Source organism: Myiozetetes cayanensis, unplaced genomic scaffold (assembly GCF_022539395.1).
Source record: "Myiozetetes cayanensis isolate MyiCay16 unplaced genomic scaffold, myiCay2020 scf10, whole genome shotgun sequence".
Classification (NCBI taxonomy): domain Eukaryota; kingdom Metazoa; phylum Chordata; class Aves; order Passeriformes; family Tyrannidae; genus Myiozetetes; species Myiozetetes cayanensis.
Window position 1 is genome coordinate 7,944,649 of NW_026086605.1, and position 214,789 is coordinate 8,159,437.

Here is a 214,789-nt window from a genome sequence, read left to right on the forward strand (position 1 = left end):
TGCTTTCTGTTTCTTAGTTCATAGTTGCCCATTCTGAAATTGATAAAAGCCTGCTGTAGTGTTTTAATTGCATTATTCTGATGTGGTCTTCTACCCTGTCATTCTTGATAAACTAGATTGTTGCTTTCCTTAACTCTTGCCAGCATCTAATAATCTGGTGGCATAGGGGTTGTCATTTTAGTGTGGCTTGGCAATATTTGGCTTTATTAGGCAGGAGGCTGGGCCACCATGGGGAGGGGTGTCCACCAGACACTGATCTTGTTCTGGTGCGTTGCAGTCAGTCGCCTGCTGCTTTTATTAAGGTGTCAGGAGGGAGCTGGGTGCTCTTTCCTGTGCAGTAACGCCAAGATTGCTTTGCTAGACAAGATTGCAAGAACCCTACGTTTATATACCATTTACCTACAGATGTGCAGGTGTATCTTTGCCGTTCGGAGGGCGAACTTCAAGTTGTGCCACAGACTTCAGCGCCAGGTCCCGAACGCGCACAGCTGCTGTCGCACGGCGCTGTGGCTCCGGGAGCAGACCCGCCCATCCAGCGCTCCCAAGGAGCTGGAGATCCGCCTCGCTGCTTTCCCTGGCGTTCGTGGCTTTTGCCGCCGGTGCGACTCTGTCCCCATGTGCGGCACCGCGCCCCGCACGCCGTCGGTGCGGTGACACCGCCGCACCCGAGCGCCGCCGGGGCCGCTCCCCGCGCAGGCACCGCGCCCGGCAGCGGCTCTGCCGCGTCTCTGCCCCGCCCCGCTCCGGCACACGCACACACACATCCCGACACCCGCACCACACACCCGCACACACAGCCGCGCGCCCGCCCCGCAGGGACGCCCCCGGCGCCGCCCCGCACCGCGGCGGGCAGGGCAGGGCAGGGCAGGGCAGGGCAGGGACGGAGCGGACCCGCCCGCCCCGGCCCGGCCCAGCATCGGCCGCCGCCCCCCCTGCATCGGCCGCCGCGGCGCGGAGGGCGCAGGGCGGTGCGGGCCGAGCGTTGTCGCCGCCGCCGCCGCAGAAGCAGCAGCAGCAGGAGCAGCTCCGCGACTGCCGAGCCTGAGCCATGTCTGCCAGAGGTGGGTCTGCGCCGCGCCGGGGCAGCGCCGCGTCCCTGAGGGCGGCCGGAGCCACGCTGACCTTGGTGCCCGGCCGCGCTGCGGTGCCCGCACCCTGAGGGTGCGCCGGCGATTTGGGGGCAGGGGGAGGCCAGGGATGTCCCCCCGCCGACCGTCGCCTGCCCAGTGCTGTTTTGCAGCCGGGCCGTGCAGGGGGCTCCGGCGCGGGCAGCAGCGGGGCTGAGCGCCGCAGAGCATCCTCCGAGGCTGGGTACCCCGCCGCACCTGCCGGGCCAGGCGGCGGATCCCGCTCAGCCTTTCCCAGTGCCCGGAGGGTGGCGGTGGGACTGCGGGGAGGTGCGGCGGCTCCGTGCGCGTTAAATGAGGGTGGGAGCGTATATATGCATGCAGAGAAAGGAACATGGTGCTGAAGGTGGGCGTAGGGTCAGACCTCGACCGCGGTTGCTGCTCAGGGAATGGAAACGTATGGGTATTGGGGGTCTGATGAGCGCGGTGGGGCATCTGGCTTGTCCTGTCATTGGTAACGCAAGTGCTCCTGGTAGGGTGTGGTAAATCCAATCGTCAGATTGTACCTCTGATGGACATTTGCATCTGGTTTGAAATTAACGTTTTGAGTTTCACTTCAGATTTGCATTTGGTTTAATAATGGCCTAAACTTCAATAGCCTTTGTCCTTTGCATGCATTCGTGCGTAGACTCTGGCTCTGTGTTTGGTCATTCTGGGCTGGAAATGAACAGATCAGCCTCATTGACTGCAGATCCCATCTTGTCCCAAAGTTCTGCTTCCAGTATGAGAAACTGATGCAGGTGTGGTAGAAAGACTGATGCTTTAAGTTTTTTTATTACAGTTAGTACAAATTAAAGGACTGGAAACATAAAGTTAAGCATTTTCTGAACACTATCATAACAAAGCAGAAATACTTGTAAGCATCTCCTGAAGAGAGAAAATTATCTTCACAATAGTGACAAATTAAAACACTCCCTGGTTACCTCTGAATTGAAAAAAAATACTTTGTAAAAATTACATAGTACATATTAACAAAACCCTGAATGTAAGGAGGCATCTTATTTGTTCATCCCTTGATTTCTCTGCATCATCATGTTTTAAATACTGCCTAGCATGGACCAGCTCTTTAACCTGCTTGGATTCCTGTTGACATCCAAAGGAGCTTCATGCACATCGAAGACATCGTGTGACTGCTAAAAGGTTGTCAGCATTTTGTGGTTATGACCATGCTCCTAAAGCATCACACCCATTTTAGATATAAATAATAAATGGTGTTAGAGCTGCATAATTCTTCATGGAACAGTAGATTTCTTGCTTTAGGAAGAAATGGACTGTATTGGTCTCCAAAGAATCCATTTCTGGAAGAACGCTAAGTATATGAGTATCAGTGCTGTGCTAAAGCTGCATTAGTACTTGTGGGGAAAACTCAGCAAAGCTTTATGACATGGATTAGATTTGTTGTCATCAGAAGGGTACCTGGATTTGAGAAAGGGACATAAAAACTTTGTGATTTCAGCTTTGCAGATGGCTCTCTAAAACTGAACTGTACAGAATGGGAAGCCAGGGAACATTTCCACTGACCACATTACCCTTTCCTCCCCCCACTGTCCCTCTTTCCCGTTCATCTGCACAACACATGATCTTTGATGTTTGATGCCTGCTTGGTTCTGCTGGAGAGCTGCCTGGAGAAGAAGAGCAAATTCTTTCTCAGTCTCTCCTGTGCCATCTAGTTTTTTCATAGTAATTAATTAGAGAGAGAGAGAGAGAGAGACGGCCTATAGGACTTTAGGGAAGTAGTGAATAATATTCACGAAAGAGATTAAGATTTTAATTTCTATTGATATCTCCTTTTAAATTTTAACAAATTGATTTAGTTGAAAAATATGTGAGTTTGTGCAAGTGGATAGATTTATTCAGTGCTGACCAAAGGCTGTTTTTGTGTAAAACACTGTAGACCATTGTTACTATTAATAATTTGAAACACTACTGCTGTTAAAATCTGACTTTTATACATTTAAGTGGTATGATGGGTCTTAATGAGGTTACTCATGAGAATGTAGCTCAAGTAAGAAGCGAGTCTTTAAGGGATTAGAGCTTTGTTCAACTGCCAGATAGGAACCCTTTGCCTCATGAAGGCAGATTACCTCATGTGTATGCAGTCTCATTAAAACCACTGTCTCATTATGGTCTGCATGCTCAGCGAATATTGATTGTTAATATTTTATGTGGTGTTAGCTGTCCAAAAGGTGATTATTATTCTGAAGGCATCAGACACTTTGGAACCGTCTGCTTGTTGATTATATACCAGGCATAACTAGAATAGCAAAGGAGTTAAACATTCACCTGGGCCATTTTTCTTACTAAACTGCAGAAGATATTCAAGGGACAGTAAAAAAATCACAGTATTATTGGTGTCCAATCTGTGCAGCTCTTTATTCATCTCTTTTGCTCCAGGAGGCAGCATGGTGTAGTGAACTGCCTGCAACAGATGACAGAATAAACTCCTGAAATCCAGCAGTACCCTTTTGGACCATTCCTTTTAACTCTCCTCTTCTAGTTCCCTGATGTTATTTAACCAAAACTACTCATGTAGTCACTGACGTTTTGGTAGATTATAACTCAATACATAAAGTATAACTAATAACACAAATTCATGTAATTTTGCCTTAAGTGGAACTCTGGATAAAGTGTTCTGTGCTCCCTTGCTTGTACAATGGAAATAATGGTAGCTAACTTTTTCAGAGGGCCTGCTGTGAGGACTAGTGGCTCACCTGTGCCTTAAGATGAATTTTCTGAAATTTTCCCTTTTTTTCCTTCCACTCTTCACAGACCAGGTTGTTGCAGTACTTCACACCTGTCCCTCAGCTCTTACTGTTATGTAAATGGAAGGTCTCTGACATTCTTCTGCCACTTTCCTTACAGTATGGCTCTAGCAGATGTGTTGACCAAACGCCAGATGAAGCAGCATGGACGAGTATTCCCAGAAGCTTGAACAAATAATCATTTTAGAAATGTGGAGACTGAACTGGGAGCTGAAACAAACTTTGAAAAATGACTTTTCTCTTCCTTGTCAAGTTGGAGTCCTTCCCAGGGCACTCTCATGTCCTGCTCTGCAGCCCGTTGGGATCAGTGGAGAGCTGCCGTTGACGTCAGTCAGGCTTTTCACTTCTGCAGTTTGCAAAAGGCCTCATATTCTACTTTCAGCTGTTGTTAAGTAGTTGCTGTTGGGACTCATACATGAGTGAATTTGGGTGTTGGAGTAAGCCTTATAGATTGTTGCTTACCTAAGGGCTTGTTTGCAAAGAGCTGTAAATTCCCTGGATGAAAGACATTTTTCTAAAGCCAAGGATAACTGTGACCTACTTGTGCATGTTATCTCACACTGCTTAAAAACTGTCAAAACGACTTGTTATCGTGAAGGTCTAAGTTAATGGAAAATGGCTATTTTTAACTATTACAATCTTCAGTTAGGCTAGAGCAAGCAGGCACAAATAGGAGCGTTTGGTGTGGTCAAATACGAAGATCTTTGCTAATTTTTTTTCTTAAATGTTGAGAAAACTATCGTGAGCTGTATTTAGTCCAGTAGGCAACTACTTCAGGAAAATGAAGGCATGTGAAAAAGGAGGTTTATCAACAGTGGTGTGTTCTTTCTCATAACAAAAATCACTGGCAGAAGCCAGTGTTAAATATTATTGCTGTCTAATACTTACAGGTTATACTCTGCCACTCTGATGCTGCAAATGTGGTTATTGTAGACAAAGGTGCGTTTTTTAGCCTGATGAATAGTCAAAGTAGTAGAACTGTTTAGCTTAAGAATTTATTTTTTACTACAATCCTTGTTTTTCCCTATTTGATTTTTTAACAAATGTAGATCAAATGCTTCTTATTTCAGCCAAATAAACCACCATAATAGCTGTGTGAGGGAGGTTTTGTCCTCACTTTACAGGTGAGATAAGAACTAGGATGACTTTTTTTAACTTTTCCCTGAGTCTGAGGGCCAGGTCAGAACAGGGGAATTTCTGCCCTCTGGGCCTCTTCTCAGGCTCCTCATTTGTTCTTACACAAGTTGATAATAGATTTCTAGCAGCAGATGATAAACTTCAGGTCATTATGTTTTGCTCTGGTAACAGTTCTTTCTTCATGCTCACTGTGCACATTGCTTAGTTGATCTGTCTCACAAATGCAAACTTTTGTGCGAAGAAATCACGGATTTTTCAATGAGAAATTTACATACTAAACCTTGAATTCCTACCATTAATAACCTTTACTTTTCTTTTCCAAATCTTCTCATCCTTCTCAGATAGCTGTAGACATGGCTGCTGTTACCATGATTTTTAGTTGAGGTCTATGCTGACTGGTTTAAAAACTTGCTGCTGGGAGCTTCTGTTCAACAGTTAATTATGGCCTGTGATTTTTTCACAGTAATATTGCTCATATCTAAAGGAACCAGCCATTAAGAGGTGACAATGTTGTCTGCTGTATCCTCTCTGAAATCTGGTGCTGTGTTTTTCTACTTACTGCCTGAGGTATTTCTTTTAGGCATGTAATAATGTCCCTAATTTGTGATGTGACTGGTTCGTGGCTATCACTTAATGCTGTCAGGCTGAGTGACCTGGAGAGTGGGGCAGTGCGAGCTGCCTGGACATCCACTTAATTTTAGCAGTGGAGAATTTTGGCAATGTTTAGAGTAGTTAATTATTGTAGCTTCAATGCTTCCAGTGATTTTCACCATTTTCCTTGGTACAACGCTCCATAGCCCACAGGAATGCGTTCTTGGCAGGGTTTGCTGCTCTGCAGCACTACCTGAGGCAGGGCTGTGTGAGCAGTCATGCCGACACAGCTGTTTCCCACTCGGAATACCTATGCAGTGCAGGGTTTGGAACTGGCTCTGATGCTTTTTCTCTTCCCAGCTTTTGCCCTGAATTTCTTCTGTACTGATTTCATGCTGTTATTTAATCCTGTCTGTACTTTCTCTATAGTTCTTCCAAATATATCTAAGGACTTACGTTTTTTTTTTCACTAGTTGCTCATTTTAGGGCTTGAACCTCGATTTAATGGCTTAAGCAGCTCAGAATCAGTACCTGGATCATCACTGCAAGCACTACTTGTCTGTACATGAGAGTCAGTAGCTGCATACGAATCTTTAGGCCAAGGAGAGCTTTTGTTTCATTCAGGAAAAAGAATATTTTGCAGAAGTAACTGAGTTAAACAGCAGTATCTCTTTTGATTTGCTCCTTTTTAAGTTTTTTGGTGCTTTGTCCTATCTCTCCCCCCGCCCCCAACTCCCTCAACAAAGCTGAGTCTGGCTGTTTAGCCTTTGTGATTAATGAAAATTAGTCCCAAATGCATGGAAAAAGTTGCATAGACTAATGGCAACAACAAGAGGAAACTGGGACAATGAGGTAGAGTCTATTTTAGATGCATGGCTTTGAAAGGAATTGCAAACAAGGAAAATAAGCATCAGCCTATGGAAGGAAAAGCCAGGAAAATTGCTTATAGTGAGGGACACCAGAACCTCATGCATTTTGCAGTCTCTGAAAACAAATTTTCGGGGATTTGGTTTTTTTTTTTCTTTTAGTAGGTTTGAATTGAATATTTTCAATTATTTTTAATCTGTTGGTAATTGAAGATGAAAACCACACATGGTTAGTTCATGTGACTGGTGTAATATTTCTTAGTTTTGCAGTGTTAAGGCAGAAATACGCTGTGGAAAGCAGACTTTCATCTCTAAATTCTGAGACCAGCAAGCAGCCCTTATTTTTTTTTATCACATAATGTTTAGGCAACATTGTCATTATAATTAGGTGTTGTTTTCCATTAAAACCCAAAGAAAACTCGTAGATATTATACAGTAATAGCAGAGAAAAACTGTGAAACACACTTTTAAAAAAAATGCTCAGCCCTTATTGTGTCATGTTTTCAGAAAGAACTAAATTTTTAGAAACTGAAACCCAAATAAGAGTCCTAATTCTGTAAACATTCTTGTGCATTACATGCTGTATTTTTTCCAGTCCCCTGTGTTATGTAAAGAAATCCTAAGTTTGTAAACAAGGTTGGACCAGATAAGCTTCAGTGAGGTGCACCTGTGAGGGAGTTATTTTAACGATCTCCTTTTCCTATTTGTATATTTGTAAGCCAGAGTTGGTGCTTTGGTGATCAGTTTGTTCCATGTAACTGATGAAATAGGGCCACATCCACAGTGCAGTGCCTGCTGTCCACGTGCCCCTATTTGAGTTAGACCTAAACTCACTGCGGTGCTGACTGTGCAGGGCTTTAGGGAGAGCAGAGCGTGAGCTACCTGTGAGTACCTGCCCGAGTTCATGTGTGAGTTCTCCAGCCTGTGTTGACTTCTGTGCTGCTGCAAAGTTTGTGGTGGCCAGTTTTACATAGCCTTGGATTTACCTCCTCGTGGATAGAAAAAATTGCATACGCTTCGTGTTTGTTGAAAACTATTAGTCTGTTCATCGGAACTTCGCATTTTGAAGTGGAAGGAGGATCTCTTTTCATCACTGTAAAAAAGACTGATGTGTAAAAAAGTGTGATGAGCCAGTGTCTTGTGACACCAGGATGCCCTCTGCCTCCAGAGAGGAGATGTTGGGATTTTCCAGCTGTGCTGGTAGGATTACAGACAGAGATCCATGGGAGAGATGCCTGCTCTATGCAGGGGCACTCTGAGTGAGGGGTACTCTGGAAAGAAGCACGAAACAGGAAACTTAGAGGGTGGTGCAAGAAAACAAGTCCAAGCCAGCCCCAGTAAACTGTGAGGTTCTGACTCTTTGAAGCCTTTAGAGCTGTGTTTAGCTCTCTTTGGAGCACACTGAAAAGTGCAGTATGTATTGCTGTTCATTGATGAAGCCAGTGATGGCTTTTTCTATTTCCTGCTCGTAGCCTTTTTTCTTGGTAACTTAGTGACATGGCACTGAGCAGGGATCCTTTTGGAGATAGGTCAGAGAAGTGAATGGTCTTAGCACTGCAGGCTTTACAGGAAGGGCATGGTAAGAAGTTCTGGTTTACTGCTTCCTTACTAATAAATATATTTTACTCTGTTTCTGGAAAGGCAAAACTGGCCATATATTGTCCTGAAATATGGACACATTTTAATCAAAAGTTTGAAGCTGAAACAGTTTCTGCAACTTTTTTTGAGTACTTGTCTTCCTTTGCTATATCTGGAACCTCAAGTTAATAAATGGGCTCCCATTTTAACTACTGTTTCCTCTAACGTAAGTCCTGTATCAGTAAGGACTGTGGGATTTCACTGAGTGAAAGGATTCTGCTTTAATTACTGTTATTATAAGGCTGATTTTGTTTATGTTGCATCAGGCTCATATGAGGCATCTTTGATCAAGAGAGAAGTCAGCAAAACTGCTGTTCAAATTACAGTTTCCTTTTAACTAGTGATGAAAGCTTCCAGTTTATTTTTGGCATTCTAAAGTCAGGGAGACAACCAGGTTATATAAGAGCTGAAACCTAGTTAATGATAAAGAAACATGGCTAAGAGTCTATGATAACAACTCTGAAAAAGATATTCCAGCTCTACCTCTCTGTGGCCCTACATAGAGAAAATGCAAACCAATTTGTGCCACAGTACTGATTTCTCAGGTGTCCTGGGTTGCCACTTCTCTTAATCAACATTTGTGGGAGAGCTGACTTCCATAAAGACTGTGTAAGGTGAATTAATTTAATAAAATTAGGCTGTAAAAGGAGAGGTGAATTTAGGACTTGCTGTTTCACTGAAGATAATGGTAAACACCTTGTTTAGAAGAACAGGAATACAGTTGATCCTATGATCAACAGACAGTGTGAAAATCAATGCTTCTTGGAGAACGGAAACCAAAAGGAGAAAAAACTTTTTTCTCCCTTGATTGAAAGCACACCAGAGTGAAACACCAATATAAGCACCTTTAAAATTAGGTTTAGTTGCAAAAGGAATTATGCTGAGCATTATCCATGTAGTAATATTTTGTGCCTGTTAAGGAAAGTCAACATAATTTTCTCTGACGAGGACTTTCTTTATCCCAGTCGGAAGGGCGTGTACGGGCATGGACTGGCTGTGCCAAGGTGTGTGTGAATGCCTCTCCACAACAGGAGATCTCCAGATACCTGGAGTGGTTTATAATGAGCAAAGCTGGAGAACCCATTACCTTTCACTGGAAGCGTGCCCAGCCTTACTTTTTAAATTTCACCTGTTTTTCTCATGAATACCCTCTGCACATGAATGTAGATGCACAAAACAGCATTTGAATGTTTCTGTGGCCTTTTGCTGCTGTTGTATAAGGTTCTCTTTTATTGTCCTAGTAAGCCAATAAAACAATTAAATGATAATCAAATAATCCATTAAAAACTTGTGGCGTATGTAAATAAGAGCAAAATCTATTGCAAGAAGACAATATTTTTATATAATAATGCGGTTATTCAAAACTGTTTGTTCTACTTTATAAGCTGGAGATAATCCCAAAATTATCCAGTCCGGACTTTGATCTAAGGAAGAATAATAAAACTTTGATCATTGTTGAATTGGCAGCTGCTCTAAAAAGCCTATGTCATATTTCTCTCTTAGTAACACTGGCTAAATCCAAAATAACTGATAAAAGATTTCGATGATTGCAGCTTAGGGATGCTTTCAGACTTGACCTGAAGTAATCTCTGTCCAAAAATGTCTATAAATACTTTTTTCTATTTTCTGTTGCCAGATGTTTTGATATTTGGAATGAATGACAGAGATGTTTTGTGTACTTAGATGTGCAGTACACATTTGGAGTCTTGTGTTTCAGAGTAAAAGGCTCTGGTTAACTGATTATGTTCATTGGAATATATGATTCGTACATTAATATATAAATCATTTGTGAAAAAATTCTGATACCATTGTCTTTATTTCTATAATTTTGAAAATACCATTTGAACTTTTTAAATTGCTAATCTCTATGACTGTATTACCATATTTGTTCCCATGCTTGCAACATAGTCAATATTTTCCCACATGTTTATGTAGGAAACACCATTTTAGAGCTACAGCTGGACAGGGGCAAATTTTTCTAGCTTTAGTATTATAAAACTTACAGGAGAATGTTAAAAAAAAAAAAAGGAAAAAGCATTCATCATTTTTTTTTCTTTGTAAGTTGGGATTTTTGAATATTCCAGAATTGTAGGAATCACAGACTTGGAAGTTTCTTTGGAATTTTGAATTTCTACCCATTCAATAAGGAAAATGGCTGAAAACTTAGACTGAAGTGGCAGCTGATTTTAGGTTCTTTAACGTATTTTTTATTTTGAGATATGATGTGACCTCAGTCAGTAAAGCAGGGGTTTTTCAAATCTGTGTGGCAGGGATGTTGAGTTTCATGTAATGTTTGGCAAAGTGTTTCAAGAATAAAGTACCATGAAGGGGATGTATCTTGCTCTTCCTGCCACAAGGCCAGCCTGGCACTGTGCATTGGGCTTGTTCTGTACAGCCTGTGGTGGTACAAAAGTTCAGCAGGGCACGAGCCAACCTTCCCATTCTCTTCCTTCAAGTTTTCCTGGTGTTTGGCTCCCTGCTTGACTCAGGTACTCTGCAGATCCGAAGTTTTCTTTAGTAACACTGGTCTTGTGTTTTGGGCAGTAAGTCCTATATTTATATATAGTTTATAATACTTATAATATTTAACTATTGAGTTAAAAATTGAGTTATTAACTATAATATTTAACTACTGAGTTCAAAATGTTCAAAATTTAGGTTTGTGAGATTTTGTGACTTTTTGCAGCAGCAGCCTCCCTCCCTTTCTCTTGTCCTCTGCTGACAGCATTTGTGGATAGTGGGAGTCCTCATTTTTGCTTTCTGCAAGGCAGACCAGTACTGTAAGATGCATTTTATTCTCTGTCCATTGTTGCCACTCTGTATTTATCAAAAGCAAAAAGACTACATGCCTGAAGGGGGATTAAGAACCCTACCATCTTGCTATTTATGATGCTCAGGAGGTATTTTTAGTAAAGGTTGTTGGTGCTGCTGCCCAAGGGAGTGGCTGGGAGAGGATAGGTCAGGAGCAGCCAGCTGGAACTAATGAGTACAATGGCTGGGACTGCAGGGAAGGGGTAACCCCAGCAGAGATGCCTTTGGTGGCTGATGCATCCACAGGATGTGTAGGTGTACAGATAAACAGATTTGGAGTCTTTGTATAGAAAAGAACTAAAAAACTAGAACCACCTGTGCTCACTGCAGCCATTTCAAGGAGGTTAATTCGTGCTCTGTTCCACACAGCTTCCCAAAAGATTCTTGCAGTTATGTGAAATGGTTTTTTTCCTGTGATACTCAGTTTCCATAGCTGAACTTTCCCTCCAAATGTACAGATCCAGCAAGATCTGTATGTTGCTATCACAAATTGTGACTCATCTTTCCAAGGAAGCAAGGTCAAGATTGAGCCTTGTTCTGCCTGTGTTAATTTGCTTCCTGCACTTTCCTCTGGAGACTGAGAAGTCATGAGAGCAGTGGGTGAAGGAAATGGTAAGAGCTGTAGAGAGTGGAAGAGCAACAGGAGGGCACTGAGAATGGTGAGCCAAAGAGACATACTTAAGGCAGGGTGAGGCAAGAGAGAGTGCGTGGAAGTCCTTCTTCAAGCTGGTACAGAGGCAGAACTGACACTGGCCCTGAATCTTAAAAAGATTAAAAGAAATGTGAATTGAGAACATTTAGCAAGGTATGGAAAGGAGTTTTAAGTGCTATGGATATCAAAAAGCTTTTTATTTTTACTTCTTTATTTTTTGGACACCCAGGTAGGCTGGTAATCACTCAAGGGGAGTATGTGCTGGAACAACTGTCCTTAGAATTGCTGCAAGTACTTTTGTGATTTTTCTGAAGGGAGTGGAGAGAAGTATTGGTATGTAGTAGCCTGAGGAAAAACTCTTTGCTGCCTAAAACCTCTGAACGCTGCACAGACTGATCTAGGAGCTGGTGCTCTGCCAGATCCTATTTTTAAGCAATTAAGTTTATGAAGTTATGCTTCTCTAGCAGTATCACACAAGCTTAGGGCCTGGAGAGGGAGTGGGGAACACGTGTGCAAGCATATGACTTCTGAGGGGAAAAGTATAAAACTAAGTTTGGTGCCATGTTTCCATGATTCCTAGCAAGGAGCTAATCTTCAGTGAGACTGAACAGCTCCAGCCCCGGTGTGTTTCCATCCCTCTGAATTACACAGTCTACTTAAAAGTAGGATCTTCTGTTTTCCTTGCATTCATAGTTGATTTTTTTTTCCCTACTAATGCTTTCATTGCACTGCAAGTTAATGTATTAAGAGATTTCCTAGGGCAATGTGGAAACCCCATCAGATGGGACATGTAAAGAAACTAGAAAGCATGCCAATGGAAGTCTTATGTTAATTCACGGAATGGATTAATTACGATGTACTTCTGATTTCTGCCATGTCCAAAGACATCCGTATGTGCAGCCAGAACTGATCACAGGTGTTTCTGTGAATATAACAAGTAGTTTTTCTGTTTACAAAGTACACTTCATGTAAATGAAACTGGGAAGACAGAAAGAATTACTGGAAGAGAAAATAAAGTCCACAGAAATCACTGCTGCCACCTGAACACTAGTAATGCTGCTAACAGTTCCAGATCTAACAGTTGTAGACAGAATCTATCTTCCTTCATGCTGGCAGGAAAGCTCATTTCACACTTCCTGATTTCCAGCAACAAATGTTGTGTGTCTGAGATTTTTCCAGATTCTAGGATAAAAAGTGATGTTTTGACACCAATATGGGATAGCATTGCTCCATTTATAATGCATGTTAGTGTGCCTGCTCAGAATCTCTTTTAAAGTGTCTTTAAAGAGTTCTCAGTAAAGCATTCATTAATGTTTCTTCCCCAAACTGTATTCCAGAAACAATACTCATCGTGGACTGAAATAGTTTTTGGACACTGTTAAGTTTCATGTTCTGCCCCACCCTCCTCAATTTCTGTAACGCAAAATAATCCAGTAGGAAATCCTTAATTCATCTTTTAATTCAGTCTAGCATCATTTGCTGCCAATATTTATGTGGTCTGTAAGCATACTACTGTTAATATTAATAGTTCATCCTGGGACCACAAATGTTTAGCATCAAATTCATTTCCCACTAGGAACTGGAAGTTAAAAGCCTTTCTAAAATGGTTATTTTCCTGTCTTGAAAAGATCTTCAAAATGTCCAGCAGTACTGTTGGTTACACTTCAGCATATTCTGCAGTATCAGAGCGTGAGGCAGACACAGCAATCTGAACTTTCTTAAGTGCTTCAAAAAAGAATCATCATGCCTTTTATTTCTGATTTATTCCTTGCCTGAATGACTATTTAGAAACTGCAATGCTTATTTTAGGGGCAAAGAATATATTGGCAAAAAGTAATTTTTGGTAGTGGAACTGTTGGAAGATATGCTGTATTCTCTTAGGCTGTGTAAACCTAGAATAACTGCGGGGGCCAGCAGAATGATTCCAGATTTGTGCTCGTCAGAGAAAGGAATGGGTCAGATTTTTGTGTGATATGAAGCAGAGGAATGTTTGTAAGCACAGTTCATCCCAGACAAGGCAGAAGACAAGAACTTTTTCAAGGCCCTTTCCCCATTAGCAGTTTGTAACTGCTGTGGTTTAACCCAGCCAGCAGCTCAGCCCCACTCAGCCACTCACTCACTCACTTCCGAGTGGGATGAAGGAGAGAATCGGAAGAGCAAAAGTGAGAAAACTCGTGGGTTGAGGTAAAGACAGTTTAATAGGGAAAGCAAAAGTTGTGCACACAGACAAGCAAAGCAAAACCAAGGAATTATTCACTGCTCCCCGTGGACAGGCAGGTGTTCAGCCATCCCCAGGAAAGCAGGGCTCTGTCATGCACAGTGGTGACTTGGGATGACAAACACCATCACTCCAAACATCTGCCTCTTCCTTCTTCCCTCAGTTTTATGTACTGAGCATGACACCAAATGGTCTGGAATAACCCTATGGACAGTTGGGGTCTGCTGTCCTGGATGGGTCTCCTTCCAGCTTCTTGTGCACCCCTGGCCTCCTGGCTGGTGTGCTGAGGGGCAGAAAAGGCCTTGACTCTGTGTAGCCACTGCTCAGCAATAGCCAAAACATCTCTCTATAATCAACACTGTTTCCAGGACAAATCCAAAACATAGTCTCCTACTAGATACTATGAGGAAAATTAACTTTACCCCACAGGGTTCTGTGCCACGGGACACACAGTTTTAGTCAGTTGTGTTCAGTCTGGACCCGTGTTTTGGAGACTTTAAAACAAGTGGGTTTTTGCACATTCATTCCTATACGTGAGCAGAACAGACAGTGTCAAGAATATATTGTTATTTCAAAATTTAACTGCTAATGAAAACATTAAATTCTTTTAAGTTTAAAGGCTTTTAAACTTTGCCACGTTTAAAATAATTGTATACAGTGATTCATAAGCTACAGGAAGCTGAATAAGCATTTCCCCCATTTGAAAGTATGACAGTGGGCATTGTGGTCTTTGGGGAATGGTTCATCCTGGCAGTTGCAGAAGTCTAGGAAAAACCTGTAGTGCATCTACCATCTGCTTTATTTGATCTAGGACATGCTAGATAACATGATGTCCTAGAAGAAAGGTGTGAAAATTCCTTCTAGCTGTTTCTGGAATGTTATGACTGATGTCAGATGTAGGTTAGTGCAGGGAAGAGAAGTTGTATAAAACTGGAAATGGATCCTACTCTTAATGAGTTTCAGTTCTGTATATTAATCAAAATATCACTGTCCCTTCTTCCCTCTTTCCCTTCCTCCCTCTGGGCTAAACCCTGCACTGAACTGAGAAGCTCCAATAAATTCTCTTGCCATCCTGGCAGCCACACTGGAAAGCTGCTAGAATCATGAGGAGCTCCACAAATTGTGTATGGATGCTTTGATTCAGTAGACTGAACCATGGGCAAAGACCCTTTTTTTTTTTTTTTTTGCCTAGTGCATGGTTTGCTGTCTAATCATGCCTTATCTTCTCTAAAGAAAGTGGAGAATCTGAATATGGTTGTTAATTAGTTTTAATACCTCTTTGGAATAGCTTTTGTACCAGTAGGGGCATGGAGGTCTTATCCCTGATCTAGATCATGGTGTCTTGGAGGACATAAAGTCTGTCAGCAGGAGGGGGAGAGCTGAGATGCTGTTCAGTAGCTAAGGGCAGGGATTTATTGCAGGTTTTTGTGACCTTTGCATCCTTTCATTACCTTTTACAAGGTAAATATCTTGAGATATAAAAGGGAGGACAGCATGTTGCATTATGTTTTCTGATGCTGAACTCATGATCCCTCTTATGGCTTCTATGTATATATATATATGTATGTGTATATATATATATATATTTCTTTTTTCCAGCAGAGATTTGGCAGTCACTGTTTTTCAATTTGTTTGATGTTTGGCCATCTGGAGCTGAGCAGAACTTTAGTCACACACATTAACTGTGTGAAGTGGAGCAGTGTAGGATCTAGGGGACACATTCAACTCTTAGCAAGGTTACATCAGGATTGGACTGAGTCGTTCAGGTGGCCGATTGCTATGCAGGTTACTGAGAAATGTCATCATGTTTTCTCAGCCCTGAGCTTGATGTGACAGTCCCTGGGATACCTGTTGTTAATCATTGCACATCAGTCAAATAGTTTCCAGTACTTTGTCTCTCTCCAGGTTAAACCAAATAATAAGTATTGGTAATGCTCTCTGGGGCACTTTTTGGACTGCAAATGGTCAAGAGCTAATGATTACAGATGCCTATACTTTTAGTCTGCACTTAGGGTGCATCTTATTCTCTAGATATCTCCCCACACACTGCACTGCTGTAGCTCTCTGCCCCAGCTTTTCCAGAAAAGATGGCTCCAAAAGCAGAAGTTAGTGAATATAGAATTATTAGATGATTGAACCATTTACTCTTGTTTGTTTGTTGACTTTAATTGTGTTCTGGGTACAGGGAATGGTATTGGATTCAGTGGATAGTTTCTTTATGTAATGGTATCTCTATTTCCTTGAAAATGAGGCTGTCAACACTCTTCTGGGCAAAAGTGTATATTCCACAACATTGTTACTGGTGAGACTTCCTCCTTCCATGACTGTGATGTCCAGCTTTCCTCTGGATCACATAAACAGCCCATAATTGCTTTTTGAACCTTCTATAACAAGACAGTGATGGGCCTGTGTCTCCAGTCTGCTAACTCTAAAGAATCTTGTGTTCTTCTCCATTTTGAGTTAGGAACCTGAACCATTTGAGATCAAATCTGTATTTCAGGTATATCTCCATGTGAGGCAGATTATTACTTTCACGCTGCTTTCTCTCTGCTTATAGGTTGGCCTTGTGATTGTTTTGATAGAACCAGAAGGAGATTGTCCTGATTTCTCTAAGAGTCTGATTAGGGGACTGGGAATGGCGCCACATACACGAGTGTGAACTGTATTGCTGATTCTGAAGTTCAGGTATGCAGGAATCAAAGCCTTCTGTTGCTGCTACCTACAGACCAGGGGTGTGATTTACCTTGTCGTATTACATGACATAACATCTTTAATTGAGATAGTTAAGGTAACTAGTGGAAGGTAAAGTAACTCTGTATCTCAAATTTTAGGAAAGAACCTGTGTGTTTTGATGAGTAGGCTGAGCTGAAATCCATATCACTATGATTTAACTGTTGTTATTTCCCGGCCTTCGTATGAGTTTGGTTATGGCTACTGCTGCCATGGGTGTGCTTTGATGTGGTTTTAGACAAGCCTTTGAGATTAATTTCAGAATTCCTCTGTCCTTCTTGGTTGCATTCTTGCAAATTGCTACCCAGTGTGCTGCCCATCCTGCCACTGAGTGTTTTCTCCATGTGTGGCATAGCTGTACAGAACGAAAACCAGCAGGATTATAAATGTATGTAGCATCAGGTGTTACCTCTGTTTTGCCAACATGTAGTCCAACTAACACCTGGTGACTTCCTTTCCTCTTGGCCTTCGGTTTCCCTGCCAAAGACATCTGCTCACAAACAGCTGTGTTTGTCCATTTTACAGAGCTTTGAGGATTAATGATTTTAATGCACAATACAGCAAAGGAACTTTGTTAAATCAATGTTTGCTCATTTGGTGACCAGGCTCTTTAATAATTAAAATGATTGCCCGTAGTGGTTTTCTGCCTTTCCTGATGTCCAAAAGAGTAGTTCTGGACTCCACACAGGTGGTTCTATTATTGTGCAGATGATCTAAGGGCTGAGTTTAACCACTGCCATATGGTGGGGTCAGAAGCTGCAGAACAACTTGTCTTTCAACCGCTCTGAGAAATGTTCAGGCAGGTTGTAGAAGCTGCTCTGCAAAATCACCTCACCAGCATTTCCAAGAATTTCAGATTTAGTACAGGAGAAATGTTAAGAAGTGCAAATTATGGGAGATGAAGAATCTCCCATAGATAGAGCACATACAGAATCAGTGAGAAAACATGTTTGTGCTAATGTTAGTGAAGTTCATTGTAAAGTATCTGGTCAGCAGGCATTTCCTGAGACTTACATGTACCTATCACAGGTATCATTGTCAGAAGTCACATTGGGTGATGGTAGATGCCTTAAAATCAGTAAATTTGGGAACGAAAACTATTTGAGACAGCAGTCATGGAACATATTTTGAGCATGACCTTTCCCTATCATGGCCATCAGCTGGCACCTGTAAGCTGGCCTTTTCCTTTGAGTGTGAAGTGTCATGGCAGTCCAGTGAACAGAGCTGCCTGCTGAGGATGTGGGACAAATGGCTTGTGGCTCAAGGCCTTGTCTGGCAACATTTACTCTCATGGTTTAAACTCAGACTGGAGTTTGCAGTGTGAAGTGGCTTGCATCACTAGATTTTGGGGATTTTGTTTGAGATACGTGTATTACCTAGTTCTGCCCGCTTCCTAAGTGAGCCTAAATTTGCAGTTTACTGAGCAAGTACGTAATTTAAAATAGTAGGGTCTGTATAGCAAGTAATTTTTAGTGTGTTGGACAGGATTCAGAGCACCACAATTAGGAAGTTTTGTGTCTGTGTTACCACTGATGTCAGCTGTCCCTAGGTCTGTGATGCTCCACTGCTATGTACAGGCTAACTCAGACTTTCCTCAGTGCTACAGCTTCTCTCCCACTCTGGGACTCAACACACCAGATGTCAATAGTTAGCATGATCTATGAAGGCAGGTGCAGGCCATAATATGGGAGAGGATATACAAGATGAGGCTGATGGATCCAAGGGGGTTAGAAAGCACAGATGATACCATAACCTAGTAATGCTATGTTGTTCCTTCTCTGTCATTTAGTCCAGCCACTAAGTCTGTCTCCCATTACCTAATCCAGAGTGGTGCTGTCTTATTTGTGCAAAAAGAATGTTAATGATATTTGGAATGGGCTTAAGTAGGACTTGAGTGTCATACAGATGTGAGCTAGTCCTTTGCATGGGGTTATAGCCTGCTTTTTATGCAAACACATAGTTAGCCTTTTTGCTCAGATGTAGGTAGGTATAAAAATCAACACTTGGATTACAATACAAGTTCTGTTAAGTCCACTTGGTAGCCCAGGGAGTGTCACAGTATCTCTTAGACACTGTCCTGAAAAGGTGTAACAGATATTTAACACAACATTTCACGATTCAAATCTATTTCTAGTTAGGTGTCATGTGGTTACAGAGAAAAAGAGAAATGCTTTTTTTTTTTCCTTTGAGCAGCGTTAAGTTAAAAGGCAAAATAGAGTTTTCCAGGTTTACTGCTTTAAAAGGAAACATAATTAGGAAAATCTCTGTAAGCATGTTTTTGCTCTTACCCACTGAATCACAAAATGATATAACAGGTGATCAATTTGGAGGAAAAAGAATACAGGATAACTTACAACCAGAGGGTTGCATGGAGGCTACATTAGAGAGCAAAATAGAGCAGGTTTAGAGCTGTGTTTGGATGACCTTCAAATCCCATCTGCAGGTTTCTTTTTAGCTTCAAGTTTCAAATGTCAGCTGCAAGTAGATCATTGCACCAGAAACACTTAGGCAATAAAAGATCAAGGGTGTCCTCTCTTTGCATTTGTGTTAGAAGAGAGAGAGCTGTGTTGCCTCATTAGGAGCCACCGTTTGTGGATAGACTGATGTCTCTGGGAGGAACTGGGGAATCTTGCACACTGGGTCGATACACCAGGGGTGGAAATACATTAATCAAGGGTGGAAACGGGAGTATCTCCACTAGGTAAAACAGCAACATTAAAAATCCACAGTGTTAACTTATTACAATATACTGCTTCAGTCTGGTATTTGGGTTTTATGCCATGAGCCATGAATATCCATGGCTCAGAGCAGTAAAGTTTTAGAGAGTGGTGGAAGAAAGCCAAAACAACACTAGGGTATAGGTAAGTCCAGTTAATCAGTATTATGATGTCTTGCCTCCTTGAACTACAGAATTTACCAGCAAATCCAAAAGGCAGGCTGGAGGGAGAAATCTGCCCCATCTCCTGTTTTAGTTGTGGACTTCCCTCTTGTCCTTTCATTGCTTACATGAAAGAAATGGGATAAAGGGGAAGTATAAGTAAGTCACTGTTATTTTTGAAGCAGAATCTTAGGTCAGAGGTTTCTGTCTGCCAGAATGATCCTTGAGTTGAGTAGAAACATACTGAGCCTTAGCTGCCTCCAAGAGGCATTTGGCAGAATTGAAGGGTTGCTCAGAGAAGAAACTGCTCTGAAGTGCTGTAAAAGCTTCAGGAGCTTTTAATTTTTACCACTGATGTCATTCAAGCCTGATTCCCACTGGAACTTGCTCTGTGTTAATTATGGTCCTGAGGATGATAACTTGGCAAAGGCAGCTGCAGCATTGCTGTTGCATCAGTTAATTAATCATCCAGGCTAGATTGGAAAGAAGATGTGTTCCTTTTCTCTCATTATAAACAGTTGTAGAGAAATGGAAAGGTTTTGATGACTGAAAAGCCCTTTTCAGCTGTGTTACAGTTGTGAGGGCTGCTGGATCCTCAGACTATTGTGCAGGTCTCATGTGTTCACGTTTTCAAAGCCGTGCTGGTGCTTGAAACACATCAGACTCTACAAAATCTTTGCCTCCTGAGTACAACTGTAAGGAAAAGCTTTATTAATCAAATTAATGCAGATTTAATAACATTTTTAAAATTACTTTCACAGGTGAAGGAGACAGATCCTATCAGGAGTAAATTGAAGACAGCCAGAGTGACTTTCTTAGCAAATACAGAGATTATTTCTGGGATGGCTTTGGGAATAGTTTGCACACTCTGGTGATGTTGATTTCACTGTAGGGTTATTGGCCTTTCCTTAGTGCCCCTTGCTGCCCTGCTGCTTGAAGCAATGCAGACGTCTGAGCTACAGCCCATAGGATTCCCTCAGCCATAAGAACGTGGCCTTTGGAGTGACCTCTGCCCGTTCACCCCTGCAGTGAGCTGACTGTCTGTCAGAACCCTACCCCAGCCCAAACCAGCACACCGTCTCTTTATCTGGCCCTGCTAATCATGGGGAATATTTGTGGACTTTGTTGTCTGAAGTGCAGGCTGTAACATCTGAACGTTATTTCAGCTGAACTTTGAAAGCTAGTGAGGTGACAGGTACTTACATTGCTGAACAGGGTCACTCTTTTTCTTTGTGAAATTTGGTTCTGAACAAGCTTGGGAGCAGAGAGGACACTTTTCTAACATCATTATTTGCTTGTTTAGGCAGATAAAAGCCTCAAGCTACTTTCTGTATTGTACCTCACAGATCCTCATGGTGACTTTTTAAGGCAAAAATAACTTCCAGAAATGTCAATAGAGGTGCAAAATTATTATTTTGGAGCTTGTAAATTAAACTAACTGCACTGAAGACATGTTCTTTGTATGTGATGACAGGAAACAGTGATAAATACGATGACACAGTCATAGTGATAAAGATACCCTACAATCTTGTAATTATGTTCTTCCTCATTTGTTAATTAACTGATTTCCATGGAGTTCCTGTACAAAGGAAAGGGCTGTATTTTATTAGCAGGGCAATGCAGAATTTGTTTTGTGCCCAGTGATTTTTCATGACATGCTGGTGGCTAAAAGAGAGATCTGCAATGTCTGTACTTGGGAGCACACCTGAATCTGGAATGACCTTCCTGTCTGACCTGGGAAAACCTCTTGCTGTGCCCTGTGCTTGGAGTATTCCCCAAGATGTACTTAATCATGCTCAGATGACCTACCTTTGTAGTGAAAAATTAAAATAAAAAGTGACCTGCCTTGTAGGGTGCTGTGGTGTCTGCTAAAAGGGCCCTGGTGTCTGCTGTTGCAAAGCAAGTAACATTTGTAGGAGATCTGTATTAAGTTCAGACTTCCAAAAAGATGTTAGGGACAGCTGGTGCTGCATTTCTTGAGCCTCTTGTAATCCAGAGCTAACTCCACTGGCTGTATTGCTGTACAGCTGAGTTGCTGTAGATGTGTCTTTGCTTCAAAACAGTAATTTCAGTTTATTAAGATGAGCGTGATCAAGGTCAAGAGATTTTAAAAAACCCCAACCATATTTCCAAGCCATTGTCCCTTCTTTGACACTACTCTGATCTGTGAAGGCAGTGATTTTCTCAGAACTACCTTTTTTTTTTTTGCTTGTTTGTTTGCATCCAGCTCTGGTCACATGCAGTGAAATTGTACTTTATAACCTCAAGTAAACCTGACTCATGGGGTCAAGGGGATTTTGACAATGACATGCAAGAGAGCACTTGCCCAGGAGGTGAAGAGGCTGAAGATACACACAATGTGAAAATGCTGTGCAGATGCTTCCTTTTGGATTGGTCAAACCACCTCCAAAGCCTTTGTCTGGGTATGCTCTGTGGTGGTCCTCTGCTGAGCAGTGTGTGGAACCATCAGTCATGGCCAAAAGTGTGCTGCCAATCCTGCCTTCATTCCTACAGTTGGTTTGTTTTTTTTTTTTACCACTTGCTGTAGCCTGGTAGTGAGGATTGAACATTAAACACTTCTCCTTTTACTCCTTGTTTTAATCTTTTATTGTAGGCTACTTTGTAGTGTGTTGTGGTTCCCTGCATTAAACGTGTGAAAATGTCAGTTGCTGAATGGAGCAATAGTTTTAGGCATGAAATAAATAATTACTGGCTTTTTTAAAGATCTGAATTCTGGTTATGAGAAATATACTTACCATGACAACGTTTGCATTGTGGATTTAAGAATTCATTACAGAAAATTGTGGAGGAATAATAACTCTCGGGTAGTGTCACAGGGCTTCATTTTTTGAGGAAGAACAAACTTTTTTGAAATATGGTTTAAGATCATTTAAGTCCGTTAAGGCCATTTGTTCCCCATTTTTAGAACTGTGGAGATTCCCTTTAACACTGGTTATGTTGAGTTAACCCAAGGCAAGTATTTTGTTTGGGAAACTCACACCAATACATTGACACATGATTAAGGTGGCATTTACTGTGTCTGACCTGAATACTTGCTGAGGAATAAAAAGCATCATTCCTCCAAAAAGATGTATGACAAGGCTGATAAATTCCTGTTTATATGGAAATTATATTCACCTTTTATGCAAGTGCTGATAGGTAAGCTGAATCTTGCTCTAAAAAAAGCTTTTACATTATTAGATTTGCACTGGAAAGCCCAGCGAGGCTGGGGTGAAAAATGGGCATTATGCCAAGCACCATTTACACACCGTGAAAGATCAGTGCCTGAGGACTTGCTAACTTAAACAGACAGCAGAAACAGAGAAACAGTCTGTAGCCTTTTTTTATTTACTTATTTATTAATAAAGAAAGCTATAAAAGGCCTTTTTAATAATTTGGACTCCAATAAGTTGTTGTAAAGGATGTGGACTGGCAGGCAAATTCCTCGGAGTTCAACAGAGAAGCACAAATAAACACAGTTCATCAAATGGATTAAACATGACATATATTATAGGTACACGTAAGATGCTGGAAAATGAGTGACAGACTCTGAATCAAGTTAATAAAATTTCCTTTGCATGGCAGAGTAGTCGGTTCTTTGTTGCAGATAAATGGAGATGTGCATATTTCAGGGATCACTTTTAATCAGAGGTATGTGCTGGCAGTGTGCTGCACTAGGAGAGTTGTGAGATTCACCTTAATATCTGTCTGGCATGTTTTTAATTTTGGCCATTGTAGCTTGATACATGGGGAATCCATGTAAAACCAGCATTTTAAATAAATTTCTTTCGTTTATTCAGATCAGAACGTTGAAATAAAGTTACGCCTTGCCTGATTTTAGCTCTAACGTTCCTACTGATCTTTAGAAAGCAGTAAGAATCAGAGAGAACATCAGTATCTATCAGTCTATTGATCTATATTTCTCTCAAAAACTGAAAGTAGAAACTGATGTGTGGAGGCCATTTGCCATCCTCAGATGATGGCCACCAATTTAGGTCACTTCTGAGTGTATTGAGTCTGTCAAGCTCTGATTTAGCCACCGACGGAACGGGTAGAGGAAGGTACTTCAGGACACACCTCCTGGCAGAGCAGCCCCCCTGTCTTCAGGCAGAACTGCTGCTGGGCCCGTGGCAAAAGGCACACTGGCATTCATGGAACCATGGAATCCTGTAGGTTGGAAATGACCTCTGAGATCACCCAGCACTGCCAAGCCCATCACTAAACCATGTCCCCAGGTGCCACATCCACATGGCCTTTGGATCCTTCCAGGGATGGTGACTCCACCGCTGCCCTGGGCTGCCTGTCCCAGTGCCTGACAACCCTTTCAGTGATGTAATTGTTCCTAATATCCAACGCATTTCAGAGCATTGTACCAAACTTTCTGACCACTCTGCTGATTCTTTCTGGTTGTCATGGACAGTGATTCAGGGTAAGTGCTCACCTGGAGCCTGCCCACATCATCTCAGGTAGCTTTTGCATATTGTATTGAATCTCGGCCTCCTTCAGGGTCTCTGAACATCCTTGAGTTGTTCTTTTAGTTCACCAGATTTGGACTTGTGGCACTAAGTGGTTGCAGTCTGATGGTTGTATTTTCACTCCATTTAATCACCTTGCTTTCACGCTGTTCTTGTGTGCAGCCCTTGGTAACAAGTCAATGTCTTTGCTGGCAGCTTGTTTGTAGATACTGATTTGACTGGCATTAGCCACCCTAGAACTCCTGATGGTTTTGCATTCCTAACTATAAAATGGGTTTGAGTGATAGAAAGGTGAAGTGACTCATGGCCACTGTCAGACATTCTTGTGTCCAGAAGGAACTTGCTGCCTACAATTCAGTTTATGAAGTCTTTTGGAGCTGTGTCTACAGGTGGCCCAGCCCTGGAGCAGGAAAGCTTTGGTCTTTTTTGACTCCAGACATCGTATGATTTTAATTGCACTGTGTGAGCACCTCCATCCTTCCAGCTGATGACTCTGGAATTACAGGTTTCACCTGTAAAAGAAACTGGCAAGTCAGTTCTTCTAGAAATAGGCTGATTTTGTTTCACAGGCTAGTAGATATAAGGAGAAACTTCAGGCTCTACAGATCTCTGCCCAGTGTTTCACAAAGTCAGTTCAGTCTTGGAGTGGGGAATCTACATCCCAGGTATTTTTTCAGAGTCGTGATCCTTCTTTGACTCTGCCAACTTGTTTAATCACTTGTCATTTCCCTTGCCAAAGAGGGTCAGTGTCCTTGGGAAGGAGTCATTTTCTACAACATCTGGCTTTCTTCACAGTTAACATTGAGGTGTCAGGGGTAAACAGTCTGCCTGGCTGAGCTGGGCTGGTACCCTCACCCTTTCCCTCCATTGGGAAATTGTGCATGCTTCCAGGGGAGAGAGTAAGGAGGCTGCAATGAAAGTGAAACATTGACATTTTGCTGGACCTCCCTAACCTTTGCCCACTGAGTTGGGCTTCCCTTTGCTGAAATAGTTCAGAAATAACATGTAATATCATTCTGAAGCAATAGAATGGGGAAAGTATCAAGGTATTTGTTTCTCTGTTACTAAGTAGTATTCTTTTTATCTTGTTATGTTTTCTTTTTCCTGTTACTATTCTTTGGTGTAATAAAAGCAGCTGTTCTTCAAACAAATGAGAAAAAAAACAGAGTTTCATTAAATAATTCATAACAATAACAGAGTTTTTAGGATCTAAGTGCATCCTGTTTCTGCTGCTTATGGTGGAGAATAGTGTGAGAGGGCTGGTTAAAATCACTTATATTTCTTTTCCTATTGCCATTGTGAGCTGGTGGCTTGCTGAGATCCTTTTTCCTGTGACCTCAGTTCTGTGTTAACAGGAGAGAAGCAAGCAGTATTTTTTTGGATCTCTTGGTTTGGTTAAACACTCTGGCATGGATGGTATCCCTTTGCTCTGTCGTGCAGGCGTTTGACAGTAAATTGTTCTTTCTTTCCTCTCAGCGGTGCAGTCTGGAAACCTCCAGCTGATTTGTTCTATTTTCCTGCCAGTGCACACTTTCAGTGGCAGTAAGGGAGCAGGTCCCCCTTTGTTTTGGGTAGAGAAATTTAAACTGCAAGACGGTTTCACAGCAATATGTTACATAATACTGCGCAAAGTGAAAAGTAATTAATGTGGAGGTGGAAAAGATACCCTTACTACTCAGTGCAAAGCTGGGTTGCCTTTCTGACAAAGATAGTTACCTCCTACCTCTTCATTTCCATAAGAGGCTCTCTCAGAATCCTGAAGATACCAAAAAGTAATTGGAAAATTGTCTTTAATCTTTAGCAGAATCTGGCAATACAAGCAAAAGATTGAAGCTACGTTGTTCTGTCATCTCAGATGCTTGATGTTTGGAAAGAGTGGGAAAATAAACAAGTGAGGAAAGACCCAGTGCCCCCTCCTCAAGACTGCAGATTTATGCATTTTTCCTCAGACCAGCCACATTCTCATCTCATGCTGCACTGGAGAAAATTTGATATAGCCTTGTGAAACTAATGACTTTTTCCAGTATGGCTAAAATAGCGGTGTTGGGGTTTATGAAACTTAGGAAAACATCAGTCTGTCTGTCTGCACTTACTCTTGAGTTACTGTTATTATTGCAGAGTCTAAAAGAGAAGAAACTCCCCTGAATGTGTTCCCTGCCCAAGAAATTATAGGACTGCTCAATTTTCTCTGTTATACACTTAAGCAGCCCTTCATAAACATTTGTTTTGCAGCAGCCCCAGGTTATATGAGGGTATAATAACAAGAACAGAGTCTGGCTAAACCTCCTAACTGGTGCTGATCTGACTTAGACAATGTATAATCATAGATTAAAAATACCCTGAGCTTGGTTACATCCTAAAAATACTCTTCAAAGTTCTTAGCAGCTGTTACTAGAAATAGTTTACTATTGGCTATGCGGTACAATGGAAGCTGAAAACTAGGTTTCTTTTTTTTTTTCTATTAAATATACATCATGACTTGAATACTCTGTGTTCAGATTAATATCTTTCAAGCCCTTGCTCTTCTTAGGCTGCTTATAAGGACTGAAGTGGCAAGTGAAAGGGAATAGGGTATGTGGCATATAAAAAGTACTGCTCATTTCTATTAATCTGTGGGGTACGTGTTTTCCTGGAGTATTTTGCAGTTCTGATTACTTTATCTTGAAGTAGAGAGTTCAGAAGAAAGAGACTGAAATGATCTCTGCTGGAAACCCATGATGAAAGATTAAACCCCCCTGGGATTAACGTCTTAGGCACCATTCTTCATCCTCTTGCTGTGTCATATCAGTTGCTAAAATTATGAATGGTATCGAACAGACAGATAAGGGCCATCTATTTTTTTCCTCTTAAAAATGTCAGGGAACTCAGTTAAATACAAATCACAGCAAACCTGTAGAGCAGCTAGATGAAATCAATATTCTAATGAAATTAATAAAGAAATTGAGTCAGTGATATTAATCCATCCAAATGCCTAATTTTAGGGAAATTAGAAAATTTTTGGGTCTGATGTCGTGGGTATGAGGTGAGAAGGTTATGCTTATACACTATCTTAAGAGCATTGTAAGACTGAGGAAGGTAAGGGAATGTGCTCTACCTATATGTGGTATTGTATTTTTTTGAAGTTAAAAGAGTATGTGTTAGCAAACAGGTTTTAGAGGCCTGTGCCATGGCCAGCCTTGGACATGGCACCTGGGCTCCTGATGCTGCCCAAACTTGAGCTGCATTTCTTTCTGAAATAAGTGCCCAGAGATGCACCTGATCAGCCCAGTACTTTTTCTGCAGATTGCCAGTCATATTCTCCCCTTGGGCAGCCTTCATATCAGCTTGCTCTGTGGAACCCTGAGAACTGTGTAACTGTCTGCATCACAAGGAATGCTGTCCTAGGAGTTTGCTTTTCTGCAAAAACGCTTTTGATGTCCTTTTAAAAACTGAAAGCATTATCACTAGGGTGTTAATATCAGCGCAGTAATTTTTTTGTGTGAAAAGTTCTGTATATCCTTTCCTTTTTAAAGTTGGAGGCTTTGCTTTTCATTATAAGAACTTACTTTAAAATTCAGAAAGAGTGTATTTACATTTTTAGAACAGTATTTTTCTTCTGTGATTTTTCCACCAAGACCAAATTAGTGTGTGTATTTTGTAAACGTCACTCTTACACAATTTTAGCCTTATGATCCACCCTTTAATACCTGTTATACTTCTCACAGATATGTGTTCTGATCACAGATCCAGTTCTGTAATTCTCTCAGTTGTCAATCCTCTAAATTCACTAAAAGAAACTGTCTGTTGTGGAAAGCTTGGCAAAAAGTACCTGTTGTGCACTCTAAAAGCAGATGATGTCAAGCATATTAATCAACCTACAGAACACATTGCTTAGTCAGTGGTTTTTGGGTATTCTGAAGGAATAGCAGCATTAATCTTGCTACCACCTTCCAAGTACATTCACCTTTTGCCTGTGGAAAAGCTAGTTCTTTTTGCAGAGCACAGACATGCTGTGCACATGTGTGTACGTGGGGGCATGAGTGGGGCATCCCTCCCATCAGGACCTGAGTGGCTGAACCTGCAGTGAAGTGCTGCTGTACAGCCCTGCAGCTCCCACTGCCCAGGCATGCCTGTTTGTGCAGGGGCTGTCAGAGGGATGGTATAGAAACTGCACACAAATGGGATGCAGAGGGCACTTGCTGGCAGTCTGAAGTGTGTCTTGGTGAATTCTTCAGTCCCCTCCAGTGTCTCCTTCTGGTGCAGTGAGGAAAGTGCATTCTGAGCTATACAAGACCTTTAATTGATTAGGAAGCTCAGCAAGCCCTCCTTGGGGAGTTGCTGGTTCTTTGAAACGGTGGTGCCTTCATTCTTTTAGTAGCATTTAAAAGTTTTCCATGTAGGCATTCCAAACATCCAGATGTCATGAAGATCAAGTGTGAGCACAGAATCACAGAATATGCTGAGTTGGAAGGGACCCACAAAGATCATCGAGTCCAACTCCTGGCCCTGCACAGGACCATCTCCAAGAGTCTCACCCTGTGCCTGAGAGCATCATCCAAACATTCCTTGAGCTCTGTCAGCCTTGGTGCTGGGTGACCACGGCCCTGGGGAGCCTGTTCAGTGCCCAACCACCCTCTGAGTGAAGAACCTCCTTCTAATATCCAACCTAAACTTCCTCTGACACAACCTCCGGCCATTCCCTTGGGTCCTGTCATTGGTCACCACAAAGAAGAAATCAGTGCCAGTCCCTCCTTTTACCCTCACAATGAAGTTGGAACTGCAGTGAGGAAAATACAAAGTGTGTTTTGTTTACTTATATGTTCTTCTATAGGTTAAATCTTCATGGAATTCTGTTGTGTGAAACAATTTTGGAAAGTTCCTTTAGCTACTGCTCTGAACATATGACAATGTTTGCATCCTGTGTCAAGTAATTGATGTTGCTAATACTAGAAGGGAAATGAATAGGCTTGGAAATGTTGACTAACCTTTGATTTTGGAAGTAATTTTAATTTTACTATTAATTTAATTAACTTAAATTTAATTATGACTATTATTCCTTTATTGCTACCATATATTTATCTAAGGGGCCTTGAATTACACATGTGTAAAGCAAGCACATATTTTCCACGACCTGTTATTGACCTTTGTTTCACAGAAGGGAGAAGAATGTTTTTTTCTGAACTACTTCTGATACAGAACTATTTATGTATTCTTTTCTGTCCTCTTCCCTAAACACTCTCCAGTGTTCTGGTTGATTTTTCTGTCTGTTTGTTTTATTTATTTATATATAAATTGTAAGTTACAGTTAGCCATACTGTTCTAGCCCAGGGAAAGCATCCGGTAGTAACAGATAATGCCAGAAGATGACTTCACTGCTAGCAAAATATTTGTAAGATTTGGGACAGTTTACAAATAATTAGTTAAGTTTGTAATGCTCTCTGGGATTGGAGTGAAAGAGTATAAACATTACCTCTGCCATTTGTATCTCTGCCTTCTCTTTGCAGTCTGTTTCTAACTTTGCAGCAGAGTAGAAGCTTCACAAGAGCTGGGACCATGCCATACCCGTTACAAGTAGCTGCAGTTATCTAACTTGATGTTCTGAGTAGTTGTTCTCTAAAGTATGGTACATTAGGTAATCAATAATGTCTTATCTGTTCCTACTATTAAAAATACTGAGGTTCTGTTTTCTTAAACCATTGTGTTTCATTTCATATTCAAATGAGAGTAAGAAGCTTACCTTCTTTATTTTTGCAGCTGCATGCAAATGAACAGCATTTCCTTTGCCAGTTATAAAAAGGATTTGGCAAAAGGCAAACTGTACAGAAGCTGCATGGTGAGGTGACAGATGAGACTGACATTAGGAAGATATTATATCTTTTTGAAGTATTTTTTTTTTTGCATAGCTTGCATAGCTTATGCCCGCTTTATTTTTGACTTCCGAGTAATCACCGAAGTCATAAATGAAAGGGGCCTAAACTTTTCCGGATTTTTTACAGCATGAACTCCATAGCTGTACACAACTTAAGACAACAAAAGCCCAAAACATTTTCTCTTTTAAAAGAGAGTAATCTTCAGGCAGTATTTTTTTAATTGTACCTGCAATAAGTTTTTTTTCCATTTTGAAAGTTTGAAATTCTGGGAGTTACAAAAACTGTGTGTTTAATAATGACCTTTTTGTTTTGAAAGCTATAAGGTGTTACTGCAATATAAAAAACAGACAGAAAGAGCAGTCATTAATGTTTTACTGTAAAGTTAAGTTTTAAAAAGTCACAGAAGAAGCTAAGGTAAAATATTACAATTCATATAGGAGAAACAGGATATAAATGGGCAAATTGATGGGGTCAGCTGAGGAACAGAAAACCAGAAGGACTTAGGAGCTGTCCCTGGCCTCTTGGCTGTCTGGTTAAATTAGGCAGATATTGCTTATTAGGCTTTGTGTCTGTAGTGCCTAATGTTATTTTATCTTGTCTAGGAAATTCACCTGATGAGTGAAGATGTATGAGTTTAATGCCAGATTTATAAGACTTTACTTTCTGCTGTTAGAATTCCCTTGCTTTTGCCCCACAGAGTTCTCAGAGGGCCTGTGACAGGGAGGGGGATTAGACAGTTTTGAACAGTTGTCAGTAGCACTTTTCTTCAATTCAGAACAACTGCCTTGCCATTGTTGATGACTGACTTCTCTCTCATTTAAAAAATTTAAATAATTGGTGTCCTTTAATTAAAAGAAACGCAACTCGCTTTAATCCATCGCTACTGAAGCACGTAGCTGCTATTGTGTGCATCTCTAATATATGTATATTACTATAGCATGGGACTGGGAAAATATATATAAGCCTGTGTCTATTTTCTCCAGAGATTTAAGGATCTCTTGCAGGATATAAATTTTACTACTGAAAGTTTACTGGTTTGAACAAATTTGGGTAGTCTGGCAGATGGACTCTGCAGTGACAGTGCTATATGAAGTTGTAAGGGAGTAGAGAAGAGAGTGATACAAATGAAAAAGATGAAATGCTGAAGAGTTTAGGTTAATACTTTCAAATTGTATTTCTGTCTGTCTGGGAGATTTTTGCCTTGAATTTTTATTTAACTGGAACTGAATGGTGAGGGTGGGTCTTTTCTGTCCTTTATAAAAACTTTGAAAAACACTTGGCTAAATTTTTTTTTAGAATGCCTACTAAATTTGGGTACCATAATTTTTGGGTGCATATTTCAGGTAGTTAGAATTTGATTTTTGAGAACTGACAAACAGACTATCTTTAATTAGGCAAAGCAAGAGACTGAGTAATTTGCCTGGCAATTCTGTTTTCCAGTTTTGTTGGCATCTCCATCCTGTTCCTTTACCACACTGCATTGCCTGTTTTAAACAGTTATCAGGGACAGCCTGGTATGGTGTTATATTTGGTATGCTTTCTAGGCCGGCTTCTCATCCACTCCTATGTAAACATTCATTTACAAAAGGAAAATAATTTAAACTGAACGCTTTAAAGAAATATTCACTTTTTACCTGGATCTGTCAACCTTTTCTTCTAAATGAATAATTCCTATTCAACTGAAACCATCTCTCAGAAGTATTCTGAGATGAATCTGTACTCATGAGCAGGGTTGCTTAACAGCTTTACCTGAACACTTGCTGAATACTGATAAGGTGAAAGTAGGACCAACAACATATATGCTTTCCTCAATGCAGGTATACCTGGTGGTCTCCATTTTTGCCACTGAAGGTTATAAGTACAAACAAGGTTGAATTTGAAACTGGTAATAGCAGCAGTGTTTAGAAGAGCTTTTAGAGTTTGAGACTTCTAGCAAATTACTGACACAACAGAGTGGAAGAAAATAAAACTTACTATTTTGTCTTGAGGCCCCATCATGACAAATAGGATTTTAGTTTCCCCAGGCTTACTTCTTTACTTCCTTGTTTAGTCTTTTCAAGAGGAGAAAGTAAAGTACTGGGGTACCAAAGCCAGTCAGTCTGGAAGCAGCACTTGTAACAAGTGTTTGCCTGCCCTTTGACAAGGCCAGAAACACACACTAGAGTAATAAACAGACCTGATAGGGGAAGGAAGACATAAAATTCACTCCACTACACAGAATATATTACTTTGAGCTTTTTGTTTTTTGCTCTCATCAGGAAACTGCTGTGAGGAAGGAGTATGACAGATGCTTGGCCTATCAGTGATATTGATGTTGGATATTTGTCAATTATACTTTCATAGTTTTAAATGTGTTTTGTCTTTTGTTCTCTGTGAACCTCTTCTATCATCACCACATCACTTCTCATGCAATTTTTATAATGTCAGGCAGTGTCAGACTTGGCTGAACCTCGAATGAGCTTTGGCAAAAGAGAAAAGTGATGGCTGCCTGGACTGCTGCAGTTCACAGTCTTATCCCCGTGTCACGGCTGAGATGGCATTGCAGTGTATCAGTGAGCTCCTTGGGAAGGTGCTGTTTGATACCTTGTGAAATCTTTGATGACTGCACTGAAGTTCCTGAAACCATTTCAGAGATTTCAGATTATATTTTAATGCTGTAGTTACTATTTGTTCTCCTAACCCACATTTAACTGCTTGCTATATTTTTAGATGTATCACTGAGTAGCTTACTTTGTACAGATAATATGCTCTGGTGAGTTCATTACGGTGCTTTCCACTTTGTGTCTCAGTGTTGCAAGAAGTTGTTGTATCCCGTGTAATAAACACTTCTGGTGTTAAGTGTTCCAGTTTGCTTATACAGTTATTACATTTGCCAGTTTGTTTCCTGTTGTTTTGTTACAATTTTACTGGTACAAATCATCCCACACAAGACTGCCTGCCTTGAATTTGTCTACATTAAGGTGTGGACAGGGGAGTAGAACACTCAGCAAAGTGACAGCTCACCTTCATTCTCGCCTCTCTTCTCTGCTTTTGTCCCCTGGTCTGTCTTCAGGGTTTTTTTGTCTTGAAGAGGATAAGAGTATCCACATGTTTCTGAAAGTCAATATTCAACCTCTTTTCATTCCATTACAAAACGTGGATGGACAGTAAAACAAATAGAAGAAGTTGTTCATGATTAAAAGTAATTCTTTCAATCATAATGTGAAGTTCATAGGCTACAGGCAATCTGCTATGCACTCAGGGTATGGATTTACCCTCCAACAATACTCTCCTGCTACTCCATCTGCAAGTCCTATCCAACAGGTTCTCTGCATGTGAGAGACCTCTCCTGCTCACCAAAGTGAGACTACTTGTATCAGACTACTTCATTGTCTTTTTAAAGTTTTAAAACTTTAAAGTTTTAAAGGGGTCTTCAAATTCTTTGGGGCAAATAGTGCTATGTGTGTAATTCAGGGGACAGTGGATGGCTGGCACACATTCTGTAAGGGAGCATAAAGTCTGTTCTGTTCCTCTTTCATCTCCTGTGTGAGTGTTACATAAGATTGTTCGGGAAATCTGCAATTAAAGAAGACAAAGCACTCTTTAAGGATTTATGGGGTTCTGTCAATGTTAGACCTAAGGAAAGTAAAAACAGACATTATTTTCTGTGGCACATCCATTTTAACGTGTGAGGGAGAGACATGATGTGCCCAAGATTCCTTAAGAATTCTGACACAGGTGGGATTTGAGCTCAGACATCTTGGATGCCATTGGAGGCTTTTCATTACTGCTGTTCCCTGCTTCACTTCTGCTGCCTTTCTGCTCAAAGCTGTGTCCTGGTAATGTTGGCACTTCCACAACAACACATAGTGAGCAATGCTAAAGACACAGAGGGAGAATCACAGTGACCCCCTCCCACACACTCCACGTGCATGCATTTTGCAAACCCATAGTAATTTAAATAGGTGGCAACACAAGGACAAACTCTCCTGGGCTTGTGCTGTTTCAGATTTCACTGACATTACATCTCAGTCTCTGGAGTCCCAAAGGTTTATACTCATCTGAATTTCAAAGTAACTGGTGAAGCCCTCAGTTATCACACTACCACTGTGGTGATTTACTTAAGGAAGTCAATGTCACACAGGTTTTATCAGTGGGATGCTGCTCAGTTTCTCCAGTGCTCACTGCTTTATAGATACATAAGAGATAAATAAAGATGTTTTTAACACGTATAAGAAAGCTACTCTCCCAATTAGGCAAAAAGGTTGTCTGACTAATTCTGTTCTTTTAGTAATGCTGTACGAGAGTAGAAGGTGACTTAAAAATCGTGATCCTAGGAAAGATGTTATATTTGAGAAAGTAGGGAATATTTCTTACAGCTTGTTGTGGAAAATATTAGGAAGATGCTTGGCAAGCAGCATGAGTTTCTTCTCAGCTTGTTTTGCCTCCCATCTGTCTGCTTGACTTTGTTCCACTCCGTAAATGTAACTTCCTTGCATTGTCAACTTGTGAAAGGGTGTTTGAAGGAAATGGTTCATAAAAACTTCATTAAAGGTTTAGGGGGAAATAGCAAGAGCAGTAAATCTGTCAAAACAGGTTATTCCTGTCCCCAGATGAGGCAGCTGGCAATCCTGGTTATAAGGAACAGCCTCAGTGCTCAACGACTGCTGCCGTATCCTTGAGCCTATTTCCAGCACTGAAGACTTCAGTAAAATGCAGGCTGTTTTGGTTCATTGCTTTGAGCTCCTTCAGTAGGCTCTGTATATAGTCTGCACTAGAGGAGAAGCTGAGGGCTGTTGAGTGCAGCTCAAATCACAGTTGGCATCATCCACAGCATTCCCCTGTGATTGCCTTTGGAGTGAGGCCCGACAGATGCATCACTGGCTTTTGCTGCTTTCTCTGAAGTGAAGGCACGGAACTCTGTCACTCCTGACACTCTGTGTTCCTTGTCCCTCACTGACCTCCAGTCAGGGCTTAACTTTGTCAGGGCACTGGGGGTGGGAGAAAGGCTGCACCCAGCTATTGCAAGGGTAGCTTTTTTGGGAGTACACAAGGCTTTTGCTGCCAAGTATTTGTGGGAAATACTACACGGTTCCCACCTTTTTGTCTTGCTGTGGATGGTACTTGATTATGCTGTCCCACATGCAGCAGTATAGTCACCAACAGAAAACCAGCCCTGGTAATGGGATTTATAGAATAGTGAAGTGGGATGACAGAGGGATTTTAGGGATGACAGATTCACCAGTTTGTCGCTGCTCCTGCCATTGGCCTGAGACCTTCGGGGGGAGTTATAAGTGCTCAGAACTTTCATGAATGTCAGAGCCTTAGAGAAGAAGCTAATGGAACAATGGAAGCAGTGTGTCCAGGCAACCCAGTGGCAATGAATCACTTTGAGATATTACTAGGATATTTTTCCTTTGTCCAAAGCAGTGAGTTCTACAGCTGTGGTTACCTTGGTGTTTGAAGCAAGGATGTAACAGCCTCATGTGAGAACACGTTTGTTCCAGGGGGCTCACAGTGTAATGACCAGGAAGATACTGCAGGAATGTTTGTTTCTTTCCATTTGTTCTCCAGCTTTGTAGTTTGACACAGTCTGATGGAGAGACATAGGAACAATTAATCCATGTTAAATAAAGAAGTGAATTCTGAATTAAAGGGGCTCTGATTGATTTTAATTCATTCTTGTAATGAGCTAACTGAAATCGATTAAGGTCACTCTTTCATAAGAGAATGTCCACAAAAGGCTCTGAAGTAGTTTCTGTAATCCATTTCAAAAGTTAATTTGAATTAATTTTCTGAAATGTCTGCAGGCAGAAAACTCATTACAGTCTGTGTAAAGACTCCAAGCATTCAAAAATAAATCTGTCTGCATGTCCTCCCTGCCACAGTAGGTAATTATTGTAAAGAGGGATCCACTGCAGTAATCTCAGTGGGCCGTGTCCCCAGTGTCCAAGTTTCTGCTCTGTGGGAAACCATTGCCTGAAGCCTGCATGAGGAACTAAGGACTCCTTCTAAATCTGGTACATGTTGCCTACCTCCTACTCCCAGTGCAGTAATTTACATTTGCTTTACCCTGGCTCTGATGCATGCCACCTTCACCCACAGCTGAGAGCAAGTCTTTAAACACTTTTTCCAACACTTGAGCCAGAATTATTCTGTGGTTCAGCTGCTGGGTGAGACTAATGCCAGGTTCCCCAAGGAACGATTGCACCACCTGGCCAGTGAGCTCCAGTTGTCTGGCTCTGTTCCTTGAGGGCTCCCTGTACTGCCAGATCTTGCCAGTTAGTCCCAGCATGTAATTTTTTGTTGTTGCTGTTGTTCTTATTAGTGACTCAGCCAAGACTGTTTTTAAAAAGCTGTGTCTCCCTTTTAAATTCAGGAAGGCTGTGAAAAAGGAGGAAAGGCTGGATGCATGGGAACTGCTCCGAGCTGTTTGTTATGTTTGCTCTCTAAATTGCAGCTTGAATTTCACTCTTATGCTGTGCCTGTGCCACTCTGCCACATGGAAAAATTGAGAATATTCTGACTGACTCCTTTCTCTGCTGGTTGAAGAAGCATGTTTGTTTGAACACCTCTTCAAATTCAGGGCTCTGTCATGTAGCATTTTTAAAGGTTAGTGGTGGTCACAGGCACTAATTCAGCATCACAGGAGATCTCTGATACTCAGAGCTGCCTAGAAAAGGCCTCTGCTTTTATGGAGTAATTCCGAGGGATATGCAGAGCTGGTTTTTTTATGTTCTGTCTTCTCAGTTGCTGAGTGCATTGACTTCCCAAGAGTCTTAGTCCCTTGCTATTGAACTGATTGTTTCCACAGCAGCACTGCCGTGGAGCAGGACAGTAATGAGATCTGCTGCAATGAGATGGTGCATTAGAGTCACAGATAAAGAGCTGGTCTCCATTGTTAGAGGCACCAGCAAGTCATCAAGCACTCTGATACCTTAGTGCCTTGCTTGTGAAGCCGTAGCTACAGCGGGCTGAAGACTGAGCTCATGGATAGAGTTCTGAATGGCCATTGTCCAGGAGCTGGAGTCAGTGTGGACTGTGGCTGGCCGCTAATTAAGCTGTTTTTGTGCCTGCGGTGCCCGGGCTGTGCTGGCCGGCTGTCAGCAGCTGCTGCTGCGTGCCAGCAGTGGGCCAGGCTGGATAATGCCTGCTGCTTCCCAGAATTCTCCTAAAGCATGTCAGGGCTCCTGTAGGTGACTCTCATACTGTTCTGAGCACAGAAAGATCTTCTGTCTTTCGAAGGTGGAGGCATTTGTCCTCAGTTCTGGAACAGATGCTGTCATCAGGGAACACAACCCTGTTTTTAATAGTCCCCTGATGGGGCAACCAGGGACATAACCTGGAGGTCACTTGGACTGGCAACAATGTCAGCTTGTTTGTGAGTCTGGGAGTATTTGTTTGCAGAGACCTTTCTGCTCCAGCGTGTAATGGGGCCTACATGAGGAAAGAGGTTTTAAGTGCGAATTCATTTAAGGAAAGATTTGGAGCCATTTTCCCCACAAGCAGCCTTTTTTCCTTAAATAAAACTTCTTTTCTCCTGAGCTGCCCAAGCATTTCACTATAGGCAGGTCTGAAATATGCATTTCAGCTTCTGTATTATTTAGTTCTGGGACACGACAGTTAATTACCTCTCCAAGGCACTGGAGCCCATTTAAAGTATTTCCAAGGTATTTCCAACTCATCTCCTGTCAGATTGCCTTACGGTAGTTTTATTCATAATGTGTATTTAAATTTATGAGAAGATGCCTTCAGATTTGGGGGCGTGTGTTTGTGTTGGAAAGGATCATGTGTTCTGGTATGGCAGAATTGAGTAGAAAGCAGTGCCTTATAGAGATGCAGGGTTTTTCATCTGCTTTAACTGCATTATATGCTGGAAGTTTTTTATTTTTTGATCAACTGCAATGGGACAGAAACACTTAGGGTTTTTATTTCCCTCTTTCCTGCATAGAGGAGCAGTGTTTTTAATTTCTGACAGTGTACAATGCATACTGGGACATAGGTACTGCTGATTATTCACAGGACTAGATTTTTTCTTTTCTTGTGTGATGATAATTGAAGAACAGTAAGAATGACTCTCTGTGATGACCCAACTAATTTGTTTAGTTTGGCAGCTGCTTGTACTGTCAAATTTACCAAATGTGACTTTTTGGAAAATGGGACTTTGATCCTAGAGTTCCAGGAATTTTTGCTTTGCAAATTAATTTATGATCACAGTGAAGAGTATGTCTATGTTTGCTGAGACAGATGACTAGGAAGCGAGAGGGGAGTTGGTATGCTCAGATGAGTTGGAGATTTTAAAAGACAATTCTGTAAGACATTCTGGTTCCTCTTGGACTGGAGTAGGGGTGGCCTGCAGATGTGGAAAATGAAGTCTTGTATCTTTTGATATAAAATGACCCCTTTTAAATGTGGAGTCTAAGACTCAATACACCATTTAAGGTTTTCAATGTTGTTTGTTTGATTGGTTGGGTTTTTTTAATTGATAGATAACACCAGAGTTTCTTATTACTTTAGTATTTTGTTGATGAAAAAAGAATAATAATTATAAATTTAGTCCAGACACCACCACTATAATTTTCTTGTCACTGCAAAAGCGTAAGAACAATCCTAAATGCATCTCTAAGTACATAAAATTAAACCTAGCACTGAGCCAGAGTTTAGGATTAAGAACAGCATTTGATCTGAAGCTGAAAATAGTTCTGAGTTGGAAAAATTAGTGACACTGTAATAAAGTTATCTGGAAACTGAACTTCCAAGAATATGTGATCCCTGTAAAGGTGTCTACATAAAAAGCACAAATGCTCAGAGTGGAACAAAGGATTTGTGTTTCCAGTGTAGGTGTGTTTGTTATCCAGCCTTTCACATCGCTCCAGGTGGAATTTGTTTTGAACTGCCTCCTTTGGCAGCACTGCTGACCTTGAGTGAGGCTTCTGATCCCTTTTAGCATACATAATCAACCTGCTAAAAGGCCAACCATTTGTTGGGTGGGTTTTTTTCCACATTTCATTTGTCATGGAATGAATGTGAAACTCATGATAAAAAGTAGTAGAATTAATGTGTGGGTGTCATCCCTGTGCATAAACTGCTGACTAAGCCCTCACTTAAATGCCAGCTAAATTTCATTTTCTTGTATTAATTTTTGTTCATAAAATTGTTCCATGGGTTCTCAGAGGCTGAAGGGTAAAATCGTTTTCTGATTCATCTGGAGTGGATGGCTCATTCTTTAAGCAGAAGAAACAGATCACATTTTAGCTGCTTCTGCTCTTTGCAGGAGAGTGGATTAATTAATAGCAAGAGAACGAGGTGTTAAAAGGCCTTGCTGGTATCCCTTCGGTGAATATAATAGGAAAAAGATGGACAGAAGGAGTAAGTTGTTAATATATAGTTGTTAATAATACAGGGAAAGGAAGGAATTCCCAGCTGGTGGCCCAAGGTGTTGATTGTTTCCATTTGGGATGCATGCAGATGAACACCTTGGGATTCTGCAATGATGAAACAGCTTTTCTCAGTACAAACAACTAAGTTTCAGCCAGTGGGCATCGCTCTTTTAACCTATTCTTTCTGGACTTCATGTAGCAGGGGTGCAGCTTTAAGAAGTGTGTTCACTGGTCTCCCAGCCAGTACAAAAGAAGTTGATCTCACGAAACAAACTGGGGATTGTGGACTACAAAGTTTGTGGAAAAGCAGCTTGACCTTCAGGCTCAAAGTGTCAGCATTCTGAAGTCCAGCTAACAGCCTGTGACAAGCAGTGTCCCTCAGGGCTCGTGCTGGAGCTGCTGATGTTCAACTTCTTCATCGGTGACATCGATGGTGGGGCAGAGTGTCCTCTTGGCATCTTCACATGTGACATCAGGTTGGGAGAAACAGTCACTGCTCTGGAGGGAGAGCAGGGCTGCTGTTCAGAGGGACTTAATCTGGAAGATTGGGCCAGAAGGAAATGTGCAACACTTGGCAAAGACAGCGGCAGTCTGGCACACTGGATGGGATAATGGAGTCGACCGGGAGCAGCGGAAAAGGACTAGCGAGTTCTGATGGACAGGTTGAGTGTGAGTCAGCAGTGTGTCCTGGTGACACTTACTGCAAACAGAGTATCTGATTTGTCAGAATGTAGCTGGGAAAGTGATTGTATCCCTATGCTCAGCACTGAGGGCTTCCTCTGGGATGGTTTTCATTTTTTTCCCAGTTTTACACCCACCCTGCTGTGCAAAAAAAGGATGTGCTGACAACTGCAGCAGAGTGCTGATTAGGGACCTGGAGCTTGGGACCTACATGGAAAAGCTGAAGGGACTGGCTTTGTGTAGGCCTGGGGAAGAGAATTCTAAGGGAAGGGCCAGTTGATGGTTTCAAGTACCTGAGTGAACCCATGTTTTCTCTATAGTCCCCTTCCCTGACTCTCCTTGGTGCATTGTGGAAGGGTGGAAGATGGCAGTCACAAAGTGCACCAAGAGAAATTCCATCTAAATAGAAGGAAATCTTTTTTTCCCAATGTGTATGTCCAAGCCCTTGATAAGATTACCCAGAGAGGTTGTGCAATCTCTGGAGATTTTCAGACGTTGATGGAAAAAGGCCCTGAGCAACGTGATCTGGTTTTGAAAATAGCCCTGCTTTGGGCAGAAGGTTGAGATAGAAATTTCCAGAGGTCCCTTCCAGCTTGATTTACTCAGTGATTCTCTTTTAAGGCTCTGGGATTCTGCTGAATGTAGGGGTTCCTGCCCTTCAGCAATCCAACCTGCACGCTGCGGTCTGTACTCAGCAGGCACAGGCTGTACTTCTGCAGGCTGAAATCTTTTTATTCTCACTCTTATCTCAAGTGACAGTGAGGATATCAGTGGGCTGCTGGTAAAAGAAAGCACTAGCCATGAGGTAGGATCTGACATCAGAGGAGTTTCAGCATTCACGTCAGCAACGATCTCCTTCTCCATCCCCCAAGCGTTGCTCTGGCTTGTCAGGGCTCTTCCTTTTAAACTCTGCCCTCCTCGTGGTGAATGACCTGACAGAGGAGGGATGGTCAACATGAATTTCAATATTCATGTCCCACGTGTGAGTCCTCGGCAGATTTCTTCTTGCTCTAGCAGAAAAACTGGGCAGAATGGAATGAGGAGTTGCACTCAGAGGAGCTCTCTGTGCTCCCAGTGCGTGGTTTATAATACATGGGGCACTGAGCAATGGGAGTAGCAATGTGGAATTACTGCATAGAAATGACAGCTAACAATGGGCATGGTTCTCATCTTCTGTCCTTTGAAACAGAGGTGATAAATAAATAAATAGAACCACTGGTTCTGGGAGGCATTCCTTGTGCATTTTAATTAGAAACAAATGCCATTGCCTGCTTCTTAAGAAAATATGCAGGTATAAAAGCAGGTGAATATGAATATAAAGGAGAATAAATCTTCCTTTCTTCTGACTTAGCAACCTCTATCAATTTTAATCCTGCCTATTTCTGACTGTTTAACTTACTTTACTGCTTATTTGTTAAATAATCTTAGTGCAGATCCTCCCGAGCTCTGTTATGTTAGCACTTTTATTTTTTTCTGCTTACCCTAACAAAAGAAGAACAACAACCAAAACAAAAAAAAAACCACCCCTGCCCCCCAGTGAGCCTTTTGATGATACAGATGTTGCATTTATGGTTGTGAAAAACCCTTTTGGTTAGGTTTCTGTATCACCCTGCTTTAATCGGAATGATAAGAAAGAAATTTTCTTGGTCTAGAGTCTCATCTCTCGTGTAGAAGTTTCAGTGATAATAAAATTTTAATGAAAGAATTTTTAATGTAGTCCAGGAGGCTGTGATAAAAATTGGCTTGCAGCAAAGAAAAAAAAAAGGAGTTATAAGGCATCATTTGAATTTTTCCAGTATTCTCATCTATCAACTGTGCTTTATATTTAAAGCAAATGGAAGACTGTAAAAAGTGTAACTGTTTGAGATTTTTCCCTTCCAGCAGATTTTTGAGCCTTTGTCTTCAGGTATATTTGTGATTTATCTAAGGATTTTTAAGTTACTAAAAAGACAACTTGTTCTTTAGTTGGACTATATTATTCATTTGTTCTCATTTTTAATATTCCCATCAGGTGCATCTGTACTTAAACCAAACAAAATTAAAACAACTGTCTTGTGGATTCCAGCTAGAAGGTTCTGAGATCTCCAGGTTCTGTCTGGCTTTGCTGCTGGTCTGTGATGTGCAAATTTAGACTAATTAATTACTTTTTCTCCTAATTCTGTCTTCTGTCCAGTGGTTATCTCACCTGTTCAGGTTTTAATTGGCTCAGGAATGTTACTATGTTTTTTATAGATCTTAGCCCAGTAGTGTCTGTAGGCATTTTGAAAATAAAAATGAAAATGGTTACACTTCTTGTTTTCTCATGAAGCAATGCTGTGGGTATTCTGGAAACGTAGAGGATGTCAGCTGAGCTGAACACTTATTTGAAGAAACTCTTAAGGGCACAACTTTTCTTGGTGGTTTTTTTGGGGGGTTTGGTGTTTTTATTTTTCACTTTGGGTACAGAATGTTTTTGTCCCTGTGTGAGCCACCAGAACACCTTCCTGCAGGAGTGACTGATAGGGGGTCTTTTTAAAAATATGGTAATATGAAACAGGGATATACGAAATATGGACAAATTCGTAACCTTGGATGTTTATTCTTAAGAAATGACTAATGAAGGTGGAAAAGATTACAGTTCATACATGAGTCATAAGGTGGAGCAGAGAAACACAGGGTCTGCTAATGAAGTGTGCTGGTGACCACACTGGGAGGTGCGTTCAGTGTCAAGGGTGATTGGCGTGTTGAACAGACGGGTTTAGGACAGGTAGTAAAAACAGGTTGAAATTCAGTTTTATTAAGGAAGACACCTTTGCTTGGGGGCTAAGAAGGATTTTTGCTGTACAGTAGTTCACTGGGGCGTGAATGATTGTGGTGAAGAACGTTGATGCCTTGTTTGATGACAGGATGGGGGTGGGTAGGTCCCTAAACAAGGATGTGTTGCTTCAGCCCAGTCAAAGAGAAAATGTACCTGTCTAGACAAATATCTGAAAGTATATGACACTTGTGAAGGGAGGAGAAAGAGGCATTTTAAATAATGGACCAAGTCATCACAAGAAAAGAGTTTAGGAACATCCCATTAATAAATTTAGTATAGGAGCTAGAAGAAAGTTGATCCCGTGGACCTTGTAAACGTTACATTGAATCATAGAACCACTGAGGTTGAAGGGACTTTTAAGATCATCTAGTCCAACTGTTAATGCAGCACTGACACATCCACCACTAAACATGTCCCCAAGTGCCACATCTACAGGTCTGTTAAATACCTCCAGGGCTGGTGACTCCACCCCTTCCCTGGGCAGCCTGTTCCAGTGCTTGACAACCCCGTGGGTGGGGAATTGTTTTCCTAATATCCAGCTGAAACCTTCCCTGGCACAACTCGAGGCCGTTTTCTCTTGTCTCATTGCTTGTTACTTGGGAGAAGAGACCAGCCCCCACCTCACAACACAGCTGCTTACAGAACCTGACCAAGTTAAGCTGGAACTTGGTCGTGCTTTGTAAGGAGTTGTGAGGTGTTGTAGCCTGTGGTTGGCTGCTGGACGTGATACACTGGAAAGCTGCACCCATTCCTTCCATCTGGGTGTGATACTTTTCTGCTCAGTCCCACACCTAAATTTCTTATACAAAAGAACAGTGAATTCTTCACTTTACAGATTGCCCTAGCATGTTCTTTTCATTCTTGCAAAGGATGTGATATCACAAAAGACACTGTTAAATTGAATAAACTTCCATTTTAAAGACTCCCACCAAGTCATGTGGGAAGCTGACTGCTGAGGATGGGCACGGTCTCAGGAGCCCATAAGACTGAGTATTGCTCGTGTCCTGGTGTATTATGTCACAGCCTGAGGAGTTCCTGAGCTGACAGTTGTGTGTGATGTGTTGTACTAAAAATCCTGACACAGATAATGCCACTTTTGTTACGGCTGAGGAAGAACATTTGCAATATTGACTCCTGCCTATCTCTGTTTATGCTGTGGGCTAGCAACGTCTATGTTTTCATGCAGCATTTATAGAGAAAATTTGGTTTACTTCCCTGTTTTTCTCTATCTCTTTGCAGAGCATAAACAGAACCCTGCCTCGCTCTGAACAATATTCAGAGCATAAGAAAAAGTTTCCACTGACATTAAAGGAAATAAGTGGATGGGAAAAATGTAGGTGCTGTTTAAAGTGTCTTTTTTCTTTTCTTCCCAAAAACATGCTGCTGTGCTTGCAGTGTTGTACACTGAGAGTAGCCTTCAGCATTTCTGGTCTGGTTTAACTTGCTGTAGCGAACATTCACATGTGCAAAATACCTGTGTGAACATCAGTAAGCATTTTTTCATGTACGGTTCTTACAGGCCTGGGCTTTACTTTATTGTAGTAGAGACCAATTTTTTGTTGCCTGACAATCCTTACAGCTATTACTCATTGTGAATTCAACCTTCAGCCAGGCCTTTCATTTAGGTTTTACCTGACTTCTTTAAAGGTTGAGTCCTCATTGAAAAAAAATTAAGGGTGTAAACGTTATTCTGCCACTGACAGAATGTAATTATTTTTCTGTTCCTGGAGAATTGTTTAGCAAGTGGATCACAGTTGTGACTAACTTGTGTCAAAATCAGGAGCATTCAAAGAACTCTGTAGTCAACTTTTTACAGGCACTGAATGAAACAAAAGATCATTATTTCAGTCCTGCAGTAAATAATTTAGTAACTCCCCAAAGCTGAAGGAAAAGAGATGGCAAAAAATTAGGATTCAGATTGTCAGCTGGGGTAAACTGATCTCTCCACTAACCTAATCTTTTTGAAAAAGAAAGGTTGTTTTTTTTTTTTAGTACCAGGGAGCCAAATCAACCATAACTAGCTGGCCCAAAGTTATATATTGTAAAGATCTATTAAATGCCAGCCTCTGAATGCAGTGGAAGTCCCTCTTTAAGCTTAACACACCTTCCTTCTGAAAGAAAAAAACATTTGCTTAACCAACAAGATGCCAATAAAAAATAACATTATAGAAAAGTTAATTAATGAGATAATTGTAATAGGTCCTATTTTTTTTTCTTGGCAACAGAAATCATATGACAGTCAAGTGTCTGCCAAATACTTTACCTTCATGTTACCCATTTGTGATCCATTGCCTGGTACCTAAATTAAAAGCCGAGTCAGGGGAAAACAATCAGTACCAACAAGTTTCCAAGCTACCTTTGAGCATGGAAAAGCAGAGGGAGGTGACATGTTCTTGTACCTTAGCTTAGCTTAGCTTAAGGAAAGACAAAATTGTTAAGCAAATCTTTAAATGAAGTGTAATGGAAGTCTGCCCTTTCAGTCCAGAAACTATTTAAAGCTCAGTGTATAAAAACTGAAATATCTGTATTTCTTATAAGCATAGATTGAAATCCCAGTAGAATTGACTCTGCCTCCTTCCTTCCTGCGTGGATATGTCGGGGAGCGTGCAGTTTACCCCTTCTCTTTGCCTTCTGATAGTGATTGTAAGGACAAGGATGCCTGGGCTTTTTCATCAGGGCTGTCACTAGCTCAGTATGTGACCTCGGAAAATAACTTGGCATCTGTATGGGTGGAATTTTTAAAATGAGCTGCCTAAAATTAGGCATCTAAAAATAAACAGCTTGTATTCTTGCAGATGTGAAGCCTTGTTTCAGATTATTTTGTTGGAAAAAAAATAGCTCCTGTGTTTTTTTTTTTCACCTGTAAAACTGAGTAGTGTTGAGAGACATGATAAAATATTATGGAATCCTTGTGCAGAGGAAGCATGGAGAGATTTATTTTTTTTTTCCTTTTTTTCCTGAGGATATAAGAATTTTGGCCTCAAGCTAATCAAATCAGCAGGCTTAAAAGCAAAAACAAAAGCTGTTTTGAAAGTGTTTCTTGATATAGCACTGGGATACAGGATAGAGCTCACTATTTCACAGTGTAAAGTGATAAAAGGGAGAGACATATTCCAAAAGGAACTAGAAAAAAAGCAAAACAAAACAAAGGATAGGTGCATTGGCAGCTGTTAAACACTGATCTGGAGGTAGTCTCCAGCTAAACCACCATTTTGCTGCAATGTGGGAGAGAATCTGGGATTGCTGAGTATTTGCCCTGGTTCCTGTGCTTTTTCCCTTAAGCACTTCCTGTTGCAGGTTTTAGATCTTTGTTTATACCTTGCCTAATTAAAATACCGTGCAACTTAATTAATGTTTTTGAAACACTGAGATCATCAAATGCAATGGATATGCGAGAATTTCAAACGATGTCTGAAGGGGGAGGGAAGGTCTTTATCTCACTACAGAGATCCAGTGTTCTGCCGTTGGCCCAAATCTCGCTCATAATGAATTTATCTACAGGCTGCTGCACTGGATTCTGGAGATGTCTGGGTACTACTGGTTCTGTGTGATTATAGGCCTCCTTTTAAACCCTTGTGACAGTTTACAAAATGCTCTGGGATACCCTGGGATGAAAGGCACATAAATGCATGTAAAATGCTATCATTAGGAGGCAATTAAAAATGCACAGGAAAGGAATGTTTGCTTGGCTACACTTTATGTGTCTATAAAGTTTCACTTTTCTGGAGCGCAGAAGACGTGGCATAATACTTGTTCTAAGCACTTGAAAATAATTGCTGTGCACAAGCTCTGAAGAAATTGCTGTAAATTTGTGTCTGCTGGAAGATGAGACAATGACACCGATGCGATAATTTCATAGGGAAAAAATTCTGGAGGAATCACCACTGGAAACTGTAAATGAGAAGAATTACCAGCAATCAGGAGTGTCAACCTAGACTGGGAGGTGGGAGAAATTGTTTGCTGAAGTAGTGAGGAAGAGTCTGCTTGTAATTTCGCTCCTGTGATCTGGTGGTTCATCTGCTGCCACTTACGAACCAGCTCTGGTGGAAAGGAACTGTGTCAGGGGCATTTTCCATTGTATGGGACTTGGAGTGTCATAAAGAGATAAGCTATGAGGGAAAAAGGTAAGTTGATTTCCTTTGGTAAGAGCTTACTGGTATCCTTTAAAGTCTCTTGGTTTGGGGGTTTTTTTGGGTTTTGTTTGTTCGTTGTTTTTTTTTTCTTCTGTGGTTTTGTTTTGTTTTAAATAAATCTTTCTCTTTAAACAGGAGGTGTAATGGCTGGACCACTGGGTTGGGATTCATGACACCTAGATTCAGTTTCTAAGCTGGGCATAGAGTTCTGTGGTCCTGGAGAGATCACTCAGTTTTCCTGGTGTTTTCCCCATCTGTAGTATGAAAAGAATATCTCAACAGGGATAAAATCCTCCAGGGAGCAGGCTGAGCTAATATGGCCTAATGTTTTCTAGGAAGAACTGCTTTTGAAACTTGAAGGAGAAATGGTGGTGCCTTCTGTGTCTCCCACCAGATGCAGCGGGGATGTGCTGACTCGTGGACCCGTGGCTTTCTGAAGTGGCTGATAAGATTCTTGATTAGTAGGTTTTCTGATAGTGGCTGGTTTGTGGGTGCTTCTGTCTGGGTTACATGAAGTCTGGAAAGAAAAAAAGAGGCGATAAAAGAAAATGAAAATCGTACAAATGATTACAAATTTTGTATTTAAGAAATGTCAGATTGTTGATCGCTGTGATGGACTCATGGAGAATACTGTTGTCTTTCTGTTTTTCTGGCACCAGTGTAGCTTTGTGTATCCCTGTGCAGCACAGGGATTGATTATTCTCAATCACTTTGTAGGAATTACAATAAGCCTGAGAACTGTGTAGGACGGAATAATCTAAATCCGATAAAATTGCTGGAGAACTAACAACCAGAAAGTCTCTGCTGAGCTTTAATAGCCAACAAAAACATCTCTCTACTGAGCATAATACACTGCAGTATTTCCAAGTCTTGTCTCTTGGCAAGATTTACATGTTTTTTTTGGTTTTTTTGTGGTTTTTTCATGAGAGCAACATACAATGTTTATGACAGCACACTGGCAGATTTTGAATACTCTAGAGTTTCTGGAGACTAGACCTTCAGCATCAGGCAACAGAAGTCCTGAAATGGGACTTGGGGCTAGTACAGCATGTGAGAAGTGATCACAGTGTACAAAGCTACTAGGGATGTTCAGTTACTTTAACATAAGTGAAAATAAATATAGAGTCAATTGTATTAAAGAGGTGATGTGTATGTACATTCATAGCCATATAGATGACTTAAATTTATACATGTCTACTGTTGCAGGTACTAATAATACATAGCTGGTGTGAGTATGTGACTTACTTGTAGATTAATATTGAATCACTCTCATCTTCCTTCTCCTGTATCTCTTCACCTAGACAGAAAAGATATAAAACTGCAGTCACGTGGTGTACTTGAGGAACTTGCCTCTTAATGAGGACAGAATAACTTATTTCTGGACCCACAGAGCTCCTTTTCACCATTTTACCTGGGACAGGTACACAATACACAGTGGTACATGGGAGCAGAGTGAATAGAATAAATAAATTCTAGTGGTCAACACTTCCTGGGAATATAGTGCTTTAATTTTTTGTCCGTAGAACAGGAATAATTGTATCTGCTTACCACATCAGAGTGCTAGTAGTGGTAATTAAAGTGTGGAGTGCTTTGAGTATTAAAAGGAGAATGTGGTGAAAATAAAGCAGTGTTTCTGATGAGCTATTCATTTTCAGTAAGGCACGTTAAAGTCCAAATGGAGTGAACGCCCTGTCCTGCACTCCACTTAATTTGGCAGCAAATAAAATTTGTAAAGCCAGAGGAGAACAATACCAGCTGAGAATAAAGGTAGAGAGACCAGATTCTGTGCCTGTGTTTACATTTGTCTGTGCGCCTTCATGACTGTATTTTTAATAAACTGGCTGAGAAGATGACAATTCGTTGTGGGAAAAATTAAGGCAAGAAGCCAGGAAATTCAGGATTTAGTGTTTGAAGAAGGGAATTAAAAGCACTTGGCCAAAATTTGGTTGGATTTAGCAGTTCTCACTAAAAGGAACCCAAAAGTTTTTATGTGTTTCTGGCATCTTACCATTTATGATTAGAGGAGAAATGACTTTTTTTGTCATCTAAAGTGAAATCTTAAGGATAAAGTTGTGTTCTTGTTTCAGCAGCAACTCTCAGTCGATATTAATGTACAGAGGACAGTAAGTGTGTTCCAGAGAGGCCTTTGGGTTGCAAGTTGTCAGCTTCTGCACCTAGTGTTTGGCTGCTTTTCAGTCACATCTCCTGGGACAAGAGTTATGCAACTTCTCTGTCAGTCTTTCCTCTCTGCTTCTTTCAGGGAAACAGAACTTAAAGATACTAACCAGTAGTGTGGGTGCAGGGGAAAAATGAGAGAGTGAAAGAAGAAAACGTGAGGTTCAGAAGGTATGTGTGGAAATTGGAGAATCTGAAGCAGTTAAAGAAGACAGCTTAAGGGTTCTGTGGATGATTTAAAGGACATGGAGAGGAACTGGGAAAGTAGGCAAATGGAAAGGAACTGGAAGTCATTCTGGGAATGGGATTGCCAAGAGGATGTTACAAGGAGGGTAGGGCAAACCTGATGGGTGTTGAGGATGTTGGACGCAAATCAGTCAGAACAGAAAGATTCATTAGTTCATCTGCTCATGGAACAGTTTGTCTCTGGGTATGTGCAACTACGTAGAAGGAAATGCCTGGAAGTCTGCACTTACAGCAGCCTAATTGCTTCTGTCCGGGAGGGGTGCTGTGGGAACAGAGGGAAGATGCCTGGCCCTTCAGCTTTCCCAAGTTTTTCCAAGTGTGTGTGGAAAGGGGTAACAGTGTTTCTTCCACAGGTCCTTCCTCTTTTGTTTAGGTGCAATATAGCCATAAAAGAAAAATAGTGGAGTGGAGATGAGACGCAGAGTAAAACACAAAGAAAACAGTCTCAGGAAAAAGTCAAGTCTGTTTGCAGACAACCTTTGAGGCTGTCTAGGATTCCTTTGTATGAAAAAGAAAGTTATCAATAATACCAGTTGCTTTGAGATGGCCAATATACTGAAACCTGTCACTATTTGAAAGACAACATACCAAGATCTTGATCACTGGTGGAATATCTAGAGGAAAATATTCACTCTTCCTTTAAACCGTTTGGGAACACAGACACACCTATTCTGCTTGGGCCACTCCCTTTAATACTGTTCAACCCAGGAAATAGGAGGAGTGGAGCCACAGAGTGAGCACCTCTGAAGGCTCTCACTTTTTCCTCCAGCTTGTCATCCGTACTCTGGGAGGCTGTAGCTTTTGAAGTCCAGAAACAGTGCTGCTTGAGAGCACAAATGGAACTAGAAATACATCAGAGCTCTGCAAACGGCAAAGGTTTGTCCTGGACTATAGCTCTGCTGTGTAAATCTCTATTGGTAAATAACATAGGTTAAGCCTTCCACAGGACATTGGTTCTTGGGTTTACAGAAGGAAATCAGGCTGAGGAACTTCTGTTGGACTGAAATTGGGGTCTTTCTGATAAAGCGATTTCTTTATTTCGGTTTGTTTTTCTTTACTGGTTTAACAGTTAAAACACCTCCCCAGCCTGGTGTGTTTTATGAACAGTGGATTTTGTTTCCTGGCGGGACAGCATGTGCGTGCACCCATGTGTTACTCCCCTGGACTGGATTTCTTAATACAGGGAGCAGTGCATAACCCAGTGGAATTAAACATGCTTGTCATCCAGCTCCACGTGTATTTTTGTAAGAGATAATTCACTGCTCTGTTTTGCAGTTTTCTGTCTTTTAGGTAAAGATGATGACAACACGCTTTTGCTGTGGGGTGGGTTCTGTTAAAGAAGAGGTTTTAGAGTCATGTAGTGACATAAGAGTTCTGAGTCTTGCTAATTAACGCTTCGAGTGAAAAGCTGATAACAGATCCGCGTTAGGGTGCTTCTGAGGGCAGATTTCTTTGGTGTTTAACCTGGAGAAGCCTCGTTGTGCAATCTGTGACTTACTGTCTGAGCACACCTACGGGTTCCTGGCTGTCCTGCAGCCGCCTGTGGCAGGCAGGCAGCAGGGAGGGCTGTTCAGCGGCTGTGGCTGGTGAGCGGTGCCTTTCCCTTTTCCCTGGGCTCAGAGGTGCTGCAGGAGTGCCTGTGCAGCACAGGGTGCCTGTGAGCAGGAGGCTGCAGGAGCTACCGGGAGGGCAGACTCGAAGCACTTTGCTTCTACACACCAAAAGCACATTCAGCACAGTTTTGGTGGTGAGTTACAGCAGAGTGATACAAAAGGGAATACTCTTTGCAGCCAAGAGACATGCAAATCTGAGTTTGCTTAGTAAACATTTCTCCTTTTTTTTTTTTTTTATACCACAATCTTAGATAAAGGCAGGGGAAGAAGCATAAAAAGATATATTTAGCTTTCTTGGTAACTCAAGTGTGGGTAGTTGCTTTCTCTGTTATGCCTGGACAGATAAATAAGCCCTTGGGGTACCCATCTGATTTCAGGGGTTAGAGGTGGAAGAAGTAAAGTCCTATATTTTTCTTTGCATCATCTAATCCAATATTTGTCTCTTAAAAATAATGTCTCACAGATTTCATCTATATTTATGGGTCTGGAGATTAAAAAATGTGCAGGTAGACATATTAAAGAACTGTGTGCACATCTTTATGAAAAGTACCCCCTTAAAAAAACCCAAAAAACATAACCCAAATATTCTACCAACTGCTTATAACAATATTTCCATTGCTAGTTAGTCTTTGTAGGCCAAACACTTAACATAAAGTTAAACTAGGTGTAAAAGTCCTATTTCTTTTCTTTCTCCCAATGTGTGCTGAATTAGGTGATCAAAAGTACTTAATTTTTTCCTTATTTCTTTATTTTATTTTAAATGCTATGTTTTGTTTATTACATGAATATAAATTAATCTCCACAATGGAATGGCATTTGGTTAAAATCAGCTGTTTCTGTATATTCAGAGATGCAGCACCTGGGGACATGGTTAGTGCTGAACTTGGCAATGCTGGGTTTAATGGTTGGACTCAATGATTTTAGGAGTATTTTCCAACCTAAATGATTCTATGTTCCTCTGATTCTATGATATTCTTGTGATGTGAGAAACGACCATGTCCTTATGTGAACGTACTGATCAAATGAACATTTGATCCTCAAGTCTTGTGGGGATTCATTATAGTGTGATTAGGCTGAATATCAGTTTCTCCATTCCTGCTCAGATCCACTGAGAACTGGGGAAGTCTTGCTTGTATCTCTGCCTGCTTTGGTTAATCCTGGTGACTTCTTAGGTGGGTGTGGAAATCTCTTCTCACTGTTGGGTCCTGGTAGACAAACTCCTGGCTGCCACACTGAGAAAGCACAGGAGAAATGATTGAGTACTTCTCCCTGCTGCTCTGTAGGTTTTTGCACTTTTTCTTCCCTAATGTTAGGAGGGGGTTGAGAATCAAGCCATCTTGAAATATAACACATATATATGTAGAGATAATTGATTGCCATTTCATTACAGTGGGTGATGAAAACAGATTGTTTTGTTTTACTCTCATTTTTAATCCATTGCATGTGCTGGCTTTCTCATTCTAGAAAAATGATCCACTAATGCTTTTTGTCAGCTGTGTATTTTGAGGTGGAAGGCCTGACCTCATTCTGATGATAACCCAGTAAGCAGCTGGAGAACTGAAATTCTTCACTTGCTCAGAATGAATTAATTGATACAAGGAAAAGTACTGGGAGGATCTGGATTTCAAAGAAAGCATGAATGTGTGGGGGGAACCTCACTAACAAAACAATCAGAAAACCACTACAAAGTAATGCATTATCTTATAATTCATTCCTAGTTAAAAAGGAAGTAACTGGAAGCTGCTGCCAGCTAATTTCAGTCTGAAAATATTCACAACATATGTTTAGAACACAAGGTTTTCTACAGATAAATGCTGTGGTGGTCAGCACCTGTTTTAACTGATTCATCTGAAAATTTTGCACAGTGCTGCTAGAAGAAGTTCATCAATCAGTTTTTGTTCACACAGCCTGACAGGTTGGCTGGCTTGCCTACTTTCTTTAACTAATAGCTATTGTTTTGCTATTCTTCATTCCAGAACTATTCCTAAATCAAACCAGAGCAAAGTCTGACCACAAAAAATTGATGACTAGAGGGTGTTAATACCAGAAGGAATTTTGAAGCTGAGCTCATGGAAAAGGGATTTTTTTCTTGGTTGTTGATTTGTGTCAGTGGTAAATCTGTGTATTAAACAAGTGCCACAGTGGTAACGTCAACACAAATAAAAGGAAACTAAGTTTTGCTCTAGACTGAGGGAGTGTTTACACTTAAAAGCCCCAAACAAACTAACCTCCTAGTATGTACTATTAATAGTTGTTTGCATTCTACATAAACTGAAGAATCAGGCCTCTCATTGTGAAGCAACTGTCTAGATGCAACATTTAATATATTTTGAGTAACAGGAAGTACAGAGACTCCATGATGATGACTAAGAATGCAGCAGAAGATCCTCCCTCAAAGATGGCCAGGGCCATCTTGACTTTACACTGTGTTCTAGTTACAGTTAATTTAAAATTAATTAAAATCCCACACTTGTGTTTAAAGTTCACCAGCTGGAAAAACTACTTTTCTTAGTAGCCCATGACACACATAACCTTAAAAAAAAAAAAATTAACCTCAGTAGATGGCGTTTGGTCAAGTAATGGCGGGATGAAATCCAGAAATTCTTGCTGAAGAAATACTTCTGTAAATCATTGCTGCAAATGCAGTAGGGTAAATGTCAGTCCCATAGTCAACACAGTGCTCTTAGATTCTTTATAGCTACTCCATTTGACTCATTCACCATTCCTATAGTTTGTGATACCACTGAAATGATTTTTCCCACTGTCTAAGACCTTATCTCCTACCTTCTCTTCCAAAATTGTAGAGGGCTAGATCGTGAGTGCCCCCCACTTCCTCTGCAGGATCAAGATTTAGTGCTATCTTTGAATAACTCTGATGGGATTTGATAGGCACAGCTTCACAACATTGTACATGTCAGGGAAATACCATAAGATAAGGCTTGTCCTGTGTTGAGTGGCACTGGTGAAGAACAAACCCAGCTGTACCTGTTGTCAGATCGAGAACATGTGTCTCCTCTTTAATGTTCTGTCAGATTTGGAAGTTTGCTGTGTTTCTCTGGCTGTTGCTTTTCCTGGTGGTTCCAAATCACAGCACTTATTTGAGCAGATTCCAGTAAACTATCAATACAAAACCAAGCAAATTGTTTGTATGACCACAGAATATCCCGGGGGACCAAAACCTCTCTTTATCAAATACTTGTTGGTACATGGTACGTTATATGTCATTTCCTGCCATTCATAGATTGAAACAAATTCCAAGTGTTTCTTCTGCCCCACCAATGTATTTTCAGATGTGACTGTACCTCATTTTTGCCTGTGCAGAATGTGATCCCTGTGTGAGAAGTGAGCTGCTCATAATTTTGCTTAACTGACAGTTTCTTAGTTTTTAACACGGCTCTTTTGAGCACTTGCATGTGTGTGTGTGTGCAGCTGATTTAACCAGCAGATAGTGCTGACCACAAGAGGAAGGGTTCAACAGTGCTGTAGGATTTATTTAATTAGAAGACAAAGGTTAGCCAACACAGCATATTTAAAGCTGCTTTTATTAGGAATGTTGGCAGTGAATGAAGTGATCTGATGTCATTTTTGGCATCCTGTAGTAGTGCCATGCTTTCCACTATACAGAAAGGTAACCTCCTATTCTTAGTTGTGATGGACATTGACAAAAAGTTTGTACTGGCTTCTGGTAGGGGCTTAAATTAGTCCTTATAGTGCAAAGAAAGAATCTGTTTTAAAGCTTCACTGAAGCTTGGAGAGGGCAGTGTGACTGCAGAAGTGATCCTTTTAGAGTTATGCCATGCTCTGAGAATGGCTGTGCTGTGGGAGACATCATGAGTTGGACGCAGAAGGAGAAATACTTAGTTCTTCTGATCATGTGTGCTGGTGCTACGTCTACAGCAGAAGATCTACTGTTAGGAGAGAAAGGGTGATGTTAAACTAAGATGTTCAGGTAGCCCTGCAGTGATGTGGAGGAGACTTTCTTCTTGTATCATTCTTTGTTCAGCATTTCAGTAGAGTTACTGTGCATATTTTTGTAATTATGTGACGTGTCAGAAGGGAGTATAATAATATCCAGTTTCTTTCAATACATAACAAGTGGAGTGGTGCTTTCTTTGATGCCATGCTTGTAACACATCACTCTTTACAAGGCTACAGGAAATAAATATGAGGATTGAAAGAACACTGAGCTTTCAACTTTGATCTCTTTGCTTCCCAACTTATTTCTGTCTCAGTTCCTATGAAGTCTACATTGTGAAGAGAATTTTACAAGGAGTTTCTCCTTTTAGCTGGAAGGAAAAATGTTGAAGTTCAAGATAGGAAGAGTAAAGAAAAAAAATATGATTAAAGGAATTACATTTATCTTGAAGGTCTTTGCTCTGTTTAAATAAAAGACACCTAAGCATTGCTGAGGAATAGGAAAAAAGCTTCCTACTGAAGATCTGAAGGACTGCCAGCTTCTGCCAGGATCCTTTTGGCTAATTGCTCCCCTGAGTGGCTTAGGCATCTCTTTGACTTCAAGCATAGAGCTCAGCCCCACGGAAGTCATGGGATTATTTATAAGCTTTAAAATAGGCAAGCACTTGAATTGTGTTGTGGAGTCAGTTGTTCAATCACACAGAGTCTTGGGGGTGCAGCAGTTTTTCTATTTATATTTCATATAGCTTTCACTATATCCTGCCTGCAAAATTGCTTCAGTTGTCAGCAACTGCAGTTGGTTTTTTTCCCATGTATAAGTAAAAAGGATTGGTTTTGCTGTAAGAATACACAGTGCAATGTTCTTGACACTGTAGATCAATAGATTAGCCTTGTGCTGCCAGGAAATCAAATGCTGAGCCACCTCATCTTGTAATAATGCAATAGACAGATCCATTAATGCACACACTCTTATTTTATGTCTGAAAATAGATGTGAACAGAGGTTTGTTTTTTTTTTTTTTTTTCCCCATGACTACTCTGAAATAAACATTGGAATTGATAAAGTAAGGTAAATAGCTTTTGGTTGAATTATGCCTTTTGTCATAACCTGAAAACTCTTCTATTCACAGCAACCACAGCAGAAGTGATTTTGCTTGTTTGGGGAAGAATAACTAAAAATGGAATTTTCAGATCAGAGAATATGTACAGAATTAACTCTTTGCTGTATTTGATAACCTGATTTTCCATGGAAAATGAGCACTTTTAGTGTTAAATAAGGGCTGCAATCTTTTGGAAAATCGTTGAGAAATATGGTAATGAAGCTGTAAGGTAATGGAGATCAAGGAGAAGCACTCAGCTATGCTTTACATGACCTCTTTTTTAATGCTGACCAGCGAGTTTCTACTGTTATTATCCACGGTACTTCTATAGTTTCCATTATCACAGAATCTGAAAACTTCAGTCTTTAATGTACCTATTGTTACAAATCCCTTGTGAGGGAGGGAAAGTGATAGGGGGAAACACAATGAAAGAGATTAAGGGAATGGCTCAGGGATGAACAGCAAGTCTGTGGGAGAGCAGAGACAGCATGTTTCTCAAATCCCATGTTAAGGCTTGGAGAGGTAGTAGACAGTACTTTGCTAACCGACATTATTGTTTTGGGTTTGTTTGGTTTTTTTTTCCCCTGAGATAATTTGAATGTTTCATTCGGTGTACTATTTTTCTGTGTACTATTTCAGCCCAGCTAATAATTTCACGTGAAGGCAAATGGCTGGTGTTGCTCTCTGTTTTGTCCAAGAAAAAAGATGATCAGATGTAATCTCAAGCATATTGTTTACATATCTTTGTTTGTTTAATCTTTCTGCTCACTGTTTCACTGGAGGATAAACTTGGTGGTTGTTGGGATTTAGGGAAGTGAGTCAGATGCAATTTCTGAGCGTACTGCAAAGGGAAAAGCATTCCCAAGAGCTTGCTATGCTGCCTGTCCAGTGTTACAATGCACTGCAAAGCTGGGCTTTTGTTATCAAAGGCTCATGTGCCATGGAAGTTATCATACATGGTTGATAACAGGAAGCTGAGCACAATGCTTTAATTCAGCTGAGAGATTTTGCAAATGTCATCAGTTGGGAAAGGAAATTGTCACTGCATGGTCTTAGTTAAGTCTGAGAAATACAGTTGTGTTTTCTCTTGCATTTTTTCTTGGTTACAAACTGTAACAGGAGAACAAAGGGCAAAACATGTTTCATGTATGTTTTGGAATGAATACCAAGAAACCAATACATAAAATAACATTTGTTTTCTTATTTCTGAATTAGTTAAACAAAATAGTTTGTGCATGCAAATCTTGCTGTTGATGTATAAACCTGGGGTTCAGTTTGCAGTGTGCCAACTCGGGAGATCCCAGGATGTTTTTTCAAAGAGTTGACGTTTAACTTTGTACAGTGATACAAATGTAGCTTCACCCTATTCTGACTTGAACCTGCCCTTTCACTTAAGACTTTCACGGACTTCATCGATTTGTACCAATTCTTCACTTTTGTGCTTCTCACGTGTGTGCTGCAGAAAGAGGTGTTTTGGGTGGAATTTGGCTAATGATTGCTCAAAGGTCAGTTATAATAGCAACGAAGAAAAAATCTGATGTGGCAGCTTGATAACGAGCCTGTATGGGAGACTCCTGCTTAATTGTGTCGCTCAGCTGAGTTATAACACAAACCCTTCTACCTTTAATATCACTTTAATCTGAGTTAGCCCTTCTCAGTAAGCCACTCTGTTTCTTTTTTTTCAGCACAGAGCTGCCTTGTGGCTTTGTGGTCTTTGTGTTCCTGCTGCCATAAGCAGTAGTATGACTTACCTTGTAGAACCTTACGTGGGTTTAAACCAGCAAACTAACTTGGTAGAGACCTGTGGACTGTAGAATTCCTACCTCCTATGCTTTTATAGGCAATGAATTGTTGAAGTACTGTTAAATACTAATAGCTAGGCTTTTCAATCTGTTCTGAATAAAACTTGCATCTAGATGTACCAGCACAGATCTCTCTTTAAAGTGTCTGCTTAGTAGTAACAGTGCTTAATATGGCTTTCAGCAGTCAATAAATGATCTCTACTGAGTATTTTTTCAGGAGTGGATATGGTCTTAGTAAGGAAGCAGCAAGTATAAAGTGAATGGACAAAAACCAGGTCTAGTGAACAAGGAGCATATTTGCTTGTAAGGAACACCTATTCCTCACTGGTAATCATCACCTGAGTCAAGCCAAAACTGTTCTGCAGGTGTTTAGCTAAGTAAATCTCATTGATGGTGTGATTTGCACTGGATTTTTTAGGTGAGCAGAACAGAGACAGGTATGTGTGGCCACTGCAGCTCGCTGGCAGCAGGACTGCTGAGTCAGTTCTTGTGTATTTTCTTCTCAACCAAAATGACAACAAGATTAGATGGGCCTCATGCTCCAGTGAGTGAGCTGTTGCTCCTGGCTGTGGTGCCTTAGTTCTTCTGAAATAAACTGCTGTAAAGTACCAGAAAACATCATGGTGTTTGTTCTTGGGCTGTTTTGGGGTTTTCAGTTCCCAGAAGAGATACAGCACTGAGAAGTCATGCAGGGTGAACTAGTGGTGCTCTTACAGCAGTGGACATGTGGGTTTGCATGATTACCATGGAATCATAGAGTTTGGTTGAGTTTTAAATGAAAATTTAAAGCTCATCTATTCAAACTCTCTTGCAATGAGCAGGGACATCTTCCACTAGATCAGGTTGCTCAGAGCCCCACCCAACCTGACCTTGAATGTTTCTGGCGATGGGGCATCCACAACCTTTCTGGGCAACCTTTGCCAGTGTTTCACCTCACTCATTGTGTGCACTTGATCCCACTGTCCATGTCATTGCTGAAAACACTAAACAGTACGTACTGACACATTTTAGTAGTGCTGGTCATTCTGTTTCTGGATTTGAGCTGGCTGAATATTTTAAATGTCTCACTGATCTGAGCATAATCCCAACAATATTTCCCCTCGCACAGCAAGGGAATGGATTTTGTTTCAGTTTGAAAATACTTTCTGTAAATTATCGGAATATAATAGCTGAGATACTTTTTAAGGACTAAAATATGATTACTTCAAAAGCCACAAAAGAGCTTTCCACTACCATTTTTTAAAGCTCAGCAAATTTTCTGTAGGACCTGAATTATTAATGGAGATAAATTGGAAGAGGAAGCTCTGTTGTCTTATCAGTCTCAAGTGAGCAGTAGTTGGTTGACTTTGCAGAGAAAGGCAGCTCCTTCTGAAGCCATGAGTGAGCAGGTCCTTGGTGAGGAACCCTACAGTGTGAAGGGCTTGTGCCAGTATGCCCAGAAGATGACTGCCTGTTTTGGACATTTAGGTAAAGAAATTAAGATGTGCATGTGGATTTTTTTGGCCTTCATTATGGGGATGAAGTGTTTCCTCAAGCTTACAGTAAATAGGTGAGGGTTTGTAAGTCATCCTGCAGTCTTGAGTAAGTAAATTGTGTGTGTCAAAAGTGAAAAACCTTCATGTGTGGAGTAATTTTACCACAAGTAACAAAGTTTTGTTTCTTTTGTGTGTGTGTGTGTGGACTTGAATATTGGAATTTTTTTGCTGTCGCTTTCTGTTTTAGTTATTTTATTGCCTGGATAACTATATTTCATGGTATAAATAGATACAATGCTTGCTCATTTTTCATTTATATGAAGGCCCTTTTTTCCCCTCCTTACTCCTTATATCTTTGAGAATTCTTACATAGGAAAGTAAGATAATTGTGATAAACCTGTGGCCTTGGACAGATGCAAGAAACACTATTTGGGGCTACCTACCTGTGCAACAAATGTGAGGGAAAAGGAAAATTTCATTTTGTTTTACCTTGCTTCCTGTGTTTTTATTTCGATTATTTTCTGCAGATAGGTTTTGCAGAGCTAGTGTGTCTGACTTCAGTTTCTTGGGTTTTTAGTTGGGCGTTTTTGTTGCTTTCAATATAAGAATAAAGTCTCACTCAAATGCATTTGCAAGAAGTTTAACTCTGATGGCAGAAGCAATTAAAGATGGCATTAGTGCACTACACATTTCTGTCTTTTACTTAGCTGAAGGGCAAGTCTAATCCTCAGTGTTGCTCTGGAGCATGGAGAGATGTTTCTTCTACTATTTGTTTAGCCCTTGTCTGATTTTTTACTATTATTCACTGCTTGCTGTTCTGTTTTGTAATTTTTTTGTGGATTGCAGTCATATTTTTTTGTTACTTCTGTTCTGGTAGAATTAGTACAGAAGCTTCTATTCCTGGTTGCATATGAAACATGCATGTATTTATATCATCCAGGCAGCCCATTGGTTTGGTGAATTCAGAGGGGATTGAATAGGAAACGGTCTTGAGACAGCTGGAAATATTTATAAATAAAATATTTATAAAGGTGGTCATGAGATAAAATATTTAAAGTAGCTATTCTGCTTAACCCTGTCTCGTATCCAGCCAGCCCCCTGTGAAAACTGTCAGTCTGGAAAGTGCCCATACCTCACACTGTGCTCTGTGAAGGCTCGAGATCCCAGCACTGACTGACTGCTTGGATTAGACACAGCTTTGAATTGGCAGTGATTTAAACATGATTTGCTGCTTGGCAGATATTGAGAAAATTTCCTCAACACTAGTTCTGAGTTGAGCGCCCTGGATTCCTGAGGCTGGCTCTCAAGAAACGTAAGGACAGGGTTGTGCTCTTGTGTTTCCTGCCTCTTTCTTTTCTCTTCGGCAAGATTATTAAAAATCAATTTTTTCCACTTAATTGAGTGCTTTATTTAAGTGGTAGGAGATCACTGACTTTTTGATTCAGACTGAGGCTAAATCCCAGAGCTTGGTAACAGTGTGTTGCAGGCCTTGTCCTGTGCCTTGGACACAGGCACCTGCCCCTCAGAGCCTACTTCTTCAAACAGTCCTTCATCTGACTTGGGAAGCCACAGTGATGCTTCCTGCTCTTATTTGGCTCATTTCTACTGCTTGTCCCCTTATATTGCATACTGACAGGATGGAGGCTCTTGAACACAAACACTGTACTTAAAAAAAAACTATCCAAAACTTACATTGCTTTGTGTTATAAAGAGCATGTGGTCTGTGGAAGGGTGGTTCTCAGACAGCAACAGCAACAGCCAGGGCTGGAAAGGGGCAGCATTAGAGAAGTCTCTCTCAGAGGAAGGAGAACCTTATTTTTAATTAAGCAGGATGCTTCTGCAGTGACATGTTAGGGTCACTACATTCTGGTCTGTGGTCTCCCACCAATCCCATGTGTCTTGGTGGTGGAAGGACACTGGATTGTGCGCCACTGGTACATCAAACTCTTCTACAGTGGCCACAGACTGACTGTTTCTCTAGTGGATATACAGGTCATGCTGGTTTAATTCTTACTGCAATAGCTGGTGTAGTGACTGCCTTGGTGAGTAGAGCTGAAGGTTGGAATCAGCGTGGATACAGCAGAAAATGTCAGTCTTAAACCAGCGTGTTCAAACTCCAGTGAAGGACAAGCTTTTCTTCGGGCATTTAGGCAGCCAAGCAAATGCTGCCATAGTTTGAACAGTTTCTGCAGAGCTCACCTTTCTGCTTTCATGAGGATTAACTTCTGCAGCAGAGTTCATGTCTGGGCAATGTGTGCTTTTGCCTCACCTATCTCAAAGGGCAAAGTCCACCATGACGTGTCGGTGAGGAGAGCTGGCACTGCTGTTGTCAGATGTCAACATCCTTCACTGATTATCCAGCAACAAATGACGCTCTTACACTGAGAGATACATGTGTCAGCGTGCACCCAGCCATCTCCTGTGAGTCATCCCTCTGCTTTAAGCACTGGTGATCCACCTCCAGCTGAAGTAGAAGTAGAAGCTTTTGGATTTTCAGAGCTGTCTTTTCCCTTGAGGAGCTGCAGTGTACAGGTCAGTAGGCTGAGAAATCCAGGAGAGATTGAAAAATTGCTGCAAAGCTTCATTTCCTAGGAGGAATGACTAAAACACAGCATTCGCTGGGATGTCTGGTGTGATACAAGACACTCTAAGGCAGAACTGGAATTGCTATTGACAGATTTTCTTCCACCAGTCCAGCTTGCTTCCTATCTCCCCTATTTTCCTCCTCTCCAGATTCCCCATATGCCTTTCTCATCCTCTTAGTTCCTTACTGAACCAGCTCTTCCTCAAACATACACTAGCATCACCCCATTAAAATTATTACAGTGTGCAGATTTATTCTGGGTTTGCCCTGCTGTATCTGTGGTTGATTAGAAAACTCAGGAGAATGGTTGTTTAAGGGAACTGTGATTTCAGGCTTGTTTTCAAGATAATAGTCATACTACTTGAGAAATAAAAAGTGATTGAACTCATAGGAGCTGTGTAATAATAGATGATCAAGGTCTGGATTTATGAGATGATATTTTCTCTTTAAAACAGTAAATAAAGCAGTCTTCTCTTCAAAGCCTGTCCCCATCTGGAGTTAGTACTTAAGCTCTGAGTTTTGAGGGAAGAATTAAGTGACAGTTTCTCACTGTGCTCTGTAAGCCTATTGGTAGGTTTTTTCACCTGCTAATTTAGTAAAAGCCCTACTGGAAGCAGTGTGGTGATTACACCAGGTCATTTTGCAGCTATAGTTAACTTCTGTGTGTTAAGGGGAGTTGAAAGCCTGGGCCAGACACTGGCTGTGCATTTGTCTCAGGGAATTTCACTCAGTAAAAAGTCTGAAATTGTTTCTAAGCAGATCCAGGTCTGGGGTCTACCTGTAATTTTCTCTTACAGGTGATGAATGTTGTTGGTTTGTTTGTTTTGTTTTTTTTTAATATCTTTTGCTTTGGAATTTCCTGTGACTTTCCAGTGCCCTGTTGATGATTAACTCTGCCTTTCCCCAGGGAGAAATATTCATTAGATGATTAGATTAGCAAGTCACTGGAATTGGATTAATGTAAATACTTCTCGTAAGTGAAGCAGGAAGGGTTGGCACCGTATCTGCAAAGCTTCTGCTCTCAGCTCTGCAGGAAGGTGGAGAGGAAGAGCAGAAGTGAACCAATCCTTAGCAGTTAGGGGAGAGCATGAGTGCTTTTGTTTGCAATAGGCAGTGAAAGCTGCAGAAAGGATTTCTCCAAAGAAATCTGCTTATGGAGCAGTGCTAGCCAGTGCTGGTACATTCCTCAAAAAGGAGGACTGACATGCTCTACCTTTGCTACAGCCTTTTCACTGTAGCACACAGACAGACCTGGCACTGAGCAGGGCCACGGCAGATTAAATGCACAGATGTGCCTTTGTAGCTTATGATGATGATGATGATGATGATGATGATGATTCTTCCATAATAAGATTTTTGACACAGCAAGGTTTTTTGATTTTAAACTAATCCTCTTATATAACTCAGTTACGTTCTTTCTCTTGTCCTGAATAGTAATCTGATTTTCAGATACTCTTTATGGTTTTGTTTCTGATTTTTTTCATTCCCGGGGATGAGATTCAACTGATTACAATAGTTTTAGATGGCAACCACCTGATCAAGCATACTGTTGTGATCTCTTTGAAGATAATCACTAAAAATATATCTTCCTTAATCTCCTTTGCTGGATAAGAGAAAAAGAGAAGGATTGGAAAGGGCAGTGTGCCGTGGGTAGTGGACTGACTGCATGCACTACAGGTTGCTTTCCCTACCTTCTTCCGAATAGAAATGCCTTCTTTCCCCATCTTAAACAGCTTTGGGAAGCTGTGTGGATCAGGTGATGAAATGGTGCTGGAAAAAGTGAAATTTCGAAATTCAGTCAGAAAGATGTCAGTAATTGAGGATGGGAATATTGCAGAGGTCTTGTATCTCATTCCGAAGCAGAGCTTGCTGAAGCAACTGCCCTACTTGAATCCAGATGACTACTACTTGTGTGAGCAGTTATTTGACACTCCTGAGGACCTGGGTAAGTGAAGACTGGCACTGGATCTTGGTTTTTGGTTGGTGAATAGACTAAATTGCTTGTTACAGTTACCTTATTTTTGGCATAGGAGCAAGGTACTTTATGACAGTAAGTGTGTTTAGGTGTGGAGAAATATTTATCACTGACAGAGAGGAGGGAAAGAAGATTAAAAAGCCAAATTAGAATCTGGATAGTCAAAAGTAGTTGATGGACATAGATGCAGCTCTTTCTGTGTGGTCATCCTGGGACAAAACCTTAAACTTCAGAAGTATTTAAGCTAGAAAAGAACCTTTTGAAAGCACAACATGCTTTAGTGGTGTGTTCTGAGCTTTCCTAGGTGGTCTGTGAACCTGTATTCCCTTTTGTTTGTTTTAAAGTTATTGCCGAGGACTATCATTTGAAGCTGCCTCATTCTTGAATTGGAAGAAGTGATTAAAAGTCTTTCTGTGTTCACCTTCTTGTCACTTGTAAATTTATTAGACTTCTGTTGTACCTTTTATCCAGGTACCTCCTTTTTCAGCATAAGAAATCATAATTTATTTAGATGCAATTTGTGCAGGAGTCAATCCATGCCTTTGATTATCCTTTTATATGTATTTTGCTAATTCTGTTATAACCCTTGAAAAATTGGAGAATAGAACTGTGTTCAATGTGTATCATAATGTGGGTGTATGTACAGAGTCCTAACAGTGCTCTTTGTTCCTCACAGTAGTTGCTAAAATTTGGTTTTAATTAACATTGAACACTGCTTTATTACTTAATAGAGCTATCAGTGGTGGGAGAACTTATATCTGGAATTCATCAGCTTAACCAATTTGTTACAGTCCATTACAAATTTTTTTAATAATCTTCGTCTGTAAAATTTGCTATAAATGTTAATCTGAAGCTTTCAGATAAATTTCAAAGATTTATTTTCTTCTAAGACTTGCTTTATGGACCTCAGTTTTGATAACCCAAACTGCTTATGTGCTGGAATTTTGCCTGTACTTATTAGATCAAGAAAGCTGCCACATACTTGTCACTGTGTGCAGCCCCTCAAAATGTTAATACTGGTTGTATTTGGTAGGCAAGATTTACTTTGGTATATGTCACTTTTTCTTATGTGCAAAAGCTTTCTGTTAGTCAGCTCTGCATCCCGTGAACTTCATGCTGTAAGAGTAGAACTGGCCAAAACCCATATGCTGTTTCAGATAGTTTCTGCTTCTGAGTAATCAGTTTCTTTTTAAATGAAAATTTTAATTTAAGTGTTGCTAAAACATGAGACAAATATATAATATAGCTGTGAACTAGAAAAAGCAACTACCATTCTCCATTGCCAGCCCCCACAGTGTTTCATATGGTATTCTGGAGAAAACTTCTACAGACACGTTAGGCATTTTTATAAACCACAATTTAGAGTTGAAAATTATTTGAATGAACAGTGATCAAGGTATGATCAATCCATGCAGGGCTCCAGAGAAATTCTTTGCTACTGTAGCAAGGTGGGAGCGACCATTTTGCACATGTGCAATTTTCTTCTAGTTTATATGGGGTTAAACACTCTAGAAATCTGCAATTTTGTGGTTCTTCACTCATTTGTAAGCAATGGCAAAGATAGGGGGACAGGCTCTGTTTAGCGTTGGGCTGAAATAGATAATGCAAATAACCACTGTGGGGTTTTTTCCTTTCATCCTACAGCATGGGGTGCTACTATTCAATAGGATGGATGTGGTGGTCCTGCTGTCCAGTGCTGTGTGTAATGCTATCTGAAAGGCTGCAAGGTGTCTGGTGTCCCAGCTCTCTCCAATCTGTGAAGCAATTAGAATCAGAATCTCAGCTACTTAGAACAAAACCAGTGGAATGGCTTTTGAAAACAGCCTGGTTGTAAATGCTGTATGTGACTTTAAGATGCAAACCACGTAAGACTGTCTCTTAGGCCAGCTTGTGCTGCTTGGGGATTACAGTCCCTCAAGTACTACAAGATTTAGCAGCTTATAAACCCTGCTGGAAGGCAGTTTGCTGTCTCTATTTGGCTTTGCAAACAGAGATTAGAAACTACACTGTTCAAGGCATTTGGAGACTCACTAATTATTATTTTCCTTCCTGATTATATGTGGATCATAACCATGAGGAAAGGCCGATACGTTAGGTTTTTGGAAGGTCAGGAATTATCAACAGGTGCAGAGCTATTTAGTGTTTAGGAGGTGAGCCTTTGGAATCTCATCCCTTTAACCCATGAGTTGCTTTTACTTAGGACTTGTGTCCTGAAATTCATCCCCTTCATAATGGGAATGTTGGAGGTTAAACTTGTCTCATAAGGTTAAATGGTGGCATCATACTGACAGTTAAAAATACTCTAAAAATTGAAGAAAACTTAAAAAAAAAGGAGTTCAAAAGGAGCTTTGAGTAACTGAAAGGACCCTTATTCTGCATTTTGCTTGATTTCATATGGCCAAAAAATGATGAGCTACCTTCCCTCCTGTGTGTAGGGGAGGAGGTGAGGATGCTTCTCATTAGAGAGGTCCCCAGTCATGTAGTTTGCTGCAACAAAATCTATCTTAACCTGGAAGGTCTGGTTCAGCACATGGCTTTGATTTTCTGAAGGCAAGACCCTGTGGAAAAATGTCAGGACTAGTAAAAGCTGAAAACTTGTTGCAAAGGAGCAGTGGAATTCTGAAGAGAAAATTGGCTTGGAACTGCGTGATGTTGCTTCCTGTACCAGATACTGGTACCAATGACACCTTATGCAACGCTCCAAACTGATCACTCTTTGGCTGCCACAGTGATGTACACCTGAGGGAAAGGAGATATACACCATATTACCTAACTGACCTCCTGTAGGAGTTTAGTAACTCTTTATGTAATGGTCTTTATTTAAAGCATCACTTGTGAGAATGGCTGCTTCTGTTGGATCATGTAAGGGAAGGAAGGAACTAAGAGGATGAGAAAAGCATGTGGAGAATCTGGAGAGCAGGAAAATAGGGGAGATAGGAAGTGAGCTGGACTGGTGGAAGAAAATCTGTGAAGCACCAAAGTCCTATTTACTCTTCACTGGGTAAAACATCTGGCTGGATAGCCGGGACCAAAGAGTGGTGCAGAATGAATTTAAGTCTAATTGGAGGCCAGTGACGAGTGGTGTTCCCCAGGGCTCAGTATAGGGGCCAGTCCTGTTTAATGTTATTATTGATGATCAGGAGGAGGGGATTGAGTGCACTCTCAGTCAGTTTACTGACAACACCAAGTAGGGCAGGAATGTAGATCTGCTTGAGGGCAGGAAGGCTCTACAGAGGGATCTGGACTGGCTGGATCAATTGTGTGGGGATCAGTAAGATGAAGTGCTGAGTCTTGTACTTGGGTCACAATAACCCCATACCTCACTCTGAGGAATGCAACCCAGCTGGGGAAAGGTCTGGAGCACAAGTCTGATGTGAAGTGGCTGAGGGAACCTTGGAGATGCTTAGCCTGGAGAAAGGGAGGCTCAGGTAGAACTTCATCAACTACCTGTACAGAGGTTGCAGTGAGGTGGGGGTTGGTGTCCTCTCCCAAGTAAAAGCCATGGGAAAAGAGGAAATGGCCTTAAGTTGCACTAAGGGAGGTTTAGATTGGATATTAGGAAAATTTTTTCACCTATAAGGCGTTGGAATAGGCTGCCAGTCCTGGAGGTATTTGAAAGAAGTGTAGATGAAGCACTTAAGAACATGGTTTAGTGAGTGGACTTGGCAGCATTAGGTTAAGAGTTGGACTCAATATTGAAGATCATTCCAACCCAAATCATTCTGTATTGCTCTTTACAGCTTCCCAAGGAGGGGATGTAGAGAGGGAGGTGCTGGTCTCTTCTCCTGGTGTCCAGTGACAGAATGCATGGAAATGGTTCAAAGCTGCACCAGAGGAGGTTTAGACTTGACATTAGGAAGAATTTCTTCACTGAGAGAGTGGTCAAACACTGAAATGGGCTTCCTAAAGAGGTGGTCAATGCCTGAAGCCTTTCAGTGTTTAAAACATGTGGACAATGCCCTTAACAGGCTTCAACTTGGTCAGCCCTGAGTTGGTCAGGCAGTTGGAGCAGATAATCATTGTCGATAATCCAGTTGAGATAGTGTATTCTTTTTAATTCTGTGAGAAAAAGTAGTCTGATTTTTTCGATGGTAGTCTGATTTACGAGAAAGAAGGTCTGATTTTTCTATGTGTATGTTTGCAGAGAGGAGAGATCTAAGAGATCAACAGGGCAGATACAGAGGGAAGACACAGAGGCAGAGTGTTCTTGAGAGGAATGGGCTTTACAGCTTTGATATAAAATGTCCAGTTATAAAATACTAGTGAAGGATAAAACACTGGAATCTTCACATGCTGTTTTACATCTAAGCTCCCACACATCAGTTTTCTTGCATTAGTAGGGTTTTCTTGCTGGGCTGTGGCAAGAAGGCTGGAGCCCCCAGTCAGGGAAACGAACTCTCTGTAGCCCATTGCCACTTTCCATTCTTAGCACCAAGGAGTGCCCAGGATCACCATGAAGGATGCAGTTTCTTTAACACCAGTCTGTGTTGTTTCTTGGACAGAAAGAAGGAAGTCACAAATAAAAAAAACCAATTCCTATTTTAGTCTTTGGTCTTACCTGCTAATGGTGTTCATGGTAGCTCCCCACAGAATGGATACTTGGTGTGACCTACAGACTTGGGATTTTTGGGGTGCTGTGTGAACTTGTCAGGTGTCCAAAGCTAAGCAATCTGAAATGTGGCAAGTCCTGACATGGGAGAGGAAAATCCAGGTTCTGCTGACATTGTAGTAGGTGGTACTTTTCAGATGCAGAGAGGTGCTGAACAGACTGCTCCTGTACTATGATAAGGTGGTTCTTCTTTTTGATAGCTTTCCAAATTGATTCCTTCAAATGAGCAATGTCTCCTGGCCTCAGTCCCTATAATTTATTTTTTTAAATAATGCTGACTTGTATTATTGCACAGGGAGCATGATCTTAAAATTTGTGGTAATCCCAATTTGGGAACATTATTTCCTCCTTCTGCAGAACAATGTCTGGATTCAAAATAGTCCTGATAAGTCAGCTGAATGGTTTGAAATTACCCAGTTGAATTTCAGAGACTAAAAGTGTTAAGTGTGGACTTGCACAGATAAGAAATGGAAACTAACACACACTGATCCAGAAAAGTACATGGAGGATAATGATGCTTAGCACAATGTAAATATAGATTGACTGTATAATACTGCTACCATTCCTTTTCTGCCATCTTATATATATATATTCTAGGCTGTGCTATATACAACAGCCAGATAATTTTTTCTCTGTTCCTGACACTGAAGAGGACTCTGCTGGACGCTGTCTCTGGGTTTGAACATTGCATTTTGAAAAAGGTACTGATAAATTGGAGGGAAATTAGGAGAACACCGAGGGAACGGTATTAGCAAAAAAGACTTATGAGAAAAGATTAATGGAATTAGGTTTGCTCACTTAGTGATAAGTGAGGGATTTAGTCAATCTTCAGATGAGTAAGGGATTCTTAAATGGAGATGTGTTCTGCATTGTCCTGAGAAGCACAAAGTATTCTTGTGAAAATTACTGAGTAGCTGTTTTGTGTTGAGTAGGATGTATAGCTGAAACTCCATCTCTGTTAGGTCCTAGTAATCTTTGGTTCTCTAAATATCTACAGTTAGCTTGATTTTTTTGTTTTTAATGAAATGTAGAAAGAAAAAGTAATCTATTCAGATCAGTTCTTCATCCTCTGCCCATTTTCAATATCTCTACTGCAATTTAATCACTGCTACATTCTTACTTAAAATGTTAGAACAATTAATAGCTTCTTAACCCTTGGCTTCCTGTTTCAGATTTCTGGCAAGTTGTTGCCAGTGCTTGGATCAATCTAAGCTAATTGGCTTAGTAGTAAATCAGTGGTTTAGCATTAATCTGCATTAAGGGAGCATCATTCAGAGGAACGAAATTCACCTCTGTAGGGCTCTACTGCTCCCTCTCCCAATTTTTTTGTTATCTGTAATCCCCTAAACAAGAACAAAATTGCAGTTCTTACTGTTTCTAGGTGCTAGCAAGAAAGATGAGCTGAATCAGCTGTGAGGTGGAGGAAACAGTGAAAATGTTGTGGTGTCCTCTGTGCTACATACGTAGGCAATAGTAGCAGGGTGGAGATGGTTAGGAGAAATTGAGGCGAAGATCTCCCCTTGCTCTGAAACTCTGCGGTACCAACGAGTGCAGGCAGCTCTGGCTGGAAAGAGCACATTGTGGCTGCATGCTCCCAGTGGTGTTTACAGGGAGTCCTGCTTTTGTTCTGTATCTGATGGAAACTTCCTCCCTGCGTCCGTCATTCGCAGTTGTGTAACCTTGGTGTTTTTAATCAAACAGCCCGGAGAGAAAGGCCGCCCCCTTCCTGGGCAGGGTTGCAGCAGGACAGCAGGTGTGGCTCCCCTCCAGTGCTGGAAGGGGCAGGAGAGTGGGGTGTCCTTCTTCCCGTGATCTGGGGGCGTCCAGAGCCAACACAGCCTTTGCAGGCAGGACGGACACAGGTAAATCTGAAACGGAGGCTGCTCTCGAGCTGAAGAAGTTCTGGTCTTTCTGACAGTGGATAAAATACTGGTGGCGCCGGGATGGGAAAAAGAGAAGTAGAAATGGCTATTTCATCTGCTCTAAAAGCTGTTCCTGGATCCAGAAGGTGAAATATTGGGAAAACTTCAGGGCAGAGAGAAGGGCGTAAGAAATGGCTGTCATCACTCACTGCAGCTTTGATTTTGGGGCATGGAGGGAGTAGAACAGGAGTGAGAGGCTTGGTGTCTGGCTTCTCTTGCTTCATCCACTCCCATATGTCCCCCATGTACTGGTTGAGGAGAAGATGAATACTAATTGCTGTTGGCTCCTTCTCCTTCTTTATGCCTGAGAGGTGGGGATATCACTAAGTAGACTTTTTTATGCAGGGACCTTAAAAGTGGCTCTTAGTTTGAGAGAATGATGGATGTGTGGTAGATCTCTGTGGGCAAAGAGTTATTGGAAGGAAAAGGGACGAAAGGGAAGCAGGAATGTTCTTCACCCAGGTCATGCAGATGAGGTGCAGCTGAGAGAGAAAGAAGACAATGTTAAAATGGGTTATAGTAATTACAGGTTTTGCATTACCGTGCTTTTGATTTTTCAGTGATTTTCCTTTAGAGAGTGGGTCTTTATGGTGGGATGCAGAACCGTGTGGTGCCAGGGGTTGTTCATCACTGATTTGTTACCATGTGAATTAGGCAGTGCAGCTGTTCTGTGGAGTTTTCAATGTAAAACATAGAACCATGAAGCTGTAAAATGCAAAAAGCACAAAGCAAATTATCTTATTAGTACATATCGGTACTCGGAAGATTCCATATCGTTTATTTCTGAAGTTGTGGAACTCTCTTTTAAAACATGTGACTCCTTCCTTTGGAGCAGCAGCAATAAGCCCTGCAGACTGGCATCAACTGACTGTGAACAGCAGCAAAATAACTATTGTACCTCTCGTTCAAAAATTCCAGTTGCTGCAGAAGTTGGTTTTGAATATCAATTTGTTGTATGTCCACTTAATATTGTTATGGTGATCCTACTGTTGAAACGGCAGCAAATAATTTAAAAGAAAGCCTCAAATAAGGTATTTTCATATTCAGAAAAGTGACCTCCCTACCTAGCAGATAAAATCAGAGCCACAAATAGAAAAGTACCAGAAGCTGGAGTGAGGTGATAAAAAATTTATTTATTGTAAAAGCTTGTTGGACTATATTAATATTACACTGTGCAGCCAAGCTGTACCTACTTGGAAAGCATCTTTTTTATCTTTTCTTTGAGGTCCTCTGTGGTTCATTTGGTAGGACACTGGACTGGGAAATACATGTTGGGAGTGAGCTACGTTTGCGGGACAGATTTAGGTGCCTTTTTTGGGAGTCCTATTTATAGTTCCATGTGGAATCAGAAGAGAAGGAATTTTTCATTTGGCATAGTGACTATTGATTAGTCCAGTTTAAATATAAGGATGTTATGTATCCAGTCTCCCCATAGTGGGTTGCCTCACCTTCAGGGATGATGGACTTGCTTTGCTGTTCTCTGTATTGTTGAGACACACGCTAAAGGTTAATGTTTAGTGAGAGACTCTGTCATGTCTCTTGGCACTGCAAAACAAAGAACTTGTTTCTTTACTCTGCAAATTAACTGATTGGCAGGAAGCTGCTTCGATCTGGTGTTTCATGGACCTCTCAGGGAGAGGTTCTTTAGAGTAGTGAGTCTTTACTGCATTCCTGCTGATTTCACTGAGCCAAAACCTCCCAAGACAGACTGTGAGGGTTATTCTACACAGTTAATCCAATTCTGAAGTGGATTTTCAGTATCAAATCTCCTTAACCTTAGGCATGCACAGTAAAGCATGACACTTGCACATATGCTTTCCTCTTGGGGATTCCTGCCTTCCTGCAAGTTATCTGTGGTTTTCAGCAGTAATTGTGGTTACTGGCAGTGATGGTTATCATGTTTTTATCAGCGACATGGGGTCATGATTTGGCTAGATAAATCCAATTTATACAGGTGAATAGTGATGATTTTGTATGGCAGTTTTTAAAAACATTATGAAGTTTAAACCATTGTCACTAGATCATGTGTCTGTACGACAGCTCAGTCCAGTGCCAAGTGTGTGTGCACAGTGTAAAAGTTCACATGGGTGTGAAGAAAGCATGATCTTCTTTCTATGCATTAGCAATAACATAAGCCATTTGGAAGCCAGTTGTTGTATCAATAATATAAATGTATCTTCAGAGGTTAATGTTGGTATACCTGCAGTCAGAAGATTACCCATATGTCTGGGGCTACTGCAAAGCAGTGTAAGGTAATCATCTTTTCTCGTCTGTTTTTAAAGATGATTTGATGGTTTCAGGTGCTTTTTTACGTAAAAATGTGTCTTATAGGCTGCTTGATATTTAGAGCAAAGCCAAGTGTATTGGTTTCCTTATTTTGTTTTGCAGCAAATCAGACATCAGTCATACTGTTTTATCTGGATTTTGCAGACTATTAATGTTACACAGAATAGCAACCTCCTAAGAAAATCCTGCTCTCAAGAACCTCAGAATATCAGATTTTGCTTTAAGAAATCCAGACCCCTTATTAAATCAAAATCTCTCAAATGTTTTATTCTTGAGGAGTTTGATTTGAACGAATATGAAACGGTCCTATTACAAAAGCACTAACCCCCCAAATCCTGACAGACTGGAATGAATACACTGTTTATTTTGCTGAATCAAGTGATGTATTTTCTGAAATTTAATTTTGTTTACTCTAAAAGGATGATGGCACATGATTGTAAACACCAACGTTACAGCCTGATTGTATTCAAAATGGCATGACACAGGCTACAAAGAAAAGGTGTGGGTAGGACCCAGGCCATCAAGCATTATTTGCTTAAGGATCAGTCTTATTGGTAAGGATAACTGTAATCAGTAAGTGATTATCCTAAGAATTAGGATTGCAGGACCATAGTATGTCCTAAGAAAGAACCATATTCCACTCTGGTGGGTCTGTGTGTGCTCCTCTAGACTGGTGATAGTGCAGCATAGAGGGTCTGCAGTGGGAAGGTCAGTCTTTGGGGCCTCCTGAACATTCTGCTGGTTCCACCCTGGGCAGTGAGGTGGGGAGAGTGGGGTTGAGCAGGGCTTGGCAGCCTAAGACTGTTGCACAAGCTGCAGGATGAAGCTGTTACAGAGCAAAACCTGTGGAAGGTATGGAAAGGCTGTAGGATGAGTGACACAGAAAAACTTCAACTGCAGGCTTGGGAAGGCTTGGGTTGCTCAGGGGGTAGGCAAGAACCTGGAGAGACAACAGGTCAGTGTGTAAGCACCTTATGTCTTTCTTCAGGAACAAACACAGCTATTCACACCTGTTATGGGGAGCAGTAGGGTCAGGTACAGGCTGAGTTCTGCTCACTGGATTCTGGTGAATCTGGAAAACTGCCATGACACCATCAGCTTTCCTAAGTCAGTTGTCTCTCTTCTTCTTTACTACAGTCCTTAAGGAGCACTCCTGCTCCTGGTGCTTCCAAAAGATGGAAAACGTGTCACCTGTCCAGGTGGCTGAGGGAGAGACACCGGAGGACTGCTGGAGGAGGGTATGCTCAGGAGAAACAGAAGCCAGGAAATACTTAACCATATAGTTTTTGAGAATGCTTCCCCACCAGGGCACTGGGACCACTGCTGGGTCACAGGGCTTTTGCAAGAAATCCCACGTTGACATTATTGGTTTTCATCTAAGCGGGCACAGTTAAATCAGGATAACAATTAGAGCACTCAGGAGAGAGTGGCATTTCCTTCCTGGAGAAGGGAGCATTTTGCAAAATGCCATAATCAAGACCTCACAGAAGTGGTGGCTCTCAGTTGACCTAGGCTGTACAGTGGTTAAGCTGTGGAAGCCTGGGGCAGCCCTTTCTTGTCAAAAATTTGTTCCAGGCTTTTTGCTGGAAGCAAGGATATTAAACAGAGGGTATTTTCCTGGATATTATTTAGTAGAACAACTTCTCCTCTTTCCCTTTCTGTTTTCTACCTGACTTTTTCCTTCACTGGTTGATGAACAGGAGATACCAGTCCGTTTTGAAGAAATTGTATAAAAACTGTGTGCTAACACTTCTGAGCCATGATCTCATCTGTGAAGAATGAGTGCAAGATAAAAATATGAAAGCCAGCTTTTAAAATGAGAATAACAAACCTTAAATCATAGCCAAACTTCTTGGTATCTTACACATACTTTTGCAACATTATCAAGGTACAAGAAAAAGCAAAACAAACTGGTTTAACTCTTTCCCTTTGTGGAGCGATCTCAGCTCTCATGCCTCATGTTGAATGCACAGAGTATTTTTCACCAGAAAATAACAACAACATAACTATGTTGTTTAGCTACAGTGTATTCTCTGACTCTTCCACCCATGCTGTATTCAAGGGAGACTCCATGGAGTTTGTACAGTGCAAAAGGTATTTAAAGAAAAAGAATTATTTTGCTTTCCTTTTAAGTATACAATTCTAAATAACAAGAAGTACAAGGGGATTGTTTCTAGAATTGCTGTCTATTCCTCTTTCATCTCTAGTTTGGAATATCTGAGTAGATTTTGAGTTGTACAGCAGGGCAAATTTTAGTCTTCAGGCTTAAAACAATGAGATTAAAACCAAAAACCATCCTGGTCTAAGGAGATTTTGTTTGCAATACTAACGTGTGCTCTTTGTATCCCTTTACTCAGGAGCAGATTACACTTGACTCCTAAATCTCCAGCATAATTTACTGCAGTCTGTGTTTTTAAATTTATTTTTAAGTGTATGCTGCTCTAGTCTAACATTGCAGCTTTCCTGGCTGAATGATGGGAGGAAAGGCTATGGGTGAGATGAGATACAGCAGTGCTAATCTCTAGCACATGTGAAAAATGGAGGAATGGACTCAGAGAACAGAAAGTCCAGATACCAACAGGCAGCTTCTGTGTCAGCAGCTGCTGGAACAAAAAAATAAATGATAATCGTTGCAAGCCTTTCGAGGGTGTCTGAAGACACTGAAGGGGTTAACAGTATCCATGGGTGTGTGTCCATGGGCTGTGCTCTGCACATCAAATCAAATATTTATGAATGAAGGTCAGATGTGCCCCTTTCGGGGGGCTGTCCCCTAACTGTTTACAAAATACTGCTTGAGAAAGAACACGGCCAGGTTGAGTTACAACCTGACATCTCTGGTGTGTCGGGAATGTGACAGAATGGATTGAGCCTCAGCATTGGTGGGGTTCAGCCCAGCTCCCCACTTGAGCCTCAGATGCTATTAATAGTAACACACTGAGTCATAGAAGCAAGAATGTCAGACTGCCTGGGCTGTGCTGCTCTTACACGTTGGACTGCTAACAATAGAAGGCCAGCCTAGATTTGTTAGAATAGAATAACTATTTTTTTCCAAGCATGTGCCTGTATCTCTGGCTCTCTTTTTCTCCCTCTTCGTGGTTTATTTATTAAAGGATGTCACTGAATAAGAGAGATCTTCTGGGTGAGGCAGACTGGCGTGTTTCATTTATTTCCGTTGTTCTGGGTGGCATTTATACAAAACATTTAGAATTTATTTACTGCAAATATTTTTAACGCTGTGTGCGTGGTCTGATTTTTTTCCAGCAGGTATCAGCCATCTGCTGCTCTGTCTGGCTGATGCCTACAGCTTGTTTCTTTACATTGATTTCTCTCTCCCTGCATAGAGTAGCACTGCGAAGGAATTCCCTTGTGGAGGTGTGAGCAATATAATTGTAGGGTGCAGCATGAATGTAACTTCACTTCCATCATGTAATCTAAAGAACATTTTGCACTGAACTGTGGTCACGTTGAAGCTATCACTCAATGAATCTGTCCATAATTTAGTGCAGAATATCTTTACATTTGACCCAGTTCTCTGCTACTGAGGTCACCTCTCTGTCTCTTGCAAGTCAATTCATCTCCCCTTGTCATTTTCTCAACTTTAAACCAAAAATACTAAAGCTTATTGTTTATGCCAAGGTGTGATGGTGTAAGGTTTGCACTGGTGAAGTCACTGGTAGCTAACTAAAATGAGGAATGAAGTAATTTATAAATAAGGTAAAAATAGCATATAGTAGCAATGATAGAGGTTCCCCAAAATCTTAAGGCTGACAGTATACATGTATTAAATACAAGTGGTTTTTAATGGGCATTCAGGGTTTTGATTAGTCATATTTCCAGGATTTTCTTCATAACTGTGAATAAAAGTATGCTTATAAAAGAAAAGCTTTGTTTCTCATCTGACTCTGACCTGCATCTTTTAATAGAAAAGAAAACCTTGCTATATGATGATGAGACTTGACAATGTTGTAAAGGGTTGGTCTGTTTGTTTTTCAACATCAGCTTATTGACCAGTCATTTCTCAGTAGAGTTTAGTGCCTGGAAAACCATAAATTGGAAGGACAGTTTGATGCCCAGATTCGACACTGGTGCTTTGTCTTGCTGGGGATGTGCTGGGGGGCTGAAATTCCTGTGTCAGTGCTGCTGTTTCAATATGCTCCTCTCTTCTCAGTTCCATGAATACCCACAGCTATCATCTCCAAAGAATAACTTGGGTGTTATACTTTACCATTATTTGGTATTTCAGAATACAACACTTACCTTGACCCACAGCAAAAAACTTGTCTATGACACTCCCTGGCTGGGCTTCAGAACCCACTGTGTGGTGACAGTTCTCATTTTTATTATTTTTATTGTTATTTCAAGTAGAGAATAGAGACAGTCTTCCCATCTTGCACAGATTACAAGTTACTCTCTTCTGTACTATGGTCAGAAGGCATTAAGACTCCATTTTTTAGCATGTTTTGTGGTCTAGTAATTGCTTCAAAGGTAAATCCAGGAATGGATAAACTGCTCACCATAGAAATGCCACTGTGCTGCAGCCTCCCTCAGCACTAGCCTGTGTTCATCTTGTATCTCCCCTCTTGATCCTAACTCAGTTTGAGTAAATAAAAGCATGGGAAACTCATAAATACCACTTTAGCTTTCTGTGTGCATTGGAACAGCTCTCCTGTTCTCCCTCACAACTCCTCACTTGCAGCCTTCTGCCAGTCATGCAGGAGCAGATTACATCGCCAGCGCCGCTCTGCGAGGGCAGAGGAATGCAAGGTGGTGTCAGTGGCTGGAAATTAGGGACGGTGGAATTCAGCATTTGTTCCACAGCGGCAGCTGTAGCTGGTCGCTTCAACACCAGGGGCAGGATCCACGGGCAGGGTATGAGCTGCCATCAGCCGTAGGAAGAGATCACAGAGGAAGGAGATAAGAGCCAGAAGAAGGAAAGAGACAAGTGATGAGCAATCGAACTTGAGCAGACCTTCTGGGAAATCTGACCGGGGGAGATAATTATCTGGAATAAGCTGCCTCTTTTTTTTTTTTTTTTTCCCTTTTTTTTTTATTTCATTTAAATCCATCTCAGCCAAACACTGCTGGAAAAGAGATTGTGTCTAAATTACTTCAGCTAATTCTTGCTGCTTCCACTACGAAGAAAAATTGTTTGCCATGGTGAAAGAAAAAGGTAATTATGTTTATTGATAGACTGGAGCTGAAGCAACCTAATGTGCCAGCCATAGCCACCTGAGGTTTAGACCTTCACATTTAAAATGAGCATGCTGTGATTGGCAGTTGCTGGTTTGCTTTCTGTGAAAATGGTGTGCCAAACCCTGCAATGGATTGCATTGATTATTGATGTACCTGCTTTAATAAGGGTAGAATCTGAAACACACCTTATTTAACATGTCTGCACAGCTGGGTTCCTTCTGAATGTACATGTTTGTTTGGGTTTTTATGCAATTTAACCCAAGTTTGCTGGGTTTTACCTGTATTTGTTACAGTTCAAGTAGTTTTGACCACTGAAGCTTCTAGTTTAAAATTTTAAAGATAAACATTGATACATTCAATTCTGGTCTTGAGAGGGTATATTTTAAATTTTAATGAGTGAATGGATTATGTGAGATTTTGCATAATGTTTGAATTTTGCAACAGTAAATTAGATATCAGTTTCACTTACCATTAAGCAACATTTTAAGCTTCCTACATAAGAATTTGCTAGTTAAAGAATTTAGAAATGGGGTCTTTCCTTGTGGTAATAGTGGTCTATATCATATTATGAAGATGTGAAATACATTCTGAGTTGTATCTGAGTAGTGAATTGGATGGGGTTTTGGGGCATTACATTATCACAGGTAGATTCAGACTTACTTGCTGTTTTGTGAAGAGGAGTGTCTGTGTTGTTTGCTTTTGAGGACTCTATAAAAAGTAATGTGGGCTACATTCAAACTAGGGAAGGAACAAAAATAAGTAGTAGTAGTGCTGAGTAAAAGTGAGCAGTTTTGCAAATCTGAACACCCACATTAAGGTTTTTTAAAATTTAAATGAAAAAAAAAAAGAGTGAAATTGGTTTAATAGATTATTAGATTGAAGAGACCAGGACAAATGCCTCAGTAGCCTGCCATAGTATGTCATAAACATTATGAAGTCTATTGTTAATTTTTGTTGATGAAAAGCAGCATAAATATTTTTGACTACCTGATAGGTTTGGGATCCATTGCTTCAGATTTACAGGATCATTTTTATAATGTCAGTCATGACCTGTTGACCTGCTAACAGCATCAGTAAGCCATACCAGGGTGGTTTAAGTAGCAGTTTCACCCCAAATTCTTGAAATTGCAGGTTTCACAGTCATTTGAATGAACTAAGTCAGTCACCTTTTCAGAAAAGTAAGTGTATTATCATTCAGCTTATCATAACTGTTGCCAGTTTTCTAGGATGCACTTGAAAATAGGGATGCTGATTTTCTTGGTCTACATAAAATTCGTGTAGTGTTCAGGTTTGATCCTTATATATGTTTTTGTCCCCTCCCCAGCTGATGCTCAGTTGGTTGGGTTCCCTGTGTTACAAGGGGGTTGTACTCAGCAATGCTCTGTAAATACAGCATTAGAATCTTACACCATGAAAGCTGTCATATAGCTGTAATGAAACTAAAACAAGCCTGTTATTTTTGTAAAAAATGCAAGGCAAAAAGCCTCCTAGAATAGTGGGAAATAAATGGTTGAACATCTGCAAAAAGTCTTGTGTTTAAATTGCTTCCTTTCCCCCTCTCCACCAAGTTTAATGCATTATTTACAATGGCTATTAATATTGATGTTGGATATAAATATTTTTTGTCCTGTTCACATAGATAATAGACTAAAATAACTAAATGTCCTCTTTAATTTTGGTGTACAATTACTGATATTTCATATCTCATGGCTGCAGAGTGAGAAAGGATAGTATCTTTTAAGTAGTTTGATTTTATACCTTATTACTTCCAAATAATTTCCCCAACAATTTTTTTAAAATCCTTTCATTTCTTCTTTGCATTCTTTTCCTGTGTTTGTTTTTTTCTCTTTTGTTTTGTTTTGTTTTGTTTGGGTTTGTTTTGGGTTGTTTTGTTTTTCTTTTTTCCCCCCTCTCTTTTAGTCAGCAGGTCAGGAGTTATTGCTACAAATGTCACTCTCTGCAGTGATACTCTTGCAAAATGCAGTCAGTACTGTACAGCTGGTACCCTCCCTTCCAGCCACTGCCTGAACTGCTGTTTTAACAGGCTGAAAATGCATTCAGTCCAGTGTCATTTTCATAAACATGGTAACTAGGCACTGGAGGGGTTGGTTTCAACCAGAAAAATGCAACTCCAACTCAGTGAATTGCAAAACGGTTGGTAACAGTTTTTAGCAAATTAGCATGCTTCATTATGCTCATATTGTGGAATGATTTCAGTGTCTGCCTGGTTAGTTCATACACAAAAAAAATCCTGAGGCCAGGGTGTTTTGTGCTGACACCAAATGGCGCTTCCTGAATTATGTCTGACTGATACCACGTTTTCATGTCTCTGACTGTGTACTTATCTATTTCCAATTATGAGCCCTTATTATCTAGTTACTGAGCTAAATTATTATCACTGTGTTGCATCCAAGGGTGACTTTGTATCTTTAAACAGAAAGTTTACATGTGCATATGCATATCTTGTTATTAATTCTCTTCTGCAATTTAAACCACATATTGAATAATCTGCATTCTTAATGCTTCTATGTTGAGGACAATGTGGGAGTTGAAAGCCTGCTAGCCAGGTTTCTGGGTGATACAAGTGTTGCAGCTTCATTTTTACCCCCATTAGTTGATATAAGTTGAGGATTTAACCCTGATTCTTGATTTCTTGAAAAGAAGACTGTCCTAGCATTCAAGTGCTAGTCTGTGAAAGAATATTGGTAATCAGCTTTGTACCTGATGAGGTCTTGGGCTGGATCATCCATGGGCAAACCTATGAAAGTGGATTAGTAGCTGTTCATGCCAGACTTCTGCATGCTTGGAAGGATAAAAAGAGAAAAGAGGAAGGGTTAAAGATTTTTTTGGATTAAGGAGGCAGATACAGAGGCTTTATGATTTCTGTTCTTCACATACTGATTCAGTTGAAGGGAAGGTGCTGGCACCTACTGGGTACCAAGTTGCAGTGAGCTAGATCATGTTTCCATGTTCTCACAGCTATCTCTGTGGATGTTCAGTTGGTGCTGGCTTTCCCAGTAAGTGATGCAGAAGATGCAGTTCACCAAGATGATAACTGCATTTCCTGTATCATTTGGCCCATGGTTTAGTTCAGTCTTGCAGAGAGATTTAATTCTCTGTTCTTTTTAATTCATACTTTTGATAAGGCATGATACCGATACCCCTTCAGGTTATGACCAAGGGGACTGTTTTTATGTCTGCAGTAGTTCCAGCCTTCTTCTCTTCCATTTGCCCATCCCAAGAGCTGTGAGTCTCCAAAGGAGCTTTTAATATTTTCCTTTTGTGGTAAATAGAGCTGCTTTAGATGGGATTCTCCTTGAAGAGCGTGCAAAATGTTACCTGTCTGCTGATTTACAGGTCTTCTCTATTAGGAACAGTGTCTCTCTAGTGTTCTGTCTATTTGCAGTCTTAACATTTATTCCCCATGTTAAGCAAGAAAATGTTGAATAATGGGATTCGGGTCCTAACACTGACTCAGTGTCATGACTGTTAATGAAACATAGTCTTGGTCTGAACTCCTGACTTTGGAACTTTTAACCCCAGGTGACCTGGGAAAAGCTCCAAGTTTGTTGCTTTTGGAGCACATGGCAAAATTATGCAATCACACATTAGCAAAGGAAGGGCGGGGGAGTTTTATTTTCTTTTTGCTTCAGTTTACTTAGTTTAAAATTTAGTTCTGCTTGACAGTTTGCTTTTGGGGCTGGGCATTTGGGGTTTTGTTTTGATTGAGTCAGTGTGCTACCTTGTACAAGCCACGGGACATTTTATAAATATGCATAGTAGTAGATGTTAAAAAAATTCACTTGTAGTGAAAGTACTGAACTGTAGAACAGTTCAGCTTTAGAGGCTCTTAAGGTGACCTTGGGGAGGTAATTTGATCTCTCCTTGTGTTAATCTCTAAAACGAGGATAAGAACATTCCTCTTGTCTGCCTTGATTATTTGAATTAGAGGTCTTTGGAGCAGAGAGTTTCTTTTCCTTTGTTTCTCAGCTGTGACAAGGAGATTTAGTCTTGGGATTTAAGTACTTCTACTTGTACAAAAAAAGACAACTCCAGTGCTATGTGAGTATCTTATAAACATCTTATTACTTTTTAAAGACAAAGCGAATGTTAGAGAATTATGTTTCAATTGGCAAAATTATGGTATTGCTTGTCCTGTACTTTCTCTTTCTAAATTTATTTTTAATATTAGGTTTCAAATTGCAGTTCTGGTGTGCAGCATCGATACTGAGAGAAACAAAAATAACCAAGGAGATGCCAGCTCAGGCACTGCAATGTTTACTGGAGATTTTACCTTTCTTTTTATTTTTCTTTTTTTTTAATAGCACTTAGTTCACAAGTGTACAAATATTCATATTCTGAGTGTTGGGCAAGCACAATGTGCAGCCCTACCATGCTTGATCGCTTCCCAGTAGTGGAATTCCATACATTCCTTGCATCCTAGCTGTGTGTAGGAGCCAGCTTTCTGAAGATACGATGGCAGCTATTTTATACCGAGAAATGGGAGAACTTTTGCTGTTGATCTCACTGGAGGAGAGGGCTTAGTGGTTTTAGTCATTACATTTAAGACCACAGAGTTCATGGGTCCAGGTGGGAGTAGAGGCAGTTAAACTGTTCCTCCATTTGAAACAGTGAGTGTTGTGAGCCAGAAAACCCAGTTTTCGGTGGGGGAAATTCAATCAATTTCATTTTTTCACAATTTATAAAGTTCTAATTTTACTGATTCTGGTTTTGAAGATAAAAGCAAGCAAACACATGTTCAGAGAAGCACACCTCAGCTTCTCTCTGTCCCACATTATACTCAGTTCCTTTGGTGAGGCAAGGGTGGTGCAGGAGACTGGTATCAGTCCACTGTTGCTTCTTTTTCCTTACTCAGTTATTTCTCCATAAGTTCCTCTGCTGGCTGCAGTCCTTTAATAGTTGTACCTCCTCTCTGTCCGTGCTTGGGGCAACTTGTTTACCTCAGCATTTCTCCAGCCCTGCTGACCCTCCTACCCTGACATAATTTTTGTTTCTCAGCTGTGCTTTGGTGTCTTCTCTGCCCTGGTGTTGTCTCCTGTGTCTCATAGAATCACAGAATGGGTAAGGTTGGAAGGGATGACAGTGGGTCATCTGGTCCAGCCTCCCTGCTCGTGCAGGGTTATCTCAGAGCACATGGCACAGGATTGTGTCCAGAGAGGTCTTGAGCATCTCCAGTGAGGGAGACTCCACAATGTCTCCAGGCAACCTGTTCCAGTGCACAGTCACCAGTGCAGGTAAAGAGGTTTGTCCTTATGTTCAGGTTTAGATATCTATACACACACATATCTCTGTTCTCCAGCATCCCTGGTATCTCTCTTGCATCTCCTGCTGTTTGTCCTTTCCATGTTTGCTACCTGGTTGGATGTATAGGCTTTTGCAGAGGTGCTGGTTGCTCCTCTGTTCTGTTTTGAAGTGCAGGGGTCAATTTTGCCAATTGCTGAGTTGGTTGCACCTACTGTGACCAGCACAATCCCATACTTGGCTACCTCCTACACAAGTCACCACTGCAGCACCCTACCTATTGAAGCCCTGCTGATTATGGTGAATACAACTGATTAGACTGAAAATTATATGGTTGCTTTCCTTGGATGAGAATTCAAAAGGCACCACTTTTAAAGGTAGTGTCTGGCATAGTGAAATTGTTTAAAATACATTAAGCTAAAGAAATATTTTTTGAAGAGAGGAGGTAGGAATCTTGGTGGGAAAGAATTTGCAGGTTAGGATGATAATTTGGCCTGCCAAATTATCCACACAGTAGGAGTGTCAATTCTTTTTGTGGAAAAATTAATGTGTATCAGGGGAAAAGACCAAGTTCCACTAATCAAAATGTGCTGTGCCCTTTGGGTGGGAACAGGATTTTTTTTTTCTTGTTTTTTTCTGGGGGCAATCCATAAGTAATTTAGAAAGGATTATTTATAACAAAGTTGATTTTCCACCTAGAGGACAGTCAGTATCCCCAGAAGGATGATTAATCCTTGCCTTCGTTCAGCTTGGATAGTTTTCAGGCTCACTAGGGATCTGGCTGAGGAGAACACTTAGGCATTGTCTTAAGCCTGTTCTATTCAGCAGAGTATCCTGTTGAACCTAATTGAATCACTGGGATTTAAAGCTAAGTGAGTGTTTCAGTGTATTCTCAAAGTTGGACTCCATTTTTTGAGACTTTGTGATGTTTCTGAAGCAAAATTGTGCATTTTAATTATAGTGGTCATTTTGTGTTGTGTATTAGCTGCATTTTTGTGTAAGAGACAACAATGAGATAAATAATTCTGGATTTTTTATGGGCTTATCCTAAAGCACTATAAACCCAGAAATTATAGAAGGCTTCTGTAGATCATCATGTACATTAACTATTACTGTATTCCATATAGACAGGAAAACAGAATCATGAAAGCTAAGTAATCCCCTCAAAGCTTCAGAGTGAGGAGTAAGTGCTAAAATAAAGGTCAAGTGAAGTAATGCAGGCTGTTCAGAAGTGAAATGTTGTTGCTTTTATGCTATGCAAGAGACTAATGGGCAAGGTCCTATAAACAATGTCAGCAGGGTGGGTAGCTCTCTCATTCCCACTGCTATTAGCACCACTGCAGTATCACAGATCATAAAGTCCAACACTGTGTCCACTCCTTAAACACCTTTATGGATAGTGACTCCACCACCTCCCTGGGCAGCCCATTCCAATGTCTCATCACTCTTTCTCTGAAGACATTCCTCCTAATGTCCAGCCTAAACCTCCCTGGTACAGCTTAAAACTGTGTCCTCTCTCCCTGCTGATGGGCTTTAATAGCACATTGTTATTTATTGTTGAAATAATATCCCTCAAGAAATTGAGTTCTCCACTACCAATGTTTTTAAGGTCTGGGTGCCAACGTGGGCAGTAAAGCCCAGGGCAGGGCCTCTGAAATGTCTGGTTTATCAGCTCTGTACATGGCAAACTATCCTGGGAGTCAGGAGACACGTGAAGAGTTATGTTGCTCATGACTGTGGGTGTCTGGTTTTAGTTTGAGGCTGTTTAGCTCAGCCCTTAGAAATGCCAGAAGTGAGGGAGGTACTGAATGATGGGCATTTACAAGATCCTTGATTGAAGGAGATTTTCTAAGTGTGGGAAACAGATCTTCCGTGGTTTGAAAGTGTTAGCTGAGGACAGGTCTCTGCAAGGGTCTTGTACAAAACTTGGTGTTAAGGGAGGGGAGATTTTACTGCAGATTCTGTTTTGAAAGTATCTGAGAGACCACTGGCTTAAGTAGATCAGTGTTCCTCTTCAGATAATCTCAGGGTAAACAGCGGGAGACTTGGTTTTTAAAATTAGCATTTTTATGTTGACTTACCTCAGAAGGAAATTTAAGTCGTTTTACTGTATGGAATGCTCCTGCAGCCTCAAAAAAGGAAGCATAGGGGAACTCAAAAGGGTTTGTTGCTGCGGACTGGAATCCCCTCGTGTGTTGTTGTTTGGGTAGCTGAGGGGCCTGTTTGACATCTGAGTGCTATTATGGGTAACCACCACTCATCAGTAACCCAGAATTTCCATGCTGTCTGGAAAAAGAAATTGGTTTTTTCTGCTAGATTCAGCAACTTGCTTCCATGCAGCCTTGAGGATCCTTGAGGATTTGCAGCGAATAATTTGACACTTGTGTTTATTCATTGTTGTCACTGAGGTTTTGATGGGGACATCAAGTGATGTGTATGAGATGGTCGCTCAGAGTACTCTGAGGAGCTCTTGAATTTCTAATTACCCCTGTCCTATGTTAGAAAAAACCCAACCAAAACACTCTTTTGAGTGATTTTCTCATGTATGGCGGGTGTGTTGAAGGCAGAACTCAAAATTATTTTGCCACTTACAAGGCTGATAAACAGTTGCTACATGTTAGACTCGCAGGTGTTAGGTGTGAGAAGCATATGCTTAGCATGATCAGCCCTCCAGTGAGGAGTTTTGAAGGGTGAGTTGACTGTCTTGAAATACTGTCCCTCAGTAAGCTGGTTGTGTAACTAAGTGTTGAGAACCTTTGTGGATGTGATGAAGATCGATGAGGGCATTCTCAGAGCATCAGATAAGAGAGTCTGGGTTCGCTCTCTTCTTATCACCCAATTTGTATCATGATCTGTCTTGTGAAAAATTACTCTGTACTGATGTAGGAATATGGCAGACAAAATTCACTTTGTGCTTCTTCCCTTTGGTTTGCTAACCACTAATCAGTAATCCATCTGTTAACAATCACGTCGAGTAATGCAGGAATGGAGGTTTTGATTCAAAGACTGGCTTGGCGTAGTCAACATTTGTTTGAACATCATCTGTTTCTCAGCATGTCTTAATTTGCTGCGTACTTCACTGGAGGATTAGTGCCTTTTCATTACTGAAAATAGTTTTAAAACTCCCTATTGCTTTTTCTATTTGAGCTTAAAACAAATCCTGATAATACTCAGTTAACAAGCTGTTCATGACTCTTCTTTGAAAGGATTATAATTTTCCTAAAACAGTAATTGTTGTATAAGATATGTCATGTAACAAATGCAAATGGAATAATTTTGCCAAGTCATTTTGTTCCTGCAGTATAGATGATGCTTTAGTATGTTTTTTGTTCACCTACCAAGGAACCAAAGGCAAACACATGTGGACAGACACGGTAGAAGTTGCTCCTTCATTTGCTGACTGTTGCTAATCTAGAGAATGGCAAATACTTCTAAACAGGCTCTGATGCTTTTGTATCGATAGCAGCATCACTAACACTGCTACAGTTTAGCTGGACTGTGGAGCTGAGTTAGCAGCAGGGTGTGTTTCTACCTGACAAGCTGAGAAAGCAGACTATCAGAATCTGTGGTGTGTCCAAAAAAAGGTTATAACCCTTAAATAAACACAACCAAATTTTCTTAATCTCTCAATCGTCATCAAAAGCATGGCAAACTGGATCCATTAAACACATTTATTTTAATAGCAGAACCATCACAGCTATATTCTTTATTTTTGTGTATGTTGTAGGTGATCTTTTCAGATAGGATCAAGCAGGTGCTGGTGTTACATATCTCCCTTGATACTGAACCATTCATAAGCATAAATCTTTATACAGCTGAGGCCTTAGGGCCTGAACTTGTAGGCTGTTCTGTGGGGAATTAATTGTGGTATCAAAGCTCTAGGTAGCAGGGAGGGATGGGAGGAGGATAGGACACAGCAGGAACAAGACCAGAGAAAATAGACATGTTTGCACTTGTGTTCTGAAACTAGGAATCAAATGGGATTTTTTTCCTCCTATATTTTGAAGCTCATTATTTCTTCACCTTTTTACATATTTGTATGTATGAGGCACAGAGCTTTTTATTTTTGTTTGTAAATAACATAGGAGTCACCTCACATGGATTTTAAGCCACAGTTGTATTTTGGGTTATTACCTGGCACTTGTATCTCTAAATTTTTATATTTCATTCTGTTAGCTACATTAGCTTCATGCATATGTTATGCATATCTAAAACTAGGATAGTATTTAAGTACTGTTTTTCTCATGTAAAGATCATATATGTTTCATCTTTTATTTTTAAATTTTGGTTTCTGGTATTGAAAGCTTTACATCCTGTTTTCATGCAAATAAATTTTGATATCTTTATTTACAACCTTTTCTCAAATGTTTTTTCTTATGAACAGCCCTAACCTATCATCTGAATTTATCTAGTTATACTTGTTAATGTCTTTATAAGTTGTTTTTCTTGTAAAAAATACATTTTTCAAGGTAGCAATGCACCCCTAGGGTGGACATGTGTCATGTCTTCTGTTTTGTAAAAATTTTTTAGTTGCTGTGGAACCTGTTGTGGAGGATGGGGTGGAAAGAATTGATACCAGTCTGTCCTACCATGTTTCATTCCTACTGCAGTCCTGTTTGCATCTGCTGTTTTCAGCAGCAGACCAATTGCAAGGGGAAAATGGCAATACTTTTATGGAAAATAGGAGAAAACATTTAAAAACCATGGCAAAAAAGTACCAAGTTTAAGATTTTTTTTTTTCTGACTTGTGTTTAAAATAGCTACTCTGGATATCTATAGACAGCAAAACCAGTTTTAAGACAAATTGGCACACTGTAGGAGTAATGCAGATAAATTTACAGGAAGAGAGAGCTTTATAATGATTCTTCAGATCTGGTTCAAATGACAGTACCATGAGCAAGCTACAGTCTAGGATTTTCCCTTAGGCTTTTTCTTACATGTGTAGGCAAGCAGCTCACTAGTATCTCTTTATGGGAGTGCCTCCTTCCAGGATTTCCTGGAATTCCTGAAGATCCCTGTCTGATACCTGTGGCTAATGACTGCAGTAACATCTTTATCAGTCCCTGACAGCTGGGAGGTTTGATTTCAGTCTGAGTCACTGCTGGTCACCTTAGCTGATAGGATTCTTATAGATTTGAGATTCAAGAACAGTCTGCAGATAAGCAAAATGACGCTGCGTTTTTCACCCTTCCTTTAAATAGGTATTTCAGCAAATCCTCGAATATCCACTTTGCTGGGCTTTTGCTAAAGAGGAATTCCCTGGAGACTGTACTGGCTGTAGACAGACAGGCTTTACAAACCAGAGGTTACAGTCACCTGTGTGAGAAACACAAAGGGTGGGAGAAAATTACCTCTTTACAACAGAGCATGGAGAGGAAGTGATAAGGCAGGTTTGGTTCTTGAACTTGATCCTCTGGTGTCTCTCTAGCATCTTTCATCCCAGCACAGATCTTTTCTTCACAGTGCTATCCTGTGCACGGTTCCCCCCCCCCCACCTTCCCCTGTCCTGTCCCAGGCAAGTGGCTGGAGTAACAGTGCAGCCACTTGGCAGCATCAGAGACTGAGGGAATTTCTATTTTTCAAGTTTCAAACTGCAAATCTTGTAAATTAATTTAAGAAATTATAGCCTCCAAAGCCATGTCAGATATTATAGAGAGAGAAGAGACGGCAGAGAGAGTTGTCTGTAGGAAGATTTGGTTGCGTTGACTGCCTTGGCAATCTCTAGCACAGTCATCTTACTTTCATTCCTGAAAGCAGATAGGAGAGGAAGTTTAAAACAGGCTAGCAAAAAACTTAGAGTAGTTTCACACCATTACACTTGTGCTTTTTCCTTCTTGATAGTTCAATCTTTAGCCAAGAAAACACAGCAGCCAGTTGAGTGATAGCATTTCAGAGCATGCTGTCTGTGGTAGGCCACTCAAGGTACAAAGGACATGGCTGTGAAATGCTGGGAGTCCCCTTGCCCATGCTGCAATGGGCACAGCCTGCTCTCAGTGCTGTGGAAAAGAGCCCAGAGGTTGTGGAACCATAAACCATAGAAATTGTATATCCTAGCATAAAGTTTGAAGTTACATGTTCTACAACGTGGTTAGAGTTGACTGAGCACGGCATCAGGTTTATTGGTGAAGGTATTGATACAAATGGGAAAATGACAAAAATTAAAATTAGAAGAGCAATAGCCCATTTGCTGCTCTTCTTTTAATTTAAAGGAAGCTGGTTTTTTAATGCAGTTTGGAGCAGAGCTGAACCCAGCATATTTAGCTGTGACCTCTGCCTTGCAGCTTTTGCATAGCAAGGTGTTTCCCAGAAGCTTCTTCCTGACTTCCAATAAAAGCAAGGTATTTTCTGGCTTGCAGCAGATACATGGCATCTTGCCAGCAAGAATCTGCAGCTAAGAGTAGCTTAGCTTGAGTCTTTAATTTCTAGCAGTTCTGTGTTCAGGGAGAGAATCATTAATAAAGAAAGCTGCAGTATTTATTTTCATTGTTTTCTTTATTCAACAACTTTGTATCTTTAGGTAGTTGCTGTAATTTTCATTCCTAAAAGGTTCAGTACAAAAAGTGAAGTTTCTGGCTGATGCAACAAAACACATAATTGCTATTAAACCCTCATACAATGATCTGCTCTACATAAAACTCCCCAACAGGACAGTTTTAAACTTTACATAGCAAATAAAGTCTTTCACTTTGCTCAGAAAATGCCTTTGATTTCTCATATGAACATTGGGTTGTTAACAGTCTTTTCTATCTCCTTTTTAATTGTTTCTTTGCAGATCTGGGATTATTTTGAGAAGTTTAGATAAAATGCAGTAACAAGTATGCTCAAGCTGTTAGAGTTGCTTTGAATTTACATCAATATAGTGCTGTTGCAAAATGTAATGAAATCAACATTGCATGATTCACAAGGGAACATAAGGAATGACAAAAATCATGGTGATATGTATGCTGAGAGATGTTAGCACAAAGCAATACTCCAGTGACAAAGACTATTTTCCTCATAGATAAAGGTGCTATTGATTTTTTTTATATTCTCTTTATTTCCCCCAAATTAAATTATGTCAGCCAGACTTCCCAGTTGTTCCAGTCAGTGTACCTGTTACTCTGCGTAAATTGGATATTTAATGGGACATTGATTTGTCTTATTGGAAACCTAAATGAATTTAAGAAAGCATTAATTATTAATTATTTAATCATTTAAACTGGTCTTGAAAGCAGGAGTGGAAGTCTTCACCTGTCTTGTCTTGAAAAGTTTTTCTTTGTATATCCCTGACCTGAAATTTTGTTCATTAATAACAAAAGTCTTCAGGCTGTGCCCAGCAGCACTGGAAGTTAAAACTATTATAGAGCAACCTGAAACTTTGGCAAAGTTTTGATGTTGGTCTCTTGTAATTGTAAAGACTATGACAGCTTTGACTTCTACAGGTATTAGAGCTTTCAAAAATTCATATTGAAAAGTGTTGAAAGAATAAAAATAAACACTAAAAGAAATTGTTACATCTGATTGATCTGTGTGCCTGTTTCCAGCATCCCTTTGTTCAAGTGAAGACACTGCACTAGTTTGTTTAACTAGAGCAAATTTAACAAATCAGTTCAGTTAGTAGTCCAGGTACTTGTGATGGAATGACATTTGTTTGGAACTACATCCATTGTGTTTGTAGGTGTTTGCCCCTTGCTGATGTGAGCAATGTCGGTAGATACACTGTGTTTAGTCTTAAACAAAAGGGTCCATGCACCTTGTTTTACTGGTTGGGCCAAGCTAGTATCTGACATGATTTGCAAGTATCAGCTCACACTGTTTTACTGGAACTGGCAAATACCTGGCTTGTGTTTATGTTACAGACCCCTGCTGTAAGTATGCACTTTATGATATGAAGACAATCATCACCCTCAGTACTGAAGCAAGGACCTGTTGCTCTGGTACCATTTCTCCCTCAGAAAGTTGTTAACTTATGTTCTTTTAATTTCTTTTAGCTTGGGAGATAGTCATAGTGATGATACATTTGGATGTGAAACTTCATTGAAGGCAACACAGCTTCTTAAGTTAGTGTTTGTCCACTCACTTTCCAAGGAATGCTGCTTCCAGAAAAACGATGGATGTGACCATATGTGACCATTGTCTGACTTAATGACTTAGGTGCTTATGTAACTCTTTCCATCTCAGCACCCAGGAACCTTGTCATGGTATTTATTCTCACAGCAGGGTGAGGTTAACAGTGCTGTTACACCCAGTTTACAGTCAGAGACACTGGAAACACAGAATAACCAAAACATTCAAATAACCTAATTTTAAACTGGTAGGTCCCAGGCTCAGAGACTTAGACGAACTTAACAGTCTGACTTTAGTCCTTTAGAGGTAGAGGATGTCATCCAAAGTGCCCAGATACCTGTTGTAGAGCAGGGGTTGGAATCTGGATTATCCAGATCCTAAATTAATGTCCTATTGCTAATTATACTGTCTGGAGTCTATTCTTGTCTTAGAGATGATCTAGAGTTGCATTACTGCATCATTGCTGCTGATGCATGATGCCTGAGAACATATCCTCTAGCATTTAGTTGATGTGGGGAGGGTTGGTGCAGGCAGAGCCTGAATTATTTGCTCTCTCAAGATGTGAAATCCATGGAAGGAAATGAAACTAGCTCCTGGCTCACCTTTTCAGACCCAGGGCAGTTCACAATTGACATGTCCAGTAAGCTGGCTCGACTTCGGTCAGAAACATTTCAGTAGGCTGTTTGTAAAGGTATTTCATTTTCTTTTCCATCAAATCCCTGTTCTGTCCTCACTGGTAACTATAAAAGGTCACCTCTGCCACTGAAAAGCCTTGTGTGTATTGCATATATCCAAAGGAAAAAGCTTACAAGCAATTCCTTACAGGAAGGCAAAAGTCAATTACTCAGTTTTGACCTACAGTGCCAAATTAAGGCCAGTAAGACAAGCACCATAATTAGCTTCGCTTAAGAGATCAGCCTGGAAATAGCAACTAACAGTATTTGTATTCATTTAAATGGCTTTAAAGGCAGAACTAGAAAGAAGCTGCATCATTGGACCAGTGTTATTTACATTTATTTACTCTCATAAAGAGCAAAGGCTTGTGTTTCAGATCAATACCAGAAGATCTGGAACCTTGTGTGAAGAATTGTTAGGGTGCCCTCCACATCTGAGTTGAAGAGAGCAGAATGTTGCTGATGCAGATTTCACATTGCACCATATAAATCCTAGGAACATTTTCCCAGATTCTTGATCTAGTTCCTCTTTTGAGCAACTGAGTCCATCTCAGGATATCTGGTTCTGAGAGGGAATTTTCCTCACTATAATTTAACTTGCTAGCACTTGTCTCTATGCTTCTTTCTTCTTTTCTACCTTTCTTCCTTTCCTTCTCTCTTTCTTTCTCTCTTTCTCATTGCATAATCTGTGTGTTTCCTTGGTTACCAGTTAATAGTCTTGTTTGGAAGAATAATAACTTCCACTCCAGAAATAGTATCACATTGCAGACTGTTAGATGAGGTTCACTCAAGGTGAGGCATTCACTGGGCTCTTCACTGGAGCTCCTAATTGAAATACTGGTTGGCATTACCAGCTGCATTCTGTTCACCAGGATGGGCTGAGTAACTGCTCAAGGGAAATAGTTGAAATGAGGCTACCAGAGGAGAGGGTATTAAAAACTTTGAGCATGAGTAGAAGAATTCAGCCATTCATTTTCTTTGAAGTTTGGGGTGGGAGGTGTGGGTGGTGATGGTAAGAACAAAATAACAGCTACCATATTAGTTTGGCTGGACTTATAACAGAAATTACTTAGAATATTTGTTATTCTTTGATCTTGATGCTGTTTCTCCCCTAATCACATATTAGGCTTTTTATTATTAATCTTGTATTTATGTACAGAATGATAGCAGCATTTCTTCATTGAGGCATTTATATAGGAGAGTAATACAGAAGGAATTCATGAAGTGATGGGTTTAGAAATTGCTAGAAATTCACTGAAGAAGGGGAGGAATGAGCCAGGTATCTCTTTTATTGCTGCATAAGCAGCAACCTGAAAAACTGCATAGTCCTGGTGGGGCGATGTCAGGAATTGATCAGGAAAGGAAGAGATCTCCAGAAAACTCCAAAATAAAATAATGAAGATGCTTCTCAGTGACAGTGAGAGTGATGTAGCTGTATCAGCGCTCAGTCCTTTGCAGGCCAGGAAAAGTAGGACAGGAATGGTAAAAGACAAAGGCGTGGGTAGACATATGTTTTCTCTGAGATGTTCTGATGAGCACCACTAGTTTGAGAACAATGTTAGAAGGAGGCAAACTTTCTACTACTAGAATGGGATGTGGGAGGGAGAATTGAAGGAACATAGGTTTGTTTGGGAATATTCTGGGTAATACTTTCCACTTCAAATGGTACAGTTGAGATTAAATCTTGCTCTAGTTTACACCCATGCATTTCTGTTGGAGCCCCAAGCTGCCAGAAGACACATCTGAAGAGAAAGTTAAACGTGTTTTACAGTAGCCAAATGTGGAGCAATTAAACTTTTATTATGACAATTATTATGAAATACTCAAACCTTTCCTGTTCCTATCCAAGCTCTGCTAAGGGCAGTTGGATGGCTGATTACCACTACTTGGAATTGTCTCCCTGACTATATTGCATATACTTTGGTAATTTCTGCCTACTCACAGTATCTCTAATTTGAATGCAGAGAGGAATTTCTGCTAGAATTAATAGGAGTAGAAATAAATAATGTTGTCTTCTTTTCTCTTCAGGAGTGCTTTCCCTGTATTAGGTATTGTATCTGCTGTAGCAAAAAGGAGATGTTTGTAGTTTATGTTTAGTGTAGTCATTTCATATAGACTGCCTGGTTCATCTGGTTTCCCAGAACTTGATTTGGCATTGCTTTCCTTTAATCCTTTTTGGTTAGATTATGTTATTTCTTGGATTAAATTAGCTCAGTTCTTGTTCCTTCTTCATGTTCTTGGAAAGAAAATTGTAGGCATTCTGAAATGCTCTATGGCACTGAAACTGTGGGGAGAGTTTTTCCTCGTCTTTCCATGGCAGCCTCAGTGGAAAGAGGTAGTAGTTGATGTAAATGGCTTAAACTAACTGGTTTATGAAAAGACTGTATTTAGATAAACTGATGGTGACTTTTTAGATGAGCCTAAAATGTGACCAGATACATTTGTATCATGATGAAAAGTGTCTGAGAACACAGAGTTATGCACAGGAGAAAAATATTCTTTTGTTTGGGTTGAAAGTATTGTTTGTTTGTTTTACAGTGGCCCACCCTCAGGAGCCTCACCACCCCTCTGAAAAGCCGGTCATCCACTGCCATAAATGTGGGGAGCCATGTAAAGGTGAAGTTCTCCGTGTTCAGGCCAGACACTTCCACATCAAATGTTTCACCTGCAAAGGTAAGACCTGAATATTGATCTGTTAGAAATGAGTCTGTTTATGCACTGGTACCTTGAACCAGTGATGAGAGGCTGCGCTTCCTGCAATCTGCCAGTCACAGACATTGTCTTCGCTCAGTACCTGAAGGGTTTGAGGGTAAGGAGGGTCAAGAAAGGAGGTGGAATGGCTGAATCACACATGCACAAGCAGCGAGGTGATTGGCACCGCACAGAACAAACTCATTATGCAAACATCTACCGTTTAATTGAATTACATGAGACATTTGGTTCTATTGGGTGGGGAGGATGAATTTGCTACCAGTGAAAGTCAAAGAATCACAGAATATCATGAGTTGGAAGGGACCCCCAAGGATTACTGAGTCCAGCTCTTAGCCCAGCACAGGACCATCCCCAAGAGTCACAACATGTTCCTTAGAGCATTGTCCAAATGCTTCTTGAGCTCTGGCAGGCTTGGTGCTGTGAGCACTGCCCTGGGGAGCCTGTTCAGTGCCCAGCCACCCTCTGGGTGAAGAACCTGTTTCTAATACCCAACCTAAACCTCCCCTGATACAACTTCAGGTCAATTCCCTCAGGTCCTGTCCCTGGTAACCACAGAGAAGGGATCAGTGCTTGCCCCTCCTCTTCCCCTCACGAGGAAGTTGCAACTGCAATGAGGTCTCCCCTCAGTCTCTTCTCCAGGCTGAACAGACCAAATGCCCTCAGCTGCTCCTCACACAGCTTCCCCTCAAGGCCCTTCACCGTATTCTTTGCCCTCTTTTGGATGCTCTCTGAGAGCTTAATATCTTTCTTATATGGTGGTGACCAAAACTGAACACAATGTTCAAGGTGAGGCCACCCCAGAGCAGAGCAGGGCAGGACAATCACCTCCCTTGACCGGCTGATACTTTGCCTGATGTCCCCCAGGATGTGGTTGCCCTCCTGGCTGCCAGGGCACTGCTGACTCAAAGACTTGGACCAGCACATACTGTTCTGAATACTTATGTATTCATTCTTGTTCTTTTCTACTGTACACTGGGTGCAAGCTAAACAATAGAAAATTGTACCTGAAAGAAATAAAAGAAGTAAAAGAAGCATTCGCTCTTTTTAATTTTATTTGCAGTTTTATTTATTTCATGCAGTTCTATCTGGACAATCAGTTTTCATACATTTGCCAAACAGTGAATTAAGCTTGGTCTTCCATGCTTTTGAGTCTCTGGGCCTCCCTCTCCGATAGGCTAGGATTTTCTGGGATGCACACTTTTATGGAGGCGTCGCCTGTTTTGGAGCCCCATTTGGTTGTGTGTGTAAGGCAGCTGTGTTATGGGAAGAGCTTTGCCTCCTGTCAGCCCCAGTTCTTCAAAAGGGTTCTAAGGCTTTGGGCTGTGGAGCTGCCTTGGGAAAGGGGGGAGAGTGGCCCATTCCACAGGGCGAGGACCTGAAGGGCTCTCGGCAGCTCCAGCTCATACCACTGAGCCCTCTGTGACCACAACAAAGACTCACTGTGTTTTTTTACAAAAAAAGAGGTTTAATGAAGCGTTAAATAATTGTAGAACTATGCTTTGTGAATTCATGGCCTTTGAAGATGGTTGTTCTGGAGCAGGAGGCAATCCTGACTCCTCCATACAGTTTCTGTTTAATGAACAACAACGCAGCGCTGGCTGAATTAGGTAACCACAGTACGTGGGATGAAAGGTGAGAATAAGGAGAAATACACAGGCCCATGTGGAACAAGGGAAGCACCTCCTGCATTCAGTTCCAGCACAGCACAGGAGAGATACAGTGAAAGGGCTCCAGGTGAATGTGGCCGAGCTGGTGGCAAACATGGAGAAAGGGGCTGGAGCAAATCAGAGTAACTGAGCAACTAAAACAGAGTAGCACAATCTGTACTATGTGGGTTTTGACTTCTATTACACCTCTTACCTTTTCTGAAAATCCATATCTAGCACGTGTACTGCAGATCCAGACTTTGTGAAGTGCCTCAAGCCCAGTTCCTGGGTTTCAGTTATATTTTTCATGTTATAAACGTGGGTGGAATAGTATAGTTAGTTTGATTTCTCTGTTCTTCTGCTTCCTGAATACATGGAATATAGCAGAAAACAGAAATAGTTGTTTTCCTATGTTACTAAAAGTCACTTGAGTTATTTGCATGTTGAAAAATGAATGGCTAGAATCTAAGAAATTATGTTTGTTACCTGTGTTTTTTAATTAAATACCGTTAAATAACTCAAAAAATGCTTAACTTTCTCCTCAATATTAACATGTTTCATCTGTGCCAAACTGGAATGTCATCAACCCATTGTGGAAGGCAGTGAGGAGCACAATCTGCACTATTTCTGAAATGCTTGGGGAAATGTGTATCTCTTTCTCTATCACGGTTGCTGTATTTCAAGCAGTACTTGATGCTGTATAATCCTTTAGCAGTTCAAAGCCAGCAATTGTTTCTTTTCTTGTTTCTGCCTGAAGTGAGTAGTTGACTCAATTTACAGAAGACACTGGATTAGGATATTTTTCAGCATCAGGCCAGCTGAGACCCTTTGACTCATGAAGGAGAATGCTAATTCAGACCAGGCAGCAAACAGTGTGCTTAGGACCTCTGATGAAGCAAGGGGGCAGATGAGACGAAATAGGGCTCTGGAATTGTTGTCCTGATGAATGCACCACATTAATCTTGCAATTTTGGGGGGTTTAGTCGCTGCTTTTTTGCTTTGACTATTCTGTTGGTTGGATTTACTAGGATACAATTTTTCCCCTACCCTAGAGCAATATCTAAACTCATTTTGGCTTCTGTTTGTGGAAGTATTTCCATCTAATGATGCTTTAATATTCTGTAATATTATCTGTCTCATGACTGTTTACATGAAGATCACCAGAGAAAGGAGAGGTATAGAAATATCATGCAAGTGAAACTATGATTTGTATAATTAACTTTTTAAGGAAAATCTGAGTTTGTGAAAGGTTTATGTGTTCACTTCTTGTTTAGTAGAGGCTAGATCACAGTGTGGCTTCTGTTGGTTGTAGTATCTGCACATTCCAGTTTGAACTGAGAGTGCCAGTGCTGAATCGTAAGAGACTTTCCCCATGCTGTTCATTCAGTTTGTGTGTTATTAGTTGGGTTTGCCAGGGAGTGTTGTCTGTTTAGAGTTCAGTTGTCTTTCAATGAAAGAAAGGAAAGGGGTGTGTATGGGAGGTTGCTCCAAATCCTGTTTTGAATCTTATACCCGAGCTGCAGATCTTGTGCACTGTTTGCCTCTCTTATTCAAGTGAATGCAATTTTTGTTTAAACCAGATAGTTATTTACTTATATTGCATGTTGTCTGACCATATGCTTCATACAAGTGGCACACAGCTGTTCAAGTAAGTGTTTGGGTTTTTTTTCCTCTTCGTCTGATGAGTTTTTAATTTGACATGACTGTGACTCCACAGGAGGTGGAGTTAGACCCTCCTCGGTTTATACAGTATGTTGTTAGCTAAAGAAAACAGCTGATACTGGGACAGAACTTATCAGCTGCATCTACAGGTGGCTTCATTGTCTCTTTTTTGTATACTAAACTTTGCTCTTGAGACTTCAACTCGTACATCTGCAGCTTGAAAGCCTCAAACAAGCTCATACTTGTCTGACTGTTTTCATACCTGCTGAAAGTGTTGAAACTTTTGCCTATAGACTTAGAAGATGCTGAAAAAATCCATTTCCTCATAAAGCTGTCACAGTAGTTGTATAGTTGTATAGAGTTTCAGTGTGATCCTGTTCTTCGCTCTGTACGTATTTCCTTTTTTTTTTTTTTTTTAATGCCATCCATGCTCTCAACTTTGTGTTTACATCATGCTGTAGTGCTGCTTCCCTAGGTTATGTCAGAGACTCTTAGGCACTCCAGGACTGCTCGGCATGCATGTCAGTGGTGGCTGTTGCACTGAAGGAACACGGTGACTTCAGTCTCCGTGCTGCATCAGCCAGCCCAGGACATGCTCATGTGTCATGTAATGTGATCGGACAGTCGTCGTCCCCTGTAGTTTGGTGCTCCATCCATCTCTGGAATCTTTTTCAGAACAGAGTAACATCCTCCTGACAGAGATGACAGGTGAAACCTCTATGGACAGACGTGTTCCCGTGCCCCCACGATAAGATGCACCTCGCTGTGACTCTCCCTGTTGAGAGCCACGAGTGTCCAGCTGGTGTGTCCTATCTGCCCGGCAAGGCTGGCCAGTTCTATTTGTGGCTCCTGATAAGCGCTGATAGAAAAACAAAGAGCTGAAAATGGTGTGGCTGTCCCCAGGAAGGTGAGCTCTGCCGGCCCCCTGATAGGCAAAGAATGTCAGGCAGGCAGCAGCTGACTCGGAGCTGGAGTTAACAAGGGAATGATGGACAGGGGAGGGATAAGAGAGATTTAGGAGTGCAGCTCTTAGAGCACAATTCAGAGCAGTTGTCTTTTGCTTTTTTATAACAAAGTCACTTGCCTTGCTAAGGATTTACACTGGTTTGTGTTACAATTGCAAATTTAATTGGATTCTTTGTTACCTCCAGTTGTAAGTCTGTTTTAGTAGGAATACACTACACTTACCATACCACATTTTTAATGTCTACCAGGCAGTGGAAGCAGCAGGCTGAGAGGAGGGAAGGTTAAATGAGAAGGTTGGAGGGAGAGCAGATTGAGCTGGAGACATCACTGGTTTTAACATTAACAAGAATGAATTAGTAGCTTATGAAGAAGTAAAAAGTTTTTTGTAAGTATGTACAGGGATAACCTTTCTGGAAAAACTAAGACTACTCACTGCAGTGCTGTTCCATATGTAACTGTGTGTGGGAACAGGCCCTAAATTATGCTGTGCATGAGCAGAGATTTTAATATCTCAATTTAAATTGTGATCTGATACAAATGATAATTTGTTACCATTGTCAGTTGATAACAGTTCATTTTACCCTATCCATGTACTAGGAGAGGAAACTTTGAGGGTAGAAAAATTGCTATAATAAGGCTTTATTATTAAGCCTGTGATTCATCTCCTGGGCTAGAGGGAAATGCTGGTTTCAGTACACTGTATTGCTTAACAAAAAAAGCTTTAAGCTTTCATAGTAACAATGTAAAAGTTTACATAGCTTGATTTTGGTACTTGTAGAGATCAGTTGCATTACCTTAACAAGGCAGTGTAGTATTTGTAGTAGGAGTATTTCAAATAGACCTTGTTCTTGATGTTGGATATAAATTGCAAAACGTCCATATGGTAATATAAACTAAAAAATATTTAATCTCATAAATAAGCAGTCCTACCATAAGAATATAGATGGTGTCCTACAGTTTTCTAGCCCTCACTGTCATAGAATCATAGGATGTTTAAGGCTGGAAGGGACCTTAAAATCACTTAGTTCCAACCCCTATGCCATGGGCAGGGATACCTGCCACTTGACCAGGTTGCTCAAAGCCCCGTCCAACCTGGCCTTGAACACTACCACAGATGGGGCAGCCACAACTGTGAGGCATAAAAGTCTATAATTTGATTAAGCCATGCCAGGTGGAAATTTTTCACTGTGTACGAATGTTTTAAGTGCTATAGTGATATAAAATATCAAAAGGCAATTACCTGCTAATAATCTTGCTAATTATAAGGCCAAACCAAGTCTTGGCATCCAGGAAGCATTCCAAAATCCTAGAGTATTCCACTGAGAAAAAACTTTTAGCTTCTATTAAAACGTTGTTATAAATCAGCATAAAGCAGTTTCTTAATTATGGAATAAACGTGCTAGTTTTCCTCCTTTGAGTTAGATATCTTTCAAGCTTATTTAGGAAAGCCCACATCAGTATGTACTTCCAGAATCCTCTGTGGTATGTTTAAGTTCCAGGTACAGGTCTGAGTTTTTTAATGTGATGGGTTTTCAAGACTACATCATCTGCAGTTCAGTGAGGTCGACAGGGAAGGGGGAGGGTTCCTAAGTTTACATTTTGACTTTGAACTGCATCTTCCTCCCTTGAAGGACTGGGAAGAAGTTGAGGTCATGTAAGCAGACACTATATCAACAGTTGGAATGCTTTTTAAATCATTAGTTCTTTGACCTTTGATCTGTCATCAGATTCTTTCAGTGGCAGCAGGAGGAGGCTGCAAACTGGCTGCTGGGTAATTAATGCTATAAATAGTTCAGAGTGGATGGAAAGTTTAAATATGAGGACATTCTGGCAGTAGATATCCCATGCAGTGCTTGAAAAGATCTCTGCATTTCCACGAATACTTCTGAAGAAGCTTGTGAACTCCCCTTCTCAGCTTGGTTATTGAAACAGCCTTTAACATTATTAAGTCTTTTGATTTTTAACAAGAGTGTTTGTATTTTCTTTTTTTCCCTCCTAAACCTGAGTGCTTTGGCTTTCATTTAAAGAAAAGGTCACTTCTAGTCATTAAAATATAAAACTTTGATAGATATGAGACTGAAATGCTTTAACAGGAAAATAAAAACAAAAAGGACAGAAATGTTACAGTATCCTGGTTTGAATGCTTGGGACTCTGGGGATCTGACTGAAGATCTTGGAGGATTATAACTCTGCATCCTTTATCTGTGGTAGAAAGTGCCACAGAAGGACATGAGGAAGATTAGGTTGAGATTTTAAGAGTGAAAATGAAAGAGAAATACTTGTTGCTGAAGAGATTAGTACACAAATCTAGTGAAAAAGTGAAAAGAGGGGGGCACACTGTTTTCTGTGTGCACAGGGAGACCAAAGGAGGGAGGGTAAGTTTAAGGACAGCAAATCAGGTTTGAACAGTGGAGAAATGGGATTCTGTTGTTTCTGGGAAGCTAACAGAGGTTAAAATTTCTCCCATGTCAGGAAATGAGATTCAGATGTGAATTCATCCATTCAGGTAGCTTGACATGAAGCGAGGCTCAGTTATAGCTGTGAGAGTAATTGCCATTTCTGCATTTGCATCTCTTAGCTGCTCTATCTGGAAGGCTGTTCTTGTTCTTGCAGTGATACCTATTGGTATTTCACTTCAGGTTCAGTTTCTTCCCATTCTGAAGAGGAGAAGGGACAGGCACTGATCTCTTCTCTGTGGTGACCAGGGACAGGACCCGAGGGAATTGACCTGAAGTTGTGTCAGGGGAGGTTTAGGTTGGATATTAGAAAGAGGTTCTTCACCCAGAGGGTGGCTGGGCACTGAACAGGCTCCCCAGGGCAGTGCTCACAGCACCAAGCCTGCCAGAGCTCAAGGAGCATTTGGCTGATACTCTCAGGCACAGGGTGTGACTTGGGATTAGAATACTATTGATGACAATTAGTTGATACTGATCTTAGTTTAGCTGGGCTTGAGGTCTCTTTCAGTGACCCAACATTTGACAGGAAATGCAATTAATTGCACTGCTTGGCTGATGTTGACCAATGCTGACAGATGCCATGTCAGATTTTGAAAAAGTTGCTGGATCCCTTTGAAAGTAGAGGCCTGAAGGATGCTTTACAGGTGCTTGATTAGTGGGGCAGAGCATCCTTATGAGAGTACAGAAAATTCCTTGGGTTTGTTGTCAATGCATCCTTCATTTGCCGGACTTGGATAAGGTTTGGTTTTGTCCTATTCTTACAATCTTGCTTTGCTTATTTAAAATCTTTTTAGAGAGAACTCTCATCTAGATAGTTACAGTCAAGCTGTCCCAGGCTAAACTTTGACATTTTTCCACTGATTGCATTTTCTTCAAGGTTCATTTCCCACAGACCCATAAATGACTTTGATCTCTACCTCGTGCTTAGTCTAATGTGAAAGGTGTTTTAAATGGTTGAATGATTCCTGCCATTGTTCCCATCCTGGTGCATGAAACATTGGTGGCGAAGAGGGGAAGCTGTCACACTGCTACATTACATACAGCTGTTTGCTTGCTGCTGGGCTCAGGTATGAGCTATTGGCTGTTAGATTGCTAGAAAGACTGAAATATATGCATAGAGACTGTTTCTCTGTGTGGTGTGGTTTGTACCTCCTGTGTTAAGGAGAAAACCGAAGACTGAAGGACTGAAGGCAGTGTCATGGCATTGATTGGGAAGTTGATCAAGTTAAAACATCACTTTAGGTTTCACTTGGGTGAGTGCTTGCATTATATGCCCGGGGGCTTCACTCAAGTACCCCACTGAGAATTACTTGTGTCATAATGACAGTGGCACTCAGTGCTTGTGCAGGCAGGATGCTTGAAATGGAGGGTCAGGATTTTTCAAGGGAAGAGAAGAAAAGCCTGACTGGAGGCTAGAGGATGGCTCCCAGGGGGATCTCAGACCAGTTCAGGAGAAGAGGGGAGAAATGCAAACTTATCTTTTGCTCAGGAGGTATTTATATATCTCTCATCAGTGTATGACAGAAAAAGCCTCCGGTGATGGGAGTGTTGCAAATGATCACCAGGATTTCTGTTACTTAGTGGTGCCTTGCCATCTCTCTGCAATGGTAGTGCTGCAGCGTGGCTTCTGAGATTTATCATTCTCATGTGGTCTTCTGATGATAGTTCGATGTATATTCTTTCTTTAAATGACTTATGCCCTCAAGAAAAGTGTCAATATGAGGAATAAAAGGCAAAGAAAGAGTTCATTTGAAATGCAGAAACTTTAAACTTTAATAAGAACATGAACCTTGCTTTCCTCAATATGGGATTTGTTAAACTGTGGCACGGAAAAAGAAACAGATTTTTCCTGTGTATTTGTTTGGATGTTAGTGATAAACTGAAACGATGCCAAATTCCTTTCTACCTGCAAACAAGAGATCCATTATGCCCTAAGAATAGCTGTTGTATGAATATTTCCCTGCTTGAGAACAGCTCCATTATTCTATGAAGCTTAGAAATACAAGGAAGAAATAAAACCCCAACAGGAAATTGAATTTGCACCTTATTTAATGCATGGTAGCAAAGCAGATCATTAGACTTTTCTTAATAAATAGCATTCACTTCTGCAAACTGAGAGCCCTCTCTCATAGAGTCTTCTTGTGTGGTTTTGTTTCTTCAGTGTTGAAACAGTTTTTACTTAACATCAACATACAGTTATTTTACCAAGGGCCTGGTTTTTCAGCTCTCACTGACAATAAGCCTGAGGAAATCCTACATAATGCTCAGTAGGATCAAATCCTGCTTCCATTCTCTTTGAAAAAAATCTGATCTATTCATTTTCATCATCTCTGTTAAAGCTTGGAAGTGACTCATCTTAAGAATGGTCCTGGTCCCTTGGAGATCCCAGGCAGTTGGGTTGCTCTTGAGCAATCCTGACCTTTTGTCATAATACCCCAGGTTTGCACACATAGACCCTGCAGCTTTGAGAGCTGACAGAAGCACTGACAGTGTCTCCAATCCTTTTGTCCTTTAAGGATGCAAAATAGTAGCTCCAGAGAGTAGTTCAAGACAGAAAAAGCTGGCAGGTGGGTGTTTTCCATACGGTGGGAGGCAGAACTGTATGCCAGCTTATTCCATTCACAAGAGAGGCAGGATGGTTTGTTTGTAATATGAAATTCTTTGATATACAGACTCTGAAAAAAGGCTGAGTTCCTCCTGGAGCTTTTGAAGATAATGGTTTTATTTTCTCATTTAAAGAAAAATGCTGATTTTTTTTTTTTTTTTGTCTCTATGCTTGTGGTACTGTAGGGAATAGAAATGCTCCCCAGTGTCTCCTGTTTTAGAAGGGAGATCTTGGTAATGTCAACAGAATATCTTCCATCATACTGAGAAGGAATAATCTTGGTGAAATGTTACTCTCCTGTAGAAGTATTTCCATGTGATGGATGTTTATGGAATACCTCTTGCATTTTGCCTTCTCAAATGTGATTTGTGCATCACTGTTGGCTCCATGAAGTAATTCTTTCAAAGCTGTTTTTCCCATCAGTATAGGAAAAACCAAGAAGAATATAGTTTGACATTTCCTGTTAACTGTCATCATTTAGGTATAAATTTTTCTTTGATGACATGGTACGTGTATCACAGCAATTGCTTAGGTCACACCTTTAGGATGTGTTGTACATATGTTCACAGCTGATTTCTCTTCATTGCCTCTGCTGTTCTGTGGCATGAATGTTGCTGGGCATATGGTCTTTCTTTTTCATAAAAAACAATCACAATTTGTACACCTTTTCTGTGTTACTTCTACAGTGGTCATAAATATGTGTGTTAAGGCACGATGTTTCAGCTTGAAGGGTTGTATTGTCCGAACCACAACTTCTGCACAGTTGCCAAAAGCAGAAAAAAGGAGAACAAAAACCTGTTTAAATCCTTTCCCTGTTGCACACCACATTGTACACCAAGTGTGGATACAGTCATGTTTGTCCTTTCTGATTTTATCTCTGACTCAAAGTGAAAGCAGCAGGCTGGAACAGTGTTTTTCCAACCATGGATGTTAACAGTCTGGGTGACCCTTGTTTTGCCCATGTGGCTTAGAGCTGTGATTAGTGATAGGAACACATATGCTAAGTCGACTGCAAAAATCCCTTGTAATGTGGGGGTGCCAGGGTTAGTCTTTAATTCCTTCAGATTGGTGTGAGAATGCCAAAGATGATGAGTCTGCTGGTGGCTCACTTCTGCTCATGCCTGAATTCATGGCTTGCCAGTATGAGAGACTTTAACTCAGAAATTCTGAGTTATTGACAAAATGAATTAGAGATTGGGTGGAAAGGAGACTTCCAAAGAAAGAAAAGGGTGATAGAGGAAGCTTCTTTTTAGTAATAGTAATTACTGTCTTCAAAAGACTTGCCAAATAATTTGGCCCCCACTTTTGTCAGAAGGCTTGAATCTCTGTAGCAATGCATGCAAGAGGGTAGAGCCAATAATTGTGAGTGCATGAACCCTCTCATTCAAAGTCTGTAGTGTTTTTTGCAAGCTATGGTCTGCCACAGACCTCTGTATGATACATTGAAACTGGATTTTCAGAAGAAGCTGGCACAGAGATGGCATTGAATGTTCCTTTTGATCATCCCAGCTTATTGGACCACTCCCTTGGCAGGTAAAGAGGGCTGCAATGACCGAATGAGTTCTCCAAAAAGTGACTCATTGGTAGAACTGGGGACCATAGTAAAGAGCCAGAGAGTTCATATATGCAGCTTCTGAGGCAGACACAGCAGCATGCTGAGCGACTTCAGCTTGAGGCAGAAATGGATATAGACTTGGATGTTAAAGCTACAAGTTAAATTAAAAATGTGATTTAAATAATTGCACGGACACATGACTAGCTCTTTATGAAATTTAACAGCTTCTGAAGCATCTGTTATTGACCACTCAGTGACCATACTCCACTTCATACACTGTAACCACAGGATGTAATAGTCTGAATACTGAAGTAATCCCTAACAACCTTCCGACATTAAAGCAGAATTCTCAGTTACTCTATGATTTAATTGTAAGGATCCACCCAGAGTAACTTAGAGAAGCAAACCTATTTAAGTAGGCTTAGGCCTCGCCTCTGGACCTGCAGTGGAAAGTTACTGTGTGGTGCCCAACTCAGGAAGAGTCCAAGGTGATGCGGTGTGGAGGTCACAGTGGTTTCTGCCTTATGGTTACAAGATACTGTGCCATTAGTTTGAAATTAATATTTTAAACAAAATGGATATCAGTAGAAGAAAATGAAGGAATGAAAGATGTGTGGTTTTGTCTTTGTTTTTTCTTCTGGAGGTGTACCTAAAAACCAGCTTGGAACATTTTGGAGCATTATAGTAGAGCCTTAACAGTGGTTCTTTGTAATTCTTCTCAGTCACTTGTAATTGAGTTTTGGGTGCTTGAGGATTTAATGCCACCATGAAATTTAATTTGTTTGCACGTGGAATATTATCATTGTTCTATGCAGAAATGTGAAACTGGAAAAATACTAGTACTGATACTGCTTTAATTCTAAGCTGCACTATGGTATATACTGTTTACTGTTGTTCTGGTAGTTATTATTGTGGTAACAGTCATTAGATCTCCAGGGCTGGGAAACAGACAAAGAATGTTGGGCACAATATTGTGCTTGGGACTTGTGGCAGAAAGAAGAATTGAACCCAGTTCCCCTGATAATCTTTCTGTATTGTGTATTTTAATTTTTCAAGGACTTTGTAACTACAGGGACCTAGAATGCTTCTTATTTATTTTTCCTTAATAATCAGAATTTCTGATATACAATATTTCTGATACTTGATCTAAATGTACTTGAATGTTTTGAAGAGGGATGAGATGGAATTGCTTGCAGAGTTAAGCCAAAGTCCTAGCCTGCTGTGAAGAGTGATTTCTCTTACTGAATTACACAGATACAGCAATATACAGAGGAGCAGTAGGAGTGGCTGAAACTAAAATACCTGGGAGCAGCTGCATATAAGTTTTTGGTGCTGCTGAGGGACACTGAGTAGGTAGTTTCAAGTTCTTTGTTCAATCCAAGCTAAAGGCACAGTGTGAAATTCAATCTGCCATCTCCCATGGCACTTTCTCTTCATGGGATTTGGCTGTTATAGGCAGGATTGCTTTCTGTCTCTGTGTTGACCAGAAATGCCAACCTAGCACTGTGAGTATTTTCTTAGGGCAAAACAGGAGCCTGGCTGTGATGTGTTTTGGTTTGGGTAAGTGTCTTACAGTGGAAAAACTGCCAAGTCACAGAAATCCTTGAGTGGTTCTTCACTCTTTTATTTTTACAATTATTTTTCCCAATGAATTTGTACTTGGACACAAGTCTCTATCCAAATATTAGAGTTGTTTACCCAATTCATGAAGTACAGGGAATATGGTGTATAAAAGACTAAAGTGAATCAATTCAGATTAGGCACTCAAAGGTAACAGTAGTTCTTAGGATATTGATTTGTTCAGAATACAGGTGTGAATAATCTTCTATTGACTTTATTTGGTGTTCAATATACTGTCATATAGTTTGGTTGCATTTGTCATGAAGTCTATATAGTGGAGATGTGGCTAAATTTTGAATGTTTGACTGCCTCTTCACTGCAGCTTTCTCCCAATATTTATGTCTAAATTAATAATGTAAAATCACCCTGAATATTTCAAAGACCATACTTTTAAAAACAAAACTAAAAGTATTGGTGCAGCAATGGTGAAACAGCTCAGTGCTTCCTAGGGACTGGAGTAGTTAATCTAAACCAGGCTACGTTACAATAATATTAATTTTTTTTCTGGAAGAATCAACACCTTGAAAGCTTCTTAAAGGATGTGGTTGCATAAAAAATGTATGCTAGTGTGAAAAAAATAGTAAAATCTGTTCTATTTATGGAATAATGTATTTTCTTTTGCTCACATCCATCCCCAGAAGTGGAAGTAAGATTGCATTGGTACAGATAACTGTGATAACACGATTAACTGGATGATGCAAGGTAACTGAGGTCTTGGTAACTGAGGTCTTGGTAACTGAGGACCAAGCACATGGAAGTTATGATTATGTAGACAAGGAGAATCTTCATTACAAACTCTCCTTTAGCCAGAGAACACCAGCCATGTCCTGGGATGTCAAGGCATGTAGTGACAGGAGGAAAAAGCAAAAATCTGATAGAAGGGAGAAAGAGCACCAGGGCCATCTCACTTGTCAGCAGATGACATCCTTAGTAAGTATATTTTTCTAATCTATCTGTGTGGTTCATTTTCTCCTTCCAGTGTGTGGGTGTGACTTGGCACAGGGAGGCTTTTTCATCAAGAACGGGGAATACCTTTGCACCTTGGATTACCAGCGCATGTACGGCACCCGCTGCAACGGCTGTGGAGAGTTCGTGGAAGGAGAAGTAGTGACAGCTCTGGGAAAAACTTACCATCCAAGCTGCTTTGCCTGTACTGTTTGCAAGTAAGTCATCCCTTTCAACTAGCATGGTGTGAACCCAGTACAAGGAGAACAGGGAAAAAGGTGTCGCCATGAGACATAAGTCTCAAGATGTGTTTCTCTTTGGGAAGCAATTGGATGGAAAAGATCTGCTGCAAGTCTGACTTTAAGGGTCTTCAAAATGCCACTCATTTGTTTGGGGGACGCAGCTGCTGTGTTACATATAGTTCCCTGTTCTCAGAAAGTTACCCTCATGCCTGAAGGAATTATTAAGCATTGCATGTTGAGATAATGGATATAGGTTGAGTTGAGTTCAGGGGATCGGCCCAGCTTGGTTGGAGAAATGAGGTAAAGCAAAATTCTGGATGCTATTTGGGCTGTGAGAACAGTTGAACAATTGAAAACATTCTGGAGACTCATTTTCACATCATGTAGGGACACATGGCTTTGGGACAACTGTGATTTCCCCTCTTCTTCCCAAATGCTGTTTCTTGTCCCCAGTAGCAGAGCCAGTCTTCAGTTCTACAGCAAATAAAAGAGAAGATATCTAAGGCTCTCTGGATGGGAGAAAGGTGGCATTTTTAGCCTCTGTCTCTGATGAGTAGCTGAAGTACTTTGTCCTGTAGCCTGGGACATTTTTCAAGACCTTTTCAATTGAAAGTGCTTTGATTGTATTTCTGTTTTTTAATAGTGTGTGAATTTACTGCATGTTGGTAATCGTATAATGTGTATGTTTCAGTTTTATTTCTCAAGGACAGCATGAAACCTGATGATACAGTATGAAACATGACATTAGTTTTCTGTACATTGACTTGCATCAATATTTTTATGTTGAATGGACAAAAGATGAGTCATTGGAGTAGATTAATGAAATGCAGTATTGCTGCTGATTTATTTTTGACCCTCTTAGGAATGGCAGTGGAAAGGAGACAATGTCTTAAACATTTTGGTTTGTTGAAATTAGCAGCTGTTCTTTTGTTAAGCAATTTTGGAGTTAAAAATTGTTATTCATCCTCTGCTTTATGCACCAAATAAGAGTTAACAGCAATGTCAACTTCTGCCTAACACACATTCTTAACATTTATGAGTGACTAGCTCCACATTCCTTCAGTAGCCTCAAGAACAGTTCCAATTCTTCCTTTGAGTTCTCTTCTGTATCATTTGCTATCCACGAACATCCTGCTGAGACCATCATAAACGTAGCTGTTGTGTCTTAGCAGATTTCACTGTCTCTACTATTCAGATAAAATAACTTTGATAACCTTTTTTAAATGAAAATACAAGGCAAGTCTAACCTCTGCTCTGCTTGCATCCATGGATTGGATTTCTTCCAGTGCCTGGCTTTGCCAAGGCCACATTGCAGAAACTATTTGGCCCGAGTTTCTGTAAAATATTGATTGCACTGGAGGAAGGCAGCAAACTCCAAGCACAGGGAACAGAGGGAAATTTCTGGCATAACCTTTGCAAAAATTTGTTTTTCTCTTTAACTTTCCAGGCGTCCGTTTCCACCAGGAGATCGGGTTACCTTTAATGGAAGGGACTGTCTCTGTCAGATGTGTGCTCAGCCCATGTCCTCCAGTCCAAGAGAACTATCTGCCTCAAGCAGTAAGTATTTCTGAATTTCTGAAGGCTCTCACTTTCCCAGGCTCATCCACATTTGGTTGCAACTAATGTAATTCACCTTTAAAAAAGTGAACTATCTGTGGGAACCATATTTTTTCCTTCCTTTTTTTCTTTTTCTTCATTAAGGTGCCTGGTACTACAGGTGGGAAGAGATACATTTCAATATGAAAAACTGACTTTTCCCCAATTACTGGATTTTTAAAAGAGCTGATTTTGCTTTGATAGGCATGGGAGAAGTATATAATTGATAAAATCTGAGGTTTAGATTACATTTTTTTCATGTATAACTGTGCAGGTTTAAATATTCTAAAGAGGACAAAGTCAGAAGAAATTAATTTTCTTCTACTATTTAAGACTTTAATTAAATTATCCTTTAAAAGGAGTATCACCAAGATTATGCCTCCACTGGATTGATACCACAATGATACTGTGATCAGAACCTCAAGAAACAATGATAAATAAGACAGAAACCAAGTTTAAGGGAAAGAGAGAGAAAGAAGAAAGTTTGGGAGGGAAATTAACTTGCCTTGCTATTGGGATTTAATACTTTTTAAAGATAATATGTAAATTACTGATATTAATCTCTGGTAGTTAACCCTCTGGTAGATAATTTTTTTGATCTTTGGGGATTTCTGATTCTTTCTCTGACTGTGGGATCGTACTCAGCACTCACCCAGTGTAGTTTTATAAATCAAAATGGCCACAGCTTTCCCTGTGACTCTGGCTAGTTTTCTGTTGATGCTGCTTTCCTTCAGGGGACACTGTGCATTTTGTACTGGTCCTTGGCTTTGGGATCCTAGGATTATAAAGTGTTCTGTAAAGGCAAAGATGGATGGTGTTTATGCTCGGCAGAGGAGTCAAGCGAATCTCAAGTTATCTGATTTGCCTGAGAACACATAATCAAACACTTGGACAAGTGGAAAATGAGAGACTTTTTTTGTTATCGTGCCTTTCTGTCTGTTAAGTGATGCTTTTCCACTATAACTGTAGATTTAGAGCTGAAAATGCACAGGCTTAATCAGTTAAGGAAGAGTTTAGGTATTTATGAGGTAAAAATTTTTTCAGGCACCCAGAGAATCCTTCTGAGACAAAGGAATGATGTGGCAATTGTATGTGAATTGCTGACATTTAGGAGGCATAATTGGCAAGGAACTGCACAGCATAGGGACCTTGGACAGTACTGATGTTCTTTTTCTAAGCAATGCCACAGCATGGAATAATCTGGATCACATTACATCTGGTTCTCCAGAGGTGGCACACCTGTCCTGGAGGGTGGCACTCCCCACATCCGTGACTGCAGGTGCCAAAATGCCCCCAGAAAATGACACCCTCAAGTTGTCTGATAGTTAGCAAACAAAAGAGCTGGATAGTCACTTCCTGCACAATCTGTGCTTGAATTGCTTCTTGTGTTCCACACTGAAGCCAGAGGTAGCAAAGATTATAAATAAATAACCTTTCCTGCAACTTTTGATGAGATTTATTGTTCTTTTTAATTAAAATTGGGTCCTCCTGGACAAACTGCCTTACCAGTATACACAGCAAGAAAACTCCTGCTCTTAACAGTTTGGAGTGCAGTGCTTGGAAATCTTCAGGTACCTGTTGTGGTACATCTTAGTCTTTTATGGACAAAGACTTGTAGAAAGGTATAATGTAGAGTTTCTGGTCATTTTAGAGCAAAACTCTCCAAAACAGACAAATGAAGGTGAGATCAGCAAGTGTTTATAAGTTCAGAACTACTCAATTAAAAAAATATCTTCAATAAAAAAAATGTCTTCAAAGATATACCAGCTGCTGCTTTATCTCTGTGCAAAAGTTTACTTAGATATGGAGAATCCTTTCTTGCTGGCACCAAAGAGCAAATTTCAATTAGTGTAAGTTATTTCAGATTGCTTCCATGTCTCTCCTGCTAACTAAATCAGACACATAATTTTTTTTTCCAAATGCTTTACCCTTTTTTGAAATAATTTTTTTTAATGCAAGTTCTTGTAGAAGAGAATCTCATTCACACTATGCATCTATTTTATATCCTACATTGCTTGTCAGCTTCCCTTGATTGCTTTCAAATAGATCACTAGAGGAAGCTTTCCTTAAAACAAAGAAAGTTTGACGTCAGGGAATTCAATAGACTGTAAGTATATCAGGTTTGATTGGTCTGTGTCATGCAAAAGGAAGCCTTCTGTCCTAGAATGTCTGCATTAATGTTGACATGACATTTTCTGGTGTCTGTTACTTCACACAAATGAAAGCTTACTGACAGCTTTGCTTGGATGATTTCAAGGAAAATCAAATGCCTCTAAATAACATCTGGAATAACATGAACCTGAATATTGTTGCACTCTCTTGTAGTGCTCACCAGTGAAAATGACACAGGAAAATACTGAATAATTATTTTCCTTTTTTGTTTAGTATTAGTTGGGTCCATGATACTTATTTACCTTCTTTACATTAATAATGTTTCTTTCACTGCACACGTATCACCTGGAGTAACTACAGCTATTTTCTTGCAGAACCATTTCAGTGGCTCCTTTTTTATTCTAAGACAGTCTCTTTCAGTATACAGATGCTATAGAGTAATCCTAATTTATAATTTACACAGACCTGTTCCTTAGACACTGCTAGGTGTACACAGACTTTGGGATCTTCATTCATTCAGCACAGAATCTAATACCAAATACCTGTAAACAACTCTGCAGACAAATGAAATGGGTGGTGTTTGGCTTTGTTCTTGTTTTATTTCATATGACAGCTTGCTAAATGAGATGTGATCTGTATAGCAAAGTGACTGGGACAGATGTAGAGCAGCACAGAAACAGGGGATGGCCAGATAACACTGACTAAAAGAGTGGTGTTGATGGCTTGGATAGTTCAGGGTTTTCAAGGTTCTGTCAGAGACATGAAGTTATTTTCTTTGGGGCCCAGTAAAGAAATAATGCAATGATTTATCCCAGTAATTGATATTTATCTTTTAAACAGTGTCCAGGTTTTGTATACAGCACCATGATTGTCTGGTTTGTACTATCTAAGGCTCCTTCTGCTTTCTGTTTAGTTCTAGCCACATGCTAACACAAAGTGCTTAAGGTTCCCATTGTCTTTCCAGAAAAGCAGTCATGCAGGCATCAATTATTTCTAAATTTTACTCAAAACTGCAACTAATGTGCATGGCTATTCAGTGATGGGTGCCCTGCTTCCTCACCTCCTCTGTGTTCCCTTCTTTTAATTAAGATCTCCTGTATTATATGTCTGTTCCATATACAAAACCCTCATTTCACCGTCCCTCAGCATTTTGTGTTGCATATTCAGTGGACTGGGTTTAAAAATCTTCAAATTATACGTTTTTTGCCCCTAATTTCATGCTGTGATTTAGGGTAAAAGGAATCAAAGTAAAAATTTTAATGTTTTTGTTGTAATTTTTTGGTTTTATTTTATGTTGTTTGGGGATTCATGGTTTATTGTTTCCATGTTGTCAGAGGAGCGATTATCTGGTGGTTACTCCCCTTGGATCTGGGAATTCTGAGTGTGGCTTCTGGTTTTTATATATACATGTTTTATGTATCAGGGTAGGTACTTAAATTTCAAGGGTTGGTTTCTACCAGCAAAATGAAAAAAAATAATGCTGCCCTCGCTTAGTAGTGTGTAGTGGTTATAAGCAAATTGACAATGGTCTGGTGCTTAGATGATGCAGTCTTAAGTGTTGCAGTACTGCCTGAGCCTTACAAACACTAAAGTCATAAAAATTAGGAAAATGGTGTGGTGTTAACTTGTGTAAGAAGAAATCCAAGACCTTAAAGTCTGCCTAAATCCTTGTTATTCATCTGTGTTAGGGTTAGGTGCTTGTGAAAGAGCAGTGTGACCTTTACAAAACATCTTTCCAGCCCCCAGCATCTCAAACTATTTTATTCCCTAGTGATCAGAGGAGTAGTGACTGGGGGTGCACACTCTCATCATTTTTAGGAGCATTAGCATGTTGAAGAGAGGCAACTAGACTGGCCACGTTAACAGATTACCCTCTTTGATACAAAACATAAAAGGACAAACAAAACAGTAACATGAAATCTCCACATGGAGGTAAAATACCCTCTATTAGGGCATTTTATCAGTGAATTCTCAGCAAGGCAGCTGGTAAATGAACTAATGTCGGACATTTGAATATAAAAATCTCTGTTTTAGTCAGACCTTCATTTTAAAAAAGTACCACACTGGCTTGCATTTCTTCTTGAAACGCACAAGAGGTGTCATAAAAAGTGCATCTGAGAGCAGAGCAGCCATGGCAGAGATCCACACACTGGGGACAGGCATGTGAGGTGGTGCCAGTGGTCTGTGCTGGTGGAACTTGAGCCAGCAGTCCTCTGGCTCAGACATCATCTTTGAAATCCTGAAGAGACAACGAGTCTTTGAACACAGTTTATTACATTTCCCTCTTCCTCAAATGGAGATATTTTTTTTTCCCTTTAGGCATTTCACTTCTCTGTTTTCAGCATAAGCACTTCAGTAATAAGAGTGCTACATGACCTCTACCTGAGGTTGAGCCCTTTCTCTGTTGGTTCCTTATCTGGGTGCTGGTACAGAAGTTTTAGTTATTTCTGATTACCCTTTTGCTGAAAGGTTGGGCCATTTTAGTGATGTGCATGAACTAGTTAAGAAATTGCATTTCAGATGAAGAGTGAGCTTCCTAGAAGGATAGGACGAACCTCCTTATCCAAAAGAAACTGGAGTGTTACAATCATCTAGCAGGAGTTTTTATTTGAAAAATCACCTTTAAAACGGTGGCACAGACTTTCACAGTTGTTTTTTCTTCAGTGAAATAGTTACTTGTGTCCTGTGTGTGCAGAGGTACCCAGTGATGGTACTGTTTGGAAAGAAGAACAGGGAAGATATTTCGACTTCCCTTTCTTGGTAACAGTCCCTCCTGTGAGTTAATGCCATTACAGCACAGCCAAGGCGTGGACCAGAGTTTTCAAACTGGCCAATGTGACATGTGCATGAATAATCTTTGGTGCAGCTGTTCCCCCAACCAGCCGGTGTCCACGTGGGGATTTCACATTACTGTTTTTGTATGTTTGCCCTTGTCTGTTTTGTACATTATGTTCTGGTTCAAAGAATGTCAGTTCTTTGGGACAAATGCTTTCATGCCTATCAGTGCAGAGTCTAGCAGAGTTCGATTCTGGCTCACAATTGGGGATCTTTGCTCTATTGTGATATAAATAATTAGCTTAATGCTTAACGGACTTGTGGGCGAAAGATATCTTTGTTAATTATTCAATAGCCGTATCTCTTCAAAAAAGATGCAGTTGGTAAAGCTCCCAGTAAATATCTGAAACTCCCAACAAGGTTTCTGGTAATAATGAAGTAGAACAGAGCCAACATACCAAACCTGTTGAAGGTGGGCAGGAAAAAAATAGGAGTCATCTTTTACCCACTGCCCAGGAAGTGGAAAGAAAGTGAGGTTGTTTTTGAAATAACAGAGCATCAAAATGGAGAAGAAGCAAATTTACTTTGCAGTCCTCCTTTAAAGGCTTTCTAATTCTTAATGCAGTTCTATATTCAGGACATAACTGTCCTTTCATTAGATAAAAATATAGATGATTGTTGTCAGCATTCAGAAGTAATGTCAGCGCTGATTTATAACCATCGCAGATTTCTCCATTAGAAATTAGCTAAAATGGATGCAAAGTTTCTTTTAATTATAGCTCTTGGAAAAGGTCTTCAGCTTGGATTTGTAACTGTTCAGCCACATTTGACTCATTTTTTGGTATTTTGTTCTTTAGCCTTTTTTTACTGAGCTGTCTGAAAAGTCCTTCAATTCCATGGGGAAGACTTCAAAAGTGAAGGGGAAAGTTGGCTGGCTGTTTGTGAGCAAGCTATCTGCAGTGATTTTTTGGCTTTAAAGGGTATTATTGAGCAACATCCAACACATGATTTTGAGCTTATTCTTAGGAAATATTGTACAATTTCACACTGTGTCAAAGCTGCATAGTGTATAGGTGCTGTACAAGTACTTGGCACAGATGTAAATAGGCTTTGTCTGTGAGACACTGAGCTCAGTTTTGCCTTAAGGGATATGCACCCACAATATCCATAAACTTCAGTGAATGCCCTGGGCAGCTTAAGACAGGTCCAACAGTTTTGAGTGTGAACATGCATTTTTAAAATTTTAAATTTTTAAAATCCTGCGTGTAATTTTGAACCTTAAGGGTTTCATATTTTCTGTGTGCTGTAACATGAAGATTTTCTCGTTTCATTCTTGGCTTATCTGCTGAAGATACAGAGGCACTTACGTATCTCTGTGGCATTCAAGCCTGTGTTTAGGTACTGGAGATTTGGTTGAGGGTTTTGTGAACTTGGCAGAAGGGGCTCATGTTGTCCTGTACCTCTTTTTTTTTTTTTTTTTTTAAATTTTATTCTTATTTACCATAGAATAAAGGCATAACACAGACATGGTTGGGGATTGATTTCAAACACTGTGATTTAAATCATTGATTTTAATCATGGTTTGCCTAAGAACCCGGGAAACCTTGATTAGATTGACTGATTGTAACCTTGGTTTACATTTAGATTTTTAATTATAAAATACTAATTGATAAACATGAGGACACTTTATATTTGTACACACATAAATTAATATAACTCTGCATAAATTCATCATATTCTTTAACATCTGTATTTTTCCCTACCAGCTACTTTTGTTCATGATTTATGTCAAGTTGTATTTGAATGGAAGTTGAGATTTTATTCAGAATGCATAAAGTATCATTGTGGATTTTTTTAAATTTCAGAAACTGTCTGAAATCTGCTAGACACATGAAGAACATAAATTAATTAAAATATATTTTAATTCTGGAACTGATGATTTTTCAAGATTCTGTAGCTTGTAGAACTATTTGCTTAGGATCACCATGTCCTTAAAAATTTGAATAGTGGTAGCTCTTATCATACCTGATTTTGCTGAGAGAAGGGAAAAGGAAATTTTTTTCATCAGGTGATGAAAGCAAGTTTATTATCTGTGCTTTCAGATACCATTTGGATTTTTAACTTTGATTTAATTAGAATTAAGATTTTAAATTCTGATTTTAGATTAAATCCTTTATTTTTTTGAGTATCACTCTTTAATTCTCCTTACTTTAGTCTAAATTTGATTGTAATAACCTTGCAGGGCAACTACATTTACAATTTAATATCTTGAGCATACAGTGGGTCTAAGATTTTACCCTGCCCCCCTTTTTAAGCATAAAAGAAGCAAATCGACATGCATGACATGATATAAAGTTCAGAGAAATTATGCAAACCCAAGCACAGTTCCTTTCTGGCAAAACCCATTAGACTGTGCCTAAGAATATGCAGCTCTTCCAATGACACTGCGCCATTTGTATGATTGTTCCAAGATGAATTATTCTTTTGAAGAATGTCTGCAATTTTTGAGGCATTTTCATCATTTGAATTGCTTTCTTGGATTAATTTTAGTCCTCGCTTATGTTTCATAACAATGGCTAAATTACTCAAGTGGCCTCCATTTGCTCAGTTGTTCCTTACTTTACAAGGACTGGTATTTTCACTGCTGCTTTGTAAATTGCCTTAGATCCTTCTCTGGAGGTGTAGAAGCTTTGTTACAGACTAAGCTCTGGGTGATAGAGCAGCAGCTCTATTGAGAATATAATTGTGGCAGGGCAGGAAGTTTCTGAATTACAAGTCTTTTATCAGAAAATTCCTTCTCAAAAACTGCTGGTTTTCAGGAATGTGTTTTCAGTCCAGTTTTCCCGTTCCTTTCATTTGCTTTTGTGTTACATGTAGATTGGGCAGAAACAATTGTGAATAGACCACACAAGTGTACTAAATAAGTATCGGTTCTTGTTTGTCCAAGTGTAACCTCAGCTTGAACTTGGAAATCAAAACATGTCCATCTCCTCGGCTTTTACCAGAGGAGTGCTAATCAAAAGCTAATTCCAAAGAAAGTTCTGGGGGAGGTGCAAAAGGAATTGGTCAGTAAATGGGTGTTATGTGAGGAGGCATCGCTAGCTTGGAAAACACAACTATAGGGGAGATCCCAAGAGATAAGGGTATCTGGGAATTGTCATGTTCAGAAAGCCTGCCAGGTAGTAAGTCAGGAATCAGAGGTCACTTAAAAAGAATGTGAAAAGTGAATTATCTGTTAGCTAGACCTTAGTTTGCCATGGGTTTTCAGGGGGCATAAAAACCTTCCTAAAAGTTGTCATAAGTTTCATTCCTATTTTTGGAGGGTTGTACCCTATTGGAATTGCTTGTTTGCCAAGAGTAACAATTAAAAGTTATCCAAAATAGTCTGCAGATGAAGAGACACAATGTGCTGTCCGTGAGCTGGGTATTAAACAATAAGCTCTGAGCTAACAGAGTAATTCCCCTCGGGTGAGCTGGAATCGTGACGTTGAATTCAGCTGGAATTACCTGAGTACTGACGTGCAATAAAAAAAATGACAGAGTAAACAGCTTAGATGTACCTGGCCATGGTTTATCCTTCAGAGCAGTTTTACAGCTGGGGCTCTTTTACAGTTTTACAGCTCTCTTTTACAGCTGGGAAAATATCGCAACATTTTATCTTCCTTTTACAGGACAATTAAAAACTCTTCTCTTAGATAGTTTGTAGCACATTTGCTCTTTCTTCCTCCTCTTGTTTCATTCACCGTTTTGTTTTCCATTCAGACACCTGTGTGAGAGATGGGGGTTGAAAAAGGGACTGGGGTTGATGTTATGGAAAAAGACCAACTTGGTGGTTTCTTTCTTGCAGGGACAGTTTGCCTGAGCAAGAGGTTAAAACGTCAATTGGTTTGGCCTCCTTTGGGAAGGAGGTGTAGAAAGATGTGGAAATAAGGGAAATACTCTTTCCCGTGTAGAAGACTAACACAAATGCTTCCATCAATACTGAGGAGAAAAACGAAAAACTCCTCTGGTAAAGTTATGTCATGTTACAGAACTGAAGTTGGGGAAAAACATTCATCTTTCTAAATCACTTTAAATTAAATTAGATGATGAAAGAGCAATTTACAATAATCACAGAATCACCGAATCTATCAGGTTGGAAAATACCTCTGAGATCATCAAGTCCAACCTATGACCCAACACCACCATCTCAACCAGACCGTGGGTCTGAGTGCCCTGTCTAGTCTTTCCTTAAACACCTCCAGGGACAGTGACTCCACTGCTACCCTGGGCAGTCCATTCCGAAATCTAGTCACCCTTCAGATAAGAATAAATAAATTCTTCCTAATGTCCAAACTAAACCCCTCCCCGGCATAGCTTAGGTCATCAGTAAAGATATTAAACAGAACTGGGCCCAACACTGATCCCTGAGGGCCACACTAGTGACTGATGTAATGATATATCCGAGGTGTCTATTAGCCTGTTTCTTAAAAAGGCAAGTCAAGGGCACTCAGGTTGCCAGCACAGATTGCCAGTTTGTACCGTTGTGATTTCTTTCCATATTTATTCAAATAAAATAATTGTGTTTTCTTTAACAATTTGTTTTTAAAATATCAGTTTTCCCCAACTTGTCATTTATAATAAACTGTCAAAGCTATACTCCACTTCCCATGGGAAATTTATTTCCCTCCATTGTACGCACCCAGCCTCTTATTGTTAGATTTCAGGAGTACAAGGCTGCCCGCGTGGGTTTGTTTTGCCTTCAGCAAAAGGGTAGTAGTGAATTTGTTCTGAAAAACATTTCCCATCCTTGCACTGGCAAAGAGGAGGGGGTTGGCAGCAGATTTATTGAGTTACATACTCAGATTTAAATCCTGCATGTAAAATTCCCCATATTGTGTGTCCTTCTCTGACTTCCAGAACTCATCGCTGCCCTGATGCCTAAATGGTTATGCTTTAAACTTTATTAACATTTATCATACTGTAAACATAGTGAGTTTGTTTTTTTAGCGTTGACAGAAATATCTTGATGATCTGGAAAAGCCTGCATGATATCATCAAACCTTTTAATTTGAAAACAAGGCTTTAGAAGGCGTTACCTGATCTGTGGTTAAAGGGTGACTGAGGAAAAACTCTGGTCTTCCTACCTCTATGAGAAATTGCAATTGCACAACCTTCAGATTGCCACAGAAGAATTACTGGGATAGAAGTTGTTTTTCAAGGTGATTATGAGCTATTTATAATTAGAGATTTCTTGGCCTTGACTCCAGTGATAATATTTGCCTCTTTCATCACTTCCAAATCACTCACTCTTTAGGTCCAGCCAGGTTTGACAATGTATTTCTGTATAACTCAAATGAAAACTTGTTGTTCCTTTTAAAAATTAAAATAATAATTAACAACCCCCCCCACAATTCTACCCTGCTTTACTTGTTTCAGAGCAGAAGCCTGGTGGTGTTATCTTTATAAAACTAATGTATCTGTGTTTTATAGGGAGGGGAAATAGTTACAGGAGGAGTGTAAAAAGAGTACAAAATCCCAGTGACTCGTAGGGGTTGTGGCAGCTTCAGACTTTATCTAGACATGTGCTACTAATGGCCATGAGGATTGCAAGGAACTTTCTGGTGACTCAATTATTCATCATTAAGTCAGACTGCTATTAGCTCTGTTCACAGGGCAAACCCTGCATGGAGCAGAGTTGGTGTAATCATTCACATGACTTTGCACACCCCTGTTCATTAGGACAAAAGCAGGTAGAGATGATTTCCCTTTCATAAATTATATGGGGTGAGCAGAGAATGTGGAGATACATTTGCTGTTAAATTTTCAAAACTATCTAAGTGGGAGTGGGTAAAACCCTGTGCTGTGTGCTGAGGGTTAATCCAGCTGTGTCAGCTCTGAGCCCACCTGTGCACTATTGGCTGAGAGCAGGGGCGGGAGGCAAAGGCAGAAAATCCACTGCTTAATTTAGACAGTGACGAATGGGTTGCTGTGCAGGATGCTTCACTCCTGGATGTCTGGGGTGATGCAGATGCTAAAAAGGGAAACACATTTTCTCGTATCTTTACAAGCAAGGTGTCATGGGTGGCAGCTCACTCTGGCCTGCATCTTTTTAGTGAGGCTGCTTAAGGTGCTTGGAGGGTGGTAATCTTAATCATTTATCATATTATAGCACTGTACCCTGTCCCCCCACTTTTCCATGCTTTTGGGCTGGCTGACTGCACACCACAGCCATTTTGTCCAGGCGTTTGCTTGTGTACCTGGACACGTCAAATATGACACAGATGTAAGTGCACAGAGGATCTGTGCTGCTCACTCTGCATTTTAACCAGTATATGCTGCACTTGCCACCTCCTCCTCTTCGTTATCTCGGCACAGCTGAATACATGGATGTGCAAGGAATGGGAGCAGGGAAGAATCCAGGTTTTATGGCAAAAAGAAAAGCTCAAGGTCAAGGAGTGCAGTCTGTTAGACCCAGGTATGAAGCCAGAGAGAACCATAGTGGGAACCGTCATGCAAAATTTTGGGAAGGGTTTTCAGATTTTTTTAGTCTGCTCTGGCATATGGTTGGGGACCACTATTTTTACCTCATGGCCCTTTTATTTGCAGCATGTGCTGGTTTGGTTATAGGTTAGATTGATGCAGATTGTGCTTAATGTGATACTGAGATCCTGCCTGCATGCCCTGTGTGCTGATGACATTCAGCCAAAGGCTTAAATGTGCCTCATGCAGGCCTGAGATCATAATAGCTTTTATTTGTAGAATTTGGATGAACAAATGGTCTTTTCTTAGCCCAGCCCAGGCCTATTTCCTTTCTATTTTAGGAGATAATGATAATTGCTAGCTTTTCATGTATATGCTCAACAGTTTTGCCAGAATTAAAATCAGGTTTATTTAAAAGCCATCTCAGCCTAATACGACAGAAACGGGCTATTAGTTTACTTTGATTCTAGACAGTCAACGTGTCTGTCGTATTAGCAGAATGGAAATTATGTTAATTTTCTTTTGCAAAACACTTCAAGGAAACCAGAAGGAGTAAGTAGATGTCATTGTTGCTAAAGAATAATAAAAGGATGTTACCAACCCCTTGTATTAAACATGAGCACAAGATTAAGCCTGGTGCTCAGACTTACTGTGCCTTTGGCTTACAAAGAAGCAATTAAACAGAGGTACTTCACAGATCCCTACTTCCTTCATGTAAATGGTTTTGGCATACCTGGGCTAGGTAGACCTTTTGTGTGAGGCAGTTTTTCTATTCTCACTGCCTCAGAAATTCAGTTGGAAACAAAATGAAGTGCTTTAAAAATCTCTTTATCACTTCCATTTCTGAGAAATTTCAGCTTCACGGAAGCTTTTTGGATAAAAATGGAAAAAAGCATGGACAACACAGCATATTTTTTGAGGCGATATGTAACAGGGAATGTATATCACAGTTTGGCAGGACCCCAGGTCAGGGCTGTGGAAGCTGGCACACTGGGAGGAAGCATTAGTGCTTGGAAGCTGAGAAATGGGTGCTGTTTTAAAACTGCAGTTCAGCACTCACTGAGACTGAGGAAAGATCTCATTTGTTGTCACAGCTGAAGACACGTTGCATGCTTTAGATTTAGCATAAGAAAATGTGGGCTGGAAGGGACCTCAAGAGGTCATATAGTATCCTCCCAAAGCCAAGAGCAGTGCACCAAAGCCACCCTGACACGTGTTTGTCCCTTCCTCACCCCCGTGCTGGGAATTCCAGAGCCTCTCTTAGTGACCTGTTCCAGCATTTGCTGTCATTACAGGATGGCATGGAGCCTTGAGCTGTCACAGCAGAGCAGAGGGATCCATTACATGGTGTCACTCCTTGTCATTTCATGATTTCAATTTGTAACATATGTCCTCTAGAGCAAAGTCCTGGTATTAGGACATCTCAGGGTTGCTTTTCAAGTCCAAGTCATGTCAACAGTCTGTGACTCACATTTTATCACAAGATACCATGATGCTTATCTTCTTCCTGTCTGTTTTTAGGGGATTTGAGAAGAAAAAGAATGCTGATAGAAAGAGGGACATGAAAAATGATGACCTGGATAGCAGGAATGTGCAGCATATATTTGGGGCTCTCTTGGCCCATTATCCAAGAAACAAAAGTCAGGCCGTGTAGTCAAAAGGACTGACTCTTCTCTCTTTACAAGTTGTGGTAATAAAACTTAGACTTGCCCTTTTGCAAGGCGTGGGGTTGCCTGGGCCATAAATCCACGAGGAGATGAAGGTTTTCAGGCTGTACCTGTTCAGTCAGCTTAAGCCAGTGGAGCCAGGATGATCGTTTCCCTCCTGCCTGGGCTTCAAAGGCTCTGTTCTATTTGTCTCCATTTGTTGCCATTTGTTGATGTTTCAGGCACGTAGAGAGGATGCTAGATTAACCAAAGGAACACTGAGTTTGGGGATAATAAAATATGGAAAATCCTTTGTGGATCTCCTGTGTGGCTTCCATGTGTGTGCCTCAGCTGATGGGCATTCCCTTTCTGCTTCACTGGGCTTCCAGGCCTTCCCCTCCCTCGGTCCCTCTGTCCCCTGAGGCTGGGCACAGAAGCTGTAGCACAACCCTTGCAGTTCAGCGCTGTCTGCCACATCAGCCTCTTCAAATCTTACCCTGTGCTGGATTGCCCCTTAACAGGGAATCTCTGAGTATTTTACATTTGAGTGGAAAGGAATGGAAGCTTGGGGCTGAGCCAGAGATTTCTCATGTAACATCAGATATTGTGGCATCCTCTGGGACAGAGGGCATTCAGTGCTCCTGGCTTCGGGTTTGCATTCTGCCATCAGAGTCCTTCAGAATCGCAGTGAAAACTGAGGGTTGACTAGTGTTGACTAGTACCAAAATTCCTGAGAGGGAGTCCTTCTGCCAATTAGAGACCACGAGAACTTCAGTTACCCAGACCTGCAGGTGGAAGACAATATGCCCTTCCATGCAGCCTTTCACTGCTCTCATATGCCTGTCACCCGTGCCTTGGGCCCTCCCTGGGAAAAGGTCTCTCCTCCGTTCCTGTCTCAGATGTGCCACCGCCCCTGAGCTGGGCGGACACGTGGGGCTCTGCTGCCACCAAACGGGGACAGGCAGCATCCTGGTGGTGCTCGCTCGGGCCACGTCCAGCCCCCTGTAAGCAGTCAGGATCCTGCTAAAAGCGAAATGACAAACAAACAGGTTGCTTTAGAAGATGGGAATTTTTTGCAGTAATGATTTTTGTAGTTTGTTCCTAACAAAATCCAACATCTGTACAGTGCTTGCCAGGCAGTCTTTGAACCATAAACAGCATGAAAAACAGAAGAGATGCTTTCCCCCTTCTGCTGAGTATGACTGAATCTTTATACAGGACCTGGGAAGGTTTTGAGGAAAGGAAGGTGTACCTTTGCTGTGTAGTTCTCCCCTTTGGTTACCAAGTGTTGTGATGGGTGGGTGGTTAGTGAGGGTTAATGAACCAAGGAGCTGACAACAAATGCATCTGTTTGTTTATTTGCAGATTGTGCTGGCTGTGGAAGAGACATAAAAAATGGGCAAGCATTGCTAGCTCTGGATAAGCAGTGGCACCTGGGGTGCTTTAAGTGCAAGGCCTGTGGGAAGGTCCTCACCGGGGAATACATCAGCAAGTGAGTAACCTGTGCACCTCTTCTGAACTCGTGGCACGAGCTGCAAACAGAGAAGAGCTTGCAGCAAAGTTCACCTTTTAGAATCCTGTTTTGACCTCCTTTCCATATGCACCAAAATCTTTGTTGTCAGTGAGAGCTGAGTTGGGAAAGTAAACTGCCGAGTGGAACTGAAAGGTGATGTTGAATGATGGCAGTCTATATTTAAAACCAGAGTGAAAGGGGGTGTATCTCCATGTTCCTGCAGAGGATTGGGTGGGTTGCTGCATATGTTTTTTTGTATTCACCAGATAAAGTGTTGTGCCATTTTGCTTTTCAACATCTGAATCTGAGGGGAAAAAAGTAGGAACCTGTCCATTTCTTACCTTTGCTGGAAAATAGAGTAACCTTGATGGTGTGGTTGACCTGATACTGTATTTCTCATCTCTGTATAAGAAACTGATGATAAGAGTTTTGAACAGAAGAAAGCGTAGAGGAAGAGAATGGGGAAAAGTGGTATAATAATAAAATAGAGGGAATGAAGATACGGTCTCTTTCCCCCCTTCAAGCATATAACAAGAGAAGAAATAAGGAAAAAAATATATGTTTCACAAACCTGCCAGTCAGCTAGCTATGTACACTATTTAATAAAAAGTAGCATTTGTAATTTCTCAAAAAAAAAAATTTGGCATCTGAGAAATACTCCTAAGCTGACTAGAGTTTCCACTTTTACTTAATGTTCCATGTTCATACTAAAAAACTACATAAGCTTACAACTTAAAAGTAGTTGCTTATAGCCTTGCAAACTACCAAAGATTATTTTTTTTTCTGAACAAAAACTACCTGCCTGTGATAAAGACTGTGATCTCCTCTCATCCCCATAGACATAGTCCCACTGATTCCCTGTATTTGCACCTGTAGATGTAGAGAGTCTGCTCTAAATAATGAGATTTATTTTAGTGTTTTGTATTGGATGCCTTTTCTTGATGGGAATTAAAGGAATAATTCTAAGAGGCACTAGTGAGAAAGATTTTTTGGTTTTTCTTCTGATTCAAACTGTTTCCCTTGAACTCTCATTTGCCTGTTGCTGTGTGTAGGAGTTCCAGACTGAAGACAAAGGAAGAGTGTAAATTACATTGCAACCAGTTTATTAAAAGGTTGTTTGTAATTTGTGGATCTTCTTTTTCAGAGATGGTGCTCCTTATTGTGAAAAGGACTACCAAGTGCTTTTTGGAGTCAAGTGTGAAGCATGTCACCAGTTCATTACTGGGAAAGTCCTAGAGGTAGGTGTTTTGTAAACTAGAGTTTAAGAATTAGGCCATGTCCCATTATGTCCTCATGCAACTGCAGGGAATACAAAAATTCTCATAGGAGAGGTTTTTCTGCTGATTTTAGAGCAAAGTTGCTTATTTTGAGAGAGAGAGTGGTTTAGTTTTGCAGTCATCAGGAAAAGTATGTGATATGGAATTACTTGCATGAGTTTCTATGGATCTTTGGGGTTTGTTTTTTTCTTTTCATGGTGATCTGCGAAGTCTGCAGATCAAATTGCACTGCTTCATTCTGTGTCAGATTTGATACATTTTTAGGAATAATTTGAGAACTGGAATCACATTTGGCAACCGTAAGTTTCCTGAAGCTTACAACATGAGATTTACACATGATCTGAGTGTTGAGAAGGAGAGAGGGAGAAATGTGCTGGAGAGGTAAATCATATGTTCAGAAATGAGAAGGCAGAAGCCATCTGAACCACCTCTTTGGCTGACTCTTAGTTGGAGTCCTCAATGAAACCAGTTAAATCTTTTTAGAGATGTTTATCTTTCATTGTTGGTACTGATCTTCATCTCCCATGGCTGTCATCAGTCCCCTTTGAGCTGGAATCCTTGAACTTTGCATGATCCCCCTGTGTCATTACTGAAATGTTTAAGAGGCCAAAACGCAGGGGACCTTCCTTCTCACCTTGTCACTGAGATATGAGGAGCAAAACTGTCACCTTTTCCCTGTAGGAAACTCTGCTCAATGAGCTTTGAGCTCAGATCTGGAGCTGGGCTGTATGCTTTTCAGTGAATAACTGAAAATAAACCCGAAAATGTTTAAAAAAATGAAAGCAGCTGGAAGTAGCTAGTGAATGTAGGTTACAGGTTCTCTTCTTTGTGTCCCATCTACTACAGATAGAAGTCTGCATCAGCCCTCATATGAGAAGTTTCAGGTTTTACATTAAGTGGTTTAGTTCTGGAGGTATTCAGAATATTAACTGGCCACCAGTGAGATACTCAGAACACGTGAGGACACCCGGTGCACTTGTCACTGCAGCTACTAGAAGGAAGTACAGTTCTTTCATTAGCCAGAGTCTTAGTGTGCCTTCTTTGCAATGTGCCTCCAACTCCTTTAGAGACCCACACAGATAATTAGTGAGAACAGCCAGAGTTTTCCCTCGAGTAGGAAGACATGTTTCTGGCTTTCTTCTTCTGGCCTGCTACCATCTGTGTATCTGTTCCTGTCTACTGGTAAGTTTTGCAATTTAGTATTATGTGTTGGTGACACCACAGTTGCATTCCAGTGCAGGAAGCACTGCAGGAGAGAGGTAATTGAATTTATGATATTGGGAAACATAGAATAATTTAGAAATAATTCTAAAATTGTTTTAAGCGTTTTATTTTAAGATAGGAGCTCTAACCTACAAGCAATGCAACCTATTCAGAGTTCATGGAGATGAAAATTATAAAAGAGAAGGTTACTGGAATCTGTGGAAAGCTGGGAAAAAATAAAGTATTTCTATCTGGAGCCCTTTGTGTAGTAGATGTGAATATGGCAAGGTTGCACTGATGTCACTCTTCCTAACATCAGTGAGGAAGAAAGCTAGATCTTTGAGGGGATCATCAGAACTGGATAGACTAAGACTAAGGAAAGATTAGTGCAACTGAGCTAGAACTTGACCATCCACAATGCTTTAAGCTAAAGTTCAGGTTATCAGAGATGTCGTGTCCTGGACAGAACCTTGATGCAGTCAGTTTGGCCCCAAGGTTAGTTTCTCACTCCATAGTTCTTACTCTTCTGATGGCTGTTTATTAGCAGAAGATGAGACAACATTTTGCTGCAGCAATGAAATGTGTCCAGCCTCTTGTGTCTGCCTCTTTTAAAGAGTCAAAACGAGATAAAAAAATTTTTCCATTTGACATAGCCCCTGCAGAATCAGAATTTGCTGATGAATTAGAAACAGACCCTTTGAATGATCTTGTCAATAATGGAAACATTGTTTCCCTTGGAAACATAGGTTCTGTTTAGACTAGAAATTTTATTTGAATGTTTGTGGCTTTCACTGATTGTCAGATACATAACCCAAAATACTGCAGCAGAGGGCAGCAGTGGTTCTCAGTATGTAACTAAGCCCAAACTCCTCTAAGACCTTGCAGCTCCTGAAAGCTGACTGCTGTCTGAAAGGTGTAGGTTGGCCACGTCCTTAGAAATTTTCACTAAAAATATTAGTGCTGTGCACTCAGGGAGGCTATTCAGACTCTGGCTTAACTGCATTACAGAATATATTAGCAGCCTGGACAGTCCATGATGAGTGTTCTCCAGGTATCATCAGGGAATGCAGATGCAGGAGAGACATCCAAATACTTTATGTCCTTAAGTGGTGCTTGAAAAGTTTAGAGTTTATCAGAGGAGTTTATCAGAACTGTAGGCTGGTTTCTTGGCTCATCACTGTCGGAGATGCACAGTTCCAAAGGGGCAGGATTAAGGCCTCTAAACAGGACTAAAATAAGTCAAAACTTAGCATGAGAAAATCCTGTGTCAGCATGTGTGTCCCCTTTGGGCAAAAAAAGTTAGTCTAGAGGATGGGGTCAGAGCATGACATAAATCCTCTGGTAATAACGGAGATGAGGGATCGGAAACAGCCACGGGGCCACAGAGGATAATTCACAGAACAGGATGCCACAGTTCAGGGAGGGCTGCAGTCCTGTTTGAGGCAGGACAATTAACAACCTCCTTATCACTGTACAGGAAATCACCCACAACCTTTCAGTACACCTGAAGTTTTAATTTAGATGAAGGTTGAAATTCTCCCAGGAGGATTACTGTCATCCCCCTTTGTTTTCTTTGGCAATGTTCCTTTGGCAGATTTGGGGATTTTCGATGATTTATATCATGTAGGTTGTCTCTTGTCCTGCTGTTTCCCTATTAGGAAGGAAACCACATTCTGGGTGTGAAGTAGCACAATTATAGGAATTATCTACATAGAGGTTATGACTGCTCAGCCCAAGTTATACCTACTAATATGATGTAAGAAAAAAACTTAAAACACACTTTGTATTTTGCCTTTGATAACAAAATAGTTGTAGTAAATGTCCTGCAGAAAATACACTGATTGGTATATTCAATTTTATTTGTCAATAAAATAATTCAGTATATCACAAGCAGAGTATACTATCTCATCATCTTCATCCAAAGAAATTATTAGAAGAGATAGGAGGGAAGTATCTAGTACATTGTATAAACTTCCCTCTAATGGATCAGCAGTGATTAGCAGTAATCCTTTGTAGTGTGGCTTTATTTTCTGCTTATTCTTATTGCATCTAGGACAGCCTGTAGAAAAACTGAAGGGAAATTAAAGCATGAAACTTAGCTTTGGATTCGCAGAGTCTGGTGCTGTCTATTTTACTGGGAAAATACTACTTTTTTTTTTTTTTTTAATGTAAGGAGAAGTTGAGATCTTTGAAACACTTCAGACTTGCAGCTCCTGCTCGTTTTGTCCCTCACTATGGCTTTGGCACTTCTGAAAAATCAGGCTCTCAGTCTCCTACAATGAGCAGTCAGCAAGAGAGATGGACAGTCCTGATGTAGGCCTAAGAGTCTTCATCTCAGAAGCAGCTGTGCTGTGCCCCTGGTCAGCACTCTCAGCAAAGCTTGTCAGAATGGCCAAGGTTTGGGCTCAAACCTTGAGATTCAAGCCTTGAGAGGATGGACTCCCACCAGCCCACTCTGTAGAGGTTGTGATCCCTCTGCTCAGTTAAGAACTGCATTACTAGAAAGAGAGTACTTATTTTGCTAATATCCACAAATCATGGAAGAATACTCTTTTTTTTTTTTTTCTAGAACATAGATCTAACAACTTTCAATAGCCATGAAAATACACAAGAAAAATAACGTGCACTTAAGTCAGCTCAGATATTTTTGATGTATTATTTGGCACGTAACTTTCTGTGACAAATAGTCACGAACGATAGATGAGAGCATGGCAGCACAACAAATGTGGTAAGAGTCCAGTGAGAAATAGATACTGCAGCTTTCTTGACCGTACTGGATACTTCAATACTTGAGTGTTTCAGGAAATGTGATCAGGGCAACAGAGATCAGTGTTCTTCCTTGGATTTCTCCATCGGAAAGGAATCTTTAGTTATGAAAAATTACTCATTTCCCATTAACTGGTGAAAAACATTTTTAGCAGGCAGTAACAGCATAGCAAGAGTGAGGACTTTTACACAGACTTTTCACTAAGCTTTGGCTTTCGTAGCCTCAGGGCTTGCCCTTTGAAAGATGTCTACCTAATCCTAATCCTGCAAATTTTTGTCTAGATGTGCAACTCCACAAATCTAAGTAACTTCAGCGTGTATGTAGTTGTTTGAAAGATACTGGCCTAAATAGTTTTTGTCTGGTGTAGTTTTCATGCACAATATAACTATTCAAAATAATTTAAATAATTGAGAAGCTTCCCTTTGACTTCAGAAAATGGTGAATCATGCCTATATCCATGATTTCCTCTTTGCTTATCTAAAGTGTTTTACAAAACTTCTGAGTGGAATTCTATTTCTGCAGAATGAAGACAGGAGGGCAGAAACAGGTGGATATATTGTATGAAATCAAATAGAAAGCCTGAGAATAAGATCCAGGTCTTCCAATTTTCACTTTTTTTTTTTTTTTGGATGTAACTGATATGAACAGGATTTGATCTCATAATCTAGAGACAGAGATGTATATATCTACTCTCAAATCTCTCAACCATCTTACTGCATTACCCATTTATCTTTATAATACTATCTGCTTGCTATTAATTAGCAAAGAAAAAGCCATTGTGTGATTTGTCCTGGCGGTGCATAGCTCTAGTTCCTGTTCTGAGGGGCTGCTGCCTGCCCTGGGTTTGCTTCCTGTGCACTGTTGAAACTTGCACCTCACCTTGTAAGCAGTGGCACAGTGCCATTTTCACAGATGGACCTGAAAAGAGAAATGCCAGGGCACCAGGAGGTTCCCTCGATTTCAGCCAGCAAGGTCAGGTGAAGTTCTAGGTACGTTTGTCATATTGTAATTTATGCTGAGCTTCTCCTGATTTTAAAGAGGAGTAGTAATTTAAGATGTGGTGCTTAACATGCAGGAGGTTTAGTACTTGTAGATACTGTTACTTTAATTACTAGAATTTTGAGATGCCTCATCTGTGCTGTAACTAACTCTGAACAGTGTCAATTCTGAGACACCTTGACTTCTGAAGTAACAATAAATGTGAGAGGGAAAAACCAAACAAACAGCAAAAGCTGCTACATTTGTCTAAGAAAATTGTATCCATATTTAAGAGGCAAAGCCTGTTAGCCAGAACAACCTATCAGTTTCTTCAAGTGTTGTTTTCAGAGCTAGATTTAGAAACCTGTGCTGTGAGGGATTCATAGAAGTTTCTGCTTATTCTTACCATGTGAATGAGTCTGTTCCAAATAAATAAATAAATAACAGATGGCAGAAGAACCTTGCTGGTTCCCATATGAACTGTAAATGATTTATTTGAACAGTGCCTGCCTATGTCATTCAACTGTTGCTTTTTGCTAACACTTACCTGTGCTAGCATCTTCCCTCGTGTGAGTGTTAGCATTCAGATGCTTCAGTTGATTGGCTTCCAAGGAAACTCAGTAGCCTGTATGTTTAAGTCATCTATTTTAGGAAGACTTAGGCTCATAGCTCACCTGAAAATATCAACCTTCTCTGCAAAGAGTGCAGAATTTAGTTAGGTACCTCAGCACAGTCATGCATCTGGTCTGGGTTCTTAGAACACTTTCTACATTGAGGAGCTATGTAGAGAACCTCTTAAAACAAACAGAGATTAATTTCAATTCCATTCAGAAAGGTTAAATGAAAGACTAGCATATATTCTTCTGCTGAATAAAGCATCTAGTAAGCCTGTTTTCATAGCAGTTATGCAGGAAGTATCACAATATGTGTCATTTACTAGGTTTTAATGATGCAGCTTATACTGGTAATACAGGTTGATGTGATGGAAAATTCTAAACACTTTTTTATAAATGAAGCAATTAATGAACGGAACAAAGAGTGTTGATAGAATGGATCCAAACAGGTTTGGTCATATGTTGAAGTTGTAGTAAAATCACGTCACTGAAGATTGTATTACCATTCTGTTTTCATAGCACTAGGTGTCTACTGGTTTGGGTGTCTTATAGGCTTGGGAGAGACTTTGTTTGCAACCAGTATCTCCCAGTCACCATTGTCATCCTCACACAGCTGTAATAATCCAGGGGAAAGGCCACAAAGCATATGAGAAGAAGCAGTGGAGCTCAGTGCTTGCTTTGTTAGTTCTGTGATTTGCTTTGTTTGTGTTTAATTTTAGTGCTGTTAGAATAAATGAGAAAACATGACCATGTTGCTTGAACATCCCAGGTAAATGATAAGAAAAAGCAGAAGCACACGCTGTGGTCATTTGCCCTCTTAGTCAGCATTTACTGCAGAGCACAGGACATTTTCAGCTGTGGAAATTACCTGTGAGGGATCAGATAGGGTCAGTGCACAGGGCCCATTGAAAACTCATAAAATGTTCCTAGAGTGTATCTGAAGCATGATCTGGCTCCAAAATGTGCAAACCGGATCATAAGATACATGTACCAGTGTGAGAAGTGGCCCCAGCACCCTGCCTGCCTTAGTTTGAATTGGGCTAGAACACAATCTCACTGTAAGTAAGTGTTTCTGACAAAACTAGATTAGCACTCAGGAGGCTGTATAAATTCTTCAGAAGCTGTGGAAGTAATATTTAATAACTTCTAGAGAAAGAGAGCACTGAGTTCATACTCGGCAGACGCCTCTCCCCAGGGGAAAAATGTTCTGAACTGTGTCGACATCAAATCCGTGACACACAAAAGTGATGAGAAATGGTCCTGCCCCCGCCCGGGCCGGTGTTCTTCCCCCTTTTCCTTTTTCAGAATGGGATGGCCGAATTGCTGCCCGAGTGGGTTTAACGTGCAGGGAGGGTTATTTGCTTGTTTTGGTGGGTGTGTGCAGGAGAGGCTGAGTGGGAGCAGAGGAGGAGTGAGGCTCAGGACTGGGTGCTGCTGCAGGCACTGCTCTGTGAGCTGGCTCGGTGGGAGCACACACCGGCTGCACAGCGCTCTGCTGGGGCTCGGCTCCGAACGGAGCTGGAGGAGTTCTGCCCACAGGGCTGAGGAGGGAATGGACTTGGACTGAAAAATTATTGTCAGAAGGTAAACGCCTTCCTGTGAAATTGGATATGAACTGGAAGGGGTCATGGCTTTCTGGGGGGAGGAGAGGGGGGTGCAGCTTTGTGATGTGACTGAATAGCGGCCAGTGGGATTATAATAGGGTGCTTGTACTTTTGTTCCTGTGCATCAGAAGAATTGTTTTAGAAGGCTGTGTGTAATTCTGTGGTTTAGATAAAGAGAGTGCGGTTTACATGTTTTTTAAATGCCAGGAAGAGAGGAGAATGGTAAAGAGCTTGGGCTGTTTCTGATTGCAACTGATTGCTGATGTATGGAGGAACAACACGATCCTCTCTCTTAAAGAATTCTTGATATAGTTTCCTGGCTTTTTTAATCACTTTGCCGACCTGTTGCATAGAAATTAGGTTAGTGTTTCTTTCTAGTTTCCCTGCCTATTTGCTGAGAAAGGTGTTTTATCAGTCAGTGTAGAAAGCTGATTTTTTTTTTTTTTTTTTATCTAATGTGGGGATTGTTTTCATAAAAATGGGGAAATGTTTAATAATAACTCAGGATATGGGTGAGTGGTTCAGACAGGTTGTCTGTGTAGCTGAGCAGCAGCATAGATTTAACTTCATTTAGTCTACCCTTCCCTGATGAAAAATATGCTACTGTAATTGCCAAGAAAACCACACCATGCATAGGATCAAAAATCTATAATAAATATACTTCCAGAAAAATAGCGTAAGTCATTTGATATAAAAATCCAACAGGATTTTTGTGATTTTCTCCCCTCTACCCCCATCAAAAGATGGAATTTGGCAGGAGGGGTATCTGTAGTTGGGAAAGACTTGGTATATAAAGATGACAAAAGAGTATCTGAAGTTGACAGAGCCCTAACAAAAGTTCAGTTGCTATGGCAGCATAATCACAAGGCATTAACTTCTCAGCAGTGGTTTGGAAACCATCCTTCAGTCAATTCGAACATCAATAGGAAGGGGAGGAATGTTAAGAGGATGTAGAGATGGTGAATAATAAGAGCAGGTTGTAACAAGTAATTTGAAAAAATAACCTATTAAAGCTTCCTTATTGCCAAGGGATTTGTGAAATCTTGCAGGTGCTTATAAAATTATGGCTTATAAGTATAAATTGCTTTTGTGACTACAGTGTTGTTGATTAGAATCTATATTTCCTAGCAAAGCATCATCAGCGTCTACCTTTTTGATTTAGTTATATATTCTCTGGTGTGTTTCTTGCATTAAATATACTGAAAAACTTCAGCCGACTGATAAAATTTCTTTAAAAATGGCATTTCAGTAGAATCATTTATAGTAGCATAAAGTTTCTTGCCACCACCGACAGCAGTCATGATATAAAGCCATTGCATGTATTCCAGTAACACACAACAGACACTTTAAACAAGTAGCTTTTTCTTGTCTTGAAGGTGCACAGAACACGTACCAGTTTTTAGGAGAAGAGTAACTTACCTGTATGAAAATTCATACAGCATTGTTCATGTTACATAGCTTTATTAAGAATTGCTTGATTGTCAGTGCAGAACACATCTTGTTCTGCTCTTGGATCAGAGTACTTCAGAAAAAACATAATACTCTATTTTTATTTAGTAGTCTACGTTGCTTCTTCTGTCCATCTTTTAAAACTTTGCATTATGCTGATGCTACCTCCCACAGTCACCCAAAACAGAGGTATAGAACTAACAATGATCCCTGCACCAAAGTATTTAGACTAAAACCAGAAGTTCCTCCAGCATCATAGTCTCACTGGCAGTTGGGATGTGGTGATGGGGGAATGGGACAGTGCACTCTGCAGCAATAGGAAATTATTTCAGCCAGTTACCTTTTGTTCTTTTTGCAGGATTGTGATTTTTCCTATTTTAAGTCCTGCTCTAGGTCTTCCTATGAGTGAAGAGTTTGTGACTGACTTCTAGAAGACCAGGATAGGACTTATCTCTCGTAAAAAAGTAATTGTAGGGAAGAATGCAGCAATAACATGTTTGAAACTTGAGAAGTGGAGAAGAGCCTGTTGGGGCAAGTCTGTAGCTGTCACCTGCTTGTAACAGGCTCCATCCGGGTATTGTGCCCAGTGTGTGCTCTGTGAGGACTTGGTCCCTTCCCTCTTTTATCTTCTTCATTAGGGTGCTTTCCTGGGGAAGAAAACAAAAACAAAAAAAGAAAGGAAAACAAATACAAACCCAAAAGATATGTTCGGAATCTGCAGGGGCTTTGAAGTCCACAGAATTAACACCTGTCTTTGCTGAGCAGGTGTTTTACAGATGAAGAAATATGATCAAATGAGTATTTTATGGGTGATTAAATGTTTGAAATGACCACCTGGAGCACAAAATGGGTAGATTTTAATTACATGTTCATGCTACATTAGAAGATCATACAGGTCTAATAGTTCTTTGGATAGATACCTGGGATGATTGACATTTATTACAAGCCTTTCTCTTTTTACGAGGGAAAAATAGCTCACAGCAAGAGATGCACCTTTTCATCACCAGTAACGCAGATACTCCAGCATTTAAACTGTCTGTGAAGTTAACCTGCGATTTTTTGTGGTTTGCAGAGGTCACTGAAATGAGTCTCATAGATCATTTGGATATAAGTTAAAATGTTAAGAAATTGACTTTTACAAGTAGGATTTGGAGAGCAGATATCTTTTATGCATGAAGATGGATTTACTGTTGCTTAAAGTATTACTTTAGAGTAGTACTTTACTTCTGTAAAGTAGTCGCATATTGGCTGGAAAATGTTTTTTTCCTAATAAAGAGGAGAATAAAAATTAAGGCAGTAAAAAACTTTAAGAAGATATATCTCACCATCACTCTTGAATTACTGCTCACTAGGCAAAATCATGGAGACCCTTTACTCAGTTGAAAACCAATTGGCAGCAAATATTGTTATGTATCCATTTCTGCTTTATGTCCATCAGCTCTTTCCTGGTCATCACTACAGTAATAATGTTGGAATAGTTTTTCTGTGGTATCTTGAAATCTTGATTTTTATATGGAGCTAAAGAAAACAGAGTATAGGGAGAAAACTCCTTGGGTCTTGGCTCTGACAAACATACTCTGATGGGATATGCATGCCAGCAAGGATTCAAAAATGTACTTGCATACTTTTGCAGCTGTAATGGGAAATCACGTGTATCAACAATTAGAAGACTGACAAATAGGACAAAAAAAAAGGACTTCTGCCAAAAAAGAAAAGACTCTGCTTTTAGTATAGCATGTGTTGGTGGTCTGACATTTATTCAAAGTTGTTCTGTTTGAAAAAGATGCAAGTATTTCTCTGCACTACCTATCCACTGGTTACCCTGATGGCCTTTGTTATTTCCATTTTAGATTTAGTGTAACATAAACTCTTTGACCAGAATTACAAAGTGAGGATTCCTGAGAAATGTCTGGATGTAGTCAAATGCAGGTTCATAACTGATATGGGTGATTCTGGAGTGACTGGGAAGAAAAGTATTTGAAGAAAATCTGTCCCTTCCCTAGGCTGTCATCTGTTGTTTGTTGTTGTTGTTGTTGTTGACCTGTTGTTGGAAGAGGTTTCTGAAGGTAGCAGGTAGCACTGCAGTTAATCAGGGATAAAATTCCTTCTTTAGACTTTTTAAAGCATTACCAGAGCAGACTAGTTAGAATAGGATCAGTTTGCTACAAGGGCTCTAGTCACTAATAGGAAAAGATCCCCTGCACAATTCACACATAAGATGTTCCCCTGTTAGAATAATCTGTGAGTCTACCATGTACAAACTAGCATAAATTGAGTGTTGCATGTCTACTTTGCTTCTTGCAGGCTACTTTTGTTTTCTATTCTCTGGTTATTTTCTGTGGATGTACTGTGTCTGACCTCATGCTTAGCTCCTTTCTCCCCTCCTTTGGCCCTTGCAACTTTTATTTCTCTGTTGTTTTTGAGACACTCCCTCTGAAGTGAATGCAGATATCAGAATGGAGCCCAAACTTTGTTAAATTGCACGCCAAGGCTTGCACAGATCCTGAAACATCCTCCTAACCAACAACTGGAAAGGCAGTTCTGTGTTAGATGAACAAGAAAATTGGCTACAATTATTTAGATCTAGTGCTGTGCTACGTGGAGGTCTAACTGGGCTGGGAGTCTGAGAATTAGAGTTCTCTGCTTGGCTCTGCTGCAAGCATTAGTTTTGATCCAGAGTGAGTTGCTTAATCTCCCAAGCTCTCACTTGCTTAACCTGCACTTGCCCACTGAAATGGTTAGGAAGAGTTTTGTCTAGTGCCACACTGGGCACTTCTCCCAGCCTTCCCCACACCACAGAGCCCTCTCACAGTGCTGGGCTGTCAGGGTCAGTAGCAATTTTGGTGCTGATGCAGCATATCCAGCCACAGAACTTCTGGCCTTGCACTTGAACTGTCTCAGTGAACCACAAACCAGATCAACCAAAGCTGCCTTGTAGCCACAAAGCCCCTGCTAGAACAGGAATTTTGCTGCTTAGCCAGGACAGGTCTCAGTGAACTGATTTAACCCAACTGGAAATTTTTCCAGTGTAATCTGTGCTCCCTAGGAGCTGCCTGATGTATGTGTAAAAGCTTCTCTCTGTGTAATGCCCATTGTAATAGATAAAGGCCAGAAGCACTGCTAAAGTCATCTTGCTTGACCTTCTCTTTTCAAAATTGTAGCACTTTTCCCTAGAAACCAAATTAAAGCTTATTCTTTGGGAAATTATCCTGTCCTGAAGGCTGCAGAGTGATTATAAGGCCAAAAGTTTTCCCTCTTGCTGCTTAAATTACCTTTGCTTTTTAGAAACTTCACTTTATTTTGAGGTTAAATTCGTCTAATTTCAGCTTTTTGATGATGTCACAGTGTTTTCAATGGGGTTGAAAAGCTCATGCTCTTTCCTGCTATTACCTCCCTTCTCTGCTTTTAGTCACCTGTCACTGTGATCTAGTCCCCTCTGAAGCCTTTCCCAGAATAATGATTTGACTCTGAGTCCTTCAGGACCAAGGCTCACGTTGTGCTAATGGTTCTCCATTGAACTCTCTCCTGTAAATCCACACGTACGCTCTCGCAGCTGATGTTGCAATGGTGATGTCGCAGCATCTGTAGTCAAAAGCAAAAATATTTTTCTGCTTTTCTTTAATATTCTTCGAATTCATTAAATGATGAGAAGACCCAGCCCTTTCAGGTACTCTGAGAGCATCCTCTGGAAGGTTATTAACAGTGTTCCCCAGCTGCCTCTATCAGTTGCCATTGCCCACAGCAGGGCCCTCGGTCTCACAGGGTGCTGCTTTCTTGATTTACAGGCATTTTATGTCCGACCACTAAAACATACTTGCTTGGTTTAGATACCTTAAACAAGCATTGCCTTTGAGTCATCAGCAGACTTACCAGGAAAGGTTTTTTATTCTAGTCTTGGCCAGCAGAACCTCATGCTGTGGGTGGAAGGAAGTAAGCGCTGAGGTGTCTGGCTCAGCAGAGTCTCCCCTGCTAACACAGCCATCTGTCAGAGAACTGTTTAGCTATAGTTTTCTTGAGACTCTTTGAGTTCAAATTACTCAGGTGTCCTTATTTGTAAATCTGGACTCATGGCAAACACCATTTTAAAAAATCTTGCTTATTAAAAAGTATCAAGCAGGAAAATATATATCTTATATACCTAAAGGTACATACCCTGAATGCTCTTGCCTTTTCCATGTCATCTTTCATCATTTTTCATTTATAAATCACTCAGAATCTTAGCCTGATCTGTGGGGTTTTGGGTTTTTTTCACACCATGCTTTAATAAAGATTTTTATTATCTTTAAGTACACTGTTCCTTGTTGTTTCTTTGGTAAATTTAGATTTCTTATTTGTTATATTTATTTCTAATATAACAACTTAGTAATTGCCTTTTTTAAAAAAAAATAGTATTATCTCATTTCTTCTGATTTTTCTGGACATCAGACATATGGACCGTCATAATTTTTTTGTTTATATTTTAGAACACGGAATTTGGGACATTCAGCAGGATGTCTTAAAAATTGCTGCATTTTTCCTTTTATGGTTACTTTAAGATCTAGGAATATGTGTTTTTTTTCCAAATTCCACATGCATGTATAATTATATATGCATATCTAGCACTGCTCTTTATTTCTGTTTGTCTATATATGCAACCAAATCATGATCAGAGTGAAGATAATTGCTAATATTTGGAAATGGTGAAAAGTTTTTTATGTTAGAATGAGGTATAGTGTTTATTACCTGCTGGCAGGTGCAAAACTTTCTGGTTTATTATATACTTCTGTTGTTTTGGGGTGTTTTTAAGATATGGAGGAGGTTTGTTACTGACTTTTCTAGCTAAACTTGAGCAAGTTGAAGTCAGCTATAGTTCTACTGACTGAGAAAGTTTTTTCTAATGAAATAGACTAGTAATATATTGAAAGACTAGTAATAGTTGTTCAAGTTCCTTCCCATGGTTTTGGAGCTGCTGTTGCATCACTGCAAATACAGCTGCAGTTAATGAGATCTGCTGATGCACATATATCAAGCTCTGTGTTAGAAGCCCAGCCAGAGGAACTGGTTGAGGGACTAACAGTCACTTCATGCAGAGAGGTAAAAGAAGAAACAAGGTTGTGTCTCACTCTTGAACTCGTATTCCTGATAACTCAGTGGTCCTGTTATCACCTAATGAAAGAAGGCACGGAGACAACTTGGAAAGCAGGAGATTCCCGGTGTTGTGGAAGATTGCATGTTGTGTGCATCTGGTGCATAATCCATTCACAGGACTCCCTGCAGTCCCTTGACCTGTGCCATTGAACTAACACTCAGCAGCAAAGCAGGCTCAGGGCTGTGCTCTGCCTTCAGCAGTCTGGAAGCTGTGTCTGGAATGGCTTTCACACGGTGCTGCAGGCACTGGTCACTCAGCTGTACAGCTCAGCACACCTACACAGCGTTCTTGGGAGCCATCACAGGTGTCTTGCTGCCTGGTGGAGATAAAATCTCAGCTATGCCAGTATTATGCTGTTTGAAAAGGCCCTTGGCACTATGGTGAGGTTACTGTAAAGTAGCTTTGCTGGTTAATTCTAATTACAGACTCATCCAACGATATGAATATGGCTGTAATCAGGTCCTTCACTTTCTGAGGTACCTTTTCATGTCAGAACTCATGCTGGACAGAATGCATTCAGGATAAAGGAATGTTTAGTTATCGAATGTTTGTGAAGCCTAAAGATTAGAGAAGGTATAGAAAGTCCACACCTGTAGTTATGAACTGGACCTGCTCCAGCATTGTGAAGAAATAGAAGAGGGATCTGTGTCAGGCCTTGCCAGATACTTGCTGTTGAGGAGTTTCAATATTAAAAAAATAATCTTTGCAATAAACAGGCTTTAAAAGAAAATTAAATGGTGGGTGCTGGATTTTGCTGTCATATGTACCTAAAATAAAGGTCATGAAAGCAATGAATTCACAGATTTATATTGTAATTAGATTAGAATGGAACTTAATAAAATGTAGTACATATATTTATCCTCGATTGTTTCTGATTAACTACATGATCAGTTAGTGGAATCAGGTTTCTCTGTGCATAAATCTAACTCAAGATCCTAATAGAGATATTGTTAAAATCCTGGTAATGGGTAATAAAGCTGTGTTTGGTATTGCTTTGCTCCTCTGTACTGCCCACAGAATTCTAACTAGTCACTTTGTGCTATGGTGGGTACATTCCTCAGTTGATGGAATTCTTTGTACTGGCCTCCTGCTGCTAACTGTGTAGGTAACAAATTCTTAACTTTGGCCCTGGGTGTAGCAATAGGTGGATTTGCCCCATAAAGACAGAATGAACAGCTCCCATAAAGACCATAATTGATAGTTAATTGTTTGACTTGCATGTGCAACTTGCTCAACTTTGGGCGTTGCAGGAAAGTAAGAACTCAAAGCAGAGCTGACAGTGCAGTCACAAGTAACTGCTGGGCTCTTACTAAAGGCCAGTTGATATTCAGCTGTCATGAGGACTGTTTCTTCATGACAGTAGAGCAGTTGCACAGTTGGGGATTTAGCCTGAATCATTACTCACATCTTTGCTGTAAAGACAAACTGTATTCCATGCAGTGAATAATTGCATTGCTATTGGCAGCAGCTAATGGGTATAACAATATCATGTGCCTATGGAATTAACACTAATAGGTTTCAAAGTTTATTACAGCTCATCCATTAAGGAATATACCAGCATGACATTGGTGGTCACTGTTGGAATGCTGGGAAGTATTTTTGTATAAAATCAGAACCTGGACATGAATTAACAGTGCAAGTGTTCATAACAGCAGGGCAGCTGCGGTTTTGTCTTACCCAAGGCAGCACAGCAATCAATGGAAGGCTCTGAGGGTCTTCCACGTCTCTTGCAGGCATGTTGTCACTCAGATTTACAGTCACAGCCTCACGCTCCATTTCCCACTTTCCCCCAGTCTTGTGTGTTGCAGCTCCATCAGCTTGGGAACTGCCAGTGTGAGCTCTGCTTCCTGCTGCTCCATCCTCTCTCGGGTTGAAATGAGGCAGAGGCTGTCCTGAGAGCTGTTTCTATTGAGATGTTGTGGCAGTAGTGTAAAAAACAGCTTTAGAAGGTCCTAATTTTAAAGATACATCTTAAAAATATTTTTAATAGATTTTTTCGATGTTTAAATTTTATTACACTTCCCTTCCTTTGGCAGTAATAGAGAACATTGTGGTAGATCCTGAAATCTTTTGGAAGCAGAGGAGCTGCACCTTGTACTCAGATGCTTTTGTACTTTGCACTCAGATACTTTTTGTATCTGAGAACAGATATTTGTAGTGACTTGCTAAACAGATAAGAGCCTGGGAAAAATGAGTGGACACTTTGGGTCAGGATGTTATTAGAAGCAAATTTTGGTCTTCAGAGTGTTTATGTTGTTCCAGCCGCTCGTGAGATCACAGAAGCCTGCAGAGAAGGAAACAATGGAATTTGATGTTACACTGAACATCAAACAGGGTCGAAGGTTCTGTGACCTCTGCAAGTAATTAAAATAAAGCTTCACTGAAAGTTGGTAGGCTACTGCCACAGTTCCTGTTTTAAAATTCACAATATTCCTTAAGGGGTTTAAAAGATGAGTCTGAATTATTCTTTGTGCTGCTCCTTAGTCCTTAAAAGATTTAAGAAATCAGGTCATTCTCCTCAGAATCATAGTAGAAATAAATATTTGAATAGGTTTGTTCATCAAATGGGCCTATTATACCTGTTCATAAAAAAACAAACAAACAAACAAAACAACAAAAAAAGAGGGAGCTGTTTTTACTCTTAAATGTACTCTTTCAGCTACATAACAGCTTTTGTAGTATTTATTTAGTATTAGAAAAGTAAAGCTTTCTACGTGTTTAATAGATGTTTGTCAGGTGACTGCTGTCAGTGACTGCTGAGATATCTCTGAAAGGAGAGTGAGCGAGTGCAGCTGTGCAAATGTAACACAACAAATATGCACTTAATTGTGTCCTTTGGCCAGCAGAACATGTCTGTTGGTAATTAGTTCTTCCTCTACCAGACCCACTGGCATGTGAGGTCTCCTAGCGGAATTCTTGTTATTGTTCTCTCTGGCTCTTGTTCACTGTTGTTCTGGAAGGAAGGACAGAACTGAAGGCATGAGTAATAGGAAATCTTAAACTCTCACATTCACCAAAGAGGAAAACATTTATTTAATCAGCCTATAGCTTTACAAGCAGTCAGAGAATAAAAGCTGATCCTGTGGGAAGTGGGGGCAGAGGGGTTGGACTCAGAAAATACAGTCCCTGGCTTTTGAAGTACTATTGCCTTGGGGTTAGTGCTGTGTGTGAGCTCAACGCAGGTACTTCTTCTGCTGGGTTTTGGGGGCACGTTGTGTCAGCTTACCTGCAGCTTTATTTGCAGCTCCTGGGTTGGAATAATTCCTGCAATACCCACCCCTGCCTTTTGTGACACCTATGAGTGACAGTACATTGCTGATTTCAGCAGGTCCCCAAAGTGAAGGCAAATGAGAGTTGTGCCTATTGAGAAGAGGTTGGAGCATCAGCGGTGTGAGAAGGGCTTGTACAGGCACTCAGTGCATGGTGTTCAGCTGGTGCTTCAGATACCTCCCAGCCTTTTAAACTGCAAGAGGTCTCTTTAAGCTGAGATGCACGCAGGGTGTAAGGCAGTGGCTGTGTTCTGCAACCTTTCTCACTCCAGACAACTGTGCAGGGTCATTACCCCTCCCATTAGAGAGCGCCTTCAAAGCCCTCTGTAAACAGTACACAGAGGCTTTTAAAATGGTTCAATCAGCTAAGGAGGGCTTGTATGTCCAACTTGCAGTCATTTAGGAGAATAACATGCTGGAAAAAGGCTGAAAATTTAAAGCTGACGAGTCTGAAAAGGTGATCAATGAAAAATTTGGTTTCTCAATATCAACTCTTATTAAAGGTCTTGGTATTGTTATAATACATAATAGAGCTTGTACTTTTGCTCATGTTACTTGGGGCATGTCCTTGCAGAATATGCACACCAGCTCCCCTGTGTGGCCCATCATCCATGAATCCTGGTTACTGAACCTCCAGCTGTCATTCATAAGCCTTAGAGAGACAATTACGTGGTTTTATTCTTAGGACTGGTCAGGAGGAATAAATTTCTGTGATGGTTTTCCTTGGTAGTGTTTCTCCAATGTGTATATATGACACTGAATATTATATAACCAGCTTTGTAAATTGGGAAACTGAAGCTCAATGTTGCTGCAGACTTGATTTCAGTGTAATTCTCGAAATTACCAGAATAAATAGAACCTTAATACTGTCTAGTGCTGAATTATTTACATGAACATGCATGTAATGTGCATATTGCATATAGTCATATATATTTAGTAGTATATAGAAAATAAATAAAACTCATATATTGCTGATCAGTCACCAATCAGAACCTTGGAAAAATACTCAAATTTAGCATCCATGTAGGTACATTCATAATTATGCTTACAGTATACCTTTGGCCACTGTTCCTTCATTCTGCAGTTCTAAGGCTCTGGAAATGTTTGGTAAATGAGTACATATTACTACTTTCTTTTTAATCTAATTTTTTCTGTCTACTGTGTTCAAATGGTATTTAATCTGAGAACCTATTTTAGATTTGTCAACGTGGGTAGAAGATAAATAGGAACGTCAGAAGAGATTGTATATTGTTATAAATTGATAACTGATGTTCTTTGCTTCTAGGGATAATTCAAGTGCCAGGTGATTTAACAGAGACTTTATAAGCAGTGACAGCAACATACAAGTTTAATATTTCAGTTGACAATAAATTGCTGTCAGTTCATTCAATTCCATTTAAGAATTTGTATGCAAAGGGACAGTAAAAATGCTCGATTTTATTTTGGTTGGTTTTAGCACTTCTAGCTAGGCAAACCCAAAGTATTTACAGCAATTAATTTAGCTTGCTCAATCTTAGTATAGGGACAGTCTTCTAAGGTGTGGGTCACAGTTTGTTCTTGATGGTTTGGGTAGCCCTGAAAACCTCAACCAAGGCTGGAATAGTTCAGATGGGATCTTAAGAAGGATGGTAAATCAATACCCAGTGGCTCTATAGCAAAGCTAACTGCAAAGGATTTCTGGATGTGAACTTGAGAAGGGGTGAGGAGAGCTAGGCAAGTGTCTTTAACCCTCTTGGACCTTGGCTGAAGAGTGTTTGGGGCAAATGTGCACTTAAATTATGCCACCTGTTACTGCCATCAGGATTACGGTGCAAATACTATAATTCAGAGCACAGCAGCATAAGATCACAGGAAGCTGCACACTGGACATACTGAATGAAGGTTTAGTAGTCCTGAAAGGGCAAAAGCTGATGTCTAAAAAGTGTGAATATTTCATTGCCTCGTAGATCCAAAAGGTTTTCCTAATACATTATAAATGACTGATTTTTAGCAACCATTTTCCCAGATGATCACAGCAAGTCAGGCATAGCGAGATTAGTCCTGAGTTAGTTGAGATTCAGAATGTTTTCCAGTGGATATTCACTGTAGAAAGGCTCCCACTCATGAGCTGTAGAAACATTACTGAGGCAGAAAACTTATACAACTCTTTTGGAAGTGTTCAACAACAACTGCAGCAGCTGTGGTCTGTAACTCCCCACAAACCTCTCCAGTGCAGGGTGTGTTAGCACTGCGACTTCACAGGGTTGTGTTATCTGGGGCGTGGTGTTCAGTCATCACTCACACTTGCCTAAAATTTGGCCAGTTGTTTCAGTGCTGGGGAAAGACCCAATAAACTTGAAATTGATCCCTGCCTGCTTTGAAGAGATGGCAGATGTACATCATTTAATAATAGAAGTTTTTCCAGGAAAAAAAGTCTTCAGAGAGGCCACAGTTCTACACATAATAATGTGATGAATTCTGGATTTGTTTATCCTATAAATAGTTTTATAGGGTATATAATAGCTTTAAAAACATGTAAACTGCTTGTAGCAATTAACAGCTGAGTACTTGAATCCAGGCTCCCTTTTTTTAAGGGTAAGGTGGAAAGTAAGTGGAATGTTTATCATATGATAGTGAGAAGTGAAAGACTCAGTTTTGGCACTAGATGGACTGGATACAGGCTCTTTTGGGACAAAGTATGGATTAGGCTAGTAGAAGTAACTTAACAAAATTAGTATGAATTGACTGCAAAACAAGGAACAGGAAGCTCAGAAGCCTGGGATATGACTGTCAGAGCAGCTATGGAAAACCCAAAGGGTTGGCACCTTCTGCTTATAAAAAATAGGTGCATCATTTTTAAAAAATGTAGGTGCAACCTGGCCTTCTTGTTTCTCAACAAAGACATACAAACAAAGCCAAGCAAATAAAAAGTCAAAAGAAACCCAAACCACCACACCTGAAAGGCCAGACTGGAAGAAGAGAAGCTGAAACTGTGCTGGTGTGAATGTGTGATCTTCTGTGTCCACATGCCATGGTCCTCTCTACTGTAGATATCTCTGCTGGATCCTAACTACCCTTCTTAAAACTACACTGCCTTAGTTAAGCATCAGGGTTCTTGGCAGAGAATTGTTTCTTTATACAATCTGCTTCATCTGATAATGGAAAGTTTCAGTCCTTTGTGTCTGGGAATTTGGTAAGCATCTCACAGAACACAATCCCCTCCCAGACAGGATATCTCAAAGGTTAATTAAAAATAATAAAACAGACCCCATACTCTTCCAGTTCAGACTGTGTAGCTCCTTAGCTACCCTGCTGAATATCTTTAGAGAAACTACAAATTTTATTTCGGAGAAAGCCATGTACCTACTGAAATTTGAGCTCTGTTAAGTGACACAGTTATGCTGCAGAGATATTCTTCTGCTTGATGAGACAGTCAGAGGTGTCCCCTCCCAAAAAAAAAATATTCCTGTTTTATTATTTAAAATCTATTTTTCAATTATTGTCTTCCTCTTTGGAGAAGATCCTTTTTGGCAGTGATTCAGCCTTCTTGGGAATTTTTTATATCTCATTAACTGGGAGCAGTTCCCAGGACATCAGATTTGCCATTATCTTTAAATCAAAGAAGCCTGAAATCACTCATGACAAGGAACTTTGTGGGCCCCACTCTGCTGAAGAACTTTAGGAATGCTCGAAAGTTGGGATATTTTTTTTTGGCCAAACATAGATAAAGTTGCTGTTCCTCTGTATGTGCAATATTGTTTGTGTGAGGCAGAAAATCCAGAAAAGGGTGTCTGTATCTGCTGAGTGCTGAGCTGTCTGATTGGAGGTCTACCTTTGAATCCTCTTCAGTATTCACAGCCATAAGCTGCATATATATATATATATACACATATATATATGTGTATGTCTCCACAGCTACTTTATATATTTATGTATAGTGTATATATATAAATATAGTATATATAGTGTATATATATATAAAGTATATATTAATATAAAGTAGCTGTTCTTTGCATGTCTGCACTCAAGAACAGTTGTGGTTTGATGCCAGAGTTACATTTCAGATACATTCAAAGGTTCTTAATTTCTCTTTTCCTTAAATTCCAGTCTTGAATGAAACTTGAATGGGATGGCTCAGAGGTTAAATAATTGCTAGAAAGTGACAGATGAAGAGGACAGCCAGTAATGAAAATGATAGAAAGAGAATGAGCATTGAGTGTTTTTCTCTCTCAGTTCAATACTGTTCAGTTCAGTTCAGTGGTTTGTTGCTTCAAGTCAAACATCAATTCTCCCTCATTAGTTTTTCTTCCTTGAGCAGGTATATTTTGTAGGAACTTTTCATTCTCTCTTTTATCAGAGACCCTTTTTTTGTCTGGTAGCTATAAATATGCTGTGCAAAAAACCCTAAATCACATTAGTCTCCCTGTTTGTGGATTTTGCCCCTTAGAAGCAGGAATCAACAACAAAGGCAGGATCTGAGTAAGAGAAGTGCAGGTTTTTTGCAACTGAGCAGTGAAATGTATGGCTGAACTAACAGCACACTGAACCCTCTTCTCTGGCCTTGTATTGTTGAAATTCCTGGATGGGAATTGTTGAATTAAAATTAAATGGTGTGGCTTTACTTGTAGAAGAGGTGGGTGGTAGAGTTGGTTTTCTGGTAGCTGTAAGGTACCAGACCCATACACTTAAGGTACCCATACACTTCATCCTCTCATTAGACATAATGAAAGGTTGAGTTTAGTAATATTACAGTCCTAAGTATAACGAGGTAGGAAATGGTTTTGATGACCTTGTACAAGTCAGCTATAGATTAAACAGATCGTTTTTCAAATCACATCTCAGTGTATAGGGAATATTCTGTGAATCCTTGTGAAAAAGAATTTGAGGTTAACTTGTTTGGAAAGCCAGGTACAATTTTTAAAAACTTTTGGAAGGCATTACTTGTCACTATTAATTATTTGCAGGATTAATTGTTTTTCAGTTAAAAAGTCTTGCACGCTTAGTTTCTGATGTGAGGAAGCCAGTGCATTGATTGCTTTGGTCTCCTAAGGAAAAGAATTCACATTAATATTTGGGCCTTGATTTTTCCTGTCCCTGTAGTCCTGAACTCTGATCAGCTTTGCCTATTCTGTGTATCAATGTATATAAGAGAATGAATGACTCAGTGGATTTGGATTTGGGTAACAGGATCTGGGGTATTCAGCACCTTTACACCAGTAGTTCAAATTCAGCTCAAGCTCTCTCTGCTAGTGTAGCTTCTGGAGTCAGGCATCTGTGAATCAAGTTAATGGTCCCAGAAGTGGCTCTAGAAACCTCTCTCCATTAATACCCATATCAGTAGTATCAGGAAGAAGTCCAAAAAGTGAAATGGCAGGTTGAAAAATCGTTCATCGTCTAAATTCTTCTTTAACAATGGAGCAGTTGAGAAAATGTGCTGTTTGACAAAATGAGGAGGCAGCAGGTTTACACAAGTATCTCCCTGCAGTGTGACATCCATTGCCTTGGACTGTTAGAGAGACGAAGATTTAAGAAGATGTTTGTCAAACCATGGAGAACAGATGCATTCTGTTGTAGCCCCTAGGCAGGAAGACTTTAAGCCACTGATTACTTGAATAGGCAGGTGTGAAGAGGAAGGGCTCTTCCATATTTTGTTTCTTACAGTCTTTTTTCCCAAGTAGTTGCTGCTGGCCTTTGCTGAGGACAGGACAGAGCTCAGGGCTGAAGCAGTGGGGCAGAGCTTACATTCTGATCACTATTGTCACATCATGAGGGCAGTGTTGTATCATAACAGGTGAACTAGAAGAAAAAGGGCAATGGTCTGACTGCGAATAATGGTCTGTCACAAAGCAGTGCAGTGCATTTGTCCCTCATGTCCCTTTTTTGTTTTTCTTTAGGCAGGTGACAAGCATTATCATCCAAGCTGTGCACGATGCAGCAGGTGCAACCAAATGTTCACAGAAGGAGAAGAAATGTATCTGCAAGGTAAGGATGTCTCCATTCCAAACCAAGAAAATCAGACTTTGGAATTTTTTTCCCACAGACCTCTGGAGTTTGTAAACCATCCCCATGTAATATGGCCAAGGAGAACTATGGTCATGTTCTCAGACTTTTTCACTTGAAGCCCTTTTGCCCTGTTAGGTGGCCATAACTGTGGCTTTGCAGTGACTCTGCAGCCCAGCTGAGGCAGACTGTGTTTGCAAAAGCTGTGTAGCAAAAATGAAACTTATTAGGCTGTCTCAGAATTTCACGTGCCATGGATGGCTTGGCATCCAGACTGGTATAGGAGAGATACCAGACAAAGTGAGGGGGTTCCCCCTGATTTCTTCTGGTCACTTTCTGTGCTATTCTGGACCACACTCCAAACTTTAGAAGGCAAAAGAAAAATTTCTAGAGGCTGCAGTAAGTTTGTTTTGAACCATGTAGATCTCATTCCTCATGCACACTGACAGAGTATCTCCTCTGGTTCTTAATCATATTTGCCTATTTTCCTTTTATCTGGTCATGTCTCTTTTTTTTTATTCCTGTCTACTTTATTTTTATGTCTTTCTACAGTCACTTCTTTCTTGAATGTTCTTTTCCATCTCCTCTTTCTTGTCAACAGTCTCACGCTCTCAGATATTGCCAAGCTCATTTTTTCATGATCTTTTCACATAAAAATGAATTTTCTCTTTTCCTTGATTGAAAAGTAGCCTTGATCTGAATCCCATCTACTCTCAGAGAATGTAGCACTTTAACTGTTAAGCTACAGTTATTGTTATTACTTGCTGTAGTATTAATTAATGTTGATAGAGGAATGTATAATACCCATTTATGTAAGCCAGAAATGAAAGTGAAAAAGGCAGATACATGCTGAGGTTTTGTATATTGCTCTTAGGTTAGAAAACTTGTTTGCTATATCTGAAAAGGACTGTAGGAGAATAGTGAAAAGATTATGAGAGTGTGATTGCAGCCATCTCTTGAAATCCTCAGGAGAGATTCCTTCTGGAGGAGTTCCAAAATAAGATAATATTGTTAAGGAATTCCTTTGAAGCTAACTTGTTTTATTTTGTAGTTTGCCCTCCCTTGTAGTCCATCTCTCTCATCTCTCACTGACCTTTTACCTTCGTCATCTTATTCCAGCTGTGCACTGAACTGGATGTCAAGTTGTGTAGCAGTTCTGCATTGCAGGAGCAAGAGGGCTGGGTAGGAAGTACTGCTTTCTGATGACAAATTGAAAAGACTAATTTGAAAGCAGCAGTTACAGCATTTGGCAACTGGTAATCTTCTCAGTTTCCTCACATCATAGTGTGATAAAGTATAGGCAGGGTTTGAGGTGAGCATCAGTTCATCCTTTGCTGTTATTAGTAACAACTGTTTGTGACTGATGCCATTTGTACAAGTCCAGCAGAGAGTGGGAGTTGTCAGGTTGATTGGGCAGGCTCTGGTTTAAATTTCTACAGATCAAAATAAGACAGAAGACATTGATTCTACTTAAACTAAGCTAGACTTTGTCCTATCCAAGTTTAGGTGATAGTGGAGAGGAGAGAAACCTGGCTGCTTCATCTGCTGTTTTTCTCTTTTTAGCTGTATCTCTCTCTCTGTGATAGTGAATCAATGTTCCTTGCGCTCACTCCATCTCAGGGGAGGAGCAGCCTGAGTTGCTTTATTGTTCACAGGCTGTTTTCTGACTAAATAATGTTATTACTGAGTGTGCTCCAGACTGTCCTGCCAAAGCTCTCCTTGCTGAATTCAGCATACTTGTAAGTGTGAGGACCCAAAAGCCTTTCCTGTGCAGAGCTCTCAGCTGAAAGGTATATCCTGACTCCATCCAAATAATTTTCTCTAGGGTGCAGAATAACAGCATTCCAGGCATTTCTCTGAATTAAAAATACACCACCACAACAGTGGTGAAGCTAGAACTAAAATCACGTTTTTGATAAAATCCATAAAGATACACAGCTTCCATCTCACTTTTAATTGTCCTGTCCCCAGGATGTGAAAGTACTATTGTTGGTGTTTGCTTTGTAGGGAATAGAGGAGCCTGGCAGGACTGTGGTAGAAACTTCTATTAGAAACGTGTGGGAAACATGCAAAAGGAGAACATGGAAAAACAAGCTGTCTATCTTGGGGCTTTCTACATTAAGGATAGTTTGAATAATGCTAGCAGAAGCACTCTGACTTGGCACTTCTCCAACACACAAAAATGAGAAAGAAGCAGCTCCAGAAACATTCTTTTCCCACTGACTACCTGGTAATACATTATTATATGGGCTACCCAGAAGGCTGTTGCTGAGCTTAGGACGTTGTCCACTATTTAGAGGGATGCTGATGTTGAAATAATGGTACATGCAAAGTAAAAAACTGAATAAATGAACATGCTAGTTGGTGTTTGCCAAATAAGCAAACAAACATATATTAAGAACGGGAATAACTAGAATTTGCTGAACTGTTTCTGGTTAAAAAAAAAAAAAAAGAGGAGCAATGCAGCTTGAGAATCTGCACCATTCCAAGCATTTCAAAATAGATTGGCATGTTTGGATGAAGAGATCATGAAAAAATACTTACATTTAGTTTCTTAAACCTACTCTGTTTGATTTGGGGTTTTAAATTTCACATCTTCCAAATCTCTTATCATTTTGTGGAAGAAAACTCACAACCATTAGCTAAATTTCACCATGAAAATGACATCCAGTCTTGCATTTCTTGTTTGCTTTCAGCATCTGTAGCATTCTCCTGGGGTGTCCCTGAGATTGTGCCAGTTTGTGATAACTACTGCCCAAAATGCACTGACAGCTTTTCTTTGATACTGGGTATAGTTTAATAGGAAAGAATCATGGAATCATTAAAATTGGAAAGACCCGTAAGATCATCAACTCCAACTCTTAACCTAACAGTGAGGCACAGAGGAATAGGGATCATTTTTCTCAGTGCCACACAGGAAAGAAGCTCAGAGCTGGGTTTGAGAGTTGAACCTAAACCTTCTGAGTCTTAGCTCATCCTCGAGCAGTGGGTGTCATGTTCAGTAAAGCGTTACTCAGATCACTTCTTATAACACGATACAGACGTACAACATGATCTCTCTTCCTCCTGAGTGGACAGGGCACGCCTGTCTCCTGATCTGGCAGGCGCTGTGGGGTCCTGGCTCTGAGGCTGCTGTTTGTTTACAGAGAAGGCTGTTGGTTCACTTCTCCCTGTTGTCTGATGGTTTCCCCCTGCCAAACGCACAGTTTCTTCTTCCTCGGCTTGGACTCAAAGACAAACATCTCAGACCCTTGATCCAGAGTCACGGCGTTCTCTCCTGCCTCCTGATGATGGTTATATTGTGTACTGCTGGGAAGTGAAATGACTCCTGCTGGTCTTTACTTCTGTACCACGCCATGTAAGGGTCCATCAGAACAAAATTTCCAGGGGTCCTGACCCATACCTCCCCTGGGCTCTGAGGGTGGGGTTTCCTCTGGCTGCACTTGAGCTAACAGTCACCAGCAGGAGACCTGGACTGCTCTGTTTGGTTTGTCTGTGGACAGAGTGAAGAGGTGATGTTCCCCCCTGCAGATAGTCAAGGCTCTGTATTAACTTTGTGGTGACTGGAGTGAAGTATGAATTTGACTGCAGATGCAGTCAGTGTTAAAAACCAGCATTAGTTTTTGCTCTGTTTCAACTTGGCTGATACCTGCCAGCAGCTTCCCAGCAGTGACTACATTTTACACTCTGCTCCAAAGGAGAACTGAAATGGCATGAAAATGCTCCTTGCCCCTGACCATTGCTCTGCCCTTGGGAACAGATGGATATTTCCATTTTTACAGCATGAAAGAATCCCATATTTTGGGAAACAAACAGCAGAGACCCCCACTTTCTTAGTAGCATATGTAGCTGGAATATGCCGTGTGGCAACACGAGTGCCACACATGCCACTGACCTTGCAGAGCAAGGGGTAGGAGTGATGTGTGTGCCAATGGCATATGCAGTTTGCTGGGATCTGGGGGAGAGGCTCTTTCACATGCTGCTTTGCACCACCTGCCTTGCTGGCCTCTACAGCCCTGACTCTGCTGTGCTGTGAATTTTCTGATTTTGCTTTTCATTTTGCGTAAGTGCAGGGAAGAAGTAACCTGAGCGATACTTTACAGTAACTGAATATGACACCCACTGCTCAATGGACTTAGAGGCAGAACTTCCTTTTTACATGTGGTGTGGGACATAAGGGGAGGACAGATCAGGTAACCATGGCCCAGTTCCTTTGCTCTTCCCCTCTGTCCTGCCAGAGGAACCCTCTGTCTTTCTGTTCCTCCAGCTGGTGCTCGCTGACTCTCTTGCTACTTGAGGCTGCTTGAGTTTTAATTAAGGATGTGTGCAAAGTGCTTTGGCAGCCCCAGGACGAGGCTGCTGTAGATATACCAGGGATTTGAATATCTTTTTGTTTCACTTGTATCTCTTGTGAACTAGACGTTAATGTGAATTACTCGCATAGTTCATACGGATTCACCACCCGATGCCATGAAGTGATTCACTTTCATAACTGGCTTGTCATGACCAGAAGTCATCTACTTTGCTCTGAATAAAGGTGGTGTTTTTTTCCTCCCTCAGGTTCCACTGTCTGGCATCCCGACTGTAAGCAATCCACTAAGACAGAAGATAAGCTCCGGGTAAGCTGAATTCATGGCAATGACACACCCTACATTTTGCACACACGATAATTGAATGTTGTTTTTAAAAGAGTGACTTTTTCCATGTTTTTTTCGCATAGCTGTCACAACTCTGGCAGAATATACAGTGGAGGCACTTCAGAGGTATTGCTCTGATTTTTAGGCTTACCACCTTCACATACCTGTCTCAGTGCACTGCCTTAAAGATAGTGTCATTTACTGACATACAGACGTGGCAAAGTATCTAAGACACTTCATTTCATATCTCAGTTGTTGTGAGAGAGACTCTTAAGGAGAAGATATGAACAGGGCAAATGCTACCATATATCTTAGTGGGTTTGCACATCTGTGTAATTGCTTTATAGTTATCCCCTGTTCTGAGTGGTTATTTGTAGCATTTAGACAAGATGAACTCTTCTTCCTTTGCCATACAACCTAAACCTAATTTGAATGCCAAGAAGAGCCACAGTTACCCTTGGAGTCACTTCAGCATATCCAGACAAACTTTCTGGATCAGATTCTCAGTGACAATAATGCTGCACTGATGAATGCTAGAGCCTGGCTTTTTGTGTGCACCAGGCAATTCTAAGCCCTTATTTGCTAATTCATCTACTGGACAGTTTACTCTTTTTGATGTCTCAGTTGGTCCCTTGAATTTTGCTAATTTGTCATGATGCGAGAATTAGAGACTGCATATGAATAGAACATCTTTCAGACAGGGAAACTAAGGGGTACTGGTGTGGAGATACCTACAGTATCCTGTGGGTTCTATTCTGTGTGGGTTTCATTCACAGGGAACCACATTCTTTAGCATTTATTCCAGCACACTGGTCTGTAAAACATCCCCTACAGAGAATTTATTATGATCATAGGTAATGTGCAGATAAATTCTTGTTGAGCAGAGTCCATATCGGTGTGGGCAAAAGTATAATTGGTCCTACATGGGCACGTGGATGGCCTAACATCAGTGCAGGTACCATCCAGCATTCACACATTGTTCTGTGCTGACTTTTCATAAGAAAATGGAAAATTATACCAGACTGGATTTTCTTCCTCGTTTAACAATTTGAGTGTAAATTTGACAGTGTTTTGACCATGCTTAAGTGCCAGAACACTTGTGCTTTGTAGTAAATGGTTGGAGTGCAATACCTCCCTTTCACTTGGACCCAGGAGTCTTATCAAAGCACTCCTGACCACACTGTGGCCTTTACAAACCTCCTCCAGCTGACCTTACAGATTAGTTGGTTTACTTCCATTCCCCATGGAAGTCCCATTGTCCTCCTCAAGTATTTTCCTTTTTTCTGTCAGACATTTTAACATGTCAGTATTCTTCCCCCTCAGCTAATTTTAATTGAAGTGAATGAAGTAAATGAATCAATTCACCTGCAAGGCTCTTTTTTTAAGTGAGTTCTTGCAGGAAAATGAAGTGAAAGAAGGTGTATTGAGAGGACATCTGAGAAATGTTACAGCACAGCTATCCAAGGTTGTTGCCTTGTTCCTGAGTGAGAACTTCTATGCAGAGGTTTAATATGTCTTTAAAAGGCATTGACAAATGCACCACACTGAAGCTGGCTGAGGGATGGAGCAATTTTAGCTTCAACACTGTATCACAGATTGTCTACTCTGGTGCAAAGTCAGACACTTTAAAATCAGTTGGAGTTTACTTTGATGACTTTGACAAGTGCTTCATTCTGCTGACCCAAATGAAGGCAGCAGCAAACAGGTAGGTACAGAAACAAACAAAACTGGAGGAACTATGTGCTATTCGAGCACGTCAGCACTAAATTAGGAATTGTATTTTAATTGAATTTCAGTTTCTTATGACATACATTTAGACCTAATGTGAGAATTGGAACCTGGTTTTTGAGTTGACAAATAGCCACTTTCAGAGTCAGGCCTAGATTTTCTGGTGGTTCTGCAAAAAGCCAGTGCCATTGCCTATTTGCTTACTGGGTTTCCTTTCCCTATGGAACAAAACAAAACAAAACAAAAAGCCCTTTTGCCATTGAAGTAACTAAAGAAGTTTTCAGCAAGTTCTGTTTTCTTTTAGTAACTGAACTGTGATATAAACTAATCAGCGTTCTAGCTGGTCAAGATCTGCAAGGGAGTTCATTAAAGCAGTGGTTGCTTTAGATCTTCCCCCCATGGATATTTGTGCAATATTACAAAGCCAAAACAAACAGAAAACAGAACAACCATACAATATATATTGCTTAGGCATTTATTTAAAACTGTCTGGCTGTTCATGATTCTACAGTGATCAGTAAGTAATATAAGATATTAAAATACATATTAGTAACTTGATTGAAAAAGAGCTTAACCACTGAACTGGGGAAACTGCTTTCCTTTTCACTCATTTTTCCCTTTTGTGTTTCATGACAGCATTCCTCATCTGAGTTCTTTTATCCAAAGAGTCTGGTTCTGCGCAGGCCACGCTCTGCAGAGGTTTGCTGTTGTGTTTTCATAGTGTTGACAATGATCTTCTTTACTGAGAAGATTCTTCATTATTGTCATTTGCTGCACTTGCTACTACTCCTGCCACACAGCTTTCCTGCTATCACTTGCCACCATGGGCACTGACGCTGTATTTTGCATCACTTGTTTCAGTGTTGCTTGTTAATGCTCACATTTTTTTATTTTGTTTAATGAAATGCTTAAAATTAACTTTTTTTTTTTTAGATTCAGATGAGCTTTTGGGGGCTGTAGCATTGGTCTTCCAGTATTCCAGAGAGTTTTTCTCATGAAACAAAAAATTAGAGTGCAGATATGAAGGAAATGAAAATGGTGAAAAGCATCTGACTTTAAAGTGATGGTTAAAAAAGAAATTGTTTTCCATGAACAGTGACTTATGTTTTTAGGAAAAAAAATCAGTTAAAAGTTAAAAGTTAAATCAGTTCCTTTTTGATATGTATTGACCAAATACACATGAATACTTTAGTTGAGAAAATGTTTACAAAATTCCAGGTTTGGACATATTCCATGTGCTGCCTGAGAGCATTTACCGCTCTCTAATCTAGCGCACATCCACATCTCAGTTGCAAGGTCTTCCCTGTCCTCTTGATTCTGCAGTAGCTTTCTACTTTCAGACTTTGTTGTGTTTGCTTTGCACTTACAAACACCACCCACTTCCATTTCTTCTCCTTCAGGGCATTTATTAGATGTGTCTGAGGTGGGGGACGTGTGGCTGTGCTGCATGCAGGTGCACCTGAGTTAGTTTTCACCTGGTGATTAAGTCAGAATGCTCTGGTATGGACTTAGCACAGGCTGGCAGTGGGCAGACAGGCTGAGAGAGTCCATGCCACTGGATTTCCATTGTGTCAGTTCATGTGGCCTTCACATCTCTAATTGCAAAGTAGATGTGGTCGAATGTCAGCCAGGGCAGGATGTCTGTGTTAGATCTAGTCTGCAGGATGGTCTTAGGTGCGGTTGGATCCAGTGCTGTGATTAAATGGGGGTTAATGCAAGACCTGTACCCTTTGTCCTGCACAATACTTTAGTCACTTAACTGCTCTTGAATACTGCTCTCTGTTAGCTACAGATCTGTTATCAAGAAAATACAGCATGTGTTATCCGTGCTCCTAAGACAGCAACGTCTCCTCAGTCCTAGGCTTTATGGAATCGAATGTTGGAGTCTAAGAACAGCAAACTGTGGGATCATTTCACTCATCTTTTAGGCCAGTGTGGTGACTTTTGCATTCAGCTTAGCATGCACGAGCCTGAGCTTCCAGCGCTGAAATCCAGGAGCTTTAGGATTAAAAAACCAAATCCTGTCCAATGTATTAGGAAAATATGCTAGACAAAATAGGAGCAGCCCACGTCAAAATCAAGGAATGTTCTCTTCCTTGCTTTGTAGACTGTGTGGGATACAAATAGCTTAGAGTCAGATGAATATCCTCTTGTGTAAATCTGGGCAGTACTAAATTATGTTTAGATTTATGTGCGGATTCTACAAAGTGTAACTCAAGGCAGAATTTGGCTTCAAGTGTTCTGCAGAGTAGACACAAAGATAGTATCATTGCTGTTACTATAAAGGTGGGCCAAAGGTTTGAATCTACATGAAGATTGTAGATTGAAAATGGTAGGGTGAAATCCTGTGAATTCCCTAAGAAGCTTGTGTTGAATTCATTATGTTCTGGGCTTCCCACTTTATTTTCTTGTTCTTTCCTGTCTTGTTCTTAACTGACTCTTGATGAAGACTAAGTTTGCATGAGTAGTCTTGTAACAGTTTGTTTGGTACCAGCATACCTGCAGTGATTACGTGCTGAAAATTCATTCTCGTCTCTGGCGTTAGTGCTTAAAAAGGAAAGAAAAAATTAGTTGTAACATATTAATATCTGTGTTTGTGTCAGTTTGAACTAAACCTGTTCATTGGTTTTGTCCTGATGCATATACAGTGCAGAGAAATAAGAAATGCATGCATTTGAAGGAAACACCCTTGAGAGGAGGAGGGTACGGTTAAATAGCAGGCAGGCACATTGAATGCTCTGACACTGAGGGGCTCTATTGATCTTGTACACAGCCACTGGAAATGATTGAAATCTGCAGGAAGCCCCTGTTTTATGAACCCTGGCTCCAAGTCCTAAATAACTACGAAACCTTGCAATTGATGAAGCAGGTAGTCAGAGTAACAAGTGTTGTACTGAGGAATCCCAAATCCCTTGGTGTTGCAAAGCCGTGTCAGCCTAGTAGAAGATACTCCATCCTGAACTTCTAATAGCTTATTTACAACCGTGCTTCACTTAAAGTAGCTTCTGAGGTTTAGAGAATTTGCTTAAGCTATAATGTTAAGTGTTATTAAGTGAAAACATATTCATTCCTCTGCAGCTATTATCACCGCCTTGCATAATGAACTCTATCAAAAAATTAAGGCAGGTACTGTAAATGGGGACGATGCCTTTGTAAAGCAGTAGTGCATCCATTTGGCCAGATGTTCTTGGGATCAGTTTTGATCTGGTTGCCTGCACTTGTAAGTTTTTATAGAGCATGATGCTGAACATCTGTACTTCAGAATGCCAGAGCCACCACATTGTAGCAGCATTTGGATGATGTGAATGGCTCTAGGCTCGATTCTTTATTTTTTTTTTTTTTTTAGAAGTTATTTATTTAGATGGTGCACTGTGCATGATGACATGACAAACAGAGGTAAATGCAGTTGAACATCTTAAGCTTTGCAGTCTAATATTAAAATATCAAGTTTGTCAATTTGGGGCATATGCATGGGTGAGATGATAATTGAACACTCAATTCACAGTGAGCCTAAGAGGATGAGCATGATAGTTGGTATTACCTCTGCCAGTCTGCAAATGAAACTGGTAAAGAACTTCTGCATTGAAGTCAAATGCATGAAATGAAGAACAAAAACATAAAAATAAACACTCTGTGATAAAGTGGGAAATACTGAGTAGTCTTGTAGATATTTTAGATGCTTTGTGATCTGTTTTTTTCCTTTGGCTCCTTTAATGACATGCATGACTTTCTGTTGACTAAATTTCTCTTGATTTTTTTCATATACTTCATAGAGTTTCTGTATTTGGTACAGACAATCCATATTGATATATTTACTACTGTTACATCCATTTGCGTGGAAGATGAAAGAAAAAAAAATGATGACTCTTCTGCTGTCAGAAAAAGTGGAGAAAGGCCATGTACCACAGGAAAAGAAAAATTAAAGATTAGTTCTTAATAGAATTTTTCTTGAAATTTCTCTGCACAAAGGTGGCATTATGAGAAGGTCTACTTTCTTTCCTTCAAGAAAAAGAACAATGATACAAAAAATGTTCCAGATCTGCTTGTAGAAGGAGTAAGGCAGCTTAACTTGTTTGGTTGCTGGGAGTGTAGAACAAGTATCACAGGGCTATTGTGATGGAAGTCATACCTCTAAATTATTGTGTTCATATTAAGGATCGTTTCCTTCTTCTTTACCTGTTTTTTTCCAATAATGTGTGCAAGACAAGCTCTCCTGTTATCTCCACATCTCCAGTGTTAAAGGTTACATCAGGGCTAGCCACTATTCCTGTTATTTACCTGTACTCTGATCAGCTCCCCTCTAAGGTGGAATTTACACCCCACTGCAGTTATATCAACACAGAGCTTGACCTCTGATGTGTCTCTTGACAGCTGTCAGAGTGGTGTTACACAGGGTCAGGAATCCTCAACTGCTGATGAAAATGTAATGTTCAATCGAATAAAAGCTGTACCCGATCACAGATTTTCAGTCAGGAGCTATTACAGGTCTGTTAGGAGAGGAGCCAACCATAGCAACTAAAAGTATGTCAGAGGAACAGCTTTTATCAAGGAATCTTTAGTGTATGTTTATTAAGGCAAGCAGCATAAATGTTTTCAAGTGCAATGCAATTGTCTTTAGGGGAAAGTGCAAAAGCTGTGAAGGATTCCAGACCATATGGGAAGCAGCAGAGTAGGAAACAGCCATCTGTGATGGAAACAGCCTGTGTAATTCAAAACAAGAAATAGGGCAAAGTGAGGAAGGAAGGGTGAGAGTAGATGTAGAAGTCCTTTTTCATGCACTGTCTTTGAGGGTATGTTATAAATGTAAGCAAGACACAGGACTGGGAGCTAATAGAGGAGCCTCAGAGTCCCAGGTCTGCTTGGATTCAGCTCCTCAGGAAAGAAGCAGTGTGTGCTCAGGCAGTGGATGGTAGGATGGCATCCTGCCCAGGCAGTGTGGAGCTCTGCAGTAGATGGAAGGTAAAACTGATGTACACAGAAAGAATTACATAAAATAGAAAACTGGTTTAAAGGGTGTCATATCTGGCTCATGGCCTTATTAATGGGATGGTAGTAGGTAACTTGGATCAGAAACACAGTGAGGAAATGAGGAACAGGTGCCACAACATGCCAGTCCATCTGACCACTGCTCCTGTACTCCAGATTTAAGAGCACCTAAGAAAGCTGTTAACAGGATATGGCTGAAACTATCTTCTTAAGGTGTCTGACTTTTTTTTAATAAATTCACCAAAGTGATGAATGCAAGTGAATTTTCCTTAAATGAAAAGGATATTAGCAGTGACACTAAGAGATGAGACTAAGGAGGTGAGTCGAGGGCTGAGAATTTCTGGTTTTCTGAAGCAATTACGAAAGATCCAAAGGGCCTGCCAAGTGGGAAGAAGGCATAACTACCTCTAAGACTTGTTTTTCTACAACATGGAGAATTGAGCAGACAAAACTCTTAAAGTATGTCTGCCAAAAGCCAAAGGTAGCAGAGACACCCCTAACAGTACCTCAAGTACTTGATACTGTTCCCTATGTTGTAATGAAAACAATTGTTTTCCATAGCAACTGCAGCAAAATGCTACATGTGTCTCCACTCAAACAGAGTGAAATGGAAGAATGGAAGGGGGAGTAAAGTGTTTCCCAGCACCAGCCAGATTTTCCAGCTTAATTCTTGTAACATTTCCATGAAACAAGTGGTTGTTGTTGGATTTTTTGGTTTGACTGCATCATGGGAGGAGCTTAAGGGCAGCTGAGAAATTTCTGTTCCCTTTTGAGATGTAGGAATTTGCAGCTACATAGAGAAAAGAAACATGTAAAGGTCTAGCTGAGAAAGTGTTCTCAAATGTGCTCTGGAGAGTATTTGTGACTTTATCAGCCCACAGCCACATCTGCTTTCTGTTTGATCTGAATCTTCACGGTTTTTGGTGGAATATACTCAAAGCCTTTTATTCCTCTGGTGCTCCCTGAGTGTGGTGATTTCATTTCCACAAATGAAGTCAGAGAAAGCCTGCTGTCTGATCCACAATCAGTCTTCAACATTTTGTATATGGATGGTTCCAATAGATTTCCTGCCTATGAAATTAAAAGTAGAAAGTCTCTGAGGTCAGCTGAGGAATCCTTTCAGGAAATGTATGCTGAGAGATAAGAAGGATCCAGTAGCCTTTTTGTGTTCACTGCAATATTTCCTAATTAAAATCAGTGAGCCAGGCTGTCAAGCCTTGTTTCTCTTCAGTGGGTGCCTGGAGGTCCCTTAGTTCAACGTCACAAGCTGGTGAGGTAAGGACTGTTTACCAGGATTTAATTTCAAGTGACTTTGAAGTCACTTTCAAGTGGCACCAGTGCACGGATGTCATCAGAGTCATTCTGACACACTGCTTTCTGATGGGATTTGGTTCTTTGCAGCCACTTAGGGAGCAGAAATTGTCCATGGTTTCTCAGTTGCAAGTGGGTTATGGTTGACTACCTTTGTGTGTCTGCTGTGTGCCAAGTTTAGGAGTAGTTGACACAATAGCCAGAGTGACTTTTGATCGAATAGATGTTTTTCAAATTCATCAGGTTTTCAGGATCCCCTCATCTTGGTGATAAGTTATTTTGTCTCCTCTCACAAAGCGTCCACCAGGGCATCAGTGTCTGTTTAGTCCTGACAAAGTGTTGGAAAATCTACTAAACATAATAGCACTCACTCTGTAGGAGTGGGACTGTTCTCATGAGTTTCAGACATTGTCATTAAACATCACAACTTCTGCTGTATGAGGAATCATGGAATTTCAGCCAGCACTTTGACTTACCTGCTGCATCTTGATGGTGCTGCAGATGCAGGGAACGGTTCCAAGCAAAGGATTTCAGGTCCTTCTACTTAGAAGGACCGCATTCAGTTCTGTATTCATAATGGAAATCCACTGACTGAACACCTGGAAGGTGATAACGTGTGTGCTGTGCTCCTCACAACAGTTTTGTCTGCTGAACTGCTGATACCTCTAGTGGTTTGTGAACTAACGTTTTGCTAAAATGACCAGCAGGACTATCCTGGATGGTACTTTGGCTCCTGCAGTGTCTCTGGCAGGTGTTGTTTGATTTTGTTCATTATTGTTGTCGGTCTAGTCTTTTACATTGTTTGATTTAGAAAACCTCTTTCCCCTCTCACGGGCACTCCTTCCCCTACCAAAAAAAAATAACCCAACAAAAAAAAGCCCACTTGCCTCACAAGATTGTGAAATTTGCCAGAATGCTTGCATTTGTGTTGACATTTTTTTCCTAAATTCAGTTAATTTCAAGATGTGTGCAGATTTCTTCACTTAAACTCAAAATTACCAACATTAATGGCTTCAGGTTGCTTTCAAAAGCTCCTTTTTGTTTTTCAGCCTACAAGAACATCATCAGAAAGTATTTATTCCAGACCAGGTTCCAGTATACCTGGCTCTCCAGGCCACACTATCTATGTAAGTATTCCTTCTGAGGAATAGGCTGCTTGCACATAAAACACTCACGCTGAAATGAATCACTGTTACACTGATGACAGTGCCTTTATTCTAGTGCTGTAATTGTTAATTCTCCAAGTAGCTTTTATAACTGTAGGACTTCAAGGGCAGAACAGGCCTTTTCCAGGTCACATTTCCCTTGGAAAGATACAGTAAATCTCTTGAAGTCACTTTGTGATGTGAAGAGGGACAGAAGGCAGACGGGTCATTTGGCTTTGTAAGGGTTATGTGAGGAGATCTGTGCACTTTAATACACAGTTTTGGAGAGATCTGCTGTCTGCACTGGCACGATGTGGGGAGGAGGGTCAGCTACACTGAAAGAAGCCTGGCTGATCCAACACCTTCTGTTTCAGAAGTCAGATGTTTTGGTTGTGAAAGGAAGGGTGGTTTGAATCTAAGATCAAAAATGCTGCTAACCATAATGCTGAATCACTGGTTTTGTAGATAACTTTGAGACTATATAGGTGAAAATGTAGTCTAAGACAGAGAAATCTATCAATTGCATATATAATAATACAGAAAAATCACCAAAATTACAAATCTCAACTCCTGAATTTATTTCTAGTTCTTCTGTGCATTTCAACAACCACAAAAATTAGCTGATGTATGAAAGGTGTTCACACTGCAGGTATCAAAACACAGTGCATGTCCTGGAGAACTGCCATTCTGCTGGTAATACCAACTTCATAAACTGTGGTGTGTGAAATGGAACTACTGCTCAAAATCAGTCTGTAGGACATCATGGTGGCTTAGATCAGAGTCTACAAAAAGTATCTATAGTTAGTTTTTTTGGATTAAGAATATCCAGACATATTTGTGTCTCATTAACAGACTTGTGGTAGAAATACTGCAGCAATAACATATCTTAATATACCTGCGTATTTTAAGGTTACATTTGTTTAAGGTGTTTTTTTAGTATCTGGTAAGTAAAATCTAAACAGATTTGAGGCTATTTTTAGACAGTGAATTTCCCAGCTATTTCAAAACTGTTCTGTATTGTTTCTAGTTTATGGCATTGCTTAAGAACCACCAAGACCAGTGGTTGTTAGAGAGCTTGGGAAGGCAAATGCATGTTAATCTGAAAATACTAGACCCTAGTACTCAGAAAGAACAGAACTGAATGTGGTTTCGTTATGCAGCCTACTATGAATAAATAAAATATCTAGTAGAAGTGTTGAAAAACAATTTGAGTATCTTCCTTCTATAAGGTAGGTAAAAATTTATGATGATATGTTTTAGAAATCTTTTTTTTTTTTTTTTATAAGGAAAGATATTAGATCTCTAAACTAAATATAAGGAGTCTTCCTAGCTCCTTCTGATGTATGTAGCTGGCTTTGGGACAGATTTCCTACTTCCCTTTTTTAACTAGTCAGGAGTTCCTTGCAGTCTTAGTGGAAGAAATAGTTGATGCCAGTGCCATGCAGTTGGTCAGCAGCGGATTTCTTAGTCAGAAGTCTGGGTATAGGATGAGTGATGAGTGCAATTTAATAATTTCATTTGGGAGTTTGGATACCCAGTCCTCACAGTCCTCCTTGTCTTTTTATTTCCTTTTAATAAGTTCTGTTTCCTCTTGTGTGCACAGTTATAAGTTGAATGCCTGTCTGTGGTCTTCAGCATGGAATCCCCTTGTAATCTCTGTAATCTGCAAACTAAATCGATGTTATTACACATTTTACGTATGGGAAAACAAGAGCAGAAAGGTGAAAATACTTGCCTGAGGCCACAAAACGAATCATTTGGAGAGCTGAGGTTTTCAGCTCACTACTGGGGATAAGAAACTTTTTTATATAGAACTATATATGCCATGTTCTTTCTTCCCTAACCCAAGAAAACAGTGCGAGCTGTTGCAGAGGAGGCCCGCTGGAGAAGAACAAGAAGCATTCACTTTGCATGTAGAGTGCCAAAAAGAGTTTTCCGTGGCAACAGTGTGACAACAAATACACAAAATCATAAATTGTGTGAAACAGAAAATTGCCAGTGCGTTTGTGTAAGTTAATTTATCTTCTGTCTTTGACCTTCAGGCAAAAGTAGACAATGAAATCCTTGATTACAAGGATTTAGCAGCCATTCCCAAAGTCAAGGCTATTTATGACATTGAACGTCCAGACCTAATTACTTATGAGCCATTCTACACTTCCGCCTACGAGGACAGACAGGAGAGACAGAGTCTTGGAGAGGTAATGAACCAACAAGCCACTCATTCCGCTGTGTGCTTTATGCAGAGCCTGCTTCGCTTCTAATTGACACTCCTAGATACTGTTGCTGCTGCTGTTCACAGTGCTTTTTGTCTGTTTTGTCTGGGGTTAATGGGAGCACTCATGATGATGCCTCGTGTGTGAAACTGCACAATTGGACACCTACATCGGTACCAGCCACTGGCAGAGGAATGGCAGGGGGGAGGCTTGCAGGCTGTCTCTGGGTGAATCCTCATAACTCTCATGGATATCCTCACCTTTGGGTACAGTGCAGAACGTGTGGCACAAGCCTCACGTTGTACTGGGGAGCACTGATACAACACAACGTGAGGAATATTGACAATATTCTATAGCAGAAGCAGGAGTAAGAGCAGCAGGATACTTTATCTCACACATACTGAAGGGAAATATATTGCTGGAGCACTTTGCCAGGCGTTCTGGATAAAATCTGAGCTGGGTCAGGATGAAGTGCTCTTCCACCTGGGAGAGCAGGTTAGCTGCATTATAGAAATACCTGCCTCACATTTTAAACTGCTGATATTTAGTAAGGATTCCTGTATCATGCAATTATAAGAGAAAGCTATCTCTATTTTCTATTTTTAAATTTGTATTTAAAGGTGTCTTTCAGATTGTTAGGGTCCCCAGTTTTCTCAGGTGAATTTCCATAGCTGCAGTTACTATTTACATGATACCAGTGCAGACTGTGAAGCAAGCTTTGTCATGTAATAGCATCTGTCTGTAAATCAGACTTCCTGAATGCAAATCTAAATGGACATGGAAGAGGATTTACCTCCTTGCAATCTCAGTGACTTTACTGATTGTAACTGAATTGAGTATGAATTTGAGCTGAGGAAAAAAGAATTACAGTAAATCATTCAAGCACCAGTGGCCTGTAGATGCCCAGATCAGTGTGACTGATAATCTGCTTTCTTAGCAGTGTTCTGCCCACCAGCAGGCCAGAGCTCCCTCAGTTCTTCTCCTTTGTCCTTTAGTGTTTTATAGGGTTAGTTTCTTAAACAATAACATGAGTTGGAAATTCAGGAGACTGTTCAGCTCAGGAATAAAATAAGAGTTTAACAGGTCAGGAACATTACAGAATTTTCCCCCTCTGGTTTATGTTGGTAGCGTATCCAGCTGGCACCTGGTTCAAAACCACTGAGTGGTCACCACTGGTGACCTCTGACCAATTCCAACAGGCCTGACCCATTCCACAAAACCCACTACAAACACAAGTTTCTTGTTAGTTACAGAGGAAAAACTACTTTCATCAGAGAAGGTGAACTATTTGTTAATCCTTAAAGGGAAGCTCCTCACTGACAAAGCAGTATGTGGGAAGCTGATAAAGCAGTATGGAGTAAGTTGCCTGCTTTTATGCTTGTCCTGGGAATAAGGAAAAACCTTTGAGGTTTCCTTATATCATATTTTCACCAGCATTTAATTCAGTTGATCTCTAGTGAGTACAGAAATTCATTCTGGAAACAGAAGAACTGGGTTTTTCACACAATGCTACTACTGACTTCTGTCACCTTGGGCAAGTTACCTCACCTCTTTGTGTCTGTTTCTCCTCCCTCCCCTTGCCCTAATGAGAACACAAGCCCATTGGGGTGGAGTGGTCCCTTACCTTGTGTTTGTGTTGTGATAGTCGAGTGACAACAATCTTGGTACATCTACGCCAGCCACCATCATCTTTAAAAAGCAAAGGAGGTGACATGTCTAGTCATGGCAGGGATTTGCAGACTTTTGAGTGATTTAACCTGCATTCTCTTTGCAAAGGGGGTGTGTGTGGTGGTGTTCAATAAAAGGGGACCCTGAGTTTATTCTTGTACACAAGAAATGCCCCTCACCATGATTTTAAAAAAAAAAAAAAATCAATAAAAGATCATCAGCTCTCAGCTAAGAAAGATTTATGTGTGTACAAGGGAAATGTGCAAGAGACACCAAAGTTAATCCAGGGATGGAGACAAACCTTAATTATGGGGAATGAGCTACAAGACAATGACATACTTTAGCCACAGAAAGTCAGAAAACACGGCATGAGACTGTCATCCTCATTGCAGTGGCAGGGAAATGCTCTGCCAGATTTCCCACCCCTGGTCCCTTCTTCAGGAGAATCCCGATGTTCGTGGAGCTAGGGAAGCAGCGCTCTCCCACAGCTCCCCCTCGCGGGTGAGCTCTGAGCGTGCACGAGATTAAAAGATACAAATGAGATTTGCAAATTAATTTTTGGTACCCGGGCTGTCCCTTAAGAGAGTGATAATGTTTCCAGAAACCTCCAGGTACTCAAGTTCTTCGGGTCCTGCCATTCTGCCCTGTGAGCAGCAACCCGATGAGTACTGAAGTCTTTTCTCAGCTCTGACCTTTCTTGCATATATATATACACACATATATATATATACAGAGAGAGAGAGAAAGAACTTTTTAGCTCTGTGTCCTTTACTTCATGTATTCTGTCTGTTGAAAGCACTGAACGTCCTTAACATCTTTCAGTAAAAAAGCTGTTGTAAAATGAGAAAACGATATTTTTCTAATGTGATAGATACTTCAAAATGGAGAAGGTATCCCACCTGGTATTTCAATTAAAAGACAGTTAAAATGGCATCAGTGAGAATTTGTGTTACAGAAGGACACCTACAAAGTTTGTAGAAAACTCCCCAGAGCACGAAGTGACTCGTGCAACTTCAGGTATTGGAGCATCCCCTCAGATGTCAAAGCAATAGAGCATTGGGCCTGTTGCAGTAGAGGTTCTACTGTAACTTTGGTCAGAATGGGTCTTTTTCCCATTCCCCTTCCTCTTCTTCCTCTTCCCTATCTGGAGTTATCACTGTATTTCCACGGGCTTACTGTTGTGGAAAGGAGCTGCTTTTCTCGGTCATGTGCACAGTGTATTTCAAACTGATTATAGCATAGACTCTGCAATACACCAGGCTTTAAAAGACCTCATAAACCCTGAAGAACCAAATATCCTTTGGCAGCCCCAGAGTTTGAGATATGACAGCTCACCTGTGCACAATAAACAGTAAATTGGCTGCAGAGTGTGGTTCCATTTCCCAAAAAGCAACGAGATGATGTCAGGTAGCGAGGGAGTAAACATATATGAAAGGAAAAAATACATGGATTCAGCAGGCTACTTTCTGGGCCACCTTCCCAGTCTTAGATTCCTGTGACTAGCTTTTACTGTAGCCATCACCTCAGCATCTAGGTAACCACAGCAGGTGATGGAAATTTGTTTGTTTAAAGTAACACATGAATTACTAGTAGATAAATGTGGGAATGCACCTCACAACATGTGCTTTTTTGATTCATATGAAGAGTTTTAGATTAGCCCTCATTTTTTGTGGAGAGTGATGCTCCAAAGCACTGTGTATGAGATGTTTCATATGGAGCAAACTTTTAGAGCTGTTGTTAGATTATAAGAACTAGAAAATAAGAATGTAAAAGACATTCAAGGCTTTGACTGAGAGTGGCAAAAGCAGCCTTTAAAAGCTTTATGGAAACTTGCTGAAAAGGAGACATTCTGTATCCAATAAAAAAATGTCACTCCTTTGTTTGGATACTTTGCATTCCCAGTGTCACCAGCTCTGTGAGATTTGGTGGTCTCTCAGTGCAAAATAAAAAGCTGGATATGTAATAGCAGAAATTTTGCATATGCTTTACACTACTGCTGTTGTACATTACTGTAGTAGTTAGACCAGAATCTGCAGTTTAGCTTCTGAGGTATTATATTAAAACTATATCATTCTGTAATAATTATGGTCTTATTTAAAAGCATAATCGCTTGCCCAGTTTATTATGACAAATAATATTGAAGTTTTGTGCACAAAGAAAATAATTAGGTCCTCATCTTCCAGCTTCAAATTGTCTGGTGATTAAAGGGCACATAACTGGTAATTATACATAGCCTTTATTCTTGATCATACCATCAACATACACATAATCATATGTCTCATTTCTAAAGGAATTTCCTGCCTCAGTTTCCCTACCTGTGTTATAGAAACTTTTCATAATATTGTGCATATTTCTGCCCACTGGCCTTTGTGCAGTTCTTTCAATACACTTGCTTGTAATTCCTGTCTGTTCTTACGTAACCCTGGAGGAACACAGAGGTTTAAAGGAGGTCATATCAAAGAAATGTTGATGACAACTACGTGCTCCTTTGCATGGGTATGAAATGTAAGGCCTTGGGGAGAAGAACATTTTTGCCAGAGTGTATGCGTTGGAGGAAAAACATGCTTCATCCTGGAAGATATTCTGTATTTTGATTTTCCATGCAAAGCTCTGAGATAAATTTATTTACTTTTGATTTCCATTTTAAAGATTTCTTCATAACAGGCATGGTTATTAAATTAATAACTCTTTCTGATTTTGATCTTCACAGCTATGTTTTAATTATCACAATGATTAGATGGCTGAGATGATCTTGCATGATACTTGACTGAATTAATCACGCTTATAAAGATTCTTCCAGAAACTTTAAACTTCAATGATTTATGGACCAGTTCCTGAACAATGTGGAAAAAGCAAGTTCCAGTGCTGGAATGGCCTCAGTAATTTCTGCGTTGCCACTTTGCATTGCTATATATCAGAGTACCTGCAGCGATGTTTAGATTACCATTTTCTGGCCCAGTGTATGCAATGATTTTTCATAACCCTATTTTTTATGTCTTTGCAGTCTCCAAGGACATTATCACCTACCCCTTCTGCAGAAGTAAGTCTGGTGGGAACCCTTGGGGGCAGTCTCTTACTGTGATTACACTTATTCACATGAGCAAATCCAGGTGTTGGTTTTGTTATCAGTCTGATTCCTCTCTGATTGCCACATAGATGTGTTTTCTTGATGTTGAAACTTAACAAAAATTATTTCTAAGGAGGAAACACTAAGCACTTATTGACAAATTGTACAAAACACGAAGCTGCCAGCTCCTTCTGTATTGCTGTTTGGAAAGCAGAGCCCTTTGTCCAGCAGGCGTCACTTCTGGTACATTCCTCCTTCCTGTGGCACAGGCAGATTCAGATCCTGGGAGCTGGATGATTTACATGAGATAAAATGCTACTCTAAGCAACTAAATGATAACCCATGTTATTGCTACTGAAACATTTGCAGTTTTGTCTTGAAGAAAACAGAACTATGGTTTAATTTGTTTTTGCATAGGAGTTAATTTGAACATCATAATGAAATGAAATGAATATATGAAACATTTGGGAAGTAATTTGTCAGGATACAATAGATACTATTGCTTATGCATTATCATTTTGGGGGTGGAGAGTGTTGCTTTTTTCCAACTTAAAAGTTGGACTGATTGCTACGTGCTTAAAAAGTGACTATAAAATTTCTTGTAGATCTTCATGCATTAACATTAGTCCTTTCCCTTTTGTCCTAGTTTGTTTTGCTTCGTGGGGTTTTTGGGGGATGGGTTTGTTTTGAGATGTTTTTTTTTTTTCTGTTTCTTTTCTTTTGTTGACTTTTTTCCCCAGGAAACCAAGTAAATTGAATTTTGCTGTACAAGAAGCTGTCATGTTTTCTGATACAAGGGGAATCTAATTTGTATAGTAAATACCTCTTGATGTGGCTAGTTGTGACACAGGGTAAATTTAGCCAGAGAACTCTGTGCTGTAGCTATTGAATTCTTGCTGCCAGGTTAACCAGCTGAAGGCAAGCTCATATGTCTTGTGCAGAACAGTGGAGTGACTCCCTAATGGAGTCAGGGAATGTGAGCAAATTTAGGATTATGTAGAATTTAACAGAAATTACACATGGAGTTGGAACCTTCCAAGACTGAACTCTGTCCTTGACTATAAAAATGGATTGGACTCTTTGGAACAGATCACTGGAAGAACAGTAATAATGAAGTAGGTTGAAAGTTTAAAGGGATGTTGCTATTTCAGTAGCTTCTGCTGATGCCTTCAGATCCATGGAAGTTAAGCTGCTGCTAAAGGTTTGTGATGTGCATTTACATCTATTAGTGAATGCTTTTTGTTCTGCAGGGTTACCAGGATGTTCGGGATCGCATGATCCACAGGTCTACAAGTCAGGGCTCCATCAATTCTCCCGTGTACAGTCGTCACAGCTACACACCCACCATGTCACGCTCCCCTCAGCATTTCCACAGACCAGGTAAGGGCAACTGCAGTAGGAGTATGTGTAAAACTGTTGTTTCTTTATTACGCCACTTACTGGGGCAGTGAAGCACTTGTCTCTTTTAGGAGTGAAAATTCAGGATTGAAAAATCGTGGCATATTTTAATATCTCTGTTTTCTACCTGGTTTTTTTTTTTTGTTCTCGACTGTCGTAGTCTTTTGCACTAGGCTAATGAGTGTTGCTTATGCCATAAATATGTATCTTCTGGTTTTGTTTCCAATCAGTTATTTTTTAAATATTTGTATGTTTCCGAAAGCAAGCAAAAATTTGCAGCATTGAATCATAAGCTTTATTCTAGAATTTGGAAAAAGTATCACATAGTGGAAACAAAAATTATGTCTTGACTATACAGAAATCAGTAATGTAGGTTTACTCCCTCCTAAAAAATTCACTTAAAGCTTGGTGCCACCATAGAACCTCATATTCAGCAGCAAAACACCCATATGTTCCAAATTGCTCGTCATTTTTTAAAGCACAGACTCATGGTTCACAAGGTATCTTTTTTAAAACCATAGGCAATTGCCTGGGAACACTTGAAAACACAAACTTCACTTTCTGGTTTAGCAGTGATGTACGAGTTCTGTGTGCAGTCTAGAAAATGTACAGGTCATTCAGGTTCCCAGTGCATTCAAAATTACCAGTTGTGTATATAAAAGCTAGACATAAAAATGAACTATTCATCCACACCCAAACAGCATAAAAATGTATCGTTAAATGCTATTCATTGAAGACTTTTCAAGACTGATTTTATTGTGTATGGTAATGAATTAAATCTTTGTGATCTGTTTTTAAATTAAGTGATACAATCGCAAGGTTTCATCTTCCTTGGTGATTACAGCTGAACAGTTGGGATGCCAAAAGCCCATATGCAATAGGAGCTGCATTTTTAAAATTAACGATTTATAATAGAGCCACCACTGTGGAACTTGAATGCTGCAGCCATTTCCTAGTGGGGGTGGGCTGAAAGCAGCCAATTGTGTCTGTCAGTGAATGCCTTATTTACAGGACCCAGGGGAGGTGGGACAGAAGCAAAATTGTGTCTGATACTTGGTGCTGACAACATGACTGTGTTTTAAGATGACGTTATAACTGAAACTGAAAGAGACTTGAAAGCGTGAAAAAGCTGCAAACTTCTGTCTCTTGATTCTGACGATTCTGAGGGGATTTTTCCATCTATATCAGTTGTATCAGAAACACGAACAAATCCAGGCCCTATACCAGACTCTACTGTGATTGAGTTTTACTGTCTGTATTCAGTCAAAGACCTTCCCCAGAAGCAGTCTCTGTTGATGTAACTCTTGTGATGGGCAGATGGGTGCAAGCCAGAGTTTGGATCCAAATGTAAAATCTTCAAAAGTCCACACCCTGAGGGATTTTCTGAGAAGATATTTGTTCAAACTTATCTCTGTTCAGATCTTCTCATCTTCGGCTCATTTGTTACTGTTCCTCACACGACACAGAAGCAATTCTGTCAAATTCATCATTTGATGTTTTCTACCCTGCTTTGGGGTAATCGCTAACACTACTTCAATAATTTTTCCTACAGTAATTATTTTCCTACAAAAAATCATGTTGAATAATAGCACTTGTATATTTACCTTTTTTCTCCTAATGGCACTTCTTTTCACCGTGTTATTTGCAAGAATAATTTCTGTCTGAATAAACCCAGTGGCCCCAGATAACTTCTCTTTTGCTCCCAGCTAGCCCTTGAGAGAGAAGTGAACTGCTGTATTGACGTTGTCAGCATAAGGTTCTTCAAAAATTGAGTGCTACAAGTTCTGAAAAAGTTTGCAGCCTTTTCCTCCTGCAGTGCCCTAGCTGATGTTGGCAGCATTTTTGGAATGTCTCAAAACAATGGAAAACAGCTTGCATGCCTCTTGGCTGACATTTTTTGGTCAGGCATTTTCCAAACCAGCTGCTTTCTTAACTAATTGAGCGTCAATGTTTGTGATGTTTGCATGCTGGTAGCAAGCTACTTTCAGGTAACAAGGCGTAGATCAGAAGCTCATTAAGCCAGTAATGTTATGCTTAATTAGTGATGCAGTTCAAATCTAAGCCTCTCTTCTAATACTTCCTGTAACTTTGTCTAACATTTATGAACCCTTTGGTACGTCTTTAACCTTTTTTTTTGTTTTTCTCCTTCCTTCTTTTCAGAATCCTAATTGTTCAATGCCTTTTTTCTTTCCCTTTCCTCTGAAGCCTCCTTCCCTGCCTTTCTCTTATTGTTTTTCTTTGTTTTCATTGTGTTCTGCCCCCCGACTCCCTGCTGCCGCAGAGCTGCTCCCTACTGGTGTGCAGCGCTTGTCATACCTGCGCACGAGCAGTCTCAGCTCCTCTCACCATGACTCCCGCCCCAACTCCCCCTTCCGACACCACTTCATCCCCCATGTCAAAGGTAAGGAGCCAGGCCTCTCCAGGGAGTACCCTCCAGGCTGGAGATTTATTAGCCTCCTGGCAGAGCTAATAAGGTGTTATCTCCGTTAAGGTGGTGGTTGGCTGTGTAGCTGAGCATGCCTCGAAATGTGCCGTTCGCACTTAGAACTACGATAGAATAGACATAATGTCCTTTTTTTTGGAGGAAATATGTCATTTCTAAGGGCCCTAGTTGAAGAGCCACCAAGCATTTACCTGGTAGAAATACACAGAAAACCATTGCCATGTGCTGTTTAGAACCTGTACGTGCCTAGTTTAGCTTCTTTCTAAAGCAGTACCTAACAATCACTTCAGCGGTTAGCATATCAAATTTAATTATTACTTCCACATTCTTAAAGCATGCATTGAAAAATTGATTACACTATTGCCTGAACGAGAGCAAGGCCATCAAAAATATGGAGAAGAAAAAGATTATATAAATAACAATGGCAACAATGCAGTTAATCTTTATTGTCCACATTGGCAATGATCAGTGCCCAGCAAAGTAAAATTAAAATCTGGGCCTCTCTTCACCTCATGTGAATTGGCAGGCTCTGCTAAAGGCAGTAGCGTTGCAAGGATTTACATTATTTAAGGAACTGATCTTTTTCTAAATCTTTTATTTCCCATTATTTGATTTGGAGGAAGATTGTTCTTTTATTGTATCCCTTCAAGGAACTCATTTTTAGCTCATTAAGATTTAGTTTTGTTTCTTACTTTCTGTGAATGTAGTTTTATGTTAATTTCTACTGGAGCACTCTGACTGGGCCATCTCTTCTGTTGGGGGAGAAGGTCACAGCTTATATCACCTACAAGAACTCAAAAAGAGGCAGCTGAGTTGAACACAGATTCTAATTTGCCACCATTGATGAATGTAGCTAATCATAAATTGGAGATAATCCAAAGTAGTTTCAGGAAAGTTGTTGCCATGAACCTTCAAGAAATGCTAATAAATCTCAACATCGTACGTCTTTAGGCATTCAAATTGCCATTACTAATTTTATTCTTGCCTTTTCTTAGATGATTTTTGTTAATCTGCACTGTCCACTTTCCTATTATGTCACTATTTTAAAAAATACCTCACTTAAAAAAATTGGGACCCTTAAAAATAGATACTGTGCTCATTTCAGCATGCAGTTAATTCATAGTCCTTGCAATTTCAACATTTCTTTGCTGTAAATAAAAATTAATGCTCACACTCTTTCAAGTGGCATTTTCATTCTTTTTCAGTTGAGAAAATAGTTTCTTCAACAGATAAATGAGAAGAACTATTGGAAATCCATGCTTATTGTTTTCAAAGAATTACCTGGTGTACAGATCAGGTGTCATCTCAGTTATTGGCACAAAAGGCCAAGTGGGATTGCAAGTGCGGTAGACAAAGGAGTGGGGATGGTTTTTATCAGATATGCCATGGAAGATGTTGTAAGAATCCCCAATTCTCTGAAGGCCTGAGCATCATTTCTGTGTCATAACTCGGCAAAGCTCCTGAAAGCTCAAGTTCATGTCATTGTGACAGTGTTCACCACCCAAGGATGTCATACATGTGAGAAGGGGCACGTAGCAGGTACCCATGTCTTGTCATTCACTTGTCTGAACTGAAAGAGCAGCCTTGAAATAGCTGGTTGAGAGAAAGAAGCATAGTGCAGCAGAAAAGGGAGATCATTCTGGCACTGGCTGTATCTAATGCAGCTCCCTGGTATTTTTACCTTTAAGGGATTGCTTTGGGTAATTCTGGGTGTCTGTTTTCAAAGTTTGAAGAACTGCATTCCTTTTTCTGGAATAACATTTCTGTGTCTAATAAGGAATTAGAACTTGTAAACATATCTGAAATGAGGACAGTAGCACTGTTTGGAGTTAATTAGATGTGATGGATACATTTTCAGTGATTCAAAAAAGAGGCATCATGTGATCTCCTTTTTACTTGGTCTGCATTTCTCACTTGTACTCTTAGCAAGAAGGTGAACTTGATGTAAGTTTTTAAGAAAGATTTCATAAAGCTATAGTTTTAGGGTTTTTTTCCTTTAAGAGTCATAAAATATGGATCGTGCCTAAACTGCTTTGGTAAAGGGGCATGGTTTCCAAATGACATAATGATAATTAAAGTGTCATATGACACATTACACTTCTGTTATTTTGTATAATCAAGCCCAAAAAGTTGATATTTAGACCAGTTGCAGTGTGTTTTCATACAACATAAGGCTTAAAGGCACAAATCAAGTAACTGGAGGAGTGAAAGGGACTAAATATGCCTCAGTAAGTCTTAGTGAGAGTTTGTTGATGGAACATACATGTTGAACAAGCTGGAAGAGTGTGTAATATGCATCAGCTTAGACTTCATCTAATCTGATTTGGTCTCCCCATTGAATTTGGTCTTGTCTCAATAAAGTACTGTACTGTCTTTGCTATGAAAGAATCAAAACAAGTCCACAAATGAAAGAAACCCTGACCCTTCTGAAATCAGAGACAAAAGTCTTATTGAGAGCCAGGATTTCATCTCACATGCCTAGAATTTTTCAAAGGCATTCAAGTATATTGCAAAGCTCCCATAAGATTTCCATATAGAGAGCTCCAAAATATTGTGTATTCCTTTGCTCACAAACCCTTTCTATGAGGAATCTACCCACGTTCGTAGTGAATTTGGGCCTCGGTTTTCACGGGTTCCTGCCTTCCTTCCTTGAGGCAGGTCTCTGAAATCATGTGCTCTCTGTACATGATAACCACATTTCCAGGGTTTTGTGGATGCAGCTGAAAGTTCTGCTCTGGAAAACAGCAGTTTTTGCTGCTCCATGATTTTCCGTTTTGTGTGTGAAATAAGAGCTACACATCCAGACAGGATGATGAATGACAACTTGACAAAATCTGGATAGGACTTTTGAGCTTTTGAGCTTATTTTCCTATGTTTATTGAGAAGTAGAGCAACTAGACTGCAAGCTGACAGAAGGCTCAGTGTTGGTTTGCCTGTGGGTTTTCTGTCCTGATTCTGTGAACTGAGCTAGTGAATCACACAGTGAGCCCAGTGGAGAGCACTTCAGAAGGCAGCAGGAACCTGCATTACACTGTGCAGTGTACAGGCAAACAGTTATATTCCTGACTGCTATGGCAACATGGTTAACAAATTGAGCTTGAGAAAACAAGAACTACCTGATGGAGCAAAGAGAATGAAAGAAAGAAGAAAAGCCTCTGAATTTCACTTCTGAGGCTTCTGTGCTCTAGGGGTTGATTTTTATGTTAAGTTTATTCTGTTATTTCTTAACCTCCAACCCCCCAACCTACAAAAACACACATATTCAACTTTATGTTGAATATGGGAGCTAGTTCTTTCTGTGGTGTTGGTGAACTGGAGAGCTCTTGTTGCTTTGGGGAGTTAACAGTAGTTATGGCATGTCTGAGACAGTAAGAGAGAGATTTTCCTGTGCAGGCACAGCAAGGAACCCAAATTCAGGGCATGCAGAGCCCCTACTTTTATGTAAAGCTGCAAGCAGGCCCTGGGAGGCAGGTGCAGGCAGCCAGGAGCTCTGCTGGCCTGTGTGCATGTGCACATTCTGCTGATGTTGGCACTGCTTCCATAAACTGTGGGTGATTTTACAGCTGCATCTGAAGCACTTAAGCCTCGTTATGAGTGTGGTCTCCTCAGGGATGGTCTAATGAGAAGCTAAGTAGATGAACCATTCCCTCCTGCAGAGGTTGGAGGTAATGAGTCTGCCATCCTAGAAAGTGTAAAGGAGAGTTATTTGTCACTACTGGTAGGAGTAATTCGGAAGAGAGAGACCGCACAGGAACCCCAGGAAATACAAGCCAGCAGAGACACCTGTAAAGCATCATGTGCTTTACAGGATGGTACCACAGTAATTGTCTGGTACTGGATGCATTATACAGCATTACCAGTTCCCTCTAAACAAATGATCTGCGTCCCAGATACAAGATTAGCCAGCACACATTTATGGGTGTGAGCTACTAAGTTGTTGTCTGGTTGAAGCAGAGATGGGTATAAGAAGGGTTTCTTACCTGTATTTTTAGGTTTGCAAATTGGACATGCCCACATTTTGACTCCCAGTTCCCAACAGGTAAAATGTATTTGTGACTCCTCTGTTGTGACAAGTCCACAGGTCAATAAATCCCTTTTGTTTCTTCTCTTTCATTGAGTGTACTAATTGCTAATGGAAGCAGAAGGGTGGAGAGGCATGTCTCTATATCTTGAGACTATATCAATATTGATGGGGTTTTTTTCCCTTATAGAAAATGATTTTGCTGAAAAGTGACTCATAATTTCTCAGTACAAACATAAGTAAAATCAGCTTAACCTAGTGAGGCGTTTCACCATCACAATATCTCAAAGGCTGGAGAAGTAGAACACACTATTGGAATTGGTAAGTAAAGGACCATAGATTGAGATATGACAAAAAGGTTTTAATTAATCATTCATACTGCTTTTCAGAGTTGGTAGACCTAGCACTTACTGTTACAGAAGCTCAGCATCGCTGCCCCTGAAGTAGAAAACCACTATCAAGTCATGTGGTTGAAAGAACATCATGTCTTTTAGGGCTGAAATGTCAAAGTGGTAAATATAGAATTTTGCACATGCATTCTCCTGGAAAAATTTTGTACAACCAAGCCCCCTGAAATGGGCTTGTAATTTATAAAACATGTATATGCAGATGGGCTAACTTGTATACTGGCAGAGGCCTCTGTGGCACATCTCTTTCAGCAACATTTCTAAAGAGCATTTTCTTCTCCCTTTTGGTGCCTTTTAGATTGGCACATGACTGTTCAAGTAAAAGGATTTTTTTGTGTAAATTGTAAAGAAAACTTTTTTTCTTCTCCCACCCCAAATGTATAAACAAGAAATGGGCTGAGTCCAAGGTTTTGGGTTTTCTAACAGGACATAGGGAACCTGTAGGTGAAAGGAGGCCTGCAATTTCCTTTTTCTTGGGTTTTATAGCTCTCCTGTACTTGTTATCATTCTCACCACCCCCCTACTCCATTTTTCTTTTCTTAATCAGCTTTCCTATGGTTTTTTAAGCCCTTGTGCATATTTGAAAAATGGAAGGGGCTCAATGTTCCCCTACTTTTCACTATTGTGATCACCCCCACTCATGTAAAATAAGCACCCATGTGGATGGTTGTCCCTAGTATGAAAAATGGCACAGTGTAAAAAGCAGTAGCATTTTTTTAAGGTACACACACAGCCATGTGTTTGGATATCTGGCTGCTAAGTCCTGATACTTGGGGATCAACCAGCATGGTTCTGCAACTTGCTCTGGCAAGACATAGGAACTCTCAGGGCCATTGGATTGCTGAGGTGCATTGTTAGGAGGCAAAGCAGTCCCAGTAAGAGTAATCCCACAAGTGGAACAAATAGCATGTGCAAAATGGAACTAAAGCTTTTAGGCGTTAGATTCAGGTTTGCTAAATCAGCAGTGGTGAAGTATTGTCATCAGAGCCCAGTTTGGCATTGGCAGAGATTTGGAGGGGCACCAGCGATGTGGGTGCAGCCACCAGATGGGCTGCACTGCTTTACAAATTATTTTGGCATATCAGAATTTTCCTAAACCAGTGAAAGAGTGTGTAATGAACAGTTATGCCTTTTGATATGGGCCAAGTGACCTAACAGCTATTTTCTGTTTCTAGTTTCTGTACACTTTCAGTTTAGTGAACTGTAGTAACTGCCAGCATCTGCTTCTATCTGCTTTCGGTTTGCATATCAAATACTGTGCTCCATGTTTGTGCCTTTGAATTCCAAATATCAATCTCCATACTACAAATTGATTGCCAAGTAACCTTCCATTCTTCTTTTCCACACTGCCCATCTAAGCACCAGCTCTGAGCACACAGCTCCTGCCTGCATGCCATCAGAATGAGTCTGAGCTGCTCAAACCTCAACTCCAGCCTGAACATGAATTTTTGTCTCTGCAGGAATATCAGGGGGATAAAAAAAGTCACCAGGGCTACCAGTTCTCCTTATTGTTTGTATTTATATTTTTGGTTCGACTTCTTTTCTTCCTGGAAGTTTTGATTCCACCAGTTTTGTTTGGGTGTGATTGGGCTTGCTTCTTTTTTTTTTCTTTATTTTTTTAATTTATTTTATTTTTTTTTAATCGCTCTCCCTCTTCTCATTTTGTTTTCTCCATTTTTTCATTGGAGGCAATGAGCCGTCCAGCGGTCGGAACTCCCCTGTCCCCTATCGGCCTGACAGTCGCCCTCTCACTCCAACTTACGCTCAGGCCCCTAAACATTTCCATGTTCCAGGTAGGAGCTGGCACTGTACGTGTCTCGGTGTTCCTGTCACAGTGTAGAATGTAGCCTTTGTAACTTCTGTCTCGTCTCCATCGTTTCACGCTGTTTACCATGGGTTTCACCCTCAGGGTTTGGAACTGCTTCTCGGCTTGCTGAGAGGAGTAGTGCCTTAAGAAACACGGGGCTTCCTTGGGATTTTCGCCTGTTCTGTTGGTCGGGCGTTTCGCTGTTAGAATGTCTTGGTTTTCAGAGTCTGGTTTTGGCCTGTGAGCTGTATAGGAGCTATGTAGGGCTTGATTTTTCTCCCAGTTGCACCAGTTGAGCACCAGCATAGCTCTTTTAATTCTAGGAGTTGGTTTTGATTGACCAATCTTGATGCAGAAAAGAGGTGGCCAGTGAGCCTTTATGCATGAACATTGCGTATGTTGTTCACTCAGAATGCTGTGACTTGTTCCGATCTTGAACCCAACAGTTCTAGTTTAGTGTTCCTTTTTTTTTAAAGCAGGGGAGGATGTTTCTTTAGTTGTTTTGTGCAGTGGCATGGTGTCCTCAGATGTACCTGCAGATCCACAAGTGTATATATGCCTTGGGATGTCCTCTCTATAAAAGGCAGTCTCTGTTTTGAAGTGAGCAGCACAGTTATTCCAGCATCTGAGAAGATCATCTATCTTGGATTTTGATGGGATGAGGCTGTGTCCCCATAGGGTTGTGGACGTGCATCTGACTGCATCAGTGCTACCTGAAAGCCTTATTATATCCAGTTATTCTTCAGGTCCCCTGCAGCCTAGCGTCCCTCCCTCCCCACTGCCAGAGGTTACTGCTCTTCCTCCATTCCTCCAATCTGGCAAATAAACTGTTTGTGCTCACTGCCTTCAGTCCCAGCGTGACCTGGCCTGGCTAAGGTTGGCTGGTTTAACCGCTTAAGCTAACCTGGCTCACTTGGACTTGTGTCAGCTGAAGCATGAACAGCTGTAAATAACCTCGAGCACGGTGGGAGAGTGGTGCAGCCACAGAAGGAGCTGTGCTCCTGTCCCACTCACAGCTTCGTGGTGTAGATGTGCGCAAAAGCACTGCATGACTACCCTGGTGATGTTTGTACCTATTTGCTGGTCAAGCGGCCGTAACAGATCACACACGGGAGTGAGATACCACAGTGTCTTTGAGTGCAATGCTTTTGCCTGCATAATTAAGGATGTAGGGCTTTGCAGAGCAAAATTTGCCTCGGTTTCAGTAGATTTTTAGGGTGAGCTTTCCCTAATGCCAAAGGCAGAGTTGTCTTCTGTAGCGCTTTAATTGGATCTGTGATACACCGCATGTATTTCTGAAATTCCTTTTCATCTTTCATTCTGTTGTAACTGAAAACTTTTTTCAGGCAGAACAAAGTAGCAAAATGGGTTTCTGATGTTAATTTGCTAGTTCCCAGTGGCTCATTTTGGTCTTCTAATGAGACTTTGGCACATTTTTTCACTGTAGCGTTGATTTTGGATTAACATTTGTATTTGTAGCTGTGCTGAATACATGAAGTGTTGGCTTGGGTGGGAAGGTAGTTTAGAACGAAATGGTTCCTGTCCTAGATTATTGTTTTTAAAAATGTGGTATCTTTCAGACATGCTGTAGAAGTACTGCATTAGAGTTCTGGGAAGTTTTTTTATTCTGATTTACGTAGATGATATGCAATGTGGTGGGCCTTATATGAAAAAGTCACAAAAAAAAAAGTCACAAAAAAAGTAATAAAATCTGTCTTTGTGGTTTGAGAATCAGTAGCATATCAGCTAACACTGCATAAAGCATCCCTTTTGACTCACTGAAGTGTGGCTGTTCAAAACAGTGTCCTAGGCAGCTATTTTGTGCTCTGGATTTTGAAGTGAATTGTAGGCTCACTGCATTCTCCTCTGCTCAATCCAGCCAGTCAGCTGGAAAGAAAATTGAGCTGAAGCACAATTTTCCCCAGAAGTTATTTGGAGTAGTTTTCCCCAAATGGCTTCTATCTTCACCATTGAAATGTCTTGCCTGCTTACATTTCTCCTCTAACTTTTATTCCACTTTAAAATCATGATTTGATGCATCTACATGTTGCAGAATCAGCTCCAAAGGACTTCATACCACATGTCTTTGACTTTTCACTTGTTCTTATGTTTTCTTTTCTTTAAGTAATCTGATTTTGTATAATACTAGAAATAGCTTTCTGGCTTTTTCTTGTTTACGTCCTTGATTTGGTCTGTCTTTTGTTTTAGTGCTGGATTTACCTTTACCTACAACTGAAGTAGTTTTCATATTCCTTTTTTTCTGTGTCTTAATATCACAGATCAAGGTGTCAACATTTACAGGAAACCGCCCATCTACAAACAGCACGGTAAATGATCTTTTCCTTTTTATTTCAAAACTGGAATGTCAACTGAATTGTAAGGTGTGCAGATTAGTGAAAAGCATTCAGCTTTTACTTTGTAATCATAAGAGTTTAGTAGTCAAAGTTTGAAACAGCTGTTATTGCATGTCCTGCCAAGTGGTTATATTTTAAAGCATGTTGTTTCGTTTGGATCATATGGTTTAATCTGGATTGATGTGGATATTAATGGCAAAATTGCCACTAGCTGGGATTTTGCTGTTTCTTTAGCATTATGATGCCTTTCAGTATTTCACTTCTTTAAATTTATATTTTCAAAATACAGGTACTGGTCATGTTAAAATGCATTAACAACAAACTCTTCTCTGACAGGCAATTCTTGCAATATCCTTACTTCAAACAGACACAGTATAATTTACCTAAACAGCAAAGATTGAGATGCTGTTATCAGACTGGAATTCTGAATGAATCTGTGGCTTCAAATAAGAATCTTTAATTAGTGAAGGAATTACAGGTGACAGTTATCCACTGAGAGGGACTGATTTGATTCTCAGGCCCTGTGAGACAGCTCAGGTAGTACACTGTACTTGTTTTTCCAGGTGTTTGGATTCTGAGTTGGATGGCAGTGTTAGTGAACTAAGCTTCTTGGTGCTGATGTTGCTATAGCAAGTCTGAAATGCCAATGAGGGCAGAAGGCCACTGCCTCACCTGTCATTAGTACTGCAGGACAAGGTCCTGTTACAATGGGGTGTGTTCACTCTTCCCTCCTGCTGTGAACACAAAATTGTGCATAGGAGATGATTTTTATTTACTGTGGTGAAAGACAGATGACTCCACTTCTTAAAGACTCTGAGTTTGCATCCTTTTGCAGACTTTTTATCCAGTGAAGTGTATTTAGGGTTAAGTGGCAAATTGGCAGGTACTACAGGGTTTAGATGAACAGTTGCCTGAGAGCCATTGAACTGAGCTGAGTAGGAAAGCCCAGAAGTCCATTCTGCAGTCAGGAATTGCAACTTACACTGCTCTGGTATTGCATCAGGATTTTTTCCTTTCTTTTTTTTTTTTTTTTTTAAGTTTCAAACCATATGCTCATTTTGGAAAAAGTCTTAACATTGTTTCTGTTTATTTTTATGGTTTTAATGTATCTCCTCACCTCCCATTAACATGTGAATGTTTAACCTCTGACATCACCAATTCTAATACGTAAGTACTGTTTGAAGTCATGCTTTTGTAAACTCTGACCAGCTTCCTCCATGCCTGCAATTATGCTTAGGTTTTCCCAGTCATAAACTGGTCAGAATTACCAATGATATCTAATACTGATGTTCCTAAACTGCCCTGAACGTGGTGGATGAGCGCACAGTGCATCACTTCGTTAACAGATGTCTTTCTGTTTTTAAACCAAAAAGAGAAAAGGAAAAAAAGTCCAGAAACCCTTGCTCCTGATACAATAGCTTCTTATAACCGAAGGTGATTTGAGCTAACAGTTTGCACCTTAAGAAGTGGTTAAGGCTGTGTTTAATGTAAACTGAATCCTATTGGATTTTTTTTTTCTTTTTTACGTCAAGAAGTGAAAACCATAATGCACATCCTCACATGCTTTTATGAGACTTTGGCTTAGAATGGAATCTTAAGTGGATGCCCATGGCTGAGCTGTTTTATTGGTGAGGTTCAGTGCATTGCAAGTGCCTTTCCCTGCCAAGTTGATCTGAATGCAGTTGAGTATTTATTAATAAGTTCGCATCTGCTTTTACTACTACTGCATGCTATAAGCAAGAGCATGCAGCAGAAAAAAAAAGTCCCCTAGTTAAATATATTTGTTTCAGGTTTCTATTTTTTGTTTGCTTTGCAGCTTTTCACAGAAATATAGGAAATAATTATCATCAGTAGTGTTAAAATTAGTACTGTTCCTCTGAACTATTTGTTTTCTTGCCCTAGAGGGAAGACAGATCAGTACATAAGTCTGAGTTCATCTTTATTAATAATCAGCTGTTCTTAGGAGATATTGGCAAATAGTCTCAGGGTGAATTTTTTCACTCTTGACTAATCATTCTTACACTGTGAAACCCTAGTAAAATCCAAAACTGATTTGGGGTTATTTTGGGGGTGGGAATGTGGGAGGAGAGGAGGGTTTGATTCCAACCTATTGGCAAGAGAAAGGCATTGCCTTGCTTCAAATTGCAATTAGAACAGCAAAACATGAAAATGTTTGCTTTTGAAAATTAACTTCTTGTCAAGAGTAAAATTTTGCCAGAATAAGGAAGACCTTTGTATTGATTGATACAGATTATTACATAGCTAAGTTCCCTGATTGCCATCTAGATGCAGCTGCCTTGGCAGCACAGAGCAAGTCCTCCGAGGATATCATCAAGTCCTCCAAGTTCCCAGCAGCTCACGCACCAGCACCCAACGAGATACCAAAGATTGAGACGGACCACTGGCCAGGTCCTCCCTCCCTTGCTGCCATAGGTATGCGAAAGCAAACGGTGCAACGATGCGGCTTGAAAGGTACTGGTAACCAAAGCAGGTTAATAGTGGAGCTGAAAAAACGGGTAATGAAGGTGGTGTCCACTCCAGATGTTCACCACGAAGTGCAGCTGTTCTGGTGAGACGGCTGAATGTCTGAATCAGAAACTATTGAATTTGGCTGAGTAGAAGAGGTTTTGCTAGAGGACTTTGGAGCTGATCACACAGATTAACCCACAGGAAGATTTTGTGAACTCCAGTGTAGTAGCCTAAAAAAATGTGGTGTGTCACACAAGCCTGACTTCTTTCAGTTATTCTATTTAAATTTTTAGTCCTAAGCTAATAGCAATTATGCCACAGAAAATATTATTGCTTCCAACCACACGACTAATTTCATGGCAAGAAACAACATCTGAATTGGAACAATTAACAGACTAAATAAGTCCTCGTTTTCAGAGTTATTGTTTCTACAGACCTTGTATTTTTCTTCTGTGTTGTAGCACTAAACATCTCTCTCTTTTTTTTTCTTTAATTCATGTGCATTATCATTTTAGGTTTTTTTTTACTTTGTTTTTTTCCTCTGTTAATTTTTATTTACCCCTGTAGCATAAAATAAGCTATCTAGCCTGGTTCATTCATGAAGACATGTTTGAAGCACTAAGGTGTTGCTCATTTTGGGTTTCTGTGAAGGAATGTATGGCTTTCATCACAATGGGATCTTCAGAGAAGTGCTGGGAGAGGAGACACAGGGTGGGAGAGCTCGGTGACTGACTGAAGGGGCTGCACATGCAGCAGCAATTTTTTGAACACGTAGATAGGATTGCAGCCTGACAAACATGAGTTACAGGGATAAAACATCTGCATATTTGAAACATCTACATACTTGAAACACTGAGTTTGTCCAGCATAGGGTTGGTGAATAGCTATATCAGATAGAGCCTGTGAAATAAAAAATACAACTGCTGTCTAAATGCTTGCAACAATATCACATTCTGTATATTCATAGAAAAGTCCTGGCATCCAAATTGGATTATTTCTTAAGAATATTCAAGAAAATAAAAGTTATTCAATAAAACCTAAGGAACTAAAAGGTAGAACACCTGTGTCTTAATTAATTTTAGCATTATCCAATGGATCAAATTACTTCATTTTAGACTAAAAATAATGCCTTGTTTATTTCAAATATGAGTATTCATTTAGGAGACTAATGTAGTTTAATTTTCCATTTGAAATGTTAATTCAGATTTACTTTTCTGAATCTGGATAAATGTGTAAATGTAAATCAGAGTTTAAGTTTTCAGTTCCTGATCTAGTTACTGGTGCTATTAAACCCCGTGTTTCCAGAACTAGCAGTGTGATCTCCTTTTCTCTAATACACTGAATCCTGGTTTTGTATCCAGGACCATTGCTTGGTTTGGAGCTCATGTGCAGTTTAAGTTCTTGTTTATTTTACGGCAAGCCTGATAACCATAGGGCAGGCTATCCAAGTGAGTTTTGTTAAGAGTGAGTTTTGAAAAAGTCTTTTGACTTTGCAAGAAATTACTGCTCTGTTTATTCAGCAAATCAGACTGACCAGTACTTTGAACTGGCGTTGAAATCTTCAAGCTGTGGTTGAACTGGTACACAAAGCTGTCTCTGTACTGTGGTTTTATGGATGCAGGAGCTGACATGAGACGCAGATCAAGTGGCAGAGAGGAAGATGATGAGGAGCTACAGAGGCGCCGGCAGCTGCAGGAGGAGCAGCTCATGAAGGTGGTTATGAGTTTGTCTTCACGCTATTTCTGAACACCTTGCAAAAAGGGCCCCTTTGCTCTCTGTAAGCTATTTCTACCACTGTCTTGATCAGCTTTATTTTACTGATATATCTTTTAATTGCCATTTATAGCTCAACTCTGGTCTGGGGCAGTTAATATTGAAAGAAGAGATGGAAAAGGAGAGTCGCGGTAGGTCAGCCCTTTCTGCCAGTCGTTACGATTCTCCAGGTAATTCCTGTAGGCAATAGAGCTAATAATGAACAGTGAATAATAAACACCATGTTTACACATATCAGGCAGTGTCCCAGAAGAGAGACAACTTGATATATGTGTGGTGATCTGCCCTGAAAGAGTGGCCTAATTCATTACCTGGTTTTGGTGAGGGTAGGAGTGTGATGGTTGGATTTTAATTGGAAAAAATATGAAGTTTAGGATTTTCAGGCAATTTTAAAGGAGAGGGGTGTTCTAATATAGATAAGGAGTGAGCTTAAGTGTTTGGTGACTGTCACATCACATACATTCTGATAGGCTGGGCTATTCACATACAATAGCACCTTTTACTTAAACTGATGGTTCTTATTCCTATTTAGTCTCTTCTCCCAGGGAAAGAAAATCAGCAACATTGACCAGAGGAGCTGCATATTTTGAACACAGCCAGAATTTTGACCTTGGCTGACATTTTGATTTGGGTGTATTCTGTTCCAGAGCAAAAGCAAAAAAGTTAACTTTGCTTAATTGGTGGCTTAGAATCTTTGCCTTATCCCACATTTTAATATACATTTGTGGCCTTCTCAGACCTCCAGTGAAGGATTTGGTGATTTTATTCCACTCTTTTCATTTGCTGTGCATTGTAACTGTAGCTGTACTTTGAGTCAAGAAGGGACAAGATGAGTCTCTTTGGAGTCTCTGGAGGAACTGCCAAGCAGACCAAGATTTCCTTGTGTTCCCTCTTGTAGAAGTGTGTTACCTTGATGGCCTTGGAGAGGATGCCTGTGGCTCTCCCTCACTGTCTGTAATTTTTACAGGGCCAGAATCTACCTGCTCAACTTGGAGCTTTTGATTTTTTTATCAACCTTAGCACAGGATGGAGGACTTCTTTATAAGAGATGTGCCCGTCCCTCTTTGAAGTGATAATCAGTGCAGTCATCAATTGCCTTTTGTGGAATTGGTGGCACCTTTCCCAAAGCTGCTAATTGTTGGCAGCAACAATGCCTCAGGTTCTACATTCCCCACCCTTCTCTGGTAAAAATAACATTAAAAAACACAAAAAATTGCCTTTTTATTTGGAGGATCTTCTCTGAAGGAGCTGTATTAACTGGAGAGTTGCTATTGATCACTATGCTAACAATCTTTATATTTGTCCATGTTTTTATCTGTGTTTGAAAGCACACCCTTGACAGTTCAATAAGTATAATTTTGGTTCAGAATGCCAAATTCTCAACTTGTTTGAATTCATTTAGCACTGCCCATTCCCATAGTTCTCCTATTGAAGTCAGTATCCAAACATCTGTCAGCTACAGAGTTGCAGGACCAAAACTAAGACCCTTTTCTCCTTTGTAGCAACAAGTGGCAAGCTCCAGCATTTGAACAAGGGAGGATGGAGTGTGCTGGTCACATGCATCTTGGCTTGGGCAGCAGCAGAAACTGGGAGCATGAGTGCAATAATCATTGAGTAGGAAGGATAGACAGGAAATTCATGAAAGGTTCAGAGGGTATAATGATATATAAACCACATGTGCCACTTAGGAGAGTGGAGCTGAATGGACCTGCATGGCAGACTTAACAGGAAACCGGTCCAAATACTGCTGATCTTGGATTCTCCTTGTGCTTTATCTTGGTCCCATCTTAAGTTGCATGGGAAAACTTTATCTAGATAAGGAATAAAAAGTTATTTTGGTGCTGTTGGCTGATCCCTGAGCGTTACTTTCAGCTCTAGTGGAGAATATTTTGATTTTGACCCTGGCAAAACCACAGTGCCCTTCCTTGATGACCTGCCACCATGGCATGATAAAAGCTGCGTGTGATGTGTGAAAGTTTGTGTTGAGTTTGGAGCTGAAAGATTAGTTTCTTAAAGTTAGTGTGTCTCAGTTGGTTGTATATCTGCTTGACTACTTTAACTGTGTATTTTGTGCTAGTTCGTTCCACAAATGTTCTAATTTTTGAGTTTCTGTGGGATTTTTCCAGTAAAATATTTTCCCTTCCTCATCCAACAGCACATGCTTCAGCCTCCAAAACCTCTTCTCTCCCTGGGTATGGAAAAAATGGACTTCACAGGGTAAGAAGATGGTGATTTTGACAAGTGAAAGGTGGCTTTAATTATCCATGATATTTATTTCCATATTAACTGCATTGGATTTTCAGTTTGATTAACGTTTCTTATAAGACCAGCTGAAGTCAGACAAAACCTAATTTCTCCTCCCACAAACATTGCTAGGAAGACAAGAAACCAATGCAAGAAATGTTGTGAAAATTCAGAGAGAAGTAAAAGATGTAAAGCAATTTATTTTGTCCCATATACCATCCTGCTTGTGAAGTCATGAGCTGTGAATTTATGTGCGTATCCCTCTTTTCCTTTTACAGCCGGTGTCCACAGATTTTGGTCAGTACAACAGTTACGGGGATGTGAGTGGTGCTGTTAGAGGTAAGGCTGAGGAGCCTTTTTGTTATGATGTTGGATCATTTCTGCAGGTTTACTTTAAAGCTGTGGGTGTGGTTACTTTGTGTTTGCTCAGTACTTTTTAACTTCCCCTGGTAAACTTGACAGTTAACTCAAACAGTTCAAATGCCTCTAGGAAATGTTGGGTTCATTTTGCCAAATTTGCTGTGTGGAACTGCTCTTGTTTATGCCAAGGGATTGCTTTAGCATTGGATCAGATTGAAAGTGAGTAACGTGTGTTATCAGGCATATGAACTGAGTTCTGATATGGTGTTTTCTGTCTCTGAAAGTCACCATCCAGTGTGCAGTCTGAAGAATGTGCCACAGTGAAGAAAGGAGGATAGTGCCTTCTAATCCCCACTGCTACTCATGATCTTCATTGTGACTGAGCTAGATGTGGTATCAGTCATGGCCTGATAAAAATTGACAATAATATTTGTGAAAGTTATGACACTTTAAGAGTTAATGTTTTGAAATGTTTAGAGTGAGAGAGTTATTTTCCAAAGTGAGATTGATCCTGACTATCTTAGATACCTTATGGTCAGGCATCTTCTGTTGGTGCTTGTGTCTCTTAATAGGCTGTGGATGAATCTAGACAGCTCCCTTGTGACAGAAGGTACTTGAGCTGAATCCTGCTCTACACATTTGAATTTTAATTGGCTCTTTATTCACTTGATTGTGACTGTGGATCTCTTCATATTTCCAAAGTGAGCTGCTTTTCCTGAATGAGAAGCCTGCTCAAAATAAAAAGGACTGCAATACTTGGAGTGTTTGAATCTACAAATTAAGTCCAAAATTAGGAAGGTTTCTGGCCCTAGAGAATCAGGTGGGATTTTGGAAAGATCAGGTAGATCAGAAGACACAAGGATTATCTGGTAGGTTGTCACTGATTCCTGTTCTTCCACACTCCAAAGCTGATGAGATTTCTCTTTTGCTTTTCAGATTTCCAGGTAGAGTACGGGTTTTCATCAATCAACTGACAGCAGAACCTAGAGCATCTACTTGTTCAAGTCTGAATTTCTGCTACAGGGAAGGGTTTCTTAAGACAATAGCTTTGGTTTTCCTGCATGTTTAAGCATAATCACCAGTGTAGATTCTTATCCACAAAAAAATGGGCACAGCCTCGGATTCCTTCTTGTTACCTCCCCAGAGCTGTGTTGAGACAGCTCACACCAGTTCTGTGACTTGCTCTGTAAAATCCACTGTCTGTTTATACATGAGTTATCTGTAGTAGTCATCTCTGGACATGTGAGGGTGGATTTATTTTCAGCCTCTCTAGCACTGGCCCCAGAGACATATAGAAAGTCTCTCCTGGAGGCAATTTTCTCCCATAGCAGGAGCTTTGAACTCTCCATTTTTACCGTGGAATTTGCTCTCCAGACAAGATGGCTGATCAATAGTTTTCTACAGTGCTGCCATCAAAGATGAGCCAGAAAGAGTTGTGCTTGCAAATAGAAACCCTTTCACTTCAAATACTGCCTGCAGAGTTTTTTTCCAGAATGGTTTGAGTCTGACTGGCTCCTCAGCACAATCACAATATGAAATGGCAATTTGCGAAAGAGTTTAATTAGTTGGATATTTTGTTAATGGTGTATCAAAATCATGATGATTGGAAAGAGAATAAGATTATGGGAGGGAAGCAGAGTTGTCCGTGTATTGTGCTCCAAATGTTATTTCCTTAGAAACAGTACCTTTGTCCAAAACAGCACCTTTTTACCCTATCCCTGTTTGTGTTCATAGTAAAAATTTCCCATTGTAGAGACCAAAAAAACCAAAAAACCCCAAACAAACAAACAAACAAAATCCCTCAGTTGATATGATAAATGACAGGAAGGAAAGCCCAGAGGTGTAGGAGAGCTTTGTATGCTGTTGGGGAGGGTCTGAATTAATATTTCTGTGTGTTTGACTAGAGAAGAACTTGATTTAGTCACTGGGGTGGGAAAGGGCCTACCACTCTCTTGGGGTGCCCAGGTCCAGCTGGGAAGTGATGTTGGTAGGCTCGGTGGGGAGCTCTCGCCAGCCTTGGCAGTGACAGGAGGCTGTGGTGGCAGAGAGGACTGAAGGATCCCTCTGTGAGCCTCAGAGAAGTAACAAACAGTAGCCATGGCAATGCTCTGTAAAATAAGACTAAACAGTAAGACTTGAAGGAAGTCTCAGGGCAAATTCACCTTTGTTTTCACCACTACTTGAGTGCCTTTACCCTCTGTGTGTGTAACCTCTGTGTCTGATGTATACCTGTATCTGATGCAGTCCCTCCCGGATGGTCATGTCCCTGGAATGAGAATGGACAGAGGAGTATCTATGCCTAACATGTTGGAGCCAAAGGCAAGTGCAGATGTTATTCACTTTCCTTCAAGACAGTGAAGACTTGACTGTGAAATGCAGATAAAATATGGGAAATGTCTTAGTTCCCTTGCTCTTCTTTACCTCACCTCAGTCCCTGCTCCTTATGTGCCAAACCTCTCCCTTTGTTCTGGAGTTTGCCTGTTAACAGGTGTTAGTGCTCAGGCAGGCTGAGGGCAGCCCAGGGGAGCTTCCTGGGCTAAGGAAGCTTTTCTAGAGACAACCTGAAGGATGCTGAAGGTGCTCAATAGGCAGTTCTCTGTCAGACTCTCACTAGCCCGAGCGGCAGGCCAGACTCAGTGGGAAGGTCTGAGATCTGTCCAGTTTGAAAAGTGAGGCAGAATATTGTGGCTCACAACACACTGTGGAGGCTGTCATAATGTAAAAATTAGGGAAATACACGGATCTTTGACTGGATGTCCGTCTGGATCTGCTATTTAGCTCTCGGCACTGTTAGCCTGACCACCTGTCAATAATATTCAATTCCCTATATGAGAAACTCTTTAGGAGATTCACTGGAAAAAGAGACAATGTCAGCTAATTATAATTTAGGATACAAATTAAAATGCTTTTACAGCTATGTCTAGAGATGTCTGAGTCAAAAATGAACATATTATATAGAGGGAATTAAACCAGAGCTGTGTTTTAAATCTTTATTCCTGGTGAACCTTCCATGAAATCATGATTTTGCTAAAGTTACAAGGATCAGAATTTCTACAGTTAAGTGAGGAGCTGGTTTTGCAAACCAGATGACTACCTGTGCTTCCAAGTCACCTCCAGACAAACTGTACGAGGCAATAACCCTGGCTTTATAAGCTGAGACCCCAGAGCAATGTATAGTTACAAGTGGTTTTATATATTATATAAATAAGACCTTGGGGACATTATCAGCTCCTGAGCTACTACTTTTTATTCCAAAAAATTTCTCTTTCAGTGCAATAGAAATTTTTTAAGCCACCACTGCTGTTGATGCACCCAGTGATTTGGGATGTTATTTTTGAGTGACAAATTCTGTCGGTATTATTAATGATAAAATTTATGGCAATTTTTCTGAGATAAGAAATCACTTTTTGTTGATGTTTATAAAGGTGATGCCAGATTCTCAGCATGTGTGAATTGGCACTATTTTTATTCATGTCAATGAGCCAACACTAATTTAAACCTTATAAAGTAAGAGAAGCTAATTCAAAGTCAGCATGAAACACATGCAAAAATTAGTAACCTTAAGAAGGACCAAATCTTACCAAATGGTTTTCCAGAAAAGACAGAATTTGTGCACCCTACCAACCCAGATTGAGACATGCCTTGTTATGAATATTTAAATATAAAATGTACTTATGACCGTAGATCTTGACTTAAACTCTGCCTGTTTAAATATGAAAAGTTACATTTTAGTTTCCTATAATGCTGTATATGGTAGCCATTTCCAGTATCAAACATAAACAATGTAATTCCAAGTATAGACTTAACTGTACAGTTGTGACAATGTCAGAAACTCATAAGAATCATATCTTACAATTGGTATGTAAGCACACGTTATTTAAGTTATTATTACTTACAATAAACTCAGTGGTGTGTTCACTGATGCCTGAATGTTATTTATTATATTTTTGAAAAGTTCTTTGGAACAGCTGTTGACAATGGAATGAACTTAACTGCCGAGTACTGCACAAAATTTGATTAGGTTGAATTTCTTCTGATGTTAAAACAATGTAATTAATCACATTTGATAATAGCTCAAACTCTCTGTAGAGGAGTTTTGATGGTCTCACTCCTGTGCCCAGTGGGCAAGGAAGACAAGACCCATAAATGACAGTAAAGGCTGAGCCAGTCACAACTGAAGTTTACAGAAAGACTTCATTGACCCCTGTAGGTGTTGGGTGAGGGGTCTGGGAATGCTGCTTTCCCAGTCTGCAGAGACATGCGATGAGAAGGCTCTAGAAAGGCTCTGGCAGATGGAACATAAGCTCTCCTAAGTCATTCCAGGCATGAAAATGTCTGCCTGAGGAAAAAAATTCCTAGAAGAGAGGTTTATTTGCCAGGGATGATTCCAGGAACTGATTTTGAGGTTTTCCAAACCCTTTCCAAGCAGCATTGTTTCTGTTGGATTAGGCTGATTTGAGACCCACTGACAGTGAACATTTTACTTTAAAGAACCTGTACATGTAAAACATGCAGTCAGGAACTGATTATTTGCCAGTGTCTGAATGTGTTTAAGTTCTGGACATTCTTTGCAGTGTAAAGGGAAATCAAGGGAAATCAAGGACAAATATGTCTACAAAAGTATCTCCTTTAGTCCATGTGTGTATGGCACAGCCAGCAAACACAGTGGGCAGTTTTTGGAATTCTTTAACTATCCAAAAGGTGAAGAAAATGATGTGATAAATTCTATTGAATGCAGTGGCAGTGACAAATTAATATCTTGTTGATTCAGAGATGCTGCCTTTTTTTTTTTTTTTGAAGTCCACTCATTAATTGTTTGTCCTTAGAGCTGTCCACACTTTGACAACCATTAGACCAATGAGTGGCAAATGCAGTTACCTTAATAAACTTTTACATTGATAGATGAGAAAGTATATTGACTAGAAAGGACTCTGTCTGACCAAAGCCAGATGATGTATTATATACAACATAAAAATGAGTGGAGTGGGCAAGTACGTAGTGGCTTCACAATATGAGGCAGTTCAATACTAAATAAGCCCTGCCTATGTCCAGATTGGCTTGTCTTCCATGCAACATTAGGAAAAAATGATAAGGAAAAAAGAAGCTGTTCCTTCCTTTGAAAAAGAAAACAGATGTTTGTGTGTTTATGAAAATGAAACACATTTTGTTCTTTCTGCTTTAGACCATAAATATAAATATCTCTTTTTCCCCCTTTTATACATTGTTAACAGATTTTTCCATATGAAATACTCATGGTGACCAACAGAGGGCGAAATAAAATACTAAAAGATGTAGACAGAACCAGGCTTGAGGTAAGAGAAGCAAGTTCCTAAATGCTCTTTCCTGCTGAAGTTGTTTATCGTTTGTGACAGCTGAAACACTGAAGTGTGGGTCCTGGCTAGACTGGGAAGGTTTCTCAGCACTAATCAGGGAAAGAATAATCAGAAATTGGGAGGATAGCAGCCGTATTTCCATGAACTGTGCTGAGCTGGGAGGCCCTGTCTCCCTGCTCATGGACTGAACATCTCATCCCTTACGTTTTCAAGCATTTAATAATATCCTCGTGGATTTGTTAAAAGCCCAGAATTGCACAAGTGTCATAGGTTCCATATTGGAATGGAGCAATACTTTGTTCAATCTTGGATCATCTTTTACCTGAGAGTCAGTGTCAGCCGGCCTTGACAATCAAAAGTCATGAGTGCTGTGACTTAGTTAGACTGGATGATATCCAAAAATACAAGAATTTAAATCTCTACCAACAAATAAAAATAATTTACAACTTTATGGATTAGAAAGACTTAAGCAGCCCGGTGGAATCCTGGGGATGTTTAAGTCGTTTGTAATTACTTAATCTTCTGTGGAGATGAATGGAAGGAGCCACAAAAATTTGGGTAATTTGGGTTTTATGCCCATTTTTAGACTATTAAGTGTGTGATCACTAGTCAGAGTTCAATGCTGTTTTACATTAGTGCCACAGGGAACTCCAGTTCCATCCAGTGAACTCTAAAGTGGCTGGACAAGAGGCAACTTGTGCACAGTAGTGTGCTGGACAGTTAGTCTGGCCAGACATCTTCCTTCTCAGAACTCTGAATGCAGCATGTCAACCTGCAGCCCTTCTGCAGAGCTCTCCTGAAACCCAGTGTCTGTTTGGACTTCCATATGTAAGCGGAGGTGACTTTCCAAAGCCTGGGACAGGGGCGTGCAGGAACTGGTTTTGTTCTCTGGTCTATCGCTGCTTGTTGGATGACTTCAGACAAATAATTTTTCCGTCTCTTGCTTATTCAGCAGCTGAAATAGTTCCCCTGATTTCCTTTGTAAACTTCTCACACTTAAAACTTACAAAGTTTAATTGATTCGTTGGGCACCCGAGTTCATGAGGACTTGGATGCATGTATTGCCAAAGCATTATTTTTCCCAGCAGTGGCTCTTACACAGCAACATGAAATCCCTAAGGCACTCCTACCTCCTCTTGTGTCTCTTTGGCTTTGACTGACCATTGCCTTTTCTCCTTTTTTTTTTTTATTTTATTTTTTTTTTAAGCGTCACTTAGCGCCTGAAGTTTTTCAAGAAATATTTGGCATGACGATACAGGAGTTTGACAAGTTACCTCTCTGGAGACGCAACGACATGAAGAAGAAAGCAAAACTCTTTTAATCTCCCTTTAAACAAACCAACAAAAAATGATGCATAGGATGTTGTTGTATCATACAGTCCACACTGTTTGGAAGCAACTACTTATCCACTGAAAAGGGAAAAATCACATAGTGGCACCTCTGTATACAGCAGCTGAACAAGATGAACATTTGCCCTCCTGGAACACAGGGAGAAAATATCTGGGCTCAGAAACAACAATGGTAGTTTTCAGAGGTGTCGACCTGTTACATGATATGATACAAGATAGAAAACTGTTCTGTTCTTCTCCCTCAATGATACTCCCTTTACTTCTCTCCACAATATGATGGACTTTATTGCTAGAGCCAGGAAGTGCCCTTAGGATGCCTTGTAGACTAAAGTAGTTGTAACCACTCCAAGAACTGGAAAAGAAAATATACATATATAAATATATATATATATATGTATGTGTGTTTGCCTGTGTGCACACCTGTATTTATATCTATCCATCTCTCTCTGTGTGTGCGTGTATGTGTGTGTATATATGTGTGTATATATGGAGAGGAAGATGGATAGGTGCTCTGTAGTGAAGGAGAAGCCCCTTGTAACTTATCCACATGGTCACATTAAGTCTTTCACTCAGCTGTTTCTTACCTGGCACTCTTTTGACGTGGCATCTTCTTCGTGTGAAACCACCTGCAATGGTGGGCGCTCTGCTCACTTATCGTGCGTACTGGTTGGATTTCTGGAAAATGGATTCCTTGTATATATTTGCTAGGGTATAGGAAGTGAATTGCTGTGTGTGTTGTCAGTCTTCCCTTTTCCACACTTTCTGCTTGAATTAATAAGGCTGGAGAGTAACCAGTCCTTTGAATAATTTAAGATCATTTAAGTAATGGGAATGATGGAGAAGAGTCAGTTTTCTTGTAATTTACTCCAGGAGATGGGTGGGTGGGGGTGGGAGTGGGAGTGACAGAGTGAGAAAATGCTTTCTTAAGTGTGCCCTGGTTTGCACCCAGAGATTTTGGGACAAACTCCCTGCTAGTAATTACTAGTACAGCTCATCAGACTGCAGTGGAGTTGTAGGATTTTACACTGATGGGGAAGGTTCTCTGCAAGCTAACATGCAAATTCATCCCTCTTAGGAAGGGATGTTTATGAATTAAAAGGTACCATCAAGGTGCCACGCTCTGCCAATAGAGGCTTTTTGATTAAACTGCAGTTGCTGTTGTCAATATGGCACAGTGCATGGGGCCAAGCACTCTTTTTAGTTAATGTAGTTTTTCACTTGTGCTTGGAAAACAGGGCACAGACTTTTTTTTTCCTTTCTTGAAGCATCAAAGCTCCAGCCTTGGTTATTTTTATTTCCCTTTGTGCCTGACTTGGTTTTTGAAGACAGAGTAATCATGCAAGACAGTTTCTGAGCTGCATTGAACTCCTTATTGCTTTCAGTCTTCTTCCAGTATGCTGCAGCTTAAAAAACTGCCTGTATATACCTTAACTGCTTCTGGGCAAGTCCTATACATAGGAGGACATGAGCACCAAAGTAATTGAATGGATGCATTGTGGCTGCCAGGTCAGCTTTTTCTCTTCTTTAAGTGGTGCTTAACTGCCAATGCATACTGCACTAATGAGCCTGTCTCCTGGTACGGGAGGGGGTCCTTTAGGTTCTGTGTCTGTCAAAGAATATCAAGGTTTCCTTCTTAATGCAGAAACTTCAGGCACTGGAGACATCAGAACCTCTGAATTTTCTGTCCTATGAGACATGGGTGTTAAAATCTGCAAGTTAGGAAGGGGAAACAGTCCCACGTAGTTGTGAGATTCAGTATCACTGTGTTGAGTTCTCTTTATCACCAAATGACATTTCACCATGAACTGTGCAGGGCAGCCCAAATCCTGCCTCTTCTTTGCTGGTTTAGGAAGTCCTGTTGCAACAGATCACTGTGGTTCCTTTGATAAAATCTGAGATGGAGATTCAGTAAATGAGAGACAGAGACCAGGGATCACCACCTGCTCCACGTCCTTAGAGCTGAGGGAATGGTGACTCTATGGGACAAGTTGGAAAACATCCTACCATGGAGATCTGGCACCACGGTCCCCACTGCACACAAGTCCCCAGTGAACACTGTGACACACACACACACTTGAGTGAGCTCTCTGGATAGTACTGAGATTGCAGCAAGAATCGGTGTAACATGTTTTAATTTTACTTTTCAGAACATGCATCTGAAAGCTTTTTAGAGGAGCACTGAGAAGTGCTAGTTAAGGGCACTGGCAGATGCGTTTTTGAGTGACTGCTGAAACCAAATCCATATGATGGAAGAACAACAGTGTTTTACAGTCAGAGAATTTGTGAATGGTCGATGTCTCAGAAATTCAGTGTTTGTCACCCGCAAGGTGTGGCTTAATTTTGAGGTGAATGTGTGGGTTTTAATGCACTTAAATTATTAAATTCTCCAAATTTTGTTCATCCCACGTCCTGTAGACAATGTGTGCTGCTGCCTCTCAAACTATTAGGCATTTAGGTCTGAAGATTTGGTCTCTCGAGGATGTGAGCTGCCAGTCTGCATTTTTCTGTCCCCATCTCTGGATTACTATTGAACTTCTCACAACATATACGAATAGATTACCCAGTCATTTCAGAAATGACTAAGCCATGTTGTTTCCTCACCTCTGCATCCTATGCAAAAAAAAAAAAAAAAAAAAAAAAGGTTGGGAAAAAAAGAGAACTTAGCCTCCTAGGCTGTGAAGAGTGACCTGGTAATTTGTATCTGCCTCAACAACTGAGAATTTAGAACTGTAATTGAAGCTTGGGAAGGAATGAAGAGAAGCCAGCTTAGATGCTGCTGAAAGAATTCATCTCTAGGTGGATTTTTGGACCACTGCTGGTTCACATTTCACTGGTGTGGACCGGTCAGTCAGTTCACAGCCCCCTGCACCAGACTTAATACTGCTTTATTTCTGATTAAGAACATGAAGGGTTTTCTGAGCTTCAGTTTCATGCCCATAGTTACTTCCCAGCCATATCCATGTAGACACACCCCAAGTGGTTCTTGTCTGTCCACAAGACCCACACTGCAGCCAGACATAGCAGGGGGGTGTTTTCTGCAGTGGGCTCTTAGTGATTGTCACTGCAACATTTTCTATTCTTTCATCTGGTCTTCCCACCTAATAAAAATGAAATGTAGCCCCAGGGAGAATTTTCTTTGTAAGCAATTAATCATTCTCCTACTATCAATCGAGTAGCAGCTCTTTGTAACTCCCCTCTTTGATTTTCCCTTGAGACATGTCAAGGGTTGGACTAGATGACGTTTAAAGGTCCCTTCCAACCCAAACCATTCCATGAGTCTATGAGTATGCCTTAAGTACATGCTTATGTTCTTCTATCTCCTGCAAAGCGTTTGAGCTTCTGATAAAGTCCCATCCCATCAGTGCTGTCAACAGAATGTCATTACCAGGAGGACCGAAAACTGATTGCTTTCATCTTCTTTTTTCTGCTTTAGGAGTGATGTAAGGGCAAAGACCAGTCAAAGAATTGCTAAATAACCGCATGTGTACAAAATGGAATTATGTACACATGCAGGCTCTCAAACACAGGTGCCCATGTAACACACACACTCCCCATTTGGAGCTCATTAAATGTGGTTTGTGATGTGTTGTGGGCATGGCTGCAGTGTGCTGTGAAAGGTTAGGCTTGGAGAAGAGTGCACTCCTCAGTAGCTGCGTGTGGGACAAGATGGCCCTGTGGCTCCAGTAGTGCTCTTACTTCAGTCAAGACAGATGTCATCTCTCCTTTCAACCTCCTACAGTCCTAAGTCTGTGGGCCAAGCACTTGAGGTGCTTGCTTCCCTTTTCTTGTTGCAACTTGGAAATCCTTTCTGAGCCAAGTAGTTCAGATGTCTTGCTGTTCAAGGGAGGTCATCAGGAGCCTCTTCTGTAAAAGTTTGCTGCGCTGAAATGAGACACATTTTAAAGTGAAATCCTTTTCCACAAGTCCTGTGTTTCCTGGTAGGGTAATAGCAATGGACAGAGAAGGAGAAAGGTCTGAAAAGGAGGGCTGGCATAAGCCAGGGTTTGCCAGGGTGATGTTTAGCAGGATGAGAGGAAAACATTGGTATGAGCCTGTAGTACCTCTTTCAAACTGTGGGGAAGTCAAGTTTGGAGTTCACAGCATATGAGAGTCTGTACTGAAATTAATGGTATGAAGCTGTTAGAATAAACAACAGAAAAATTAGGCCCCAGAATGGTAAAAATAAGAACGTCCTCTAAACTCATCATGGAATTACTTATCTTGGCTCATCCTGAATTAGGAGGAGATCTTGGCATATTTGGACCATGGCCTCCTAGAGTAGACCAAATGGAAACCACCCTTTCTCTCACTCCATGATTCATTGTTTTCCTTTGGAATGTGTTTGTGGAGGAGAATGTCCACATCCCAAAAGTTACCCACAGCAGTGAAGACTACTCAGTGATAATGATAATGATAATGCAATAAAACACTTACAGGAAACAAGAATATCAACTAATCTGTCCCAAAATGCCACTCATTTTTCCATGCCAGAGAGAAACTTAGGACTTGAGTCCAGAGCTGCCTTCCCTATTCAGTTAAACCCCAGCAGGTCATGGTCCAGTTTGTGCCCTGTCAAACTCTTTGACCTTGTCAACACACCTGCTAGAGTCCAGCATAGTCTTCAGGGTAGATGCATAGCAAGGGCTGGTCTTGACAATATGTGGAGTGTTTTCACCCTGTTGCTGTGTAATGAAGAGCTAGAGAGGGCTCCTGAGCACTGTGACAGCAGCACAACGCGCCCTTCTCCTTTAATGTAGAAACACCCTTATTGCTGTGGGCTGCAGCATTGCTCTGGCTGGTGAGTTTTGCCTTGTGATTTCTCCTACACACCTTTTTTTTGTGCTTAATAAAATAAGAAACAAAACAAAACAAGACAAAAAAATCTATCACAATGCAAAGACACCGAGTTTTCAGTCAGACGACTCTGCTGGTAGGAGCTATGTGATGCCCACGTTTGGTAGGAGTATTGTTAATTTTAATGTAAGCATCAGTGCAGGAAGCGGGAATGTAATTGGCCATTAATGTTGTTTGCCTGTATGCAAAATAAATTATTTGTTGCCCAGAGGGCTTCTAACAGGGAAATAGATTTCTGCTAATAATTTGCTCACAAGTGCTTGTCTGTGTGAAGAGGTAATACTTCCACGTGCACTGTGGTCTTTTTTTGAGGTAAAGGAGACATGAGTGAAGGCAAGCAGTAACCTGTCCTGTCAGGATCACCACAGTTAATGGAAGTGTTGCTCCCAGGACTTGCAAAGCTGAGGCCCACAGGACCTTCCTCCTGGGCATTAGGAAATGCAGCATTTCAGCAGCAGAAGCAGCTATGGGAATTCCAGCGGTGCCTTACCAGGCTGAGTCTCTAGCTCCCTTAGGCGCTTTGACAGGTCCCACTGGACACTTGCCTGGGCTTTTGTCACTGAACACCTTCAGAATGCACTTCCCCCCCTCCCCCAGATGGAAACCCACTGACAGCAGTGGAGCCTCTCATTGGTACCTGCACCCCTTGGGCCAGGCTGTCCCGGCAGGCCAGGCCAGGAAAGCCTCTGGCCACTGTGCACACCCACAGGAGCTCTGTGTGTCATTCCCAGGTCAGTCCTGTCCAAGCAGCTTGGTCCCTGTGGACAGCTCTTCCTGTAAGGGGGCCTTACAGCTGGGGGATTTTTTTTAAGCTTTGGAAACTGAAACTAATTTTTTAAAGGTATACTTTCCTTTAAATCAGTAGACTTTGGCAATAGGATTTTTTATTATTTTCTTTTCCTTTTCTCCTCCCTCCACATGTTACAAACCAGCGTTTTGGGGAGGTGTCCCTGTGTTTTCCATTCACCTGTCTCTCTCTCTGAGTCTCTGTAAAAGTGAATCCATGTCTTGTCTGTACAGTAAGTCTGCTTGTATGCATAATGAGAAGTTGAGCTGGGTTGCTGTTCTGTACAATTAATGTTTCCACTGTCACACCGCAAACAGCACATATTGCACTCCTGTGCCACTGTAATCTGCATCACTGTTGTACTCAAGTCAATGAATAAAGTTTGGAGCTTTATTCTTAATTTCTGGATTCATGTTGCCTCATTTATTTTGGTTTTTTTTTTTTCATCTTGCAGAGTTATATCAAAGTCCTCTTACAAAACAGGTGTGCTCTCAAGAAACAGGGAGGTGAGATATAAATGACCAGAGCAAGGCAGATAACAGTTACAGTGAAACTCTGTGAAATTATGACAAAAGCTTTGAAAATTGACACAGGGCTTCTTGTTACTAAGTCACCAGAAATAGATGTTCATGCAAACCACATAGAAGTGTTATTTTTGTTGTCAGTTGTGGTTTAAAATGACCAGAGATACCAATAAGGTCAACTAGACCATGCTGTTATGTCAGCTTCAAAGGCTAAATGGTTTCCTTTCTTGATCCTTGCAAATTCAGCTAAAATGTTAGACACATCTTGAAAAGATGTTTACATGTCTTAGCATTTAAAGTTAGGTGTTTGCTTAATTACCTGGAGTTTAAACCTGCCTAGCCTTAGTCTGGGTGTGGAAGGTGGGGGATAATGCCAGTCAAGGAAATAGAGTGTTTTATAACACCTGGGAATGTGCTGAACAGCAGACTGTAGTGGCAGAGAGCTCTTCAGAGGATGTGATGCAGCCACACACCCTGCACAGAGCCCTTGAGCCTCCAAAAAGCCTCTGCAGCATCAAGATCTGTATCCTGCAGATATCATGTTCCCCATCTTCTCTTCCACAGCCCTCTGAGCCTCACCCCTGCCCTTGACCCACCTTGATAGTCTACACAGGTTCTCTCCCGCAGCAAAGGTAGAGGTTCCTCAGGGTTTTACTTCAGTGTGTTGAGAGTGTTTAAGGACTGAGTCTCAGATGAAATGGGGAGTCAGGTTCCTGTCTGGAGGGAAGGAGGTGAGGAATTGAACACCACCATGAAGTTAGCCTTTAGCAAGGTTCATATCTGCCCCATTCATCTTCCCAGGCCATACCTGGATTTTTGCTGTGAGTATGCTGGAACTTGCACAGGAGACAAACTCTGCAAAATGACCTGGTCTCAGTTAGATGCTTCCTTTCTTTGCATTGCTTACTCCAGAGATTGTATTTTTGCTGTAGGTGGGACAAAATCAAGTCAAAATCAGAAAACCAGATTCATTTATTACAACTCTGGACTTACAGCTCAGTGAAGGGCGGAAGCATCACTCCAGTGAAATATTTAAACACAGGTTTTTGCTCTCTATTTTGCTGCAGGGTGTAACTGGAAGAGTCCTAATCCTGAACTGGACAATTTGTGTGTGCACAGTGGAAATGACCTTTGCTTTGAACATTTAATGGACTTATTTTCAACAGGCATAGAGGTCCATGGACTTCAGCAGACTGGCACATGTGTTCCAGTAGCCCTCATTTCTCTGTTTCCTCCGTGTTTATAGACATTTCCTGCCTGGGCACTTCACAACCCTTAAAGCTGTCAGACCAGCTATGAATGAGGGCATAATAACCCATTTTCTATCCTCTTCTTTTTAGGACCAGCTCTGAGAACCTTCAGGATTTTTAGTCTCTTGTGAGCAAACCTGGGCTGACAGCACATGCTTCTGTGCAGGTTACTAGTGGGGAGTGCTGGGAAAACCTCAGCCAGGGAGTCAGGAAGAGACAGGAATGTATTTAAATGTCTCCTTGTTCATCTGAAGGGCAAACACAGGTCTAAGAGAGACCTTTCTTAAAAAAAACAGTTTTGTCCTGCTTATTTTCCCTTCACCTGAACAGCCAGATGTCATGGAAATGTTTCCTCATTGCTCTGCAGGGCAGGACCCCATTCCCTGCCTACCAGATTGCAGCCCCCAAGCACTTCCATGTTAGGTTTTCCTTGGGTATCTCTTGTTAACCTCCCTGGGCATCTTCATACCTCTAGGAAGTAAGGAAGGTCTGCCCATGAAGTACCTGCTTGAAAGAACACAAGTGTAGGTCTATGATTTGGCCTTGGAACTTTCCTTAAAGGTTTCCCAACCATAGGAGAAAAAATCCCAAACCAAAGTCTCCCTTTTGAATCACTTGCACTCTTGGATATCCACCACCTGAGTGTTGGGTCCCTCCCTGTAGCAGCAATTACAGTGCAGTGCCAGCCCCAGGACATGTCCTGCCAGCCCAAACTCTGGACATCCTAAGCAGCAATCCCCAGCTGGGGATCACTGACCCAGCAGTGTAAAGGAGCAGTTGCTCCATTACAGCCTCCCCAGCACAGAGCATTGGGAATATTTTCACTGTGACTGCACTTCTATGTAAAGCAAATTCACAAGGATCCATTCCAGTCGTCAGCCCCACAGTGTGACAGTGCCAGCCAGCCTAAGCACACTTTTAATTTCCCTCCAGTTAAATTCACAAGCCCAGTGAAATCTAAGTCCAGGGTTTTTTTCTTTTTTTTTTTTTTTTTTTGGTTGTTAGACCATGTTAGACCATTTTTCCCTGCTCCCCTCCTCCCCACGAATAATACGAGGTTTATGACCCCTGAGTAATGGCTGTGGAATGCACTGCATCCTACAGCCATCACAAGGCATCTGGCAATGGGAATCTTCACAGCATGTAAAAAATATACAGATAATACCATTGTAAATAACTTAGATCAAAACAAGTCAAATGTCAATGCTAATTTGCTGTCAAGTATAGCCCAAGACCACTTCCTCCTGCAAGAAGAGAGACTCAGTTCCCAAGTGTGACTTGCTCCCCACCAAAAGACTCTTATTCTCCACCAAAAATCTCCCCAAACTCTGAATTAACAAGAGGGGTTTTTTTTTTCCCCCCTTGCTGTTTTATTTTCCTGTAGCTTTTGTGCCTGTCTGCTGCTGAGTCCAAGGCTGGGAAATGAAACTTCAGTTTTGCCTGACATTTTTCTATTGTAAAAAAGGACTCTTGGGAGAGATATTTACTGTTTTCTATGGCTCAGTCAGAGGGCAAGGGAGAAAAGTTGTTCCAGGAGTTCCCATTACAAAGCATTTTTTCACATAGGCTCACTTTTATTTTTTAAAGACTGGGAGATTAAAGAGCCGGCAGCTCTGGAACAGGAAGTTTGCTGTACATCCAAAGGTCAGGTGGGTCTCAGACAGCCACTGCTTCCAGCTCTCTTTTATATACACACTGCAGATTAAAATGTACATCCCGGGCTGGATGTAGTCATGGTAGTGATAGGGGCCCAAGGGTTCCGGGGGGAAAGGAAGAGAGGGGGAGCAGGAAAACAGCACAGCGCAGCCTCTGCTCGAGCTGTGATTTCACAAGACAAAGCACTGGGCGGCTGTTCAGCAGGCTTAAGGTATTCCCACGCCCCCACAGCTTTTTCCTGCCATCAGATATGTCAGCATGACTGCTTGTGGGGTCGCTCTCAGTGACATTCGGGAACCGATCCTGCTTAAAAAACCATTTTTTTACTTTTTATTTCGTTGCATAGCATTGTTGGTTTTTGGGGGTTTATTCTTTTTGAACTGACTCAGTTCCTTGCCTTGAGTTAAGCAGGGGCCTCCCAAAATGGTTGTGCTGGCATGAAAAATGGGGTGGGCACAAGTGAATAGCAGGGTCTGGAGAGAGAACAGAACACATTAAACTGCCAGTGATACTGCATTCTGTGTGTCATGAAATCACAGTCTCAAGTCCTTGGCAGAGAGGGCAGTTGGTGGCCCTCCCTTGGTTTCTTCAACTCCAGCTCCACTGCACCTTAGGTGACTAAGTAGTCAATTAAGAAGGGTATCATTGTCTCCAAAACCTTTTACGTTCACACTGCTGCAGTCAGGTATTTTTGCAAAGTCAGGAGTGTTTCAGCTGTTCCCTTGAATGAAAGAGGGAAGGGAGGAGGTGGACTAAATCTCACCTTCAACATGCATTTTCTGGAGAAGGGGCTGTTCAGCTGGCAAAGGAAGCCAGTTGCAGACTGGCCTTGCTTGGAGAGCCACTGTACTGGCATGTTATCCTGTACCCACTGTTCTGTTCACTCCAGGACTGTGCTTAAGTGCAAGGGGATGAAACACTAATGTCTTTTTTTCCCCCTTCAGGTATTCCTCATTGTCTTGTGGCTGGACAGCAAGTCAGGACACATAAATTCAATGCTTTCAGCTTTCTAAACTTGGGCAAGTCACTGACATTCTGTAGCCTTCAGGTTTCCCTCATGCCCTCTGTGGTCTGTTTTTGCCAGAGGGAGCAAAAACCTGTGTGCTATGGATCCATCCAGTCTGTGAGGCAGGTTAAGGCCCAGTAAGGCTTAAAGATTGAACAATGCTTTGGCAAGTGTGGCCAGAAGTTTTTGACTATTTCTGCCACTTGCCTTAATAGACTCTCTTCAAGAGGGGACCACAGGGGCAGGGTCTGTGGGCCAGAGGGCCAAGGCTCACACTGCACAGGTAACTGGAAAGAGCTCTAAAAGTTTCGCACTCTCCTTGTATTATTGCCTCTGCAAGTGGCTTTGCTAAGCTTGAGAGTCTCCATTTCCCTGTCAGGCTGGGGAAGAGACACCCTGAAGAAGGGTGTGGGGGTGGAGGGTGAGCAGGTTGAGCTCTGAGAGCCCTACAGTCTGTGCTACATTAGTGTTCAGGGCACAAGCTGGGACAGAGCCCTGCTAGGCACACTTGGTGGTTATTATAATGTCTTTGCTAAAACTGTGGCAATTGTTTGGACATAAGTCAGGAGAAGATGGTCTCTACAGAGTAAAGCTCTTCTTAGTGAAATTCCCAGTCTTCGAAGTTGGCAAGAGTAAGGGGCTGGATGTAAATTAATAGTGTGTCCCTGGGCAGCCAATGAAGAAACATCAAAAGGCAAAGCAGGTCTGGCAGGAACAAACTGACAGATCTGGAGGCTGATTTTGCTGCTCAGGGTCTCCACATTTTGGAGTAGATCTGTTATTTATTTCCATTATTTGTGCTACCCCAGCCCCCACAACACCGGGTATTGGAGGGAAGCGTTGATGGTAGAACTAAACCTCTCTGTAGGACTGGCCTAGTAAGGCTGCCAGAGGGAAACAGGGCTCCCCCTTGGCTGACTCTTCTGGATTTAGGCTAGATACTACAGAGGAAACAAAATGCAGCTCAGTCCATTCAAGGAATTCATTGACAAGTGCTGAGGCTTTATGTGAACCAAAGTGTTTGCTGTGAAACAGGAGACAAGGTAATAATTGAATCAGGGTTTACAATGAATGAACTGCTGCTGAGAAATGCCTACTTTACAGCCTTGATATACTCTGGATGTTCAATGACTGCCAGGAGCAAACTCTGTGGTATCTCAGTTAGCTCTTAGCCTAATTATCGTTTACAGGGGAGTTGCAGCTAGATAAATGAGGACTGCAATATAAAGGACTTAAGTAAGATTTATTGATGAGACTACATGAATAATTCCCCTTCCAATGATGCATTTAAGAGCACAGATATTGTGGGAGGAGGAGGGAAGCCAGTGTTTGATATTTTGAATCATTTTAAATTGTGTGTTTTATTTTTATGCTTTGGCTTTTGCTGTTCCCTCTAACTATTCCCTTCAAAAAAAAAAAAAATCCTCTTACTAGCTAGGTTTGTGAAACAATAGCAGGTAATTGAAAATAAACTTCTGTTGAGAGCAATAAATATTGGATCAAATAAGTGAATCTATGATAAATGGGGTGCCATGGTGCTCAGGCAACCCAGAGCATAACGCTTCAGTGCTCTGATGTTGCTCTGACCTCTTGGCACTAAAAGTTTGGTTTTTCCGTAATGAACTAGTGGTTCAGCTTCCTGAAAATTACGTTTGTGCTCTTTCTCCCTTGGGAGCAATCCCAACAGAGGACCCTCCGGAGAATTCTCCTGTGTTTGGCCAGTTTGAGTGACAATGGAGGTACCACCAGGGCAGGGAGATCACCCGTCTGACTGGGGGGAAAAGCTCCTGAAAAACTGACCCTGTGAGGAAAAAGTGAGGAGCTTTTCGTCATATCAGCAAGTCCATCAGCCTCGACATGCAGCCAGTCTGTTGCCAGTGCTGACATAAGGGAAGGCATTACCACTCAGTGGCAACACATTTTTAAATGGCAGTGCACGTCCACAACACATAAGCTGCAGTCACAGCCACTGCTGTCCTGCCAGGCAGCCCTGGCCATTCCCAGACCCACTGAGTGCCAGAGAAGCACTGTGGAGGCTGTAGTGGAACAGTGCCCTGAATCACCACAGCTGTGGGCACAGGGAGGGCTCTGCCCCATGTGCCATCCCCATGGTGAGTGCATTACTGAGCCTCCTGAGTCTTCAAAGGAAATTGTAAAGCGCCCATTGAAGACTGGAGCCAAGAATGAGCCCTCAGGAGAACTTATCCCTAGAGGCAATCTTGTCCTCCTAAGGGCTAACACTGCCCAAAGGATACCTGTCTTTTGCTGCTCCCCCATTCTGCTCTTGCCACTGGAGTCACCTCCCTCCAGGAAGGACATTCCCATGACTCTCCGTTCTCCACAAATCCTGCTCCCCTTATCTTGTCTTTCTTTTCTCAATCAAATTGTTACATATGGACAAACATGCCCATTACCTCTGCTTTATCTTTTCCTGGCAGACTCCCAGAACTCTGTCTCTGATCCTAGAGGTTTGTCCTTGCCCCACCACAGTTCCACCTAAGCAGAATTAACTCCCCTATAGGTCCCGGGATTTGACTTCTTCTCCTCATGGGAATACCCAGGAAAGTTCATCCCAAATTAACTAAACTAAAATAAACTAAATTTACTAATCACTGCCCCTGCCTTCCCCAGGGTTTTCAGCCTGAATTAAAGTGCCTTAGTTAGATTAGCTCACTGTGGAATGGAGCAAACCGAAACAAATTTAAGATACGTGAAGTCAGAAGGTTTGATAAGATGTTCTGCAAGTCTGTTGTGAGATACCAAAGCCTCTGCAGCTCACCATATCATCACCTCTCCTCTGCTCTGTGTCACCTGCTTCAGCTACAGCACTGAAGCCACTGGAGGTCTGAACACTGTCTGCAAACACATGCAGGTTATTTCAAGAAATGTTCCATGGTGGTTGAACTACAGCAGCTTTGTGCTGAGAACTAAGTGCCACAATAGCAATAATATTTGGTGGGTGGCCAGTGAGAAGCTAGGAGGGGGCAGAACAGGCTCCCAGACAAGATCTCTTGTTATAACTTCAGTTCTGAGAATTCTCTATCAGCAGAAACCTCTTCCTGTAGCAGAAACCCACACATCCCCTTGCGATGTCCATCTCTGGGGAGGATGAGAAAGGTGAATCTCAGATGGACCATAGGCACCCCTACAGTCACCTCCCATCCACCCCACCCCACCTGTTGTGGCTGCCACTGCCTGCTCCCTGGGAGATGATGGCCTGAGTGTATAGGGCCCCAGGCATTGCAGGACACTCTTCCCTCCTGCCACTTGTACGTGAGGTGACGCACACTGTTGCCCAACTTAGCCAGTGGCGACCCCAGTGGCCTGTGCCCCTGGGCGACTCTCCCAGTTGCTCCCGCCTCCAAAAAGCCCATTTCTGGGCACCTGGCCTGCAGTGTGAAACAGCCTTTGTGTGATATTTTGTCAGCTACAAATAATTGAAAAAGGCCTACATAAAGTCCTAATTGTGTCACAGAACAGGCTCTTCAGTCATCCATCTTCCTATTAAACTTGTGAATTTCAGCTACACAGCCCTGTTGGAGTTATTTTCCCCTTCCCCTCCTTCTTCTTTTAAGCTTCTATTTATATTCTCTCAGTTGTCTCTGCCAGAAGATCTCATGTGGATACATTAGGCCTTTTCAAAAGGAAAGTTGGATTACAGCGATTTTTCTCCCCGTAGGACACAACAGCTTCATCATTCATAACAGAGCAATACACTATAACTTCATTATAGATGGCATGAAGCTGGCCTATTTAAACAGAATACTTAATGATAGTTGGGAAGGCAGGGGAAATTCAGCTCCACTGCTCTACGTGCGAAAAGGGAAACTGCATTTTTTGGTATTTACTGAGGCGGATTTCTTGACTCTTAATTAAATCTCTTTTCACAGGAACAAAAAACAAAGGTGCAAGTCTCAACTGACATGGGTGAGACCTATTACCTGGCAGTTAATCCCACTTTGGCAGGTAGTTTGACAGACCCTAACATCTAATATTAATAGCAGGGAAGGAAACTTGGACTCCTCCATAGTGCTCAGCCTCCACTGAAACAAACAGCAGTTTGTTGGTGCTCTCCTGTGTGGACCAGAGGTTCTTGTTCTTTCCCCTTGCCCACTTCAGCAGTGCTGACCACAGACTCTCTGCTTCTTAACTTCGACGGAGTAGAAGTGGTTTAGGCCTAAAGAAAAGCTGTGGAATGAAAAACACTCTTTTTGGGAAAATGCCAGAATAAATAGCCTTCTGCAAGCTCACAGTTGACATCAAGGCACGGTTTGCGGTGATGATGAGGGAGGCTTAAAAAAATCCCAGTGAAAATGTAGCAAGATGTAAAAACTAATGTTTTCCCATATTTTGATAAAATTAGTTTTTCTTCTCGCCTGGGTAAGTTTTAGTGGTGCCGAAAGGTGCAAAGAGTTCACCTCTGTTGAGGCGAGTGCTCAACTGACAGCTTGATAGTCCACACAGCTTTTTTTCTTCCAGCCTGGGAGAGATTTTGCTCAGTGTTGGTTTACTGGTAAATTCCATAAGTGTGGATAAAGTTTCTAATATTTTCTCAGCTGAAAGCCATGATTTCCTCTCTTATCCTCTCAAAAACTAGTACCATGGTGTCATGAATGAGAGTTTTAAGGTCGTTTAAAGTTCGTTGGCAAGGTTCACTCTACTACTTAATAGATGGCTAATGCACACAGAGAAAAAGCAAACTAGAACCTAAAGTCAGTCAATCTAAAACAAAAATCAACTCTAAAAATTATCAACATGGAGGCTGGGGTGGGGAGCTGGGGAAGGGGTAAGGGTAGGAAAGGGTAAGGATTAAAATGAATAAGGGAGACCCTTCCGTTGAGTCAGAAGGTTCAGAGTGGACCCCCTTGCCAAACTTAGCCCTAGAACTGATCAACACTTTAGTCCTAAAGGTTTAACAGTACTTAAACTTGATAGCACTTAATCAATATCTTAAGTAAACAATTTAACAGAATATTCATATACAATTTACTAAAAGCACAACAGTAACTCACAGGCCTAACTTACTTACAAATCTGAAGTACCTAAGAACCTAAGAGATCAATATTCCTAGTACATCGGTATAGCATATTCACACCCACATGCACAGACTTAAAAGAGATTTTACAAGGTATATACCTGTGAAAAAAGTCTCCTCAAATTCAGTGAAATACTCACGTTGGATGCCTTTGCATCTTCTCAGCAGGTGAAGGGTTGAGCCTCGAGGAGTGGGGGTATCAGCCCACGCTCCATCATCATTTAGTGATGGTCCTCAAAGTACAGCAAACATGAGAGTTCACTGGCTCTGAGAGGCCCCGCTCAGAGAGAGGTACTGATCACAGCCCACTGTGGTCCAGGAGAGCTCAAAGGGTCTCTCTTAGGACCACTGTTTATAGGATCGCAAAAGACTTGGCTTTAGTCGTAGTGGTTTTCTATCCTGGCAGCAATTCAGGTCAGTAACTTTCTTTGGAAGTTCAATAACGAAAATGCTGTTCTACTTGAGTTATTATTCAGGCAAGAAAAATAAGTTTCCAAGGCTGTTTTTTAAAAAAACGGGAGTTCATCAGACAGCACAAGTTCATCAAGGCCAAGGCTTAACAAGCATTTCATAGGCCCAGGGGGGAGGGGGAGGAGTAGATACACAAGCACACATGGCTAATTATGTGTCAGAAATTTGTATCAGAGACTCTTAGGAAGCTGATAGCCATGTCCTGTGGTGCCTCTGAGTGTTATGTGCTGTAATATAGTGCATTGATAACCCATGATGATGTGAGCATCCCCATGTGGAGGCTAGAGAGAAGGGGAACAGTGAATGCTTTGGACTCCTCTAACTGATATTGAATGCTGTCAAAGGAAAGCTGAGGGGTTCCTCTGGAGAGGGTAGAGGGTCTGGAGTGGAAAATAAGGAAGAAATGTCTCCAGGATGAACAAATGCTATAGCTGTCTGGTCAGCATGTCTCGTCCTTTGGCCAGAAGAAGGTATTCTATCTGTTGAGGGAAAGAAAACAATTAATGCTATTAGGGCTCCCTGTAATTTGGTCTACAAGCAGTTTGGACTCCACAACTGAAAAGGAAGTGTCAAGGAATGGGAAGCCAAGAGAAGCTCATCAAAAAAACATCTGGTCCTGCTGTCCTTACTGGGAAATCCCCCCCTCCCTCCAGCTACCCTCTTCCCAGCCATGCTCTTTTGAAACAGTTAATGTCTGAGAGAATCCAAAACATTGCTGGAATGTATCAGCGATGAAGCTTTTGTATAGCTGAGCAGCTAAACAGCTCTGGGTTTGTTTGTGTTAGAGTTGATTGTCTTGCCTTTCATCGGTGAAAGTCAGAAGCGGCTGGACAGAAGTCAGTGGAGCAACACCAGTCTAAGTAAGGCCAGCTTCAGCTGGGGGAGAATTTGGTCATCTCTTCTATGGCTAGAATCATGAAACACTTCACAGGGAAGAAGAAAGTCCTCAAACGAAACACCCATTGACAGCACACTTGCAAATTATCAGGGATGAAGGATTCATGTTCTCCAACAGTATTTAGTCCTTTTCCAGGGAGTAGCTTTGCTTGGAATAACCATGCTGTCCCACTGACCCGTCTTCGCTGACTGAACCCTGGCAGGCTCCCCATGCCTTCCTGGAATCAAGGAACCAGTGTGGTCTTCCATAAAGCCCTCATAAAGGCTACTTCTGGGGAAAGATTGCTTCTCGTGCTCCTGAGCGGGTAGCCCAGGATCTTTACATGTTTCTGCAGTGAGACACGTGGCAAGGTAATTTATCACAGCCCCAGATAGAACACCATGTTCCCAGGGCCTGGGTGGCTCAGAGTGTCAGCGTGGAGTGTTGAGCCTTTGATCATATGAATCAGGACAGTTAGCAGAGTTCAGCTATTTGGACCTCCCTGGGGAATAAGCAGAGGGCTCTGTTCAAGTTTCCAATACTAACTATTCCAGTCATCCGTTAAATCAGAAAATCTGTAAGACAGGCAGGATTCGGCAGATCAGAATTCAAAGACATTGATGAGAGCGTCACAAAGATCCAGAACTCCTGTCAGTGTCTGCTCTGGGTTCCTACCTAGAAGAAAGATCAGGGAGGACTTTCAAGGAGACAGCTGAGCTTGTGACTGATAAACATTCTTATCTAGTCCCAGCTGTGTCCTAGATCTCACCTGCTTGCTTGGACATGCTCATGTGGTCTCCTCCTTCCATCCAGCTGAAGGTGATGCCATTGACCTGGTATTGTCCCAGTCCTGCCTTTCTCTACTGCAATACAGCTTGTCCTCCTGAGGTGGGAGAAGAATTTTTAGTTTTCCACCATTTCAGCACAGAAGTTGGTCCAATATCTGTGAAAATAACACTGGGAAGAGAGAGATCATTCGTCCAGAAGAAGGGGGAGGAGAAAGACTTCTCCCTCTCAGAGACAGCAGCGCTGTTTTGCTGGGTCAGCTGTAGCTGGATCCACTGGCTTCATTGCTGTTCAGAGGGATCCACATATGGACAAAAGGAATTCTGTACCCTCAGATTATGGCAACATTGCATCCAGGGATGCCAAAGGCTTCTTCACCTCACAAGAAACTTCCTAGTTTCTTGGCGTTTTACAGGACACATGTCAGCTTTAGTCTCATCTCAGATCTGTCACAAAACTCACCTCTCGTCAAATCTTTCTGGAATAGTTTTATTCCTACTTGACCACAACTGTCCACAGAGATGTTATACCCTTATCTAAGTGGATATCTGCGATGATATTTGGAAGGAAAGAGGACACCAGTGCACCACCATTGATCTGATCACATCTCACTGATAATCCTAGTCTATCAAGCCATCTTATTTCTCCATCTGTCCCTCCAGGTGCCTGCACACATGGAGTATTTGACACAACTTCCCATCTTTCAGGAGCTTAAAAAAATAAAGTTCGTTTACCTCTGACTGAGCTTGGTCATGTTGAGTGGACTCCTGGACTAGACTTTAAAAGCTTTGATAAGCTGTTAAAATGGGGAAGAGAGAAAGAAGAGCCCTGCGAAACAACTCATGCTTAAACCAGGGAAAAAGCAAGCCAAATGCAACCAAAGAGAAGAAAGTAATATTAAAGATTTCGACAAATACAGACATGAAAAACTTTGCCGATGCAAAAGATGTGTAACATCAATAATATTAATGAAGAAATCTACATCTGCTTAGTGTTAATATTTATGGAAAAAGAAAAGTATTTAACATCACCCGTGGATAAAAGAGAGGATTAGGATCAGGCTTCTGCACAAGGTATTTAGCAAATCATTATAATTGTTTATAGAGTTTGTTTAGGCTTCTAAATTTATACTTGGTTCCTTCTCTGTTTCACAGGAAGCAAAAGTGCTAAAATGAGAGGATGTAAGGCCAGAGAAGCAGAATTACATCAGTTGAAAGACACAGCAGGGTACTTGAGAACGTTTACCAAAGATGCCAATCTCACTATCAGCCAGATTGTCTATTAATACAGAATGAATATGCAGGGCAAAAAAAGTATTAAACCATGTCATCTATGGTATGATGCTCTGTGCTGAAGGATTGGATGTCAGCTGCATAAAAAAAAAAGACTTGAGCAGGATGAGCTTGGCCCTTAAGGCTTGTCACACCTTAGTCATCACTAATAATAAGCATCACTAATAAGCATTACAAATAATAAGCAAGAAAAAAGCAAGGAATACATGGGTGCACAGGTAGATAGCTGTTATATAATTGGCTTCAAGAAGCCCCACCAAGAAAACCAGTTTACAAGTGTTTTCTCTATCTGAGCACAGTGGCAAACACCTAGACTTAAGCACCAACACTGGGAGTATTAATTCCTCATGCTAATCAGGGTCTGAGTATTTCCCAGTTTTATTATACCCCAGAACACAACAGCCTGTCTGAAAAAAAAAATATTCCAAAGTATTTTAGGTACTTCCTACTGCAAGAGGAAGGGGGCAAACAGGAAGAACTTGTATTCCTCTGGCATTACTGTTTGTCCCATTGTCACCTGCCAAGCAATTGCCAGGGGCCTAACCAGCAGTCCTGGGATTCCAGAGCATCCTTATCATGGGAGGGGAAGGAAGGGACAAGCGAGGGATGTAAAGGCTCTGGATCCTGAAGACAGAAATCACAGGTATCCGACAGGTCTTGATCTTTCAAATCATCTTTAATTAGTTTGTTTAACTGGTATTATCCTTAATTACTCCTGCTGAGTTCAGAATGCCTGCTCACCTGCTTCAAGATACAGCCACACTTTAAAGGTTTGCAAGACCAGGGCCTACCCAGCTAGATATTAACAGCTAGAGCCAAGAAGTAGCTGGAAAATGCTCTGAGAGAAGTATTCCTACATGACAGACATATTTATTTAACCTGTTTTTTTCCCATCACTGCAGACTTCTATCCTCTTGCTGGGTTTGATGGCTCAGGTGTTTGGCTTGCCTGTCTCTTTGTGCGGTGATTAGGTACTGGTAAGAGCTGGGAGATGCTCCAGCCTCAGCTTCGAGTGGCAATATCTAACTTTGTTCTTGTATGGAAAGTTCCTGTGTGGCACAAGTCACTTTGCAGTTCCACCAGCCACACAGATCCTGTTCAAGGTGTACTCCCTGCCAAGCACTTCCTGGGAGGGTGGGGGCAGGAAGGGCACACAGGGACCAGAGGAGTGGCAGGG

At 40.7% G+C, this 214,789-nt stretch overlaps 1 protein-coding gene across 8 annotated transcripts; it reads left to right on the forward strand.

Annotated features, from left to right (window-relative positions):
* The first annotated feature begins 63,305 nt into the window (after nucleotides 1-63,305).
* ABLIM1 (actin binding LIM protein 1) lies at nucleotides 63,306-201,115 on the forward strand. Of its 8 annotated transcripts, XM_050337225.1 has the most exons (24): nucleotides 94,119-94,253; nucleotides 107,782-107,965; nucleotides 109,437-109,546; nucleotides 123,946-124,072; nucleotides 125,238-125,331; nucleotides 148,256-148,343; nucleotides 152,922-152,980; nucleotides 153,082-153,124; nucleotides 157,805-157,848; nucleotides 162,073-162,150; nucleotides 164,211-164,366; nucleotides 169,054-169,089; nucleotides 170,367-170,496; nucleotides 179,074-179,178; nucleotides 181,472-181,519; nucleotides 183,833-183,979; nucleotides 185,637-185,728; nucleotides 185,862-185,958; nucleotides 187,944-188,005; nucleotides 188,311-188,371; nucleotides 189,329-189,336; nucleotides 190,637-190,711; nucleotides 193,624-193,704; nucleotides 194,933-201,115. In XM_050337225.1, exons 2-24 carry the CDS (start codon nucleotides 107,859-107,861, stop codon nucleotides 195,044-195,046), a joined length of 1,962 nt encoding a protein of 653 aa, XP_050193182.1. In that variant the 5' UTR covers nucleotides 94,119-94,253; nucleotides 107,782-107,858; the 3' UTR covers nucleotides 195,047-201,115. The 8 variants fall into 8 exon arrangements, with proteins under 8 accessions (XP_050193154.1, XP_050193164.1, XP_050193182.1 ...); XM_050337218.1 differs by lacking the exons at nucleotides 153,082-153,124; nucleotides 157,805-157,848; XM_050337164.1 differs by lacking the exons at nucleotides 193,624-193,704; nucleotides 194,933-201,115 and adding an exon at nucleotides 172,796-172,915 and having other exon boundaries at nucleotides 189,329-192,314.
* Nucleotides 201,116-214,789: the final 13,674 nt, after the last annotated feature.

Coding starts and splice junctions, on each gene's coding strand:
- ABLIM1 (XM_050337197.1), top strand. CDS start 63,321: ATGCCTTCTTTCCCCATCTTAAACAGCTTTGGGAAGCTGTGTGGATCA. Junction 109,547..123,945: donor AGAACTATCTGCCTCAAGCA/GTAAGTATTTCT, acceptor GTTTATTTGCAG/ATTGTGCTGGCTGTGGAAGA. Junction 185,729..185,861: donor AGGAGGAGCAGCTCATGAAG/GTGGTTATGAGT, acceptor TGCCATTTATAG/CTCAACTCTGGTCTGGGGCA.